Source organism: Spermophilus citellus (assembly GCF_964194105.1).
Source record: "Spermophilus citellus genome assembly, chromosome: 3".
Taxonomy (NCBI): domain Eukaryota; kingdom Metazoa; phylum Chordata; class Mammalia; order Rodentia; family Sciuridae; genus Spermophilus; species Spermophilus citellus.
The window spans coordinates 215,333,488-215,621,845 of record NC_138184.1 but is presented as its reverse complement, the minus strand read 5'-3'; the positions used below and the strand labels follow the sequence as shown (position 1 = coordinate 215,621,845).

Below are 288,358 nucleotides of genomic sequence, written 5' to 3'. Positions count from 1 at the left end.
TGCATTATTGTTATACATAGCAGTGGGCTTTATTTTTGACATATTTGTAATGCATTTAACATAATTTGTACCATTTCAATTCCTAGCACTTCCCCTTTTCCTCCACCTCTCCCATCCCCTAATGCCCTTCCTCTACTGGTCTTTATTCCATTTATTTATTGCTTTTTAAATTGGGAATTATAATTATACATAAAAATGGAATTTATTTGATCAATTTAATTCCACAATTCCTTCCCTTTCCCATTCCTCACCCTTCCTCTGAATTCCTTCTCTCTATTCCACTGTTCTGCCTTCTGTTTTCACGAGATCACCCCCCCCCCCGTTTAAAATTCCCATTTCTCTCTAGCTTCTACATATAAGAGAAAACATTCAACCTTTGACTTTCTGAGTCTGGTTTATTTCACTTAGCATGATGTTCTGCAGTTTAATCCCTTTGCCAGCAAATAACACAATTTCATTCTTATTTGAGGCCAAGTAAAACTCTGGTGTGTCAAATTTTTGAAATGAGTTAAGGCTTGTTTGGTGGCCTAATATATGGTTTATTCTAGAAAAAAATTCCATGTGCTAAGAAAAGGAATATGTATTCTGTCCCTCCTGGCTGGAATGTTCTGTAGATGCCCGTTAAGTCTATTTGATCTGCAGTATAATTTGACTCCGGTGTTTTCTGTTGATTCTTTTGATCTGAATGATTTATCTATTGGTGTGAGTCATGTATTGAAATTCCCACTGTTATTGTATAGGAGCCTCTCTCTCTCTTTAGGTCTAATAGTGTTTGTTTTATAAGATCAAGTGCTCCAACATTCAGTACATACTCATGTATGATCATTACGTCTTCTTGAAGAATTGATCTCATTATGTAGTGAATTTCTTTGTGTCTTCGTACCGTATTTTCTTAGAGTCTATTTTGTCAGATTTTTAGTCCATTTTCTATTACTAATAACACAATACCACTGGCTGTTAATTTATAAATAAAAGGAGCTTTATTTTGACTCACAATTCTGGACCAAGGATAAAGGCTCACATCTATTGATGGCCTTTTGCTGACAGAATCCCAAGGTGGCACAGGGCATCATATGGTCAGAGAGAGGGAGGGTGTGAGACACCTAGCCAAACTGGCTATCACAGCAGGTGCACACTATACTCCATTAATTACTTCATTAATTGCTGGAAAGATTTTTTTTCATTATTGAGGGCAGACACATAATTTTCTATTTTTACATTATTTTGGGGGGAGGGTACTAGGTGTTGAACTCAAGAGTGCTTTACTACTGAACTACATCTGTTTCGCTTTTCATTTTTATTTTTTTTAAGAGAGAGTGTGAGAGAGAGAGAGAGAGAGAATTTATATATATATATATTTTTTTTTTCTTTTTTTTTTTTTTTAGTTTTCGGCGGGCACAACATCTTTGTTTGTATGTAGTGCTGAGGATCTAACCCGGGCTGCACGCATGCCAGGCGAGCGCGCTACCACTTGAGCCACATCCCCAACCCTCCCTTTTCATTTTTAATTTTGAGACAGAGTCTTAATGTTTCCCAGGCTGACCTCAAACTGGTGATCCTGCCTCAGCCTTGCAAGTTGCTGGGATGACAGGAGTGCACCACCATGCTGGGCTTCATAATGGAAAACATTAAAATATTATATTTTGGAGTGCATATAGTTTGGTCTCACATTTTTATCCATGTTGATAATTTCTTCCTTCTATTTTGAAATCTCAAATTACATGAGATGTGATTACCCCATCTACTCTTTATTCCTGTGTATTCTGCCTTATTTTGAATATTCTTATGATTATATTATAGCTTGGATCTGGATTGTCCCTCCAAATATCATGTGTTTGGAGTTAAGAGGTCGGCTTTTAGGAAGTGATTGGATCATGAGGGCCCTGACTACATAAGTTTCCCAGGCTCAAATTTGAGATCCTCCTGCCTCAGCCTCCTGAATTGCCAGGATTACAGGCATGAACCACCATCAGGCCCATTTCATTTTAACCATTTTTTATTGTACCGTCCACTGGCATTTAGTAAATTCACCTTGAACTTAATGTGCAAACATCACCACCATCCATTTCCAGAATATTTTCATCTTCCTAAACTGAGAGTCGATACACATTAAACACTAACTCTGCTGTCCTCCCTCCCTCTAGCCTTTGCAGCTACCATTTGACTTTCTGTTTCTAAGGACTTGACTTCTCCAGGAGCCTCCTATGAGTGGACTCCTTCAGTACTTATCCTTGTATGACTCACATAACATAACTAAGAAAAGTCCAATTCTGCTGCTGCTGGTTAAGTCTAATGACTCAAGAGGCAAAGAGATGGGGAAAGACAGAGCTTTACCCAGTGACTAAAGGATGGAAAAGCAGGAGCTCTGCTCATGAGTCAGCTTCTCCCCTCCAGAGGCCAAGAGATTGTAGACATAGAACAGGGATAATAAAGGAGAGAGCTACACTAATAAAGGGAAGGGATATTCATATTCTTTCTGGGAATAGATGGAGATCTTCCAGAAACTTGGATGCTACCTCTTTTTTACTCCTTTCATGGTCTTGCATTTCTAATCGTGGCAGCTGGTAGGTGTCTTTATCCTTGAAGGCAGAAGAGAGAGACTAGGCAAGTCCAGGTCAAGTTAACCTTGACCTTCTCAATTGACCAACATGTCTACACGCAGAACTGAGTAAAATCTGACCCAAAGGTTAAAGCAACAAAGGAGACAGACGCAATATGAAGGCAGAGCTGTGAAGTGTATTTTCCTCTCATTCCATCACCCTTTGGACATCTGCAGGTCCAAGTGAAGAGCCAGTGTTTTCAGCAAGGGAGCCTTCATGTCCCTGAAAATAACTTAGGCAACCGTTACCAACCTCACTCCCATATCAGGGCCAGGAGGAGAGGAAGCATATATTGTGCACATCTGTGATTTCCAAAGTCAACAAAGCTAGAAGGTTTATATAAGTTTTCCCTCAGTAGCAATGTCTTTGAATTTTATGCAAGTAGCACTTCTAAACTGGGAGTCTAGAAATATGTTATTGGAGCTCCTTTTGGATGGGTGGCATCTGCTAGTAAATAACTAAATATACAAATTAGTTAAATAATAGCCAAAGAAGTTAGAATGGACCAAGTTCAAGTCTGCCAGTACAAGTGTCAAGCCAAGCCTCAAGGGAATTTTAAAAGTAACAATTTATTGTAAACGGTTTATGGAAGTTTTGAGATCAAGATGCCATTATCATTTGGGTTCAGGTAAAGCTTTGCGTCAGGAAAGAGTAAGGTCCTAAAGGGGCTGGAAAGTATTGACTTCAAGATGCCCTTTGCTTGCCTTTTTCTTCCTACATCCTTGGAGATGATGCAGACAGAATGTTTCGGTTTGATGTAAGCCTAACAGCGGTCCACCTTATGCTGCTCTGCCACTGCAACTGACTTCTAAAATGGACCTGTTTCTTCTCTTCCTCTCTTCCTGTTCATCCCTAATCTCTTCCCCTCCCTAATCTCAGGGGAAACAGGATCACCTTTCTTCCTCATCCTGGGCAGAGTTATCTGTCCTTGAGTACACACCCACCATAGGAACAAGTAATACAGAAGATCTCAGAAATGACTATCTCCCAAAATAACAAGTGACTTACAACCCCACCAGAGAAAGTGTGGAATGTGTGTAGCCTTTGGATCCTCTCTTTAAAAGCCCTCTGTTCCTGCTGATGGGCAGAAGCACAGCCTTTGGGACAGGAGTCCTCTGTGTTTCTCCTTTGCTAGCAAAGCAATAAAACTTCTTTTCCTTTTTCTCAAAACCATGTCCGCATTTTTGGATTGACACTGGGGACAAAGACCCAGCTTTTGGCAACATAAGTACTTTGTATGCATTTTTTAAAAAAATGTTATTGGTAAAATGTGCTTGCATAATTATTGATTATTTAAGAAAATTTTAGGCAGAAAACAAAATTTGTGTAGTCTTTGTATAAGCATGATCATCTTTGAGCCAAGGGCTTTTCATTCAACCACAACATTTATTTATAAATAATTATTAAAATATGTATCAAAGCTTTAAACAAATAAAATTCATTTATAAATATTCAAATGATTCTTTACGTAGGGATTTTAGTCTTTGGCTTATATCTGACAAGACTTTTACCAATAATTAACTCTTTATTATTATTATTATTATTATTATTATTTTGGATTTTAGATTATATAATTACCTTTCAGGCTGGGGATGTAGCTCAGTCGTAGAACACTTGCCTAGCATGTGAGACCTTGGGTTTGATACCCAGCACCATACACAAAAAGAAACAAAACCAACTAAACAAAAACTATCTATTGACTATAAAGGTTTTACCTCTTAAAAGTGTTGTTTATAACATTTAATAAAATAGGTATTTTTAAATGCTTCATCAAAAACATTTCCTTCATTCCTTCTCTCTTTTGCTATTTCTTTCTCTCATTTTTTCTTTTCTGACTTTTTTTCTTCCTCTGATTCCTTGAACTTACAATCCTTTTGCTTCAGCCTCCCGAGTAGCTGGGAAGCCAGCATTTTCCTTCACTGTAGGTGAGCGGTGGTGATCAATTCAATGACTACTGAACTTTGATGTGTGTTCAGAATCTATCAGTTATACCCACTGTTGCTTTTGCATCATTAGGGAGAATGTCAATATTATGAAAGCTGCAAACCAGATGTTGACATTACTCTGAAACATTTTTGACTTTGCCAATCCCATGAAAGGGTCCTGGGAAGCCCCCCTGAGGTTAACAGACCACAATTTGAGAATACAAGGTTATATTACCAGAATTAAGGACATCAGTTTTAAAAATTTGAATTGGGTTTGAATCCTACCTTTACTACTTATCAGCTATAAGAATTTGGGATAGTCACTTCTCTGAGTTCCATTTGCTTATCAATAAAATAGGTCTAACACCCCATGGGGCTTCTGAGAAGACTAAGTGCCATGATGCATGTAAGTACTCAACATGGAGCTGCTGCTGTTATTATTAAGTGCTAATGGCTCTCCAATATCACTTATTCTGGAATACACATTCCCTCAGGTTTTGACTCTCTCCTCAACCTGTATGGAAAGAATTAGCCTCAAGACTTGTCACCAAAGACCAGGAGTCATGTTCACTGGTAGGGTCTTCATCAGTTGCATTATTGGCTTGGCCTCAGTCCTGAGGCTCGTGAAGTTTCTTGGGGACCTAAGGGAGCAATGTTAACTATGACCTGGATGACTCCCTCTTGTTGGAGCAATGCAGATGAGTAAGTTCTAGCTGAACTGTTCAACCCAGGAAAATGCTGACAACCATCACTAAGTGGATAATTTTTTGTTGTAGTACCAGGGATGCTCTTTCACTGAGCTACACTCCCAAACCTTTTTTATTTTGAGATAGGGTCTTGCTAAGTTGCTCAGGTTGGCATTGAGCTTGAGAGCCTCCTTCATTAGCCTCCCAAGTAACTGGGATTACAAATGTGTACCACCACGCCCACCTCAAAGTAGGTACTTATGTGTACTATGCACTGTTCTAAGTGCTGTACAAATATAAACTCCTTAAATACAACCATGTAAGTAGGTATAATGATGTTGCATAATAAGTCAGATAATGCATATTCTTTACTAGCTTTAAGCTTAATAAATAAGATTTTCTTTGGATTTTGGCTTATCTTTAATAATTTTATAGGATTTTGTAAAGGAGACAGAAAACTCCTTTATTTTCATAGCATGAAAAATTGATGAACAACTTTAGAATCATATCTGTTAAATATGTTGATTCTTGACATTGAATAAAGACATTGATTCTTAAACCTCTGGTAATGCAGCATGCTTGGATCAGAATTATGTGATTAGAATGATTCACTGGTAACAGTATTTTATAAAAATGATTTAGGAATGTCCTCATTTTAATACCCAATAACATCTTATTAAGATTGTCATCAAAATTGAGTACAAGAAAAATTGAAGTGATAAAAACTTAGGGTTTTACATGGGCATTTTTATTCAAAACCATAACCTTGACTTTTATTTTATTTATTTATTTTTTGTAGTACTAGGGATCGAACTCAGGGCCTCATGCACTCGAGGTGAGTGCTTTACCACTAAGGTAAATCCCCAAGCCTATAACCTGGACTTTTGTGAATAGTGAAAAAACTTAAGAAAGAAAGCTGCTCAAGATGGTGAAATAGAGGAGGTCGCTTTTCAGGCTGCTCCATGGCATAAAACCAAGAAAACGGGAAGGCAATTTCTCAGTAAGATGGGTAAAAAGGAAAGGGGGAACTATACTGGGAATTAATACTGGATATTCAAATCAGACTGGGAACTCAGGAGGCTGGGTATAAACTTCTAAGGAAGAAATCCCCTTCCCCCACTGCTGCACCTGCCAGAGCAGGCCCTTCACAGACAAAGTGGAGAGAGAACAGACTAAAGGGAACCCACATTTTTAGGAGGCATGTCTTGGTATTAAAGCATCAGAGGCCAAAGACACTGCTGGACTAACCTGAAAATGTGCAGCACAATACTTTTGTGTGGGAAAGAAGACTTGTCTCTCTTTCTGGCTGCCAAGGGAGAACAGAGGAAGAAGTCATGTTTCAGCCACACACAAATATTGGATGTGGAGAGGGTTTGACACAGGGGATTCTGGGTGGTGGAAACCCACTCAGCTCCCCCTCCCTCTTGAGTCTAGCGGCTATGCTACCAGGACAAATGGGAGGGCCATGCCAGGCTGTGAATTGAAAGGGTGGGTCCAGGAAAGGTAGGGCCCATAGCTGATGGAGAGGGCAAAGGATTGATTCCACACCGCATAAGTGGAACCCAGGGGAGATTTCTGGGTGCAGTCTCCCAACATGAATCAACTGTTGCTGGGCCCTGGAGGTGCACTGATTTAAAATCTTAAGACCAACCACCATTCAATTAAGCCTACCTAGACCTACATCCCATCTTCAGGAGCTCTACCTTCAAGAATTCCCCTCACAGGACACTCCCTGAGGGTAGAGCAGACACCACTCTCCAGCTCACTCTAACGTGGTCAAGAAGGGAAGCCAAGAATTTCTGAACTCAAAAAGAGGAAGGATTTGACAGTCGGTGGCCAGTATTCTTCTACACGCCGTATACATCAAGAAGAAATGAAAAGAAAGACATTCGTGAATGTCATATTTTCACTGACAATTTTTGACCACTGCAATGGAAAAAAATTCCTTAACTTTTCACTGAGAACTTTTCTTTTCTTTTGTTTTGTTTTCCTGATTAATTGTCAGCTGAGTGCTTTGTGAACACTTATATATATTTGTCTTTTTTCTAATTTCTAGCATTTTTTGAAGGCAGTTATTTTTCAAGGCTCAGTCTTTTGAGGGATAGGGTATTGATTAATATATTTTGGGGGGCTGGAGATGTGGCTCAAGCGGTAGCGCGCTCGCCTGGTATGCGTGCGGCCCGGGTTCGATCCTCAGCACCACATACAAACAAAGATGTTGTGTCCACCGAGAACTAAAAAATAAATATTAAAAATTCTCCTCTCTCTCTCTCTCTCTCTCCTCTCTCACTCTCTCTTTAAAAAAAATATATATATATATATTTTGGTTTTGTTTTATATATATATATTTCTTTTTCTTCTTTTTCCTCTCACTTAGTGGTTTCCCTTGATTCTCTTTATCTCTTTTCTTTTGCTAGTAAACAAAAATTTATTGTTCTCTTTCACTCTTCCTTTAATTTTTTACTTTCATTTTCTTTCCCCCTCCTCCATCATAATCACATCCTACATCTCTTCTGTCTCTCCCTGTTTACCTTTTGAAATTGCAAACACTTTTGTAAACTTACTGTTTTTACTAGAGGCAATATATGCTCAGATCATTTTTTGTTTATAGTGACAATAATGATTGTAAATTCATGGCAAGAACTATTTAGTTTAATGCTGTATGTCATTTGTATTGGCTATTGTTATTATTTGTCTTCCCCTAAATGGTGAGGTACTGGGAACCTACAGGGACACTGTAAGTTCACAGGGTAGAAACCCTACTGCCTCAGATTCATGCTGTTAGATGGGTAGACACACAAAGAATGAGAAAAATCAAGGGAACAGGGGCTGGGATTTTGGCTCAGCAGTAGAGCACTTGCCTAGCACGTGTGAGGCCCTGGGTTCAATCCTCAGCACCACATAAAAAAATAAAATAAAATAAAGGTATTGTGTCCAACTACAACTAAAAAATAAATATTAAAAAAAGAAAAAGAAAGGGAACAAATCAATTCAAATAAAGAAATATGCCTCAATAAAAATTCACTGACACCGTAGTGGGAGAAATGTCAGAGAAAAAATTTTAAAAGTTCATAGTTAACCTTATGTGCAAGGTAAAAAATGAAATAGGAAATGAAAGATTACTTCAAAAAAAGATATAGATACTGGGCTGGGAATGTGGCTCAAGCGGTAGTGCGCTCGCCTCACATGCGTGCTGCCCGGGTTCGATCCTCAGCACCACATACAAACAAAGATGTTGTGTCCGCCAAAAACTAAAATAAATAAATAAATATTAAAAAAATTCTCTCTCTCTCTCTCTCTCTCTCTCTCTCTCTCTCTCTTAAAAAAAAAAGATATAGATTCTGAAAAAAAATCAAATAGAATTCCTTGAAATGAAGAAATAAGTAAGACCAGATTAAAAGTTCAATGAAAAGTATCACCAACAGACTAGACCACTTGTAAGATAGAGTTTCAGGCAACAAAAGCAAAGTATATGATCTTGAGAATACAGTTGACCATGGAGAAAAGATGTTAATAGATCATGATCAGACCTTCCTAGAAATATGAGATAACATAAAAAGACCAAATATAAGATTTATAGGAATAGAAGAAGGCCTGGAAATACAAACTAAAGGAATGCACAATCGTTTCAATGAAATAAAATGAGAAAATTTCCCAAATCTTAAGAATGCAATGGAGAGATTGAGAAACATGGCAGATTAGAGAAGGCCACCTTCCTGGTTGCTCTGTGGGGTGAAACTAAGATCTCAGACATGGAGCTTCTCAACAAGGTGAGAGCAGGGATCTTTTCTGGGAAGTAACTGTGGACATTCAAAACCGATCAGGAAATCAGATGGTTGGATAGAATAAAACAAAAGAAATCCCCAGGGCTGCTGCTCCCAGCAGCTGCTCCATTGGGTGAAATTTCTCCTGCATTAAAATTGTGAAGTGATATTCAATTAAACCCCCCCAAATTTGGGGAGGTCTGAGGTGAGTGTAGGTATGGAGCAATCAGAGTTCAAAGTCACTGCATGACTAACCTGAAGGGTGTCTTGCATAACAATATTGTACAGAGGAGAAATAAAGAAAAAAATCACATCTCTCATCTCCCCAGGCTACCAAGGAAATCAGAGGAAGGAACCATTTTTGCAACTCCAGCAGAGGGGAATGGCAGCTGAGTCTCCAACAGCTGTGCCTGGCCCAAAGAACAGATTTGGCAAACCTATAATAGACAGCAAAGTGTGTGTCTAAGACACCAGAAGAAGATCAAAAGTGGAACAGGGATTTTACAGGGGGAAACACACCTGGCTTCCCCTGCTTCCTCTTGCTTGTAAGATTGACTGCTTGAAAATACAGCTAGAAAGACATGCCTGGCTGAGAATTCAAAAGGGTGGGAAGGAATTCATTCAATCTGGAGTCTGAACATGAGTCCTAAGAACACACAGTTCATGTGTGTCTGAGGGGAACAAGAATTGACCCCTGCTCTGCAGGAATGAAGCCAAGGGGTTTTTCTCAGAGGACAGTCTGCCAGCATGGCCCACCATCTGTTTGGCTAGGGAGGTCTATTGATTAAAACTCTTCAAACCAATTCAAGGAAGAGCTTAGAAGCTAACAAAGCCTAAACCCTGCCCCTAACTCCTGCCTGTGAGACCTCCCATCACCCCAGCAACCCTGTGACACTTGAGAAGAATATTTGGAACTCTAGTGAAAACAATTTCCTAATGCTTCAGCAAGATCCTCTTCTTTATTTTAATTTTATTTAGTTTTTATTTTTTATTTTTTTCTATTCACTTTTCAATTGTGACCTGAATGTTCATAGACACTTATATGTACTCAGACATGTCTTTTGGTTTTGTTTTGTTTTTTGTTTCTTTCTTTGGTTTGATTTGATTTTCTTTTTTCTCTGTTTCTCATTCCTAACATTTTTCTAAGGCACTTATTTCTCATAAATCAATAGTTTAAGGACTAAGGTGTTTAATTAGAATATAGTAGTTTTGTTCTTGTACTCTTTTACTTTTATTTTTAATATTAACTTTTTAGTTTTTGTGCTTGACACTTTTTCCTTTCCATTATGTTTCCCTTCATCCTCTTTCCCTCTTTTACTCTGCTACCAACCAATCTCTACTGATGTCACTCATCCTCTGTTTTCTACTTCTATTATTTCTACCTTTACCTTACAAACATTGCATCCTACACTACTTCTTTTCTATCCCATTCATAACTTAAAATTGTAAATAAACTTACTGTATTGATTATAAGCAGTAACTGAACATATCATCTATGTTTATTGTGACAATTAACATAGTAGATGCCAAAACAGTAACTCTTTGGCTTGAGGCTATAAATTGTTTGCATTTGTTGTTTTATTATCTGTTTCCCCCTAAATTGTGAGGTACTGGGAACCTTCAGAGTCCCTGCAAGTCCATAGGGTAGAAACTCCACTGCCTCAAAACCATACTGTCAAATGGGTAGACACAAACAACATGAAAAAGCAAGGGAACAAATCACCTAAAAAAAAAAAAAACTAATATACTTCAATAATAGAATCCAAAGACAACATGGTGGAAGAAGTGACAGACAAGGAGTTTAGAATGCTCAAAGTTAAATTGTTCTGTAAGGTAAAAAAAATGATGTAATGGAGAAAATACAGGAAGCAAAAGATCACTTCAATAGAGAAATAGAGATTCTGAAAAAACAAAACAGACAAACAACAACAACAACAACAACAACAACAACAAAAAAAAACAAGCAGAAATCCTCAAAATGAGGGAATAAATAAACCAAATTAAAAATTTTTTAGAATACATCATCAGCAGAATAGACCAATTGGAAAACATAGGCAATGAAGACAAAATATATAATTGAGAAAATAAAGTTGACCATAGAGAAAAGATGTTAAAAGAACATGAACAAAACTTGTAAGAAATATGGGATAATATGAAAAGACCAAATTTAAGATTTGGGGGACTAGAGGAAGGCTCAGAGTTACAAACCAAAGGAATTCACAATCTTTTCAATGAAATAATATCTGAAAACTTCTCAAACCTTAAGAAAGAAGTAGAAAACCAAATACAGGAAACTTAAAGGACCCCCAAATATATAAAAATACAACAGAACCTCACCAAGCCACCTTATTTTGAAAATGCCTAACATAGAGAATAAGGATATAAATTTAAAGGCTGCCAGAGAAAAATGAGAGGTTACTTTAGAGGGAAACCAATACAGATCTCAGCTGATTTCTTAACCTAAACTCTTAAAGCTAGGAGGTCATGGAATAACATACCAAGCTCTGTAAGAAAATGAATGTCAACCAAGAATACTGTACCCTGCAAAATTAAGTTTCAGATTTAAAGATAAAAATTAAAACCTTCCACAATAAACAAAAGTTAAAAGAATTCATCAGTAGAAAGCCTGAACTATGGAACATTCTCAGCAAATATTTCATGAAGAATAAATGAAGTTTCTCAAGACAGTGGAATAGAGGAGGTCACTTTCCTGACTGCTTTGTGGAGTAAAACTAAGAAAACAGATTGGCAACTTCTTAGCAAGGTGAGTGAACCAAAAAAAAGAGAGGAGAATTTAAAACTGGACATTCAAAGCAGATTGGGGACTCAGGAGTTTGAATATAATAAAAATAAGGAAGAAATCCCCACAGCACAGCCACTTCTGCAGCTGGAAGCATCAGCATCAGTCAGAACAATCCCTCCATGAGCAAAGTGGAGGGATAAGGAAATTAAAGGGACTCACATTCCTAGGAGACTTGAGCCATGTCTGGGTACAGAGCATTTAGAGATCAGGGACATTGCTTGACTAAACTGAAAGACACCCTACACAATATCCTTGTGTGGGAAAGAAGCTGCCATCTCTCCAGGCAGTATGTGGAGGACCAGAAAAAGAACAATTTTGCAGCCACAGCACAGTGGCCAGCAGGTGAGGGAGCCCATTCCTGACACACCTAAGTGTGGCTCAAAATATATACCCAGTAAACACACATTGCACACCATGGAGTGTGCTTAAGTGACCAGGAGAAAATCAAACATGGAGAGAGATTTATGCAGGGGACAACTGGTCATGGAAACCAACCTGTCTCTACGTCTCCCCCTACAATCTGGCTGCTTTCAGGACAAGCTGGGAGAGACACCTCTGGCCAGAAATTTAGAAGGGCAGAAGTGGAAGAAATTGTTTGGAGATTGAACCCAGGAAGACCAAAAAAAGTGGTATCCACACGTGATGTAGGGAACTAAGATTTGGCTCATCACATGAGTGAAACCCAGGGGATATATCTGTGATACAGTCTTCCAGCATGGACTGGTAATTACTGGGACCTGGAGGTGCACTGATTTAAAATCTCCACACCAATTGGCATTCAGAGAATAGCCTGGAGCTCACCTGAGCCTAAATCCTGACTCCAGGAATTCCACCAATGGATTACCACTTACACTTCAGCAATTCAGAGGATGGAGCATTATGTTTCAGATGACCCACCTAAAACTGCTGAGAAGAGAAGCTGAAAATCTTTTCTTTTTTTTTTCTTTTTTTTATTGGTTGTTCACAACATTACAAAGCTCTTGACATATCATATTTCATACATTAGATTGAAGTGGGTTATGAACTCCCAATTTTACCCCAAATGCAGATTGCAGAATCACGTCGGTTACACATCCACAATGTTACATAATGCCCTATTACTAATTGTTGTATTCTGCTACCTTTCCTATCCCCTACTATCCTCCCTCCCCTCCCCTCACATCTTCTCTCTCTACCCCATCTATTGTAATTCATTTCTCTCCTTGTTTATTTTCCCATTCCCCTCACAACCTCTTATATGTAATTTTGTATAGCAATGAGGGTCTCCCTTCATTTCCATGCAATTTCCCTTTTCTCTCTCTTTCCCTCCCATCTCATGTCTCTGTTTAAAGTTAATCGTTTCTTCCTGCTCTTCCTCCCTACTCTGTTCATAGTTGCTCTCATTATATCAAAGAAGACATTTGGTATTTGTTTTTTAGGGACTGGCTAGCTTTACTAAGCATAATCTGCTCTTGTGCCATCCATTTCCCTGCAAATTCCATGATTTTGTCATTTTTTATTGCTGCATAGTACCCCATTGTGTATAGATGCCACATTTTTTAATCCATTCATCTATTGAAGGGCATCTGGGTTGGTTCCACAGTCTAGCTATTGGGAATTATGCTGCTATGAACATCGATGTGGCAGTATCCCTGTAGCATGCTCTTTTAAGGTCTTCAGGGAATAGTCCGAGAAGGGCAATAGCAGGGTCAAATGGTGGTTCCATTCCCAGCTTTCCCAGGAATCTCCAAACTGCTTTCCAAATTGGCCGCACCAATTTGCAGTCCCACCAGCAATGTACAAGTGTACCCTTTTCTCCACATCCTCGCCAGCACTTGTTGTTGTTTGACTTCATAGTGGCTGCCAATCTTACTGGAGTGAGATGGTATCTTAGGGTGGTTTTGATTTGCATTTCTCTGACTGCTAGAGATGGTGAGCATTTTTTCATGTACTTGTTGATTGATTGTATGTCCTCCTCTGAGAAGTGTCTATTCAGGTCCTTGGCCCATTTGTTGGTTGGGTTATTTGTTATCTTATTGTCTAATTTTTTGAGTTCTTTGTATACTCTGGATATTAGGGCTCTATCTGAAGTGTGAGGAGTAAAAATTTGTTCCCAGGATGTAGACTCCCTATTTACCTCTCTTATTGTTTCTCTTGCTGAGAAAAAACTTTTTAGTTTAAGTAAGTCCCATTTGTTGATTCTTGCTACTAACTCTTGTGCTATGGGTGTCCTATTAAGGAATTTGGAGCCCGACCCCACAATATGTAGATCGGAGCCAACTTTTTCTTCTATCAGATGCAGAGTCTCTGAATTGATATCAAGCTCCTTGATCCATTTTGAGTTAACTTTTGTGCATGGCGAGAGAAAGGGATTCAGTTTCATTTTGTTGCATATGGATTTCCAGTTTTCCCAACACCATTTGTTGAAGATGCTATCCTTCCTCCATTGCATGCTTTTAGCCGCTTTATCAAATATAAGATAGTTGTAACTTTGTGGATTAGTCTCTGTGTCCTCTATTCTATACCATTGGTCCACCCGCCTGTTTTGGTACCAGTACCATGCTGTTTTTGTCACTATTGCTCTGTAATATAGTTTGAAATCTGGTATCGCTATACCGCCTGATTCACACTTCCTGCTTAGAATTGCTTTTGCTATTCTGGGTCTTTTATTTTTCCATATGAATTTCATGATTGCTTTATTTATTTCTACAAGAAATGCCATTGGGATTTTGATTGGCATTGCATTAAACCTATAGAGAACTTTTGGTAATATTGCCATTTTGATAATGTTAGTTCTATCCATGAACAGGGTATATTTTTCCATCTTCTAAGATCTTCTTCTACTTCTCTCTTTAGGGTTCTGTAGTTTTCATTGTATAAATCTTTCACCTCTTTTGTTAGGTTGATTCCCAAGTATTTTAATTTTTTTTTGAGGATATTGTGAATGGAGTGTTTTTCCTCATTTCCGTTTCAGAAGTTTTGTCGCTGATATACAGAAATGCCTGTGATTTATGCGTGTTGATTTTATATCCTGCCACTTTGCTGAATTCATTTATTAGTTCTAGTAGTTTCTTTGTAGATCCTTTTGGGTCTTCTAGGTATAGAATCTTGTCGTCCGCAAATAGTGATAATTTAAGTTCTTCTTTTCCTATTTTTATGCCTTTAATTTCTTTTGTCTGTCTAATTGCTCTGGCTAGTATTTCAAGGACTAAATTAAATAGAAGTGGTGAGAGAGGGCATCCCTGTCTTGTTCCAGATTTTAGAGGGAATGCCTTCAACTTTTGTCCATTCAGAATGATGCTAGCCTGAGGCTTAGCATAGATAGCTTTCACAATGTCAAGGTAAGTTCCTGTTATCCCTAGTTTTTCTAATGTTTTGAACATAAAGGGATGCTGTACTTTGTCGAATGCTTTCTCTGCGTCTATCGAGATGATCATATGGTTCTTATCTTTAAGTCTATTGATGTGGTGAATAACATTTATTGATTTCTGTATATTGAACCATCCTTGCATCCCAGGGATGAATCCTACTTGATCATGGTGCACAATTTTTTTGATGTGTTCTTGTATTCGATTATATTTTATTGAGGATTTTTGCATCTAGGTTCATTAGAGATATTGGTCTGTAGTTTTCTTTCTTTGAGGTGTCTTTGTCTGGTTTCGGAATCAGGGTGATGTTGGCCTCATAGAATGAATTTGGAAGAGCTCCCTCTTTTTCTATATCCTGAAATAACTTGAAAAGTATTGGTATTAATTCTTCTTTAAAGGTTTTGTAAAACTCCGCTGTATACCCATCCAGTCCTGGGCTTTTCTTGGTTGGTTGTCTTTTGATGGCTTCTTCAATTTCATCCATTGATATTGGTCTGTTCAAATTGTGTGTATCCTCCTGACTCAGTCTGGGCAAATCATATGACTTAAGAAATTTATCGATGTCTTCACTATCTTCTATTTTATTGGAATATAGGTTTTCAAAATAATTTCTAATTGTCATCTGTATTTCTGTAGCATCTGTTGTGATATTGCCTTTTTCATCCCGTATGTTAGTAATTTGAGTTCTCTCTCTTCTTCTCTTCGTTAGCATGGCTAAAGGTCTGTCGATCTTATTTATTTTTTTGAAGAACCAACTTTTAGTTTTGTTAATTTTTTCAATAGTTTCTTTTGTTTCAATTTCATTGATTTCTGCTCTGATTTTAATTATTTCTTGCCTTCTGCTACATTTGCTGTTGTTTGGTCTTCCTTTTCTAGGGCTTTGAGATGAAGTGTGAGCTCATTTATTTGTTGGTTTTTTCTTTTTTTGAGGAATGACCACCAGGCGATGAATTTCCCTCTTAAAACTGCTTTCATTGTGTCCCATAGATTCCGATATGTTGTGTCTGTATTTTCATTTATCTCTAAGAATTTTTTGATTTCTTCCTTTATGTCTTCTGTAACCTATTGATCATTCAATAATGTATTGTTCATTTTCCATGTGATGTAGGATTTTTCCTTCCTTCTTTTATCATTGATTTCCAGTTTCATTCCATTATGATCAGATAAAATGCATGGTATTATCTCCACCCCTTTATATTTACTGAGGGTTGCCCTATGGCATAATATATGGTCTATTTTTGAGAAGGATCCATGTGCTGCTGAGAAAAAAGTATATCCATTTGATGATGGTTGATATATTCTATATATGTCAGTTAAGTCTAGGTTATTGATTGTGATATTGAGTTCTATAGTTTCTTTATTCAACTTTTGTTTGGAGGATCTGTCCAATGGTGAGAGAGGTGTGTTGAAGTCACCCATAATTATTGTGTTGTGGTCTATTTGATTCTTGAACTTGAAGAGAATTTGTTTTATGAATGTCGCAGCACCATTATTTGGTGCATAAATATTGATAATTGTTATGTCTTGTTGGTGAATGGTTCCTTTTAACAGTATATAATGTCCTTCCTTATCCCTTTTGATTAACTTAGTCTTGAAGTTGATTTTATTCGATATGAGGATGGCCACCCCTGCTTGCTTACGAGGACCGTGTGTGTGGCATATTTTTTTCCCATCCTTTCACCTTCAGCCTGTGTATATCTTTTCCAATCAGATGTGTCTCCTGGAGGCAGCATATTGTTGGATTTGTTTTTTTAATCCATGATACCAGCCTATGTCGCTTTATTGGAGAGTTTAAGCTATTAACATTCAGAGTTACTATTGATATATGGTTTGTACTTCCAGCCATGTTTGATTATTTATCCTTTTTTAAAAAAAATTAGTTTGTTTCTCCATGATTATCTTTCCCCACGGCCTCTGTCTTTACCGATGCACTTCCCATTGACGGTTTTGTTTATTGTTTTTCTTCCTTTTTTTTAGGGTGTTTTACATCATTTCCATAGGCTGTTTTGGTTATTGTTTTTCATTTCTTCCTCGTGTAGTGTTTTGCTCAAAATGCTTTGCAATGCTGGTTTTCTGGCTGCAAATTCTTTTAACTTTTGTTTATCATGAAAGATTTTTATTTCGTTGTCATACCTGAAGCTTAATTTTGCTGGATACAGAATTCTTGGTTGGCATCCATTGTCTTTCAATGTTTGAAATACATTGTTCCATGACCTTCTTGCTTTCAGCGTTTGTGATGAAAAATCCGTTGTTAACCTTATTGGTTTACCCCTGAATGTAATCTGTCTCCTTTCTCTTGTAGCTTTTAATATTTTCTCTTTGTTCTGTATATTGGATATCTTCATAACAATGTGTCTTGGCGTTGGTCTACTGTGATTTTGTGTGCTCAGTGTCCTGTATGCATCTTCAATTTGTATATCTGTTTCCTTTTTTATTTCTGGAAAGTTTTCTGTATTTATTTCATTCAGCAGGTTACTCATTCCCTTGGTTTGAATCTCTGTACCTTCTTCTATCCCGATGACTCTTAAATTTGGTTTTTTTATGTTATCCCATAACTCTTGGATGTTTTTCTCGTGATTTTTTACCAGCCTTTCTGAGTTGGCGAGACTCTTTTCAAGATGATATATTTTGTCTTCATTATCTGACGTTCTGGCTTCTACTTGCTCCACTCTGTTAGTGATACTCTCAGTTGAGTTTTTAATTTGGTTTATCATTTCCTTAATTTCTAGAATTATTGTTTGATTATTTTTTATAATCTCTATCTCCTGATAAAGATGCTTAACTTCTTCTTTAATCTATTTATGTAATTCATTCTCAATGTGTTCTTTCGCTGCTTGAATTTGCTGTCTCGTATCCTCTTTAAGGTTCCATTCCATGTGTCTAAGGTGTTCCTTGAGTTCTTTATATGACCATTTTTCTGATGACTCTAGGTCCTCCTGAATATTTAGGCTGTCCTGCATTGTTTGTACTCCTTTTCTTCCTTGCTTTTTCAAGTTGCTCTTGTTACTTCTTGTTCTGTTTGACTACTGAGTTACTGTTTACTCCTATAAATTTATTTGATGCTTGGGAGGAAAGGTATTAGAAAGGAAGGGAAGAAGTCACTAAGGAGAATGAGAGTAAGCAGGTAGAATTCAAGGAAGAGGGAATAAGAAAATTGAAAAGAAATGAAAAGACAAAAGAAGAAAAAAATAGGAAATAAAAAAAGAAAAAAAATAAAATAATAATAATAATAAAAAAATTAAAATTAAAATTAGAAGAAAAAAAATTTTTTAAATTGTAAAAAAAATTTAAAAAACAACAAGAAAGAAAAATGAAAATGAAAGAAAAAACCCAAATCAAAGAAAAGAGAGAAAAAAAACCTAATAAATGCAGTCTTAGAGTTTGATTAACTTCTCTTCCAGTAGTTGGCGCTGTGCCCACCAGGCCAAGTTTCTCCTGTCAATATGTGGGAACCAATCACTGTGCAGCAGCTCCTCCTCCCAGACTGGGCGAGTCTCCAATCCTGAGTGCCTAGGGCCTCCTCTTGTGTCTAGTCACTTCCCCACTTTTCCTCTAGCCAGACCCTCTCACGGGTGCCGCTCACCACAATACTGGCTACACGCCAGGTCTGCTGCTCCCGGGAGCCCTGTTTTCATGAACGACTGGGCACACTCTCCCAGTTTGCCATTCCCTCAAACCCTAAGTTTGTAGAGCTTGGGGCTGAGAATCCTCAGCGAATCTTACTTGCCCTCCGGTAGCCACGCCCCCGGTAGCTGGTACAAGAGACCTCAGTTGTCAGCACTGGTGGGAGCGGTAGCCGGGAGTTCCGCGCCGCAGGTCCCGCGCCACGTCTGATTCCCTCGGTCTGGCTATCGCGCTCATGGGAGAGCTGGGAAGGGCCCTTACGGGAGAGCTGGGAGGGGCCCTTATGGGAGAGCTGGGAGGGGCCCTTAAGGTTTCCCCGATGTGAGGAGAGGGAAGGCTAGGGAATTACACACCTGTAGCCGCAGGTTTCAATGAAGTTATCTCCTCTGCCACAGTCTGGTGACGTCAGTTTTCTGCCATGGTGGTATCTCTTGCAAATGGCGACAGTTCGTTTCCCTTTGCCGGGTGACCAATGCAACGGGTGGGTCCTTACTGTCTCTCCCAAGCCCCGTTTCAAACCTGTGGCCACTACCTATGAAGGCTCGGTTGGCATTTGCCTCCGTAGGAACAGAAGGGCCGACCAGTTGTTTCAGCCAGATGTATTAGTGCTGAGTCACAGCTGTTTGTGTGCGGGAAGTAGGCCAACGGGAGCTTGAATTCAGCCAATCCAGGCTCAGTGTGTGTTCTGAGAGGCCCAGACAGTTTGCCCCAGATCCACGTCAGTTCAGCATTGCCTAGTGATCCTGAGCAAACAGAATTTAGATTGTTTACGACTCCCTATGCCCGCACAGCTGAAGAGGTCAGCGACTTGATCTCTCCGCACCCGCCGCCATGTTGGAATCGCTGAAAATCTTTTGAACTCCAAAGGAAAGAATTCTTTAGTTTTTCATTGATTTTTTTCTCTTTTTCCATTTTTTTCTCTCTCTTTTCTCTATTTAATTGTGATCTTAATGGTATGTGGACATTTATACATACTCATTTTTTTTCTCATTTCTAACATTTTTGAAGCCAGTTATTTTATTTTTAACTGCAGATTTGTATGTAACTTCAGTTTATTATATTTTAGATATGATCCAATATGGTTGCACAATGGACACTATAACTCATCTACTTCATATTTCCACATTCTATCACAGCCACAAGAACCTAACATTTTCTTTAGTATGGCTGGGAACTCAAGTATCTTTGCATAGTACACTTTATTTTTTCTCCTTGATGTGACTTCATTGAAGCCAGTTATTTTTTATAGATCAGTTTTTTTTTTGAGGAGGCAGATATTTGATTAGTATACTTTAGTTCTATTTTGTATTTTTAAATTTTTAAAAATTTTATTATATATATATATTTTTCTCTTACCTGTTTCCCTTGATTCTCTTTCTCTCTTTTCTATTGTTCTTTCACCCTTCCTTTAATTTTTTACTTCTATCTTTTCTCCTACTCCCTCATAATCATTACATACTATACGACCTCAGTTCCTTCCCTGTTCACCATTTAAAATTCTAAACCCTTTTGCAAACTTGTGTTTTTATTGTAGGCAATAACTGATCACATCATGTCTGTTTATTGTGACAATTAACATTGTATATGTCATAGTAGAAACTATTTGGTTTAATACTGTATATTGTTTCATTCGTTGTTATTATTTGTTTCCCCCTAAAGGGAGAGGTGAGGTACTGGAAATCTTCAGGGACACTATAATTCCACAAGGTAGAAACACTTCTACCTCAGATTCATACTGCTAGATGGGTAGCAGTCATATGTGGGTAGCGGTCATATGTCATATAAATAACATGAAAAAGCAAGGGAACAAATTGCCCCAAACCAATGAAGATACTTCAGTAATGGAATATAATGACACTTTAGTGGAAGAAATGTCAGAGACAGAATTTAGAATGTACATAGTCAAACTGTGAAGTAAAGGATGATGTAAGGAGTAAAATCAGAAAAGAAAAAAATAAGGAAGAAACGGATTACTTCAATAATGAGATGGATATTCTGGAAAAAAATTCAAGCAGAAATCCTCAGAATGAAGAAATAAAGAAACCAAATTAAGAGTTCAATGGAAACATCACCAACAGACTAGATCACTTAGAATACAAAGTTTTAGGCAATGAAGACAAAATATATAACCTTAAAAACAAAGTTGACCAGGAAGAAAAGATGTTACAAAACCATGAGTAGAACTTCCAAGAAATATGGAATAACATGAAAAGACCAAGTTTAATATTTATCAAGATAGATGAAGGCTCGGAGATACAAACCAAAGGAATGCCCAATCTTTTCAATGAAATAATATCTGAAAATTTTCCAAACCTAAAGAATGAAATGGAAAATAAAATAAAGGAGGCTTACAACACCCCAAATATTCAAAATTAGAACAGACTCACACCAAGGCACATTTTTATGAAAATACCTCGCAAACAGAGTGAGAAAAGAATTTTAAAGGCTGCCAGAGGAAAACAGTAGATAACGTTTAGAGGGAAAGCAATCTGGATCTCAGCTGGTTTCTCAACCCAAACCCTCAGAACTAGAAGGTCTTGGAATAATATATAGTAAGCACTGGAAAAAAAGAAAAAAGAAAAAAAGAAAGCCAGTTGAATACTATACCCAGAAAAATTAAGCTTCAAAATTGATGATGAAATAAAATCTTCCATGTTAAATAACAGTTAAAAGAATTCACAAGTAGAAAGCCTGCACTACAAGACATTCTGAATAAAATATTTCATGAAAACTAAAAGTGAACAAAACAGCAAAGGGAGAAACTACACTAGAAGAATAATCAATCAAAGGAGAAACTAATTCAAAGTAAAAACCAGAAATAAATCAAAATGACAGGGAATAAAAATCATTTCTCAATAATGGTATTGAATGTAAATGGTCTAAGCCCATCAATCAAAAGACATAGTCTGGCAGATTGGATAAAAAAAAAAAAAGACCTAACAATAGGCTGTCTTCAAGAGACTAACCTCATAGGCAAAAATATCCACAGACTGAAGGTAAAAGGATGGGCAAAAAACATAGCATTCATATGAACCTTGTAAATAAGCAGGGGGTTCTATCCTCATATCAGATAAAGAGGACTTCAAGCCACAGTTAATCAGGAGGAACAAAGAGGGACATTTCATACTGCTTAAGGGAACTATACATGAACAAGACATAACAATTCTAAATATTTATGCCCCAAACAATGGAATATCTATGTACATCAAACAAACCCTTCTCAGTTTCAAGAATCAAATAGACCAAAGCACAATAATACTGGGTGACTTTAACATGACTCAGTCACCACTGGATAGATCCTCCCAACAAAAACTGAATAAAGAAGCTATAGGAGTGAACAATACATTGATAACTTAGACTTTACAGACACATATAGAACATTTCATCCATCAGTCACTGAACTCATTATCTTTTCAGCAACACACAGATCCTTCTCTGATGCAGACCATGTTATTTATTATATATTAGCATGCAGTCCTAGTCACCTTAATATATTGTCAGTATCTGAAGGGTTATTTTAATAGCTCCCTTACTATTGATATTGGTTTTTGTGTTTTTGCTTTTTTCTTGATTACAGCATTAATCTCCAGGGTATTCAAAGTTATTTTTTTAACTTCCTGAAGTTCATCATCTTACAGGAGTACGTTTCTGGGGCACCAATGATGACTAAAGTCAGAGGTAGTATATCAGGAGCCCTTCAGCCTTGACATCAAGACTATTGGGTATGGCTACATCCACTAGAACAGAATCCTTTCCACAGCACTGGAGTCAAAAGTTCCATAGGCAACAAACAGCTTCTACTCTTTTCCATATGCACAGTGCAGATGGAGCCCACGATCACATATCTAGGTGCTTGTGGAGTCTAGAAATTTTCTCGTTATTATTTCTGTTGCTGTATTTTATCTAGTGCTTCCCGGCTCCTAGAGTAGCTGCAGTCTCCAGGCCATTGCCAGGCTTTTAACCCACCAGAGCCTGAACCCCTTTGGTCAAAGTGCTCATATTCTTTGATGAAAAAAGTTGTGTCCACTGTTGTGTTTTTATTTCTACCTGGCTGCATTTTTATTTTAACGCTATTCATTTCATCCCTTAGGAGTCACTGGTGTTGATGCTGAAATGTCACATGATCTCTTCCAGGAGGAGGATGGCAGTATAGTAGTTTCCCTTTGACATGATCCTTTAGGATATAGTGTGCAGACCAAGGTGGGCCTGGCTGTCCACATCCTATCATGAATCCTTGCTGTCAACCGTTCTTCTGATGTTGGAGATCGAGTGGCATCTTCATCTTCTCTAGGCTTTAAGATATTTATGCCATAGGTAGCTTCTAAAACATGTAGTAGAATATTCTGGCATACTAGTGGTATAGGTGGGACACCATCTCTCATCTGGTCAATTGGGAGAATTCCATTGCAAATCATCTCTGCCTTCATAGACACAAAGGATGGCAATACCAGGCCTAGTCAGTCACATAACATTGGGCCAGGCTCCATGTAGAGAGTGTGGAAATGCTTGGTGTGACCAGGTGTGACAGACACTGATGCTTTTCTGTTGCCCATGATGGTGTTGATGGTTGAACTTTTTACCAGTGTTAGGGTAGCCTACCAGTCCAGCTGCCCGTCTTTCACCTGCTTCCCAGTGTGCAGTTGCGTAAAGAGCACCAGTGATTCCTGCTTTGACACCAGGTGGGTAACGTTGTGAATTTGCCTCCTCCATTGGGTTTTCCTGTCCTGAGCCTCAGAATCCACAGTGTGGCTTTTCTTCCAGCCCTGACCACAGGCCTCCTCATTAGGGCAGCTATCTTCTTCTGAGCATGTCTGCCAGTCCTCCTCCTCCTGACAGTCCTCCTCACTATCATCCTCATCACAAGAGGAGTCATCAAGTGAGAGAGAATCCCTGTTGGGGAGATGGTTGGTCTCATTGTGTGGAATTTTATTTTCCTCAAAACTGGAGTTTTCAGAAATCAGATGCTCCCTTCTCCAGTATCTCTGTTCACTTGTTCCTTAGAGTCACCATTCAGTTGAGCAGTTTGAGCCAAAGTGGAGCAGAAAATAACCTCGTTTGCATCTTCTTTTTCAAAGTATGCAGCCCAGGCACTCAGCTGCTCAGCAAGTCGGCCTTGTTTATCAGGACAGTGTTCTCCTTCTCAGCATCTGTCTCCTCCACATAACATTCCAAATCTTCACATCTGAACAGGGGTGGGTTTCAAGCATCTACCATCTGGACCACAATATCACTTCTCTCAATGGCCCTCCAGAGTTGGCGCCAAAAGTCCAAATTTCATTTCAATGGAGTCAATATTAACTTTTGTTCCTCTTCTAGCTGGACAAGCTGATGTCTCTATTTTAGAGAGTTATCCTTCTCTGCCTATTTAAGTTCTCCTGGGCTAATATTTTTTGTCCCAGTTTGAACTCCTTGTTATACACAAGAACTGTCTGTTTTCTTCATGGAGTTTAATTCACTGGCTTTCTTCAAAAGACAGCACTCCAGCTCTAGCCTCAGGGAGAACAAACTTAATATATTAAGTTTCTCCACAGGTCCATGTGACAGTGGCTCCGTTTCACTGAGTCTGATGGCAGATAAGGGCCTGACCCAGAGACCCACTACCCAGCGCTCCCCTCCAACCCATAGCAGCCCAGCCGTGGCATGAATCCAAATATTTATATTTATAAAGTGGGAAAATTTACCAGCTCTTGTGCAAGCTAGCTGTGCACTGGTGATGAAGCAGCAGTTGTCAGCACAGAACACAGGTGTCAGGGTCTACTAAAAAAATTTACTGGGCTGTGGCTGTGGCTTAGTGGTAAAGCACTTGCCCAGCATGTGTGAGGCATTGGGTTTTATCCTCAGCACCACAAAAATAAATAAAATAAAGGCATTGTGTCCATCTACAACTAAAACAATGTAAAAAATATTTGCCATTAAAAAAACATAGACATCTATTTATGTATCCTTAAGACCCCTAAGGTGAATTGTTACTGAAATCTGAGTCATTTTATTATATCCTTCTGAATACAGCAGTGTAATCTCTATCTTTATGTCTCTCTTCTCAGTGTCTGTGTCCCTTCTGGTAACAATCTTTTATCTTTATTCTCTTGTACAGGACCAAATCAAAACAAAAGAAACCTGAATGAGGATAGACTCCGTCATTGAGGAGCTCTGCTTTGTTGCTGGGAGGTGGCTTCATAACCGGCAGCTGTTTCCTGGTTAGGTGACAAAAATCCTTAGACCTGTCAGCAACTGGGGGAAGATGAGAAACTGCCTCATTACCATGCCAGATAAGGAAGTGTGATGGTTTCTATCTGTAAGGTCCCCCAAAGCTCAAGTGCTAAAGGAGCTTTGGAGGAAGTGACTGGATCGTGAGAGTTCTGACTTCATCAGTGGATTAACGCATTAATAGCAGAATGGACCACTGGGAGGTGGTGGAAACTGTAGGCAGGTAGGGCATGTTTGGAGGACTAGGTCACCAGGAGCATAGCCTTTGGGGCTATATTTTGTCCCTGTCCCATTTCTCTCTGTTTCCCAAATGCCTCTGCTATTGCCATAGTCTTCTGCCATAAATCTTATTGGATTTTCTTTTTTTTTTTCAGAATCTCTATCTCTTCCTTGAAGTGATCTATTGCTACCTGTACTTGCTCCCTTATCTCTTTGTTGATGTGATCAATGGTTGCCTGTATTTGCTCTCTTACCTCTTTGTTGGAGGGATTCATTTTTGCCTGTGTGTGCTCTCTGATGTCATTATTTAATTTGGAGATCATTTTAATTATGTACGTTCTGAACTCCTCTGGCATTTCATCAACTCACTGTCCATGGGTTCTATTACTGTAGTGTCTTGGTTTGTTTGGGGAACTTTCTTCCCTTGTTTTTTCATGTTGTTTATGTGTCTCCCTTTCTTGCAGTGCGGATCTGAGGTATTACAGTTTTTACCCTATAATCTGTAGTGTCCCTGCAGATTACCTGTACCTCACTATGGTGCTGGGATTCTATCCCCCAGCTGGTGTCCCAAGATGGATGCTACTGCACAACTAAAAATGGTGGCGGCAATAGCAGAAGTACCTCAAGATAGCAGTGGGGGTGCCCAAGATGGCTGCAACCGCTTTCAGAGATGGGGCTGAAAGGGTGGGCCTTAAAATGGCTTTGGGCTGCCTGTTTGGAGAAGCAGCTGCCTCTAGGCTCTGTCTGTTGTCCCAAGGTGGAGGCTACTACGTGGGGAGGGCTATGTCGATGGCTTCTGTCTGTTTCCCAAGATGGAGGCAGGCTGGGGAGCAACATGTTGGTAAATGGGAGGCCCAGTGTGGTCCTCCACTCTGTGCAGGAGCAGTTCTGGACCTGGGCTCTCACACAGGACAGTGGGGGCAGTCGTGGACCTGACCTGGGCCTGGACTCTGCTTTTCTGCCATAATCTTCTATATCACCTTAGGTGCAAAGCAATGGTGCCAGTTGACCTCCAACTAAAACCTCTGATTCCATGAGACAAAATCAACCTTTCCTCTTCTGAGTTGTTCTTGTTAGGTATTTTGGCCACAGGGATGAAAAGCTGACTGACAAAAGAAACAAGGGAGAAACGTCCCTGAAGAATCTTCTCCAAAGTCTCATGCATGCATGTTCCAGAAGGATTCAAGATATTCCACCAAGACAGGTCAGCTGCAGTTCAAGCTTTCCCATGTTCCCTCGTGAATGTGTGCAAGGTCACCTTAAGCCAGCACAGAGCAATTCTTTCCCATTATATATTGAAGCTCTGTCTTCAAGGAATTCTCCCAGTGGACAGTGTGTGAGGCATTTGATAGGGGCCTAATTCCAGGTGTAATGTAGTCTTTAGATCAAAGGTCCTGGGAATGGAGATGGAAACTGATGGTATTAGTACCTAGTGAAGCTTTGACTAATGACAACCATGCAGAAGGACAGATATTTTTAATGTCAAGTACCTTTGAAGAATGCTCCTGGAGTCTGGGTTGTGGTCAGTGTATTCAAAGCCTTGCCAGTTTTTGGCTCTTCCTACTAGACTCCTAGTTGCCCAATTCTTGTACTTAGATGTCCTCTCAGAGGCCACTTGCCCAGAAGGCAGGTGGAGTTGGCAAGAGAGAGATCTGGTCTCATGGTACGTGTGGCAGTAGTTCATGTCATCGGTTTCTTTGTCTTTACCAGAGAGATGTTGGGAGGATAATATTTACACAAGACATACTCAGTGCCTGGTTCTCATGTGGCCCCAAGGACACATTACACACTGACATAGCTCCCTACTTCTCCCTCCACATCATCTCCCTCCTCACTTCCGTAGCTGAATCCCAGAAGTCAGTGTCAAAATCGGCTTCACTCTTGTTTTTTCTTCCTTCTGCCATTGTGTGGTTTTGGAATGTACCCAGCTCCAGGCTGTGTTCCCCTGCAGGCCAGGCACTGTGCTAGTCCACTTCTCCAGGCTTAGTGTCCCCATGGATTAGAAAGGAATGAACCGCAGCCTGAAGAACACACTGGCTACTGACCCGCAGAGCTGTATGTACAGGAAGCCGTGTGAGCTGGCAGAATACATGACTTGTCTAATGATTTTAAACAGTTTTTTTTTTTGTTGTTGTTGTTTTGTTTTGGCACTGGGAATTGAAGCCAGGGGCACTTTACTACTGAGCTACATATTTGGTTCTTTTTTATTTTTATTTTTATTTTATTTTTTTTAAATTTTGAGACAGGCTTTCACTAAATCACTGAGGCTGGTCTCAAGCTTGCAATCCTCCTGCCTCAGCCTCCTGAGTTGCAGGGATTACAGGCTTGAAACATCATGACCAGCTACATGCAGATTTTTTAACACATTATCGGATGATTCTCTAAAAGCTTTTACTTTTTAAATTTTTAATTGACCGTAAGGCTGCAGTATGTCTAAAATTGCACTAATCTTTGCAGAAACTGTTTACTGTAAGTATTTTGGATTGTAGTTTTCTCAACTTTTATTTATTTGCCAGTCTCATCCCTTCTTTCTATCCTGGAATATTTACCCTTTCTTTATTCTACAGGTGGCATGAATTTGGTGTTTTTAGTTATCTGTTTGCACGGTGATTTCAAGAAATTTGAGGAAAGAAGGAAAGCAGAAGACTAGCTTAATCTGCCCCTCTGATTGCCTCCATCTTTTGTATCAGTAGTTATTTAACCAGAGAAATTTTCTCTCAATACTGAGGAAATAATTTTTAATTTACAATTTCTGTTTTTTCTTACCTTATTTTCATTGTGACTCATTTTTCCCTGTTATCTAAACTCAAATACTAAAAGCATAAAATCCATTATGAGTTTAACAATACAAGAAAAAATAAAATGCATGAAAAAACAGACAAATTGTAAGAGATGGACTGTTTACTTGAAGTGCTATAGAAACTAGTCTAAATGGATTAGCTGACAGTTATATGCAATGAACTGAAATTATGGCATTAGGAATCTGCACACTGTAACATTTATCAAGAAAGGATTTTGTATCATCAAGGCTTCTCCATCTCTGCATTATTCACATTGGGCTGGACAAACCTTTGCTGTAATTGCCTGAGCATTATAAGATGTTTAGCGGTTTCCCCACCTCTACCTACCAAGTGCTGATGTCACCTCTGTGTTCCCCACCCAAGTTGGGACAACCAAAAATATCTGTGGACATTTTCAAATGTCCCCTGGGGGAGGTGGGACAAAATTAGCCCTAGGTAAGAACCACTGTGATAAAGGAATGAAGCCACTCATTCAGTACAGCTTTTCCAATATTAAATGCTAAAGATTTATAACACAGGAATGTATGTCCATTATGCCCAACCCAATATTTTAAAGTAGAATATATCTTGTCACAATCTCATGAATTATTAAAAATATTGATCAATGATATTATCTGAGCTCAGCATGATTAAAAGTAGAATATCAAAGCTAGAAGATAAAGTTCTAACATTAGAAAGTAAAATACAAGAACTCTTGTAAACAACTATTCATCAAAGAAGAAAGCAAAGTCAAATTGCAGAATGTCTTGAAAATAAAATTGAAAGCATTACATTTATGAAATTATATGTAAAACAGTTCTCAGAAGAAAATCCATTGCATTCAATGTTTATATTTCTAAACAAGAAAAAGAAAAACTGGAGGGTGGTGGTGGGTGTAGCTCGATGGCAGACTACTTGCCTTGCATATATGAGGCCCTGGGTTTGATCCCCAGCACTAACATAGGGAAAAGAAAACAAATCAAAAAATGAAAAAAATTAATGAAACATCTATTTAACTGAAAAAGTTAGATGCCTATTCATAAGCTAGAAAAATATGTAAGATATGAGCTATTAATGAATGCAAAAACTGGAATGAAACTACAGCTCTGTGATATCATGCCTGACTAACATGTATAAGGCATGGATCTGATCCCCAGGTTAAAAAAAAAAAGTCCAGAAAACCAGAACTAATAAATGCATTTCTTTTCCTTTGGAAAGTTTGTTCTAAGTGAAATCCAGAAAGAGAGAATGAAAAGACAGAACCAGTTGAGTAACTATTAACTAATTAATAGGAAAAGGAATAAAAGCGTAATGCATAAAATAAGAATGGAAAGAAGAAAATACCATAGGTATGGGAAAATGAAAGGAGTCATGAGAATATAAGCATGTAAGTGTTGAGAACTCAAAGATATTTGTTTTGTTCACTGATGCAACCCAAGTGCTTAGGATAGAACTTAGCACATAAGAGGCATACAAAAATATTTGATGGATAAACAAATAAATATAAACACTTTGCTAACCACATGATATCAGTACACTGTGAGAAAAAAGATAAACTTGTAAAATTGAACTTAGGTGGAATAGAAAATATATGGGCTTCCTGTTGACAAGAGATAAATCTTTCAGGTAACACATAAGTTTAATCATACTTAATTTACATATTAACAAATTTGTAATTACGATAATTATCTAATACATAATTATAATTATACACGAAAGAAAACTTCACTCTAATAGTGAGATGAACATACTTCTGATTATAAAATTAATTAAAGATTATGCATGTTGGGTGCTGTGGCATGACTGTAATCCCAGCAGCTTGGGAAGCTGAGGCAGGAGAATCATGAGTTCAAAGCCAGCCTCAGCAACTTAGTGAGGCCCTAAGCAACTCAGCGAGACCCTGTCTCTAAATAAAATATTCTTTTAAAGGCATGGGGATGTGGCTCAGTGTTAAGCAGCCCTAGGTTCAATCCCTGATACCAAAGGAAAAAAAAAAGTACGCATAATGAAATTTAGAGGATGGTCTTGTGTATAACTATCAATACAAAAAGGCTTAATAGTACATTATCAAATAGCAGCACAATAAAGAAAAAAAATACTTCGATCAAATCCACCTAGAGACTATCAGATCTAACACACTACTCTCTCTTTGGTCTTTGTGTAAGTCACCAGAAAAGTTCCCAGCCACTTTGTGTTCTATGCGGAAACATTGGCTATTATAATTACTTATTGAATTTTTCTAGGCTACAACGATAAAAGTTGTTGGTGATCTTGAAAACCAAGCAGGAATCTTTTCCCCCTGGCTTTAGGAAGAAAATGGTCAGATCTTTCCTGTTAGCATATACGTCAGGGCCAATGGGATGGAATCCTAACTTCAGAAAAACAGGATTGAAAACCCTGCATTCAGAGAGTAACTCCAGCAAGATGTTGGAGTAGGAGATACCTGCATTCATCCTCCTCCAGCCCTTCCCGAAAAATTAAACAATTATCCAAAACCAAAAATAGTCTTGGGAGGGCTCAAGGATCCAATTAAGAACTTGGAGCAAAACAGTGGAACAAAAAAACAGAGTAATTGCACAGAAGGGATTGCTGGGGAGGGTGGCATACTTGAGATCTCTCAAGATGAATATCAACAAAGAAGGAGGTGCTGTTGAAATCAGCCACGTGGTCCATAGGAAATGCACTGCAGAGACGCTGGCTAGCAGATTGTGCCACTGAGGTGACAAGAATCCATCATTGTTTCAAACCCTGTGGCAAGGGAAATGCTGCTTATCCCTCTTTCCCCCAAGAGAAGGCACTGCTGTACGACTTTGGGACTGAGCCACCCCTCCAAGCCTGCTCAGGCTCAGCTCCTGGACCCACAGCTATTCCATGTATACAGTGCTGCAGACTCTGGTTCCGTGACTGTGCTGCATGCTCTCGTGCCTCAGACACCAAAACCAGAGTCCTGCAAAGGGTGTCTCCACTCTGGGACCCAGAGTTGAGATCGCTCAGCATGTACATGTATTGAGGCCTCAGTTTCATGGTCACTTGGTGAGTACCCATGCCTTGAATATTAGAACCACCTTCACAACAAGCTAGGCTGCACCCTGAAGCCCAGCTTATTCCAGACCTGGGCTCCTTGGCTGCTCTGCAAGCACAGTCCATGGAGCAGTGGTATTCCAGCACACACCTGTGCTCCAAACCCAGGCTTAGCAGCCACTGAGTTCATGTGCCTTGCACACCATTACCAATGCAGCAGTAGAAGTGCCTGCTGGTCCTCCACGCACCAGTGCCACTGCTACCCCAAGTCCCACAGCCAGGGTCATTCCACTCACACTGATGTTCCAGATCCCTGCATTATGGCTATTCCAAGGGCCCTGTGCATCAGACACTGTGACACCTGCCAGTGGAAGTGCATCCAGGAGCTAGACCTAGCACTTACAGGGATCCCATTGGCCATGACTTCTTCCACGGAAGAATCAGAGATCAGGAGACTCTCGGCGGCTGTCACCACCAAAGACACAGACAGCTCTCAGCACTGCGGAAGACACCAGCAGACAGGGCCACTGAGGACCCCGTTAATCTAATCCTCACCAATTCTTGACCTCAGCAAAAAGAGATGCATGAAGACTATGCCACTTTTCACTCATGAAACTGCAGTAGCTGAAACCTTTGTACCCTACCCAGCCACAAGTGAAAGACTTTTCTCACAAAATCCAAACTGTAATATCGGGAAGAGGTGATTGCTCCATCAAATGAGGCAACTAGAAATATGAAAAACAAAAGAAATACATCATCACCAAAACAACACAATGATTAACTGACCCCAAAGAAATGGAAATATACAAATTGCTCAACAATTAGTTCAAAATAATTGTTTTAAGGAAGTTCAACAAGCTCCAAGAGAACACAAATAGACAGCTTAGTAAATCAGGAAAACAGCTGTGAGTTCAACAGAACTAACACAAAGGATATCCGAACAAATTGTGCAAATGAAGAATACAATGGATAAAATGAAAATGGATCAGAGGGTTAAAAGCAGACTTCATCAAGCAGAAAAAGGGCTCCATGAATTCAAAGACAGAAAAAAAAAATACAGTCAAGAGAACAAAAAGAAAGAATGAAAACGAATAGATAAAACCTGCAGGGTTTATCCCGGGACATCATCAAGACAGTTAACTTTCACATGATAGGATTTATGGAAGCAGAAGGGAGAGTTAAAGAGACAGAAAAAAACTTAAAGTATTTGAAAACTTAACAAATCTGGGGAAAGATGTCACTGTTAAGGTACAAGAAACTTATCAACCTGCAATTACAATTATGTTCAGACCAAAGACTCACCCTGACATTTTACAACCTCTATCAAATACCAAAGATTTTTTTTTCCCCTGTGGTGCTAGGGATCAAACCAAGGGCCTTATCCATGGTAGGCAAGTGCTCTACCACTGACTTGTTCCCAGTCCCTAAAACAAAGAATATTGAAAGGAGCAAGAAGATAAGGATTCCTTGCACACAAGTGAATCCCATAAGTCTATCAGTGTATTTCTCAGAACAACCTTGCATGTGGGTGGGGAGGCAGTGACAGAGAGGGAGACAGAGGCAGGGGGAATATTATCTTGCAGGGTTGTTTTTTGTTTTTGTTTTTGTTTTCTTCTTTTTTGTTTTGGTGGTACAGGGGATGGAACCCACAGCTTTGCACATACTAAGTAAACACAACTACTGAGCTTTATCCCCAGCCCTGGAATGATATTTTCAGTGTGCTGAAAAGAAAAAAAAATCCTTTCAACTAAAAATATATTGGGAGGGCTGGGGTTGTGGCTCAGTGGTAGTGCACTTGCCTAGCATGTGTGAGGCACTGGGTTCGATTCTTAGCACCACATACAAATAAATAAAATAAAAGTCCATCAACAACTAATTAATAAAAAAGAATAATCTTTTCAAAAAACAATATTTATTGGTACTTTGCCAAGTTGTACTTCACAAATGATGGAGAGATGAAAGCCTTTTCAGACCAACAAAAGTTGATTAAAGTTATCACTCCTAGACCTGCCTGGTGAGAAATACGGAAAAGTGTTCTTCAGGCTAAAATAAAAGGATGCCACTTAGTAACACAAAAAAATATGAAAAACAAATCTCAATGGGAAAATAAGTATTTAGTCAAACTCAAAACACTCTAATATTATGATGATGATGTGTCAACTATATCTGTACTAGAAGGAATAAAAGAGAAAAATAACTACATTTACAGAAATTTGTTAATGGATACACAGTTTGAAAAGATATCATGTACATCTACCATACCCTATAACTATTTACAACTTTTATTCAATTAAAAACATTTAAATTCTTTTTATTATTTAATTGTATTAAATATACACCAAATTGAATACATATATTTATTTGTTCACATATTTCACATCCAAATATTGCCTTTCAACTATGTTTAGGTACTAAATGCCTATATTAAAAAGAAGAACAATCCCAAGTAACCTAACATTACACTTCTGGGAACTGGAAAAAGAACAAATTAATACCAAAGACGGTATAAGGAAGGAAATAAAGATCAGAACAGAAATAAATAAAATAGAGACTAGAAAAATAATAGAAAACATCAATGAAAGTAAGAGATTTTTATTTTGGTTTTTTGTTTGTATTGGGGATTGAACCCCTAGATCACTTTACCACTGAGTTACATTCTGAATGGTTTTTACTTTTTATTTTGAGACAGGGTCTTACTAAGTTGCTAAGGTTGACCTTGAACTTGTTATTTTCCTGCCTCAGCCTCCCAAGGTAATGGGTTTGGGTTTATAGGCATGCACTAACATGTCCAGCCCAAGTTACTTTTTTGAAAAGATGAATGAAATTGACAAATATTTAGCTGCACTAATAAATAAACATACTTTGATATCTCACATTTGTAAAATAGATAAGTGCCCACCATGACCTTGATGGTGTTGTATCCCCACCACCACTCATTGAAAGCATAAAGCTTTGTATTTTCTCTTAAGATGTGTTTAGAAAGTTCATCTGACATTTGAAAGTGGAATGGTAGCATTACAGAATCAACCTCAGATCTGCAATGGGCATCGTCTAGCAGCATTCCTCAAGGGTTATCTTGTTTCCCAGGGGAAACTGTACTTTTGTTCGATTTTCTGTTAACAATTCTTAATACACCATTATACAATAATTTATCATATCTCTGATTATATATAAGGTATGTTGACACCAAATTCACAACTTCATACATGTATTCTGTATAATGATAGGGGTCTCCTTTCACCATCCATGCTATTCCCCTTCTCCCTCCCTTTCCCTCTCACCCCTATTCCCTATCTAGTGGTAATCTTCCTCCCTTGCTCTCCCTTCCAACCCCATTTTGAGTCACCCCCCTTATACCAGAGAAGACATTTGGCATTTGTTTTTTGGGGATTGGCTAACTTCACTTAGCATAACCTGCTCTAATGCCATCCATTTCCCTGCAAATGCCATGATCTTATTCTTTTTTATTGATGAGTAATATTCCATTGTGTCTAAATGCTACATTTTTTTTATCCATTCATCCACTGAAGGACATCTAGGTTGGCTCCACCATTTAGCTATTGTGAATTGTGTTGCTATAAACATTGATGTGGCTTTGTCCCTATAATATGCTGTTTTTAGGTCCTTTGGGTATAGACTGAGAAGAAGAATAGCTGGGTCAAATGGTGGTTCCATTCCCAGTTTTCCAAGGAATCTCCATACTGCTTTCCAAATTGGCTGCACCAATTTCCACCAGCAATGTAGGAGTGTACATTTTCCCCACATCCTTGCCAGCACTTGTTGTTGTTTGTCTTCATCATGGCTGACATTCTTACTGGAGTGAGATGGTATCTTAGGGTGGTTTTGATTTGCATTTCTCTGACTGCTAGAGATGGTGAGCATTTTTTTCGTATATTTGTTGATTGATTGTATGTCCTCCTCTGAGAAGTGTCTGTTCAGGTCCTTGGCCCATTTATTGATTGGATTGTTTGTTTTTTTGGTGCTTATCTTTTTCAGCTCTTTATATACCCTAGAGATTAGAGCTCTATCTGATGTTTGAGGGGTAAAAATTTGTTCCCAGGGTGTAGGCTCCCTATTCACTTCACATATTATTTCTTTTGCTGAGAAAAAAACTTTTTAGTTTTAATCCATCCCATTTGTTGATTCTTGGTTTAAATTCTTGTGCTATAGGCATCTTATTAAGGAAGTTGGAGCCTAGCCCCAAGTGATGGAGTTTAGGGCCTATTTTTTCTTCTATTAGATGCAGAGTCTCTGGTTTAATCTCTAGACCCTTGATCCATTTTGAGTTAACTTTTGTGCATGGTAAGAGATAGGGATTCAATTTCATTTTGTTGCATATGGATTTCCAGTTTTCCCAGCACCATTTGTTGAAGATGCTATCCTTTCTCCAGTGCATGTTCTTGGCAACTTTGTCTAATATAAAATAATTGTAGTTTTGTGGGTTAGTCTCTGTGTCCTCTATTCTGTACCATTGGTCTACTAGCCTGTTTTGGGGCCAGTACCATGCTATTTTTGTTACTATTGCTCTGTAGTATAGTTTAAGGTCTGGTAAAGCGATACCACCTGTTTCACTCTTCCTGCTTAGAATTGCTTTAGCTATTCTGGGTCTCTTATTTTTCCAGAAGAATTTCATGATTGGTTTTTCTATTTCTATGAGGAATGCCATTGGAATTTCGATTGGAATTGCACTGAACCTGTATAGTGCTTTTGGTAGTATAGTTATTTTAATAATATTAATTCTGCCTATCCATGAGGAAGGTAGATCTTTCCATCTTCTAAGGTCTTCTTTTATTTATCTCCTTAGGGTTCTATAGTTTTCATTGTACAGATCTTTCACCTCTTTTGTTAGGTTGATTCCCAAGTATTTTATTTTATTTTTGAGGATATTGTGAATGGGGTAGTTTTCCTCATTTCCTTTTTAGAGGATTTGTCACTGATATACAGAAATGCCTTTGATTTATGGGTGTTGATTTTATATCCTGCCACTTTGCTGAATTTATTTACTAGTTCTAAAGTTTCTTGGTAGAGTTTTTTTGGGTCTTCTAGGTATAGAATCATATCATCAGTAAATAGTGCTAATTTAAGATCTTCTTTTCCTATAGTTATTCCTTTAATTTCTTTCATCTGTCTAATTGCTCTGGCCAGTGTTTCAAGAACTATGTTGAATAGAAGTGGTGAGAGAGGGCATCCCTGTCTTGTTCCAGATTTTAGAGGGAATGCCTTCAGTTTTTCTCCGTTTAGAATGATGCTGGCCTGAGGCTTAGTGTAGATAGCTTTTACAATGTTGAGGTAAGTTCCTGTTATCCCTAGTTTTTCTAGTGTTTTGAACATAAAGGGATGCTGTATTTTGTCAAATGCTTTTACTGCGTCTATCGAGATGCTCATATGGTTCTTATTTTTAAGTCTATTGATGTGACGAATTACATTTATTGATTTCCATATGTTGAACCAACCTTGCATCCCAGGGATGAATCCCACTTGATCATGGTGCACGATCTTTTTGATATGTTTTTGTATCCAATTTGCCAGAATTTTATTGAAGATTTTTGCATCTATATTCATTAAAGATATTGGTCGGAAGTTTTCTTTCTTTGAGGTGTCTTTGTCTGGTTTTGGAATCAGGGTGATATTGGCCTCATAGAATGAATTTGGAAGTACTCCCTTTTTCTATTTCCTGAAATAGATTGTAGAGTATTGGAATTAGTTCTTCTTTAAAGGTCTTGTAAAACTCGGCTGTATATCCATCTGGTCCTGGGCTTTTCTTGGTTAGTAATCTTTTGATGGCTTCTTCTATTCCCTCGCTTGATATTAGTCTGTTTAAGTTGTGTATATCCTCCTGATTCAATCTGGGCAGATCATATGACTTAAGGAATTTATTGATGCCTTCACTATCTTCTATTTTATTAGAGTATAAGGTTTAAAAATAATTTCTAACTATCTTCTGTATTTCTGTAGTGTCTGTTGTGATATTGTGTTTTTCATCCCATATGCTAGTAATTTGGGTTCTCTCTTCTTCTCTTCATTAGCATGGCTAAGGGTCTGTCAATCTTATTTATTTTTTCAAATAACCAACTTTTAGTTTTGTCAATTTTTTCAATTGTTTCTTTTGTTTTGATTTCGTTGACTTCAGATCTGAATTTAATTATTTCTTGCCTTCTAATGCATTTGATGCTGATTTGTTCTTCTTTTTCTAGGGCTTTGAGATGTAGTGTGAGGTCATTTATCTGTTGGCTTTTTCTTCTTTTAAGGAATGAACTCCATGCAATGAATTTTCCTCTTATTATTGCTTTCATAGTGACCCAGAGATTTTGATACGTTGTGTCTGAGTTTTCATTTACCTCTAAGAATTTTTTAATTTCCTCCTTGATGTCTTCTGTAGCCCATTGTTCATTAAGTAACATATTGTTCATTCTCCATGTGATGTAGGAATTTTTCTTCCTTATTTTATCATTGATTTCCAATTTCATTCCATTAAGATCAGATAAAATGCATGGTATTATCTCTACTCCTTTGTATTTGCTAAGAGTTGCCCTGTGACATAATATATGGTCTATTTTTGAGAAGGATCCATGTGCTGCTGAGAAAAAAAGTGTATCCACTTTATGTTGGTTGATATATTCTATATATGTCAATTAAGTCTAAGTTATTAATTGTGTTATTGAGTTCTATAGTTTCTTTATTCAACTTTTGTTTGGAAGATCTGTCCAGTGGTGTGAGAGGTGTGTTAAAATCACCCATGATTATTGTGTTGTGGTCTATTTGACTCTTGAACTTGAGAAGGGTTTGTTTGATGAACGTAGCTGCACCATTGTTTGGGGCATATATATTAATGATTGTTAAGTCTTGTTGATGTATGGTTCCCTTGAGCAGTATGTAGTGTCCTTCTTTATACCTTTTGATTAACTTTGGCTTGAAGTCTCTTTTATTTGATATGAGTATGGACACCTTTGCTTGCTTCTGAGGTCCATGTGAGTGGTATGATTTTTCCCAACCTTTCACCTTCAGTCTGTGTATGTCTTTTCCTATCAGATGAGTCTCCTGTAGGCAGCATATTGTCTACAGGAGTTGGATCTTTTTTTTAATCCAGTCTACTTGCCTATATCTTTTGATTGGTGAGTTTAAGCCATTAACATTTAAGGTTACTATTGAGATATGGTTTGTATTTGCTCTTATATTTTTTTATTTTTGTTATTTAACTTGATTTGTTTTTTCTCTTTGATTAGTTTTTCTTTACTGTGCTACCTCCCACTGTTGGTTTTCTTTCTTTTTTTTAAAGAGAGAGAAAGAGAGAGAGAGAGAGAGAGAGAGAGAGAGAGAGAGAGAGTGAGTTTTTTAATATTTATTTTTTTAGTTTTCGGTGGACACAACATCTTTGTTTGTATGTGGTGCTGAGGATCAAACCTGGGCCGCACGCATGCCAGGCGAGCATGCTACCACTTGAGCCACATCCCCAGCCCTCCCACTGTTGGTTTTCATTGTTATTTTCCATTTCCTCTTCCTGTAATGTTTTGCCAAGGATATTTTGAAGAGCTGGTTTTCTAGCTGCAAATTCTTTTAACTTTTGTTTATCATGGAATGTTTTTATTTCATCTTAAAACCTGAAGCTTAATTTTGCTGGATACAAGATTCTTGGCTGGAACCCATTATCTTTCAGCATTTGAAATATGTTGTTCCAGGATCCTCTAGCTTTTAGAGTCTGTGTTGAAAGATTAGCCGTTAACCTAATTGGTTTACCCCTAAATGTAGTCTGCTTTCTTTCTCTTGTGGGTTTTAAAATTCTTTCCTTGTTCTTTATGTTGAGCATCTTCATTATAATGTGTCTTGGTGTGGATCTCTTGTGATTTTGCACATTCAGCATCCTGTAGGCTTCTAGGATTTGGATTTCTGTTTCATTCTTCATGTCTGGGAAGTTTTCTATTATTATTTCATTGAACAGATTGCTCATTCCTTTGGTTTGGACCTCTATACCTTCCTGTATCCCAATAACTCTTAAATGTGGTCTCTTTATGCTATCCCATATTTCTTGGATGTTCTGCTCATGGTTTCTTATCAGTGTCACTGTGCTGTATACATTCTTTTCGAGATGATATACTTTGTCTTCGTTGTCTGATGTTCCATCTTCTAAGAGTTCTACTCTGCTGGTGATACTCTCATTTGAGTTTTTAATTTGGTTTTTTATTTCCTTTATTTCCAGGACTTCTGTTTGGTTTTTTTGTATAATCTCTACCTCCCTGTAGAGTTGATCTTTTGCTTCTTGGATTTGTTTATGTAATTCGTTGTCAAAGTGATCCTTCATTGTCTGCATTTGCTATCTAAAGTCTTCCTTGAGACTCCAGATCATCTGAACCATGTATATCCTGCAGTCTTTATCTGACATTCCTTCTGCTGATATGTTACCTCTTCTAATGTTGAATTGTCCTGCATCATTTGTGGTCCTTTCTTTCCTTGTCTTTTCATACTGCTCACGTTTCTTTACAGCTCTGTATGACTGTTGTGTTAATGTTTTTTCCCTATATATTTATATTGCTCTTGTATAGTTCCAAAATCTCTCCGATCAGCTGCAGAACTGCGCTGGTAGCCACGCCCACCAATAGATGGCGAGTAAGGTTTTCCAAGATGGATTCTGTCTGTTTTCTGCATAGGATGTTTGTTGAGGTGGGGGGTGCTGGGGTTACCTTGTGCTGTGTTCAGAGCTCGGTCTGGTGACCCACAAGCAAAGCCTCTACGTTCTGCACTGCCTTCCGTCTGCACTGACTACGCTGAGGGTTCACAGTAAAAATATTTCATTATTTTCCTATCTTACATTTTTTCTTAGTACCTTTATTATGAACCTCAGCCCCCAATGGCCGCTGCTGCCACCCACAGTTCACCTCTCAGGCTGCTGTTACCACCTTCAATTTCAATGATTGATTAGAAGGACTCAGAGAATTCAGGAAAGCTCTTAACTGATGGTTATGATTTGTTGTTGTGAAAGACACAGATTAAAATTAACCAAGGTAAAAGGAGCCTAGGGATGAGTCCAGAAGGGAGACCAGGCACAAACTTCCAATAGAGTTGTAAAGATAGTTTTTAGTTCTCCCAGAAATGATGAATGACAACTTCTGAGTAGTACTGCCAAACAGGGAAACTCATCTGAGCTTTGAGGTCCAGCGTTTTTAGTAGGCATGGAGTATTTGTATGGCTGACCTTAGTCATTCAGTCTCCAGTTCCTGTAAAAGTCAGACTAATACCATTGTGGCTGAAGGTCCCCCCACCACCACCATAAGTCATATCAGTAGCATAAAATGTCATATGTGGCCCAAGGTTCCAATAACAAAATTACATTCTTCTCAGGAATGATATTCCAAGGGCTTAGGGGTCATCTTCCAAGAGTGATCAAGGGCTAGGCCTTTCTTTGGATTGCGCAGGGTTTGAACATTCTGGATCTGATGATTTAATCATTAACTAGGGTATTTTAAAATTTGGTAAGGGTAGTTGGTAGTGATGAAAATCATTCTTGGCAATAATAGTGCCATAAGAATTATGAGAGGGGTGTAAATTATTACATTGGGTAGGAAAATAAACTCAATGGTACATAGTTTTAGTTCCCTTTATAATACTACCCAGTTTGGGAACTAAACAAACCATCTAATTCCAGCAAACTGTCTTTCAGCTGCTGTGAATGTTTCACTGTCCTCCATTCTCTTGGTAGTCTTCACACCATCTCACTAATTCTTTCTTTAGTGAGGTGACTAAGTTGTGATATGCATTCACTTTGTATTTATATGATAATGCTATTTTTAATTTTTTGAAAATTATACTTTGACAATTGCAATCATTTATGTACTCTGATTGATAGTCAACCTCACTGACTTTTTGGTGCTGAGGGAGATCTCCTTTGTGGGAATCTGAAGTGAGGGAAACAGGAAGCTAAAACTTGGTACTCCATTGCTCGGAAAGTCCCTTTTGTAGGCATTTTTATTTTGTCTGCTAAGAACCCTCTCCTTCAGTAGCCTATTAGCTGGGCATGACCCACTTAGCCTGTTCCTCATGAATGTGGGCAGAGAATTGGGTGGAAGAAGTTAAAGTTAGAACTTGGGGATTTGGTATCTAGAGGCAGAAATATTAAGGTTACAATTTAGATACAAGGAAGGCTCACATTCAATTACCAGGGCCCCACAAGATATCTAGATTTAGTTACTGGTGTGTGATGTCAGAAATTGGTCTAAACAGTGGAAACCTGAAGTTTTAAGACAGTTTCACAGAGGGACAAAGTCTTAGGTATATAAGTGTGCTCAACTTTTTTCAGTCTTCATGACTGTAGCCACAAAACATGCACACCTTTATTAGGGGGATGATGGCCAGTGTCTCATTAAGGAGTCCTTCTTCCTGCCCAGGATAATACAAGCCACCCTAAGACTTACAATCTCAAATAATTAGTAAATAACAAAGCACAAATACTCAGAAATATATTTACAGAAAGCAAAGCCCCATCTCTTTGGGGTGGCAGAAGTTGAGGAGAAGATCATTCTGGTTATTGCTATCTGGCCTCTGCAAAGTATTGACTGATTAAGGCCATGCTCACTGTGGATGTCTGGGGGAGAATGGAAATGCTTACTAAAGGTTGATGTATTAGTTTGTAAGGCAGCTATCACAGAGTAGCACCAGCCAGTGTCTTAGACAACAGAAATCTATTGTTTCACAGTTCTGAAGCTAGAACTCAAGATCAAGGGACCAGCAGGTTGTTTCCTACTGAGGGAGAATCTGTCCTGTGCCTCTTGCCAACTTCTGGTGGCTTCTGGCAATGTTTGTTGTTCCTTGACTTGAAGAAACGCCACCACAACCTCTGCCTTCATGCTCACAGAGCGTTTCCCTGTGTGTAGTCTGGGTCCAAGTTTTCCCTCTTTGATGAGGACATCTGTCGTGTGGTGTAGGGCTCATGCTTCTGTAACCTGACCCTATTTTCAAATAGGATCACAGTCTGAGGTACTGGAGGCTGGAACTCCAACATCTAAATTTGTGGGGATACAATTCATCACGTCACAAACAGCTTGAGAGGGGTGAGAGTGGGGGAGAGCCGACAGGCAGAAGTTCAGGTCAGGGTGGTCTTCTTTACTGAATTTTCCTTTTTCTATCTCCTACTCATTTCCCTCCATCTCAGCTATGACTAAGAGAAGACTTTCCCACCTCCAATTTTTTTGAAATATTTTTTTCCATGAAAAATGCTGGGACTCTTTCCCAATGCTTATCTTTTAAAAATGACACAACCGGTGTTGTCTCTATTTCCACCCCCCACACCAGCCCCCTTGAAGGACTTTGAAGGGTTCTGACAACAGGGATCAGGACTTGATCTTTCTCTTCTTTCATCATAGTACCCCCACCTCTCCTCTCTTCCCAGTACTAAATGCACAGTAGGAACACAACCAAAAGCTTTGTAATGTACTTGTTCCCTTCTCCTTCCTGAGAAATAGAACAGAGATTCATTTGGTGGAACAAATCATCACACTTTATTTCTTGTGAACAAAACATTTTCTAGAGAAAGCACTATAAATGTTAACATTGGAATCATTGGAAACAATGTGAATAGATCAATTTTTTTAAGGGATAATTTCTCAGAAATATGTCTCTTCAGATCATTGAACTTTATTTATAATAAACTGATCTTGGAACAACAAGTTTTGAAAAGCTCTCTAAAAACCCCTGAAAGTGACCTAATATGAATGAATAAAATGTATTTCTGTAGTTGAATTGAAAATAGGTGTATCTTTATAGCTGAGTTCTAATAATCTTATTCACTTGTTAAAAATTTACACACAGTACAATTATTAGTGTTCTTTTGAACTTGCTACTGTTTCAAAATTCATATTATCCCAATAATACTCTTCAGTCTTAAGAATAATAATTTTATAAGGTCTCATCTACCAATGTTTTTGAAAGCCTCCTTTAAAAATTCCTTCTTTTAAAATATCTTTCTTTTGACTATTTTCTGGTACAGGCTTTATTGGTGTATGTTGGTTGTTTCAAGCCACTTCACACAATGGAACGTGCATGATGAACTAGGGCAAGAGTAATGGTAAGATACAGCTGGATTACCGGGGTGCTGGGGTCCCGTAAAGATGCATCAGTGAACCAGTAACTATCCATCCTTCAAACTAGCTAAAAGCTAAACAGGCACACACTGCATAGAAAATGAACAGTAACATGAAAGACTTTGCTTACAACTGTTTAATAAGCTCAATTTTAAGACTATTCTACATTTCTTCCTTATCTACTCAAGATGCAAGAAATCACTTGTTTGTTAATAATATATGAGGGAAGGACTGGGAACGTATCTCAGGGACAGAGCACTTGTCTAGCACAGAGGCCCTGAGTTCAATCCCCAGCACCACAAAAACAAACAAAATAACAATAAAAATAATGCTTGTGTGGTCTTCTCTAAGCTGTACCTGTATTGCAATCAGTGCCAAACCATCAGGCCACTGCCTTCACCCTGACCCATGCCAGCTCCCCACCCTCTTTGCCGTCCTGTTAAAGGTCTAAGAACCCAAGACAACTTTTGATAATGCCCATATCCATGTGTTATTTGTCTTTATATGTTGCCTTTCAAATATTTTCTAAAGTCTAAAGTTTTTCTGTCTGGAACCTAGAAGACACTGATCTAAAAAATATGCTACTAGATAATTACTGAGTTATTTCAGATTTAAACATTTTTTCTTCATAGCTAAGTAAAGGTCACAAAAGATAAGTGTGGAACGTTTCCATCATTACGTCATCAGAGGACAGTGAAACCCCTTTTATTTCCATATCCAGGAAACACCAGCCAAGGCGCCGACACCCAAGAGAGAGGGAAATCCGGGGAGTCCTCTCTGAAGTCAGTACTCGTCATGAAAGGGGTACTCAGGGTGATCACACCACCTGCCAAAACAGTTTTACCAGAGGAAAACGGTTCACTCAGCTGTGAGAATCCCATGACCTCCCCCACCTCCTGCACTGGCCTGTTTCTCTTCCCCCAGTTCCCCTCTGGCCAGCACCTTTACTGGGGGCTCTGGACAGCACCTTGGATGTGAGAGTAGGAGGCAGGGGAGAGGGACAGGGTGTGGAAGGACTGGCTGCCACCACATTGGCCTTCCGCTATGAACCAAAGCACAGTGCTGAGTTGGCATGTGAAGTATGATTAATACCTGCCCATGTGCTAGGGTTTAGATGTGCTGTCCCCCAAAAGCTCATGTGTGAGACAATGCAAGAAAATTCAGAGGATAACTGATTGGGTTGTGAGAGTCTTTACCCTGTCAGTGAATTAATCCCCTGACAGGGATTAACTGAGTGGTATCTGAAGTGGTAGGGTGTGGCTGGAGGAGGTGGGAACTGGGACGTGGCTTTGGGGGATATATTTGCATCTGGATAGTAAAGTCTCTCTGCTTCTTGATCACCAGGTGAGCTGCTTCCCTCTGCCATACTCTTCCTCCATGATGGAGCTGGCTGTATATGGACTGAGACCTCTGAAACTATGAGCCCTTGAATAAACTTTTCCTCCTCTACAATTGTTCTGGTTGTGTCTAAGTCACAGCAGCAAGAAAGCTTATTAAAACACCACTTTTGCATGTGAAGTATTATTTTGTGCTGATGGTGATGCTCTTATCTCTTAAATAACAACAGTGAAAGAGTCTATAGAAATGTGGAGTATGTGTGTGTCCTTGTCATTGAACAGCCAAGATCCAGTTCTCTGCAAGTACCAGGAACACTAGAAGGTATTTTCTAAAAAGGCTCTCAAATGTCAATGATCAACTGAATGAAAACCAGAAAAGATGCATGGCCCAGCACTCTTAAATAATACCTTTTTTGATTAATGGAGGCTAGTCTTTGTTTTAGCTTATTCATTTCTCCAGTTGGATGAGTTATTTTGCCCTCAATGTTGTTAGAACTAATATTCAATGTATCAAATGTTAAATAATGTCACCACCTGCCTGTTAAAAAAAATCAGTAGATTGGTGGGTTGATTACATGTTACCATTTCTTCTTAATGATATTTATTCAGTAGAAATAATTTCTCTTCTAGAGTCACTGAGTATCCTATAATTGGTAGTTTTATGTTTGTTTCTTTTTTGGTTGAGGCTGGTGGAACTTTGGATGTCCACCAATTCCCCTCCTTGAAAACTCACATTAGGAAATTATTCTGTGACAATAATTCATAAACTCAATATTAACCCAGTCAGAGCACTTTCTGTCTCATTAAAAGCAGTGAGATCATTAAGTGTCCAAACTATGAGGATCAACTAATGAGCGTTTTTGAAAAGTCTACTGTAAGAGAAGATTGCAAAAGATGACGGCAATTAAAATGACTTGAAGAACTGGAAAGATTAATGGAGAGTGATTAAGAAGAAAAGTGTGTGGGGGGAATACAAATATACACATTTGCATATGTATGTGTATAAATTATATTATTTTTATTTTAAAAGACCTGCAATGTTTAGAAAATAAAGGGCCACTTTAGTTAATTGGTTGAACTTGGCAATACCTTGAAGGAATATAACTTCTAAGTCTTATTAGCAAGAAAGTATTTGTATGAAACTATGTTCATGGTCCCAACCTTGTGCTCTTTCTCCTACATCATTATACTTCTCTGCCAGAAAGAAAAAATTTTAAATAAATTTTCTCTAATTTGGACGTTGCTTTGATTTTTAGGAAGAAATAAATGTTACTTCCATGTTTGTGCTGCTATTGTTTTGACATATGTACATTATGAATTAATTTCCCTAGAGATGCTGTGTCTGCCATGCCTTCACCTGTCACAGGATGTCATAAGATGTTCTAGGAAGTTCCTCCAGGGGAGTATTTCACCCAGGTGTGTTTAGTATTCAGAACATGCTGCCCATTCTTTACCCCGGTGCTCTCTGTGAACCAACGTCAGGGTTCCTAGGAGCCTGGTTCCTTGACACTTGCCAATCCCATACTAAAGGGCAGTGCCAGACCAGCCATCCCCCAGAACTTACATGAGCAATTCCACGAAGCGGATATTTGTATTCAAGGCTTCAATGCTCTTCATTTCTTCTTCAGTGAGAGAAAAGTCAAAGATCTGAAATAATGAAAACAAAAGAACTTTTTTTTTTCAAAAGAATATTCTTGAAGGTAGTCATGGGTCAAGATTAGATCAGGGAGCAGAGCCAGCAGTGGGGTCCCTTCAGAGGTGGACCGGCATCTTGGGGTTGTCCGAGTTGGGTCAGTGTTGGGGGCCACCCATCATGTGGAGCTGGACTCTCTGCTCTTGGTCTTTAAGACAGTCATGCTGAGGACATCTTACAGAAACTGCAAGTGCTCTGAAACAACACATGTTCAGGCAATCTGAAATTCCAAATGCGAAGAACCCTTTTTATTTCCATATATGATGCTGAATTTTTGGTTATGGACTACTGCCTTCTTACACTTTTCATTTAAAAGAAATATTTTTTCTTGTCTCTAAAATTGCCCGTTTTTAAACTTTTGACGTGCTTTGTTTTATCTGTGAAACACTTTCTCTCATCATTGTTAATGTCTTTTTTACTTTTTCATTCTTATTGTTTTTTCTTAGTTTTATACATTTCTTTCTGCACTCTGGTTTTGTAATTGTCCTTCATTAGCATGTTTATATTTTATTTTCACTTATTTTTAACAGTTAATCTGTTTATAATTTTCTTTATTGCTTATTTTTCTACCCTTTAACTTCTATTTTAACATACTTAATGATTTATAAATTTTAAAATTACAGAAATACTTATGCTTTTTTGGTCTATACACAACTAAATTAATAGATATGGAGTAAAAAGGGAAAATTCCTCTCGTCACTCAACACCCTGTCTTATTTCTTCTCCTGTATATACCTCACAGATATTAAGCACATTAGGAAGAAAATGGTAGTTAACATAGAATATCTTTATATCCTAAACTTTTCTGTGTTTATGCAGTGTCTTAGTGATACTAGTGGTCTTTTTTAATCAAAATGCATAGGCTGATGTTATTAATTTAATCACTTTTCATAGTACACACCTAACATGATTTATTTAAATCATTCCACCATGGATTATTTCCAAGTGTTTTTCTTTCAAGGAATGTTTTTATTTGATTATTCATCACTGAAGCATTGGAGTTTATGAGATAGAAAAAGGAATAAAAACTTCATAATATAAAACATCATGAATAAGCTAATCACTTAAAAAATGAATCCTATTCAAACTTCCTTTGTGTCTCGCTGGTAGGTCAGCTTTCCATTCCTGTGAAAAGCCAGGAATTCTAACGACAAGGTGAATAAAGTCTTGTAAAAACACAGGATTTCATGAGCTCAATGGGAGTGACTTCAGAGATTTATTCTAATTATAGCCACAATTTTTAAAAGTAAGAATCTGGCACAGTTTCAAATCTACTTTGGGAGATATACCAAAAGAATAAGACTGGGAGAAAAAAAATCCCAAGGATTAAGAATCCTTTTCAGATAAAGCCCTCTCTTTATGATCTTTCTGCAAAAGCCTTTGAGAAATATGGGACATCATCCTGTGTTTTCACATAATTTCAAAGCATATTTTGAAACATCAACACTCGATTCACTTTGTTTCTTCTAGGAGTCAGTGCACATATGCAATTGGAAGCTAAATTTTGTTGAGAATAAAATAAGCATACTTGCTTTCATAAACTTTGGTTTCAATTTTGAGATAAACTTCCAAATTTTTCCTCTCTGCATTACTTCTAGGCACTGATTTCCCTTGTTTAATGTGGACTGATTTTTCAATGGTACTTTCTTCTTTTCCTGCCTTCTTAAGTGAATGGAGATTTCACATTAGAAAACCAAACTCCTGATAGTCTCCTCAGCACCTGCATCTCTTATAGTTTTCCATAACAGGAAATGTTCCAAGAAGGAGAGGTGGCAACTGTATTAAATCTGGTGGAAAGGTCTGGTAGGACAAGGACTGGGAGCTAATTATGAGGACTAGCCATGAGAAGGTCCCTGCACCTTCATCAGCTCTGTTCCCCTCCGATGGTTTGGGTAAAGTCTTGGTTTGAATGGGTCTAAGAGATGCAAAGCGAAGCAAATTCGGGGCAACTAGAACAGACTTCTCTCTCAGGGGGTTTGCTGTAAGTGGAAAGAGAGAAGTCAAACTTCTAGAGAAAGAAAGTGAGTCTACATTAAATTTTTTTAAAAAAATTCATTCTTTTTAGATATACATGACAGTAGTCTATTTTGACATATTTATACAAGCATAGGATTTTGTTTTTTTAAGATTGGAGGTTACAGCTTGTTTCTTTGTTGGTGGGAGTTATATAATAGAGAGGAATAATTGATGACCCAGGGGAAGGGGATATTTGAAATTGAGGTTATGGGGGAGTTATTGGGTGTTAGTAATTACAATTTTCAAGAACATTCTCTGAAAGCAAAGCAACAAACAGAGCCATCTTTCCACACTTCAAAAAAATAATTTCCTTACCTGAAAGTTCTCTTTGATCCTTTCAGGCTTAAAACTTTTAGGAATGACCACAACCCCTCGTTGGATGTTGAAACGCAAAGCAACTTGAGCTGCTGTCTTGCGATACTTTTTCCCCAGTGAGTGTAGAAGTGCATCATTTAACAAAGGTGGAGAAGATACATTCACCCTTAAAAAAGAAGTAACACATGCCTATTAGGTTGGGAAGATGAGAACTAAGAGTTCATCAGTCACACCCTCTCCTGCCTCCCCATTCACCTGGTCACTTATGGGGACACTTGAGGTCACCTGTAACAATGCCTCTGAGCATGAAGAACTCATTGAAGGAAGAATGGCAGTTAACACAAGGAGGCCAAGAGAGGCAAGTGTATGGAGTTGATGTTTTGAGGATGAATTAACATTTTCTCAATAAGTCTTCGCAGGATTAGTAGTAGACATAGAAGGAAAAGCAAGAAAACAGGAGCAGAAGAAACAGAGGCACAGTTCTTGGAATCCGAGTAGAAAAAAACTCCTACACATCCAAGAGAAATGCTGCCACTGAATCCAGAAGTCCAAAAATTCAAAAATTTAGGAACATGGCCCTAGAAACTCTTTGTCAAATAATAATTAAACTAAGATTCATTGAGCATTTCCTACTTGTTAAGCACCGAGAGATAATTTCGTAGATTGAATGTGATCAACACTTATCTCAGCAAGGAAGGTAGTATCAGCTCTAATTTGTTTGTGTGGAAAACACTTGAAAAGGTTGTTCCTTTCTCAAGATCACTCAGCCAGTCTCCTAGGGAAGAAGCTCCCATCACCTTCACCCCCACCCCACCCCACCCCATGTAACAATTCCTGAAGAGACATGCAGCCTTACTCACCAGAGTGGATTCCTAGAGGTCCCCAAAGGGCTGTAGGCAACAACAACAATGTCATGTTGTTGACAGAATTTCAAGAGTTTTGGCTGAGTGAAGTAGGGGTGGCACTCGACCTAAGTGATGGCATAGAAGATCAGGGCGCAGAATTAAGGCCTTGTAATTTAATGCACTTCTACATAGTTTTAAGAAACCGTTCTTCAGTGAAATCCCTTTTAACAATACAATCACCTCCATCCTGTATATTGCATTTTGTATCCTGGTCTTTTCCCTAAATCTTATGTTCATTTCTCTTTTCTCCAAAAATCATTCCAGAATATAGTTTGTTAAGGTTTCATATAGTATGATTAATCATTCCCCTAGTTTTTCATATTATGTTGTTGCCAGTTTTTTTTTTTTTTCATAACTAACATTTTTTTTTTTTTTTAGGGCTCTAGATACGTGTGGTCAAATCACTTTCTATTAAGGCTGAACCAATTGGCACTTGCCAGTACTTTATCACTTTCTTTACGGGAGTGTTATAATAAAACAGAACACAATAGCTTTACTAATTTGACACAGTCCAAAAATCATTAAACGTAAGTTTCTCTAATTACCAGTGAGTTGAACATTTGTCATGTTTATCCATTTTCTAATGGGTCTTCTGTGGATTTCTGTTCATTTCTGTTATTGTTTCTGTTGAGCCTTAATGTTTCTCCTTGAAGATTATTTACGCTAGCCTTTGAATTCATAAGGATATGAACCCTATATATTTAAAAACATAATTACTTTTGCTTGCTCTCTGTTTCTAGTGTTTTGAGAGTTTAGCATTTTTATACTCTTTAATGTATCAGTTTTCTTTATGATTTTTTCCATGGCTTCTCTTTGTATCAATAGCTCCAGAAAACTAAAATTCTTTTGTTGTATTTGTAAATGTTTTCCACTTTGAAAAAAACTGTTATGGTTTGCAAAACTCACTTGTGACACAATGCAAGATGGGCTACAAGATCCTTAACCCAATCAGTGAACTAGTCACCTGATGGGATTAATTGGGTGGTGTCTGAAGGCAGGTGGGGTGTGGCTAGAGGAGGTGAGTCACTGGGGACATGGTCATGGGGAATTTATTTGTATCTGGAGAGTGGAGTCTCTCTCTGTTTCCTGATCACCATGTGAGCTGCTTCCCTCCGTCACACTCTTCTGCCTCACCTCCAGCCCCAGGGAAAGGAGCTGGCTGTGTGTGGACTGAGACCTCTGAAACCGTGAGCCCCCAATAAACTCTTCCTTCTCTACAGTTGTCCTATAGTCACAGCAGCAAAAAAGCTGACTAAAACAACTCTGATCCAAAGGATATTAATTTTGGAGTGCAGTAGGAGGTAAAGTGCTTGTTTATGTCTACATATCTAGACATGTTTTTCTCATACCATCAACTGAAGACTTCATCCCTCTACCGTTAGTTTGTGCTACTTTATTTTACATTAAGTACTTATTTACTTATTCATTTTGGCTGAGGGGAGGGAGGATGTACTGAGGATTGAACTCAGGGGCACTCCACCACTGATCCACCTCCCCAGCCCTATTTTGTATTTTATTTAGAGACAGAGTCTCACTGAGTTGTTTAGCACCTCACTTTTTCTGAGGCTGGTTTTGAACTCATGATCCTCCTGCCTCAGTCTCCCGAGCTGCGGGGATTACAGGCAGGCACCACTGTGCCTGGCTATGTTAAGTTTTTTTTTTGTTGTTTGTTTGTTTGTTTAGAGAGAGAGAGGGGGGGGGAGGATTTTTTTAATATTTATTGTTTAGTTTTCAGCGGACACAGCATCTTTATTTTATTTGTATGTGGTCCTGAGGCTAGAACTCACGGCCACGCGCATGCCAGGTGAGCGCACTACCGCTTGAGCCACATCCCCAGCCCCTACATTAAGTTTTGATTATACTTTGGCCTATTTCTAAACATTCATCATCTCCATATCTGACTCTTGCCCCACTGAACTCTGTTTTAAATACTCATGTTGTATCAATATCTGGCAAGTCTGATTTATTTCCACCTCATTCCTTTTCTGCTTCAAAAACCTTTTTGCTTACTTTTGCCTAGATTTGAATTTACAAATCTTTTTTTCCTAAAGACAGAAGTTGAGAGAAATTAAGATTTGCCCAGGATCCTCTGATGAGATTCCTGTGGAGCAACAAGACTTCGTGACGCACAGTCCAAGCTTCTTGTTACTTAAATACTATATCGGGGTCCCCCCTTCACCCTAGGGGAAGCTGGTAGGCTGTACCTGGTTGCTGACTGGCTTGTATTTGAGTCCTGGTTTGTTCAGGATGAGTTCCAGCTGCCTGCGGTTAAAATTGGAGACGCCAAGGGATTTCACCAAGCCTGCATCTTTGCAAGCTTCCAAGGCCTGTAGGGTAAACGTCAGCAGGTTATGAAATAAACCCCACAAGAAGCAAGGATGAATACTTGTAAGGCCAACTGTAAATTATTTAGATGGGAAAGCTGGGTAGGTTGACACCTGTTCTGTGAAGGAAGAAACAAAAGCTGGTGGAGAAAGGCAGGGCTCTGATTGAATGAGTTTGGAAAATATTCTCTACTGTACCTTCCCTTGTTTTTTCACGATGCATACCAGCATGCCAATGATGATCTATTTCTTGACATCTGTGGAGACTTTCTCTATGGCATAGTACATGATAAATTTTCATAAATGTTCTAGTGTGTGTGGCAAATGTAAGTTTTCCTATGTTTGGATGCAAACTCTTTCTCATAGATATATGTCTGTGTACACACAAACCCACATTATACCTAAAATTGGCTTCTGGGTACTTTAAAGGAATGTGTCAGAAGCTTCCCATGTACTAGTAGACTTGTCAGTGTCTTCCAGCATTCTATCAATTCTTTTACTTTATATGTTTTGAAAATATTTTATTTAGTATATATATGTTTAAAATTGTATATCTTCTCAGTAAACTATATTAACTTTTTTCTAAGTATTTAACCATATTTCTTTTTCACCTTTAATTTTTAACTTTAAGGTGGCTTTCTGCTTATGTGCCTCATTTTAATTTTAATCTGTCAATACTTGTCTTTTTTTCCAGTTTGTCTTTTAGTAGGACTTTGTATCTTCTTATTCCAGTTTATCTCACTTCTTCTGTTTAATTCTTACTTTAAAAAAGTATATATGTTCATATAATGTTTTCCTTAACAAGGACAAGATGTTAGCATGTTTATACTTTTTCTTTTTTTTGTATTGGGGATTGAACCCAGAAAGCTTAACCACTGAGCCATATCCCCAGCCCTTTTTGTATTTTATTTAGAGAGAGCGTCTCTCTAAGTTGCTTAGATCCTTGCTCAGTAGCTGAGGCTGGTTTTGTATTCACTATCTGTCCTCCTGCCTCAGTCTCCCAAACCAATGGGATTCCAGGCGTGCACCACCACACCTGGCCACATTTCTTGGTCTACCCCCAACATCTGTGATGTTAATACTGAAACTTTAATTGTAGTTTATTATGACTATATTCTCCTAATACTATTTGATCTTAACTATGTTATAGATATTAAGTAGTTTTAAGTTTGATTTGATCACTTTCAGTTTATACATTTCTTGAAGTATCTTTTAGATCATTGCCCCTAATGGTTTTTCTTTTTTTTTTCCCTAATAGCCTTTTGATGGGTTTTGTATGTAGCAAAATTTCTAAGCACATGTAAGATCTGAATCTATTTTTATCACACATAATTTTTCCTTATAGTTTGTATATAAAATACAAAGACAGCAATCTTTATTCTTCAACACTTTGAAAATACTATATCTTTTTTTTTTTTCATCCAGTGGTGCTGGTAATAAAACAAAACTCACATCAAATTAATTTTATGTGACTAATTCTTTCTTTCTGGAAGTTTCTAATTTTAAAAAAATTGATCAATTATAATTGATATACAATAAACTGCACATATTTGAAGCCTGCATTTTGATGAATCATATGGATGCACCAGTAAGATTATCACTACCATCAAGATTTTGAACACCTCTAGTAGAATGCTGATAAATAATTGTTTAACAACTGGCTGTGGGTGGGGAGAAGCCCCATTTTATGGTGTTCATCAATTTGTTGTCTAATTATTCACACTAGTGGCAGTCAATCTAACAGGACATCACCAGTGTTGGAGTTAGGAAGATTTGCACAGTTCTCGCAAGCTGGTATAAGCCAGTTTCAGTACACCACTGAAAAGATGATCCCTCTCCCACTGAACTGCCCTGGCCTTTCTGCTGAAACTCATTTGACCCGTTTAGGTCTATTTTAGCACTCCCTACTCTGTTCCGTTGATCTGTATATGCATCTTTATGCCAACAATACGTCACCGTCATGATTCCTATAGTTGTATCACAATTCTCAAAATCAGTTAGTAGAAGTCCTCCAAATTTATCCCTCCTTTTCTTCCTTTCCTTCTTTTCTTTCTTTCTTTTTTGTAAGTTCTTTGGCCATTATGGATTATTTGCCCTTCCCTATAAATTTTAGCATTAGCTTTTCAATTTCTATTTTGACTCAGATGCATCAAATCTTCATATAAATTTAGGAATAATTAACATCTTAACCATATTGAGCATCAAGGGATTGTATGCTTCTCCATTCATTTAGATCTTTGATTTCTCTTAGAACATATTGTAGTTTTTACTGTATAGGTTTTTCAATTATTTTGTTAAATTTATCTCTAAATATTTAATATTTTAAAAAGTTAATTTCTAATTGTGTGTTGCTGGGACATGGATGCATAGATTTTGTTTCCTTTTTGTCTTATGGGTTTTTTTCATGTTAGGCTTCCAAATATTTGGTGGCTTTTTCAAACAGTTTTTATTGATTTTGAACTTAATTCCAATTAGATAAGACAGTGCATTGCATAATTAGAACATTTTAAAAATTGAGATTTATTTTATTTCTTAAAAACTGGCCTATCTTGTTAAATGTTCCATGTGTACTTGAAAAATAGTGTTCCGTAAATATTACAAGGTCAAAATGTTGATAATGTTTAAATTTCAAATATTGTAAAGATTTTCCATATACTTATTATTTCAATTAATGGAAGAGAGGCTTTGAAATCTCTAACTATGAACATGAATTATTCTCTTTCTCTGGTCAGTTCTCTTAGTTTATGCTTTATATATTTTGAAGTTCTATTATTAGGTGCATAGTGTTTAGGACTGCCCCTTTATCTCTGCTAATACTCTTTGCTCTGAAGTCTTGATATTAAAATTGCCACTCCAGTTTTCTTTTGATTAGTGTTAGCCTAGAATATCGTTTTCTATCCTTTTATTTTTTTAAAAAATTTTTAACTTTTTTTTTTTCCCTTGCAGAATTGGGGATTGAACCGAGGGACACTCTACCTCTCAGCTACACCCTCAATTCTTTTTAAGTTAATTTTTTTTTAAGACAGAATATCACTTAATTGCTGAGGCTGGCTACAAACTTGCAATTGTCCTGCCCCAGTCTCTCAAGTAGGTGGGATTATAGACATGCACCAACACAACAAGTTTTGTGTGTTTTTTTTACTTAAAATGAGTTTTTTTTTTTTGTAGAAAATGTATAGTGACATTGGTTATTATCCATTCTGACAACATGTCTTGAACTGGGATGCTTAGATTATTTATCTATTCTGTGATTACTGATATCACTTAACATCTCTCATCTTGCTATTTGTTTTCTGTTTCCCATCTTTTCATTTTCCATCTTTTTTTCCTGCCTTCTCCTGGGCTGATTGTTTTTCATTATTTGGTTTTGCTTCCTTCATTGGCTCATTTGCAATAGTCTGGAAATTTTAACATTTTCTCCTCACGTCTGGTATTCTGAAATTTCACCCCCAATTCATCTAGGTGTGTGTTTTCTTGTCTTTTCTTGTTAGTACTCCAGGATTTGCTCAATATCTTTTTTTTTTAATTCAACTATTACTTTTTTTCCTTTTTAAATTAGATCTCTATTATGTGTATACTGGAAATTCTAATTTCACTTTTTGCATCTCTTAGCTTTTCTCTTTAAAATGTTTTTCTTCTTTCCTTCTTCATGTTGGGAAATCTCATCACTCTGATTTTTAAATTTAATATATTTTTTTCTTAGCTGGGCTCTGTGGTGCACACTTATAATCCCAGTTATGCAGGAGGCAGAGGAGAATCTCAAGTTCAAGGCCAGCTTCAGTAACTGTCTCAAAATAAACAAATAAATAAAAAGAGTCTGGGGATGTAGCTCAGTGTTAAGAACATCTCTGGGTTCAACATCCAACATTAAAAAAAAAGTGTTTTTCTTATCCATATCCATTCTACTATTTATCCCAATTTCTTCCATTGATTTTTTTAATTTTTCTGGTTATTATTTTTGCTCATTTAAAATGTTTAATTGTTCTTTTTTCCCCACATTGCTAATATCTTTTCTTATATCCTTTCATATATTAATTGGCTAATTTAAAAATTACTGGTTCTCTGCTTTGTTTATATTGGGATCTGCAACTGAGATATATTATTTCCTAGTGAAACAGTGCCTTGTCATTTTGGACTGGGGACTCATCTTCTCCTAGGGATATGGGCCACTCTCTCAGGCCGTCCCGCAGACTGGAACACCAGCCTCCAAACCTGGTCAGCAACAGGGAGGTCCAGAGAAAATGTGTGTATCGTCTCCTGAATGGACAGCGTAGGTACCAGAAAACCTACTCAGCACCTCCTGCACCCTCAAAACTGTAGTTCAGATCTTCAACTGTTACTTCCCAGAGAGAGTGTATAGAAAGATATACTCAATGTGAATTACATATTCATGTAATTTCCTAGCCTTTGGAGTTTGGAATGGTGTGTGTGTGTATATGTGTGCGTGTATATGTGTGTGTGTGTGTGTGTGTGTGTGTGTGTGTAAAACAGCTGCCAGAGATCAGTTAACAACGTGTTTTTCTCAGCTTATGATCAGTGCAGAGTTCAATGCCAATCTGATTTTTGGCCATTGAACGTGAGTTTCTGACTATGGCAGAGGAGAAGAAAGTGCAGAGAGAAGGCCCGTACTCTCTCCTGCGTGTACTAGCCTCTCACTGCCTGTTGGGTCGCCTTCTCGTCTGGGTCACAGCGTCCACCCACCCCGCCTCGGGAACAAGCCACCTCAAAGTGCCCCTCCCGTCTCCATGAATTCAAACTCTTATCCTCCTAGAATTCCCCACTTTTGTGATCTTGGGGAAGGAGCCAACAACTTGTTCAAAAATAGAACCAGAATTATTTTTTAGCTTTGATGTATCATCTTCTCTCTTTTAGACATCATAGAATTAATTTTTTCAATTCGGTTTTTAAAATTTGTATATCTCATTTACGTTTTTTCAATTGCCGTTCCGTGAGAACCTATCTCCTTTCCTTTTTTTTTTTTTCCTACTTCCACACCTTCCTCTTCCCTTTCCTTGGCCTTCTTCTCCTCAGCAAAACAAAACGAAGAATCATCAGCACCAGGAATGGAGATTTCATGTGTCCGTACTTAGGGTTGGAAATACTGGCTCTGACTGTTAATTTCCACCGGGAGTAAAGGCTACGGTTTGCCATAAACCCGACAGGAACAATTTGATCACAGCCCTGAAAATGTAGTTTTTTTAAAAATAAGAGGCCATGTGAACATACCTCCCAAGTGGCACACAGATCTGATTTATGATACAACCACTTGCCATTCTCATCTCTAGGATACACTTCATTTCCAGGCTGCAACGAAACAAAACAACACAACAGAACATTATCCATTTTATTTATATCTGGGAAATAAAGTTATGGAATTTGATTTTTCATTATACCAATATATCCTGGCCCTGAGAAAGCAATTCAAGCTGACTTATTTATATGTTTATATAACTACATGATAAATATCGTGTATAATTATATAAAATGATAAATTATTATTCTATACTTTAATTGTATAATAATTATGTGATTAATCATATTAAAACATATCATTATATTATAGCATCACCATATTGTACTGGGAATTCAAGATGACAGATGAGAGGCACCCAGCACCCGCCTGCTTCTCCATGAGTTAGAATTAAGTCAGCAGGTGGGTAGCTGCTTACTGAGGTGGGTGACTGTGGGAGAGTGCTGGAATTCAACAAAAGAGAAGAAAGAGACATGGAGAAACCCAAAGATTTTGGATACCAGGTGCTGGGAGAAAGAGACCCCAGCACTGATCACACAGCAGCATGTCAGGGGGAGCAGGAATACCCACTCTGGTGGGGATGGGGAAAAGGAAGAGTCCCAGATTGCTCCATGAGCCCAGAATTCAGCCCCTAGCAGATGTACAGTCAAGACCGACAAGAGACCTGGGAACTGCGCAGTGAGTGGGATCTGGGTAAGTTCAGTGCACTTCCCAGTAGTATATTCCCATAGAGCTGAGAAGAATCTGAGCTTATTGCTCTGGGAATCAGAGGCTCCTGCAATTTGCTACATCTGTGATCCTGGAACCTGTGGGAATTTTTACTCAGTGCCTGTATGAGCAGCTCCCTCATGCACCACTTTGCCTGGGGGAAAGACTGACACAAACACACTGAGAATTCTGTTATGGGAAACGGGATGGCAACGTGGAAGGGAGCAGGTTAAAATCTGCAGTTTTGAAAACCTGTCAACTAAGTCCAAGGGAGTGGAAGCCACGTGTGATTTTGCGTGGGAGCTAAGCCTGAGAGCATCAGGATGATGGGTGGTAGATCACATGGAACCTGCTGCCCCTCAGTCCTTCCAGCACAGATCTCTGTGGGTTCCTTACCCTGTCCCACCTGCAGGGGGTGCAGGGACAAGCCACAGCACCAGCATTCAGCCAGTGCTTGGAGTGCAGAGCCCAAATAGCTAAAGAGAAACTCTTCCAGTGGAGAACTCCACGTTCCATGTTAACTCATTCCATTGTGCAAAGTAGCTGAGAGGAATTCCAACTAGCTCCAGCCACAGGTCATTCCTCATTAGACAATGGTGCACACCATGATTAGAAAGAACTAGAGTGTGTGTGTGTGTTTTCTCTTTAATTTTTTAATTTGCTTTCTCTTTTCCCCTTCCCCTTTGATTTTTAACTTTTCCCCTGCTTTATATTCTTAAATGTAAATTTAAAATCAAAAATTTTATTTTTTCTGTGTATTTCCTCTCTCTCTCTCTCTCTCTCTCTCTCTCTCTCTCTCTCTCTCTCCCCCTTCCTTCTCTCTCTCCCTCCCTCTCTCTCCCTCCCTCTCCCTCCATCCCTCTCTTTCCCTTCCTCCCTCCGTCCCTCTCCCAGGGATTGAGCCCAGGGGTGCTTATCCTTGGAGCCACATCCCCAGTCCTTTTTCATATTTTATCTAGATATGGGATCTCACTGAGTTTCTTAGACCCTTGCTAAATTGCTGAGGCTGGCTTTGAACTGGAAATATTCCTGCCTCAGCCTCTGGAGCTGCTGGGATTACAAGCATGTGCCACGGTGCCTGACCTATTGTTATTTTTATTGCCACTGCTGTTACTGTTTTGGTGCTTTTATTTTTAAATATTTATTTGTTATTGTGCACACTTTGGGTTCTGCCACAGAGCTACCCTCTGGCCCAGGCGAGAGTAATTGTGCCTAGCTCTAGTATTGACCTAGCCCCAGTTGAACCTTGGGAGATAACTTCAATTTAAGAACAGGGAGGACAAAATGCCCAGACAAAGACCATCCCCAAGTGGGCACAGCTAGGGAGCTCTGGACAGTCACCTCCACAGTAACAGGAGAGAGGAATAAGACTACTTTTGTGGACATGGTACCTATGAGGGCCTTCAGCATTTGTTACCAACACACCCTGTCAGATTGCACAAGACTAGATGTGAGTGCCACAGAGGGGAGCTGGGATCCTGGTCCCTGGCTTCCCACATGAAACACACCAGGAACTGTGCCAGGGTATAAACAGAGGGTAAAATTCCAGGCCCTTCACCATGATTGCACAGTCAGTATCAGAATCTCTTCCAAGTAACAGCCAATGTCATCGGTGTCTGTGGAAATCCCCCTCCATGATAGGGGCTTCTGCTCCGACTGTGGGAATAATCCCAGAGGGTCACCTCTACACCACATCTGCCTGAATTACCAGAGGGACCCCAGTCTCATAAGACCTACAGAGCAAGTGGGCTGCTCGGGCCCTGATACAATGTGTATTCTGTCAAAATCCACTCATCTCAGCCCAAAAGACAGAGGGAGATTACACTACAAAGTCCAATTGGACTTAAACCCAACACTGCAGAACAAACCACTATCCTAAAATATCACCAAGAGAAGGCTACCTACTAAGAAGGCCCTCAAATAAAAGTGGAGGAGCTATTCATTCCAAGAGATGCCAACATGGAAACACAAGAAATGTGAAAAAACAGGCAATATGACACCTCATAAATCTCATAATTTTGTAGATCTATCAAAGTGGGTGAAATGATGGATAAAGATTTCAAAAGAGTAATTTCTAAAAGGCTCAATGAATTTCAAGAGACTACAGGTAAACAATTGAAGAGAATGCGGAATGTGAATGAGAAATTCAGTAAAGAAAGGTTTTGAAAAAGAACTAAACAGAAATCTTATAAATGCAAAACCTGGTAAGTCAGATAAAACTTTGTTGAAAGCCTCAGCAACATGCTAGATCAAGTGGAAGGAAGAGTATCAGAACTCAAAGACAGATCTGGTGAAGTATTATATTCAAACAGAAATAAAGAATAATAAAGAATGTACAGAACCTACAAGATCTTTGGAACATCATTCACAGATCAGATATCTGCATCATCATCATCATGCCTGAGGGGAAGAAGCTATAGGCTGAAGGCAAAAACCAAGCAGAACAAAACCCTGTTCAGTGAAATAATAGAAAATTTCCCCGATCTTGGGACAGGCACCGACATCCAGGCATAGAAGGCATTTAGAACCCCAAACAGACGCAATCACCAAAAAACTCTCCATAACCTATTACGGTTAAATTGCCAAAGTACAGGACAAAGAAAGAATGTTAATATCCTCAAAAGAGGAGCAGCAACCCACATTTTTTCAAATTATTTTAGTATTTTAGCATTTTACCCAAGAGTACATTTCACGGCATCAGGAAAACGCCATCCTGATCACATATACTCACCACACATTATCCATGAGGGGAAAAATGGTGATGATAACATAAATTGCTGAATCACCCATATAACTTCCTGAACTCAACATTTATCACAAACTAGCTCTCTTGTCATTCCATTATAGATCTTTTTTACTGGCATTTCCCTTAACTCTTTCATTTTAATTTGTTCTAATATGACAATAGAATGCATTTTGAAATATCATACAGAAATGGAATATAACTTCTCATTCTCCTGGTTGTACATGATATAGGATTACACAAGTCATGTAGTCATATGTGCGCATAAGGTCATAATTTCCCAATTCATGCCATTGTCCTTCCTACTCCTGTACCCACTTCCTTCCCTTCACTCCCTCTGTCTAATCCAAATTACCTCTATTCTTTCCTAGCCCCTGGCCCTGCCATCATTATTGTGAATTAGCATCTGCATGTCAGAGAAAACATTCAACCTTGAGTTCTTTGGGATTGGCTTATTTCACTTAGCATGATAGGCTCCACATCCATCCATTTAGTAGCAAATGCCATAATTTCATTCTTCTTTAAGGTTGAGTAATATTCCATTGTGTATATATGTCACATTTTCTTCATCCCATCTTGTTGAGGGGCACCTAGGTTGGTTCAATAGTTTAGCTATTGTGAATTGAGCTGCTATAATCATTAATGTGACTGTGTCACTGTAGTATGCTGATTTTTTAAGTCCTTTAGGCATAAACCTAGGAGTGGGATAACTGGGTCAAATAGTGGTTCCACTCCAAGTTTTCTGAGGAATCTCCACACTGCTTTCCATAATGGTTGTACCAATTTATAGTCCCACAGCAATGTATGAGTGTACCTCTCCCGCCCCACATCCTTGCCAATATTTATTATTGCTTGTATTTTTGATAATTGCCATTCTGACTAGAGTGAGATGAATTCTTTTTATTTATTTTTTTATTTTTTTAGTTCTGGGCGGACACAACATCTTTGTTGGTATGTGGTGCTGAGGATTGAACCCGGGCCGCACGCATGCCAGACGAGCGCGCTACCGCCTGAGCCACATTCCCAGCCCCTAGTGAGATGAATTCTTAAGAGTAGTTTTGATTTGCATTTCCCTAACTGCTAGTGATGTTGAACATTTTTTCATATATTTGTTGATTGATTCTATTTCTTCTGTGAAGTGTCTGTTCAGTTCTTTAGCCCATTTATTGACTAGGTTATTTGTCAAAATCACATTTAGAGACAAACCTATTAAAATATCAGTAGATTTCTTAGAAGAAATTCTCAAGGCCAGGAGGGGATGGAATGATGCATTTCAAGTCCTCTAAGAAAATAACTGCTGACCAAGAGTGCTGTATCCAACAAGATTATCTTTCAGCACTAAAGGTTAATTAAGGACCTTCCAAGATAACCATAATCTAAGATAATTCGTGATCACTAGATTGGCATTACAAAGAAACTTAAGGAAATCCTATATCCAGAAGAAGAAGAAAAATAGACACAATCATGAAAGTACACAAAAGAAGAAATCTCACCAGAAGACACACAAATGAAAAATAGGAAAGAATCAAACATAATCAACGCAGTAAACCATCACATTTCTAAGATAAATAAGGAAGAAATAAACAAAGATTACTCAAAACAACCAGATGAAAAACAACAGAAAGACAGGAGGTAGTACATACCTTTTAATAACCCAGAATGTAAAGGGTCTTAATTCTCCAACTGAAAGGCACAGACTGGCTGAATGGATTAAAATACAATACCTACAACTAAGTTACCTATAACAAAATCACCCCATCTGCACATGCAAATGAAAGGGAAAGGACAGGGAAAGGTAAGATCCAGTGGAATCCAAAATGAAGGAGGAATGGCTCTACTTACATGTGACAAAAGAGACGTGAAAAAAAAAACAAAAGAGGCAAAGAAAGTCACTATATTGTTGGATCAGACAATTCATCAAGAAGATATAACAAACCACTTGACCCAGCTAAGCCACATCAATCTTTATAGCAGCTCAATTCACAACAGCCAGACTATGGAACCAATCTAGGTGTCCCTCAATAGATGAATTGTGGGAGCTGACCTGGATGAACATGTCTTTAAGTCCTGATTCCCCGGGGCACTGAACAATTATTGCCTTCCATCTGGCAGGGCAGTGCCAGGTGCAGTAACTTGGGTGTTACCCCAGGCGTGGCTCCAGGAGGAGGTGTCACCAGCTGGGGTTGAGTTACACTCACCTATTCCTTTGAAATCCTACCCCTGTGCCCTTTTGGGGGATAGACTATTCCATGGAACAGCCTCCCCCAATAAAACCCGGTGCGAGGCATGTTCTCTCTCTCTCTGTTTCTTGCCTGCTTTGCCTCCTTTGTGGGAACGGGGTCAGAGGATACATCACAGAGCCCAAAGGAAAAAGTTGTTTCTCTGTCTCTGTGGGATTTTTTTCATGCCAGCCCAGTTCACCTGGAGTGACCCTGACAGGTTTAGCTGTGTGTTGCTACAATGAATGGATAAAGAAAATGTGGTACATATATTCAATAGACTTACTCAGCTTTAAAGAAGAATGAAATTATGGCATTTGCCAGTAAATGGATAGAGTTGGAGAACAACATGCTAAGTGAAATAAGCCAACCCCAAAAAACCAAAGGCCAAATGTTTTCTCTAATATGTGGATGCTAATTCACAATAAGGTAGGTGGGGGGCACTAAAGAAGAATAGTGTCACCTTAGATTAGGTAGAGGGAAGTGAAGGGAGAGGAGGGGAAGGGATGTGGGGATAGGAAGGATAGTAGAATGAACAGACATTATTACTTTATGTATGTAGGTGACTGCATGACCAATGTGATTCTACAATATGTACACTCAAAAATGAGAAATTATATCCCATCTATGTATGACATATGAAATGCATAAATGCATTATACTGTCATGTATAACTAATTAAATAAATTTTTTAAGTGATAGGAAATGAAAACAAACACCACCCATCTGTTTATGAGGTTTTAAATAAAAATGATAAGTTGTGTACAAATTAAAAAAAGATATAACAATTATAAATGTATATGCACCAAATATTAGAGCACCTAATGAATGAAACAAATACTATTGGACATAAAGGGAGAAGTAGGCCTGAGTACAATAATAGTGGATGACTTAAATACCCCTCTCTCTCCATTAAAACATCCAGACAAAAAACTCAACAAAGAAACATCATAGTTAAATCACACATAGATCAAATGTTCTAAACAGGCATCTGCAGAATGTTCCACCCAATAACAGCCCAATATATATTTTTTCATCAGAAGATGTAGTTTTTACTGAAATAGATCCTGTGTTAGATCACAAAGCAAGTCTTAACAAATTTTTTTTAAATGGAAATAATTTCTTGCCTTTTTTCTGATCACAGTGAAAAGAAACTAGAAATCAACGCAAGTTAAACCACAGGAAATCTACAAATACAAGGAGACTGAAAAACACACTATTGAACAAACAGTGACTCACTGGAGAAATATGAGAAGAAATTAAAAATCAAATGAAAATTGAAACAGAACATACCAGAATTTATGGAATACAACAAAAGCAACACTCAGAGGGAGGTTTATAGTCATCAGTGCTTACATTATAAAATAAAAGCTCTCAAGCACATAATCTAATGATCCATCTCAAAGTCTTAGAAAAATAAAAACAAACCAAACCCCAAATCAGTAGAAGAAAAATCAGAGTAGAAATAGGTAAAATATAAAATAAAGAACAATACAAAGGACCAATGAAATAAAGAGTTGGTTCTTTGAAAAGATAAACCAAATTGACAAATCTTTATCTAAAGTAACTAAAAGAAAGAGAAGAACTAAATAAATAAATTAGAGATAAAAAGAAGACATTACAATAGACATCACTGAAATTCCAGAGATTATTAGGGAATATTTTGAACATCTATATGCCAATAAATTGAAAAATTGAGGAGAAATGGACAAATATCTGGATATCTGACCTAAAATTGAACCAAGAAGATACAGAAAAACCTAAATAGATTTATAATCTCATAGCTTGTTATTAAAGCATACAAAGCAGGGCATGGTGGCATATGCCTGTAATCCCAATGGCTCAGGAGGCTGAGGCAGGAGGATCTCGAGTTCAAAGGCAGCCTCAGCAAAAGTGAGGCACTAAGCAACTCAGTGAAACCCTGTCTCTAAATAAAATACAAAGTAGGGCTGGAGATGTGGCTCAGTGGTTGAGCTTCCATGAGTTCAATTCCTAGTACCAAAAAAAAAAAAAAAGTAATAAAAAGACTCTCAACAAAGATAGTCTAGGATTGGGTGACTTCACTGTAATTTTTATCAGACTCTTAAAGAAGAATTAACAGCAGTGCTCCTAAAGTAGAGTCAAGGGTAAAAATCATGTGATCATCTTGATAAATGTAGAAAAGTCTTTGATAAAGTTCAACATTCCTTTATGATAAAAGGGATGTTGAATAAATTAGTATTTGAGCTTTTTATTTCAACATAATAAAAACTATAATGACAAACTTATAGCCAACATCATACTGAATGGAGAAAAACTGAAAACATTTCCTCTAAGATGAGCAAGAATGTCCACTCTCACCGTCCTCGTTCAATGTAACACTATGTTTTAGTTAGAGCAATGAGACGAGAGAAAGAAACAAAGGTATACAATAGAAAAGGACAAAGTCAGATTATTCCAGTTTGCTGACAATATAATTCTATACATACAAAATCCTAAAGACTCCACCAAAAGACTTTTAGTGGATTGATAAACAGATTCAGTAAAGTAGCAGGACACAAAATCAGCATACAGAAATCAGTCGATCTTTCATAAGCCAATAATGAACTTGCTGAGAAATCAGTAGTTAACCCCATTTACAATCAACAAAATAAAATAGAATAAAAACCTAGGAATAAACCTAAGGATGTAGGAATAGCTCTACAATGAAAACTGTAAAACACAGAAGAAAGAAATTGAAGAAGCAACTAGAAGGGAGAAAGACTTCCCATATTCATGGATCAGGAGAATTAATATTGTAAAATGTCCATACTACTCAAAACAATCTATAAATTCAATGAAATCTCCGTCACAAGACCAACTATATTCTTCACAGAACTATAAAAAACTATCCTACAATTCATATGCAAGCACAAAAGACCCCAGATAGCCAAAACAATTCTGAATAAAAAGAGCAATGCTTAGAGGCATCAAAATACTTGATCTCAAAAAACACTGCAGAGATATGGTAACAAAAACAGCATGATATTGCCCCAAAAAAGAAAAAAAAATAGACATGTAAACCAATGGAGTAGACTAGAGAACTCAGAAAGAAATTCAGGTATCTTCAGTCAACTGATTTTTGATAAATGTCCAAAGACAGACATTAGAGAAAGGACAAACTCTTTAACAAATGCTGTCTGGTAAACCAGATAGCCACTGGTCGAAGTCAGAAGCTGGATCCTTGTCTCTTATCCTGAACAAAAGTCAACTCAAAGTGGATCAAAGAGGGCTGGGGATAATAGCTCAGGTGGCAGAGTGCTTGCCTTGCATGCACAAGGCCCTGGGTTCAATCCCCAACACCAACACCAAAAAAAAAAAAAAAAAAAAAAAAGGATCAAAGACCTAATATAAGACCCAAGACTGCAGTTACCAGAAGACAACATAGGAGGAACACTTCAAGATATTGGCACAGTGCTTGATTTCCTGAATAGGTCTCAAATAGCTCAAGAAACAAAAGCAAAAATTGACAAATGGGATTATATCAAATTAAAAACTTTTGTACAGTAAAGGAAACAATTAACAGAAAGAATAGAGAGCCTACTGAGTGGGAGAAAACCTTTATAGGCTATTCATCTAACAGGATCATTATCCAGAACATGTTAAAAAAAAACTGCTAAAACTTAACTACAAAACAAACAAGCCACAACAAAGGACAAATGACCTGAATAGGCACTTCTCGAGGACAAAGTATAAATGGCCAATAATTATATGGAAAATGCTTGATATCTTCCCCTCTCATTGCATTTAGGGAAATGCAAATCAAACTCCATTGAGAATCCAGGGATTCCATCTCACCTTATAAAAAGACAGAAAAAAATATATCCAACAAATGCTGATGAGGATGTGGAGAAAAAGTAACCTTTATACACATTTAGTGGAGATGTGCATTAATAAGTCACTTTGGAAAACAGTATTGAAGTTCCTCAAAAAATAAAAATAAAAGTACCCTATGATCTAGCTATCACAGTCCTGGGTATACATCTGAAGGAATTGAAGTCAGCCTACAAAAGAAACCGCTGCATGCCCATGTTTATTGTGGCAGCATATATAATAACAAAATATGGGAGCAGCCTATGTGCCTGTTAGTAGTTGAAAGAATAAAGAAAATATGGTAGACATACACAATGGAGATTTTTTTCAGCCATAAAGAATAATAAAATCCTGTCATTTGCTGGAATGGATGAAACTGGAGGACATGTGAAGTAAAATAATCCAGACCCAGAAAGAAAAATATGTCATTTTTTTAATATGTGGAAACTAAAAACAAAATGAAATGAAAAGATGATCTGAAAGTAGAAGGGGGACTGACTGTTAGGGACTAGAAAGGGGATCCGTGTAAGCAGGGAGAAAGGACCTCATGGAGGACAGACATGATCAATCTGTGTGCATGAATAGGAATGTTTAAGTGTAACCCTGTCATGTATAGAATTAATGTGTTAATTTGCAATATATATGAATCACATTATATTATACATGCTATATTTTACCTTTTGTGGCACTGCCCAAGAATTCTTTCATAGTCTCATAATCTCACCTGGCATTCATTTTAAATTGAATTATTATTTTTTCTTTATTTAATGACAAGTTATCATTCTTAAGCCATGGAATTCTCTCTTAGAAAATTACTTTTATTTAAAAAAAAAGTGGTGGCTGAGTGAGGGTTAGGCCTATTTGTGGTTTGACAGTCTATCCTTATTAAGGTTCAAGGCAGCAAATTTATTACTGTCTTAAGAAACCAAAGATCATCACTAAGAGTAAGAAGAAATTCTTCAGGTAAGAAAAGTGTAGCTAATGGCTGAAGGTTCCCTAAGTGTCAGAAAACTGACAGCAGGTGACTGCTTTGTCCTGTGGTGCTTTCCTTTCTCTCTTTGGGCCCACCAAGAGTTTAGTGTCTTCTTTTCTACCCTGTGTTTGATCTGAAGGTCAAACTCCTCCTCTGGTTTTTGGTTGGTCCTCTTCTAACTAAGCCTGACGATGGAACACAGTCCTTCAGATTTCTTCTTTTGTGAACCCAAATCTTTGAAAGGGGATTCATGACTATTTAGTAAGGAGGACCATGATATTTCCAACTGACATGACTTATAAGGTGGTGTTGAAAATTTCTAGATATTTTACAAAACAATCCCAAACTCACTTCCTAGATGGACACAAAAATCTAAGGATAAGACGCCGATTTAAGGAAAGGTCATCCTGGCCTTATGCTCAGGCCTTTGCTTTTTGGAAGGGCCACCTCACTCTGGTGACACTGATTAGGTTTCAACTTTACTGTGATTACAGTCCAGTACTGGTGAAGCTCATCATTTTATACTACCACTTTCTGTTCTATAGATATGTCCCACTGATATAGTACCAGATCCAATATTACCCTTGTAATATTGAAGTTAATGAGATCTCCTTTTCTTCCCTATCAGCAAATTTCTTTTCTGGCCAGTAACATAAGCCTTCATACTTTCCCTGGACCACATGTTTCATCACCATTATTTTTATATTCTATCCCCTGATATCCCTCTTCCTATTGAGCTATCCTCTTCCAATCCCTCACCTATTGAGCTCAGTCCCACAGCTCCCTGTTGAGCTTGTTCTAGGATCTGGGGATATCATGGTTGAGAAGGCGACCAAGTTCCAAGTCTAATGGGAATGACATTCTAGTGTAGATAGAATAACAAACAAGATGAGCAAGAAAATAAGATTTAGGTACCGATAAATGCTAAAAAGGCTACCTGCATAATAGAAAATGACTTGAACAGGATGAGTTTTGATAGAATTTTTAGGGAAGGCCTCCTTAGTCAGATGACAATTAAACTGGATCTTGAAAGGTTAGAGATAAAGACAACTATAGGAAGACTCAGAAGAAAAGTTTAGGCAGAGGAACCACCCAACTGACACATTGATTTTAGAATCCTAACTTTCAGAACTGTTTAAAAAAATAAATTTCAGTTTAAGCTATCTAGTTTGTAGTACTTAAAAAAAATCATGGAAAACTAATGCAATGAATAAATGTGAGAACACACAAAACGTATTAGGATACTGCATAAGGATTTGTCAGCTTTCAGCTACTCTGGTCTGAACGAATGTTTATAAGCCTCCTAAATTCACATGTTGAAACCTGATCACCATTAGAGGATGGAGCCTTTGAAAAGGGATAAGGTCAGGACCACTCGGACCTTGTGAATGGGACTGATACCCTTATAAAGGAGGCTTCAGACAGCTGCCCTGACCCTTCCACCCTGTGAGGACAGGTAGACAGTGCTGTCCATGAGGAATGGGCCTTCACCAGACACTGAATCTTCTGGCACCTTGATCTTGGACTTCCTAGGTTCCAGAACTGCGAGCAATAAGTTTCTCTTGTTCGTAAATTCCTCAGTCTAATGGATTTTGTGGTAGCAGCCCACATGGACTAAGATGGTACCCCTCAGATGCCTTTACCATTTTTTGCTTATGCTCTTCTTTCACTACCCACAGCCAGCACCTGCTTGAATCTGTCTGTTAGAAGACAGACCTCAGACCGATGGAACCTGTTTGCTTCCTCATATGGGGTGTGCCCAGGAATTGACACCCACCGGGGGCAGCTCTTGACCTAGAGCTGCAGAGGTAAAAGTATTGCTGTTCCTCAATCAAGTGATTCTAAGATGTGGCTAACTCTGGCTAGAGGTTCCCAGGACCTTGAGTCAAAGTTGCTTTCTGGAGGACTTTTTCTGTCACACCTCTGCTTGACTCCTTTTACCCCAGTCACGTTTCCTCACTTCCCTATCAGTGTTCCCCAGCTGCAGGTCATAATAACTCACTCTCATGTACACCTCATTTCAGGGTCTGGCTCTGGACTGGAGCCAGAGCAGTAGAGATGAAAATAAGAGAAGAGATTAACATATGAACTAGGAGTGGGGCCAATACCTTTAATGTTGGCTTGGAAATGAGGTGAAGTGGTGGCAGTGAGGGACAGAGAGAAATCAAGGATAATTCCTAAGCTCCTTAGCTGAATGGTGGTAATCATTTCCTGAGGTTGGGGCCAAGATTCAAGAGTGTTTATTTTTTTCTCTCTCTCTCTCCAGTACTGGGGATTGAACCCAGGGGTGCTCTAGTACCAACTCCTCAACTACACCCCCAGCCTTTTTAAAATTTTTTGAAACAGGATCTCATTAAGTTGCTTAGAGCCTTGCTAGGTTGCCCAGGATGGCCTCAAACTTACAATCTTCCTGCCTCAGCCTCCCAAGTTGCTAGGATTATAGGCATGAACTACCATACCCAGAAATATTTTTGATGTTTTGACCAATCTGTTATTCGTTTCCTGTAGCACTGTGGATTGAATTTAGGGATGCCTGCTAGGCAAGAGCTCCACCACTGAATTACATCCTTAGTCTCTGTTTGACTTTGAAATGACCATTAGAGGACATTCAAGGGAGTATTTGGAGAGACAGTTGAACAGAGAAGCTAGAGTTCAGAAAGAGATCATGGTTACAGATTAAATTTGGGACTCATCAGCCTATAAAATGGTCTTAAGGCTGTGTGAATGGGTGGAATCAATTTACAGAGATAGTAGGCCTAGGTCCTATCCATTTCCACCCTGAGCATATAGAACCTCATCTGACCTTGGAAGCTAAACGCTGTTGGTCCTGGGAAGAGAGTGAGGCCAGTAAGACAAGACTATGGCAGAAAGAGCATTGGGCATAATAACATTTGAAGGTTGGCAGAGGGTAGCTGTCAAAGAATCATGAGAATGTATTATCATACAAGCTGAAAGAGGAAAATATTTAAAGAGGGAGATGAACACACAACTGTGTTGAAAGAGATCAAATAACATGAGGACAAAGTGTCTGTTGGGTTTGGCAGGATGGACGCCTTTGCTGACTTTGATAGAAATCTCTTGTTGGGAGTTGTTACCATTTGAATATGTCTACCAGAATTTATGTGTTGAAAGCTTAATACCCATTGCAACAGTGCTGGGAGATGGGGACCAATGACAAGTGGTTAGGAGAATAGCCAGGTGCCATTATAAAAAGGACTTATAAGAGTGAGTTTGTTCTCTTGCAGTCTTTCCTCTTCCACCTCTGCCATGCATTGACAGCAAGAAGGCTCTTTTCAGATGCCTTGATAATAGATCTCCCAGCTTCCAGAACTAGGAGACAGTAAATATCTGTTCTCTATAAATGATGCAGCGTCAGGTGTTCTGTTAGTACAAAACAGACTGAGAAGGGAATGCAGTAATTGGACAATACCCATTTTATTCTTAAATATTTTTCTCATTTTTTTCCTCTACCATCTTACTTTCACAAAACTCAACTTTCCCTTAGTAATAACTTTCCACATTGTTCTCTTAGCAAAGAGAATTTCTCCTGTTTCTTCCTGTGTCATTGAAAGGAAGAACTAGTCTCCTTTCTCCTTGATGTATGTTATTATTCACATTTATTATTTTTCATCTCTGATTTCTAAGCTCTCAGATTTTCTGAACATCTATGACCCAAATTTCTACTCCACTCTTCCTCCATATTTTTTGCCTTTTGCATTTTATCATTTTACTCATCTTCTGGAATGACCGTATTCCTCCTTCACGAGTTCTGTTACATGATTTTTTTTCTTCCCCAGATGCTACTATCAAGCCACCCTAACCCATGTTAGGTATTTCCACGTGTCCCCTTGAACTTCCACCATGTCTGCTTTATCCTGAGAAGTTGGTTTTTCTCTTTCCTATACTGTCAGGGAGTATTGGAAGATTAATTCAGCCCTCCAAAAATTCATGCTACTTACTCTTATTTCTGTTCATTCATCTTTTAAAAATGTCTTCTAATTTTTTTTCTATTTTATTGCTCTGAAATTATGTCTGCTTATCAACTTGTCACTTTCAAAAAACACTGAGATTTTTGACAAAAAAGATTTTTTTCACTTAAAAAATTATGAGATTCAAAAGCTTATGATGTTTTAGCTTTAAATATTTATTTCCCAATTACAGGCCCAGTTGGGAGGTATCGTTATATTGTGTCAATTCTTACTGTTAGTTTGATCTTCAGTGTCCCTGAGCTTTGATCCTTTCAAGAGTACAAATAGAAGTTTTCTATTTGCTTTCTCCAAAAAAGACTTAAAAAAGTTATTTCGTCCATAGAGAGGTAATTTTTTTTTTTTTTTTTGGTACCACAGGTTGAACCCAAGGACATTCAACCACTGAGCCACATTCCCAGCCCTTTTTTAATTTTTTTTTATTTTTTTATTTTTATTTTTTTTTAAAGATAGAGTGAGAGAGAGGGAGAGAGAGAGAGAGAGAGAGAATTTTAATATTTATTTTTTAGTTTTTGGCGGACACAACATCTTTGTTTGTATGTGGTGCTGAGGATCAAACCCGGGCCGCACGCATGCCAGGCGAGCGCGCTACCGCTTGAGCCACATCCCCAGCCCTTTTTTTAAATTTTTTTGACAAGTTTCCCTAAGTTGCTTGGGGCCTTGCTGAGTTGCCAAGGCTGGCTTTGAACTCTCTGGCCTCCTGACTCAGCCTCCCGGATGGCTGGGATTACAGATAAGCGCCACTGCACCCAGCTAAACTTTATCTTATCACTTTTAAATACAGGTACTCCCCCAAATTTTAAGACTCAGATTTAGAAAAAAATCTACCATTTGAACAAGAGTCAACAATAACTGAGTGAGATGAGAGTTGAGATCATGATACCAAGAAATCAATGCTGTCCTTGGGTGTTAGGCTCAAGAGGAGAAGTCAGATGGGACAGTGGAGTGTAAAGATGAGCATGGCATTGACCACACGTCACGTGACCCAGGGTCTGACCCCTAAATCTGATGAACTTGGAACATGAGTAACTGACTTCAAGATTTTGAGGCTCAGCTTTCTCTTTTTTGAAATGAGATTATTAATGTGTATAATTGCTAAGCATCCTTTCCACCCAAATATTTCATAATAGTATCTTTTATTTTATTATCTCTTCAATGCCAGGCATTGTGTCAGTACCTCCGCACATGGCCTTTTAGTGACTCCTCGAAGTAGACACAAATTAGCTATTATTGTTTCCATGCAATTGACAATGGAATTGAAGTTCAGAAAGAGTGACTCTTCTAGGGAATAATAAAGCCAAAAGTCAAGAGTGACAATTGACAATGGAATTGAAGTTCAGAAAGTTAAGAGTGATTCCTCTAGGGAATAATAAAGCCAAAAAGTTTGGGTGACTCCGAAGCCCATATTCTTTCCACTACACCATATTTAGGTGATGTGGGAAGGAGATTAGGTATGACTCAACCAAGCCATCTGGCTCCTATGGGACTGAGACGGGATTCAGAAGAGGCAGCCTGGCTCTGGAGCCCATGATCCTTATCATTTGTCACAAATGACCTCTAATTAATGAGTACAGTGGACATCTGTGACCTTTGTGTTCTACCATCCCTCTTCCCTCCTCTCTCATTCTATGGTTTTGGGCTCAACTTCCTCATTTAAAATGGTGACTTTATGGGCTGAGGATGTGGCTCAAGCGGTAGCGCGCTCGCCTGGTGTGCGTGCGGCCCGGGTTCGATCCTCAGCACCACATACCAACAAAGCTGTTGTGTCCCCCGAGAACTAAGAAATAAATATTAAAAATTCTCTCTCTCTCTCTCTCCTCTCTCTCACTCTCTCTTAAAAAAAAATGGTGACTTTATGATGTTTTACAAAAGTGGGTTTTTCCTGCTTCTGGATGCAGCCCAAGATGGCAAAGGGTGGTATCTGAATCTCAGAGTTAGAGAAGTCAGTGTCAGCCAAGGTAGTCAGAAAGGAAATTGAGTGGGAAATAAAATTGGTGCAAGAATGGTCACTGGACGACCTTAGCTGACCCAGCCCCCGCCCCTTTTTTGCTTGTAGTTCTCTAGAAATAGCTGTTGGATGGACTGGGAATGCAGTATCCTGAGAAAAAGAGGAACTGTCCAGAAGAGCCTGGTCCCTATTCCTCTCCCCCATAGAACAGGGTTTCCTGCAGTGCTCTTGCCCATCAGGCATGTTCCCCTGGGCTATAAAACCCACCTCTTGGAATCTCTCAGCTGTAGAGTTACAGGCATTTGTAAATGAGTCTCCATCTGCTCTGGGCAGCTTTCCTTAGCCTTGGGGAACCATGAATTCCAGGCTTCTGTTGTCCCTTGATGCCTATCTGTGACTAATAAAGCTGCTTCACTTGTGTGAATGTTCTGTCTCTCCAGACTTGTGCAGGTGATGAAATCAGCCCAAGATGCAGTGGGCTGGTGTTAGGGTAACTGGTATATGGTGAACTGGCTTTCAGTAGGGCCTTGGGAGAAGAATAGTTCTCAAGGTCTCTCTGACAGCAAGATCTCAGGCCACAGCTGTCCTGTCAAAAAGACACGCACCATCTAATGAGATGCAAATTGAAGGAAAAAAAAAACTTATTATCTGTGCTTTCCTCTTCTGTATTGTTTTGAGCCAGAGACCAAGATGGAGGCCATTAATTTGAGGACTAAGCAGATGAGCAAAGCAAGGAAGCTCTATAGTAAGAGGGGGAAACCCACAGGCCAAGGATTAGATATGAGAAATGTGACCCTATAAGATTTCTAGGTTTAAGACTATTCATTCATGAAGCTGACAGTGAATTTACTGAAAGCCTATCAAAGTTTTAAGATATTTTAAGAAATCTATTGTCCATTAAATCCTTAGCTGACAAACAAAAAGGCAATTATCAGGACAATTGTGAAGCCTCCAAATCCATATTTCCATGAAGTGGGATGCAAAAGTGGAATTTTCCCAAAATCAATGCACTCTGGGTGTGTGACCACTGAAGAGAGACAACAGAATGGTACTCCTACAGAATAGAATGGGTACAAGTTGAATTGGTTGCCTAAAGGAACGCTGGCCACTGCAGAGTTCCTTCTTCCTGCAGCAGGACCATTCTTCCTGCAGCAGGACCTTATTTACCTTATGAACAAGTGGCCAATTTCATTTCTTAATCTCTTTCTTTCAATTAAATTTTAAACTGTTACTGCTCTGCTATGTGTTAAATTATCGATGTTTTTTATAGATTGAGAAAGTTCAAGGATGGCATTTGACCTAGAAGAATTGATAACATGTAGACACTCTGTCCTTGGAGTTGTCTCTAAAAACACGACTGTCTTTAGGTTGTCTCTCATTGGAGGGGGGAGGGGCAATATGTTTTCAGTTGCACAAATTGTGTTGCATTATGTTGTGTGGGGACATTTTTATGACTGTGTGAATAGGAAGAAGGGTGTATCTGGATTCTGGGCAACAAAAATGTGAATCACAGTCAAGGGACTGCTTGTTTGTTTAATGGAAAGAATTTATAGTTGTAAAAACATGGTATAATAGAAACCACATTGAGTTAAGAATCAATAAACTTGGGGTTCAGACCCAAGTCTGCGAAATTAACCTTTCTGGGCATTTGACAGGGAAGGTTAGTACTCTGATCTATGGAAACAAAACATCATAACATTCTGTGTTGCTAGATAATGAACAAGGCCCATGCACACAGCTGTGGGCTCATGGTCACTGGGTGCAGGCCTAACCTTTAGGCACCTGAACTCACCTTAAAGGCCATGGGTACTTCAATGATGTAAAGATCCACATAATCCAGTTTCAGGGACTTGAGTGTCCTCTCCAGGGCTGGGCGGACCATCTCTGGAACATGATTTGTAGCCCACAGCTGAAAGAATCAAGGGGAGAGAATTAATGTCCACGCTGTTTTCACATTAATACAACTTTCTATTTTTTTTTGCAAAGCATTCATGCACATTCCATTCACTCATTTCACAAAAACAGGGCTATGCTGCAGTGTTAACTAAGTGTCGGATGAGCGGGTAACACTCTTGACACCAGAGCATCACTCTATCTGAACATGGTATACGACACTTAAAGACATACCTGGCTGCAAAGAACCCAATTATATGACAAAGCCTTTTGGTCACCCTGTGCTAATTTCCTAACTGATCCATGTTGCTTTCACTCTTCTTCACTGTGTAACCAGAGAACATGTATCTAGCTAGATGTTTTGAATTAGGCTGGCACATTTTTTTTAATGCCATTTTGATAAAAATGTGTCCTTCAAATGAGTAAAGAAAATAATTATGCGCATGGCTTCAGGGGATCCTTTGCTTTGTGATAGGTGGTACAGAAACCTGGCAAAATTTATTGCACCACTTTAGATTCTTCCTTGCTCTTTTGTTCTGGTTTGTTCTTATAGACCCAGGGAATTCTCCCAATTTCTACAAGAATTTACTCCATTTCTAAAACATTACATAATGAAGGTTTGGTTTGTCACAGCATGTATACCCTTAGGTATGTAAATCTGAGTGACAAGGAGTACTCAGACTCACAGGAAAAATTAATACATCATCTCACAGTATCAGTCTTACGCAAAGATTTTTTTTAAGGTAAAAAAGGTTTTGACTTTTTGTACTCTTTTGTCACAAGAAAGACAAGCAAAATTGGTAAAATCTAAATTTTTGCTGCTGCATTGGACAATGATTTTTTTTCCTGCCCTAAAACCACAGAGAAGAAAACACAATGTGGAGAGAGTAGTGGGAAAAAGTGTTTTAGTTATGACTGTGGGTCCCTTCACTGTTATCGCTGCCAACCTATCTGAGGGAAAATCCCTCATATAGGGATTTTATATTTTAAAAATTTCATATTTTAATTTGCTTTTAATCAACACACTTATAGTATTAGATTCATGCCAGATATCATGCCAGATACTGTTTAAGTGCTTTATAAATGTTAAGTCATAACAACTTTATGAAGTGATTGACATCATTTTCTCCATTTTACAGAGATGGTAACCAATGCCAAGTAGCTCACAGCTAGCAGGGAATATGGGATGAGCAGTTGTATACATTGTTTTGCACTCTGACAGCCAATCTGGCTCCAAGGTCTGTGCACTTAACCACTGTCCCACTGCCTCTCAGGCACGGGTAGAGCTGCAGTGAAAGCTGATCCTATGGGGCATAGCCTGTGCTGTGATGTGAACTCAGGTACACACACCCTTTCTGATTTACTTACTATCATATGTTCTTATGTGTACTTTATGATATTTAGCACATTATTGATCTTGTACATGTACAAATAACGAGTTACATGAACAACTGTACTTTGAGGGCAATTTAAAGGATTTTGAAAGATAATTTGACCCCTTCCTTCTTATATGTTACTTTCAGCACCCATCATAGTAAGAAATGGCTATAAAGTAGGTTAAGCTAAAGGATTATGTGGTACATCTGCCCCAGGTGTTTACAGCTAGCTTTTGTATTTGTGACCTTAAGAACTTGTGTGTGTGTGTGTGTGTGTGTGTGTGTGTTGCTGAGGTTTGAACCCAGGGCCTTGTGCATGCTAGGCAAATACTCTACCACTGAGCTACATCTCCAGCCCCTGAACTTATTTTTTGATTGATATTTGTTTGCTTTTATTAAACAAAATCTATTGGTTTCAAAAATGGATTCAATTTCTTAGTCTATTAAACTTATTCAAGTATTTCCTTTTAACCCTCTTACTCGCCACAAAATGTAACTCTATTACTACTACTTCTCCAAAACAAATTCTGTTTTGCATGATTTTTCTGTCATATTTACCTTAAAAAATACAAACTATTTTAATTAAACACAGTGTACAGTTATCCTTCAGTTGCTGTGAGGAATATTGGTTCCAGGACCACCCTTCTCCCACCAACAATACCAAAATCTGAGGATCTAGCATAGAACCTATGTACATCCTCCTGTATATTTTAGATAATCAATAAATTACTTATAAGATTGAATGCAGTGAAAATCCTATGTAAGTAGTCATTATACTGTATTTTTTAAGGGAATAAGGACAAGAAAACAGTCTGTATTTGTTCAGTACAGATGCACTTTTTTCCTGAATATTTTATAATCACAGTTGGTCAAATCCACAAATTCAGAATACATGGATATGGAGGGCCAACTGTACTTATAAGAGTTTATTTACACACACACACAGACACACACAGATGAAAAATAAAATGAACATCTGACATTACCCCACTTTTGTGAAGTCAAGAAATAGAACCTTACCTGTCTAAGAAGCCCACTATGGACCATATCCTTATGCAGAGGATATTCCATCTTAAAATTTGTGTTTATCTTTTCCTTGCATGGTTTTATAGGTTTTACTCTCTTTATAGGTTTTGCAAGGTCCCTGGACTCTTCAGGCAGAGCTTGAATACACTAAATAATAGTGTATAATTTTGCCTTTTTATCTCTGTATAAATGGAATTCTACTGAGAACTTGCTTTTCCCCCCATCAGGTTGTCAAAATTCACATCCACCCTTTTGGTGCTTCTAGCTGGACTTCAGTCATCATTATTATGTACTGGGCTTGAATATATCCAATTCATTTGCCTCTTCTATTCTTGGTGGGCCTTTGGGTTCTTTCTAGCTTGGGGCTATCATAATAAGGGCTGTGGGCACCCTTACAAATGGTATTAGTCATATAAGACAAAAGCTCTCTGGAATATGTACTGGAGAGGAATTGTTAAGTTATAAGGTGTGCACATTTTCAGCCTCATATGCATGAACCTTGGAAACATTATACTAACTGAAAGAAACTAGACACCAAAGACCACAGATTGTGTGATTCTGTTTCTGAGAAGTGTCCACGATATGAAGCCTGTAGAGATGGAGAGTACTTCAGTGATTGCTAGTGACTAGGCAAGAAGAATAAATGGGAAATGACTGCTAATGGGTGGAGGGTTTCTTCTTGGAGTGATGAAAATGTTCTGTACAACCAAAGACCTGATTTAAAGGAGTGACTTTATGGTCAGTGAATTGTATCTCAATCTAGAAAATAGCAATAGATGCACAAATAGTCACATGCAAAAGAAAAAGCAGGCTTTGCTCAAAGTTGCCTGAAATCAATGCCTATGTATGAACAAGGAGCCTCTCCCTAACCTGCAGGGGGAATCAGTCCTCTAAATTCTTGGGACGATTGAGATCTGGCAGTTGAGGAGGAGGGACAGGTCTTGAGAAGTCCAACTTTCTTTAGCCAAGAGAAAAGGCGCCATGAATGCAAATGGAGATGGAGGGTGAATGCAAGATCTCACCTTTCCACAGTAGAAAATATCCTCCCTCTTCACCTTCCCTTCTGCTATCTTCTCACTGATGGCGTCTCCCACTTCATTCTCATTTTGGTAGAGATGGGCCCCATCAAAGTGCCGATACCCTATGTCGATGGCAATCTTCACTGATGCGGCACAGTCCCCCTTTTTGGTCTGAAATGACAAGCAGTTTGGGAAACCACCATTAATCAGGAAATTTTGCATTGCCTTGTTTTACAACTAACAGGACAATTCCCAATTCCACGCTGTTGTAGACAGCATGAATGGTAGACAGTGTATGGAGACAGAGCCTCCCCTCCTCCAGAACGCAGTGTACTTTAAATATATGCAGCTTACTATGTGTCAACGATACCTCAATAGATTTAGGAAAGAAGGATCACTGGGGTCATGTTTGATTTCTTCAAAATGCATATATTTTGTAAAATTTGGTAGCCAAATCTTTGTTCATTTTATTAATCTGAATTAATCAGAAGAATAAGACTATCCTGTCACTCAGTCTGAAGCCACAGTACAGGGGGACATCTGAATGACATGTCTTGTCCAGTTTGTGTCCAGTCACAGATGTGCCCATGGCACCTCCAATACACTTACTGTGCTTGTTAAATGGGAGTCTCAGGGAGTCACATCTAACCCAGCTCATGATGGGCCAGTTCTTAGCGCCTGGTTTCTAACACTAAGAAAGCCAAGGCTTCTGTGGCAGGGAGTGTGAGTGTGCAGTTGTCATAGCAACTGGAGAGAATTCCAATCCCCACTATGCTAAAAGGGAAACAAATAAACACTAACTGGATTTTTTTTCCTTTGTTTTTTTGTTCTTCGAAATAATAGTCCATATCAGCTTTAGGAAAATCAGAATGAGTTGTCTTTAAAATGAATAATTCCTTTACAGCATTCTCTGAAAAATATTTGACAATCAGACAACTGGACCCTTTTGTTATGTACAGGGTATGTCTGATCTAAATCTCAGGCTCTACTTATTGTGTTTTTTTGGTACTGGGATTGTACTCAGAGGCACTTTACCACTGAGCCACATCCCCACCCCAACCCTTTTTTAAATTTTTTACGTTTGAAACAGGGTCTCACTAGTTGCTTAGGGCCTCACTAAATTGCTGAGGCTGGCTTTGAATTTGCGATCCTGTGCCTCAGGCATGCCCCACTGTGCCCAGCAACTTTTGTATTCTCAAAAATAGTCCCCTGAGTGATAGTTGTGGGGTGTGTGTGTGTGTGTGTGTGTGTGTGTGTGTGTTGCTTGTAGTAAAGAAAAAAATAGAGCCCTTCTTGCACTCATGTCTCTATCAGAATGGGATAGAAGAACAAAATTGAGAAATGGATTTAGCTCCCTGGGACCACTTATGTAAGCTTCCTGCCAGGTCCCTGGACTCTTCAGGCAGAGCTTGGGAAGCCACCCTCACCCTTCTCCAAGCTTAAATGTAGATCCAAACCAAAAAGAAAGAAAGAAAGAAATCTTAGTGTAAAAGCAAGGTTGTGCCTTCCCCTGGTGAGGCGAGGTTCCCTGGGTTGAGAGGAGGAGAGGGCACAGATGGGCAGAAGGAAGAAAGTGAAGAATGTTGGAAGGATAACCCCTGAGATGGGGTTCTGAGGTCCTCAGACCCGCTCCCACCATCTCCCTCAACTCTGGGGCAAAATGGACTCCTGTTTTAGGTTCCTCCTGGGTACTCAAGGGCTTGCACTTGACTTCTCCTTGTGCAAAGATATAGGTTCACTCTTCAGATTCGAACCATGGACTACAGAAATCTCAACCAGGGCCACCTAGGAAGGGTGCAAGTGCTACTGAACACTGGTTCCAGTTCAATCCCCTGAACCCCTTACAAGAAGTTGGACCTATTCAGAGAAAGAAGTCTTTGTAAGGCAGGAGAACCTGGGCTGGTTGGCTTCACCAGCTCCACATAAGTCCTTTCCCACGGCTTCCCTCTCCACATGTTCTAGTGGGGGATGAATCAGGCAGATTGGGGGCCACACTGTCTTTTGTATTTCAGCCTCCATTTCTGCTCCCATCTCCACGTGCCTCTGAAGACATCCCTAACACTTCCACTGGCACCCTGCTACAGTCCAAATGCCCTATCAAAACAGAATGGGATCCCAGGACAAACACTGATAGACTTGATCATATATATTGACGGTGGACAAATTTCAGTTCAAGAGATACCTTGGCCTGGCATTAAAAGGTTTTGAAAAGCATCTCAGGCACGCCAAGTGGAGAAGGCTACATTTGGACATCAAACGCCACCTCGAGAACTGAGACTGATTCTGAAATTAATATAAATCAGCACTTTTATTACAGGATGATTGAAATGGGTACAGGTGGTTCTATCTTTGCCTCATCATCCCTGGGGCAGAAAAATAAGGAGTTGGTTATGTGTGTGGCTCAGAACAGAAAGCCATGAGTCTGCTCTGAGATGCTCCCTTCTCTACATCCTCATCTCCCCCACCCCTGCCCCAAGTCTCCTGGTGCCTGGTGCTCATTTCTAAGAGCACTCTTCTTATGTCTACTCTCTGATTGCTGTATGTCTTTTCGTCTGAAGTCACACTGCTCTGTGGGAACTGGCACATGACCGCTTTTGAATATTTTTTCATCCTAGCATTTAATATTGCTAGGCAGCTAGAAGGTTCTTGTTTTTGTTTTGTTTTTTGGTGCCAGGGATTGAACTCAGGGTGGTTAACCACTGAGCCATGCTCCCAGCCCTTCTTATTTTTGGAGACAGGATCTCACAAAGTTTCTTAGGGTCTTGGTAAGTTACTGAGGCTGGCTTTGAACTCACAATCCTCCTGTCTCAGCCTCCTGAGTCCCTGGGATTAGAGGTGTGCACTACCATGCTCAAGTTCTTAATCATTCTTATTGGTAGACACAACATATTGAGTCCCACTGAATGTCAGAATATACACACACATTCACACACACACACACACACACACATATTTCTAGACACTTTCATTTACAGAAATATATATAGAAGATCATAGTTACAAATATGCTGTTTTATTGATATGATATATTCATAAAAGGCAATATACTATGGGATTCATAGCATAGGGTCTGAAATTATATGGATTCAAATTAGAGCTCTGTGCCTTAGCATTATCAACTTGGAGTCATTTATTTAATCTCTGTGGCTCAATTTTCTTATCTGTCAATAGGGTTAACTGGTACAGACTTTGTACTTTTGGGAGGATTAAATTAGAAAACATATGTAGTATAAAACCCTTAAAAGGCCGCCAGGCACAGTAGCACATGCCTGTAATCCCAGTGGCTCCGGGGGCTGAAGCAGGAGGATCACAAGTTCAAAGCCAGCCTCAGCAACTATGGGAAGCCCTAAGCAACTTAGTGGGACCTCTTTTCACAATAAAATATTAAAAAAAAGCCGGTTGGGCATGCCGTTCAGTGTTTAAATGCCCCATGGGTTCAAACCCCAGTACAAAAACAAAACAAAACAATAAACCTTAAAAGGGTTCCTGTCAAATGGTTAAGTTCAGAAAAATTTTAGCTAATATTTTGCAATCCACTTACATACCCACGCCCTCTGATCCACACTCACACACACATATACATACACCTCTCCCAAGTTGGTTCTTCAGTGGACAAGCGTTGGCTGAACCCACATGACATTCTAGGCACTCTCCTAGAATATAGGGTACTATATTATACTAGAAAATACAGAGCTGAACAGAACGTGGCCCTTTTCTTCATGGATTCACCGTCTAGAGAGGAAGACGGCAGAGAAACAGTGGTTCCCACAGAGCACAGCGAGTGCTGCCACCGTGTGGAGCAAGGGGCTGCAGGTGCATTACACAAAGGAGCAAGTCCCAGGAGTGCAGGTAGAAGGCAGCAGCTCACAGGAATGGAGCCTGGAGCGCTGCTGGGAACCCAGACTGTGGGGAGAGAGGGACAGTCTGCTGGCAGGGCAGGGACTGTGGGATTCTCCCCAACAAACATTGGTAGGGAGCCACTGAAATGATTAAGCCAACCTGTGGCACGCCTAGATTGAGGTTTTAGAAAGATTCTGGTGGTCTCCATCGGGGTGGTTAATTAGAAAGGAAAGAAACTTGAAGACTAGCCCAAAATAAATAAAAGCCAATCCAAGGCAGCGACAGTGTGCGCTGGGAAACCAGGAGAGAAAAGCAACAAGAACTCAGCAGTCACTTGGAACAATGTGGAGAAAGGGAGGAATGCTAACGAGGACAGAAGGAAGGTATGTGTTCTGATTTGGAGCTCCTCCTGTGTCTGGGAGTTACTGCTACTTGCTGGGAGAAGTATTCTTTGGGAAAGGGGAGACCTATGTAGTGGTACCTCATTAGTTAGATGGAGTACAAATGCATTTGTACATCAGAATTACCCCAGGATCTTGTTAAGTGAAGATTCTTTTTATTTTATTTTATTTTTTAGTTTTCGGTGGACACAACATCTTTGTTTGTATGTGGTGCTGAGGATCGAACCCGGGCCGCACGCATGCCAGGCGAGCGCGCTACCGCTTGAGCCACATCCCCAGCCCCAAGATTCTTAATCTCTACTCCTAGAGATCCAGATTCAAGACATTGGGGATGAGGCCCAGGAATCTGTATGTTCAGAGTGTCTCAGGGGATTCTGATAGAGCCAATCCATAGCTGTATGAAGAAGATATAGCAAACAGAATATTAAGTATGGATTGGTAATCTCTGTATATATGTTGGTTGGAGCCAAGATTTTGGACAAGGTAAGAGACAAAGGCAAAGAAAGAAGAGGCAAAGATCAAGGACCTAAAACTACTACATGAATGATTTTCCTTTGCATTACCAAAAAAAAAAAAAAAAACCCAAACTAAACAAAACAACAACAACAACAACAAAAAAAAAAGGGCTTGGGCAGTTACAGTGGATGTGGAGTTGTGATACAAGAGCGAACTACTCACCGAGAGTTTGGTTTTACTCCTCTGACTTCCATTCTGTTTGCTGCCACCCGGAATATCTTTCAAAAACAGATCCTGGGATGCTAGTCCTCTGCCCCTAAACTCTAGACGATTTCTTAGCTCTATACAATGACATGAACTCTTCTGCACATATTCCAGTCTCAACTTTTTCAAAAATTTTTCAAATTTTTCATATTCACCTTCCGTCTCCTCCATTCTTAACTCCATGTTGCAGCTCTATGGCTTTGCCTGGACACATCATATGTCCTATGTCTCCAGACTTCCCATATTTCCTCAGCTCTGACTCTCTGTCTAGCTAATTCACACTCAGCTTGTAGAGTTCAATCATACACGATCATTCAGATTTCAATGGCATTTCTCCACATATGCTAAGGTTTAGATCTCAAATGTTTCCCCAAAGACCATGTGCTAAAGGCTTTGTCACCAGCCTGGAGAGCTGTTGGGAGAAGGTTGAACCATTAAGAGGAGAGATTAGTAAGAGCAAGTTAGTTCACTGAGGGTGTGCTCTTAATGGGGCTATTGGGAGCCCAAGCTCTTTCTCTGTCTCTGCTTCCTGCTGCCAAGAGGTAAGCAGCTCTGCTCTGGCACGTATACCCAGCTGTTATGTTCTCCTGTTGCACAGGCCCAAAGTGACAGGGCCAAGCAACCATACACTGAAATCTCTGAAACCATGAAGCAAAATAAATCTTCCCTCTGTGTAAGGTGATTATCTCAGGCATTTTGTCACAGGACAGAAAGATGGTTAACAGGACAGAAGGCAGTAAATGTTAATTGTAATGAAGAATTGTTCTTCTCAGCAGAAATTTACCATGTTTTAAAGGAAACCCATTTCAATCCTCATGGTCAAATTTAATTCTTTTCTGTTTTCAGAGATACACTGTTTACAGTTCCATTGTAACAGAGATCTGACCTTTACGATTGTTTAGTTGTTGGAGAAATGGCATCCTCCATTAGACTGTTTAATGCCTAGATAGCAGAGATGTGTTTTCTGCATATTTGAAGCTTCTATAGACTATTGCTCAGTGCATGGCAGGTACTTACTAAAGATTTGTTAGGCTGAACTAAAAATTCTTAAATATAACCTTTTAAAAAAACTCCATAAATCATAACTCACAAATTTGATATGTCTTAGTTCACTCTAGTTATTAGCATTCAGATGGATATCAGTAAAGAAAGAAAAAAAAATACCATTTTCTAATCTAAATTAGTTAACCATGAGCAGATACAGTGTAACCCTTGGTTTGATTCCCATTTAGGCAAAGGGCAGCAGTCCTTGGAAGTTGCTTTATTTATAAAGACAATCAATGATATCAACTCAAAATCAATTACAAATTATTCATTAGTTAAATGTTTAAAAAAAAAAAACAGAGAGAAAGAGAAACTTACCAATGCTGGTTCTGAGAAAGTCCCAAGTCCAATGATGGGAATGCTGTTTCCATCGCTTAGAGGTATGCGGTGATTTGCAGCACTGAGGTACATCTTGGAAAGAGAGTCTCAGGATTCAGTTTTCTAAGAGTGATTCTGTATAGGACAGGGAGAGTTTATTTTACAAGGTGATCTAGGGTCTAAAGAAAGGAGAGCTGTGGGGAGGAGCTGGGGGAGGGAGGAGAGATGAACAAATCTATTTCTCAACCTGGGTTTATCTTTTTTTCCCCAGGTCTTCCTAGAACTCCTAAGCATGGCTATCCTTTGAACTTCATCAATGCATGCAGATAATCAAACTTACTGAGACTCTGAGAGCTTATGTTTACTTTTTTCTTTTTCTTTTCTTTTTTCTTTCTTGTTTTTCTTTTTCTTTTCTTTTTTTCTTTCTTGTTTTTCTTTTTCTTTTCTTTTTTTTCTTTCTTTCTTTCTTTCTTTTTTGTTTTTTACAAAAAGAAATTGAAAAAAACAGAAGGAAATCAATCTGGCCTCTATTCATTAAAATGTTTTGTTGGCAAATAACAGAGATCAATCTTAAATTTTCTTAAACTATAAGGGAGTTTATTCGTTCATATTTCTGAAAATGTGAATGAATATTTTCAGAATATTTCAGGAGAGAAAGAAAGAGTGGAATAGAGAGGGAGAGAAGCTCTCTCTGGTCTCTTCTTATAAAGAATTAAGTCCATTATGAAGACCTAACTCTCATGACCTCATCTAAAGTTAATTACCTCCACAAATCACCATCTTCAAATAAAGTAGCCCTTCCTTATTTGTAGGAGATATATTACACGATCCCCAGTAGATGCCTTGAAACTGCAGATATATAGTACCAGGCTCTATATAAATTATGTTTTCTTCCTACACACACACACACACACACACACACACACACACACACATATATATATATATATATATATCTGATAAACTTTTACCTTTTCACTTAAAGGAAGTACTTTACAGATTCTCTTTGATCTATCTGAATATCCAGCATCATTACTCTTGTGCTTTGGGGCCATAATTGAAATTTCTTCTAGTAGATAAGCTAATTCATCACTTTTACATATAGCCTCCAATAAAGTCTCAGGACATGGACATAATGCAGCCAAATTTTTCCACAGAGTAAAATAAGTGGTCTTTAGCCCAATTTCTAATCGAGTCCTTATTTACATCTAAATTCTCATGAGCATAACCTTTAATGTCCATGTTTCTAACAACATTCTGGTCTTCTGTGTTCTCACCAAAATCACCCATTAATTTCTGTTTACAGCATTCTAGACTTTACTAGCCTGCTTGCCCAAACTTTTCCAAACTCTTCTTGCTATTGAACAACATTTTCAGGTGTAATCACAACACCTGACTTCTGGTATCAATTTCCTATGTAAATCCGATTTCCCCAAGTTAATTCCATCTGGCTCACAATCTTAGAGGTTTTATCCATGGTCACCTGGCCCTGTTGCTTTTGGTCTATGGTGACACAATACATTGTGGTGGGAGTGCTACCAGACCCCATTCCATCTGCTTGCCATTCAAAAGCCTCTATTTGGGAGAAGAGAGTTGGGAGAAAGTTAATAAAGTTTATTCAAGGGCTAGCCCTGAGAAGGTAGAGGGAAATATCACCCCCAAAACAAAGACCATCTTTGGAAATTCAGGAATACAAAGGCTTTTATAGGGAGAGAAAAGAGGAGCAAGGAACAATGGGTAGGAACACTATGTGCTGCATTATGAATCCAGGCTTGAAAACCATTTCAGCCCCCAATCCCCACCCCACCCTCCCCAGTTTACTGGAACACCCTTGTGATGAAAATCAACCTTTTTATCCTAGTCCAGTCTCTGTAATAAACACATTATTTTCCTGGAAATTAAGCCTTATCTATACTTCTGCTTTTAGTTTAAAAATAGGGATAGCAAGTTGTGTTTTGTGTTAGATGATTCATATTCTGATGTTATCTGATAGTCATCACATGTCCTTGGTTCTATAAGTTTAGAAAAAAGTGATTAGTAAGTTTTATGATTCATGTCTTTTTAGTTTCTGTTACAAGTTTAGGATAGAAATATGAAAGGAAAGCAAAAATTGGCTTTTGTTGAAGAACAGTTTTAATGCATTAGGCAGATTTAGTTGAGATTTCAAACACAGTGAAGCTAATGGGAGACTAATAATGTATTGCTCAGGTACATAACCTCCAAATTAGTGATCTTTAAAGTAAACTAACAGCAAGTGAAGTAAGAGAACTTATTTAGGCTTTTCTTTGGTTACTGGAATATACTAAGAAAGAGGTCTTTTTACCATGTGGCATCTAAGAAGCAGAGAGAGAGATAGGAAGGGGTCAGGATAAAATCCTTTCAAGGGTACAGCCCCAAAGACCCACCTTCTTTCCACTAGGCTCTGACTCTTAAAGTTTCGCCATCTCCCAATAGCACCAGGCTGAGGAGCAAGCCATTAACACAGAGGACATTGGAGGACATTATAGGGAGGGAAAAGAGGAGCAAGGGGCAATGGGTAGGAAGACTGTTGAGAGCCACAGCCAGGTCAGGATGGCGCCTGGCATTTTGCCGGAAGGAGTGGTTGAGAAGTAATGCCAGCGAGCCATTAAGATGATGATAATTGAGTTGGGTTGTGTATAATTATTAAGATGATGACTGATTGCTGTAACTGAATGATGCTGAATTGAGGCAAGCTGTGTATTCAGTTGTGTATGTAAACCTCTGCTGTCTGGCAATAAGGCGGCTCCTGCTACCTCGGGTACCCGCTACTTTTGAGTTCTCGCGGAGTTCTCGTTGGTTCTCGCGGAGTTCCTGTTGGTTCTCGAGGAGTTTCCATGGAGATCTAGACAGTTCCCATTGGGTTCGGGCAATAAAGAAGTTCCTGTTTGAACCTACAAGTGGCTCGTGAGCCTGGCTATTTGTGCCCAGCCAGACTGCTGCAGAAGACTATTTGCTGCATTACGAATCCAGATTTTAAAACCATTTCTGTCCCCCATCCTCACCCTACCCCCTAGTTTACTGGAACATCCTTGTGATGAAAATTAACCTTTTTATCCTAGTCCAGTCTCTGTAATATACACGTTATTTTCCTGGAAATTAAATCTTATTTATACTTCTCCAAACTATAGAAGGGTGGGTAGCATATACAGTGTTGGTACAGTGGTCAAAGGGATGATTCACATCTTGGGCAGGATGGAGTGGCATGGCACAAGTTTTCATCATACTACTTAGAATAGTGTGCAATTTAAAGCTAGTGAAATATTATTTCTGTAATTTTCCATTTAATATTTTAAGATCACAGTTGACAGTGGGAAGCTGAAGCCTTGAAAAGTGAAAGTTCACGCTATGGTTTCTGTGTGGTGTCCCCCAAAAGCTCACATGTGAGACAATGGAAGAAGATTCAGAGAAAAAATGATTGGATTATGAGAGCCCTAACCCAATCCGTGGATTAATCACCTGATGGGATTAACTGAATGGTAATTAAAGGTAGGTGTGGTGTGGCTGGAGGAGGTGAGGCTTTTGGGATTTGGCTGTGGGGTATATATTTGTATCTGGCAAGTGGAATCTCTCTGTCTGCTTTCTGATTGTCATATGAGCTGCTTCCCTTCATCACACTCTTCCACCATGAGATTCTGTCACCTTGAGCCCCAAGAAATGGACCCAGCTGCCCATGGACTGAGACCTCTGAAACTGTGAATCCCAAATAAACTTTTCTTCCTCTGCAGTTGTTCTGGTCTGGTCCTTTAGTCACAGCAGCAAAACAGCTGACTAAAACAGAAATTGGTACTGAGAAGTGGGGTCGTTGCTGTGACTAAACTGACCATGTGGTTCAGAAGCTTTTGGAGGTTTTTGGAATCAGTTGGAGAAATTTTGAGATGTGTAGCAGTGCAAGCTGGAAATGCTTTAGATTGTTGTAAGTGGAGCTTAATGGCCGATTATGGTGTGAGCTCCGAAGACCAGGATGCCAATAGGACCGTGGACAGTGAGGACAGGGCTCAAGAGGGTTCAGAGAAGGAGAATTCTATTGGAATTTAAAGTAGAGGCCATTCATGTTATATTCTGGTTGAGAAGTTGTCTGCATTTTACCCAAGTTCTGATACTTTCTGTGAGGCTGATATTAAGTGATGGACTTCTTAATCTGGTGGAAGAAATGCCTAGGCATCATGGCATTCAGGAAATCGCATGATATTTCTGGCAGCTTTTATTTTGTTTATTTTGATATTCAGAAGCAGAAAGCAGAGCAGAAAGATTTGAAAAACTTGGACTTGAAAGGTAGGAGTAAAACTGGGGCTAAGGAAGTTGTAGTTGTTAAAGACATTACTGGCACAAAAGAAATCCTGAAGACTTTGTTTAGAGACAATAAGAAAGATGGCTTGAGGGCAACTCAGGAGCTGGCAATATCATACCCATCTCAGGCTCCAGGGAATGAAAGTGAAAATTCTCATGAGAAGAGACCAGTGAAAAATCTTTCTAGAACAAGGGGGCCTTGGAAGTTTTCTCAATGTGCTCAGCCACCCAGGCACTCAGAGGCTGCTACAGCCAGGGTCCTTGGAAGCTTGGCTACCGCTCAAGATGGCAGCAGAACTTGGTGTCAACCACACGGTGCTGTAGGAATGCAGGATGCTGGAGTTAGGAGGCCATGGAGGCTTCCACCAAGATATCAAAGGAAGGCTTGGGAAGCATGTAAAGTGCAACAGGGTCAGAGTCCCTGCAGGCAGCCCCGGAGAGGGCCATGTGTGGAGATTTGAGGAGGAAGCCAAAGCTGCAGTGGAGACCCTAAAATTAAGAAATGCCATTACAATGAAATGTCTGCCAAGGAAGGCTGCAGGCATCAAGCTGAGACAAGCCAACAGAAAGGCCACTTGGACTGCAGCTAACATGGCCATAGGGATGGAGGTACACAAGCCCTTTGGATAGAACATGACCATGCCGTGTGCCCCAGATGCTGAACGTCAAGCTACAGGACTTGTTTGCCCAGCTGAATTTCAGTTTTGCTTTGTTTCTATACCTTCTTTCTATGCCCCCTTTTTTCCTAAATGGAAATGTTTACTGTCTACCATTATATATTCGATACTTGTAAATTGCTTTTAATTTTATAGGAGCTCACAATGCAAGATTGCCTTGAGCCTAAGAGAAGACTTTGGACTTGAACTCTTGAGTATACCCTAAGTCAGGTATTTGACATGGCATTTTACACCACTTAATCAATCATTTGTCAGTGCTACCAATCAAGGACCAAAACTAGGAACACACATGTTAGCAATGAAGTTTATTTTACCAACTTCCCACAGCAAGGGATTCTGGCACTCTGCAGGAGACCATGGGGTATCTCAGGAAGAGGGATATGGAAAGAGCTGGTTAAAGAAATTGCATTGATGTTAAGTGATTTGGGGAAAAGTCAAAAGACACAGGTATATTTTGTGTGTCTATGTGTGCCCTCTAAATGGAGGGCAATGCAGTAATTGGTATGTTAATTTTATGCCAGGAGGCTGAAGAAACAGAATATAGTTAGATTGTCATGAGAGAAAAAACAGCAGTCATTCCTCTTAGCTAAATATTTGATCATTTTTATGGTTGCATGGGATCTCTGTCAGATGTAATTATGGAGCAGACCTGGTTCTTTTCCCATTCCACCATCATCATGAAGAATCCTCTTCTAACACTGATATTCTATGAAATTATTTGTGTTCAGCAGGAGAACACTATGGCCTTGTCAAAGAAATTAGGTCAACTACCAGGTAATAAGTATCAGGGCTGCTATTTTTCTTTGAGTTTATCTGGGTGGGGTGATAAGCTTTGATGTCCAGGTCTTTTTATCTTCAACATTCTGCTCACCAGCATATTCTAACTTGGACAAATGTCAGTCCCTTCTGGTCTTTCTATTATAGAATGAGTTATTGGATCATCCTATATGAAAGTAGCTACATAGTAAAACTTAAGAATCTAGACAAGACAGGCAATTACCTTATTTCAAGAAAAATTATTAGATAGGAGAAACATTATTCATTTAGTGGCCTACATCACCAACCCCAGGTCTCAAAAGTGTGCTTTAAAAATGCAAGTGCAAGGGGCTGGGGCTAGGGTTGGGACTCTATGGTAGAGCCCTTGCCCAGCATTCGTGGGGCACTGGGTTTGATCCTCAGCACCTCATAAAAATAAATAAATAAAATAAAGGTATTGTGTCCATCTACAACTAAAAGTATTTTTTTTAAATGCAAGTGGATCTTATTGTATCATAAACTCCCTTTGGTTAGCTAAGAAGAAACTCAGGTCCATATGATCATCCATAAAAGTCCCCAGGAATGAATTTAAACTGCTTTGATGGGCTTCAGGTGGCAGTGTCCATATAAGAAGTAGTTCTCCAGTGGGGCATGGAGAATACAAATATTGCTTATCTTAGAAGGAGTGAACCAATCATTGGGCCCTAAGGGAAGACATGTATTCTGAATGAAGTGAACCAGTTCCTATAGATATAATGACTCTGCAGACAGACAATAGAGTAGTTCCCATTGCTGATGAACCAGGTTTAGTTGGCAGGAATTTTTTTGTTTGTTTCTATTTGTGGTGATGGGGATAAAACCAGTACCCCTCACACAATAAGAAGTTTGTGTGTTAATGACTAGTTGGCAGGGTTTATGAAATCATAAGTACTTTTAAATTTTTCCCATTAGATTTGTAGCTACCCAGATAAGGTATTTTCTTTGCTTAAAAGTAATTCATCAGCCAGTTACTTAAGAGAAATAGTAGTAAAGACTTCTTTTATATCATATGATTTTTTTATATTTTTATATTTTTTACTAGTGCATTATAGTTGTACATAGTACTTTCTGATGTGGAGACAAAATCTGTTTTTTCCCCCCTAAGGTTGATAGTTGGAATTCATAATGTAAGAGAAATATCAAGGCCAAAGAAAATCTATCTTGAAAAGTTGTTATTATTATTTATTTTATTATTTTGGTGGTACTAGGGATTGAACCCAGGGGTGTTCTACCACTGAGCTACACCGCCAACCTCTTTTTTAAAATTTTGGTTTGCTTTAGTTTATTGAACATCTTTCTAACATAAACTATGAGAAAGCAACTCTGATTCAGTGGAAGAGATGCCAAGAGTCAAGATTAATATTCATTATTAGAATATAAAACTGAGGGAAGGATTTGTGCCCAGCCCTTTTTAATTTTTATTTTTTTATTTTGAGACAGGGTCTTGCTAAGTTGCCTTAAACTTTCAATCTTCCTGCCTCAGCCTCCCAAGTAGATGATACTACAGGATTCCACCACCATACCTGTCAAAAAAGTTATCTTGTGACATAAAACAACTGACTTGTTTTATAAAAAGAAAAAATCCAAATCGGAATTTTTCTTCTTTTATTTCACTATTGATATAACAATTAGTAATAAAGACTTTACTAATTCTCCTTTGAGTGTAAGTATTTAGACTTATAAAAATACATAAATCTACAAAAATGATAAGTATAAAAGTTTTGACATTACTCTTAACATATAATTTTATAAGCATATGAAATAAATGTTTATCATACTGAATTTACCACCTCAATAATCTGCAACAATTTCCTTGATAAGTGCATAAATCATATATTCTGCCTCTGTGTTTTTCCCTATCTATTGTACCTAGGATACTCAACCATTTACATTGGCTACTATATTTCACAAAATAACCAATTCTGTTTTCTTCAAATACAAAAGAAAACTAAGGAACAGAAAACTCTCTTTTTTTTTCAGTAAACATACATTTTACATTATTATCTCAAGTAAAAATTGGCAAAAATAAACACATAATATCATTCCAAAGCCACTTTATGTATACTCTTATTCTGTAGTCATTCTAAGAAATAACAGCAAATTAGAACTATGTTTACTGATGAAAGTTCTGTGTCTTTTTGTTACTAATATGTTGTTCAGGCATTCTATAAAAATTTACTCAATATTTATCTAAGGTCTCAAAGCTATGAAGGATCTGGAAATCCCAGTTTTAGGTAACACATTAAGCATTTATGCTTTGTAGCAGTATGACAATTACACAATATTAAGCCCTTTTAAAAGACATCTGCTATGGCAATTTCAATTCACTGAATACAATTTTATGTTTGATCATCTTATCTTTACTTGACAAACATAAGAAATTTAGAAAGTTTAAATCTTAATAAATTAAACTTCAGTCTTGTAAAAACTAAAATATTTTGCTAATAAAATTTTTAAATGGTAAAATCTGGGGGAAGATAGTACATTATCTCTAAATCAATATTTTCAGTTCACTCAATTTGTCTTAAGATTTTTCTATTTGTCAAGAGTACCACAGGGACCATTAAAAAATATTTTATGAGCCTCTGTTTTAATAACCAAATTTGAAAGACTCAAGTTCTGCCAAAATTTCTTTGTATTCAACTTTTTAAACCTAAAGATATCTAGAAGATGTCTTTTAAAAGGCTTAATATTGTGAAATTGTCATACTGCTACAAAGCATAAATACTTAACGTGTTACATAAAACTGTGATTTCCAGACCTTTAATTAGCTTTGAGACCTTAGAAAAAATTTGAGTTCATCAGTAAATTTTAATACAATGCCTGAACAATATATTAACAACACAAAGACATAGAACTTTTATCAATAAACATAGTTTAATTTGCTGTTATTTCTTATAATGACTACAGAATGAGAGTATATGTAAAGTGGCTTTGGAATGATATTATGATTTATTTTAGTTTAACTCACAATTATACCCACCTCCTATTTTTTCCTTTTGAACTCCAAGCTTTTAGCAAGATGGAATTTAAAAAGACAACACATATTGTAAGTTTACTATCCCCCTTTAGTGAGGATGGGGTTATTAATTTTCCCATAATCCCTGTATTTAAAATATTGACAGATGTCTTTGTTTAAATTTTTAAATTTCTCTTTAAAAATTAAGTTGCCAATCCTTTTCAGGATTATGTCAATTCTATTTTTTAAACCAAGTTTATTATCTTCTGGGTCTTACCAAAATCTGTTTGGGTGTGTTTCGCCTTGAGATGACCTCTTTACCTTAGGAAACACCAGGTTAGGACCTCACCAGATGCCAAGCAAATACAGTGTCATACTATTAGACTCCTGGCCCCGAAGAACTGTCAGCTAAATAAACCTCTACTCTTTATAAATTCAAATGTATACTGGACATGTATAATATTAGAAAGTTGTCATCTAAGACAATTGCCAGTACCATTCTTAGTTTTTCAACATAGCTTTTTCTTTCCACCCTGGGGGTTGAAAAGTCTTTTAAAATGGTCTAAGGATCTGAATATGATCAGGGTCTGAATTGTACATAACAATTGAAATCTGGAAAGGGAAAGGAATCATACAAACAAGAAGGAAAGCAGGATTCAGATGGAGTCATGAGAATCTGTTTTAAATTCTAAAAGTTTTCAGTGGTCTTAAAGGGTCCTTGAGAGAGGTAATTTTAGAGTGTGAATTGTGTCTGGAAGCCTCCTTACAGTAAAAAAGAAAGCACACCATTGGACAGTTAGAAGTTCGCTTTGCTTCTAGCAGGCTTTCAGCAAGGTGGAATTTAAAAAGATGTTCCAAGGAGCATCTCAAATGAACAATCTTATTCATATCAAAGTTTTCTAGAAGTGGCCACTATAATCCCAAATTGTCCCTATGAAAATGGGCCACTTGGAAAGATAAGTACATGAGTATCTGCTAAACACCATAAATAGACATAATTGTTACTTGTTGCTTAAGAACAAATAAATAAGTGACTAAATAAAAATAGCTCATTTTACTCCTGCCCTTAAAAAAAAAAAAAAGGAAAGAAGAAAGGAAGGAGAGATGTGTGGGGGGCAGACGGTGCTCGGCTCTGTTTGCTCTGTTACTCCATGATTCGCAGTAAAGCAGTTTTCAGGCTGTGCCTAAACCTTTGTAAAACAATAGTTTGCCCTAAGTGACTCCATTTTGAGTTGCAGTGCTGAGGTGGAGTGACTCCCCATCTTGTTTGTGTAAATAAATAACAACCATCTGCCTGGCACCACCATAAGGCACAGACTGATAAATAAATTAATCGTGCTAATAAGAATGACCACCTGTGAACTCATCCAATTAATCAGAAGCACATGAATGCATGGGTGTATCACTCATATTGCTAAAACCAGGCCCACAAGCTTATCAAACACACCAGACCACCATATCATACAACACCCTCACTGCAGTCTCATAAAAGGAGAGGCACCCTGACCCATCACCTAGTCACTGGAAGGAACCTTGCCCAAGTAAATGGCCTCAGCAAAAATCTGACTTTAGCAAAGTGAGGACCCCAGGAGTCCCACTTTAATATCTAAAGCTGATACCCATGGAACTGCCCTTTGTTGACATCCTTTTGTCCCTCATCCAGAAACTTGTCCCACAATAAGTTTCTGTGCTTTGAAGTTCTGTGCCCTGAATAAGTTCCTCAGGTTGCTCCTAATCTTATCTGACCACCTACTGAATAAGATAAGTTCCTCAGGTTGCTCTTAATCTTATCTGACCACCTTCAGCACTCTGCATTCATATCTGCTCTCTGCCTTTGCTTTCCTTCAGCCTTCTGAACCCCTTCTGAACCTCTGGTCACTTTAACCCTTTCATAGCCTTTCTGTTATGAACCCAGCATGCCTAGAAAGTAATACAGATATTACAGCCTTAAGCAGCTCTAACTGTGTAAAATGTGATCTGTGACTTGAGTGTTATACATATTAGAAATTAAGATTGGTATAAAAGAACATGTGTTTGCACAGCTTATGACTACCAGGTGACCCACAAGTATTCAGTGAACTGCCCCTGATGAAAGTGGGGTATCCTTGTGAATTTATTGTTATTCTATAAATTATGATATTGTAGAAAGACTCAAAATTTTTGTTTGGTCTATGTTAATGACATAGCACCCTCATGACAATTGGTGTAGCTGGCAGGATTCCATTTGTTAAAGAAAGAACCCAATAAGTAAACAAATCATTGGCAAAATAATTGGAAGAACACAATTTTTTTCAGATAAATTATGTCATTTGGCAATATAGATAAAATTTTCCACCCATACCAAAGACTTGTGAACAGAGACTAAAAGCTCACTTTGCAATTCAAGGACTGTGTCACATCATGTTACAAGCCATTTGGGGTGAAACCTAGCTCAGTCACTATAAGGAGGGCACTTCCCTGATCCCTGCAGATCCAGGGATTAATTTTGGAGAGGTGGAAAGGCAGACTGTCTAAATTGCAGGGTCTCATCTCATGAGAAACTGGTCAGCAACAACAACAACAACAACAACAACAACAACAAAAAATACAAAGCAGCAGAAAGAAAAGCAAACCTCATATTACACATCTGTGATTATTTATCTGTAAGGTGGACTATAGAGTTATACTCTACTAAGAGATTATTTGAGTGGGCAAGAAAATTAGCTAAGAAACATGTTACCTCTGGGATGAGAGAGAAAGGATACAGTAAAAAGGAAATGCCCTAAAATGGAGCTTGCCTCCAGGGATCTATGGTACCCAACAGAGAAGGATGTTAAAAGAAAGTTTTCAATAGCAGCCTCAAAAGATATAAAATTAGATTTAAAGAATCCTAAAAATGTAGACCTATTAATATAGAGAACACCAATAGAAGAGGTACCTGCAGTATTGGGGGGCGGGTTGTTTGTTTTGTTTAGCCTTATCAAAATGGACATAAGGGTGAACAATGGGAATTTGAAGTATTCAGGTGTTACATATATGCAGATAATAGAACAACAGATACCATAACAGATGACCTCCTGGGACCACATGACCGGTCCTCGGGATCCGGGATCCTTGGGGAAGGATTGATGCAACACGATCCATTATAAGTAGAAAAACAGTAATAGATTATAACCAGGAACAAGAAAGCCTCAAAACATAGTAAAAGATAGGGAATACACCAGGACAGGATTGCAAAAATGTAGGACAGTCTTTATGCAGATGCTGACTGGCTTATACACCAGTGGAATGCAAGAGCAGATGAGGGAGACCGAGAAGGGCTCAGGCATCCAGGGCAAGATGTTGAGTGAGGAGGTCAGAGGAAGAGAGAGAACAAAGGAGCATGGAGAAGGTCTTGTGATGAGGTCGATGACAGTGCTTGTGGACACAAGCGGGGCACCTGATCGATCAGCCAGACACTTCCATACTTGCGCTCCTAAGCGGGGCAGGGGGGATCCAATAGAGAAACTAAAACAGAGGCAAGGACAGAGAAGGCACTCATCAATAATAGTTCGAAGAGCATGAACAGGGAGGAGATAAGGAAAGGAGGAAATTCCAGTGATCATGAAAAGAACAGGCCAAAAGTCTCCCACCAGATTAGCAGCTCTGGGGCCCCTTCTCTTCAGAGAAGTCTATCTCTATATCCCTGTTGCTTTTGAATAAACCTGCTTCTTGCTTGCTATTTTTGTGTTCTGTTCAATTCTTTGCTGATCAGACACAATGAACCCAGCATGCCTAGACAGTAATGCATATATTACAGCCTTAAGCAGCTCTAAAATGAGCTTATTACTCCTTATCAGAAAATACATATCTAAATGATGAGGTACTATGGCTCACAAGTAACTGCCCAAAGTCCAGTCATTATGGGACTGGATAGCAATAAGGTGAAGAACAATAAACCCTCACTGTGACCCCACAAAATTTGGGGGTAATTTTAAATGAACACATCTAGATCAAGCACTTAAAAAAACAGAAAATTAACAATCTTAGCAGTGATAAAAAATAAAAAACAGACAAAGACATATGCAACACCATTTGAAGTATCAGCAACAAATGTGATGAAGAAGGTATTCTTAATAGATACACCAGAACATCTGAAATTCTCATTGATGTGCATTAGCAGGCTTCCAGAACAGGCATGACCAGTTACATTCAAATTGTCATTAGGGCTATCTGGTCACACAGGATAACATTTGTGTCCAAATTACTTTCAAATCAGACCATCACAAGCCCCCCCCCCCCAATTTTTTTTTTCACATTCAACACCAGAAGATTCAATAAACCAAATACTTATAAGACAAACAACACATCACAACAGACAAACAGAACTATAACAGACCTAGAAACAACTCAACACCATCACCATTCCAGGAATATAACCCACAACTTAGAAACAACTTTCAGAGAAGGAATTTATTTCTTCCAAGAAACCAATAAAGAAACATATAAAAAATGAATAAGAGGCACACAGTGATTCATTAAAAAAAATAAGAAAAGCTTCAGGATAAAAATATCTTCATAGGACTTGGGGATAATAAAAATTTAGGAAAGTATAGAAAGACACTTTCTTAATAGACACAGGATCACAGATAACCTCATTAAAGAAACTAATTAACAAATGTAATAGTCTCACAAAAAAAGAAAGATTGGGTGGCAAAATAACCTGAGCCAGCCCATCCAGAACAAAAATTTTATGCTCTAATAGTAAACCAATAGAAGTTAACATGCATTTCTCACTTAAAGAAAAAAACATCTGGGGCATGGATGTATATATAATATATAAAAATTGGTGGCCAAGAAAACACATAAAAATTATGAAATGCAGACTAGCAAATGTGTAGATAACACCCATCACACCTACCCCCACCCTGGTGACAGCATGTATAAAACAATACCCATTAAAGAGTAGACATCAAGAAATTACAGAAAAAAGTAAAATACAATAGTATGTGGTATATGTAAGAACTTTAATAGTCCAATATGGCCAGTTCTGAAACCTAAGGGGTCATACAGATTAATAGTAATTATAGATACCTAAACAAGGTATCTCTCAAACAACTCAGGTGCTTTACCACATGTAGAAGAAGCCATCCATAAAATGACACAATATAATGGAAAATTCTATATGACAATTGACATGTCAGATATGTTCTTTGTAATACCTATAGATAAAGAAAGCCAAGAATAGACCACTTTTTTAAAAAAAATTGGTTTAGTTGTAGATGGACACAATATATTTATTTTTATGTGGTGCTAAGGATGGAACCCAGTGCCCCACACATATTAGACAAGTGCTCTACCACTGTGCCACAACCCCAGCCCAAGAATAGACCACTTTTATATGGGAAGGCAAACAATATCTATTTGTGAGACTCCCACAGGCTATTTGAATGGCTCATTCCATACTATCCTCCAAAGTTCATCAAGCTAATTATGACTCATTGATTTTATTCTGTATAGATAATATAAAAATGATAAATCATAGTAAGAAAAAACTAGAAGCAGAAAAGAAACAATCAATGAACTTAGAAACAGGGAGTAGACAATAAATGAAGAAAAGACAATAAGACCTGATACCACATGTGAGTTTTTAGGAGTTATATGGTCATTATATGGAGGACAAATATCATCAACAGTGACAGACAAAAACTATGGAAATAGGGACATCTACATTTACACAAGAAGCACAGAGGCTGACAGGACTATTTGGTTACTGGAGAGAGCATAAACCTTGTCTAAACATTATATTAAATCCTACATATGAAATCACAAGAAACTCACAGTATTTCACATGAGCCTCTGACTGGTGGGAGACCTATTACAATCAGGGGTATGATAGCATGATAACTTTGCTCCAAAGTTTAGTCCCAAAGAGTTGTCAGGTATCCAAAATGATCCAAATTGATTATTACGTGGAAACAGCCAGCCTAGGCTCCTCACCGAGAAGATACATAAGATGGAGATCAATTCACCAGAATTCATTCCAAGGGCAGGACAAATCCATGCTAATATAGGATGGAGTGTCCCACCTGGTCAAATATGTTAGAGTCTGTAAACAAGTGAAGATGGCGCCTGGCATTTTGCCAGAGGGAGTGGTTTGTGAAATAACGCCAGCGAGCCATTAAGTGTGGAGATTCCTTATTGGTTGACTGCTGTATCGAGTTTATGTTAATTAAGATAAGCTGTGTGGAATGTATATATACCCCTCCTGTCCTACAATAAACGGCTCCCACTCCTGCTGTATCAATGTACACAAGTTGCTCGTCACCCCCCCCACCCCCCCACCCCCGTCCCCGCCCGGTTATTTTGCCACAGCCAGCGAGGCTGTGGCAAAATAACCTCCATAATGCCTGAATTACAGATGGCCCAGCCTCCTTGGCCCAAGAGAAAATGAAACAGAAAGCAGCACCCTCAGAATCCAGGACAATGTGATCCTCGTGGAGCAAGGTATTTCAATGTCTATACAACATGCAGAACTCATAGTGGTGGTACTCACCATCAGACAATCCAGGATTTATATATTCACAGACTCATGGGCAGTTACAAATGGGATAGCCCTGTGGTCACACAAATGGACACAAAACAATTTTAAAATAAATACAAAGACCTATGGTCATGTCAATATTGAAAATAATTACATGAAGCCTCACCAAAGCTTAGCATCAGGATGACAACACATAAATCAGTACATCAGAAGGGCAATTTGGACACAACTAAATACAATAACCAAGTAGATACACTAGCATGAAGTTCAAGGGCAGAGGATAAAATATAAAAATTGAAATTAGTGAAGGGTGGAGATAATAACTACCAATATTCACTCCCACCTATAACTCTGAGAAAAGGAGAGGAAGACACATGGGAAATACCCAACGTGACAAACATTAAAATAAAAGGAGAAGGAGAAAATGGGCAATTAAGAAAGATTCACATGCAATAAGAGATATTAACTGTAGGTGCACTCAAAGTACAGGTGGGCATTCAGACTGGTAGGAAGCAGAAGGTAAGCTGGCATGAGATATGAAGGTCAATACAGGGATATGAAGAATGCAAAATTTAAACTCGGAATACGATTATAACAGGCATTTATGTCTGAGCAGTAATATCCAAGCTCAGACAAAACAAAACAGCTATCAGCCTCTTACACTTATCATCATCATTGTTCAACTTTGAATTATCTGTGCCACCATAGCTACCACATCCTATTACTTATTTTGTCTACAAAGGAGGTATTGTGCCCAGGCACTGTCTGAACCTCAGCACCTACCACGAGCACACACTCTAACTCCACATGCATAGGCACCCACTTGCAGCATCCATAAACATCACTGCAGCAAACGTACCAACTGGACCTTTGTGTCACAGAAACTATTGGTGAGATGTGATGTCTTATTAGACCAATTGTGGAGGTCCACCACAACCAGCATCACCTCCATGCATCCTGATAGATCTAATTCTACTCTCACCTTAATAAATCTTCAAACAAAAACAACTCTGGTGAGTGAGACGACTAATATCCCACAACTGAAGGGCACTGTTGGTAGCACCAGCGTTAGATATCACACCCGCATTTGGTAACTGGAATATACCCAGACTTCTGGAGTTGATGGCAGCCTATAGCAATATCCAAGGTTTAGCAGAAACCTCTGAAGTTTATGACTTGCCAGAGTTATCCTAGCTCCTCATATACTTGATTGGATATATTTCTAAACTGACACAGGTCAGTCTTTGTGAAGGACAGAATGGAAACTTACATTTTAGTGAATTGCCTATGATCTCTTGATTTGGGGGTCCAATATGTGCAGACTTGGAGGATGAATTTAACTGTTCAGATGATCTTCACCTAATGCTGATGGTCTCATGTTTGCCTTGCTATTTCATGTTATGTAAATAGCACTAAGTATTGTCTTGTTATTGGAGACTAAAAAACATACTTAATAACCTTACTAATATTATAGAAGAAAGAAATACACTTAAGATACTTAAACCACACAGGGAGCCCACAATCAAGGATGAGACCATCCCCCTACATCTCAGGGCTTGCAAAGCATATACCTATATACATCCTTGCTGATGACATGGCTTACACAATAAGACTAGTGAAAGAACTATATCATGGAAGATCTTGAAAGAGAGAAACCTTTGTCACCACCAGATCTTTTTGTTCTTATATCATAGATATAAAATAGTGCTTTAAGTCATTCTTCCAAGCCATTCAGACAGCAAAGGGATGGAAGGAATTTGCCTATGCATGACATCATGATTTATCAGAATGCATAGAGGACACGTGTGGATGGGATGAGCCTGAATTTTGTCCATACAGCAATATAACTTTAACAATATTACACAGTCATAGTCCTCTCATTGGACAAATATAAGGAGAATAAGTAGTATAAAAATCTCACATAAATTTATATAAAATGGCACTAGGACACAAGACATACAAAACACACATACACACATGCACGCCAATCCCACACAGAGTCCTATGTAAATCCAATAAGCACTACATGCATGAATCTCACTACACATTCCTATAAAGGACTAATAAATTTGTTCTATGAATTCTGGAACCACCAGGGACTCATGCAGGACAGAACTGACCATGATGCTTATGAGGATGATGGGGATAAGAATAATAGCGTAACCACAACACTAGCACTGACAACACAACATACGCAACAAACAACATGAAAAACTGACTTCTAATTACCAATATCTATCCTAAATTTCAGCCACCAGAAGAACACACACATAGACTTCCAACATCAGCAAGGATCCATGGAACCAGGTGTGCTTACCACTTCGCAAGCAGGAGTCCCAAGTTTCCCGTTCTTCTGCACTGGAGTTGACCCTATGATGAATCAATCAGACCAATGCTGCTTGGCAAGGGCAGACAAAGATCCCATGATACCAGGAAAATGTTGTTAAAAACCTAGCACATGCAGTCACTGCAGAGTTAGCCTGGAAACACAGAATCCTCCTACCGTAGTCACACAACCAAACCTATACATACAATCAGGAATAGGGACGTGGCACCTTACAGGGTCACACCAGGCTTGACACAGCTGGCTCTAGGCCTAACTTAGTTCACATGCCAGGATGCACTGCTAGCCAAACTACAGCAGAAATACACGAGAGTTTGACAGTATAAATATTCCAACACTAAATACATAGAATTACAAGCAACCCTGCTATGCTTTAAGCTAAGGTTGACCTTACCCACTGTGGAACACATTTTTCACACAGCGACAAAGACACCTAAGAATTCATGACCTATATGCAGCACAAAGAGCACACATCAAAGACTTCTTTTATAAAAATAAAAACTTACAATTTCCTGGCAGAAAAAAAATCCTTTCCATACAATGCAGACGTTACTTTTCTGTAATCAAACACATTACAACATAACACACACACACACACACACACACACACACTGCACATGTGTGTGTGTGTGTGTGTGTGTGTGTGTATGTGTGTATTTATATATATGGTATTGGGGATTGAAACTAGGGGCACTTAACCACTGAGTCACATCCCCAGCCCTTTTTATATTTTATTTAGAGACAGGGTCTCACTAAGTTGCTCAGAGTTTCACTAAGTTGCTGAGGCTGGCTTTGAACTTGTGATCCTCCTGCCTCAGCCACCCAAGATGCTGGGATAACAGGTGTGTGCCACCATGCCTGGCATAACACACAATATTAAGAGAAACCAAGAATTTGATCTCCCATCACACAGTTCCATGAACTACACATTTTGAAGTTGCAAAATGGGAATAAAATGTGGATAAATATGTGATTATAGATTTGGATACATTTAAATGGTACTAACCTTCCAGGACAAACAAAAGTCAGTATCATCTTGGAAGAATCCCATCATGGATTCCATTACTACCCCTGGACTCAGGTGAACATTCAAGGCAGCTCCCGAAGCCTAACAAAGACAGTCTCAGAGGTAAGTCATATGCCCCACGCTTTACTCCGCAGCGGCAATGGACTCATTATGACAAACAAATAAAATATGGAGCATACAATTTCTTTAAATTCACCAGACTATAAATGACATTGAGGTATCATTTCAATTATGATGGTGCTTTCCAGCTCACCACTAGCCATGAGGCCATACTCTCCATCACTGAAGACATACCCAATGAAGAGCACATGAACAAAATTTAAGGCAGAGCACAGTACAAACATAGATGCCTGTGAAAACGAGACAAATTAATACATAAACACTTTATTATTCCCACATGGCCCAGACTACATACAAGAAGATATAAAATTCATATTTCCAAAGGTTCATAGGATGGAATTAAACAAAGGAATTACCTGCCATGATGGCAGACATATGGCACAAAAATCAACTTTGATAAAACAACTCAGGCTGACCCTGGACTCACACATGACTTATCAAATTAAATCAAAACTAACTAATGGGTTAATTAATTAATGGATTCACGAGTATATCAAACTCAATAGAAAAACCAGGCCCACGAGCTTATCAAACACAATAGACCATCAAGAGATGCAAACCCCTCACTTGCAATACATAAAAGGGGGGGGTACCCCAAGAGTAGACACACGGCGGCACCCTGACCCCATCAGCTGGTCACTCATCAGGAACCTTGTCTAGGAAAACCGCCTCAGTGATAAGCCTCGGAACCTCTGTCTGCAGGCTCTAGTGGAGTGAGGTTTCTCCTGCCTGTGGTGACTGCACAAGACCTACTCCAAAGGGACACAGGAAGCTGCCGTCCATCCAAACTTGACCTAGAATCACTAGTGCACTTCAACAGCTTTGTGCCCCAAACAAGTTCTTCAGCTTGTTCCTAATCTTATCTGACCACATACAGTGACTCTTTGCATCCATATCTGCTCTCTGCCTTTGCCTTGGTTCAGACACAGACATGTCTGGTCTATGACTATGACACAGCATGCTCAGGACAATGAAAGAAAGAAAAATAAGAAAGGTGCAGAGGTGGCCTCCACAGCAATGCAGGTGTCTGGCTGGAGGAAGCAGTTTCAGAGTAAGGAGACTTCTGAGACTGATTAGAATGATTCAATTTCACTTATGAAATCGCACATTTCCCAAACCTGACCAAAGATTTCATCATAAATGAGCCCTCCCACTTCTAGGAAGATAAAAATTAAAAGAAAAAAAAATGAAGTAGAATTCTTAAAGTCTCGGAGGATTTTGAAATGGTGACCTAAGGAAAAATTTATAGCAAAAGGGAGAGGTCCTGGAAGACCTTTGCAGCTCCTCTGTCCTTGGGAACACCAGGTGGATGGGCTCTTTGGGCCTGTGCATATTCTCTCTTTCAGAGGCTTTTCCTGTTAAAGAAAAATGAGACAGTGGATAATCACCATAAAACAGAAGCACGTTTTAGAAGACTAAGTGTCTTTTCACCAAAGAAAGATAAAAAAATATGACCAAACAGCCAAGAAGAGTCCAGAGAGAAGTTGTGTCTAGGAACACAAATAAAATAAATCCAACACTGAAGAGCTCCCACCAAATAATCAGAGTTCAGATCCAGCTCAAAATACTCAGTGCTGTGTTAGGCAAAGGTGGCCACCATCAAGGAAGACCAGAATTGTAGGTGAGGACATTCTTGCTGGGTTAAAGCTCTCAGTTTACAGCAGAATGGATCTGGTTGCACCTGGAGAGGCCCATCCGGTCAGACCACCATAAATATACCTTGTAGCAAAGGGGTGCTTAGCATGCTAGCTGCTTCAAGACCACACACTAGGGGAAATACACATCATCCTGGAAAAGGAGTGGAAAGGTGCTGGTTAGAGAGTGTGGACTTGGGTGGTCTTTCATGAGAGGGTTCAAGAGCTGGTAGTTTGCTCAAGATGGAGTACTATCAGAAAGTGGAGACAGTTCAGGGATTTAGTATGGTGGTTTTTATCTACAAAGCAGAAGGATTGGAAAGGGGCTCAGATTGTCCCTGGAGACAAAGCAGTTACTCACCGGGAATGTTTTGGTTGTGCATCTGGTTGCATAACTTCTTAGTTTTTATATCTGTTCAAACATGATTGCAGAAATGTCTTGTTTTTGTCTCCATTCACAGTCAAGGTCAGTCCACATCTGATGTTAATATTCTGTGAAATTGTTTATGTTCAGCGGGGGTCATAGCAGCTGATGACTGTCAGGCTACTTTTTTGTTTCACATTTTAATATCCTATAAAGGAATACAGGTCTATGAAAGAGGGGGGCGAGTTTCTTAGAGAAGAGTTGCCTCCTAAATTTCTCTGATTAGCTGTTTGCAAGTACAAATGTGACTGGACTTAGACCCCCTCCTCCTTGGCAAGGTGGCCAAGTTTGGGGGCGGGCGGGGGGGGGCGAGATCCTGTTGTAGTCTGAGCCTCTCCCAAGACTTCACATTTTGACACTGAATTCCCATTGTGCAGTATTACAAGGGTAGAAATTTAATCTCACCATGGTGTTTAATGGTATTTAGAGGTGAAACATTTGGGAGGTAATTAGGATTCCATAAGGTCATTTTAGTGAAGCCCCATGGGCCATGTAAGAAGGTGGGGGTGCTGTGGCACATGCTGTATCTCAGTTACTCAGGGGGCTGAGGCAGAAGGACAGTAAGTTTGAGAACAGCCTGGGCAATTTGGAAGATCATCTCAAAATATAAAAAAAATTTTTAAAGGACTGGGGATATAGCTCAGTGGGAGAGTTCTCCTGGGTTCAATCCCCAGGACTGCAGAAAATAGAGAGAGAACCAGAGACTGACATGCACATGCACACTCCCTGTCCCTTTGTGTCTCCAGACCAAATCGGGACTCTGCCAGTGAAGCCAGAATTAGACAGGAAGATAGGCAAGGGTGAATCCAGAGAAGAGATGAATTGAAATGTTAATTCCCTCAGAGCCCTTCCTCCACCCTTATCAAGATTACCTGCCCCAGCTCCAACCTGTCACTAAGGTAACCTATCTCAGGGTTTGTCACTGTCTCCAGGGAGTTGTTGATTATGCCCCCTTCCTGCCCAGATCACTCCAACCCATGGCCCCTCCAGCTCATCTGCTTCTCCTGGGTCATGGTCACAGGAGGGAGAGATAAGGGCTAGAAGCAGGAGAACAAAGGAACCCAGGACAGCAAAACACCCCCGTCCAGGGATACCAGGAGACCAGCTAGGGCCCCCCTTCGCCTCCCAGGAGAAGTCGTGTTACCCCCTTTATAAACCCTGATTTATCTGCTTGCCCCGAGTGCTTCTCTAATGTCATACTTCAACAGGTCAGAGAGCAGGGAGCACCGATAACCGGTGGATCACCAGCGTGAAAGCCATCACCAGATGCCCTTGACCTTTCACCTTCAGAACTAGAACCAAAATAAGCCTCTTTCTTTTCTTTTTGAAGAAAGAAGGAGGTGTGGGTGGGGGGAGAAATAGGTAGGCCTATTTCCTTTATTCCAGGTCAGTTGAACTGAACACGTGGAAAACAGCTCCTGAGTCCAAAGATCAGTCTGCATACATTCACAATAAATCAAGGAAATGATGGCTTTTAAAAAAATTATTATTTCATTACATTTCTTATTTTGGAATTACATGTTTTGAAGGACTGAAAATTATGGGAGGTAAGTGATTTTTACACCTTTCCTTGCTGACACTTGAAGTGGAATTTTAGTGAAAATTAGTGGAGGGTGGCTTTTTGGATCCTACTAGGGCCCAAGTGGGTGGAATTTTGGCATGAAGACGGGGCATTTGGGAAAAGGTCCACCTGGAGGTGTCCAGTGTTATCAACCCCCTGGCTTCTGTGCTATCAGGAGAATCTCAGGTGAGACAGGAACAAGAGTCTTTACTGCTGTGTTCAAGCAGGAGGGAGGCAGCAGGGAGCAGGCGGAAATCCCAGGCCAACTCAAGCAAAGGACAGAGAGGCAAAGCTATTAGAGCGTCTGCCGCTGGCTGGGACCCACCGCTCTCTTCCTGTCATCCCCTGTAGAGGTGACAACCTAGTGGCACCTCCTCTCTTTTCCCTCCTGTCTCTTTAGGTTTCATTGCCATCTCAAGTCTCCACCTTGGGGTGTGAGTTTTGCTATGCTAACAAAGTAAAGGTAACAATGACATCTTGTGCCTTCCCACCTACAATTTCCTCCTTCTTCTCTGGGACCGTTCTTAATATTTTACAACAGGGCAGACTATCGTCTTGCCTCGTGATTTTATTTTAATGATCTTGTTTTCCTTGGCTCTAGTTGTTCCTTGCCATCTCTGCTGACCACAGTCATAGAAGGCTGCGTTGATTTTCTAACCTCTCATCTCTGAGTGTATTATTTTAATTTCACAGCTGTTAGTCAGCTTTTTTGTTGCTGTGACCCAAATACCTGAAAAGAACACTGAGAGGAGCATATATTTATTTTGGCTAATATTTTGGCCCATGGATGGCTGGTTACATTTTTTGGACCTGGAGTGACACAGAACATCGTGGCAGAAGGCATGTCACAGGAAAGCAGCTCAGCTCAGGGGGTAAAGACAGAAGAGAGGGAGAGAGAAAGGGAGGAAAGGGCCGGGGACAAGATATAGTCCCCAAAGTCATGCCCCCAGCCCCAGTTAACTACTTCTTCCAACCATGCCCCATCTGCCCACAGTTCTCACACCTCCCAGGAGTCCATTCAGTGTTAATGCACTGATGAGGTCAGAACCCTCGTGGGCTCATTCATCCACTGAAGGGCATCTAGGTTGACTCCACAGTCTAGCTATTGTGAATTGTGCTGCTATAAACATTGATGTGGCTGTGTCCCTGTAGTATGCTGTTTTTAAGTCCCATGTCTTTTAATTCCATAAGACTGTCTTATTAGGACTTGAGGGATAATTGTAATTATTTAGTGAAAATCAGTGGAGGGTAGGTTTTTAGATTCTACTGGGGCCCAAGTGGGTAGAATTTGGGAATGAAGACAGGGGCTTATAGTGATGGAAAAGTAAGCAGAAAATACAAAGAAAATATTCAAAGTTTGTCAGAAGACCACTAAAAATGAGTTGTCTTACACATGTACAGATTAAATTCCCATGTTGTTAAAAAAAAACAAAAATTGTCTTTTAATAATAATTTCCAGCAATCTTTAATAGTAGTATCTTTGCCAAAAGTTTGAGGATGGAAATTCTCCAGATTAAAAAAATATAAATACTGGGCTGGGGTTGTGATTCAGCGGTGGAGCACTCACCTGGTGTGTGCAGGGCCCTGGGTTTAATCCTCAGCACCATATAAAAATGAAAGATGGAGGTGTTGTGTCCAACTACAACTAAAATATAAAATATATATATATACACACACACACTAGAATTATTAGCAATAAGTACTGGAAATATTCTAGGATTGCTGTATAAATAATTTGTGATAATTTAGAAAAAAGTTTAATGGTGAGTAGGATCCAAAGTAGGTTCACTAAAACAAGTCATGCATTTTGGGGAGGTTAAATTATTATATATTTGAGTAATGTTATAAATAAAGTAAATAATGTGTATAATAATAATAATAAAGTAGAATAACATTTCTTTTGTAAAATAAAAAAAAAATTTAACTCTTGGGAAAAGGTAGAATATTTCATATCTTGAAAAACGTATATTGTTCATGATTTTTGTAAACTCTTTTGATTTGTAAAAATATCCATGTAATTCTCTCTTTGCCTATGAATTCTCTTTTGTGTGTATGATTTTTTTTCCTGTTGGCCATTATAAACAATTGCAGATTGTTATAAAGGAATATGTTAGGAAATTAACAACAAGTCTTCATGCATACACAAAAATATCTGGAGCTAGACAAGTTGATTGTACACATCTCATGGAAGAATATTCAGAAAGAATGACCAAGGAAACACTTCGAGAAGAGAAAGGAAGGGCACCAACAGGAAGTGCTTCCTGGCATATGGCAACAACAGAGAGACTGTGTTTCTACTTGTGTTTCTTTTAAAAACTGTTTGATTATTTGTAGATTTCCCTGTGAACCGTCCACTCATGAAAATATATCCATACCCAGACTTGTATACTGAGGTTTATGACAGGTTTGCTCATGAGTTCCAAACTGGAAGCAATACAAAAGTCTATCAGCAGGTGACTGGTTAAACAAATTGTGCTACCTTCAAACAAGGGAATAGTACTCAGCAATGAAAAGGAATAACGTGAGCTATACATGCAACAGCACTGGGAAATCTCAATATTATTATGCCAAGTAAAAAATACAGGCACACCAAAAAATATATCAATTATAGTTACACACATATAAAATTCTAGGAAAGAATCTCATCTATAAGGATAGAGAGCTGATCAGTGATTGGAATCTTCAATGGATATATGGAATCCACTGAGAAGAGACACAAGGTAATCTTTTGAGAAGATGTAAATATCTTTTGTATCTACTTGTGACAGTAGTTATATGGTTTTCTGTGTGTGTGTGTGTGTGTGTGTGTGTTTGTCAAAAAATTATCTAATTGTACTCTTGAAATTGGTACATTTTATTGTATATAAATCATTCCTCAAGGTTGATTCATTATGTATTTCTAATTGCTCTCTAGAGGTTTATTGTGAATTCTGTTCACCACTTTCTTGATTTTTATGCCTTTGTTATCATGTATTTTAATCTTATATACTTTAAGATTCCAAATGCTGTATATAGTATAGCTACTTTTACAGCTAATGAGCATATAGACTTCCCAAATGGTTGATTTGGAGGATCTCCCTCCTTCCCTTCCTTCTTTCTTTCTTTCCTTCTTTTCTTTCTCTGGCTCCCTTTTCTTTCTTTCTTCTTCCCGTGGTCCCTGTCCTCTCTGCATCCTGTTCAGTAAAATATAGGTTGTTTGTCATTGCTTTTGATTCACATGTATTTCTGTCAAATAATATGGGTTAAGTATGAACCCAATCCAGAACTTTAGAACCAAGGCCAGGTAGATGAATAAATGCAGCCTCAAAGACTCTTTTCATACACTCTGTTGAATATTACAATATTGTAGAAGAGGCAAATGCATTTTTGCATGTGATGCTTTATAATATGGTTATTTGCTTATATAGTTCTCCCCATTGAACATGATCTGTAAATTTTTACATTCTCAGTGTTTTAGTCAGCTTTTTTTTTTCTGCTATGACTAAAGGATCTGACCAGAACAACTGTAGAGGAGGAGAATTTTATTTAGGACTCACAGTTTCAGAGGTCTTAGTCCATAGAAGGCTGGTTCCATTCATCAGGGCTCCGGGTGAGGCTGAACATCATGGCAGGAGAGAGTGGTGGTGGGAAGCAGCTCCCATCACGGTGATCATTGATCAGAAAGCAGAGAGACTTCACTACTCAGATACGAATATATGCACCAAAGTCACACCCCAATTCCCACTTCCTCCAGCCACACCCCACCACTTCAGTTACCACTGGCTTAATCCCTAACAGAGGACTAAATCACTGATTGGGTTAAGACTCTTACAATTCAATCATTTCTCCTCTGAACCTTCTTGTGCTGTCTCACACATGAGCCTTGGGGGCACCTCACATCTAAACCATAACACTTGTATAACCAGTGTAGTTTCTATGAAATAGCAGAGTCTGAAAAAAAAATGATTTATTGAAATTCACCCTCTAGGAGTTGTCTACTGTCTGGATAATAAAGCAAGCAAACAAACAAATGAAAACTCTAGATTTGGAAGAAACTTTACAAAAGGCCTGAAATGTTAACACAGTCACACAGTATTACCATCCTGATGGTTATTCTTCAACTTACTGGCTTCCTATATTTCTAGAATTGGTTGCTCACTTACAGTCAATATTTGACTCTAAAAGAGCCACCCTCCTGGCCAGGAATCAATTTTGGAGTGTTTACTGTTGAGAGCCACAGCCGAAGAGGCCCCAGCAAACTTCCAGCTGCCAGCTGATGATTGGCTCACAGCGGCCCCAGCAAACTTCTAGCTGCCAACTGATTGGCTCCTCTGCGGTGATGCTCATTGGGCTGTTTCCCTGCCCTTTCAGACCACGGAGCTGCTCATTGGGGGACTCTTTTTGGCTCCGCCCACACGACCCAGCCAATCGGCCTCAAGAGCAGGAGGAATGGGGGAGGTTGAGAGGCTTGTGGGAAGCCGGTGGTGGCAGTTGGGCTCTGAAGGTTTTCCTGAAGAGCTGTGTGGTGTGGCATGTGTGTGTTCTAAAAATAAAGTTCGTTTCTTTTGACAAGTGGCTCCTGAATTGTGCCCAGCCAGACTGCGGCAATTAACAAGACTGCCGTGGAAAAATATACCACCTCTAGTGGCCATGGCTGTGCTTAGTGGGACAGTGTAGAACCCACCAACGAGGGGTGAACGCCTAACTGCCTTTGTCCTTCCATTCTTTGAATGTCCTTTCTGTAAGTTCCATTTGCTGAATCAGCTCTTGATGTTTTTAAGATTATTAAAAATTACCCCATCCAGGGACTGGGGTTGTGGCTCAGTGGTAGAGCGCTCACCTAGCACATGTAGGGCGCTGGACTCGATCCTCAGCACCACATAAAAATAAAGGTATTGTGTCCAACTACAAGTAAAACAAGGTATTAAAAAAAAATTACCCCACCCAACATTTTTTTATTTTTTCCAGCTTAGAGGTCTCTCTCGCGAATCTATTATTACCAGGAATGATGTTGCCCATGTCCTCCAAAAGATGAAGAATGGACAGAAAGTGCGGAGAAGGACACAGAGGACAGAATACATCCACAGCACCTTGTAGGCCCCCTTCAGGGAAGTGGCAAAGAAACACGTTAATGTGAAAAGGAGACCAGGAGGGACCTGGCTCAGGTGAGGGACATGCTGGAGAAGGATGACTCTGCCCTTGGACCTTCCTGGAGTAAGTGAAGCTTTATTTCTCTCACTCAATAAACCCCTGTGGGAAGATCAATTGTAATTGCCGTTATTTTGTTATTTTGGTGTCCTCAAAACCAAATTTTGTTTATTTGTTTTTTGGACCTGGGGACTGAACCCAGGGGTGTTGTACCATTGAGCTATACCCCTAACCCCTTTTATTTTTATTTTTTTGAGACAGGGGCTCACTAAGCTGGCAAGTCTGGCCCCCAGCTTGAAATCTCCCTGCCTCAGCCTCCTGAGGCATTGGATTTACAGTGGTGAACCACCATATCCAGCTACAAAACCAATTTTTGAAATATAATGCTTGTTTTATTTCATAGTAGGCCCCAAAATGGAAACGACTCAAATGAAATACTACCCAGTAATAAAAAAGAACAAATCACTGTTACATTCAACAACATGGATAAGTTCACAGAAATAATGTTCAATGACAGGAACTAAACACAAAAGAACGACACTCTATGATTCCATTTGATTGAATTTAAGAACAGGAAAGACTAATCTATGGAGATAGAATTCAACTAATGACCACTTTGGGCAGAGGTTTATTTATTGAGTGGAGGCATAGGGGAATCCTCTGTAAATGTTCCGTATTTTTGCCTGGGTGGTGGTTATGATCATATTAATTGGTAAAAATATGTTGATCCGTGCACTTAAGATCTGGGCACTTGACAGCATGTATGTTAAACTACCACAACAAAAAAAGATAAGAAAACAATTAGGTCAAGCCCAGCAGCAGGTCCATCCACACTGGCCTCTGCAGGGCCCAGGCACACAGTAGGCCAGGCCCACCCCTTTCTTGGTGGGGCAGACACTCGCCAGAGCCTAGCCTCTGGTGCAGGACCATCCCTTCTGACCAGTGCACTACCCCAAGTGCAAGATCCAGACCAGATGGCCTCCCGGGATCCAGGATTTCAGTAGGCCAGGTCCACTCCTCCCCTGGCAGGGCAGATACTACCAGAGCCTAGCCTTTGGCATAGGACTGCCCCTTCCGACCAGCAGACTACCACAGGAGGTCAAGCCCACCAGCCCAGATCCACCCACTCTACCTTACACAGGTCCCAGACCCAGGATGAAGTAGCGTCTATTGAGGGACACCAGCAGGGTCTGGAAGCCCAACATCAAGGTGAGGTACAGACAATCTGCACAGGTACTACAAGAATATAGGGGAGAAACTGTAATATCTCAGATCCACACTGCAAGAAAGGAAGACACATAGACAATGTGAAAAAAACAAGGGAGGAAAGTGCCCCAAACAAACCAGGACATTATAATAACAACCCATGGAGAGCAAAGTTGGTGAAATGTCAGAGAAGGAGTTCAGAAGGTTCATAATTAAATGATCTGTGAATTAAAGAATGACCTAAATGAGCAAATACATGCAAAAATTGATCACTCCAACAATGAGATAAGAGAGCAAATACAGTAGCAAAAGATACTTCAAGAGAGAGAGAGACCCTGAAAAAAAGCAGTCAGAAATCCTTGAAATGAAGGATACAATAAAGCAAATAAAAAACTCAATAGAAAGCATAACCAACAGACTAGATCACTTGGAAATAAAGAACGTCAGATAATGAAGACAAAGTATACAATCTGGAAAATAAAGTTGATCACACAGTGAAGAAAAATAGAAACCATGAACAGAATATCCAAGAATTATGGGACAGCATCAAAAGACCAAATCTAAGAGTTATTGGGATAGAGGAAGGCACAGAGTTTCAAACCAAAGGAATGCATAATCTCTTCAATGTGATAATATCAGAAAATTTCCTAAGCATAAAGAATGAATTAGAATACCAAATACAAGAGGCTTACAGGACACAAAATTTCAAAATTTCAACAGATCTACACCAAGGCACATTATAATGACAATGCTTAGCATACAGAATAAGGAGAGAATCTTAAAAGCCATAAGAGAGAGGAATCAGATCACATAAAGGGGGAGACCAATTCATATCTCCCCAGATTTTTCAACCCAGAACCTCACAGCCAGGAGATCGTAGAATATACCAAGCTCTGAAAGAAAATGGAAGCCAACCAAGAATCTTATATCCAGCAAAACTAAGCTTTAGATTTGATGATAAAATAAAAACCTTCCATGATAAACAAAAGTTAAAAGATTTTACAACTAGAAAGCCTGCACTACAGAACATCCTCAGAAAAATATTCCAAGAAGAGGAAATAAAAAAACAATGATGAAAATCAGCAGAGGGAAGGATTATACTAAAGGAAAATCAAATCAGAGGAGAAACCAAATGTTAAATACCAAAAATAAACAAAAGTGGCTGGGAATACAAATCATGTCTCAATAATAACCCTGGAATGTTAATGGCCTAAACTCACCAATCAAAAGACATAGACTAGCAGATTAGATTTAAAAAAAAAAAAAGACCCAAGAATGAGCTGCCTCCAAGAGACTCATCTCATAAAGAAAAGACATTCACAGACTGAAGTTGAGGGGTTGGGAAAAATCATACCACTCACATGGTCTGTGGAAGCAAGCAGGGGTTTCCATCCTCATATTAAATAAAGTAGACTTCAAACTAAAGTCAATCCAAAAGGACAAAGAAGGATAGACACTACATACTGCTCAAGGGAACCATACACCAACAAGACTTAACAATTATAAATATATATATGCCCCAAACAATGGAGCAGCTATGTTCATCAAACAAACTCTTCTCAAGTTCAAGAGTCAAATAGACCACAACATAATACTTTTGAGTGACTTTAACACACCTCTTTCATCACTGGATAGATCTCCAAACAAAAGCTGAACAAAGAAACTATAGAACTCAATAATACAATCAATAACTTAGACTTAACTGACATATATAGAATATTTCATTCTTCAACAAGAGAATACACTTTCTTCTCAGCAGCACATGGATCCTTCTCTAAAATAGACCATATACTATGCCAAAAAGCAACTCTTAGCAAATATAAAAAAGTAGAGATACTACCCTGCATTCTATCAGATCATAAAGGAATGAAATTAGAAATCAATAATAAAATAATAAATAAAATCCACTACAACACCTGGAGACTAAATAATATGCTACTGAATGAACATTGGGTCACAGAAGACATCAAGGAGGAATTAAAAAGTTATTAGGGGTGAATGAGAACACACGTACAACATATCAAAATCTCTGGGACACTATGAAAGCAGTTCTAAGAGGAAAGTTCATTGCATGGAGATCATTCCTTAAAAGAAGAAAAAGTCAACAAATAAATAACTGAACACTACATCTCAAAGCCCTAAAAAAAGAAGAACAAATCAACATCAAAAGTAGCAGAAGACAGGAAATAATTAACACCCGAGTTGAAATCAATGAAATTGAAACAAAAGAAATAATTTAAAAAATTGACAAAACAAAAGGTTGGTTCTTTGAAAAAATAAATAAAATTGACAGACCCTTAGCCATGCTAACGAAAAGAAGAGAGAAAACTCAAATCACTAGCATATGTGATGAAAAAGAAAATATCACAACCGACACTACAGAAATACAGAAGATAATCAGAAATTATTTTGAAAACTTGTGCTCCAATAAAATAGAAAATATCAAAGACTTTGACAAATTTCTAGAGTCACATAATTTGCCCAAATTGAATCAGGATAATATACAGAATTTAACAGATCAACTTCAAGTGGCGAAATAGCAGTTGCCATCAAAAGCCTACCAACAAGAAAAGCCCAGAACTGGACAGATACACAGCCAAGTTCTACAAGACCTTTAAATAAGAACTAATACCAACACTCTCCAATTTATTTCAGGAAATAGAAAAAGAGGCAGCACTTCCAAACTCATTCTATGAGGCCAATATCACTCTGATTCCAAAACCAGGCAAAGACACATTAAAAAAAGCAAACTTCAGACCAATATCTCTAATGAACATAGATACAAAAATTCTCAATAAAATTCTGGCAAACCGAATACAAAACATATCAAAAAGAGCATGCACCATGATCAAGTGTGATTCATCCCAGGCATGCAAGGTTGGTTCAACATATGGAAATCAATAAATGTAATTCCTCACATCAATAGACTTAATGGTAAGAATCATTTGATGATATCAATAGACTCAGAAAAAGCATTTGATAAAATACAGCACCCCTTTATGTTCAAAACACTAGAAAAACTAGGGATAACAGGAACATATCTCAACATCATAAAGGCTATCTATGCTAAGCCCCAGGCCAACATCATTCTAAATGGAGAAAAATTGAAGGCATTCCCTCTAAAAACTGGAACAAGACAGGGATGCCCTCTTTCACAACTTCTACTTAACATAGTTCTTGAAATACTGGTCAGAGCAATCAGACAGATGAAAGATATTAAAGGGATACACATAGAAAATGAAGAACTCAAATTGGCACTATTTGCTGATGATATGATTCTATACCTAGAAGACCCTAAAAGTTCCACTAGAAAACTCCTAGAATTAGTAAACTAATTCAGCAAAGTAGTAAGATATAAAATCAACACCCATAAATCAAAGGCATTTCTGTATATCAGTGACAAATCCTCAGAAAGGGAAATGAGGAAAACTACCCCATTCTCAATAGCCCCAAAATAAAATAAAATACTTGGGAATCAACTTAATGAAAGAGGTGAAAGATCTATATAATGAAAATTACAGAACCCTAAAGAAAAAAAAGTCAAAGAAGACCTTAGAAGATGGAAAGATATACCTTGCTCTCAGATAGGCAGAATTAATATTATCAAAATGACCATACTTCCAAAAGCACTATACAGATTTAATGTAATTCTGATCAAAATTCCAATGACATTTCTCATAGAAATAGAAAAAGCAAACATGAAATTCATCTGGAAAAATAAGAGACCCAGAATAGCTAAAGCAATCCTTAGCAGGAAAAGTGAAGCAGGTGGATCGCTATATCAGCCCTTAAACTATACTACAGAGCAATAGTAACAAAAACAGCATGGTATTGGCACTAAAACAGACTGGTAGACCAATGGTACAGAACAGAGGACACAGAGACTAACCAAAAAAATTACAATTATCTTATTTTAAACAAAGGCACCAAAAACATACATTGGAGAAAAGATAGCTTCTCCAACAAATGGTGCTGGGAAAACTGGAAATCCATATGCAACAAAATGAGATTAAACCCCTATCTCTCATCATGCAGAAAACTCAACTCAAAATGGATCAAGGACTTAGGAATACAACTAGAGACCCTGCGTCTAATAGAAGAAAAAGTAGGCCCTAATCTCCATCATGTGGGATTAGGCCCCAACTTCCTTAATAAGACTCCTGTGGCACAAGGATTAAAATCAAGAATCAATAAATAGGATGAATTAAAACTAAAAAGCTTCTTCTCAGCAAAAGTAACAATCTGTGAGGTGAACAGAAAGCCTACATCTTGGGAGCAAGTCTTTACCCCTCACATATCAAATAGAGTACTAATCACTAGGCTATATAAAGAACTCAAAAAACTAAACACCAAAAAAACAGATAACCTAGTCAAGGACCTGAAGAGACACTTCTCAGAAGATGATGTACAATCAATCAACAAACATATGAAAAAATGTTCAACATCTCTAGCAATTAGCGAGATGCAAATCAAAACCACTCTAAGATATCAACTCACTCCAGTCAGAATGGCAGCTATTATGCATACAAACAATAAGTGTTGGCAAGGATGTGGGGGAAAAGTTACACTCATACACTGCTGGTGGGACTGCAAATTGGTTCAGCCAATATGGAAAGCAGTATGGAGATTTCTTGGGAAATTGGGAGTAGAACCACCATTTGACTCAGCTGTTCCTCTCTTCAGTCTATACCCAAAGGACTTAAAAACAGCATACTACAGGAACACAGCCACATCAATGTTTACAGCAGCACAATTCACAATAGCTAAACCATGGAACCAACCTAGATGCCCTTCAATAGATGAATGGATGAAAAAATGTGGCATATATACACAATGGAATATTACTGATTAATACAAAAGAATAAAATCATGGCATTTGCAGGTAAATGGCTGGAGTTAGAGAAGATAATGCTAGGTGAAGTTAGCCAATCCCCCAAAAACCAAACACCGAATGTTTTCTTGGATATAAGGAGGCTGATTCATAGTGGGAGGAATAGATGAACTCTAGATAGGACAGAGGGGTTGGAGGGGAAGGGAGGGGCCATGGGGTAATTTATGATGGTGGAATGTGATGATCATTACTATCCAAAGTACATGTATGAAGTCAAAATTGGAGTGAATATACTATGTATACAACCAGAAATATGAAAAATTGTGCTCTATATATGTAGTAAGAATTGTAATGCATTCTGCTGTCATATATAAATAAAAAAGAAAATAATTAATTGTGTAGCCCACACATAGGCATTATCTATCTGTTTATTTATTACATTGTGAAGTGGCAGACGTTATTATATTAGTTTTTGAAGTAGAAGGAGGAAAGGTCTGGTTTTGTCACGTTTTCTCATTATAATTACCTATTTCCAAAGTGGATTTGAGACATGTGTTCCCTCTTGGCCCTGGACTATACAGATGATGGACCACAAACTTGTCCAGTGCTTGTACCATTAAGTCTGAGCCTCTGGGTATTCCACAGGGGAGTAAGTGTAGCACAATGTTACCACTGTAGCGAGCTTATTTGTTTCGTACTTCTTTCTTACTCATGAGTATTCAGGTTTTTAAGTGTAGGGTGCCCCCTATCATTGCTGTGTCTCCTCAATATTCCAAAGGAAATGTTTGAACATTCCCATTATCAAACTTCCTGAAGTACATAAAATCTAGCAATGTAAATTGGAAAGCAGTCATTATTTTTCTATTCTGCACTGGTGTAAAGTTTTTTTTTTTTTTTTATCTTTCAGAATATACACAGAGGGAGGGAAGACGGCAAAGCTAATGATAAATTAACTAGCAACAAGGTAAATTTAGGTCAGTCCCTCAGGCTATTGCACATGCCCAAGATCTGGGATTTTCCTGTCAGGGTCTTGAATTTCCCTTGAGGTTGGCTAGCTTCCTTCCTTGATTCCCCAAATGTCCAAAATCCCCTCACAGGAAGTTTCAGGTGGAATTTCAGGTGGAGCTGAGGGTCCTAGCCTTTCCTGGTGCCCTATTTCCTTCCTCACAGGAGTGCAGATGTCTTTTTGGGCATCCTGATTTCATCTCCTTTGGATGTATACACAGGAGAGGGGTTGTTGGATCGAATGGTAGCCCTATTTTAATTGCGTGAGGAGCCTCCATACCGTTTTCCACGATGGCTATATTAATGGACATTTCCACCAACGATGTGGAGGGTAACAGTGGTCCCTTCACTTCTGAATATAGCCCTCCTTGCTCTAAGTTTATTTATTTATTTATTTATTCCCTTTCTTCTCCCCTCTCCCCCTCCCTAACCAGATTAGGGAGACAGTGTTACCTTGCTTTCCCCTAGTTAATTGCCCTTGAGTGTACCCACTACAGGAAGGAGATGCCTGCTGAGGATCTGAGAAGTGAATACCTCCCAAATTAACAAGTGAATCCTAACAGGCCATCAGGGAGGGCGCCCTGGGACCCTCTACCAGAGCACGCCTGGAATCTAACCTTTGAAGAGTTCCTTTAAAACCCCACTGTCCCTCTTGATTGAGTCACAGTCCTTGGGACAGGAGTCCCCTGTTTCTACTTTGCTAGCAAAGCAATAAAGCTTTTTTTTTTTTTCCTTTTTCTCAAAACCATGTCCTCATTATTAAATTGGCATTGACATTGGGGACAGGGACCAAGCTTTGGGTTACATCAGGGTTGCTTTTTCTGAGCATCCTCTGTGGTGCTTGTAACCTTTTGTCTTTCTGATAAGAGTCATTCTTACTAGAGTGAGGGGGTACTTCACTGAGATTTTAATTTGAATTTCCCTGATTAGGGATGTGGAGCAATTGTTCACATACCTGTTGTCCATTGCTGTGTCCTCTTTTTGAAACATCTATTTACATTTATTGCCCAATTTTAAATTGGGTTATTTTCTTCTTCACTTTTTTAGATGTATAATTTAGAAACATTTTCTCCCATTCTGTAAGTGTATCTTCACTCTGATGATTGCTTCCTCTGCTGTGCAGAAGCCTTTTAATTTGATGTAATCCCATTTATCTATTTTGGTAGCTTTTGCTATCATTTTGTGTGCTCTTGGAGCCTTGTCCAAAAATCCCTTGTCCATTTCAATTCTGAAGTGTTTGCTTCCCCTATGTTTTGGCAATTATGAATACACTGTCATAAAATGTTCACATGCAGGTTTTTGTGTGGCCCTGCAGTTTTTATTTGTGATTTATATTTTATTACTTCATTTTCTTTTTGCATTTAGATAACTAGTTTTTTTCAACATTATTTGTTGAAGTGACTAGTTTTTCCTCCATTGATCAGTCTTGCTCCTTTATTTATGATCAGTTGACTATATTTAAATGGGCCTATTCTGGTGCTCGGTTTTGTTCCTTTGTTCTACAGGTCTACAGATAACCAATAGCACACTGTCTTGATAGCTTCAGCTTTATAGCAAGTTTGAAGTCAGGTACTGTCAGTACTCTGACTTATTTTCTTCTTCCATTTTGTGTTGGCTATTCTGGGTCTTTTGCTTTCCATATAAGCTTTAGTTGGTCAATTTCCACAAAATTTGCTGGAATTTTGCTTGGGGTTGTGTTGACTCTATCAATCAACTTTGGAATAACTTACAAATTGATATGAAGTCTTCTTATCCATTTATGCGGAATGTATCTCCACATATAAATGTATCTCCATTTGATTTTTTTTTATTTCTCTCATCAAAGTTTTACAGTTTTTCTCACACATACTGTATTTTCCTCATACAGTCAAAAAACATATGTTTTGTTTGATATGAACTTAAATATTTGTTTATACTAGTGGCTATTTTTTTTTTCAGTATTGGGAATTAAACCCAGAGGTACACCACCATTGAAATACATTACTACCCCTTTTTTATTTTGGACAGGGTCTTTCTAAGCTGTTGAGTCTGGCTTTAAACTTTTGATACTTTTGCATCCTTCTCCTCATTAAGTAGGATTACTCACATATGCCACCACATTCAGCATGTTCCTACATTTTAAAAATCTAATTTCATAATAGAAACTGCATGGTACTGACATAAAAACAGATACCTAGACCAATAGTATAGAATAGAAGACACAGAGACAAACCCACATATACAATTCATCTGATTTTGACAAAGATGCCAAAAACATGCATTGAATAAAAGACAACCAGTTTTTCCAGCATCATTTGTAGGAAAGGCTATATACACATAGAAGAACAAGATTATACCCTGTACAAAAGTCTACTCAAAAATGGTTCAAAGACCTAGGGAATTAGACTAGAAACTATGCAACTTTCAGCAGAAAATGTAGAGTCAATTCTCCAACATATAGGCACAGGCAAGGACTTTCTCAATAGGACTCCTACAGCTTCGGAAATAATGCCAAGAGTTAATAAATGGATGGCATCAAGTTAATAAGCTTCTACACAGCAAAGAAAACAATTAAGGATGTGAAGAAAGAACCTAAAGAATTGGAGGAAATCTTTGCTAGCTATTCTCATGACAGAGGATTATTATTCAGAATATATAAAGAGCTTTAAAAAGTTAATACCCCAAATCAAATAATCCAATTAATAAGTGTGCAAATGAACTAAATGGATACTTCTCAAAGAAGGAATCAATGAACAACAAATCTATGAAAAAATGTTCAACATCATTACCAATGATGGAAATGCAAATCAAAACTACATTGAGATTTCATCTTGCTCCAGTCAAAATGGCAGCCATCAAGAATACAAACAATAATAAATGCTGAAAAGAATGTGGAGAAAACGAACCATTTTAACACTGTTGGGGCGATTGTAAGTAATACAACCACTCTGGAAATCAGTATGGAGATTCTTCAAAAGACTAGGCATGGAACCACCATATGACTCAGATATACCATTCCTTGGGACTTATCTTAAAGAATTAAAGGCATAATTCTGTAGCCACACACGTACACCCATATTTCTAGCTGCATGATTCATTATAGCCATGAATCATGGGATCGCCAAGGTATCAATCAATGGGTGAATAGATTTCAAAAATATATATATACAATGGAATTTTAATCATCCACAAAGAAGAATGAAATTATGTCATTTTCAGGAAAATGTAATGAAAATTGAGAACAATATGTTAAGCTAAGTAAGTCAAACTCAGAAAGCCAGGGGTTATATGTTTTTGCTCATATGAGGAAGCTAGAGAGAAAAATGAAAAAGAAAGATGTGTAGAGGAGTCATGAAAATCAAAGGGGATCAATAGAATAGAAGTCAAAAATCAGGTTGCACACTTCCAACATACAAGAGCACAGAGGAAATATGCCCATACGAAAAAGGAGGAATGGCGGCGTAAAAAGGAATGGGACCCAAGCAAGATGGAAACCCAGCAGGTAAAACATTGAATTGTAGAGCTGCATGTCCAGAATCCAGGCATCTCTCACTTACATGAGATCTTGATCCTGGTGTCAAGATGAGGGCCCCAAAGGGCTTGGGTGGCCCCTGTGGTGTTGCCTCTGTAGTGGGCTGCCTCTTTTTGATTACAGCTTCCTCAGCAGATGCTCCCTGTTCTTGGCATTTCTTAACTCCTGGTGTCTCCATTGCAGTTTGGGCTTCGTTTTCACAACTTCACACATCTCCCTCACAGGGAAAGCTCACAGAGATATGACCCTACTATACTTTGCCTGAAGTCCCAGGCATTCCTTGGAAACCTGGGTGGAAGCCTCCCTGACCCTGTACCCCTGGAATTTCACATTCCTATAAAACCAGCAGCACATGGATGATGTCACAGTCTGTCACAAAGTTTGAGCAGTAGCCAAGCCCCATGGACCCTGGCTGCAGTGGCCTTGAGTGCACGGGTGGCTGAGCATAGTGAAACAAATCCTAGAGATACAACTTCCTAGACACCCTTGTATGAGCAGGGGACCTCTGGTACTCTCTTCTCAAAGCAAAGTCTTTCAAAAGAGTTTTCATTTTTACACTTCTAGGTCATAACCTTGAGTGGGATGTCCTCAAGGCCACTTTCCTGTTGTCCCAGTGCAAAGTACTTGGCTTCTCTTTAATGACACTCACCTCTCAGCAACCACACTTTCCTTGGTCCCAATTTTATATGTATCTTTCTGGTCAAAATGAAAGTTTTTAAAAAAATCTTTATCCTCTGCCTTTTGCTCCTAATTTTTACAGTAAACCTGGCCAAAAAAAAAAAAATGCCAGCAGTATCTGCACTACCTCAATGTTGCGCCGCCTTATAATTTCCTCTGCCAAATTACTTATTCTATTATCTTAAAATGAAGCCTCACTAAAAGTCTGGGACATGAACAAAATGTAGACAAGCTATTTGCCAGAATGTAACATGTATGACTCTTAAGACAATTCCCAATAGAGTCCTCATTTCCATCTGAAACCTCATGAGCACAATTTATAACGTTCACATTTCTATAAGCATTCGGGTCTTCTGAACCCCCATCAGGGTTGCCTGTTAAGCTTCATTTACAACATTCTAAGGTTTCTCTAACCTGTATCACTAAACCTCTCCAACTCCTCTTGCAAAGCAGCTACAAAGACTTCTGGTCAGTTATAGTCACAGAATGGCCCCACTTCAAGGTATAATTTATGTCAGCTTTGCATCGCTGTGACCAAAATACCCGACACTAACCACTTAGAGGAGGAACGTTTTGTTTTGGTTCTTGGTTTCAGAGGTTTAGCTCCACTGTTTGGGGACTGAGATGAGGCAGAGCATCATGGCAGAAGGGCATGATGGAGAAAATCTGCCGAGATCATTGTCTACAGAAGGTGGGTGGGGAAGGGGCCAGAGAGAAGAGAAGCCCCTCTAGATCAGATCTTCAGGTGGGCCCCACCTTCCAATAGCTCCTTCAAGTACCAATGGATTAATCGACTGATGATGTTAGAGCCCCCATGGTCCAGCCATTTCCCCCAAAGGCCCACCTTTGAACACATGAGACTTTGGGGTACATCCAGATTCAAACCATAACAGCATTTTAATCCTACGTGTCCTAAATTTCTGGTTTGATCATCCCAGTATCTGCCGTCTGCCATATCTGAGTCTGGTTCTGATGTTTACTCTCTTCAAAATGGATTTTTTTTTTTGTCTTTAATTTGCTTTGTAATTTTTTGTTGAAAGCCAGTCATGATATGTGGACTAAAGGAACTGAGGAGGATACAACGTAGTGTGACGTTTCCTGTCTTTGTTTTTTTTTTTTTCTTTCTTTCTTCTCTCTCTCTTATTGCCTTTTGGGGCCACTACCTTTTTATTCTTAAGTAAGGTCTGAGATGTGAAATCATTCCAACGTACTCCTGTTATTATTCAAGAGGCTTATTGACGTGGTAAGGTGCAGAGGAAAGGGAAGCTTTCTCTAGTCCTATGACTAGGTTTCAGTCTTTTGATGGGCCCCTGGACTATGACCCTTGCCTATGACTTTATCAGTCCCACTCCCACTTTGGTGACATAGGAAGGCTAGAGAGTCTGGAGATAAGTGTTTCCCTTCCCCTACATGGATGGCCAGTGAGGGCTATGGTTAGGTATGTCCCTTCCCCCAGATGGCTTAGGTTCCAACAATGCCTGTCATTCAGGTCCAGGGAGATGTGTTGTTTGACACTGGGCATTGTTAGGAACAGAATAATCCAAGCGTAGTTCAAAATGGCTACTTTTGAAATGGTTTCCTCTCTCCTCTTGCAGAGAAAATCATTAGAGGCTCTCCAATTTTTACTGTGACAACTTGTTTGAGCCCCTGAAGATAAAACTAACAAAAATATGGGGGTCTCCCTGACACTGGGCAGCCTCTGGAGTTTTTAATGCTTAAATTTGTCCACACTGAGCCTCTGACAGTTCATACTGAGCTTCAGAAGATGAACTTCAAAGTGTGGCGCTTTGGCATACGGAACACTGTGACCCCAGAATGTGGGAAGGCCTCAGAAGCAGCCTCAGAACCAGGGTCTCTGACTTCCTCCTGCCCTCCTGTCTTTCCCTTGAAATGAGTCACAGAAAGCAGAATTCCTCTCCCCAGGAGAGGGGGTCGAAGAAACTAGAACCTCTCTTTCCGAAAGGGAGCCTAGAGTTGCCATTCTAACATTCCTTCACCTTTTGTGTAAGAGCTGGCATAAGCACCAGTGCATCATGAGACATTCATTCCAGAAGGAGTCCTGACCTAGGCCCCAAACAAGGAATGTCACACAGAGGCCAAGAAGAACCCAGACAGGCCTTGCTGAGTTTCCCCACTCAGGCCACGCCCCTTTTATCCACTGGTTCTACACTGCTGTCCACACTGCATTGAATCTAAGCATCATTTTCCCCTAGTTTTGGGGCCTTAAGTCTGAAGATTTTCATGCTATGTAAAACTTTGATTATTTAAGTTTTTTGGACTTTTTGGACTTTTCTCTTTTTAATCTGTCTTTTGTTAGAGGGTGTTAGCCATGACCCTTGTGAGGGGCGAGGAAAGGTATCATGCCTGTCTGCCCCTGCTTGCCAGTTACTGATTTCTGCAGATGTTTTCACTCCAACACGTTGTGATTCTCTGTTGTTCTGTCCAATTTGGGGGACAGTGGTTTTCTTAGTGGCCTCATTCTCTCTTTGATCTAAGATGAGTTTGTGTGGATGGGAATAGTGGCTTTAAATTTCCTTAGGAGTCAGAAAGTAGAAGTCTTTCTACAGGTTTTACTGCAGTGGAACATTCCATTTCTGCTTGGTAATTCCATGTTTGAATAGATGGAAGTCTCATCCATGTGCTAGGAAAAAGATGTAAAAGAATAGGAGTGCATAGAAAAGATGAAGAAACCTTGGACAGGGCAAGATTCCATAGACAGAAAGATAAATGATCTGTGGTATAGTCACCTCAGTGAAAATGAGTGTGCAGACTGCTTCCCAGAACAGTGTCCACACAGCCCCACAATGTAATCTGAATGAAAAGGGAAAGAGCAAATAGTAAGATATCCTTCTTTTGAAGTTAGAAAGCCATTAAAATTAAAATTTATATTGCTTAAGCATAGATATACCGTCAGCCCTCCAGGTCTTAGCTTCCGTACCTATGGATTCAATGAACCATGAATTAAAAATGTAGTTAGGCCTAAAGTGGTTGTGTCTGTACTAAATATGTTCTCACTGTTTCATCTTATAATTGTTTCCTAAAAAAAAAAAAATGTAGTATGACAACCATTGACCTCGCACTGCCACTGCATTAGGTGTTACACGTGGTCCAGAGATGATTTAAGGTACATTGAGGAATAAGCATAGGTTTTATCCAAATACTATTCTGTTTTTTATTACTTCTAACTCCCTGTGAAATTGATCTTTTACTTCCTGGATTTGTTTCTGTAGTTCCTTGTCAATGTGATCTTTCATTGTCTGATTTTGCTGTCTCATGTCTTCCTTGAGACTCCAGATCATCTGAAGCATGTATATCCTGAACTCTTTATCTGACATTCCATCTGTTGCAGCTATTACCTCTTCTAGAGTTGAGTTGACCTGCATTGCTTGTGGTCCTTTCTTTCCTTGTCTTTTCATGTTGCTTGCGTTTCTTTCTGCTTCGTGAAACTGTTGTGTTTTTGAAATTTTTCCCCCTGTTTATTTATGTTGCTCTTGTATATTTGGGATATCTCTCTTGTAGGGCGGGTAGTGGCTGTGATCCTCCTCTAATCAGGGTGATCTATCCACTACGCTGGTTGGTCGTAGGTCTGCCTGCCCTGCGGGTACGGGTGGCTGCTCTACTCTGCCCCCACTCCAATTGCGGTGACGTTCCTACCACATCCTCGGATCGTTGGTCCTGATCCGGACGTGGGCAGCAGCTCTTCTCCACCCCTACTCCAATTGATGTGACGTGTCTACCACGCTGGTTGGCCTCCAAGCCTGTTCCGCCGGTGGGTCTCAGATCTGCCCAACCTGCGGGCCTGGGCGGCAGTTCTGCTCAACCCCCACTCCCAGTGGGGGTACCTAACTGCCTCTCCAATGGGTCTCTGGGCTCCTTCCAGACGCTGGCGGCGGCTCTGTTCAACCCCCACTCCAACCAGTGTGACGTGACTGCCTCGATGCTACTCATCCACCACACTGGCCGGCTGCCGAGCCTGTCCTGCCAGTGGGACGCAGGACTGCCTACCTTGCAGGGTCAGACGGCAGCTCTTCACAGCCTCCACTCCAAGTGGGTTGACTTGGCTACCCTGCCGTCGGGTCGCTGGTCCTGTTCCAGGCGTGGGCGGCTACTCTCCTCGGCCCCAGCTGCAGTTGGGGTGTCGCGATACCACACCGGCGGGACCCTTAGCCTGCTCTGGGCACAGGAGGCAGCTCCACTCTGCCCCCCAGGCCCCCGGAGCACCCAGCAGGACCCGGACCAAGAAGCAGTCCCTGTAGGATCCCCAACCCTGAGCCAGAGCCGCTTCGGGAGCCAGGAGCCGGTCTCTCCGATCCCCGCCACTTTCTGCTAGGAGCAGGCTCCTCAGGGCTACCGCCGCGGGTTCCCCAATCCTAGACCAAAGCCGCCCCGGGAGCCCAAGCCTGGCCGCACCAGACTCTCCCTGCTCGGTGCCCAAGCCTGGCCGCACCAAACTCTCCCTGCTCGGTGCACGCTCCCCTGGGAGCAGAGTCTAAGACGCACTTCCCGCGGGCTCCCCAGCTCCGGGTCAAAACTGTTCCAGGAGACAGAGTCCCGCTGCCCCTCATCGCAAGTTTCACTTGTGGCTGGCCTCAGCTCGCGGTCCCCGCAGGCTCCGCGGCCCTGGGTTCAAGCAGCCACAAACCCAGCCTCTCCGATCCCTGCCACACTCTGCTTGGAGCAGGCTCCACAGAGGTACCTCAGCCTCAGGCCCAGGCAGCCCCGGGAGCCGGAGCCTGGCAGCTCCAACCTCTCCCAGCTCAGTGTACGCTCAGACATGGGCAGGGTCAAAGACACAGTCGCCGCGGGTTTCCTAGCCCCGGGCCAAGAAGGATCTCCCGCCCTGGGCCAAAGCAACCCGGGGAACTAGAATCTGGCCGCTCAAAGCCCGGCGCCCGCCTTGCCAGGGGTGAGGCCTGAAGAGTATTCTCCTCAGAGTTTCCAATCCCGAGCCTGAGCGATCTGTCTGCGCGACGCAGGCAAATACCAGCCTGGAATCACCTGTTCTGTAGTTGAATGAGCTGAGATCAGTAGAAAACAGGGATGATTGCATCAGCTCTCCATGATGGCGGCTGCAGTCCTCCTCCGTGTTCCGACCGGTGTCGGGAATCGAACTGGACCGATTGTCTCCTCTATTTCAAAACTGGAATTCAGCACTCAGTGCGGCCAGTGTGCCACTGGCAGGAGCCTGCAGAATCCGCTTCGCTGTAATCCCTCTCTGGTACCTCGCGGCTAATTAACTCGGGCGCGTCCCAGACTCCATCCACGGGGCGGTCCGCCGACCAGGTACTGCTTCCCTCCGTGCGGAGAATTCGCCCGCGACCAAGCCCCTGCAGCCGAATCCCGCGCGCTGGAATTCTGACCTCTAGATTCTGGAGCACCTCAATTTCACTGGGGATTCCCACAAAGGTAGCCTTCAGCCATTTCACCTTGTGTTTCTCCCGCACAGTGGCGCAGCGTACTGGTGTGCTGCACTCCCTTGGCCGCCATCTTCCAATACTATTCTGTTTTACGTAAAGACTTGAGCATCCATGGATGTTGGTGTCCACGGGGGTTCTTGGAACCAATTCCCTGTGGATGCTGAGGGACAGCTGTGCCATATTTCTTTGTAAAATACAAACAGAAAATTGTTTTGAATGGGAAACACGGAAAGGACAGACTAGGAAAAAATAAAAGAATAGCCCCTTCTAGTGGAGTTGGTGGTGAAGTCACAGTGGAAGGCTCTGGAATGCAAGCAAATCCTCTGTATTTTTTCATAGGTTTCACCTTAAAATACATATTTTTAAAATAAAATTAGATGATAAAATAAAAAAAAACACCTCTAAAATAGAAAGCAATGGAAACAAAGGAACCTGAGTGTATGTCAAGTTGGAAACTGTTCATATGGAAAAGTTTTCTTCTAGACTCTTCTGAAACTCTGTATTGACCAAAATTTTACTTCCAACGCCACATGTGAGGGAATTTTCACACACCAAGCAATTCTTCATTACAGTGCAGATACTAATGAAGTGCTCTAGAACTCAATTCTGAGACTTCCTTGAGCTGTGCACACACACACACACACAAACACACACACACAGATTCAAGGAGAGATCCAGCAAGACACCTCCACGTCAGCTGCCAATCACAAGGTGGGTCCTCGGTGAGGCACCACTTCTGTCTGGCTTGGCTACTAATTGGAGGTTATCGTGACCCCCCTCCTATCACTTAGGAAATTACAAAGGTTCCTGGAGCTGTGTGTCAGGAACCAGGGTCAAAGCCCAGATATTAGAACAAAACATTCTCCTAGCACCCCTGTTTCCAGGGGTTTCAGGAGCCCCACGTCAGGATCCAGGTATATATATATATACACACATTATTTTATTATTTCACAGCAACATAACCTCAGACACAAAACAATTTTCTAAGTGTCTTCTGAACACAGATATCTACATCTTTAACAAGATACAGATTAAGCATTAAAAAAAGTGAATCAAAGACTGGGGGGCTGATCCAACATGGCCGTCGGCGAGGAAGCAGCGATTCCAATGTCTCCACATTAACGGGATCAGAAAGACCCATTGGAACAGCTGCAGTCTAACTACTGAGGAACTTCTAGCAAAATTCCGTTAAGAGGGGACCTGCCGGGAATTGGTAGGTTTATTAGAAGTGTCAGTTTGTCCCAGACAAGTGGATCTTGGCCGGCCACGCGGGCACAGGGGTCCAGTCCCGCAGCCACCAGCCGCTTTTGCAAGCGGCCTGCGGCCCAGAGCGGCGCGGCCCGCCCGAACCCGCAGAGGGCACCCGCCATCCCGTGGAGGCCCTGCTCTCGCTCTGCGAATGGCCACCCCGCCTGCCAGGCTCTTAGCCACGCGGCCGCAGCTGCCCGGCTCTACAGGCGGCCCCCCGGCGGGTGCAGAGGTCCAATCCCACGGCCACCAGCCGCTTCTGCAAGCGGCCGGCGGCCTGGAGCGGCGCGGCCCGCCCGAACCAGCAGACGGCACCCGCCAGCCCGGCCCTCCCGGGAGGCCCCGCTCTCGCTCAGCGAACGGCCACCCCGCCCGCCTGGATCTTAGCCACGCCACCGCAGCTGCCCGGCTCTACAGGCAGCCCCCGGCGGCCCGACGCAGCGAGAAGTGTCCCCGTCTGGCCCAGCAGACAGCCCGTGCCCTCCCGGCTCTACTAACAGCCCCGCCCACCCGGCGAACGGCTCCCCCCCCCGAGACAGCGTGAAGGGAATCTAACCAACCCTTTATGAAATAGCGAACTGGGAACTAAAACCAGAGATTGTGTCAGACCAGAGACAAGCCAGTTCCACCCCTCCCTTCAGACACTCCGGCAAGGAGCCAGGGGCCCGCCATAGCAGAGAGGGGAAGTCACCAAAGTTCGGCCAAAGAGATTCCTTCCCAGTGGAATCTACTTTAGCAGGTGTGTGACTCCCACCCACATCAGATACAAACAACCAGGAAACTTCAAAATCTCTCCGTGGGCGTGACCGTAAGGGCCAAAGGACTCTCGACCCCCAACTCCCCCTACTGCCAGTGCCATGGGCGTGACTGTAGGGGCAGAGGGAAGCAGAGAAGACTCCCCACCCCCAACTCCCCCAACCGCGAACTGAGAGGGTGTGACGGTAGGGGCGGAGGGAAACAGAGGACACTCCAGACCCCCAACTCCTCCTACCGCCAGCAGAGTGGTTGTGACTGTAGGGGCTGAGGGAAGTAGAGGGGATCCTCGACCCCCAACTCCTATTACCACCAGCAGTGACACCAATGGTCTTAGCTGCCAGATTCCGCAGGTGTGCCCACCAAAGGGGTCCGGAAAAATTAAACAATTGACTCCCAGACCACAGCTCCACAGCACTGGGGCTTAGATGAATGACAGAGAGAGTGCTCAGTAGTTAGGGAAATAGAGCACTCGGTGGGGCTGAAAGTGTAACCAAATCCTTGGGGAACTGCCTCCAGTGAGCAGGACCTGGCTGGCTGGCAGGAGGAAGGGGAGGAGGGGCCGTAGAAGTGAAACGGCTCTGGACCAACAGGATTGAGAGACTCCCAGGAACCGCCTTACAGGGATTGCTGTTGACACATTGAGGGCAAAACTCAGCCCGGAGGGCACAACTTTGCCTACGGGAAGAGAAGAAAATGGATCTCTAAGACCTAATTTTATTTCCTATTTCATTTTATTTTTTTCTCTCCCTTTTCCCTCTCTCTCTCCCCTTCCAAGTTTTACTGCTCTTTCCATTCTCCTCTATGCTATCTATCTCCCTCTCCTTCTTTCTTTTCAAGAGCACCTACCTTCCCCTTCCCCCCAACTTTCTTTATTATTATTATTATTATTATTATTATTATTATTATTGGTCATTCAAAACATTACATAGTTCTTAATATATCATATTGCACAGTTTGATTCAAGTGGGTTATGAACTCCCATTTTTACCCCATATACAGATTGCTGTATCACATCAGTTACACTTCCATTGATTTACATATTGCCATTCTAGTGTCTGATGTATTCTGCTGTCTATCCTATTCTCTACTATCCCCCCTCCCCTTCCCTCCCCCAACTTTCATCCCAAGCATTACATCCTCCATTTCGCGTAACTGTCTAAATGCAAATAGGTGTGCGCCCTCCCCCCATGCCTGCAAGGTAGGCGGACCTGCAACCCACCAGCAGGTCAGGCCCAGCAACCTGGGAGTGGCAGAGCCGCCCCACGCACCTGCAAGGTAGGCGGACCTGCGACCCACCAGCAGACCAGGCCCAGTGGCCTGCGGAGGGGCAGAGGTACCCCCTCCCCCCGCGCCAGCAAGGTAGGTGGAACTGTGACCACCAACAGAACAGACTCGGTGGCCTGCGGAGGGGCAGAGCTGCCAACCACGCCTGTAAAGTAGGCGGACCTGCAACCTACCAGCAGAATAGGCTCAGCAACCCGCGGAGGGGCAGAGTAGCCCCACGCGCCTGCAAGGTAGGTGGACCTGCAACCCACCAGCAGATCAGGCCCAGCGGCCTGCTGAGGGGCAGAGCCGCGCCCTCCACCCGCGCCTGCAAGGTAGGTGGACCTGCGACCCACCGGCAGGTCAGGCCCAGCAACCTGTGGAGTGGCAGAGCCACCCCACGCACCTGCAAGGTAGGCAGACCTGCGACCCACCAGCAGACCAGGCCCAGCGGCCTGCTGAGGGGCAGAGCTACCCCCTCCCCCCGCGCCAGCAAGGTAGGTGGAACTGTGACCACCAACAGAACAGGCTCAGTGGCCTGCGGAGGGGCAGAGCTGCCAACAACGCCTGCAAAGTAGGCAGACCTGCGACCCACCAGCAGAGTAGGCCCAGCAACCCGCGGAGGGACAGAGCCGCCCCACGCGCCTGCAAGGTAGGCGGACATGCGACCCACCAGCAGATCAGGCCCAGCGGCCTGCTGAGGGGCAGAGCCGCGCCCTCCCCCCATGCCTGCAAGGTAGGCGGATCTGCGACCCACCAGCAGAGCAGGCCCAGCGGCCTGCTGAGGGGCAGAGCTGCCCCCTCCCCCATGCCAGCAAGGTAAGCGGAACTGTGACCATCAACAGAACAGGCATAGTGGCCCATGGAGGGGCAGAGCTGCCAACCACGCCTGCAAGGTAGGCGGACCTGTGACCCACTGGCAGAATAGGCCCAGGAACCCGCAGAGGGGCAGAGCCACCCCACTTGCCTGAAAGGTAGGCGGACCTGCGACCCACCAACAGAACAGTCCCAGTGGCCTGCAGAAGGGCAGAGCCGCCTCCCGCACCTGCAAGATAGGCGGACCTGTGACCCACCAGCAGAACAGGCCCAGCGGCATGCGGAGGGGCAGAGCTGCCCCCCCTGCGCCTGCAAGGTAGGCGGAACTGCGACCACCGACAGGACAGGCCTAGCTGCCGGCAGAGGGGCAGAGCCGCCGCCCGCGCCTGCAAGGTAGGCGCACCTGCTACCAACCAGCAGAACAGGCCCAGTGGCCTGCCGATGTGATAGGCACATTGCCTCAATTGGAGGAGGAGCAGAGCCCCTGCCCGCACCTGCGCGGGAGACTTTGCAACTATACAAGAGTAATACAAATATATAGGGGGAAAATTCAATAACACAACAGTCTCAGTAAGCAGAAAGAAACGCGAACAGTATGAAGAGACAAGGAAAGAAAGGACCACAAGCAATGCAGGTCAACTCAACGTTAGAAGAGATAATATCTGCAGCAGATGGAATGTCAGATAAAGAATTCAGGAGATACATGCTTCAGATGATCTGGAGTCTCAAGGAAGACATTAGACAGCAAAAATCAGACAATGAAAGATCTCTTCAACAATGAATTACATAAACAAATCCAGGAAGCAAAAGATCAACTATACAGGGAGATAGAGGTTATAAAAAAGAAACAAACAGAAATCCTAGAAATGCAGGAAGCAATAAACCAACTTAAAAACTCAATTGAGAATACTACCAGCAGAGTAGAACACTTAGAAGATAGAACATCTGCCGCGGTCTTGGCTGGGCACAGAATCACAAGCCACTCAAGCAGGAACAAAACTTTATTTCGAAAAAACCGCCGCCGGCAAGCCAAACCCGGTCCTCCCACGCGGGCGTCCACCGGAACCGCGCATCTCCCGGAACCGGGGTCCCCCGGACCTCCCCCGGAATTTCCTCCTACTATCCTTCCCCAACCAATGGGAACTCTCCAAGAGTCTGGTAACGTGAGTCCGGTAGCAGGCCAAGGTGAACAGCAGGAGTCCAATTTCCATATGAATGTAAATCTTAACATAATCATCTCAGTGGCTAGCTGGCGTCACTTTACAACCAAAGGTGCCATACATCGTATATTTGCTTGTGGCTCCTAGCATCTGCCCCCTTCTGTTTAATTAAGCAACAAGCAATGTGGCTAGGGACCGTGCCTGGTAGGTTGTCCAATTTAACATATGGTTCTTACCCGTCATGGGAGAACTGACATTTAGGCGTCAGCTTCCTGTCTTAGGTTGAATCCACTGTAATCAGATCAACCCGTCACTGACTACCGGTCCAGCATTTAGCCATGCTTGTGGATAGGCCTATGCACCAGTGGGGGGGGTGAGGTTCTTGCCTCACCTCTGTTGGCCCCCAAATTTAGCCTTGGTGCCAGTGGGGGGGTGAGGTTCTTTGCCTCACCTCTGTTGGCCCCCAAATTTTAGACCATCACTAGTAGAAGGGAGGAGGATACAGAAATGCCACGACACCAAGCCAATTGATGGCTCCATTGGAAAAATTGCGTCACTGGTGACACCATCAGCAAAGATATGCCAGTATTACCACAATAAACATGGGGTGAGCTGGCAAGGAAATTGCATCACTGGTGACACCATCAGCAAAGATATGCCAGCAGTACCACAATTCGGTGCACCAGATGATATTTTACAATGTATGTAACTGATATATAGTCCAGGCAAGTTCTGTAAGCAGTTCAAATTGGAGGAGTCTATCAATATGTCCATTTCCTCCCAAAGTAAATCAAGTCCTTGATTGAGCATTACTTGTTGAGTTATATTCATTGATGCATCAGTTTATACAGTTTATTGTGATAGCTATCATAGAAGCTGTAGTTTGGTTTTATCTCAGTCTTCACCGGAATTGGGATGGAGATGGAAATTCTGGCAATGATGCTAAAGAGACATTATCCTGAACAGAATTATTAAATATAATGAAAAGGAAAGGTGAAAGTAAACAAACAGATCTGCTAAACTCCTTTAAAAACAATCCTTAACAGTTGTTTACCTAATTTAAATTAGTAAACAAACAGATCTGTTAACCATCTTTAAAAACAATCATAAACAGCTGTTCACCTAATTTAAATTAAACCATATAAATCACGTGAATAAAGAAAAAATTCGGATCCATTTTTTCATGAGCGCTCCTCATATAAGAAATATGGACATACACACATACAGACATACAACACTAAACAGAAGTGTGCACACAACATACAACACATAAGACAATAGTAAATAAAGGCCTTGTAACTATACTTAGGTGAAATCACCATTGCAATGTTTAAAAACTCCACAGTCAAAAAAATAAAACACAGTCAAAAAATAAAACTGATCAGAAAAACATTAACCTAGGTTTGTATGAGCTCAAAAATAAAATAGAACTTTATGATGTGGAAAAATGTAATAATAAAATAGATATTGAAAAAAAAACCACCTTGGTTAATCACTGTCGCAGATGTAAGAATAGCCAAGCCGGAGCTCTGGATGTCAGCTGTTATGGATTTGAGTCAAATGATCTTCTTTTTCTGTAGAAATTGTTTTAGTTAATCTCTCTGGAATCCAAATCGGTTGCTGTTCATCCTGTGGGAAAACACAGACAGCGCCCCGATTCCAGACTATCACTGGATCTGGGCCTTTCCATTGTCCTGTTAGAATATCTTTCCAAAGTACCTTAGGCTTATGTACATTTTTGGGGTACAAATGTCTTTCCGCAGCACTAAGTCCCGATGAATCTAAATTTAAAAAGTTTAGAGTAAAAAGGGTTATTTTAAGTTTATCTTTGGGGGATATATACCCCTTTCCAATTCCCTCCTTTTGTTTTAATAAGTACATTTTAATAGTTTGATGAGCTCTTTCAACTATGCCTTGTCCTTGTGGATTGTATGGAATTCCTGTTATGTGAGTAATACCAAATGATGAGCAAAATTGTTTAAAAGAGGAGGAAGTATAACCAGGACCGTTGTCCGTTTTTAACTGTTTTGGAACGCCCACAGTGGCAAAATTTTGTAAGCAATGAGCTATAACATCTTTAGTTTTTTCTCCGGCATGAAGGGAGCCCATCAAAAATCCGGAAGAGGTATCAACTGTAACATGTAAATATTTTAATTTTCCAAATTCTGGCAAGTGTGTGACGTCCATCTGCCAAATATGGTTAGGTATCAGTCCTCTAGGATTGACTCCAAGATTAACTTGTGGTAAAAATGTAACACAATTTTGACATTGTTTTATTATATGTCTGGCCTGTTCTTTAGTTATTTTAAAATGCTTTTGTAAAGTATTAGCATTGACATGGAACCTTTTATGAAAATTTATAGCTTCTTCTATTGTGGAGAAAATATGTATGTCATGTGTAGATTTATCTGCTAGTTCATTGCCCATACTAAGGGCTCCAGGCAATCCTGTATGTGCCCTGATATGACCTATGAAGAATGGATCTTTTTGGTCCCAGATTAGACTTTGTATAGCGGAAAACAAAGAGAAAACAGTAGAAGAAGGTGAAATCCTACCAGCATCTTCGAGGGATACTATAGCATTAACTACATACTGACTATCAGAAAATAAATTAAATACAGAATCTTTAAACATCATAAAAGCTTGTAATACTGCATTAAGCTCTACCTTTTGAGCTGATTGTTTGGGTACTAAAAATGTAAAAGTTTGATCAGGAGTAACTACTGCTGCTGTGCCATTGTTTGACCCATCAGTGAATATATTTGGAGCATTTATGATAGGGGTTTTTCTTGTCATTTTTGGAAAAACTACAGGATGCTTAGACCAAAAAGACAACAAAGGATTAGATGGTAAGTGATTATCAAAAGAAACACTAGTTTTGCACATGATTATTGCCCAAGTATTTAACTCATTAGCTAACTCATCAATTTGATCCATAGTATATGGAGTAATAATTTTATTGGGAGAAATCCCAAATACTCCCTTAGCTGCTTTTATTCCTTTGAGTATTAATTGTCCTACAGCCTCAGGATATCTAGTAAGAATAGTATTAGGAGAATAAGATAAATGTATCCACAATAATGGACCTTCCTGCCAAAATACTCCTGTAGGAATATTTTTTGTTGGTAGTACAATAAATAATAAAGGCAAACTTATATCAATTCTATCCAAATGCATATTTTCCATATATGTTTCAATGATTTTTAATGCTTTTCTTGCTTCAGGCGTTAACATGCGGGGTGAATTTGGATCTGATGGACCTTTTAGAATATCAAATAAAGGTCCTAACTCTCCTGTTGGTATGCCTAGATAAGGCCTTATCCAATTTATGTCTCCCAATAACTTTTGAAAGTCATTAAGTGATTTGAGTTGATCTACTCGTATTTGAATTTTTGGTGGACGGATCATGGTTGAGGATAATAGAACTCCTAAATAATTAATTGGAAGATTTAATTGTACTTTATCTATTGCTATCTCTAGATTATAATTTTTCAATAAGTTTGTAAGTGTGGCATAACATTCTAGTAATGTGTTTTTATCTTTATGTGCCAATAACACATCATCCATATAGTGAAATATTTGTAGTTCAGGATTTTGGTTTCTAAGTGGCTGGATTGCTTTATTAACATAAATTTGACACATAGTTGGGCTGTTAGCCATCCCTTGAGGGAGTACTTTCCATTCATATCTCTGATCAGGACCTTCATGATTCAGTGCAGGGATAGTAAATGCAAAATGTGGACTATCCTCGGGATGAATTGGAATTGAAAAGAAACAATCTTTAGTATCTATAGCTAAAACATGCCAGGTTTTTGGTAAAGCAGACAATTGAGGAATCCCTGATTGAGCAGGTCCCATAATAACCATCTCATTATTAATGGCTCTTAAATCTTGTAATAATCTCCATTTACCAGATTTCTTTTTAATGACAAAAATGGGAGTATTATGGGGGGATACGGAAGGTTGTATATGTCCTTCCGCTAATTGTTGTCTGACCAAGTCATGGGCTACTTGTATCTTTTCTTTAGTCAGGGGCCACTGAGGAACCCACACTGGTCTTTCTGATTTCCAAGTAATTTTGATTGTCTCAGTGGCCCTTTCTGAAAACCCAATTCATGTCTATTTATTTCTTGATCTATTTGAATAGGTGCTGTCATACCTTGTTCTTGTTCTCTTAATCTTTTTTCTTTCCTAAAGCCTTGTTTAGCCCTAGTAGTGGGCGCGTTAGGATTGATGTTATTTGTTAATGTCAATCCTAATTGATCTAGGACATCTCGTCCCCATAAATTTACGGGAAGATGATCTAATACATAGGGCTGTATAGTTCCTTCACATCCTTCAGGATCCCTCCAATCTAATACCATAGCACTTCTATGGGGATTTGTTGCCACTCCTAGGCCTCGAAGCGTTTGAGTGGCTTGTTGTAATGGCCAATGTTCTGGCCATTCTTGACGAGAGATGATGCTAAGGTCTGCACCTGTGTCGAGCAACCCATTAAAGTCATGTCCTTGAATATTTAATTTTAGCATTGGGCGAGAATCTAAATTTAAAGACAGCATAGCCCAATCTACACCTGTGGAGCCTAATCCCTTGGAACCTCTTTCTACATTACAACTGGAAAATTTATCATGCAGGCTGGGTATTATTAATAATTGTGCTATTCTATCTCCTGGTGAAATTACTGATATACCTTTTGGAGAACTAGCTATAATTTTTATTTCACCCTCATAATCGGGATCAATTACCCCAGGACTTATCATAAGTCCTTTTAGTGTAGAAGAACTGCGTCCCAATAATAAGCCTACTGTTCCCTGGGGAAGAGGTCCTTTTACTCCTGTGGGAATGATTTGAACTCCCATCTCTGGAGTTAGTACTGCTCTGGCAGAGGCGCAGATGTCCAGCCCTGCGCTCCCTCTAGTTTGTCTGATGAGGAATTTAATGGATAATGCGTCCTGGGCACTACCTTGATGGTGCTGTTGGGTTCCTCCATTGCCCCATATATTTGTGGTTTTGGGCCCCGGGGCATTGGGCCCTCCAGTCCGTTTTTTGGCAATGGAGCCTGATACCTTTCTCCATGATATCGTGGGTAAACACTTGGTCCTTGTCTGTTTTTTGATAACGGAATACCCTCTATAGTGGTTTGAGAACGGCATTCATTAGCCCAATGTTTCCCTCTATGGCATCGTGGGCAAATACCCGGTATTCTATTCCTTTGATACCCAGCTTTGTTAAACCCTCCTCTTACGGGGCAACTCCTTTTAAAATGTCCTGTTTGATTACAATTATAGCATGTTTTTGGCCTGGCATCTAAAGCCTGTTGTACTGCTGCTAAGACTTGCCCTTGTTCATTAATGTCTCTACATAATTTAATATATGTGTTTAAATCTTCATGTCTCCATGGTCTAATGACCTCTCTGCAGCAACGATTTGCTTGGTCATAAGCCAGTTGTTTTATAAATGGCATTACCTGTTCTGTATTACCAAATATCCTAGAGGCTGACTGAATAAGTCTATCTACAAATTCAGCGTAAGTTTCATTAGTTCCTTGTATTACCTTAGATAATTGACCTTGTAAGTCTCCATGCCCCTGTAAAGTTTTCCATGCCCTAACTGCATCTACAGCAATTTGTGCGTATACGCCAGGGTCATATTCAATTTGCTGTCTTTGACCCTCATAAGGTCCCTTTCCCAAAAGCATATCTATATTTCTTTGAGGGTAACCAGCTTCTGCATTTCGCCTAGCTGTCTCCATGCAAAATTCCTCATTGGCAACCTTCCATAACAAATATTGTCCTCCGTTTAGCACAGATCGACACATGTTAGCCCAATCTGCTGGTGTCATGTCCAAGTTGGTAACAGATTCGACCATGCTTATTGTGAAGGGAGCTTGCGGCCCATAGGTTGTTACAGCCTCCTTTAATTGCTTTATTGTTTTGAAATCTAAAGCACGGTGAATTCGTTGCCCTCCTGCCTGCTCAAGTACAGGGCATGCTAATCTTTGGGGTTCTGTCTCAGAATTCCGTCCATCAACTACGGGAGTTGAGGGCCGCTCAGCGGTAGATGGAGCTGTTGGTTGAATTACGCCCTCTGGTGATAGAACGGAGTTAGTAGCAACCTCCTGTTGTAATTCTCCACCTGATGGCTGCTTTTCCTCTAAGCTTGCTTTTTTTAAATTTTCCTCTGTCTGACTAGCTTGAGAGACCTTTTCTTTTGCTTGACCTAGCGTTTTTTCTACCATAGTCTGGACCTCTAACAATTTACTTAGCAGTTTTTCGGTTTGGTTTTTACTGGATTCTAATCTACTATAAAGGTAACGTAACCCAATAAGATAGGATAAAACAAAGCCGAAGCAGAATGAAACAAAAACGGAGCAGAGAATGGTTGTATCGATTTTCTCTTTCTCAGGGCCGAATAACTTCAAACCTTGAGCCAACCATTTTTCCCAGTTCGCCTGAGAAAATTCTAGGGCTAGGGAGCTCGAAATAAAAACAAAATAAATCAAAACAAGAACACACTGTTTTTTGAGATGGGCAGCCATCCTGTCGCCTTCCCTCAGGGGCGAGCAATTTTACTCACCTCTAAGCTTCAGGCGTTCCCCGCACGGGCCGCCAAATGCCGCAGTCTTGGCTAGGCACAGAATCACGAGCCACTCAAGCAGGAACAAAACTTTATTTCGAAAAAACCGCCGCCGGCAAGCCAAACCCAGTCCTCCCACGCGGGCGTCCACCGGAACCGCGCGTCTCCCGGAACCGGGGTCCCCCGGACCTCCCCCGGAATTTCCTCCTACTATCCTTCCCCAACCAATGGGAACTCTCCAAGAGTCTGGTAACGTGAGTCCGGTAGCAGGCCAAGGTGAACAGCGGGAGTCCAATTTCCATATGAATGTAAATCTTAACATAATCATCTCAGTGGCTAGCTGGCGTCACTTTACAACCAAAGGTGCCATACATCGTATATTTGCTTGTGGCTCCTAGCAAACATCAGACAATGAAGACAAAGTATTTCAACTTGAAAAGAACATAGACAGTTCAGCAAGACTGTTAAGAAACCATGAGCAGAACATCCAAGAAATATGGGATAACATTAAAAGACCAAACTTAAGAGTCATTGGGATACAGGAAGGCACAGAGCTCCAAACCAAAGGAATGAGCAATCTATTCAATGAAATAATTCGAGAAAACTTCCCAGACTTGAAGAACAAGACAGAATCCCAAATCCTAGAAGCCTACAGGACGCCGAATGTGCAAAATCATAAGAGATCCACACCTAGGCACATTATAATGAAGATGCCCAACATACAGAATAAGGAGAGAATTTTAAAAGCTACAAGAGAAAGGAAGCAGATTACATTAAGGGGTAAACCAATCAGGATAACAGCTGATCTCTCAACACAGACTTTGAAAGCTAGAAGATCCTGGAATAACATATTTCAAACACTGAAAGAAAATGGGTTCCAACCAAGAATTGTGTATCCAGCAAAATTAAGCTTCAAGATGGAAGATGAAATTAAAACCTTCCACGATAAACAAAAGTTAAAAGAATTTGCAGCTAGAAAACCATCTCTCCAAAAAATCCTCAGCAAAACATTACAGGAAGAGGAAATGGAAAATAACAATGAAAACCAACAGTGGGAGGTAGGACAGTAAAGGGGGGGAAATAATCAAAGAGGAAAACAAACCATATTCAGTAACATAAACAAACAAATATGGCTGGAAGGATAACCCATATCTCAATAATAACCCTAAATGTTAATGGCTTAAACTCACCAATTAAGAGACACAGGCTAGTAGAATGGATCACAAAACATGACCCAACAATATGCTGCCTACAGGAGACGCATTTGATAGGAAAAACCTACATAGACTGAAGGTGAAAGGTTGGGAAAAATCATATCACTCATATGGACTTCGGAAACAAGCAGGAGTGTCCATACTCATATCAAATAAAATAGATTTCAAGCCAAAGTTAATCAAAAGGGATAAAGAGGGACACTACATACTGCTCAACGGAACCATACACCAACAAGACATAACAATTATAAATATATATGCCCCAAACAATGGAGCAGCTATGTTCATTAAGCAAACTCTTCTCAAGTTCAAGAGTCTAATAGACCACCATAGAATAATCATGGGAGACTTCAACACACCTCTCTCACCACTGGACAGATCTTCCAAACAAAAGTTGAATAAGGAAACTATAGAACTCAATAACACAATTAACAACCTAGACTTAATTGACATATATAGAATATACCACCCAACATCAAGCAGTTACACTTTTTTCTCAGCAGCACATGGATCCTTCTCAAAAATAGATCATATATTATGGCACAGGGCAACTCTTAGACAAAATAAAGGAGTAGAGATAATACCATGCATGTTATCTGACCATAATGGAATGAAACTGAAAATCAACGATAAAAGAAGGAAGGAAAAATCATGCCTCACTTGGAGAATGAACAATAGGTTACTGAATGATCAATGGGTTATAGAAGACATTAAGGAGGAAATTAAAAAATTCTTAGAGATAAATGAAAACACAGACACAACATATCGGAATCTATGGGACACATTGAAAGCAGTTCTAAGAGGAAAATTCATTGCATGAAGTTCATTCCTTAAAAAAAGAAAAACCAACAAATAAATGATCTCATACTTCATCTCAAAATCCTAGAAAAAGAAGAGCAAAACAACAGCAAAAGAAGTAGAAGGCAAGAAATAATTAAAATCAGAGCTGAAATTAATGAAATCGAAACAAAAGAAACAATTGCAAAAAATTGATAAAACTACAAGTTGGTTCTTTGAAAAAATAAATAAGATCGACAGACCCTTAGCCATGCTAACGAAGAGAAGAAGAGAGAGAACTCAAATTACTAGTATACAGGATGAAAAAGGCAATATCACAACAGACACTTCAGAAATACAGAAGATAATCAGAAATTATTTTGAATCCTTATACTACAATAAAATAGAAGATAGTGAAGGCATAGATAAATTTCTTAAGTCATATGATCTGCCCAGATTGAGACAGGAGGATATAGACAACCTAAACAGACCAATATCAATTGAGGAAATAGAAGAAACCATCAAAAGATTACCAACTAAGAAAAGCCCAGGACCGGATGGGTATACAGCAGAGTTTTACAAAACCTTTAAAGAGGAACTAATACCAATACTTTTCAAGCTATTTCAGGAAATAGAAAAAGAGGGAGAACTTCCAAATTCATTCTACGAGGCCAACATCACCCTGATGCCTAAACCAGACAAAGACACTTCAAAGAAAGAAAACTACAGACCTATATCTCTAACGAACCTAGATGCAAAAATCCTCAATAAAATTCTGGCGAATCGGATACAAAATCATATCAAAAAAATTGTACACCATGATCAAGTAGGATTCATCCCTGGGATGCAAGGATGGTTCAATATACAGAAATCAATAAATGTTATTCACCACATCAATAGACTTAAAAATAAGAACCATATGATCATCTCGATAGATGCGGAAAAAGCATTTGACAAAGTACAGCATCCCTTTATGTTCAAAACTCTCGAAAAAATAGGGATAACAGGAACATACTTCAACATTATAGAAGCAATCTATGCTAAGCCTCAGGCTAGCATCATTCTGAGTGGAGAAAAATTGAAGGCATTCCCTCTAAAATCTGGAACAAGACAGGGATGCCCTCTCTCACCACTTCTGTTCAACATAGTTCTCGAAACACTGGCCAGAGCAATTAGACAGACGAAAGAAATTAAAGGCATAAAAATAGGAAAAGAAGAACTTAAATTATCACTATTTGCAGATGACATGATTCTATACCTAGCAGACCCAAAAGGGTCTACAAAGAAACTATTAGAGCTAATAAATGAATTCAGCAAAGTGGCAGGATATAAAATCAACACTCATAAATCAAAGGCATTCCTGTATATCAGCGACAAATCCTCTGAAATGGAAATGAGGACAACCACTCCATTCACAATATCCTCAAAAATAATAAAATACTTGGGAATCAACCTAACAAAAGAGGTGAAAGATTTATACAATGAAAACTACAGAACCCTAAAGAGAGAAATTGAAGAAGATTTTAGAATGTGGAAAAATATACCCTGTTCATGGATAGGCAGAACTAACATCATCAAAATGGCTATATTACCAAAAGTTCTCTATAGGTTTAATGCAATGCCAATCAAAATCCCAACAGCATTTCTTGTAGAAATAGAGAAAGCAATCATGAAATTCATATGGAAAAATAAAAGACCCAGAATAGCAAAAACAATGCTAAGCAGGAAGTGTGAATCAGGTGGTATAGCCATACCAGACTTCAAACTATACTACAGAGCAATAGTAATAAAAACAGCATGGTATTGGTACCAAAACAGGCGGGTGGACCAATGGTACAGAATAGAGGACACAGAAACCAACCCACAAAACTATAACTTTTTTATATTTGATAAAGGGGCTAAAAGCATGCAATGGAGGAAGGATAGCATCTTCAACAAATGGTGCTGGGAAAACTGGAAATCCATATGCAACAAAATGAAACTGAATCCCTTTCTCTCGCCATGAACAAAAGTTAACTCAAAATGGATCAAGGAGCTTGATATCAAATCAGAGACAAGGCATCTGATAGAAGATAAAGTTGGCTACGACCTACATACTGTGGGGTCGGGCTCCAAATTCCTCAATAGGACACCCATAGCACAAGAATTAATATCTAGAATCAACAAATGGGACTTGCTCAAACTAAAAAGTTTTTTCTCAGCAAAAGAAACAATAAGAGAGGTAAATAGGGAGCCTACATCCTGGGAACAAATCTTTACTCCTCACACTTCAGATAGAGCCCTAATATCCAGAGTATACAAAGAACTCAAAAAATTAGACAATAAAGATAACAAATAACCCAATCAACAAATGGGCCAAGGACCTAAACAGACACTTCTCAGAGGAGGACATACAATCAATCAAGAAGTACATGAAAAAATGCTCACCATCTCTAGCAGTCAGAGAAATGCAAATCAAAACCACCCTAAGATATCATCTTACTCCAGTAAGATTGGCAGCCATTATGAAGTCAAACAACAACAAGTGCTGGCAAGGATGTGGGGAGAAGGGTACACTTGTACATTGTTGGTGGGACTGCAAATTGGTGCAGCCAATTTGGAAAGCAGTATGGAGATTTCTTGGAAAGCTGGGAATGGAACCACCATTTGACCCAGCTATTCCCCTTCTGGGTCTATTCCCTAAAAACCTAAAAACAGCATGCTACAGGGACACTGCTACATCGATGTTCATAGCAGCACAATTCACAATAGCAAGACTGTGGAAGCAACCTAGATGCCCTTCAATAGACGAATGGATAAAAAATGTGGCATTTATACACAATGGAGTATTACTCTGCATTAAAACATGACAAAATCATAGAATTTGGAGGGAAATGGATGGCATTAGAGCAGATTATGCTAAGTGAAGCTAGCCAATCCCTAAAAAACAAATGCCAAATGTCTTCTTTGATATAAGGAAAGTAACTAAGAACAGAGTAGGGAAGAAGAGCATGAGAAGAAGATTAACATTAAACAGGGATGAGAGGTGGGAGGGAAAGGGAGAGAGAAGGGAAATTGCTTGGAAATGGAAGGAGACCCTCAGGGTTATACAAAATTACATACAAGAGGAAGTGAGGGGAAAGGGAAAAATAATACAAGGGGGAGAAATGAATTACAGTAGAGGGGGTAGAGAGAGAAGAGGAGAGGGGAGGGGAGGGGAGGGGGGATAGTAGAGGATAGGAAAGGCAGCAGAATACAACAGACATGAGTATGTCAATATGTAAATTAGTGGAAGTGTAACTGATGTGATTCTGCAATCTGTATATGGGGTAAAAATGGGAGTTCATAACCCACTTGAATCAAAGTGTGAAATATGATATATCAAGAACTATGTAATGTTTTGAACAACCAATAAAAAAAAAGATAGGTAAAAAAAAAAAAAGACTGGGGATATAGCTCAGTGGGGAGAGCATTTGCCTACTACATAGAGCATCCAGGTTTCTGTCCCCAGTAGGAAAAAAAAAGTGAATGAGAGCTATAAATAAACTGAACTTGCCTCTCACTAATATTATTTTTAGTAGTATGTATTGTAATTATTAAGTATATTATTTGTATTATAAGATAAATAAAATGGTTTTAGTAGTAAAATTAGTAGTAATTAGTATTAGAAGTAATATTAGTATTTTAATTTGTAATCACTTTACCTTTATTATGAGATAAAGGAAATAAGTAAATATATTGAAGTTATTTGGAACCAAGACTTAAAGTGTCACAAATACACACTCATTCGATGTCATGTTATATTTGAGTTGGTTATATCAATATAAATTCAAGTTAAAAATACATACAGTTGGGGGCTAGGGTTGTGGCTCAGTGGTAGAGTGCTAGCCTAGCACATGTGAGGCCCTGGGTTCGATCCTCAGCACCACATAAAAATAAATTTTAAAAAATAAATAAAGGTACAATACCTTTGTGTCCAACTACAACTAAAAATAAATATTTAATTAAAAAATAGATACAATCATTCCTTCATACCTGTGGGGTGTTGGGTCTATGATCCCCCTTAGATACCAAAATCTTTGTATGTTCAAGTTTCTTACGTAAAATGGGGTAGCATTTGCATGTAACCTATGTCCATCCATTAATGTACTTTATTTATTTGTTTATTCATTTATTTTGGTACTGAGGATTGAACCTGGGGCACTTAACCACTGAGCCATATCCTCAGCCCTTTTTATTTTTTATTTTGAGAGTCTTACTAAGTTCCTCAGGGCCTTGCTAAGTTGCTGAGGCTGGACTTGAACTTGCAATCCTCCTGCCTCATCCTCCCAAATTGCTGGTATTACAGGCATGTGCCACCATACCTAGCCTTCCACCTACCTTAAATTCTATCTAGGTGCTCATAACATCCAATATAATGTAAATGCTACGTAAATAATTTTGTACTGCATTGTTAAGAGAAGAAAGACAAGGAAATTATGTATGTGTTCAGGTAGTATTTTATTGTTTCAAATATTTTTTAATCTGAGACTGGTTGACTCCCTGGATGCAGAACCCACTGATACATAGAGACACTGTACCTGAAATCTGCATCCAGAAAGGACCTCAAGCAATAACATCTTAGTAGTGAATCTGCCCAGAGCTCAGAGCCAAGGGTCTAAATGCCTTTCTCTGCTCTGGTGAATGAAGGCTCTTCAGAGGCATGGAATACAGACTGGGGTAGAGAAAGAAATGGAGCTTACCATTTCTGAATGTGTCAGGGGGAAGGAGTGGTCACAGACTACTTGGGTTACAGCAGAAGGCTATGAAAGTCAGTTTACTGGGGCTCTCACTGGTCAAATTTGGGGCAATTTGGTTTTCAACAAGATAATAGTAATTATAAATGTTTGAATAAATAAAAATGCATGTATCCAAAATTATTTTTTTTAAAAGGAACAGAAAGGAAAAGGGGGAGAAAAACCACTCCAGAGACCACCATTGCAGACAATTATTACATCTACACCATCCTAGAAACTGGGAGTGAGAGAAAAATGATTTAACTTCGATTCTCCATTTTGCAAGCAGAAACAGTTCAGCTCCACTCAGTGAGGGGAGACTTCTTCTCTGAACAATGCAGTTGATAAACTTAATAGTTATAGTATTTCCATTTCACAAGAACCAATAAATCAAAATACTTTCAAGTATATTGGGCAGCAAGATTTGCACTGTGCTAAAACATCATCCTGGTGAGTATAAAGCACACCTTTACATCAGAGATCTGACAGTGACCTCTTGGAAGCAATCAAGCTCCTCATCCTGTAGGGCACACCACTCGTTCTCACTGTTTAACTGGGTTCTCACCAGGCCTCCTCATCTTCTAATTTATAGGATGTTAAATAACAAAGGGAAAAAAAAAAGTACATGAATCTCAAATATGGGTGGTTCCAAAAGGCAACTGGCTTTGTTTCTTCACAAAGTAAGTGCCATGAAAAAGAGAAAACAGGAGAAATATCTGGTATTTAAAAAGACTACACATATGTAACTAGTAAATACAATGCATGAATCTTGACTGGATCCTAACTTCAAAAGATTGTTGGGAACAATCACTGAATTTGAATATTAAATAATGGATATTTTGGAATTATTGTTAATTTTTTTAGTGGTCATGCAGTTCCATTGGTTGGTGGCATTGGGAAAGGAAACTTCTATGTAAAAAAAATATTTATTAAAAATTTAGATCAGTGACCAACAATTAAGAGAACATATAATTCTAATATATATAGGGTTTTTTAATTCAAAAGAGAAACACAGTACTTCATACTATTTTACTGAGGTATCTAAAGAGTCCTATGAATTCATAATTAAAACCCTCTCATGAAATAAACTCCATACCCAGGTAGCTTCATTAATAAAGTCTTTCAAATAATTATGGGACAAAATGAATTTTACATACTTTTAAATAAACAGGTAACATTTTCCAACTTGCCTGAGCCTGTATTGATTGCTTGTTAAAGTAAAAAAGAAAACATTCTTCAAAGGATGGTCACAGGACTGAAGAGTATGCCCAGCTGAGCACTCACAATGGTCAAGGTAAAATCCAAGTCACTCTGTCTCAAGAATAACCACCCAGACAGGTAAGTGTGACTGCTAGGGACTGAATGCTTGCATCCCCAAAATGTAGGAGCTGAAACTCTGTGGTAGTATTAGGTAATTAGGTTAGATGAAGTCACTAGGGCAGGGCCATCGTGATGGTAACAATAGCTTTATAAAAAGAGAAAGAGGACCCCACACAACCCCCATGCATGCACTAAGACAAGGAAAGTGGCCATTTGCAAGCCAGGAAGTGCCCACTAGGAACTGAATTGGCTGACTCCTTGGATCTTAGATGTCATAACCTCCAGAACTGTGAGAAACAACTGTCATTTAAGTCACACCATATTAATCAACCCAGCTGAATAAGACAGTGACCGAATTCCAGAACAGTGGAGCTCAACTATGAGGTGACTTTAGTGTTGAACTATGAGATAGAAATGTTAAGCAGCTATTATAATAAAGATGCTCCATGAGGTAAAATAGACTTTAATAAACCCTATTATAAACCTTGTCAATAAGCAAAGTCTGAGTGCAGATGGCCTCACTGGTGAAATATATTATTCAAGGGAGAAAAAAACAAATCTTACACAAATGTTTTTAGAAAATAGAGAAGGGATCACTTTCCAAATGATTTTATGAGTCCAGCATATCCTAATATCAATATTTGACCAGACTATTACCAAAACTTTTTTTTTACAAACTAACATGACTCAAATATAGATGAAACAATCTATACTATAGATTAGAAAACCAAATTCATGATTGTAGAGTTTATCCCAGAATTAAAGTTGATTTAACATTTGAAAAAAATGTTAATATAATTCACTATATTAACAGAATATGGGGAGAAAGCTGAATGAATAATCACTTCAGTGAATTGATAAGCAGTTTACAGAATTCAATATTCATTTGTGGTAAACAAAAAATACTCCACAAGCAAGGAGTAAAAGGAAATTTCTCAAACTGACAAAGGACTGCAAACTATAAATTATAGTCAACATCATACATAATGCCTATTTAGCCCTTAGATTGGGAACGAGATAAGGACAGCTATTTTAATAACTCCTATTACCATTATTTTGTAGGGCCTGGTATAATATGGCCAAAAAATAAATAAAGATATCAAGATCAAAAAAGAAGACTTAAACTGTCCTTATTTGCAAATGACAATGAACTGCTGGTAGAGAAACTTCCATAAAATCTACAAAATAATTACTAAAATTAACAGATTTGTGAAGGTCCACAGAATCAAAGGTTAATATGTAAAAATCATTAAAGAATAGAAAAATTTTAAAAATTCAAAACAAAAAATATCTAGGAATAATTCCAGGAAAAGACATCCAAAATCATTATACTGAAAGCCACATGATAGTGCTATGTGACACTGAGGATCCAAAAATGGAGAGAAATAAGTTTATGGATTGGAAACTCCACATTTTTTTCAGTTTCCTCTAATTGTTTTACAGATTCAATACAATTGCAATCCAAATGCCACCACACATTTTTAAGTCAACATGCTGATCCTAAAACTTGTATGGAATGTAGGACCTAGAGAAAATAATGTAAAAAAAGATCAAATTGTAGGATTTATGCTACCTATTAACATAAATACAGTCATCAAGACTGCTCAGATTGGGAAAAACCTAGCTATCAATGGAAAAACAAAGCCCTGAAATTGATCCAGACATATATGGTCAATTGTTCTTTGACAAAGGTACCAAGACAATTCATTAAGGAAAGTGTTTTCAATTAACACTGCTAGGTTCAATAAAACGCCCTTTTAGGTAAAGAATATTTACATCACACCGACCACAAAAATTGCTTTGACATGGATTACAGACGAACATGTAAAGCCTGAAATTATTTAACTTCTAGAAGAAAACAGAATAAAACAATTTGAAATTTTGGTTAGACAAAGGATTCTTAGGATAGAAAAATAAAAGAAAAAAATATAACTTTTACTTCATCAAAATGAAAAAAATATATATTTTGCTTTTTAAAAGAAAATTTAAAGGAAATACACAAACTTGGAGAAAATATTCACTGTGCCTATGCCAAAGGAATAAATAACATTAATTCATAATAGAGGACTATCTCTTTAATATGAAGAAAACCTAAGAAAATGGTCAAATAGCTAAACACTTTATAGAAGACAATTCACCAACATTCAATAGATAAAAGGAAGATGATGAATCTCATTAGTCAGCAGGAAAATGAACACTGAATCTCCAATTACATGGAAGTCAAAATGTACAGTGTTTAAAACCAAAGACTGACCACAGGATGTGTGGGTGAAGGAGTGAGACAACCGGAACTCTCAGGCACCATCAGTGGGAAACTGCACCCTATCTTCGCAAGCAGCTCGGTAATTTTCTGAAAGGCTAAACCTACACCTGTCATATGGCCTCATCTTTCCACTCCACTTGTGAGAAATGAAAACATGCTATATCCACGTGATGACATATATGCAAATGTTCACAGTAATTTTATTTGTAATAACCCACAACTAGAAAAACCCAAATGTCAATCCACAAGTGAATGAATAAACAAATTATTGTAAGTCCATGTAATGAAATAATACCCATCAATAAAAGGTAAAATAATGGTTGATATAAGCAGCAATATGGGAAAGTCTCAAAATCATTATGATAAGTGGAAGAAGCCATGCAAGAAAATATAAATACCTATATATGCATGCACTCACATATGCACGGTATAATTCATTTATATACAAATCTAGAGAGTCAGAACTAATTGATGGTTACAGAAACATTTGTTACATTGATTTTTGTGATCTTTTCATAGGAATTAACATATACCATTGATACAGTTGAAACACATTCGGTTTATTGCATCCCAATTTTTCTTCAATAAAGGTGGGACAAATGAGGAAAAATCCAATGGAACAAGAATCCACATATGCAATTCACCACAGTAAGAGAAAAAAAAAATCAATAAGACGATGTGATAGAAAAAACATTTGGTCATTTAACCATCTGTCAATAATAAAAGGTTTCAGTAAACCAGTAATAGCTGTCTGAGCAGACCAGTTTTCCAGGAAGCAGATTTAACTGTACATGTCCTCTCTTGGGGATTTCTTCCAGGACTCCTAAGGATACCAAAGTCCTCCATGCTCAAAGCCCCTAATATAAAATGACACAATGTTTGCATATAACCTCTGTAATTCTCCTGCATTCTTTAACTTATCTCTAGATCACTTAACATACCCTGAAATATTGTAAATACTATGTAAATAGCTATTCTATTATTTGGAGAATAATGAAAAGAAAAATGTATGTCCATGTTTAATACAGACGCAATCTTTTTTTCTGAATATTTTCCATCTGCAGTTGGTTGAATGCACAGATGCAGAACTGGCAGATACAGAGGGCTCCATTCCACTGGAATCCCATCCCAGGTGATCCAGCTCCAAAATCCCATTTAATAATTTGCTTTCTTGGACCACTCTCTGTACCAACGGTCTTAACAAACAAAATCTATTGGAAAGGCTTGCAAGATTAACATCTGTAGGAGGATGAAGATAGCAGAAGTAAGGAAACAGAGAAACTGACGTACTATGCAGGCCACTCTCCACAAAGGCCTCTGTTGAACCTGTGGGAGACTCTGGGGTTGGGGTGACTGTGCAGAGTTGTCCCACACTGCAGAGAGAGGGTTGGGTCTCTAAACGCCCCACTGACTAATCACTGGGTGTGTGTGTGACTCCATAAGGGTGTGGACTGGAGTGAAGTGACTCGTCGGCTAAAAGCAAGTCGTAGGATTTGGCTGAGCGCTGTGGTGCCAAGACCTCCTAGAGCTGTGACCATGAATGTTTCTGTCCGGCATGAAGGAGCTGGGCAGGGGTCTGAATCACAAGATGTCATCAACTACAGAAGTAGGCCTCCTCCATCTGCAAAATATAAATAAATCATACACTTACTGTCATTGTTAGGAGTAAAATACAAAGCACCTTTCAGCTAAGGTAGGAAACAAGAGACAGGATGTTTATTCTTACAATTTCAATTTGATACTGTTTTGGAGACAAAGATCAAGGCAAAAAAGGTTAAAAAAAATTAAGCTGTTTTTAGTTTGGGCTCTTATAACAAGATACCATACACCACAAATATTTATTTCTTAAGGTTCTGGAGGTTGAGAAAGTCAAGATCAAGGTGACAGCAGGTCTGGTGTCTGAGGAGGGCCCTCTTTCTGGTTTGCAGATGGCTGTCTTTACTTGTGTTCTTATATGGTGGGAAAGGGAAGAAAGGTCTCTCCTTTCTCTTCTTTTTCAGGGGGTGGATGGTGGCTACTGGGGACTGAACCCAGGGTTATTAAACCCTCAGCCCTTTCAAGTTTTTTTATTTTGAAACTGTGTCTTGCTAAATTGCCCAGGATGGTCTTGAACTTGTGATCCTCTTGCCCCAGACTCCCAAGTAGATGGGATCACAGGCATGCGCCATTGCACCTGGCTCTCTTTTCTCTTATGATGAGGGCGCCAATGTCATCATTAAGACTCTGCTGCGTGACTTAATTACCTCTCAGATCTTCAAATAACATCACATTAGATTCAGGGATTCAACATATGAATTTTGGGAGGACACAAACATTCAGCTCACAGTAAAGGTAAAAGTTTCAAAGGAAGAAGCAAAACTCATATTCATAGATATCGGACGTGTACCTGGAAAGTCTAAAGGAACATACAAAGAAATAATTAGAACCAACAAGAACTTAGCAAGGCTGCAAAGTGACAAGGCCAATATAAAAAATTCATTTCTATTGAAACCAGCAGATAATTAGAAAAAGAAATTAAGAAAAAACAGTTGCAATCACATACAAATGTAATCCACTTGGGGACCAATTTTAAATGCACATAAAGAAGTTCAGGCCTCTACTTTGAAAACTATAAAATATTGCTGAGAGAAATTAAAGTAGATTTAATAAATGGAGATGTAGTTCATGTTTGTGAAGTGGGAAACTATCTTTAAGATGACAGTTTCTCCTGACTTGCTTACATATTAAAGATAATCTCAGCAGAATTTTTAAAATACATGATTTCATAATTAATATAGAAATGGCACAAGACCTAGACTAACCTAGACAATCTTGAAGAAAAAATAAAGTTAGAAGACTTACACTGCTGTATTTAAGGCCTACTGTAATGCTATGATAATGAAAATATAAAGGGATAAAAATAAATTGATCAATCAATCAATGGAACACAATAAAGAATTGAAAAATGAGGCCAGCAAGTCCAAAATCTACAGGATGGGCTGCAGGCTGGAGACCTAAAGAAGGCTGCAGAGAGAACTTCCTTTTCTTTGAGAGATGTCAGTCCTTTTCCTAAGGCCTTCAAACGATTGCCTGGAGACCCACCTGGAATTTTGGAAGGCGATTCAGTCTAATTTCCATGTTAATTTCTTCTAAAAAATACTTTCAGACAAACATCCAGACACGCTTGACCAAATATCTGAATAGCCTAGCCAAGCCAATATATAAAATTAGCCATCACCATATCAGTGCCAATTAATGGGAAAAGAAGCTCTTTCAGTACTAGAGCAATTGGATATCCATGTGAAAAAAAAAATCAATCTTAATTTCTACTTTGCGTCATACAGAAAATTTAATTTGAATTGGATCACAGACCTAAATGTGAAAGGTAAAATTATAAAGCTTATAGAAGAAATAAGAAAATGATTTCAATATCTAGGGGTAAATGAATACTTCGTAGGACAGAAAAAGCACTAAACCTAAATGAAAAATCGACAAATTGAACTTAATAGAAGTCTAAAACTCATCACAAGTTATGAGGAAGTACATGAAAAGGCAAACCGCACACTGGGAGAAAATAGTTACACTACATGGGACAACATATAGGTTTACTCGACAAGGACTCACGTAGAATATATGAAGGCCTCTAATTAGTAGTAAGAAAGATAAATGCACAAAAGACTTGGAAAGGCACATTGCAAAAAAATATATCCAAATGATCAATTAATGCATGAAAAGGTATGCAAAGCCATTAATGGAAATTATTTGTGATTTCAAATGAAAGCCAGCAGCACACACCCAGAAGATTAAATGCAATTAAAAGACTGTCAAGAGGGCTGTGGCTGTGGCTCAGCAGTAGAGCACTTGCCCAGCACGGGCGAGGCCCTGCTTTGATCCTCAGCACCACATGAAAATAAATAAATAAAATAAAGGTATTGTGTCCAGCCACAACTAAAAAATAAAGTATTAAAAAAAAAAGACTATCAAGAGCAGGAGTTTCACTTTGCTGGTGAGAGTACAAACGAGTACAACCAGTTGGGAAAACTGAGTTTCTACTAAAGCTGGACAGGCTGGTAATTTCACACCTAGGTAAAATTTCACACCTATGCAAAATATGTCCAAGAAGGGCTGGGGATGTGGCTCAAGCAGTAGCACACTCGCTGGCATGCAGGGTTCGATCCTCAGCACCACATAAAAATACAATAAAGATGTTGTGTCCACCAAAAACTAAAAAATAAATATTAAAAAATTCTCTCTCTTTAAAAAAATTTTATATATATATATATATATATATATATATATGAGAGAATTGTGTGTATTATTTCAACAAAATGGCTTGTATAAGAGTGTTTATAGCTTACATGCTCCTAGTGGCTTTAAACCAGAAACAACCCAAAATTCCACCTCTAAGTAAATGAATAAACCAATAGGGACGCATACAGGTAACAGAATATGGCTCAGCAATGGAAAAGAATGAAGTGCAGTTAAAATTCACTATTCTTGGGTTTTGTAGTTGAGAATTTGTCTATTTGTCATGTTCCTCACAACTAAAACACTCAGGGTCACCCCGGGTGAACTGGGCTGCACGAAATAACCACATAAAAGATAGAGATACCTTTTTCTTTGAGGTCCTGTGTCGGCTCCTCTGACCTTAAGGGTCCGCAGAGAGAGAGAGAGAGAGAGAGAGAGAGAGAGAGAGAGAGCATGCTGAACCCTTTTATTGAGGAGAAGCCATTCAAATGAGGCAAGGGGTCAGGTTTCAGGGGGCTAAGTCTAGCTTGATGTCTGCTGTCAGCAGATTGACTGTCATCTAGGAAGGCCACACCCAAAGGCAGAGCAAGAGAAAGGGACACACAAAGGGCGTTTCCATGGACATTCTGTTCCTAACAGGGCAAAGGGGTAATATCATAAAGGAACAGGTGAGCGTAGCTCAATCCATGGGGCAACATGCCTATGTCTGAAGACGCATCCTTAAACTTCCAGGACCTGTCCAGGTCACTATGAGATGTAGCAACAGTCAGAGCCTCTTTGGCTCAGGGAAGGAGAATGTGAATCATTCAGACTGGCTCCCCACATCTATTTGTTAAAATTTGTAAATGCAAATCAATTCTGGGGATGGTTCCATGGCCATTTGTAGACATGCACAGAGTGGTGAAAAGTTAGTCGCCTGCTGTGCCCAAGGAGGTCAACCTTGTTCTGGCTTTTCGTTCCAGCTCTCACACTCTAAACAAGTGTCATTTGCATCAACTATTTAGTGCTATTTTTTTCCCACAATTTTGTGCCTTTTGCTCTTTAAAATTTTGATCCTGAAGTGCTGTGTAGTCCCTAAGTGCCAGAAGGCTGGGATGTGCCTTGCAAAAAAAAAAAAAAAAAAAAAAAACATTAAATAAGGCATCTTTAAACAGAAACACACATAACTTTGTTTTGATTTGGTTTGTTTCTATGTATTGATTAGTTGATACCATGTACATACATATGGTATATACCATATACCGTGTATGTGCATATATATGTATACACACATATACACACACGTGCACACACACATACACACACTCATATGTTTGTATTGATCACTTGATGAAATTGTCATCACCACATACTCTCAGGAGTCTGAGCTTTAATTCTAACATTGGGTTAGTACTAGCTGATTCAGCATGTCTGGTGACTTTACAGAACACAACTACTGCAAATAATGAGAATCAACTGTACATACAACATGGATGTATGTCACAGACACTGTGAGTTAGATACAAGACCACGTCCGGTAGGATTCCATTTATATCATGGCTGGGGAACAGATGAGTCTAATCCATGGAAGTCAGAGCAGCAGGAACCTCTGGGAGAGTACTGAGTGGGAAAAAGCATGAGAGAGCTCTTTGGGTTGATGGAAATATTTTTTGCCTTGACCTGGGGGCTGAAAATTAAGATCAAAGGTGAGAATTGATTTTTAACTTAATGATATCCCAGTTTTTTCCAATCTATCAAATTGGGGTGCTAGCTGCATTGCTTGGCTATAGCCACATGGTGGCAGTGTTGTAGAAATGACCAAAATCAAGGGCAGAAATTAAGTTCCTGTCCTTCCAGGTGCAGCTGCTTGATTTCCTGGCTTCCCTCTTCTGTGTTGAAGAATCACTCTTCTTCACCAACTCCTTTCTGTTGTGTCACAGTGCAAACCGTATTCCCAGGAGAGGCTGCTACATTAGTTCTGAGACAAAACTGTGTCAAAGCCAAGTACATCTTTGATGCCTCTCTCCTGCTTCCCTGACCTTCACACATTTCAGCTCCCTCCTCCTCTCTGGGTCCCACTCCTCATATACTATCCCCATTTCTGGTGCCCTTAAGCTGTCAGATGTAACAACAAAAAACTACTCTTCCATCCCTGGGACAAGGTCACATTGAGAGAAGTTCAAAAGAGAAAAGCCTACTATCGCCATGTCATAAGTGGATGTTGTTTCTAGAAGTGAAACCTGGAAATGGAGTCAACTGTTTGTCGTTAGGAAATGAAAAATGCTTCATCCTTTTTCAGGTCACCATTGATGAGAATGCATTATGTGTGTATTGGAGATCTGGTGGGATGTTCAAGGTCTGTTGTTGAGTGAGTAAAGCAAAAACACTCAAAAGTGTGCATAATAAAACAGTGACCAAACTTCCCTATGTTTGTATGTAATTCCATGAGCATAAGGAAAACTATACCCCCAGCAGTTAACACTGATTACTTGGAATGGGACAGGGGCAAAGGAATGAGCAATGAAAAAGACCTTTGCTAAAAAAGATTCAACTTAACAGCATGTGTGACAATTTAATCTCATTGGTTTAAATTATTTATAACATGTAGAGCATATCGGTGTGTACACATATACACATATACAAATGCACCCAAATCGCTCTGCATATGTGAATCTATCTTTTAATTTATGTTTTCTTTTACAGTATGCCTAGACTTGGCCACATCAAAATTATAAAATTATTTTATTTCTAGTTGCCCCAAATAGTTTTGCTTTATTTGACACTTGCATCTTGATAAGATACAATTTTATTTTAGTTAATTTACTAAGATTTTAAAAGAAGCTTATTGCACTAGCAGGCTTCATCTCAGGGAAAAGCTGGTGTGAGTGAAAATTCAGAATGTAACTGTGGAGCTAGAGGGTGGCATTAGGAGGGTGGAGTTCAGGTCTTCCACCGACAGAGAGGGGGAGAAGGGCCCATGCCATGTGGCTGCTGCAACTCCTACCTAAGCTCTCTCTGTTGTCCTGGTGACTTCTGTCATCTCTGATCTTGTTCAGATGGGAAAAGATTTCTCTGCTTTCTAAGTTTTCATGGTTCCTGCTCCAGAAATTGAGAGACAGAGAGACCCGTTTCCTTGGTTTCAAGGAACAGTGGTTCCACCTAGGGGCCGTCAGGGGCTACTGTTTACCAAAAAGCAATCTGGGCTAAGCCAAGGCCTGCAGTTACTGGCAGCTTACCATTTCTAGCACTCACTATAGTGGTCAGCAGTTCCCTGGTCTTCTCCTGAGGACTTCAACCCACCTTTTTGCAGGACATAATTCAACCATAACACTAATAGGTCACCATAACATTACCACACAAATTCCTAGTGCAAGTACCCCCCCCCCCTCTCTCTCTTTTAATCAAACATATTTCTCTAATTTTTTGATAAAACTATCATAGCTTTAAAAATAAGGCTTTTGTTCTAGGGGTAGCGACACATATCTGTAATCCCAGCTATTTGGGAGGCTGAGGCTAGAGGATCTCAAGTTAGAGGCCAGCTTGGGTACCTTAGCAAGGCCCTGTCTCAAAACAAGTTTTTAAAACAGGTTCTGGGGATGCAGCTCAGTGTACAGATCTCTGTGTTCAATACCTCATACCCCAAGGCAAAAAAAAAAAAAGACTTTTATCTGACTTTTTTCTTTCCTTCCCTTTTTTGGGGGTGGGTTGGTGTGTGGTGGGGAATGAACACTGATCTAAATCCCCATCCCTCTGTTTAACTACCTTAGTGCTCAAAGTCCTCATTATCATTTCTTTAGGCTCCTGAGGCCTACAGCAATAGCTCAGATTTCCTCCAGAGAGACTGTAGATTCTCCCAGACATCTCTCCCTTCTGATCTATGTTCAAGAAAGAATGATAACTGTGAAGGGAAAGATATTATTTATGATTATATCATCTTAGTTGAAAGAAATTCCTCAAAGCTGAAATATGTGTTACAGTGAAGACTGTTTTCTGAGGGTTGTGGTAGTGTGCGCCTCTAGTACCAGCGACCTGGCTGAGGTGGGAGGCCTTCAGACCAGGAATCCTAATCCAGCCTAATCCATACAGAGACATGGTTTCCAAAAAAAAAAAAAAAAAAAACAAGATTTCTAGAACAGGAAGAATGAAAGAAGAAAGGTGAAGGGGAACTCAAAATTTGATCCCATTCTAAGCCAAAGGAGAGTGCCAGAACATAGTGTGGTAGTTGGGTTTTTGTTGCTGAACGAAGATACCTGACGAGAACAACTTACAGGAAGAAAAGCTTATTCTGGCTCACGGTTTCAGAAGTTCAGTTCGTGCTTGGGCAACTCCATTGCTCTGGGCTCAGGTAAGGCAGAATACCATGGTGGAAGGGCATGACAGAGGAAAGCTGTTCAGTTCATGGCAGAGAAGCAGAAGCTCATGGCTGGGAGAAGCAGAGAGGAAGCCAGGAGCCAGGAGAACAAGGTATAATCCCCAAGGGCACACCCCAAGTGACCTACTTTCTCCAGCCATGCTCCACCTGCCTATAGTTACCACCCAGTATCATAGTCCTTTCAAATGATTAATCCAACAAATGGATTAATCCACTGATGAAATTACAATTCTCATAATCCAATCATCCCCCCTCTGAACATTCCAGCATTTGTCACATGAGCTTTTTGGGGAGTTAGGTATCAGGCAGACAGGAGCATGGAAACGTAGTTAAAGGGTTATCCACTGAGCCTACATGCTCTCGTGCTCTCGGCATGTTTTCCTGGAGCAGCTCACACAAGGCCACTCAGAGCCAGCTTGGGTTTAAGAGATAACAGTATGTTACAACCCTCGACCAACGAGCTTGTTATTTCCAGGGTTGTTCTTCCTTCTCGGGGCTGAGGAGTGCAGGTCCAAAGACTCCTCCTCCAGTAAAAAGAACACAAGTTACCCTGTTCCAGGCCAGACCCAGATGAAAGAGGGCCTTGTGACCTTCACACAAACCAAAATAACTCAGAGCTACCTTTAGGTAGAAATGTGTGCAATAGGGACTTAAACATCGGATACAATCCTACTGTCAGTCAGAAGTTAAGGGACAGTGTTTGGGTGGGATTTCCCCCAGACCTCCTCCTACCCCCATAAAACTCAGCTCACAAAGAAGTGAGTTGTTGCTGTCCTGGGAGGACCCACTCTCTCCCTTGAGTGTCTTTTCTCTTTCTTCTTTCTCTTCTAATAAATTTTGCTGTACTCTTACCAAGTCTCATGTCTTGCTTGAAATCATCTCACTCAAGAGCACCAGCGCCAAGAACAGAACGTAATGGCCAGTAAGGCGATCACCTCAGGTATCATCTGACCTCTGTAACCAGGGGGTCATCTCCTACCCCAACCATAGCTCATGTTAAACAGAGAAACTCTCAAAAGATGGTAGAGGGGCTGGGGATGTGGCTCAAGCGGTAGCGCGCTCGCCTGGCATGCATGTGGCCCGGGTTCAATCCTCAGCACCACATACAAAGAAAGATGATGTGTCTGCTGAAAACTAAAAAAAAGTAAATAAATATTAAAAATTCTCTCTCTGTCTCTTTAAAAAAAAAGATGGTAGAAAGCAAGAGTGTTGATGTGCTCATCGATGCCATCAATTGATACGTCTTCAGAATTCATTAAACAATGTTCAGCGATGAGACCAGCAGGATTTCATGGTGCTTTATACTAAAAGGAAAAAAAAAACTGCTCAAGAAGGAAGAAAGTTCTCACAAATGCAAAAGTGACCATGTGATCCCAAATGATTCAAATAAGGAAGACAAAGGGTTGTCCTTGGAGAACTTTGCATGTGGAGTACTGAAATGAGCTCTTGAGTGCACACATACAAAGAAAGGAAAGAAGAAGGGGAATGGGCCTTAAAGTGTTAGGTATCAGGCAGACATGAGAAAGGGTTGATCCTAAGCATAACGGGCACTGTTTTCTTTCTTTTGGCTATGGGAGTTTTAGCAAAGAGCCAAAGGCAAATATCTGAGGGTAGAAAAATCATCAAGAAAGGATGAGCTTGCGCTAGGAACTCATGCGGTGAGGTTGATGGTGACTTGTTTGAATTATGTACCCCAAAAAGGGAGGTTGAAGTTCTAATCCTCAGCTTCTCAGAACGGACTTTATTTTTAAATAGAGTCATCACATGAAACTAGTTAAGATCAGGCCATACTTGATAGGAAAGAGTTAAGCACTCCAGAGCAGGAGCTTAGCACATCTTATGGGGATGAGACAGAAATGAGAGCCATGTAGCTATAAGCCAAGGGATGCCAAGATTGACAGCCTTCACCAGATGCCAGAAAGAGTCAAGGAAGGATTCTACCCATATTCTCTCAGAAGGAGCCCAGCCTTGCTCACACCTTGACCTGAACCTTTAGGTTCAGGGGACCCATGAGACAAGTAAATTTCTGCAGTTTTAAGCCACCTGGTTTGTGGCATTTGCAAGCAGCACCCTAGTAAAGCAATAGAACAGGCACCTGTCAATGTGATGACACCCTCTCTTGCTTGTCCTTGCCCACAGTTGTTCAGGGACAGAGACCTTTAACCGTTTCTCTCACATTCCTCACAACTTCACTCAGGAAGGGCAAGTCTTCAGTGCTCAAGGCATGAATCAGTGTCCAGGTATTGCTTTTGGGGTGTTTTTGCTGCTTTTTGTTTTGCACATTTTTTTCCTGTCCCCTCAGGTCAATTGTCCCTCTCACCAATAAAGAGCAGGCTTGCCACCGAACTCTCTCCAATGAATGGGCAAGCTCTGCTGAATCTCCTGCAGAGAGTCCAGTTGAAGAAAATGAAGAAACAACATCTCTGGGGCCATCACCAACTTCAGTTTCTTTGGCTGCTGTGACATTCGTTTGGCTAGGACTTGAGGTTAAAGGTCAGATCCAACTCCAGGAAAGCCATCTTCATGCAGTGGGGTTCCATATTCCACACTTGAACTGAACATGGTCTTTTTTCTCCCTAAAGCATGAGTCTAGAAAAAGGTGAATGAAAGAGCCCCATTTATTTTTTAAGAGTCTTTTTACAGAAAAAATGTGACTAAAATGATGTCTGGAATTTCCCAGGTACTTAATAAACTTTGTGGATAAAATGAAAACTGGGCTATTAAAAGGGAAATATCAATGGTTCGATAGCTGTTGACTAGTCAAATGCAAAGCCTGCTGATGAATGGGGCCACATCAGTTTGGAAAGTGGTTTCTATTTTCATTGGCCAAGGGCCCAATTCTGAACACAATTTATCTTTATAATTGAGATGAAGGTATAGAAAGCAAGAACAACAAATTTGTAAAAAAAAAAAAAAAAAAAAAAAAAAAAAAAGTTGGTGCATGAAAAGAAAGGAAATGATACCAGGAAACAAAATAAGAAATATATCTTGTCAGTTCATATATCCGATTTTGATTTGGGAAAGTATGACGTCTAATCATGCAGATGCCATTCATTAATAATAGAGAAGGGAACAAATGCAGTTACTCCCTTCCTCCCTCCCTTTCTCCCTCCCTCCCTTCCCTGTACTGGGGCTTGAACCCAGGGGTGCTTTACCGCTGAGCTATATCCCTAGCCCTTTTGACTTTTTATTTTGAAGCAAAGTCATGCTAAGTTGCTCAGGTGGCTTTGGACTTGCCATCCTCCTGCCTTTGCCTCACAAGCCATGGTGCCCAGCTGTCAGTATCCCTTAAAGGTTGCCAGACAGACTGGAGAAAGAGTCCACTAAATTGCTAAGTCCTACTAAAAAGAGGGGAGGGGAAAAGCAGGAAAATGGGCTGGCTAGAAGTCTTGAGCACATTTAGCAGGTGAAGGATACACAAGACAAAGGAGGCTGAAAATACTGTTAGAGATCATGATGTTATTAGAGGAAAGATGTACTTAACCATGTCACTTACAGTGACAGTGATTATGTCACCTACTGTACAAAGGAAGACCTTAGTGGCATAAGACACCATACTTGGATTATTTCAATGCCTTCAGGGGAAGAATCTGTGCATGGCTTAGCTTGGTGCTCTGGTTTCACAAGGGTACAGGCATCTCAAGACTCACTCTGGCTCTACTTCTACGTCCACTTGTGTGGTTATTAGCTAAGTTTTGTTGCTCAGCATTTGCTGGACCAAGGGTTTCAGTTCCTTGCTGACTCATGGTGGAACCCTTCCTCAGTTCTTTGCTACAGTGGCCTCTGTATAGGGAGCTTACAACATGGCGGCTGGCTTTCTCCAGAGCAAGCAAGAAAGAGAGGAAGAGAGAACAAGCATGTCAGGAGTCAGAATCTTTGAGATGTCTCCTCACTTTTGCCATTCTCTGTTAGAAGGAAGTCTGCTGCAGTCTGGCTGGGCACAATTCAGGAGCCACTTGTCAAAAGAAATGAACTTTATTTTTAGAACCACACACGCCAAACAAAACAGCTCCTCAGGAAAAACCCTCAGAGCCCAACTGCCACCACCGGCTTCCCACAAGCCTCTCTCACCACCACAAGCCTCACCACCTCCCACAATCCTCCTGCTCTTGAGGCCGATTGGCTGGGTCGCGTGGGCGGAGCCAAAAAAGTCCCCCAATGAGCAGCTCCGTGGTCTGAGGCAGGGAAACAGCCCAATGAGCATCACCACAGAGGAGGCAGAAGGGAGGAAGATACATCAGCTAGATGTTGCTGGGGCCGCTGTGAGCAAATCACCAGCTGGCAGTCTGAAAGGGCGGGGAAACAGCCCAATGAGCATCACCACAGAGGAGCCAATCAGCTAGATGTTGCTGGGGCTGCTGTGAGCCAATCATCAGCTGGCAGTCTAAAAGTTTGCTGGGGCCCCTTCGGCTGTGGCTCTCAACATCTCCCCCTCTCTGTTTAAACAACAAGCATGTGGCTTAGGGACCGTGCCTGCCTTAGGTTGTCCAATACTACATATGGTCCTTACCCGTTATCGGATGAGCTGACCTCAAGGCGTCAGCCTCCTGTCTTAGGTTGGTACCATTGCAATTGGATCTTACCCGTCACTGACTACCGGTCCAGTATACAGCCACACCTGTGGAGAGGTCTTTGTACCAGCGGGGGGTGGGGGGCGTGAGGTTCTTTGCCTCACCTCTGTTGGCCCCCAAATTTTAGCTGAACGATCATGACAAGCAGAAGGGAGGAAGATACACCAAGCCAATTGACGGTTCCTTTTGGAAAAATTGTACCACTGATGACATCATCAGCAAAAATACCCCAACACTACCACAAGTCGCTGCACCAACAGATAGTTCACAATGCATACAGGTGAGTTCACAATGCATACAAGTGATACATAGTCCAGGCAAGTTCTGCAAGCAGTTCAGTGATGGCTATTGCAGAAGCTGTAGATTGGTTTTATCTTTGTCTTCACCGGCACTGGGATGAAGATAGGAATTCTGGCAATAATGGCTAAAGAAAAAATTATGTAACATTCCAGAAGGCACTAAAATAAAACAATTTTCTCAACAATTTACATTATCTTGAACAGAATTATTAAATATAATAAAAAGGAAAAGTGAAAGTAAACAAACAGATCTGTTACCCGCCTTTTTTGTTCACATATTAAAACAATCCTCAACAGCTGTTTACCCAATTTAAATTAAACCATTTAAATCACGTGAATAAAAAAAAATATTTGGATCCATTTTTTCATGAGTGCTCATCATATATGATATATGGACATATGTACATACAAACATACAATATAAAACACAAGTGTGCACACATAATATAATACATACAACACATACCATAATAGTAAAGGCCTTATAACTTTTTACAGGTGAAATCTCCATTGCAATGTTTAAAAACTCTATAGTCAAAAAATAGAACTGATCAGCAAAACATTAACCTAGGTCTGTATGAGCTCAAAAAACAAAATAGAACTTCATGATGTGGGAAAGGGAAATAATAAAATAGATATTGAAAAAAGCATCCTCCTTCTGTCGAAGATGTAAGGGTAGCCAAACTGAAGTTCTGGATATCAGCTGTTATGGATTTGAGCCAAATCATCTTCTTTTCGGTCTGTAAAAATCGCTTTAGTTAATCTTTCTGGAATCCAAATCGGCTGCTGTTCTCCCTGTGGAAACACACAAACAGACCCCCGACTCCAGACAATTACTGGGTCAGGACCTTTCCATTGTCCTGTTAGAATATCTTTCCAAAGTACCTTGGGCTTATGTACATTTTTTGGACACATATGCCTTTCCGCAGCACTAAGTCCTGATGAATCCAAATTTAAAAAGTTTAGAGTAAAAAGGGTTATTTTAAGTTTATCTTTGGGGAATATATACCCCTTCCCAATTCCGTCTTTTTGCTTTAGTAAGTACATTTTAATAGTTTGATGAGCTCTTTCAACTATGCCTTGTCCCTGTGGATTGTATGGGATTCCTGTTATATGAGTAGTGCCAAATGATGAACAAAATTGTTTAAAAGAGGTAGAAGTATAACCAGGGGCATTATCTGTTTTTAACTGTTTTGGAATGCCCACAGTGGCAAAATTTTGTAAGCAATGAGCTATAACATCTTTAGTTTTTTCTCGGGCATGAAGGGAGCCCATCAAAAATCCAGAAGAAGTATCAACTGTAACATGCAAATATTTTAATTTTCCAAATTCTGGCAAGTGTGTGATGTCCATCTGCCAAATATGGTTAGGTATCAATCCTCTAGGATTGACTCCAAGATTAACTTGTGGTAAAAAGGTCACACAATTTTGACATTGTTTTATTATTTGTCTAGCTTGTTCCTTAGTTATTTTAAAACGCTTTTGTAAAGTATTAGCATTGACATGGAACTTTTTATGAAAATTTATAGCTTCTTCTAGTGTAGAGAAAATATGTATGTCATGTGTAGTTTTATCTGCTAAATCATTGCCCAAACTAAGGGCTCCAGGCAATCCTGTATGTGCCCTGATATGTCCTATAAAGAACGGATCTTTTCTGTCCCAGATTAGACTTTGTATAGTGGAAAGCAAAGAGAAAACAGTAGAGGAAGGGGAAATCCTACCAGCATCTTCAAGGGATACTATAGCATTAACTATATACTGACTATAGGAAAATAAATTAAATACAGAATTTTTAAACATCACAAAAGCTTGTAATACTGCATTAAGCTCTACCTTTTGAGCTGATTGTTTGGGTACTAAAAATGTAAAAGTTTGATCAGGTGTAACTATTGCTGCTGTACCGTTATTTGACCCATCAGTGAATATATTTGGAGCATTCATGATAGGTGTTTTTCTTGTCATTTTTGGAAAAATTACAGGATGCGATGACCAAAAAGACAATAAAGGATTAGATGGTAAGTGGTTATCAAATGAAACATTAGATTTGCACATGATTATTGCCCAAGTATTTAACTCATTAGCTAATTTATCATTTTGATTCATAGTATATGGAGTAATAATTTTATCGGGAGAAATTCCAAACACTCCCTTTGCTGCTTTTATTCCTTTGAGTATTAATTGTCCTACAGCCTCAGGATACCTAGTAAGAATAGTGTTAGGAGAATAAGATAATTGTATCCATAATAAGGGACCTTCTTGCCAAAATACTCCTGCAGGAATATTTTTTGTTGGTAGTACAATAAATAATAAAGGCAAACTTATATCAATTCTATCCAAATGCATATTTTCCATATATTTTTCAATGATTTTTAATGCCTTTCTTGCTTCAGGCGTTAACATTTGGGGTGAATTTGGATCTGATGGACCTTTTAGGATATCAAATAAAGGTCCCAACTCTCCTGTTGGTATACCTAGATAAGGCCTTATCCAATTTATGTCTCCTAATAACTTTTGAAAGTCGTTAAGTGATTTGAGTTGATCTACTCGTATTTGAATTTTTGGTGGACGGACCATGGTTGAGGATAATAGAACTCCTAAATAATTAATTGGAAAATTTAATTGTACTTTATCTATTGCTATCTCTAGATTATAATTTTTAAATAAGTTTGTAAGTGTGGCATAACATTCTAGCAATATGTTTTTAGCTTTGTGTGCTAATAATACATCATCCATATAGTGAAATATTTGTAATTCAGGATTTTGATTTCTAAGTGGCTGGATTACTTTGTTAACATAAATTTGACACATAGTTGGGCTGTTAGCCATCCCTTGAGGGAGTACTTTCCATTCATATCTCTGATCAGGACCTTCATGATTCAGTGCAGGGATAGTAAATGCAAAACGTGGACTATCCTCAGGATGAATTGGAATTGAAAAAAAACAATGTTTAATATCTACAACTAAAACATACCAAGTTTTTGGCAAAGCAGACAATTGAGGAATCTCCGATTGAGCAGGTCCCATAATAACCATCTCATTATTAATGGCTCTTAAATCTTGCAATAATCTCCATTTACCAGATTTCTTTTTGATGACAAAAATGGGCGTATTATGGGGAGATACAGAAGGTTGCATATGTCCTTCCACTAATTGTTGTTTGACCAGGTCATAGGCTGCTTGTATCTTTTCTTTAGTCAGGGCCACTGAGGAACCCATACTGGTCTTTCTGATTTCCATGTAATTTTTATTGTCTCAGTGGCCCTTTCTGAAAATCCAACCCATGTCTGTCGTTCCTTGATCTATTTGTATTGGTGCTGCTATACCTTGTTCTTGTTTTTCTAATCTTTTTCCTTTCCTAAAACCTTGTCTAGCCATAATAGTGGGTGAATTTTGATTGATGTTATTTGTTAATGTCAAACCTAATTGATCTAGGACATCTCGTCCCCATAAATTTACGGGAAGATGATCCAATACATATGGCTATATAGTTCCCTCACATCCTTCAGGATCCTTCCAATCTAATACCATTGCACTTCTATGGGGATTAGTCACCACTCCTAGGCCTCGAAGTGTTTGAGTGGCTTGTTGTAATGGCCAATGTTTTGGCCATTCTTGATGAGAGATGATGCTAAGGTCTGTACCTGTATCCAGTAGCCCATTAAATTCATGTCCTTGAATATTTAGTTTTAGCTTGGAGCGAGAATCTAAATTTAAAGAAAGCATAGCCCAATCTACACCTGTGGAGCCTAATCCCCTGGAATCTCTTTCTACAGTACGACTGGAAAATTTATCATATAGGCTGGGTATTATTAGTAACTGTGCTATTCTATCTCCTGGTGAAATTACTGGTATACCCCTTGGAGAACTGGCTATAATTTTTATTTCACCTTCATAATCGGGATCAATTACCCCAGGACTTATCATAAGTCCTTTTAGAGTAGAAAAACTGCTTCCCAATAATAAGCCTACTGTTCCTTGGGGAAGAGGCCCTTTTACCCCTGTGGGAATGATTTGAACTCCCATCTCTGGAGTTAGTACTGCTCTGGCAGAGGTGCAGATGTCCAATTCTGCGCTTCCTCTGGTTTGTCTAGTGAGGGATCTAATGGATAATGTGTCCTGGGCACTACCCTGATGGTGTTGCTGGGTTCCTCCAGTGCCCCGTATAATTGTGGTCATGGGCCCTGGAGCATTGGGCCCCCCTGTCTGTTTTTTGGCAATGGAGCCCGATGCCTTTCTCCATGATATCGTGGGTACAGGGCATGCTAATCTTTGAGGTCCTGTCTCAGGATCCCATCTCTCAACTACGGGGGTTGGGGGCCTCCCAGCATATAGAGGTGGAGCTGTTGGTTGGACACTTATGCCCTCTGGTGATAGAAAGGTGTTAGTAGCAGTCTACTGTTGTAACTTTTCCCCTGATGGCTTTTTCTGCTCTAAACTTTCTTCATCTGTCTAACTAGCTGGAGAGACCTTCTCTTTTACTTGAATTTTTTCCTCTGTCTGACTAGCTCCAGAGACCTTCTCTTTTACTTGAATTTTTTCCTCTGTCTGACTAGCTCGAGAGACCTTCTCTTTTACTTGAATTTTTTCCTCTGTCTGACTAGCTTGAGAGACCTTCTCTTTTACTTGAATCTTTTCCTCTGACTAACTTGAGAGACCTTCTCTTTTACTTGAATCAATATGTCTTCTCCTTCCTCTACCTTTGTCTGAACTGAAGGCTTTGGACTAAGCAAACAATATACCAACATCCACAATGGCATTGTGCCAACTGGCAGAGTTCCTGGGCTTTCCTTTTCTATTCTTTTTAAATCTTCACCATGATGTTTCCATTGTGATATATTTAACAACTCCTCCTTAAAAAGCCATGGGCTACATTTTTGTATTGTATCAACGTATGCCCTGACTGTTCTTGATTTTACTGAGATGCCTCCTTCCTCTAACAATTTACTTAACACTCTTTCAGTTTGTTTTTTACTAATTTCTGATCCCATATTTCTACTATAATACAACTCAACAAGATAACACCAAACAAAACCGAGACAGAATGAAATAAAAAGGGGACAATAAAAAATCATTATAGCCTTTCTATCCTCCTGACATGTGCATCCGTCCTTTCTCCCTATCTGTTCCTCAGATGTAAATAGTTTTTCCTCAGATGTGAGCGGTTTTTCTTCCGTCTCACTCATCTCCAGGGACAGGCAACTTAAAACAAAAGTGAAGCAAAACAAAAGAGGAATCTTAAAATGGCTACCCATCCTCTTGCCCTGCCCTCAGGGGTGAGCAGTTTACCTTATCACTTACCCTCAGTCGCTCCCCGTGCGAGCCACCAAATGCCGCAGTCTGGCTGGGCACAATTCAGGAGCCACTTGTCAAAAGAAATGAACTTTACTTTTAGAACCACACACGCCAAACAAAACAGCTCCTCAGGAAAAACCCTCAGAGCCCAACTGCCACCACCGGCTTCCCACAAGCCTCTCTCACCACCACAAGCCTCTCCACCTCCCACAATCCTCCTGCTCTTGAGGCTGATTGGCTGGGTCGTGTGGGCGGAGCCAAAAAAGTCCCCCAATGAGTAGCTCCCTGGTCTGAAAGGGCGGAAACAGCCCAATGAGCATCACCACAGAGGAGCCAATCAGCTAGATGTTGCTGGGGCTGCTGTGAGCCAATCATCAGCTGGCAGTCTGAAAGTTTTCTGGGGCCCCTTTGGCTGTGGCTCTCAACAGAAGTCTCTAGGTCTAGCTCACACTCAAGTGGGGTGCTTATGCACCGCTGCTGATTCCAGGACTTGGGATCACTGGAAGCCATCTGAGAAGCTGCCTGCCACAAGGGGCATAACCAGGATCAGACTTTGTCAAAAAAGAAATGTCTGGCAGATAAAACACCTGCATAAAGAGAATGTATGTTTCTAATTTCACTTGTTCATGTTGAACACTACGTTAAAAACGCAGGTCTTTAAAAGTTGAAAAGGTGATCTATGAAAAAGACATGGTGAAGGAAGCTAAGAGGTTGGAAAAGAAAAAAAACGAGGACCCAAGAGAAAACAATTATATAAGGAAGGTCTGTGCCCATAAACTACACCTTTTATTTAAATATTTGAATGATTTCAAAAGACTCCAAGAGATAGTACCAGAAAAATAGAGTAGATAAACTGTTGCTTAAAGACAACATAAAATTCTAAGACATTTGACTGTCTCCACCCACCAATAAATATTTGTAAAGGGGACAAAGCAATACCTTATGTCTGAATGTACTATTGCAAGAAACACCTACCAAGAAACACTATTGCAAGACTCCTTTATATTTAAGATGGGCAAATTATATTTTCAAGGACTGTTTCTTTAAAAGGAGGAATCAAAAGGAGGAAGAAAAATCACAATGCTGGGGGTAATTTCTTTAGGAAAAACCATCTCTAATCTAGACAGGTGGGGTGATCTGGCTCCTATCCATCTGTCAGGTCTTTCTTCCCCCACTGACAGCTAGGTGCACCTACTCCTCCCTAAATTAATTTCATTCAGATGCTACTCAAATGTCACTCCACCCAGAAAGACTTCCCTGACCAACATCTGAAATAACATCCACTTACCCCACCCTCTTACCCTGTTTTAATTTTTCTTTATAACAAGTATCATATTCCGAAATTATAATATGCCTTCATTTCTTTAGCTTTTTATTAATCTGACTCCACCGGGAGTAAAGCTTGAAGAACTTTAGCTCACAGCTGTGGGATCTGGAAAAACAGTCACTGACTCTTATCAATGTTGAGTGAAAGCAAAAACAGTGAAGCTCATAAAAAAGAAAAAAAATCTGATAAACAGTAACAGAGAATGGGACAAAATGTGAAGAACAATGACAGTTTGGTAGAAATGTACCAATACAATCTTTGCTTAAGGGAATATTTATATTTGTGCGTAATGATTTTTTAAAAAAATCCCTACTCAAATGTATTTGCAACATTTTGGACAGCACTTAAGTCTGCCCCATTTTTCTAATTCTGTCGCGCAGCAACTCTCATCTCTCAGTGAGATGGCTAATTTCTGGGGATCCTCAGGAAGGGGACAGGGTTCGGCCCCCCTTTTTTATAAAAATGTATTCTTGTCGCTATTTGACTGGCTGTGCCTCCCTGATTCCTCTCTGTTATTGGTCCGTCTCCCTGTCCATCACTTCCGGATCCAAGCACTCTATTGGTCCGCTATTGCAGACCGCAGGCAGCTGGCTCCGCTCAGGCAGGAGGAGTTCCCCGGTGACGTCAAGGGCGCTCCCCGCCCACATTCCAAGGCATGGGCGGAGACTTCTCATGGCTCTGCCTTTGTGGGCGGTATAAGGCGGAGAGAAAGACTTCTGATTGGGCCCAGCGATGAGCCGAACATCCTATTGGTCCCTGGCCTGGAAGGAGGTGGGGTCGCAGCTGGATCCTGGAGCTAAGCTGAGAACCCCGGGGGACTCTGAAAGTTTGTGTCTGGAGCGGTAGTGGGAAGTGGGCTTACTGCGAAGGGATTTTCTTGGGAAGTGAGCTGACTTCATTTTGAATGCACATCCCACTTTAACCCCTGCAGCCTCCGGTCCGAGCCGTGGACGGCTGGCGTCCTCTGGGGATTCTCGGATCTCAGAGAGCACTGGACGGGAGCCCGGGGCGGTTCTCTCTCAGGCAGGGAAGCAGACGTTTTCCTGTCTAAGAACACAAACGACTCGTAGACGCGCACACGCACCACACGCGAGAAAGGAATCTCGCTGCTTCCAGGCGGCTCCGCCCGGTCCCCTCCTGCCCTCAGCATCCTCGGCCCAGCGCGGACCCGACCACCATGGAGGTGCTGGAGAGCGGGGAGCAGAGCGTACTGCAGTGGGACCGCAAGCTGAGCGAGCTGTCAGAGCCCGGGGAGACCGAGGCCCTCATGTACCACACGGTGAGGACTCGCGGCGGGGGCAGGGTGGCTTTTCAAGGGGGAGGTGATGTTATCAGAGGAACAGCTGGAGACCTGCGAAGTGGGAAAACAATGTCTGGGAAAGGGCATGGCCAGAATAAAGAAGTCTGGAGAGAGGAGTAGTTTTTCTGTTCTTACAGCTAAAGGTGCACACAGGGCCCTTTAAAACTCTTCTAAGAATAATGACACTTTGTATTCCGTTAGCTATCTGTACTTTTCTCCTGCGGCCTTTTCATATCCGTAATACTATTTCCTATTGCTAACGATACTGTGGGAGGAGGGGGATGTGTTTTGAGAATAACATGCCACCGCCTAGTTTGCTATTGATTTTTGTGGGAAGGTTTTTTTTTTTTTTAAAACGGGACAAGCTAAAGTAGCATTTTCTTTCCATCTGTCTCATATTCTCCCTTCCTCCCTCCCTCCCTCTCATCCTTTGTTTGCATTTTAAAAAGTACACGTGTGCACATGTATGTGTTGGAAACCAGCCTCCTCTCCATTAGGAGGAAGGCTGCTTGCTTTATTTGGCTTTTTAGACTGTACTGCCAAGAAATCTGCTTCCTCCCTCTTTAGAGGAAAGATCAGTATGGAAAATCTGAGGCAGTTACATATTTCAGAAGGACTTTGAGGAAGGTGGGATAGTTCACCTTCCCTGTATGCCTCAGAGACTAAGCTGTCACAGAGCAAGCACGTTTCTTTTAATGTTTCAATTTCAACTTTTTTGATATTAAATTTGCAAATTGGAATTTTGTTTCTGATAGCCAGCACTGATCATATGCCTTTGTTGGAGATATCTTTATCTCTTTGTTTCTTTTGTAGACATGTAGAAGTTTGTAATGAGAGAGGGAAAGCAGACACTAATGAGAAAAGGAGAGACTTGGCTGCTTTCCCTCTACGGTTCTTTTAATGGGGTCAGTGCCACAATATTTGAAACTTTTGTAAAATGGCCTGCAGGCTCCACCTCTTTGGCCTTTGGCTCTGACTGACTTTATTTTGGGAAAAGGGTTGAGGGCCTCCCTGCTGATTCCCACCAAAGTGGTTGAGGTAGCTGAGAAGGGCTTGTTTTAAAAACCCAGAATGTAGGGCTGAGAGGGAGTGGTAGTTCATGCTGGGGCAAAAGCCAGATGTTCAGTGTGATCTGGGCTTTGCTCATTGAGCCTGTCCCAAGGAGACCATGTGGGCTGTATTTGGAATGGAGCTCAGATGTGTTTCCTGACCTCCATAAAGAACTTGGATTTTGGCCCTCAACTATCTTCTGAGTCTTGGGTGCTCCAGATGTTCATACTGACATGAGCTACATTTTAACCATGTATGGAATGGAAGCTATTCTCTTTTGTTCTCCTACATACTGTTCTATTACCAGGAAAATGTCTCATCTAGCTGCTATAATGCACAGATTTGGGGTTGTTTTTTAGCTGGTGGGACCCTGTGGCTTGCATTGTGAGATCACAGGTCAGGGTTTGAGATGGTGCCTGTGACTGTGGCGTTAACTTCAGGACCAGACAAACAGCTTGGACTGACTCTAATGTCTTTCTGCACAGTTTCGGGGGTAGACAGCTTACATTCCTTTTGATATGAATAGCTCAGGTTTTCTCTGTCATGGTGGTAAAGCAGTAATGTGGGATGATTTTTCTACTAATCCTTTTTAAAATGACTCTTTACGTTCTCTACTTAGATAAGTGTCTCCCTTCTGAACAGCTCACACATGAAATGCTGCTCATTGCTGCAAGTGATTGCAACTAGCTGTGCATACATGAGTCAGTGTTGAAAGAGGCATTGGATTTAGTAGCATAGACCATTGGATTACAGTCGTTTGAACTAAGAGATATTTGGTAGAGATTTGAAAGTATATAACGTTCCCATTTGTTTCTTGAACTCTTTTTGGGTATCCAGTTATTATTGCCATTTATCTGTAACATGGGGTGACCTGACCTCCAGCTGAATCTACATGTGGAAAAATGATGGCCTGATGTGATTACGTGTGTATTCACAGGTATATTTATTCTTTAAATTAATATTTATTGAATATCTTATATGTGCCAGACACTATTCTAAGCACCTGGGATACATCAGTGAACAAAAGCAGACAAAAATCCTGACCTTGAGTAGCTTACATTCTAGTATGTGTGTGTGTGCATGTGCGTGTGTGCATATGTGGGTGTGCACATGTGTGTGCATGCTCATATGTGCAAACTTAAGAAAGAATAAATAATAAATGATAAACAGAGAAGCAAAAAAGTATGTTAAACAATATAAGTGCTATGGAAAAAGTAAAAGTAGAACAGGATAATGGGGATAGAGAGTTCAAGAGAGAGGAATGGCAAAACATGGTATGGAAATAAGTTAGCATAATGAGCCTTTTGCACAAAGATTTGAGACAGGTAAGAGTGTTGTCTTGACAGGATGAAAAACCAGGCAAAGGCCAGAAGGTGAAAGCACATCTGGTATGAGCTGATAGCAACATCCTCTAATGTTTTAGATTTCCCCATTTTGGTGAGTTCTTTTCCTTGAAAATACAGGTTACTTCTAAGACACCAGTGCCTGTTTTGGCAATGACCCAGCGAAACTTTCCAAATTCAGTGGATTGGGCCTGGTACAGGGAGAGGAGAGCCTGCAGTGAGCAGACAGGTGTAAGCTGGGAAAGTGTTCAGAGGTGGTGATGGCCACCATCTGTGGAGTGCCACTCTCCTTAGAGGGAGGGATGCCTGCACACACCTGCTCACTCTCCAGCCCCCCAGGTCTCCACTCTTGGTTGGATGCTCTGATTTATTTTGCCATCTTGAAATTCTGACTCAGTTTTGAACAGGGGATCCACGTTTTCATTTTGCGCTGATTCCCTAAATTATGTTGCTGGTCCTGCTAAAAGACATTATGTTTAGTGCTTTATGTCATTTATCCCTCTCCATGACTCAATGAGAGAACCATCTTTATTCTCATTTTACATATAAGAAAACCAAGGTTTAATGAGTTTAAGCAACTTGGCTCAGGCCCCACAGCTAATCAGTGACACAACCAGGATTCAAAACCAGGTTTCCCTGCCTCCAAAGCCCAAGTTCTTGCCCATCATGCTGTAGGAATGAGGAATCCTGACCTAAAGATAAGTATCTGAATAAGAGATTGGGAGAGAATGACTGGGATACACAAACTGCTGAGCTTGAAAGCAGCTAATGTTTAACCAGGGCTGACGATGGCAGCCACCAAACCTTAGTATGATCCCTCTCACTGTTCTAAAGAGGGATTTGGTTACCACATACATGATTGCTAAAGCTCTGTTTTAGCAAACCTGTCACATACCTGATTTCAAAAATGTTCAAGTCGCCCAAGGCTGGGATTATAACGTTTCTCAGGTGCCTTCTGTGAGCCATCAAGAGCAATGTTTTTCTCATTTGGTTAGTTATGAAGTCTTTTGGTTCACAAGGACAAAGGCTTAGAGGAAACAGATTGAAAGTCTACAAAATAACAAAGCACACGAATGGGGTAAAAATGGACTTGCTCACCAGACCCTGAATTTCTAAAGCTGGGCTACTTCTTAAAGCTTAAAGAAGTTCTCAGGGCTGGAGTAGCTTGGTGATAGGGCATGTGCTTAGCAACCTGGAGGCCCGGGTTCAGTCTCTAGCAACACACACACACACACACACACACACACACACACACACAGAGCAGGTTCAGAAAAGAGATTTGAAAACGAGGAGCATCTTAAGATTTGATATCATTGTGAGATACCTTGCCTCTTTTTCCAAGGATGTTGGGAATTTTTAACATTCATGTTGTGTTCCTGTAAGATCTGTGCAAATTTCATTTCTGGGAATTCTCTGTGGACCTTTGCAGTTTAAAAAGCAATATAATCTGTACATTTTATCTGTGTGTATATAATTTTTATATTTATTTTTTGGTTGTAGTTGGACACAATACCTTTATTTAATTAATTTATTTATATGTGGTGCTGAGGATCGAACCCAGGGCCTCTCATGCGCTAGGTGAGTGCTCCACCGCTGAGCCACAACCCCAGCCCCATTATCTGTATATATTATATATGCACAGACTATGTCTGGAAGGATGCTCAAGAAGTGGATAACTGATTGTTTTTGGGAAGGTGATTTGGGGAACTGGAGGTCAGGAGAGGGAGGGAGGGAGGAGGCTCAGCTATACATTATGCCCTTTGATACTGTTCAATCTTGATCTCCCAGATGTGTTTAGAAAGTGAAGAAATTATAATTTACAGGCTGAAACTGGACTAGAGAGAATTTTAATCTGACTCTCCTTGGGGGAAAAGGGACTTTAGTGCTGTATTAAAATTCAATGCTACTCAAGTTTCTGGAGCCCTTGGATAGAGAGTAGGGGAAGTGGGAATGCTTGATAGAAAGAGGCCCTCTGGGTGGTAGTTGACAGGGGGATACATTGTGTTGGATAAATCTCATTAACTTGATGTTTTAGTCAGCTTTTTGCTGCTGTGACCAAAAGACCTGACAAGAATGATGAGAGGAGGAAAACTTTATTTTGAGGCTCACAGTTTCAGAGGTCTGAGTCCATAGAAGGCTGGCTCCATTCCTTGGGGCTCAAGGTGAGGCAGAACATCCTGATGGATGGGTATGGCAGAGGAAAGCAAGTCAGGACATGGACACCAAGAAGCAGAGAGAGCAAGAAAGACTTCACTTGCCAGATACAAAATATATACCCTAAAGGCGCGTCCCCAATGACCCACCTCCTCCAGCCACACCCCACCTGCCTATAGTTAACACTATACATTAATCCCTATCAGAGGATTAAATCAGTGACTGGGTTAAGGCTCTCATAACCCACTCATTTCTCTAAATTTTCTTGCATTATTGCACACATGAGCATTTAGAGGATACCTCATATGTAAACCATAACACTTGGCAACTTTCTTTTTTATATTCCTATTTAAGCATCAGGAAAATAAAGATTTTATCATTTTTTTGTAATGATTATATCACATACTTCTTGAAAAGTATGTAATAGAAAATACTGAGTCTTTGCAAAGATAACAACAGAAGTTCTGCTTGTTTTAAATGCAAAACATATTAAAGCCAGTTATTTGTGAAATTATTTGGTGGTTAGGCTACTCACGTTTTATAGTTGGCCAGTTTGTAAAGTGAAAGGTCTGAACCCAGACAGTAGTAGGTAGTGAATGTTCAACCTGCTGCTGGTGTCCATGTGGAAAGCATCCAGCTCCCTCATTGTGCACTGGTTGCTGAGAAGAAGTTGGCTGATATCACAGGCTGGGTTGTTTCCTCTTCCTGCCACTGGGCACAGAGACTGATATGGTTCCAATGGGATATTGAAGTTTTGGGTTTCTGATCCAGCTTGAGCTCATCTCCTACTATTGACTCCTGGCCAAATTCTTAAGGGGACCCAGAATCTTAAGGGGATCTGAGTACTGCTTGGCTCAGAATGCTATCACTTCTGGTCACCTGTCCTCTACCAGCTGAATAGGCATAGAATTCTAGCAGGATACAAAATTGTGAAGTGAGTATAATCTGTCTTCAAGGCCCTCTTTGAGCCTTTCTATACCTTTGCCTCTTTCCTTCTCTTCTTAGGTCATAAGGGATTATTGGAAAGTGTTCTCTTTTTAGTCCTCTCTTTTCTAATTTTATGTACAGGAACAATTTGATAGAATTAAGCTAAAATTTTAAATGTTAGTAAGGCTAAATGTATTACCCCTAAATGGACATTTACATTCAACTAGAATTACTTTGGGTCAAGAGGGTGAATCTCTAAGTGGAGAACTTAGGATAGTAGGCAGATGGTAGGGGAGGAATACTTGGGAAATGGGAGGTGAACTTCCCCATTGTTCCATACATGAACCCATAAGGCAGCCTTTGGTTCATATGTTGCTAATTTACCTACGTTTTAAAGGATTTCCATTGGCTCAGCAAAAAAATCTTTAACCCACTATTTTAGTATCTCTGAAATTGTTCTTGTGGTATTACTATTGGTTGAGGGAAGGTAGACATGGGCAAGACCCTGAAAGTTGAGTGGGAAGTATAGTTTTTGCATTTGCCCTCCTTCTCAAAAGGTCTCTGAGTTATAATGTTCTGTGGAAACAGCTCTGCTGTGCTATTGTTCTTGAAGGAGAAATGAAGCACTGCAACTTGATTAATAGTTGAATTAATCACAATGCTTGCTGCTGCAAGTATCCAAAAGCCATTTCAATTTGGCTTCTACAAGCAAATTATTATCTCTTAGTGCAAGAGGCCTGGGAACATAGCTTCCTTTTTTGATGATTCAGTAGCTCCTCTGTGTTCCCATGGACCTTGGCTCCATCCATCATGTTGGAGACATGATGGACATAGGAGCTGCAGATGTTGCATTCAGACGGTATGGAGAGGAAGAAATGTCATCCCTTCCTTATGTCCCTTTTTTAGAATGGAAGAGATTTTTCTTAGTAGTCCACCACCTGATTTTTCTTAGAGCTTTCTTGGTAAGGATTGGGCCACAAGATCATTTCTAAACCAATGTACAGAAAGAAGCATGGGATTTATATGATGGATTTAGATTAATCATTTAGAGATGAAAGAGATATCGGGAGCTGGCTTGACCCTTAGTGCAATAATCTGAGTTGACAGTTCTTTCCTTAGCCAAAAGGTGTATTTATTTAAAAAAGGTGTGCTTGTTTGCTCAGAAAGGTGGGCTGGCAACTAGAAAATGCTTTAAAATTCACAGTAATTTGCCCTGAGAGAAAATGAGCAAAACCATGATACTTGCAAAGTTCTGAGAACATTATTTAGCTGTGCCCCTAATGCCCAATGAAGGAAAACTAAGAGGCAGATTGGGCCTCTCTGGAGTGCATGCAAAGGCTGTTCATGGTGCGGGTGGGGGGTGCTATGTCCTGGCTCACTTAACTAGGACACATAGAATCAACTATATTATCTGGACTCCCAGCAGCAGGGTCATGCCAGGGCTGGAGGTATCTAGCTGAGCCTGTAATCTTGCTTGACATGTAAGACAAGAATGACTTGCTCTGTTCAAGATCCTCAGCGGGTGGAAAGCTGAATGCCGTCTTTCAAAGGAGCAACTTTTCCTGTTGCATATGGCTATTCAAATACTGATGCTGCTGCGTGTGAGTGTTTGCAGTTTGAACAGACTGCCACAGCCTGGTATGGCTCTAACCATCATGTTGGAGACATGATGGACATAGGAGCTGCAGATGTTGCATTCAGATGGTATGGACTGTCTTCTGACTCTCTTGGGACAAATGGCCCTAGTCTTTTGTCAGGCATTCGATATGGTTGAGGCCTATAACTGCAGGTCATTTGAAATATCCACATGTGATCCCATAAGTGAAGGGGTAATGTTTATGTTCCCTGCTCCTGCAAGATCAGAATTGAAAGGAAGTTATGATACTCCCCTTCTTTGAGCTTATTCCTTCTTCCTGCTCATCAGTTGCTTGCTGGCTCTACAAAATAAATTTCTATGTGACCTTGATTTTTCTCCCCTGCATTGAATTGTTTAGGACATATATAAGGAGCATAGAATGTTACAGGCCATTTTTCCTATGGAGAATCTGAAACTTGGAGCAGAAGAGATTTGCCCAGATGAAACAGAAGCTCCTTGAGGACAGGAGACATAGTTATGTCTTCTCTATGCCCCCAGGATGCTTAAGTCAAGAGCAGGGTGCGCAAAGTTACATAATAACTGCTTGTTCCTGACACAGTGGAGCAGGGCATCCTGGAGAATGGATAAGCCAAGTGGCCTGGGCCTCTTTTGTTAGTGTATTTTTTTAAAAAAACTCTGAATTCTTCTGAATGTTTCTGCAAATGTAGACATTTATTATGTTAGTAACCTGGGTAATTCAGTGTCAGCATCTATTTTTGTTTTGTTTAGAGAAGGTAATAAGGGTAGAGTGACTAACATCCCCAGTTTCCCTGGGAGTGGAGGTGAAGGCAGTGCTGTGGAAAAGGGTGGGGTTTGCATCCAGGCAGATTTGGTGTGGACAGCCATTGGTTACCTGGTGGCTTTAGGCAAATTATTTGGATCTGGATTTCTCTTCATGCCATTTCCTGGCTTGTAGTAGATGCATTTTTCCACCTTGCCATCTAAGTCAAATGTCTTTTCTTTGAGGACGAAATGTCCCAACCTTAGGAGTCTGACATCATTCAGAAGCAGATGGGGTCTGTAATTATTCTTTTTTGTGCATCTGTATTTTCTCTCTTCCCATCTCCTACCTTCTGCTGTAAACACAGGTCTCTGCCTTGCACACATGCTTGCCAGATGCCCCTTCTTACTCATTCTTCCTGTCTTGTTTATGGCTAGGTTTTCTCAAACAAGCGGTCAACAGCTGCGGCCCCCATTTCCTCACTTGCCGATCCTGTGCAGACCTTGGCTCTAGTTCTGATGGTGATCACAGGTCCTTCGACCTTCCCGTAACTGCAGAGTCCAAGAATCTCCTCTCTGTCCTTATCTGCTGGGCTTCATGGAAATATCTGGCAGTATCGACCACAGGGCCCTCTTCTAACTCATTTTTGCTTGGGTTTCATGGCACTCTGGGGGGCTTAGTGTTTCCTCCTCTCCTTCCCACCTTTCAGATATGAGCATTTAGTGTTTAGCCTTCTCTTCTCTCATTCCCTTCCCTGTCTGTCCCCTCTGTCGTCTTCAGTGCAGATGGCTCTTAGATCTTTGTGTCTGTTGTTTGCTGATGGAAAGCAGGGGATCTTTGGAATATGACCCAGGAGTCTTCTGGGTTCACTTTGGCTGCAGAACAACTCTGGCTGGTAAACCCTTGAATCTTCGTGATGTGTTACTCTGACTAAGAAGAGCTGGGTACACTTTGATCTCCCTTATCACAGCGCTCTGTTTATGTCAGGGAAGGTTTAGTGACCCAGCTCTCCTGCAGTGTAAGCCCAGGAGGAGCTCAGGAGTCATTCCGGAGTCACAGATGCTTCTAGAATCCATGTCACCCCTTAGGTGCAGGCTGTTTTGATTAGACTTTTGTTTACACTCTGGCTTAGTAAACCTTTTGGATTTTGGTGGGCATATAATTTTTTTCTACTGCTTGGAATATTAATGCAAAGGAGAGACAGAGCCTCTCAGATCATGTCCTCTGGTTTGTAAGCAGTAGTTAGACTCAGTTATAGTCCACTCATGTTAGAGTTTTACATTGTTCTCTACTGGTATCATTTGTTTATATGACTTTTGCTGATGTTTACTGAAGAATGTTGATTTTTTTTTTTTCAGTTGAGCTAGGTTATACTGAACCACCCAAATATTCATGTCTGTTTTTTGTTAGACATATCAATGTTAGCTCTTAGAAGACAGTTTTTCTTTGGGAAATAAAGCATTTTGACCTGTGAATGCATTGTAGTGCATTTTGCTTCACACCCTGTTAAATGCTGCATTTGTGGTGCATGGTCCTGAAGTCCTGTTTGTATTTCATGTATTGCACTTCTACCATTGAATGTCTCCTGTCTAAAAAAATGGGCTATTAACACAACAGCAACGTTCATTTGATAGCATATTTCACTTGGGCAACTCAATTGGCAAGGGTAGTTTTGCATTTTATAGTCTCTGCTTTCTGACTTAAAACCTTGCTTCAGTAAAACCCAGACAAAATAAAGAATGGAAAAAAAGCACAGAGGTAGGAGACACTTTTTTAACATTAAAAAGAAGTCTTCCTTAGACTTCTTGGCATATATAAGAGGAGTCTGGGGAAAAAAAAATCCACAAATAGTTTCCCAGTTGTCTGAGTGGAAAGTCCTGGTTTTTAATATTTCATATCTTGGAAATGACTGAATAGTTTTTGTGTAAAGGGAAATTCCTTTTGGCTGAGAAAGAGCTTGCAGGATTCAAACTGATAGGGCCATGGTTTTAGAAAACTTGGAGGAAATAGGATTTGTGATGAAAATTCTTTTTCACTGGCCAATTGTGTTAAACAGAAATGTAACCCAAGGTTACCAGTGGCGGTGTGTTTAAAGGTTCTGCCATTAACTCCTTGCTTCCCTTTGCTTCCTGTCTGCACATCCTGGGGAAACATCTCTCACAGCGGGTTGTTGTGCTGATTGAGGAACTTTCTGAACTGCTTTTCTAAGTCTGCACATGTTGCAGGCAAGGGGCTCTCCCAGTAGCATAGGAAGGAAGGTCGGTAAGCAAGTCTTGGAATTACAAGTCAATAACCTGATGTAGGTATTTCATTAGAGCTGTGCTCAGAGAATTTCTGTAACAGAGAGGATGGAATGATAAGTCTGAAGGGGATGAAGAGCTGAGGAACACTTCACAGAACAGGTGATGTTTGCAGTGGATGTTGAGATATAAATAGGAGTTCTCCAGGCTTTGGGAACAACAGGTAGAAATGTATACATGGTCATGGTTGATCCTGGGAATCCCAAGTAGGTTTTTTGTTTTGGTTTGAGAATAGAGTGCTCTGTGGAGAGTGTTGGACGATATGTCAAGATCATAGAAGGTTTGCATGCTTTGGTGGCCAATTGGGTATTCTTTTGTATGCAGGAGGGCAGGAGGCTTTTAACCAGAGAGAAACAGAAAGAAACCCTAGTGGTATAAAGGATGTATTGGAAGGAAGAAGGGATGGTGCCAAGATAATCTGCTGGGTGGCTTTTCCAGAGAGGAGCAAATGAATGTGGGGGACTAAGAAACTAGACTAGGAGATTTGATGGTGGGGCAGGGAGGGAGAGTGGGTGCAGGAGACATCCTGATTTATGGCTTGGCAGAGACTGGCAATATTTGGAGAGCAAATGAGTTTGGTGGGGAAGATGACGAGTCCAGTTTCAGACGTGGTGACTAATGTGTTGCAGAATACCCAGGAGCCTAGGAGGCATTTGGAAACTGGTAGACTTCTGGACTGGAGATGTTGATTTGGGTGTTATGCGTCTCATAGTGGGGTGGTGGTGAAGCCAAGAGTCCATATCAAATAATTCAGAGACCAGAGTGAGAGGAAGGAGTGGAGCATGGAATTCTGCGGGGGCGGGCACCTGACACCTTGGCAGGGGAAGCAGGTCTGCAGGTGAAAGGCAAAAGGAATTGGCAGACAAAGAGAAAGACAGGAAAATTCCATCACAGCATCCAAAGGAGAGGGAGTTGCTAGAGAGACCTCAAGATAAAGACGCTGCCTGTGCTCTTGAGTTGACTGCCAAGAACCCTGAGGACTGCTTTGCGGGTAGCCCAGATTTGTGTCTGTGTGTCAGCAGCCATAGGTCTTTGCTGGAATCAGACCCTGAGCATGGCCTGCAGTGTCTGCCTAGGAGGAAGACGCATGTCCAAGCCACAGCACAGACTGCAGAAAGTAGCAACTGAGAGTAAATGCGCTGCACAACACACAGCACTACTTTGCTTTCAGACCAAAATTAATGTCACGCTTCAAATCTGACCCTGAAGACATCACTGGCACCTCTGTGACTTCATTAGGGTCTTTTCTTCCTCCTTCTCTCCAGATTGAGTCCATCTATTTCTGAATGTCCTTCCTGTTGGCAAGGAGGTGTTTGTCCTTGTGCACGTGTGTCATCTGTTTTCCTCAGGCTTCAGGGTGTGTGAAAAGGTGGCCTGAGGTACCTGACAATTACTAAGTGGGAGACTTTTCCTTTCTGTGTTTCTTCTGAGTCTTTCACTGAGAAAGTATGGGATCCACTGAATGCTGAGGATGAGTTTAGCCCAGAGGCATCGGCAGTATTGAGGTGGTAGACAAACAGAGACGACCCCCACCCCCAAACTAACTGGTGCCGTTTTTGTATGAAATAATAACAAGAGCAGGTGATGACAAAATACTTTGCAGTTAGAATTGGACCTGTAGAAAGGACATTAAGATAAACAATAGTGGCTTCAAAGAACATGTCAAGCTACAAGCAAGCTCTCGTTCCAGGACCTCCAGGGAGCTGTGGCAAGGCACATCCCTGCTCCCCTCCTGAGCCCTCTTTGTGCTGCTTCTGGATTCTGCCCTGACTTTCAACTTTACGGTATCCAACCCTGTTCCTTCCCTGGCTGTCAGGCCTCCCGGGGACATGAGAGACAGGGATGGGAGGACAAGCTCTTCCTTTGGGCCTGAGGCCAGGCACAGGAGAGCTGGGCAGTAAGGAAAGTTCTGCTTCCACCAGTTGGAGCAGCACAGGCTTCTTCAAGGAGTTTAGGGTTCACTCCCTGGTCCAGCAGCCCGGGGACCGGGTGGAGATGGGGTGATGAGATGACTGTCACATTCTTTCCATGAGAAAATGCCTTGTGAGTTTGAAGCACCCATGCTAAACACCTTTTATAAGAAACAGGTTTGTTTTTTAGATTTGGCTTTTAGAGCACTTTTAGGTACATAGCAAAACTGAACAAAAATATACAAAGAGTTCCAAGAGACCCTGCCCCCCAGCACCTGCAGCCTGGCCTACCATCAACATCTTGCTGTGACAGACCTGTGGAATGTGGATTCCTGGGCTGGGGTTACCTGTGGCAGCTTTTGATTTTAACTTTGTTTTTTAACATTAGCTGCAGATAAGTTTTCCTTTGTACCCAGTAAGAAGACAAATTGGCCTATTGAGAGCCTCAAACATAAATATGTGTGCGCGCTGTTTTTATTTTGTGTTAACAAAAACATAGTCAAACACCCAGGTGCAGAGCTATAGATTTCAGTTTCAGTAGAATACCATTGAAAAACTGTTTTCATCCCTCTTTCTATTTACAGATGACTTGGTCATTAGACACTGTACTTTGCAAAGGAACAAGGAGCCAGTGGGGAATTTTTTTTTTTTTTTTTTTTTTAACCAAAGACCCTGAGGCTGGTCTTTGAAGGTGTGACTTTTAACTCCCTGCCCTGAGATGGCACTCAGTTCTGAGGTGTTGCTGGGGGTGGTTTTTCTGGTTCTGCTGTGGGTTTGCAAGTTTTCTTTCCAGGTCTTCTCTGTAGCCAATGGCCCACATTTGGGAGCTTCCAGAAAGTCTGGGACTCTGGGCTGAGGCCAAGACCAAACGTAGATGGAGAAAGACCTGCCCCCCCCCCCCCCCCCGCCTTGGGTTGGAGGGCATCATGTTCTGACCCTGGCACTTAGGAGCATTGATTTATTTTTTCTCCACTTTTCAATGATTTCAGAGAAGCTCAGGGAGAAAACTTCAGCTAAAATCTGAACTTTATGGGAAAAATTAGTACATAAAATATGGCCTTTGTATTGGGTCCTACTTATGGAAAGACATTTAGGGAAAAAGAACCTACATGTTCTTTTGGCTCCTACCTGAATCCCTGAAGGCTCAAGGCCTGGTATTGATTTGCACGACTGAATTCACACTTTGTTGATATTTCATCATCTGCTTCTGAAGAACTGAAATTCTCTGTAGGTTTTGGGTGGGGGAAGGGTTGGCAGCAGGTGTTGGTATTCTTTGCTCTAAGAGGGGAGACGAGAATGCCAGGCTGTGTCTCTGTCTCCTGAAACAACCATCTGTTCCCGGACATTGAGATCATCTGCATTGCTTTTTCTAATATAAATAACTTTTCAGGGGCTAATTGTGATAAATTTAGAAATCTGTGAACACGAGGAGATAGACAAGGAACTAGAAGTGTGGCCTTGAGCAGCCCCAGGGCTGCTGCCCACAGCCTCGGGGAGAAGCTAGTGGCTGCTTCATCTGAGTGACACTGCTGACCCCTGCAGCTTCCCAGCAGAGCAACTTTGGATTGCTATCCTGAGCCACACACTCTCCCTCTGGCCTGTGGCCTGACTGCTTCTGGCCTTGGGATTTCCAAAGCAGTCCAGAGAAGCAGAGCTTTCTTGGGAAGCAGGATTCTCAGCTGGTCCTCTGAGCCTTTCTTTCTGGACCAAATCAGCCTTTTATCTAACAGAAGTCCCTTGGAGATTCTAGCACATGAATGGATCTCTTTCCATCATATCTTGTTACTTTGGCAATTTCAGTAGTATTCTGGGAGGAAGGATCTGTGCCGTAAACGTCATTAAAGCAAAAATATTGTTGCTGATAATGGGGTTGAATGTGAAAGAAAGCAAAGGCTTGGTCTCAGAGACTGACAAGTTTTAACAAATTACCTGATGGTTCTTCTCTCCTGAGCTTCATTACTTCAAAACAGTTGGCAGTTTGGAGACTTTTTGATGTCTTTGGTCTTTTGTGAAATGCAGACGCCTTTCATGGAAAAGTCTGTTCTTTGGATTTGCCAACTGAAAGAAAAATATCCTGGTAGGTATTTTTCCCCCCTCATTGCTCTTTTTAGAAACTATCATCAGAGCCAAATTTGCTTTTAGAAAAACAAGACCAAAAGCAACAATAGCATCAAAAACAAGAAAAAAAAAAGTACAAAAATCACAAGCATATGTGTTCCTTGGCTGGAAAATACAGTAATTTAAACATGTAGGGACTTACTTATGTCATGAACCAAGAAGTCCCGGGGTAAGCCTACCAGGCTGCTGTAGGAGTTGGCCAACTCCAATGGGGTCCTGAATTTTCCCACTCATTCTTTAGCAGATAGACTTTTGTCCTCATGACTACAAGATGGCAGCTGCACCTCCAGCCTCCATGGTGGAGGGAAGTGGAGGGTGAAGCAGGAAGGGGTAGTACCTGTATCTGAAAAGTCATGGCTTCCTCTTGAGATCTCCAGCAGAATTCCTCTTAAATTTCACTGGCCACCCCTACCTGCAAGAGAGGCCAGGAAGGTGCATGTTTTATAGCTGGTTATTTTCCTACCCTGAACAAAATTGGTCTGTCTGATAGTGAGAAGGAGGGGCAGGGTGAGTATTGAGTAGCCAGACAGCAGGGTCTGCCACATCACAGGATGACATGTCCCCAGACTTACATGGTCGTTGATCTGGTGGGGATTTGCGAGCTGCCTGAGCACAGCCCCTTCATCTCACAGATAAGGGAACTACTTTCTTTTTTTATTGGCTTCTGCACCATGGGCCATAAACCTCCATTGCATTTCTTAGCACTCCTGAGCCAGGATGCTCATGCCCTGATCTGTAAACTGTGGCCGGAATGTGAGTGGGCTGTGAAGTCCCTTTCACTGGAGAGGAGAGTGGCAGGGAACAGGCAGTGTGTGTACGGGAATCAAAAGACCCGATTATGCTTTCTCAGGAAAAGCAGCTGGCCAACAATAATCACTGGGCTGCCTTTGAGTGCAGAGCCTGGAATCCGGCCCCCTGGAATGATCACAAAGGCCACAGTAGACTTGGCCTGCCCTGGAGGGCCAACAGTGGCACGTGAGAGACAAAGCAGAGGTAAAAGCCAGCAGTGAAGGACATCCATGGCGATCTGAGTGCCAGGAAGGTGGCTTGCAGGAGCTGGCTTGACCCGGGATTTATAGTCTGTTATTTGGGATATAAAAGTACTGACTGGGGAGTGAGCAGCTTTGCCGGGTTGGAGCAGCTTAATAATAGACCTGCAGGTTGGTGTGATTTTAGAATAGCACCAAGAGTCAGCTGTGCTGAGGGATTCCTCGTGCCATCCAGAGGGGTAGTAAGGTGGCCAGATTTGTTTGGGACACGTCGAAAGGAGCACTGGCTCAGCACCAGCATTCTCTGCAAATTTTCAATTTCAGTCCTCTTCTTCCTTCCCCTCCTGTGGTAGGAACAGTAGTCCTGGCATTTTGTTTCTGCCCTGGCTTCTCCTGTTTACCCTTCCCTCTCCTGGGTCCTGCACCCAGGTGCTGGACAATGCTCTAGGGGACATTCTCTGACTTTGCCTTAGGGTCTACATGGTAGACAACACAAAAATGAGGGCCCTAGCATCTTGGAGCTCCTGTGCTCTTCAGTGGACCAGGTGGACTGTGCTTGTCATCAAGATGTATTCATCTGCTCACGCTACTGTAACAAAACACCAGAGAATTTACTCAGAGTTTCAGACATTGCGAAATCCAGGATCAAGATGCCAGCCAATTCTCTTCCTGGTGAGGACTCTTCCTGGCTTGTAGGTGGCTGCCTTCTATGTCCTCACATGATAGAAGGTGATTTCTCTTCCTTCCTGCTGTGTCCTCCTCTTATAAAGCTACTGAAACCATCAGGAGGGTGAGACCCTCATGATCTCATTGAACCCTAATTACCTTCCTCAGGTGTCATCTCCAGATACCCTCACATTGGGGGCGAGAGTTCAGTATGTGAATTTATAGGGGACACAGTTCAGTCCATGGCACTGGGGACTCACTGGAATTTCGTGATACTCCCCAGTGACGGTGCTGGTAACCAGGGCAGTGTGCCTGCTATTGGAAGAAACCCGTGAAGGTTGAAAATGTTCCCTGTGGGGTTCTTGAACTAAGTTCCTGAACTCATGTGGGACTGGGACACTCTGGAATTGCTCTCCAGGATGTTGGATGTGCAGGATATTGAATGCTCCTGCAGAGCATTCCAGAGAAACCCATTCCAGAGAAGAGGGAACACTCTTGCTGCTAGGCCCTGATTAGACCCTCATGGCTGGCAGGTAAGCTTACCACCCAAGAACTAAAGAGCCCTTCACCAGCAATCTGTGCTGTGTTTGTATGGCTGTACCTGAAACCTAACCTCAGCCCTTCACATTTTTTGGAGAAAACATTGTTTTTTGGAGAATAAATGAAACGAGTGGCCGTCATACATCATAAGCCAGAAAAATCAATTGCTTTTACATTTCATAGTATTCTCAAGATTCCAACTCAGAGAAGATAGAGGTTGAAATCTGACCACAGGGGCTCTCACCACATGTTCATTCTTACCTTCCTGAGCTCACCTGTTGCTGTCCCGGAGAACCTGGCTGGGTGGCTCTTCTAGGCTAACTGATTGGAAGGCAAGGGTGGGGCTTCTGGGTACACCTTCTTGGTCTATGATGTTTGTCTTCCTAATTGATTTCTGTGGAGACTAGTACTTTCCAGCCCCACTCTTGCTGCTGCTTCTTTTTCCTCCTTCTCTACTTCCTGGTCCTTCCACATGGATAATCCTTCTGAATCCATTTTGGGTTTTATTTGACCTTGTGTTATATGTTTCCCTTGAGTCTCTTACATTTTCCTTTTTAAAAATCTGGAAAACGTGAATGAATTTAAAGAGCACAATGTCTTAGAGTCTGGGTTTACCTGAGGGCTGTGCTCCTCACACCCGCCCTGTGTTGGAGGAGGCTGAAGGCATTTGCCCGTGTCCTGCCCCCTCCCCCACCTGGCCTTCCTGGTGGCCTCCTCTTTCTGCCCTTGTCTTTGCATCTTTGTATCCTTTGCTTCCCTCTGTCTTCCCCTAAGGCCTTTCCCCTCTTCTCAGGGTTCTGACTTTGCAGCTGTTCCTAGTGCTTTATGCAGCCCTGAATTCAGGGTTTAGAACCTGTTCTCACATTGTCCTACCTCTTTGCAAGTGAGGTCCTCAGCAGCTTATGGCATCCTGAAGGGTGTCACCTAAATGGTGTGCATCATTGAGGGTGTGTGTGTGTGTGTGTGTGTGTGTGTGTGTGTATGTGTGTGTGTATGGTGGGGGGGGGGTTCTACAGCATTTGGAAACTGTAGAATTGACTTTCCAGATGTATGCAATAGCTGGTGACAAAGGAGGGGTCACGTTGTGAGATACCAGGGGCTGACCTTTAAATAAGAGCAGTGAAGAGAGGAGCTCATCACTTTTGAGTGGTCAATGAGGGCTTTCATTGGTGGCAGTGGAAACTTTGTTTCTTATTTTGCCTTTCCTGGTCCCCACTGCCCAGAGTCGAGATACTGAGCCTGTAGCTCTACCTGTTTTTGGAACCTACAATGAGAAATCCAAGCCCTGCCTTTTAGCAGTTTGGGGAAATGTGAAACTAACCTTGCTATTTATAAGTGTCTGTAACTCTTGGGTCAGCCCTGGGCACCAGCAGCTCTTCCCTCCTGGCCCCTAGTTGTGTTTGTCCAGGCAGAGGGGGTGCTTTCTACTGGTGTAGGACCTTCTCAGCTGGGGCCTCTGGTCACTTCCTTGGCGGCTCCACCTCTGAGCTGCTTCAGCCAAAGGAACCCTCTGGAACCTCTGGCCATCCCCACTGTATACAGCAGTGATTCTCAGTCTTGGCTACATGTCATACTTGCCTGGGAGCTTAAAAAGTCTGGATGCTTGAGTCCCAGCCTGAGATTCTGATTTGATTGGTTCGGGGATGAGGTCCAGGCTTAGGGAATTTTGAAAGCATTCTTGTACTTGTAAAGTGAAACCAAGGTGACGATCCAATCGATGGCTTGAAACATTGCTGCTCAAGGAGTGGTCTACGGACAGATAGCATCCACATCCCTGGGAATTTATCACAATGCAGGCTCTCAGGCCCTATTCCCAACATTCCGAGTCATACTCTGAGTATCATCAGGTCCCCAGATGATTCCTTTGCCTGTTAAGTTGGAGAACCATTGTCTAGAGTGTCTTGCGTTCCCTCACATGAGGACAATTGGACACCCAACCCTTTACAGTGTGCTAAGTACTGAGGTCCCCTCAAACTGGGTGGAGCCAAAGGAAGTGACTGGGCTCCCAGGAACCCACTTTGGGGTCACATCTGGATTGGGGTCACATCTGGATTGCGCTCCCTGTCCCCTGCATTCCTGACAAATTCCTTATATACCCGTCCACTCAGAAGTTTCAGCTTGTTTCAAGACATGGATATGGTCAGTGCTCTTATTTTGAGATTAGGGTGTGGTTGGGTTGTTTATAGACTGTGCTTTTTGATATGTTGACCTGGCTGTGTTTTGCTGGGTCAGCGTGGTTCAGTTTGCCCTGCCCTGACCCGGGAGGTGGAAGCAGGAATCTAAGGCCAGAAAGAAGCTTCAGGAGAGAAAATGAGTAAAGTGTGCTAGTGCTAGGAGGGATGCACACGGTGCTGACAGGTGCATACACTGGCATGTCTCCTCCCCTCCTGCAGATGCCTCTGTGAACACAGCTCCTCCCACTGAGCTCAGACTTGACTCTCATTTCTAGGTTCTCACTCCATAGGGCTTTGCAGGGAGACATGGCCAGTTGTTTGGATTTTGCACTTAAGATACAACTATTTTGAGTTTTTGTTTTCTTCGAGGAGAGTCATTAATTGCTCACATTGTGACGCTTGGGTTTGGTGACACATGTTTGAGTTCTCAGTTACCTCTGAGCTGCCTTCCAACCTTTGCCTCTCTCATCCATCCATCCATCCTATATCTCTAGGCCCTCCTGGGCAGTTGCTTTTTCCTTGGAGATTTTCTTTCCTGACTCTTCCACAAATATCCTTGAGCAGCACATGGTGCGCAGTGCTGCCAACCAGGTTGGTGGGGACCCAGCCACCTGCTTCATCTGCATCGCCAGCTGCCCAGCTGCAGTGGGTCTCAGTCCCTCCGTTCCTCACCCCTCAGTGTGAATAACAGTGGATGGGTCACACAGCTTCTTGACCCCCAGTGGCACTCCCTGGCCATTTGTTTTCTATGTACCATTTTTGGAAAACAAAGTGATTTGACTTGCTGTTATATTGCAGTAGCATTGACTGTTACCATCTTCTTGGACACTGTTTGCTTTGTTGATTGAGTTCAAGAGCCAGACAGTGAAAGAGTGAAGCTGGCCAGGAGCTCAGAGGGACAGAGAGCTTGGGACCTGTTTAAAGAAAGCAGCAGCCCAAAGACCAGGGCCATCCAGGTTTTTGGATCCAGTGTTGCCAGATGATCTGGGTTCTAAAGAAACCAGAAGAATTGTTTTTCAGGGTGTAAAATCTCTTGCTTTTAGAAGCTGCCCTCCTAATCCTCTGCCACAAACTAAAGGAAAAAAAAAAAAAAACACAACAACGTGAAGTAGATATAGGTGCTCAGAGACAAATAGTGTATTCTCAAGAAATTCACAGAAATGTAATGAATACTTAAGTTGAGATCACCTAGGCTAGACCTGAACTGTAGTTTTATCTGTGTTCATAAAAAGACAGGTTTGTGCAATTATCTGAAATACTTCTGGAATTAGAACCAGAAATGAAATCAGGATATTTTTATTTGCTTTGTATATAACTGCTTTTCAGGCTCATTTTTTTTTCCTGTTGTCAAGTCTTTTTAGAGTGGCTGCAGTACCTGACCTTGACTTCAGTTTTCCTATAAAGTGCTTTGAGGTTAGTAGAAGGTGACCAGACTCAGGACATTTTCATTTTGGGGGTTGTTGAAAGAGTCTCTGGTTCAATTTTATTTATCTTGGCTTCATTTCCTTCATTTCTAATATGAAATTATAATTTTGATTTTGGTTTCGTGAAGTTGGTGTGGAGTCTGAGGCTACTTAGGTGGAGTCACTTCAGAAAAGGTTATGGGATGCGCCCCCAGTTGTCAAGTTCAAATCATAAGGCATTGCTGGAAACAGCTTCTGAGCATAAAAAACAAAATAAGGTTCCATATTGCTTTATCTGATGATTACCTATCTTGCGCTTGATTCATGCAGCTGGGCGGGATGATTCTATCATTCTATCATTCTATCCTGTCTATCCATCTATCTCTTCTACCATTTAATATCTTCAATGTGAAATTAGTTTTCCAGTCTTCCTAAAACTGCTGCTTACTATATTTGGATAAGTGCCCACTGGCTTCTAGAAGATTCTTCCAGAATCTCTATTTTTTTCACCCTTTTTCTGAGCCCCCACAAGTGTTTCCTGTCTCTACAGTGTCACCTGTAATCCCTGTGTCATTGTGTCACATTTCATTTGTGTGCTCCGGGTCTCTGGGTCTCCAAGAGGGCAGGAACAGGGATGTGACTGCTTCCGTAATTCTGCTGCCTGAGTTTTTGGTTTTGGATCCTCGTTGCAGATTCAGCTTCTCCCTCTGGATGCATTTTGAGCCCTGCATCCCCACTCCCTGCAGCCTTCCTCTGAGGGGGGCAGGCTGTGTAGGGGTAGAATTAAACTGATAGGGAGCAAAGGAGGTGGCAAGGCAGGGACTAGGTTCAAGGCTGGTAGCTCAGGAAGTGTCTGTCTGTAGACTCCATCTTCCAGAATTAAGGGACGTCTCCCTCTGCTGCTCCAGCCCCACATCCTCGTCTCTTTGTAGGTGGCTGGCTGCATGTGTTGGTGGTACAGCCAAGATGCCCAGGCACTGCAGGCTGCTCAGCTGTCCAGCTCCAGAAGTCCCCAGCACCCACCCTCTCCTACTCCCAGGAAGGCCTCGTGGGAAGCAGAGCCCTTCTTACCTCTTTGGCTGTACATTTGAATTACTTGAGAAGGTTTTTAAAAATACTAACTCCAGATTTCAGGAGCTAGAGAGAAGAATTTTTTTCACCAATCTCCAGATTGGCTATGTATGTAAACTGAGGTCTGCAGGACATGAGAAGCCTTACAAATGAAATGGAGTGGTGAAGCTATCAGTGGGTAGGTTTATGATCAGCAAGTGTGGTGAGATGCTGTTGTGGCATTTAGGTGGCAGGCATACAGTACCTGTTTTAAAACACCTTTGCTGTGATTTACATGTTTCCTGAGAGACTATTGGGGACCTTTCCAAGGGACTGTAGTATGCAGCCAGGTTTGAGAACACTGGACTCGCGGATAAAATTCCGAGTGACCCTTGCAAGAAGTTGCTTAGGGCAGGAAATGTGGGGCTGATGGCAAGCAGGCTAAGATGAGTGAGAAGAGACCACATCTGTCCTGTGGGGCAAGGTCAGCAGGCCTCAGCACATGGCCAGTGGTGGCCATATACTTAGCAAAATAGACCCCGGAGAGAAAGTGGGTAAGAGCAAACTCTTGGCTCATAAAATATCCACATTGAACCCCACATTTGGTCAGCCGGAATTCTATAGTGCTGTCAATTCACTTAGTAGTGTAGAGAAAGTGGATGTTTTTGAAAGATGCTGAATCCTTAATTAGAGAATGTGGCTGCAGAACATCTGGTTCTGCCATGTGGGAGTAGAATCACAGAGCAGGAGAAACCACTGAGGGTCATCTGGCCCAGCCTGTCCCTCAGTATCCCTCCCAGGGGCCTGAGCTGAATTGCGCTTGATTCATGCAGCTGGGCGGGATGATTCTAAGGTCACTGTTGAGAAACCACTTTTAACTCCAGCAAATGAATACTATTTAAAACAGTTTTCCTAAGAGAAAAAAAATGCAAGCTGTCTTATACAAAGCTTGATTGCCTCCCTCTTTCCTGCTTTTAAAAATTGCGTGTCCAGGCGCTGGGAGAGGAACAGCGTCTCTAGAAGAAGCATGTGGAGGCCACTTCCTTGTGTCCAGGGTCCTGGCCCTCCCTGAAATGTGACGAATAAAGTCTCCTTCCAACTTTCTGGCTCCCCAGACTTGGTTCTGCTTTTACAGAGTACAGAAGCAAAGGCCCTTCTGTCCTGCCTGGGAGACTGAGGAACAAGTGACAAAGGCCCTTTAAAGGAGGGAGAAGGGGCCAGAGTCCTGCAGATGTGAGGTTACAGTGTGTCAGCCCGGCCCAGGAGCTGCAGCCAACTTGCTGCAGAGGCTAAGTATGGGGCTCATTTGTGGGTTCTGGAAAAGAAATAGCCTGCTGATTATGAGTAATTCTAAGCCCCCTTCCAAGAGCCTCTTGGGAGCGCATAGAGAACTCCGACAGTTTGTTCTCCTGGACTTTTTGGAGCTTAAATATGAATTAAACTCTTACTAAGTTCTCTACAAGTGATGGCCTTGTTGAGCTTGATCTATACCTTTCTTTATCAGTGTCTACACTTGTAAAATACTGAAAAATATTAATCTCTAAGCCTTTCAGCTTTTGGTGTAACTGATATTTTTTAATGCCTTACAGTTTTTTTAATATTTGTTTTTTTAATTGTAGGTGGGCACAATAACCTTCATTTTATTTTTATGTGATGCCGAGGATTGAACCCAGTGCCTCACGGGTGCTAGGCAAGCACTCTACCACTGAGCCACAACCCCAGCCCATAATGCTTTACAGTTTATAAAACACATTCGTGGACATTTCTCATTGGATTCATACAACCTTCTAAAAGGTCGGGTATCTCAAAGCTCCATGCTAACCTGTTGCTTCTTCTCTCTCTGTAACCTTCCTGGGGCAACTTCTGTGGCTTCAGTTGCCATCTGTATTATGATGTGCACCTAATGTGTATCTTTATCTTGGATCGCTAAGATCTGATTATCCAGATGCCAGCTGTCTCTCCACAGGGCTATCACTACGGCTCCTCAGCCAAGTCTGCTGAGCTGGGATTTGTGTTTCTGCCACCCAGGCTGTGTCCCACAGCTGTTTCCATCTTGTCCATCCACTCATGCAGGCTGTGAGCAAGCCGTGAGCCCAGCACACATCCTCGACACCAGCCTGTCCATATCACCTCGTATCCAGTCTGTTGCTCAGTCTTAAGGATCTTCCTCTCAAATGCCTGGACTCCATTCATTTCTTCCCAATCTCCTTGGCCCACCTCATTAGAGCCAAGTTATCCCTATCTTTTACCAGGACTGGAATAGCCTGTTAACGGTTATCTTCACAAGTATTCCATCATCTCTCTCTTTCCTGACTCCCTCAAATGTAGAAGAAATCTTTCCAAAATATAGATCTGATTATGTCGTAGTCATCCCTAGACCCTTCAATGGCATTATATTGTTATGGTAAAAAAGCAGTTCCTGATAAGGACTCCAGCTCCCTCTATGGTTTGATCTCTTTATAGCTCATCCTGGCAATCTGTACTCCAGCCACAAGAGCCCCCTTTAGGTATATTTTTTCCTGCCACATAACCTTTGCACACACCATTCCTTTTCTGGAATTCTCTTCCTCCCCTCTTCCCTTTCCCCATTTAACTGACGCTTAGCCTGCAGAACCAGCTAAACCCATAAGCAGACTCTCTGCTCTTAGGGATCTGGGTTCCTTTATTTCAGAGGGTTTATAACATGCCATGTTCCTTGTGGGGAAAGTGCATGGAGTACTGCATGCATGGCAGATGTGAAGGGTGTCTGAGGGGCAGGCCCCCCCCTCGTGCTAGGCTCGTGAGTGACAGGCTGCTTACCCTGTAGGCATGGCCCTGGGCGTGAGGCCATGTGTTACAGTCCTTGCGCTTGCTCCATGGCCTCAATTGGTTGCTGCAAGGACAGTTAGTAGAAATTGCATTGGTGGCTGCCTGTAATCTGCTTAGCTACTGCCTGAGTATATATACATGGTAAGTGTGCAATAAAATCAGACCTGCTTCTTGCTTGGTCTCTGGAGGCCTTGATTAGTGACTCCGCAGCCACACTCTCCTCCACCCTGTTCTGTGGGCCTCCTCGCTGGACAAGAGAGAGTCCATGCAGTTTCTGGCTCATTATTTTGATGATCTGACTGACATCGTTTCTCACATTGGTTTAAGTTTCAACAGAGCAAGGATTTGTTTGTTTTGCATGGTCATTGTATCCCATCTCTCAGAAATTTTGTTGAATAATTGAAAGGTAGGCAGGACAAATATTTTTATTTTATTTTTATTTTTTTTCACAAGAAGATTTTTTTAAAGCAGATGTCTAGCATTGTTTCTTTTTATGTCTAATTTTATAATATAGATATTTCTTTCTCTAATAAGTTTTTTCCATCATTTCTCATTCCCAGCTGGTCCCTGCTTTAACCCAGCACAAGTTAGTGATACCAATCAGTAGGTTGGAGCTGCTCTTCAGAATGTGCAATTCCAACTCATAAAATGTTTTCAGATTGCTATAAGTCTGATGAAAACTTCCATAGTAATCTCTTGGAGAATTTAATTATGAATATGGATGGAGGAGTCATTAATTAGAAGCTGTATATAGATAATTAAACAACGCAAGCAGGTTTTTAAGAGGAGTGTTTGAAGTTCTAGTCATGCAGGGATGGCTAAGATCCCTCTTTGCCTTCCTGTTAGGCTCTGGGGTCTCAGATCTATTATAGTATCTGGACATAATTTATTTATCTGGTGCAGATGGGTCCTGTGCTGCTACTCTCCCGACTTCTGGGCATCTCTGGTTATCTTTGGCTGACTGCTCCCTCTGAGGACCACAGATGACTCTAACTTTTTTTAGGAAGCTTTCTTCTGGCTCCCAAGGGCATGTGGACTTCCACTGTGTTCCAACAGCGTAGGTCCAGTGAATCGTCCTCCAGGAAGCTCTGGGTGCCTTGCTCCCGTCCTGAACCTGTTTCTCCAGGGTTCATCAGCTCTTCCTGAGCGTCTGGATTTCCCGTAGGATGCAAGGGTTCTGGACGAGGCAAATGAGCTGGAATAGGATCTCCAGTCCTCAGGCTGTCATTAATTGAGGGATTCAAACCCTTTTAGTTTTTCATACTAGCCTAGTTTTTAAAAATTTTCCGGTATGGCTTTTGGAGAAAGAAAAAGTTTTCTGTCATGTATAAATATATGCCATGTATGCAGAAGCTCCCTCCCCACTTTGTGATTTCCAAAACAGACAGGGGGATTCCCTTACCAGGGTGTCCATCTGGGTACTTGCTGGTATGAAAACCCCTCTCCGTGTTAATCCACAATGTATTCATCTGCAAATTTTACACAATCCTTCTTGTTTGTTCCTTTAGATGTGTATAGAATTCAAATTTGAAAAATCTATTCTTTTTCTAGGTTTGTTGTTGCCTTTTTCTTATCAAGACATAACCGTGTTATTATTGTTCCTCACAAAAATAGTATTACCTCATTACAAAACTGAAAAAAAAATGCATCTTTCAAAAACTCATTACGTGCTTCTCCCATCTGCTATTAATTTCTGTTGCATTAGTAGGTAGACATTTTTCCAGGATTCTTTCTTGGACATAGCTGTGATTTATAATCTTCATGTAGCTATTATGTCGTACTCCTTTGTATTCAGCAATGGACATTTTTCCTATTTCAGTTCTCATCCATCACTTTTTAACAGCTATTTGTTAGTGATTATGAATACATTTCGGAGTTTCTTAACTCATATTCAATAATTTAATTTTAGGTTTTCCATTTTTCCTCTTTCAAATATGTTGTTTTATTTTTTGATTAATAATCTACTTAATAATTTTATTATTATTATTGTAGTAATAATAAAGTGAAAAGAGATTATCCATTGGAACATGCTGTGGCTTTCTATGACTATCCAGAGAGGTCCGGGATGAAGGTAAGGACTTGGAAAGCATCAAGGGGTTAGGACAGTGAGGACTTGACACTGACGTATCACAGTACTGTCACACAGCGGGTCCTACCTAGCCACTTACCTGCCCTCCAAATTTTTTTTTTTTTTTTTTTTTTTTTTTTTTTTTTTTTTTTTAGTGTCACTCAAATTGTGAGTGGGCAGCTTTAAGCTCTCTGTAGATTTCATTATTTTCTCTTAAATTGGAGTCTAGCTTTCAGAATTCACACTGATCTAATCTAGGGACTGGGTTCATCTGAGGTTGGCAGCATGCCATCCTGCAGGCTTTCGAGCAAGTGTGGCCATTCTCAGCCCTCACAGGGAGGCCCACAGGCACCAGGTGACTGGGACAGGCGTGTGTCGGCTGTGCTAATGGTTCTGTGCGCACTGGAGGAGTAGCTGCGGAGAAAGCTGTTCTTAGAACAAGGCCCGTGCTGTTGGTTCCAGACATTCTTTCTTGCTGAAGGACACAGAAGTGGTGTTTAACGGCTGCTGGCCCCTTGCCCACCCTCCAGCCCTGTGGAATGTGCTCGTCTGGGCTGCTCCCCAGGCCTCCAGACACTTACTGCGGGGAGGGCAGAGGCCCTCCCCAGACCCTTGGCCTGAGTGTCTCCTGCCAAAGAAGGAATCTGTTTTGAAGACTCTGGGTTTCGCATCTAGTCCCTGCCCTTCATTGCACAACTGTCCTCTTTGAGAGGGAGGCTCGTTTTTCTTTCTTATAAGTTGCTGTTTCTTCATTGAAAGTGCTTCACCCTGCATGTCAAGTTAAGAAACAGTTTATAAGAAGCCGCTCTCCCCTGAAAAGATGTATGGATCAACTCCAGTTTCTGTGGTTTGGGGCACATATTCTCTTTCTGAAATTGCTTCTCTATTTTTCATTTAGGAGAAGATAGAAAAAGAATTTTCTAAAACAAAAGTCAGTTTCTTCTTTAGGATTATATTTGGGAAATTTAAAGAGGGGTTCTATTATATATTCTGTTCTATTTCAGTAAATAGTAACTTTTGTGAATTATTTCATGCACAATCAGCCCTTTGAGTTGAGTACCGTTTTTGGCCTCGTTTCATAGACGTGGAGACTGAGGCTTGAAGCAGGTAAGTAGTTTGTTCCTTGGGTGATGTCCTAATGCACCCAGAGTAGTGCCTTCAAGGTCAATATGAGGAACTGATTGGGCAAATGAAAATACCTTGAGCTCTGTGGAAGCACTGGCTTCTTTGGTGTTAATTTGTAATTTTTTTCTTTCAGCTCTTTATTTTGAAAAATTTCAAATCTGAGAAAAGTCATTAGAATAGTATATTGAAGACATGTGTCCTTTAAATCCACCCGTAGCTAATCTTTTATCATATTAGCTTGTCTTTCTGTCATTCTGAATGCATGTAAGGTTCTTTCTTTTTTTTCTTGATGACCCTTGGAAAGCTGACACATTATGACATTTCACATCTAAATGCTTCAGCAGGAATCTTTGAAGAACAGAGAAATATTCCCCAATAACCTCAATGAAAGTTATAATGCTTAAAAATTTTTATAGTGATACACTGCTCTTATATATCTGTGTTCAGATTTCTCCAGTTATCCCCAAAATGTCCTTTAGAGCTCCCACTTATTTTGATCACATATCCAAAGATCAAATATTGCTTTCATGCTGTGCAATCTAGATACCATGCACTGTCTTTCCAGACTAGGAACAGTTTGCTTTGGCTGAACTAAGACTGTGGATCTTGTCCCTCCCCACTGAGCAGCACCATGGTGTCCTTACTTGACACCTATTGTTTCACGTCTTTTTTCCTCTCTCTCTTCTGCTTTACCTTTTTTCTTGACCATTTTCTTATTTTCGTGTCCTCCCCTTTCTTACTCCCTTTCTCTGATCCATCATGACACATGTGAGACTTACATGTGACTTGTGTGTTCTTACATGCTGTCTGTCACTGCTTGAGGCCACAAATTGGATAGAGGAGCAGGTGGGATTCACCAGACTGTATTCACATGCAGGTTGCAACAGAAACCCAGGGTGGGGGGTGTGGGGGACTGATCTAGTTGTAGACCCTGTTGGAGGAGACTCCGACGGCTTTGTACGACACCAGGCTGAGACGGTGTAAGAAGAGCCAGCTCCCTTCCTGGGAAACGTTAGCAAAGAAGGACAGGAAGGGACATGGGATGCCCTGGAGTAGAAATGGCACTGTGGTGTCTTGGAAAGACTGTGGGCTCTCAGGTCAGGCAGGTGGTTTATCAACTGGCTGTCTGGTGTGATCTTGGGAAAGTGACTGAGCTCTCTAACTCTTGTGCTCTTCACCCGCAGATGAAAGAGTAATAACAGCCTTGCAGCCTTGGGTTGAGGATTAGGGAGAATGCATATTAAAACAAAGATGCTGGCATATAATTGGTCCTAGTGTCCCATCAAGTGTGTGGAGCATCACAGATGGGGGATCCCAGGTAGGCGACAGTTGGAAGTTCATGCAGGCAGCTGTTTTGAGGCTGTTTTGGGGGGTTGGAGCTCAGGATAGGACTCCTGTTAGGTCCAGAAATCAGGAGAGGCTGAGGCAAAACTGTTAGAAGGCATGGGGATCAGCACCTGGAACAGAATCCAAGAGCCAGAACCAACTGTCCCATCAGGTTCAAGTGAACAGCATGGGTGAATCGCCGCTGAGCCACCAGCGACGTATCTTGTTTTGAGTTCACATTAGGGAGGACCTGGGGTGAGGGAGCACCTGTGGGGGGAGAGCTGGGGCTCAAAATAAGCCTGGCATACCTTCCCATTTTAGATCTGTGGTGTGAAGACCCTGATCTTACAGACACCAGAGGTGTTCTTCTTTCCTGAAGTTAGGATAGTTGTCACTAGGTGAGTGATGGTACCTTCACTATGAACTCAGAGCCCAAGCTGTGCTGATCTCACCCCTCCCCTTCTGTCTCCGTGTGCTCAAAGTACCACGGACCAGGTAGCTCCAACAGCAGCCGGAGGCTGAAGGACAGAGGTCCCGATGCCAGCAAGGCAGGGTTCTGGCCACTCAAAGGTACCCTCACTTTGGTGGTTAGGGCTTCAGTACATGGGTTCTGGTTCTACCTGAGTCTCCACAGACATTCAGTCCATAGCCTCCTCCTTCTGTGCCCTCACCCCCTGATGCTGGGAATCCGTGTGATGCAGATGTTCCCTTGAGATGTGTCCTGCTTCCATGCGTTAGTGGAGGTAGAGACCCGATCTGGAGCCCCCTTCCTAGCAGTCGATAAGACTTTTCAAGGGACTCTCACGAGCTCCCAGTTCCCCTGTGACACATGCCTTTCCTGTCTCCCTCTAACTTTGTTTTTATTCTGTGGTGCTGAGTTTGAACTCGCAGGTGCTCCGCTACTGAACTGTACCTCCAGCCATTTTTATTTTTAGTCTTGAGACACAGGGTCTTACTAAGTTGCTCAGTTCGGCCTGGACTTGGGATCCTGCTCTGGCAGCCTACCAGTTCGCTGGGATTACAGGCATGTGCCACTGTGCTTGACTCACTGTCTCTATTTATAATTTCCTTATTATTTGTTAATTTTTATCCTAGAGGGATAAAATGGAGGCAAAATATGTTATTGTTTATGTCTGCAAATAAATTTTTTTTTAGAGAGAGAGAGAGAGAGAGAATTTTTTAATATTTATTTTTTAGTTTTCGGCGGACACAACATCTTTGTTTGTATGTGGTGCTGAGGATCAAACCCGGGCCACACACATGCCAGGCGAGCGCGCTACCGCTTGAGCCACATCCCCAGCCCCTGCAAATAAAATTTTCAGTAGCCCAAAGTGAGGCCGCCTTCTCCTTCTCTCCAAAAGATTCACTTGTTCCCTTTTCTCTCTGACCCCTGACTACTGTCAACATGTGCTTCTTAAATATCCACATTCAACATCAAGGAGGGAACCCTGCCTTTGCCCTGAGCCCTAGTGTGCCTGATGTGTTTCCAGTTTCCGTTGTTGATTGAATTTGCTTTTCTTTTACCTGCTTTCTGAAAGAACATCACGTTACCATCCACCCTTATGAGGGCATCTTTTTTTTAGGTATTTAAGCATCTGCATAATCGGAATAACATCTAATCTATTTTGCAAATTATATAGTCACATGCATTGGGATGTATGAAGATGCAAACCAGCCTTATCTTCTCACTTTCTAGAAGAATTTCATGACTATTCACATTTGTGCTTCTTTCCTCTGGTCTCTGTCTTGGGCTCACCTCTCTTGGTACCCCTCCCAAACCCTGCTTCCCTAAGTTCCCAATCCAGTCAGTGAACACCCTGCTCCCTTGTTGGTGACCAGTGGATCTTTACAGGTGCTCCATGAACCAGCACTGTCATCTGAGGGCTTGTTAGGAAGTCCTTTTCCTGGGCCCTGGGACAGACAACTGAATTAGGAACTCTAGGGGTGAGATACAACTTCTGTGAAACTTTCCCAGTGATTCTGACGTAACCCGGTTTAAGAATTTCCATACCAGATGAGGAGGCTAGACTCCATGCATTTATCTCCCTGTTGCCCATTTTGTTATAAATAAAAAAAAAATGTTTTGTTCCTCCCTTAGATATAGCATGAACCCACTTTAAGTGGAGTGAGATTTTAAGTGGAAATCACCCTGGTCAATTCACTTAACAATAGATTAGAGCTTGTGATATGCACCAAAACTTTGTGGATAGTTAGGATATTCAGGGCTTCCTTGTCCTGGCTCCTTGTTCATGAAGGGGGAAGGTGGGTCCTGTCACTTCTCTAAAATAGCTTAATCACTGCTTTCTGCAGGTAAGGTGGTACAGGGAAATACCCCAGGAGAACTAATAGCATTGGCCTAATCACCTCTGGGCTCTCTTAACATTTTAATATTAGTATTCTATATTATAGATGTAGGTTCCAAAGCCTCCAAATCAAGGAGTTTTTGCCACTGATTTGCTTTAGTTATTTGAGGGTGAAAAAAATCAAATGCCTAAATTAGCAAAATTCCATATATCTTATTTTTGGCTCCCCACCGCCTTTCTACATATCCTGTGGGTTTGAAAGACAAATACCGATTGGATTTCAGTTTATTGGAAAATTGTCAGCTGTAGGAACAGTGACCAGTTGTGGAGCCCATTCCCAGTCATGTCCCTGGATCTCACTCTAGTTTGGAGGTACACTTCAGCACCATCATACTGGCACTTGCCTCCTCTGTCTCATTTTCCAACTGGATCATCTCTGTGTAAAGCTAGATTATTGTAGTCACTGCCATAACCTGAAAAAAGGTAGAATTTGAGGAATTTGGAAGCAGTGTCCTGATAATTCAGTATCTGACTTCCTTGCATATGGCACCTGCTTCTCCCCACCTGCCTTTTGTTGGGCTGCAGAGGGTAAAAAGACAGCTTTTACCTGAATGCCCTGGTTTTTCCAGCTTAAAACTCTTGGATTTGCTGAGTTGGTGGCCTCAGGGTGTGTGATGAGTGTGCAGGACACACCTTCCCCTGTCGACTTATGACTTACATGTCTGGCGAGTGAGAGTGTTCTGGGAGCAGGGGGTTCCTGGTGGATTACGTGAGGACTTCTTTACCATGGAGATTTTAGGGATAGGAGGTCCTGTCTAGGCCTTCTGTGGATTTACTACTGCTGAAAACAGATTGCCCTGCATTTTTGCTTTGATATGACCATCACTTAGTGAATCTTACTTTTTCTTTCTTTGTTGAATGGATTGGCCAAATGTTTCCTCAACAGTGAACAAAAAGTAAGGTTTTGTAAAAAAAAACACCAAAACAAAGGGTTAATGACCATTTCTGCTTTAAGTTTATAAAAACAAATCAAGTAGTGCCTGGACACAATTACTCTGTGCCAGAAATTTAAGGAGGAGGATTTCAAGAGGATCGGGGGAGAAATTGGACAAACTCCATATTATAAACATAGTTCATGAAGGATGAAGTTAGAAGAACATTTAATTTCAGCCTATTAAAAAAAAATACATGAACAATAAAACAAAGACGGTGGCGGGTGGTGGTGGTGGTGGTAATGACACCAAGAATTAACTGGAGGGATTTCTGATAAGATCAGGATTCAAAATAGTGTATCCAGAAGGTGGGAGGATTGATGTCTCTCTTTAGTGCAACTCTGAACGTAGTACGGATTGTTAGAAACCAGTCTGTCATGGGGTGGTAGGTTGGGATCAGAAAGGGAAATGAGGTTGTGAGCTGGTGTGCGTGGGTGAGAGGAGGAAGGACATGTCTTTAAGAGGCGCAGAGGACCAAGTGCTGAGAGGCACTGCCAGAGGCCAGAATCCATATTCAGAATCGCCTTGCTGGTAGGAAACCTGGTGTGCTGGCCAGAGGGAGGAGGCGTGTGTGTGTGTGTGTGTGTGTGTGTGTGTGTGTGTGTGTATGTGTGTGTGTGTGTGTGTGTGTGTGTGAGAGAGAGAGAGAGAGAGAGAGAGAGAGAGAGAGAGAGAGAGAGAGAGAGATGGGGGCTGGTGAGGGTGGAAGAGGTAGGAATTCATCTCTTGGGTAAATATTTATGCAGGACCTGCTTTCTGCCAGGTTCTCTATGCTGAGTGCTGGGGTTAGGGCAATGAATCAAACAGACAAAGCTTCGGCCCCCATGGAGCCAACATGTCGTGAGGGAGCTAGGAAACTATCTAGAGGGACTTAGGAGGTGTTCACAGCACGGAAGACAGTGAATCGGGACCAGGTGGGAGAAGGCTGGCTTCGTGGGGTGGTGTGTTTACACAGGTGGAGGATGTCGGATGGCCTCCGGTGTTGAGGCTGGTGAAGATGCAGTCATGCTGGTGGCTGGCAGAGTGTTCCTGAGGGAGGGTGGGTATGAGGGCCTGTGGAGGCCAAGTGGCACAGCACCCTGGAGCAGGGGGAGCAGGGGTGGGGCAGGGAGCTGGGGCTGGGAGAAGACTCCAGGGTGAAAAGGCAGAGGCAGGAGAACCCAGAAATCAACTGTTCACCCCACAGCACATCGGGATTTTAAGTCAAGGAGGGACAAGAGCTGAGAAGAAGCATTCAGAGTCCTTCTGTGTGACTCTCTTTAAATATATAAAGGAAGTCAGAGCTGCATGACCATCCAGCAAGAAATGAGACAGCCCTGATCTCTAAGGGACAACGGCTGTAGAAGTCAAGTTGCTCAGCAGTGTTCTAAGCTACTTAGTGAGTTTATGTTCCTGGTTTTTTGTTTTTCTTTTGTTTTGAGAGGGTCTTGCTGAGTTGCTGACTCTGGCCTGGAATTTACAGTCCTCCTGCCTTAGTCTCCAGAGTTGCCGAGAGGACAGGTGTGAGCCTCAGGGTTCCTGTTCCTGTTTGGTGTTTAGAAACCTCAAGGCCCTCTCTCTCTCTGGGCCTGACTTTGGGAGGGGCAGGGGAGAGTGGGCAAGCAGGGGAAGGGAGGCCTGGAGTGCACGGGTTTTCGAGTTGATGGAGTCCCAGGGAAACAGGGTTCCTAGGAGGGGAACCCCGTGGTTCAGACAAGATAAAGGTAAGCCTCAGGAACACTGAACAGAGGAGGGCTGGCTCACAAGGTCGGGAGAGAGACCCTGCCAGTGTGCTGGGGGTCTAGGGGTCTTTCAGGAAGCAACAGAAGATGAGCCTGAGAATTTCCAAGGACAGAGCATAGACAGGACCAAGTGGCCAAGGTGATGGACCAGAGGCTGAGGTGTGGTCCTGGGAAAGAGAAGAAAAAGCTTCAAGGGGCCGGAGGGGGGGGTGTCACACAGTGGTTAAGCACTTGTGCAAGGCCCTAGGTTCCATTCCCAGCACCCCCCCCCCCAAAAGAAACAAATAGAAAATCTCCCAAAGATTCAAACTGGACACAGGGGAACGCCTATAGTCTTAGCTCCTGGGGGGCTGAGGCAGGAAGTCTCCCCTGAGACCAGGAATTCCAGACCAGCCTGGGCAAAATGCAAGACCTTGTCTCCAAAAGGAAGAACCAGAAACCCAAAATGAGGCTTCACTTCCCAGGGACAACAGGCTCCTGAGAGAAAGGGAGAGGACCGCCAAGGGTGGGAAGGGTAGTGATGCCATGGGAAGCCGAGCCCCAGACGTGCAGCAAGAGCTGGGGGCTGGAGCCTGGAGAGTTCTGAGTGTGTCCTGGGAGGGGGGGAAGAAGGGTCCTTCCAGGTCCCTCGGGTGCAGGAGTGATGGCTGGCTCAAGCTCAAGGGTCTGACTCAGCCTGGGCTTGGGCTTTGGCAGGTGTGGGTCCCATGGTGTTTCTTCCCTGGTTCTAATTCAAAGTACTTATGTACTTTCCCCCACATGCTGCATAATTATGTGCTGGCCTGATCTCAAGGAACTGAACTAATTTAATTTAAATGGAGAAGATGAGGGCCAAATGAAAACATTTAAAATTCTCATTTATCCAATTTATAATTTAGAGGAAAGAAATGAATTTGGTACAGAATACAAACGTTTAATTAACAATATGTTTCTTACCAAACAATAGATTTATTTTTGAAGCCCATCCTTCTTTTGGAGTAAAAGAAGTAATCTCTTATGCTAAGTGAAGCTAGCCAATCCCTAAAAAACAAATGCAGAATGTCTTCTTTGATATAAGGGGGGCTACTCAAAACAGAGCGGGGAGGAAGAGCATGAGAAGAAGATTACCATTAAATAGGGAAGAGAGGTGCGTGGGAATGGGAGAGGGAAGGGGAATTGCACGGAAGATGGTAGGAGATCCTCATGGTTATGCAAAATTACATATAAGATGGTGTGAGGGGGAAGAAAAAAGAGAGAGAAACATGTCACAGTAGATTGGGTAGAAAGAGGTAATGGGAGGGGAGGGGAGGGGAAGGGGGATAGGAAGGGCAGCACAATACAATAGTCACTAGTATGGCCCTATGTATAAACGTGGCTGAATAACTAATGTGATCCTGCAATCTGTACACGTGGAAAAATAAGATTACGTACCCCATTTGAATCAAATGTATGATATGTCAAGATCATTGTAATGTTTTGAGCAACTAATAAAAAAATTTAAAAAAAGAAGTAATCTCTTTTTAAGTTTAAAAAATTGAGGAGTACTTATGAATATTATATTTATTAATTTAAATAAAACAGATGCTTTTCCTAGCAGTGGTTGTATTATGGTGAAGCTGTTCACAAATATGCATGCTTGGGCTGAATTCAGATGCTTCCTCTCTTGATGCCTTCACAGGTGTGAACTTTAGGTCCAGAGGTAATTGATACAATGATGTCTCTTAATAGATACTTCCAGGCTAATGTATCTTCAATCCTGACTTGTAGATTCCTGGTTCTCTTTGTCTTTGTTGCTAAGTCTTGGAAAGTCTTTAGCCAGAGTCAATAAAATTCCAATGCTTGGCAGAATCTCAGTTTGCAGTTTCTTCTTTCTTTTTTATTCTCTTCCCACCCACGTGTGTGTGTGTGTGTGTGTGTGTGTGTGTGTGTGTGTGTGTGTGTGTATACACACACACATATATGTGTGTCTGTTTTTGCATTTATTTGTAGTCACCCTATTTTTAGCTTGCGTTCTCATGAAAAGTCTATGTTATGAGCTCAGCACTTATTGTTCCTTAGAGGCAGTGTTACATAATGGAAAATTCATGAACTGTGTAAGCAGACAGATGGTGGTTTAAATTCTGGCTCTGGCACATTCAAACCACATGACCTTGGCAAGATACTTAACCTCTGTGCTTCTCAGTTTACTGCCCTATAAAATGGGTCTAATCATATTTATTTAATGGGGCATGTGTGAGAATTCATGATGTAATTTGAACTATACATTTTAGTAGATGTTAAAAGCATCTAGTAAAATGCTCCCACAAGTGGAAGTTGCTGTGGATACTGTTGTTTTTGTTAGAGAATTGCAATGGGAACAGGAAGTAATGAGAACTATAAAAACTAGGGAAGGGATACGTGGGAGAAAAATCGAAGGAGAGTGAACATGATAAGTTATATGGGTGAGTATTTATCATTCACTTTTCTATTTTACTAGTAACCAGTAGTAAAAGTACTTTAAATTTTCCGACTGTTGTACCTACTTTCCTCACTGGATGGCAGAGAACTCAGTTTATCTAGGATCATTTTTTGGTCTCTATCACTTTGCTTTTCATCCTCATTTCCTTCACCACAATTTGTGGACTATTTGAGAAATTATTGATCTGGTTCCCTGTCTTCAAAGAGTTGAAGGCCGTATGACCATGTCTTTTTCTTTTTTAAGTTTTTTTTAATATTTATTTTTTAGAAGTAGTTGAACATAATACCTTTATTTTATTTATTTTTAAGTGGTGCTGAGGATCGAACCCAGGGCCTCGCATGTGCTAGACGAGTGCTCTACCGCTGAGCCACAACCCCAGCCCCTGACCATCTCTTTTCTTCTGAAAAAATTTTGGAAGGTACCATGTGACTTTTTTTGCTGTGTAACATATTATAATAGAACTAAGTGGCTTAAAATAACAGCAGTTCATTCAGCCCACAATTCTGTGGACCAACAGTTTGGACAGGCCTAGGTGGACAGCCTCTGCTGGTCTCACTTAGGCTTACACATGCATCTGTGGTCAGCTGCCAGGAAGCAGTCTGCTCCGCTTCTAGGGGACGGCTGGTGGTCAGCTGGGGTGACAGAGGAGGGAAGATGGGGAGCTCACCCCTTGGGTTCTCACCATTGAACAGAGTAGCCCTGGCTAGTTCAGGTGGCAGCTCAAGCTTCCAAGAGAGACTGGAAATGCTGGGGACTTTTGAACCTGGATGGTGTCACTTCTACCATTCTTTTGGCCAGAGCAACTCAAGCCCATCCCAGAATCAAAGAGCAGAGTAGACCTCTTAATGGGAGGAACTGCAAAACATTGGGGCCATTTTGCAATCCTTCCCATACGGGGATTCTACAGCCTACAATGACAAGTCACTTCTGGCTCTTTAGTATCCATAATTTGTTTGTCCCTCAAGTCCACGGTAGTCTTTTCCTCATTTTTTTCCCCCAAGACTTGGTGTTGTGGTTTAGATCTTAAATGACATGTGCAAAAAGGCTCAGTCACCAGCCTGTGGAGCAACTGGGAGGTGGGGGCCAGTGGAGGGAAGTTAGGTCACGGGACATCCCTGCTGGGTGTATTGGGACCTTGCACCCTTTATATCCCTCCTTTTGCTTCCTGGCCATCGTAAGGTGAGTGTTTCCTCTGCCACATGCTTCTGCCATGATGTCCTGCTTTGTCACAGGTCCCAAAGCCACAGGGCCAAGTAGCCATGGATGGATATCTCGGAAACCATAAGCTGAAATGAATCTTCCTCCTCATAAGTTATTACAGGATTTTTTTTTTCTTTCTCACAGCCAGGGAAGGCTGACTAACACACTTGGCATCCTGAAGGCCAAAAAAGATGCTTAGGTTCTCACATCCCTTCTGCTGCAGCCAGATCTCAAGTTTGTAAAGTGCTGATGCCAGAGGATTGACTCTGAGCCCACTGACCTCCCCTGGATTCCATCCCTGACCAAATTCACTCATTCTTGTCCGGGCAGCCGCCAGGCAGCGTGGGGGAATGTCAGCTTGGTGACCCCAAGGTGGAAGGTGGCTCAGGTGGCTCTGACCCCGGGGGGCAGCTTATTCATTGCCTTTGATTCAGAAGGGCTGACATAAGCATAAGGGGTCCTCCCTCCCTCACTTGGCTCTTGGGACATTTGCACCTTGCATTGCAGCAGATCCTGATCCCTCAAATACGGCTATTTTAAACTCTTTTTTATCCATCAGATGATCTCAAGCTACTGGGCATGTTGGAAGGAGCTAAGGGTTTATTTTCTGATCATTTTGAGGGAATAGAAATTCCAGACACTGGATTTAGGATCTCAGTGAGTTGTCTTTAAGTCTCAAACTCAACAGGGTTTATGTTTAACATGAATTTTATCTCAGAGTGCTAATTTGTGTAAGACCATTAAGTCTGTTACTCATATACCTCTGGTAACACAAAACTCCCTGGTTATCCTTGGGCCTGTAAACTTTACTCTGTTCCTATTGAGGCTTCACCCCAGGGAAGTGCTTGAACAAAGAAGGGAGAGCAGAGGTCAGGAATCTGCCTGTTTCCCCCAAGGACATGGAGTTTAGGTGTAGTGATGACCTAGATTTAAGAGAAAACTCTGAAGTGACTAATTCAGTTTAAGGGCTTTTCAAGCCTTCAGTGGGTCAGCTGTGCCAGACGTGATCTTCCTGCCTTCTGGGAGGGGGTTCTGTTTGGGCCCCATTTCCTTAGGACCAAACAGTCTTCTACCCTGTGTTGCAGCAGGAATTAGGAAGAACTCATCCAAAGTGTTCTTGCTCATTGATCAGTTAATCCCTTGGCGGAGGAAAGAGATCAACAGCTCTGCATTTACTGTGTCATATAACAAGACATCTTTCTTACAGGTGTGTCCTTTGAAAACAACTTTTAAAGCACCTAAACCAATGGAGGGAGTAGGAATAATTTGGGTTATGAGACTAGTCTTCATTTTCTTAAGATAAAGAAACATTGTCCATCTTCTTTTGAGCTTAAGGGTTCTTTACTACTTAAGGGACTGGTCTGGTTGTTTGGGTTACAGTCCTTTTTTATTTTCTGGGAGTAAGTCGTCAGGGCCAAATAGAGACAAGTGACAGATTTGACGGGTGACTCCAAGATGGCATCACTCAGCAGCTCTGTGGATGGTTAGGCAGGGAGAGCAATAGGCTCGTGTCACTAGTCAACTTATCATTTATGTGGTTTCTGCCATGTCTAAGTATTGTGTTAGATCTCCTGTGGTCACAGCTTTAAAAAGAAGGAAATAGGTTAAAAAAAAATGTACCAAGTAAGTAACAGCTGTAGTAAGAGAACTGAAGGTAAGAGTCTGTAGGTGGACTTTGGGTGCACTGGGACATGATTGCCTGAGTGAGTGGAGAGAATGGGTTGTGACATCGGAGTGGGGTAGGGGTGAGGGAAATGGTTCCAGGCTGTAGGGATCTTGTGTCCAAGGAGGGAAATGTGGTTAGCACTGTCTGTTCTGGGAACTCCCGTCTTTACATCTGGTTGGACCAGAGTAGAGTGGAGGGGCAGGAAGAAATGCAGACAAAACAGTTGAGGGGATTGTGATGCTCGTCAGGAGGGAAAGGGGGTAAAAGCCAAGCACCCTGCTTTTAGAACAGCCCGTGTTTGACAAAAATGAAACGCTGTTCATCTCTAAGCGCAGCTCTTCCACCCTGGCTTCATTGAATTGTGCCACTTCCCTGAAAGTGGAACATCTTTTCTTCCAGATTCATTTAGCCCCATGGGAAGGGTTCCAGTGTCTGAACAGTCGAACTCTGTGTGAGGCGTTGTGCTGTATGTCGGTGATCACAGGGCTTCATCCAACTCAAAGGATCCAGGACCTGGGTCATGAAATACGAATGGAAATTAAATGGTTATTTTGTGCTGTTTGAATATGGCGTACCTGGGCCGTGGTTTCTGTGTATGGATTGGCAGGGCCAGAAGTGTGGAAAACAGAGATGGGGAGCAGAAAGTGGGGAGGCATAAGGTGGCTGAGGGAGGGTGGATGAGAATGAGAAAGGGCCAGGTTGGGATTTAGAGGACATCTTCTGTGAAGCCAGCTCCATTACAGGAGGCCTGCACGGGGAGGGAGTCTCAGCAGGACACAGTTGACACCAGAAGTGGAGGGGATGACGATTATTTGAAAATTGTTTTATAATGAAAACAAACATTCAGTTGTGTTGAAATTGTACTCCACCAGTCAGGTCTTCCTCATTTCACACAGTCATTGCTTACTAACTTCATTTCCACGTATCAGTGGGAAACAGCTGTTTAAAAATCATTATAATGCCTCTTGGGCCTTCTCCCATTCAGACTCTTTGTCTTGCCACCAAATACCTGGCGTAGAGTGGCAGCAAAATCTGAGTCCCGAAATCTAGTGCCTTGCTTAATGTTTTAAGCATCAAATTAGGAGTTATTTCAAGTGAATTAAAAGCATCCAGTGAGAGAAGAGAAATTCTACCTGCAGTAAGGAAGATAAGGATTTGAATGTGTCCAGTGGAGGTCCCCAGGGTCCTGGAGGAAGCCATTTAATCTTTCTGACCTGCCTCTCTGAGGGGGTTCTAGTTTCATCAGTTATACTAAGTTCTTTTTTTAGAAATGTGAGGCCAAGATAGCAGGTATTCATTTCATAAGCCTGAGTGGTGGGTTTCAGGGGTGTTACTGGAAAGAATCACTCTTTATTTCACATTATTTCCCAATTAGAACAAAAATTTAATCACATATCAGAAGTAAAAGTGCCAGGTGCACCCACTCTTATTTCCAGGCTATCTGAGTGCTTTTGAACCTTGTGTCTGTTTGACCGGCAGGGCTCAAGGGGACATGAAGGAGGTGGCAGTGCTGAGGAACTAATCACACTCTCCCTGTCCTTTGGCACTCAGCAAATCAGGATGCCACTGTCTTCCATCTACCCGGCCTTGGCTGCTTGAAGTAAATATGGACACATGCTTTTTCTGTGCCTGCTTGATGGCTTCTTGCTGTGCTCTGTGAAGATAGAAAAGGGACAGGACCTTCTAGAGGGAGTCTTACACTTACACAAGGTTGGTGGGAATGAGAGGTCAGGAGAGCGCTGGTTTGTCCTGGCCATTGATTATTTACCTTTCATTATAAATTTGGAAGGTCAGGAGACTGCTGCCCTTTAGAATTTTATTGGATGCCAAATAAGAACTCAGACTCCCAGTGGAGGGACCGGGTGGAGCCACGGCACATCGGCATGTTGCCACAGGCACTGGCAGGCAGCAGCTGAGGGGCAGGGACACCCTGCAGCAGGGTGTCAGGGGTCTGGGCCCTCCTTGGATGTGGAGTGCTGAGTGACTAATGATTCCTGCACTGAGGCAACGTCTGCAGTCTTCTTTCTCCTCCTTTGTTGAGTTGTGCCCTTTGTCTGGGACTGCAGGGTATCCCCGGATCTGGGATGTCCAGTGCTTGGAACCAGGAAAGTCTGGGGCAAACTGGGGCAGTTGGTCACCCCGATTTCTAGTTTTCCTGCCTCTCTCCTTTCTCTCCTGGTCAAGCAAGACAGGGAGAATCCCAAGCTCCTTTGTTCACCATTACAGATAAACTTCACCCATGGCTTGACAGAGTAAAATAATATTTAAAAAAAGAATAGGGCTGCTCATTGGTAGTTTGAACAGAATTGTGAGCTGCCTATGGAGAAGGTGAGCATCTTGCAGTGCTGCAGACTATTCTTTTGTAGCCCTCTTAATTTATCTCTTTAAAATCTTGTTGTTGTTACTGGGAACTTAACCCAGGGATGCTCTGCCATGGAGCTACATTGCCAGCCTTTAATTTTTTTAAAAAATTTTTTATTTTGAGACGGGGGTCTTGCTAAGTTGCCCAGGCTGGCCTTGAACTTGTGATCTCCCTACTTCAGTCTCCCAAGTTGCTGAGATTATAGGAATGTGCCCCCACTTTTCCTTTGGCTGAAAGTTTTCTGGCATTAGAGTGCCGAGGCCACTGCAGTTAATTAGAGCCAGGGAGGAAATAGGCATGAGGGAGATGACCCCACGCCTGCAGCCCCTTCCTGGTTCCACTCCCACTTCTGGGTTGCTGTTTACTATGCCCATTTGGAAAGGGCAGGGGTATTTATAAGCTGTAGATTATGTCCTGTAGACACCTAAGGAGTCTTACCAGAAAAAATAATAGTCAGTTGGAAGAAAATGTAAGTAAGCCCCCTAATCCTACATTTATTTTCCCCAGTTGTCAATAACTGCTGGGGGTCATTTCACAATTTGAATTGCTAGTTTGGTTCTCCTTCATGCACAAGTAGAAGAGATATAGTCTTTATCCCGGTGACAAGTGGCAGACCTCCAGGTAGGCCATGGACCTTCAAAATAACTGGCAGAAGCCCATGCAGAGGCCTCTCAAGATTCTGATCTCTATAGGAACAGGGACAGATTTTCTCTCTCCCTGTGACTCATCAGAAAGGTTCTGTTTACTTTTCTGGGTCTGCAGCTCCCAAACCCACTGTTCTTTGTCCTGCTGGTGAGGTTGCACACCTGTGTGATATTACTGACTGGTGTGAAAACCCTTCCATGATATCTGTCCCTGTAGACAGTCCTCTTTGTTTGGCTGCCTCTTTTGGAGTCCCTCCTTGGCTTAGTTATCTAATCTAACTGCCAGCTGTTTGCATCAACTATTGCCTAGAAACTGGCTTGAAAACAGGATTAGGCAGAGCATTTTTTTCTATTTCTGCTTTCTGATTCAGGCTCTTCACTAGAAATAGCTTATGCAGACCCCTCCATCTTTAGAGACCCTTCATGGAAGTGAAGCAAGGATTGTTCCACAGAGATGAAGGGATTTCACCGTAGTTGTGTTCTGAAATGGTCATGGCTAAGCCAAACCCCTCTCCTCCCTACCCCTGTGTCACCTTCCTTTTCTGGAAGGTCCCATGTTGGGATCATTGTCCCTTTGTAAGAACATTAACATAAATGAGTGGCAAATCTCAAACACTGTTATTCATCCATCAATTCCTCGGACCTTAGCCAGACTGGAGGGTGTACAGGGCAACAAGAGGTTGTAGCTGTAGTTTGGTCACGAAGAAGGAATGTGTGATGTGGAGTGGCCACTCATCAGCTAAGCGATAAGTAGGTGGTCAGCAGAATACCACCAGCAGTGAATCCCATTCTAAATCAGCCACAGCCACGCAGAGGGAACAGACTCTGACCCCGAGCCCTACTGTCTCCCAAGAAATAAATCCGGATGGAGTCGAGAGACCTTAAGAAGCACACGTTCAAAGGTCTCATTAAATGAAGTATTCTTAAACTCTTGGAATAAGATAGATGAATAAATGATCATGGCTGGACTTGTGCTCAAAGGAAAAAGGAAAACCAGAGAGTTGGGTACTCAGCAAATATTTGTGGAGCACCTCCTACGTGCACGGTTGCCCTTCCAGGTGTGCTGGGTCAGGAGGAGGCTGTCAAACAGCAACACTGGACAGCCTCTAGATAGCTGAGTGGGGTTAGGGCAGGGTCAGGTAATAAAAGACAGAACAGGTAATAAATAGGCTAGTTTCAGATAATGGCCAAAACAATGAAGATGGTAGAATAGGTCCTTGAGGACAGTGGGAGGCTGGGCTCCACATTTCTGAGCGGGCATTTCAGTTGGGAGGCTGGAAATCTGAGGGCCTGGGAGGGAGGTCAGATCAGCAGCCGGGAGGTTAGGAAGCAGGCCGAGTTGGTGGTCGAGTTGGTTAGTGGAAATCAATGCACCAAGAGAGACGTTGGTATTCTTAGATGACAAATCAGCTCCATATTAGGAAGATCCTTTCCAAGTTTCTCAGATGGTTTTAATTGCCTTTCCTGGGGGAGGGGGGGCTAACATGGAATTAGTCATAGAAATGACAATGAAGGACTTTAGGTTTTTCTCACAGTTATTAGTGGATGGGAGCTATTTTGCTATTTGGAACTTTATTTTTAAACTATGAAAATAACATATTACCAAAGTTAGAGGAATGAGTAAAGAAAAATCTCCTGTGGTCCCATTATCCTAACAGCAATGTTGTATGTATATGTTTTTTCAGTCCTTTTCATTATATGATATTAGATAGTTAATATGTAGCCTGTTAAATGGATGACAGGCCTTTCCCCATACTTTCTCAGAGTTATAATCCATGCTTGCAAACTTAATCACTAAGTGCAGTCAATTCTTGTTATTCTCAGTGGTCATGCTCTAGAATGTCACTGCAAACACTGGATTAGCAAATAATGGATGAGGGAAAATACAGAGTTAGATTCCTGGGAGCCTGTGATTATAGCATGTTTATCCATTAGTCAATACATAACCTTCATTTATGGGTGACTCAGTTCAAACATATATTAAGCATGGTTATTTAATATATATTGTCGATTTATTGACATTGAACTGTGACTAGGAGCACCATAGCTCCTGCCTGGACAGAGTTTATCTAACACTTGGAGGTTTTCTCTGAGCGCATTGCAGTCTTCTTATGTTCTCAGACACAGTACTTCAGGATTGTGCCCAGGGCGCTGTTCTGAACAGTAAAATCACCAGTGAAAAGCACAAAAGATGTGAAAAACGTGACACTAAATAGACCATGAAAAGAACACTTGTTTACAGTATGAGCACTGGAACAAGGCAGCGAGTCTGGAATGTGCACACCACATGACTCAGATTTCTCACTGCTTTCTGCAGATTCATGGATGTCTGTGAAAGTGCCACAACTTTGATTCAAACATGGTTACAAATAGATTTTAGCGATGAGTTAACAAATATGGAATCTGTAAATACCAAGGATCATTATACTTTCCTGAAGGCTGGCTATACACAACTGAGTCATCCGGAGCTCACTCTGGAAGTGCACACAGATAACAGTCAAATTCTGCTATTTGTGGATCGGTCACTGTTCTTCCTCAGTTGCCTACAAACAAACCACATCTCGAAGAAAGCACTGCCAGGGGAGGAGCCCTGAAGCAGGGTGGGCGAGAACCTTGCCCTCTGTGTCTCCGAGGAGGATGATGCTCATTACCTTAGCATTTGTGAACTTCTTTGAGGTGGTTTAATTTTTCCTAGTAAAAGACACAAAAGTGAATTTACGATAACTATATCTGACTTCACTTGAAGTGACTCTCAGGTGCTTTGCTCTGCCCAGAAGCCCAGAGAGTGAGTCCGATTGTTGTTTTGGCCAGTGCCTGCTTGGTGTGAGACGAGATATCCCATTGGAAAAGACAGTACGTCTCATGTACTGACAGTGTCCACCCACATTTTCACCGTGGAGGATCCCTGTGTAGTGGGAAGCGGGTAGCTTTTACAATCAGGGGAACTGGTTTTGATTTCCTGGTTCTGCTTCTCGCTTAGCTATGCAACTTCGGATAAGTTGTAGAACCGTAAAATGAGTGTAATAATTCCCTAACTCATACATCTCTTGTAAGGATTTCACGAAATAGTATATTTAACCACCGTGCTCATTGTACCTCTGATGATAAGACCTATGTTGACATGGAGCTTATTGATGGATTTTTAGAGAAAATCAGCAAGCAATCTTGTTTCCCAGCAGTTAACCCCCAGCAGCACATTATTGAGTAACCAGTGTGCTTTGGCATTTGCATGAGTGAGTATCTAAGCTAATGTCACTGGTTACTATAACTCTTCCTTCTAAAACACATTGTTTGTCCCTGGTGTGAGAAACACAAATTCTCCAAAGTAAATTTTAATGAAAACTCCTTTAGATTTGTTTTCTGACCTTGAGTTGGATGCTTTGCAGCTTTGTGTCTGTATTAGCTGTTGAATGAGGTGGGGGAAGAGGTGTGCTGGGTATAGCACACCTTACCGGATCAGTAAGAACTAAGAGAAAAGCTGGTGTAACATTGGTGCCCATCTCATCAGTGGGGAAAGTGGACTACAGGGATTGACACAGAAGCATCCTGAAACCTGAAAAAGCTTTCCCAGGTCTTTGACATGCTGAAATAGAGGCACAAATGGATTCCCTCTCTCTTGATAATTGTGCATTTAAATGAGAATATATGGTCTTTTGTAAAATGTCCATTTTGAGATTTAGCTTACACCTAACAATGAAATGAACTCCGGAATTTTTTTTTTTCAAACCTCTTGTGAAGTTAGCGGGTGAAACCCAACCGTTGGAGTGCTGTTGATATGGTCACTGTAAAACTCACAGTGGCAAAGATCATGGGGTCAGCAATCTTGATGCTAAACTCCAGGTCCAAGTGGCTACTTCTCTCTGAACTTTGATAGCTGGAATCTACCTGAGAGAAAAGGATATTTGTGCTGGCTTGGCCTTTGAGATTACCCTGAGTTCATGATCTCTAGACCCTGATATGAGCTATAGACTCATTGTTTCTCAACCAGGGAGAGGGTCACTATCATGTGTATTGTGTTTGGGACTATTTTCCATTCTTGTGTGAATGTCTCATTACAGTTATCATTTTATTGTGTGTCCCATTATATTTCACACTCATAGGTGTGATTCAGCAACATACAGCCGTCCCTAAGCATGGGACAGAGCCACTTAATGGATGCCAGCTATGCCCAGTGATGCTGCTGGTTTTCATAGTCAACTCTAAAACCTGCTTGAATGGCCATTTGCTCATTATGTTGTGCAGGCCACAAAACAAAGATGACAAAATGCATCTGATTTGGAAGCTTGCAATCTAAGACAATTCATGGGTAGGGATGGCCAGGTTATTTTCATGAGGTGTTTTCAATGGGGTTCTACTATTCATATTGTCAGTGCAGTAGGAAGAGTCAAATTAGGGAATTCTTGTGTTGAGCCCAGCACACTTTGGAATCACCAAGAGAAACGTCTTATTAAAGGTTAAATTGAGTTGGTATCCTGTTTCCTTCTGTTATTTTCAATGATGTTTGTAAGTGAACATTCTCATAGTGAAAAGTCTAGTGGAGATATCAAAGTTAGATACTGAAATTCTAATGAATTAGTCTTATTCCATCTTTCAAGTTGGAGATAGAGAAGCTACAGGTAAGTTTGGGTCCTTGCCTTTATATCTCTCTAGCTGTTAGAAAGCTAAAACTTAGGCACTAGCTAAGAAAAATAATTGGATCCTGAATCTTCTTTTGACAAAATGAAGCACCAGCCTCCACAGTGGATGAGCAGGGATGTTTTATATAGTTCTTGTGGGCCTTGAGCGGCAAGACAGCATCCCAGACCTCTAGAGCTTAACATGGTTGCCTGACGCATAGTAAATTCTCAATACGGCCTAGCTGAATTGAAGCCAGAGTGGCTAGAGAACAAGGTGAGACACACAGCATGGAGGGCTAATGACCATGAGTAGAGCAAGAGAGTGGTCTTGTCAGGTCCCCGGGTTAGGTGTGGAAGAGGTAGTGTTGAGGTCGGGCAGGGAAGCACCTTGCTCTGCCACAGAGCCAGAGCCAGAGCGGAAGATTCTGGAGGAGTGGCTGTGGGGAGGAAGGGCTGGGAAGCCTTAGGACTGGTAAGGGAGCCAACTCAAACTGGCCACAGGGAGACTGGCACACTTATAAACCTCCTGCAAAGACAGGGCAGAGAGAGGAAGCGGATGTGGAGATGAATATTCTAGAAGAATCTTCCAGCCAAACCAGGATGTGAGTTGTCCTAAGTTACAGCACAAAATGCATCTTATATAAACATGTCAACTTTTACTATTTCAAAAACTTTCTCCTCCTTCCTTCCCGCAATTTTCTTAAAAAAAAAAAAAAAAATCAACTTATTCTTGGCCTAGACCATTAGGAAAAAAGATTTTCCCAAACCTAGGCCAGCAGGAGCACATCAGATCTGTAGTCTTGGAGGCCAGGGATGAAGTCACAGCTGCCATCTCACATCGTACCCAACTTCTCAGAAGATAGGCAGTGGGAGAGGAGGCAGACATCAGATTTGAGAAATCTGTCCAGGAGGGAGAAGGCCCTCTTCCTGGCTTTTAGATGGCTGCCTTCTCATATGTCATCAGAGACAGACAGGGACAGAAGTATTTCTCCTCTTGAGAGCACCAATCCCATAATGAGGTCCCTACCCTTGTGACCTCATCTAAACCTAATTACCTCCTGAAGGCCATTGTCTAAGATACCATCCAAAACACAGTGGGAGGCTAGGATTTCAAAATACATATTGTTTGGCACTGCATAACAAAGCAGCACAGACATAGTGGCTTAAAATACCATTTCCTATTGAATTTCCCATGGGCCAAAAGTCTAGGCTCTCTGTTCAGGTCACGGGTCTCACCAGCCTGCAGTCAGGTGTCAGCTGGGGCTACAATCTTGTCTGAGGCTCAAGGTCCTCTTTCTGGCTCACAGGGTCATCAGCAGAACTGGGTTCTGGACCTACTTTTAAAGGGGTCTCCTGCTTAGGTCAGTCCCACTCAGGATAATCTCCCTTTTGATTAACTCAAGGTCAACTGGACTGAGGTCTCACATCTCCATTTACGCCTTCACCATAGTGTAACCTGGCCCTCACAGGGGCACCATCTGCCATACTCATATGTTGCACAGGCCATTTAAAGGGCAGGGGACTGCCCCAGGCATGTATAGCAGGGGACAGGAATCTCAGGGTCATCCTAAAATTCAGCCTGCTATAGAGGTAAGAGAGAGTCAGTGGCCAGTGTGTATCTCTTCTTTGCCAAAGAGCAGATGGATTTGGCAGGCTGTAACAGTGAGAGGGTGTTTAGATAGCAGGATCAAAAATATTATTTTAAGTATTTATGGCTGGTGGCCACAAGTCAGATAACAACAGAAACTACCATTCAATATAGTCTAAAGAGAAAAGTTCAATTGCAGCAGCTCAAAGTGGAAATTTAGATTTATGTACGAAATGGATTACCATAGGGCAGTTGTTCCAGCTATTTCAGAGCCTGTCCTAGTCAGGAGGTTGAGGAGGGGGTGAAGGAAGAGGAGCTCGTTTCTAGGGCTGGAGTTCCTATTATATACAGTTTCCCATCTTTACCTGTAGGAGCCATACTTGTTGGAAAAGGTCCAGTTGTTATAAATCCTAATCCCCTTTAACATGCAGGAAAAAAAATTAGAGAGATTTCTGTCCAAGTAATATATAAAGTGCCAGAGAGAGAGAAAAACAAAAAAACACTGGTGACTTGGGGTATTATTGTCCTGTAGAATGGTCTGAGTATTCAGCCTGTGCCTTCCAGTGAGTATTTATTTAAATAACAGGAAAGGAGTATCGAATCTCTCTCTTCTGGGCAGAATATGTTGCCTCTAGAAAGTTGCCCTCACTGTCCTTTGTTCCATGAAGACTTTTTAAACCAGGTCTCACTTATATTTGATTAAATGAAGTCTGTTTTAAAGAACAAATGCTTTTTAAAATCCTATTATAAGCTCATGGGTTTTCATCGTAGAAAACATAAATAAGAATAAAAATACATAATTGTTATGCCGTGAAGAAGTCCTGTCCACATTTTTACCATGTATCTGTCTATACCTTTCCACACTTCAGCATTTTATAGACACTTTCTATTTTATCATTGAAACTGTAGTGAATTCAGTTTTTGCAACTTAGGTATATAATGTAAACATTTTTATTATGTTTAACAAATGACTTTCTGCAGTATCTTTTTTAATAGCTGCTTAGTTTCCACAGTTTATTCCAACAGTCTTTTATAGACCATTTCAGATTTCACATAGGTGGATGGGTAACATTTCAGGGTTATCCCTCCGGCTTTGACCGGTACTCAGCTCTTCCTGATTGTGATGCTGTGCCTTCATCCAATGCTCATTGATCCAGTGCTTGCTGCTTGCAAAAGCCAAACTTGTGCTTTATGTTTACTTTTTCCTTGGTCGGTTCCCAAGGTTACTTGTAGAGTTTTTAAATACCTCTTTTGTGAGCTAGCAGCCCCAATAAACAAACCACTTTGTTGAGACTGGGAGTATTAGCATGGCACAGTTTCCCAGTTTTACTTCGAGGTGGCCCAGCTGCACCTTAACTCTACACAGACTCTGTGTGAAGCTTTGTGAAGTGCTGTTTTTCTTTCCCTTTCCCTTCTAAATGGGCTGCTGGTGACAAAAATCTGTTTAAACAAAGGTGAGCACAGAATCAGTTTAAAGCCTAAACTCTGGAAGTTAGTTTGAGGTTTGACTTATTAGAAACCAACTCTGCAAATGTGAAGAGTCCAGTGTCAGGATCCACAAGGAGAGGGATGCTTGGATATTGGAGCAGCATCTGGCAGTGAAGAACATACAGTTTTGTGACTGAGACAGTCATCTGGATATCTTTTTGGCACCATGCTCTATCTCATAGAAATAATAACAGCAGACCACCTCCAACATTCCCTGGCAGAAAGAACTCAGATTAACATATCCATCCCTTGTGATCCCGCCTTGGTCTGCATTTTGAAAGTTCTCTTTTTTTTGGCCTTTGAAAGTGTATGGTGGCATTGTGGGTTGTCCTCATGATGCAGAAGGAAATGCTGTTAGCATTTTGTGCTTAGGGTTTAGTACTGTATAGGTCAATCCTGATTGGTGAAGAATCATCTTACCTAAAATACCCATCTGGTGTGATTGAACATCTCTAGCCACTTCAGAGTGTTTTGGTTTCTTCTGAGGAATGGAGCAGACACTATGACTAGATGGCCCAAAAGATTTCTGGGGCTTCCTAGAAATTGTCTAGTCCTGACTCCTAATTTTCCATAGAGGTTCTGCCTAGCTGAGGCGGGAAGGATCTGGGTCCACCTTTGGGGATGAGTTTAAGGGGACAGCAGTACAGGATATACTTGGCCTGCCCCAGTTGAGTCCTTTTTTTCCTGATAAAGGCTGTCGGGTTATTTGTCTCTTGGACCAGCTATGGGAAGTGTGGAAAACCTCCAGTACTATCCAGCTGTTAGCTCAGCCATGCTCAGGGGAACCCATGCTTTGCCAAAAGTGTCTTGGAAGAGGCCAGCGAGGGCGTTGTGGGGAAACACTGACTCAGGCTTAAGTTGTGCTTTCAGACCGTGTTATTCCCCTTGGATATGAGTGGCCCTAGAGGCCACTGTCCTCTGAATATAAGAGCTGCAGGGGGTTGGGAGACTAGTCAGTCTCATTCTTTTATATTATATTCTAAGAAAAGAGACCCAAAGGGAGCCATTGGCTGGGGTCACTGAGCCAGGTAGCGACAGAACTAGGTGTGGAAGCCAGCCCTTTCCATTCCCAGTGGGGCGTCCTTTCCGCAGCTCTGGCCGACTCCTTAGGTTGTGTATTAGTGCGACTTTGCCGGCTTTCTTTCCAAAACATTCTCCCATTCCCACCAAGGCATCGTGCCCTTTTAACTTTGAATCTTATGTACATTCTAAGACTGTCGGCTTCTTGGATGAGGGAAAATAATTTTTTTTTTATGACCATAAAGCAAATGTTCACCATTATTCAATCATGAAAAGAAAAATCAGAAGCATTGCTTTAAATTATCTTTTGGGAGAAAAGTACTCAAAAAAGCTGTTTGATAACAAGTTTTAACATGTGGGACTTGTGTTTTCTAGAGAGACTCTGCTGAGCATCTTCTTCTGCCACCTTCTCAGAACAGCCTACTCAGATCACTAGATTCCATTTATGGTCTTTCTTAGAGAATGTCATGGCCTCTTTTTTTCACTTTCCTTAGACATTCTCCACTCTCTCAAGGTCACACCAAGAGGAATGGTAGGATTTGTAGTTAGATGGTAGGGAATTTCCACCTAACAGCAAAAGTGCTTAAAGGATACCTTTCAGAGTACTTGGGCTATAATTCCAGAGAAAAAGTTAAGAACAAGAAAATATCCATCCATTGGGAATGATGTGGCTACTGCTGCCCAGACTCCAGATAAAGAGCTTCCGAGCTCGTCCAAGGTCTTTCTCAGCCTCGTTCCTCTGTCTGATTTGCTTGTGCTGGTCTCTGTTGGGACTCTCAGTACCCAGAGGCCGATGATCTCATTCTTCATTCTGGTTACTTTGGGTCTTCCGGGCTAGTTTTGTCAGTAGTTCCACCAAAGGAGGAACTTAGTAATACAGTTTAGCTCCAGACAGTTTCCTCATAAAGTTTGGGTGAGAGGTTTGCATAAAAATTATAATTGCTGGTTAAAACAAAAGCACTCAAAGAATCATATGGATATAATTAAAGTCAATGATTCGTGGAGGAATCATGAGAGAGACGCTTTGAGATTGCAGATAAGAGCCTGGTTTACAAAAGGGGAAAAAAAGATTTATCAGTTATAAATGAATGGACTGAACACTGAGGCCCTTGGGAAGGAAATGGGAAAACTAGAAGCTGGTGTGAGCTTGCTATGAAAACAATGGTATTTGATGAGTTTTATCATTTTTTATAGTGTCGACAGACTGAGAGGTCAGAGAAATGCTACTATCTTGTGCCAATTTTAGCATTTGTTTTAGTAAAAACAACAAAACAACTAACATTTATGAAACACTATGTGAAAGGAACTTCTCTACATGAATAAATCAAAGTCTGCTTCTTTTGGAGAGTGTTGGTAGGATACCTAACTTTGGCTTCTTCATTTTAAAATGATGGAGTTTGCCTTTCCCATCTCTCTCATTCTGGACTGGATAATGGCTTAGCTTGAGACAGGCAGTGCAGGGTAATAGAGCAAACAGGTGGCTCTAAACTACCCATTGCTTCAGGATATGCTGTCCTGAAAAGGCTATTCAGCTTTTGGGTTCTGGGAGCATTTGGAGGTTGAAGAGAGTTTCTGATCTCAGCTGGTTGAGTTTCTTTAGTAGGAACATGGAGGAATAGACAGACAGTGGCCATCACTAACTGGCAGGCCAAGATGCAGGTAACAACCTTATGGATGACCATGAAGTAGCTTTCATGTTCTTAGCCCACATGGGTTTCTCAGCCAAATTTCATTTATCATAGCAGCATTTCATATCTGGAGTAGACTATCCATGAATTCATTTTATCTTCACTACAGTTTTGAAAGGCATATTGTATTTCTGATTTTCAGATGGGGTAGAAAGCATGAATGATTTGATCAAGGTTATTGCTAATAAGTAGAGCTGATTTAGAATACAGTTGTCCAATAGCATCCACAGGAGACTGGTATCGGGATGCCCCATGATCACCCAAATCTGCAGATGCTTAAATCCCTTATATAAAATGGCTTAATATTTGCATGTAAACCACAGAATCTCCCCATATACCCTAAACCTTTTCTAGATAATTTACAATATAAATACTATGTGAATAGTTGTTCTACTCCATTGTTTAGGAATGATGACAAGGAAAAAAGTCCATATATGTTCAGTATAGAACCTCACGACCAATCGTATTGTCTGATTCATGTATCCAGTCAGTAAAACACTGCGTCACTTGGCCAAGGTCCCTGATATGTTGCAGCATACTATCATTCTGGAGAGGTGGGACACACACGCGAGGTCCCACAGCAAGCCCTGTAAGCCAGATCCTGTTTGGGTCTCCTGGTCCAGTGACCTGTGGGATTCCTGTTGCTCTTATCTGGGGTGAAGGGCACTCCTGGCTGTGAGTCACTCCTGTGCATGGTACCTTGTACTTTGGAAGTCTCCTCCCCAACCCCCACCCAGGATGAGACTATTTCAGTAATGCTTCTCACATATTTGACTCATGATTAAAGCATAGGTTTCTAGGATGCATGTGTGCCATTTTTTCCCTTCAAATGTTATGACCTCTTTAGTTTTCGGTACCTGGCATCTTTGGCACTGGGTCTTAACTAAGAGGCAGAATTTCTCTTATAAAATGTATTTATTCAGAGAAGTCCATTGGGTTGTCTGGGAAAGCCCATTCAGTCACACATTTGGGGAGCCTCATGTTTAGTTGCTATTTCTCTGTTGCCGAATCTGTGGGGTAAAGAGTTCAGCCCTCAACTCTTGGATTTCATGTACCTCTTTGGATTCTCAGTTTTTTTCAAATTAAAATATCCAGGTCAGCCCAGATGATTTCTAAATTTTGTCAAGCTTCACTAGTTAGTTAGTTATTTAGTGACTGTTGCCATAATCCAAAGTGTTTCTGGAATGGCAAACACTAGATTTCAGTTATTCAAGGGTAGGAGCAAAGAGTTGTCTTCCCTGAAGGATGTGAGGGAGTGTCCTGGCCTGGTGGGGTAAAGACCAAATGCTGATAATGTAAGGTGTGTGCTTTGGGAGAGGGAATGGGGACACTTTATGTTTAAGAGGGTGGAATGAGTCAGAAAGGTTCAGAGAAAAATCAGAAAGCTACAGAGAGCATGGGAGATCGTGTTAGAAGAGATTGACCCAAAAGTTTCCATATTTACTTATACAGTGAGAATGTACAAGGGCAAAAACTACAAATTGAAGGATAAAAGACAGAAGGGATATCTACATGGGATAAAACACCAACCAGAAAGATCTGCTTTAAGGAATTAAACTGGAAGAGAGTAAATAAGACATTTAAATTAATTTTACTCCTACTGTGGGGTGTTTGGATTTAGATTTAATTAAGTTGGAGGCTCTTAAGGGTGGGAGGGCTAAAAGCAGACGTGCTGTTGGGTGTGTAGGATAGTGGGGTGTAGGGTGAACAGGTGAACAGCCCTGCTGTGTTGCCAGCACACCCGTCTGAGAGTCTGCAGATGTAGCTAGACAGGGCCATGAAAGGAGACGGGGCATTTAGAAGGTGGCTGCTGCCCTCCATTCCAGGTCTAAGTCTCTATTGCTCCCTCACTGGGCACAGAGAGAATGGAATTGCAGATTCTGTTGAGTGGCTGAGCCAGTCATGAGGTTTGAAGGACTTTTCGTTTGTTTGTGAGTTCAATTACCTGTTGTGGCACAAGGAAGAAGCAAGAGAAGGACTCAAGGGATGGTTGGGTTTCTCAGAACAGATTAAAGAGGACTCTAGGGTTTCTGGCCAGCTCTGCCTACTCTAAAAGGATCCTAGGAAGTTTCTCCATCTGTATGAGGAGCTTGCCTTGCTCTTGGGCCTAACATAAAATCCACAAGGCATTTCTTTTCAACCATTAGGAATCTGAGCCCTGAGCTCTCTATGATGATTGGCAGAGAGGGATGTGTTGGAAGTACATGGAAAGGGGGACCAGAAACCAGGAATCCTGCCTATTCCTCTCTATCCCACAACCCTGGGATATCCTCTGGATAATTCTCAGTCTGTGAAGACCAGTGACAGGAATGGTGTTGAAGTGTTTGTCCTCTGTAAAGCACTATGTGTTGACCACAGAAGACGATATATCACTCTATTTTCTTTTTTTAAAATTTTTTAATATTTATTGTTTAGTGTTTGGCAGACACAACATCTTTGTTTGTATGTGGTGCTGAGGATCGAACCTGGGCTGCACACATGCCAGGCGAGTGCGCTACCGCTTGAGCCACATCCCCAGCCCTATCACTCTGTTTTCTTATCATTATTTTTATTTCTGAGGAGGCTGGTTGGATACCCTTGGGCCATGGAAGGAGAGGCCCTCTCCCCAGCTAGAGATTAGTTTGGGTTCAGAAAGAACTAAGAACACATTTTGGAGATATCTGCAACTATAGGTATCAATGAGCCAAGAAGCAGGCAGATGGATGTGTTTGTGCTAACTAAATGAATCTCTTGGCACCTTGGCCAGCAGGAGCCACCTATGGGGAATCTTTCCCTTAATCTCATTAACTGAGTTGTTTATATTGCAAGTAGACATTCTTTAAAAAAAAAAATAGTTTTTTTCTGTTTATTTTTTTCTTTTCACTTCCAATTCTAAGAAGAACCATTACAAGCCATTCAGGATGCGATTGCATTTGGAGAAAGTGCATCATTGCTTGTTTTAATGATGAGAAGATTTAGTATTGGTGCATGATCCTTGAAGCAAATATCATATGTAAAAATTCATATTTACATGATACATAAATTGAGGTTCATTTTAAACATTTTTTTAGAGCAATTTGAGGTTCACAGCAAAATCCAGCAGCAACTGATAGAGATTGTCACATCAGTATGATCCAAAGTCCATAGTTCCCTTTAGGTTTCACTCTTGGTGTTCTACCTTCTATGGGTTGAAGCAGATATGTATTAACACATTTTCACATTATAGAGTCACAAGAAGAGTTTCACTGCCCTAAAAATTCTCTGTGCTGCCAGAGATGGTTGTGCACGTCTGTAATCCCAGCTACTCAGGATACTGAGGCTAGAGGGTTATGAGTTCAAGGCCAGCCTCAACAATTTAGTGAGACCCTGTCTCAAAAAAAAAAAAAAAAAAGGTAAAAATGGCTGGGGGTGTAAATCAGTGGTAAAGGGCCCCTGGGTTTAATTCTCAGTACTAAAAACAAAACAAAACAAAACAAAAAAAACAACCAAACAAAAAAACCCTGTGTGCTACACCTATTTACACCTCCCCTTCCCCCCGCCCCAGGGTGACTCCTTTTACAAAACATAGAATATACCTTCCCAGTGGGTTTATAACAGGATTCTTTTAAATAGTATCCCCCCCATGCCTTTATAATTTGATTATTTTTTTTCTTTTTTTTTTTATTACACAAAGAAAGGCGTATCTGTTTACTACCAACTAAAGTGTGTGTGTTTTGGGAATGTGCCCTTTTTTTAAAAAAAAAAAACAACAGTTTTTATTACAGCTTGTGAAATTTCAATAAAATGAACTATAACTTTACCAAAACTAACAAAATCTAGGAAACAACCCCTCCCCCCAAAGAAGCTCTTTCATAATAAAAAGAGCCCCAAGGCTCAGCTTTCAGTAATTTTAGTTTAGGGAAATACACAGTGTACCTAAATCAGGCCTGCTTCAAGTTTCCTCCTAATGGGGTTTGACCCATGGGTTGGTTTTTTTTTCCTGGTGACTCTGACAAGGTTTCCTTATTCCTCCTGTTTGCCGCTGGCTGTGTGCAGGGCCCGAGGCCCCGAGTCCTGGGGGCCCACCTCTCTCCCTGGTGGCCTCCAGAGCCTGGCGGCAGCTCCTCCACCCAGTTTCCCTGGATGGAGGCCTTGGTTTCCAGGGTGAAGTTGAGGCGTGTCCTAAATCGTTCCTTGTCAGCTTGCCCCACCGCATTCCCTGCTTCTGTGGCTCCAGTCTCTGGGGCTTTCTGTGCTCCTTGGAGACTCCTCACTGTGACTTTTTATTTTTTCACATTACGTCTTCTTCCCCTGACTGGTGGGGGGGGGGGCGGCAATCTTCTCAACCACAGGCACACAGCACGGGCCTTGCCATTCCCATTTTCCAGACAGCAGGATGGGAAAAGAGGACATTGGGGAGGGCAGATGTGGCTTGCTGCTGGCTGCTGAGTTCCCACCATCCACAGCACCTCCTTCACTGTTCCAGGACAGGGGCCACACAGGCAAATGGAAACAACCCATGAAGGAGAAAGACGGCATTTTCCCTCCTTCTCCCAAGTGGGAAAGATTTGTAGCTCCATTTTAGGTTGCCTGAAACGTTTTAGAAAATTATAGGGTGGTGTAACTGAATAGTTGTTAGCAATGACCTATAAATATTCCTGTGTGATTATTACTATCTCTGCTGGCGGTGCTTAACCTCTAATCCATGGAACACACCCCCCTCCCCACCTCCAAATCTGCAGCAGATCTGAGGGGTGGGCAGCCTGGGAGCAGGGCCTGTGTGTTTGTGGCTGTGGGTTTGGGCCTGGCCAGTCCAGAGCATCGTGAGGTTCTCCAGAGGGACCATGAATCAAAGAAAGGTGATCAAGTCTCAAATCCACTTCACGGCCTCTTCAGCAGTTAACACTGCATGTGCATGTGCATGTGCATGTGTACACATCCATGTGCATGCGTGTACCACACACACACACACACACACACACACACACAAAAGGAAACAGAGTCCAGAAGAGGCCACTGACAGACAATGGAGCTAGGACTAGAATTTGCATTCTTGCTTAGTCCAGTCCTGCTTCTTCCACCAGAGAGGCCTTTTGGACTGACCATATGCTATCAACCCTGCCCTGGAACATTAGAATGTGCTTGATAAGTGCTTCCCGTGGGGACCCAGGACATGTGGTCCACATAACTCATTTTTTGCCTCAAGATGGCCCTCTCTTTGTTTGGCCTTTTTCCATTTTTCTGCCACCCCTCACCCAGCACACAGCCTTGCCCTGATGAGTGGCCATCAGGGTGTGGACTATAAGGAAGCAGCCAAGTAGCTCTGTAGGCCAGTTAGTTGAACTTAGAGTTACTAATCCTTCATTTTCTTCTTACCTTGTTCCCCTTTCCTCACGCCATGACTCTCAGTCTTGGGTCAGTTTAGTAGCAGCAGATCGTAAAACACTCCCCCTCAAAGGCTACCTTGAGAGCTCATTAGTGACCTGAAGACACAAACATAAATGTTTTCAGGCCTTGGTAATTTTTTTAAAACAATAAGCAATTATTACAGTTAGCAATTTCTACTAGTTTATCTGACTTTTAAACTTGGATATACGTTTTAAACATTTAACAGCACTAAACTTTAGTTGCTGGAGGTGCCTAGGCTTTAATTCAGATCTCTTCTCTGTTTCACTTAAGTATTGTAGAATGATCAGTGGATCCAGTTGAGACAGGTGTTGACTGCTCAGAGGGGAGGGTGGAAAGGCTTGCATCTGGGTCATAGGGATGGTGAAGTATTTAAGATAGGTAGAGACGAAAGGAAGGTCAAAGAAAAGTCATAATGTGTCCAATTATGAGATGCTTGTTCTCAGGACAGAGGATGTTCAGGGAAAGACCAATTCAAGCTGTGTCTGTCTACAATGACTTTAAAAAAGAAATAGATTTGGAGCTGGGGATGTGGCTCAAGCGGTAGCGCGCTCGCCTGGCGTGCGTGCGACCCGGGTTCGATCCTCAGCACCACATACCAACAAAGATGTTGTGTCCGCCGAGAACTAAAAAATAATAAAAAAAAATTCTCTCTCTCTCTCTCCCCTCTCTCACTCTCTCTTTAAAAAAAAAAAGAAAAAAAAAAGAAATAGATTTTTTTTTCATTTTAGGTAGTTTCCTGATGGGTAAAGAGGAAAATGAAAATAGTGTGAGAAGTCTGTATGCAAGCAGAATGTGCCTAACTCTTACTGTTTTAATTATGTTACTTTTAAAAAAGAACTTCAAAGATTGCTAGCCAGTGAAGAATGTGGTATATTATATGCATTATTCATTGAACCTTCATGACAGTAGGCTGGTAGGATTATGAACCTCATGTTACAAGGAGAAGAAACCAAACTTAGACCGTGCAAGTGTCCTACTCATCTTTGCACAGCTGGGAACCAGGATTCAAATTGAGAGCTGTCTGGCTTGTAGCTATACTGCTCCAGGGTCATTCAGTTTAGAATGAAAGTATCATCCATAAGAATAAAAGGAGACTAGACTTTACAGTTTGTTTGGGGCTAGATTGGAGGATATTAAATGCAGGGTCTTTAGGTAATGGGGAGATAATTCTTAAATTCTTAGAGGAGGTTGCCCAATGTCTTCAGAGTTGGCGAAGAACATTCATGATGTGAGGTAGAGGGTTGAATCCTGTCAGCAGATTTCTTCCAACCGAGAGCTTCTGTGATGTCACTTTGAACTCTTTGGCAGAAACTTGCATTAAGAGCAAATAAGTATCTCCGTCCTTACTGCTGATGGACCACAGAAAGTGATGCCAGGAATCTCTCCACCTCACACCCCCTGGCACGTTTCCACGCCACGAATGTGGAAGATCACTTATTCGCAGTGGCTGGACCACGTGTGCGTTTATAGCAAGCAGATTGCATGTGTATTGGGAGGACTGTGAGTTTGCCTTTGTCTGGCTTTGTGGACTGACTCCATGAAGGTAGCATGCTGTAATAGAAAGCACCTGGGATCTGGAACCCCCTGCTCTTGGTATGGAATATCACTTGCACCTTTCATCAACAGTGTAGTCCCAACCCCACAGAATTCTTGTAATCACAGAGCAAGGAAAAGACTATTCAAATCCTCTGTGAACCTATGAAGCTTGATTAAAGTACTTAGGCAGGATAGCAAAATGTTACCGAGTCATTGTCTTTGAAGGAATGACACTGAATTTTTATAGCCCTTGAGTACTTTGTGAAAGTGCTAGCAGGATCCAGAAGGGATCCTCTTGGAGGCTTGCTTTGTTCCTTTCTCTGTGTTGACAAGTGATACCTCTCTCTATTAATGCCATAGGCTGGCATCAATCATGGGCTGACTCTGGCCTGAGCCCTGCACCAGCAGTGAGATGTTGACATGTCTGCTGAGACCTGGAGCCCACAGCTGCCAAGGAGACCCAAGTGGTCTGGTTGGCACTTGCTGGGTTTATCTTTTAACTCACGAGTCTTTCCCCTGAACTGATTCAGTTGCTTACCTTTTCTGAGTTCCTTCGTGTGGGTGGCTGGTTAGGTGCATTTGGTCCTTGCTTCTGGGGAGGTTCTTTTCTCCAGAGAGGAAAGTTTGATAACAACTTTGGATGTTTCAGGACTGTCTATCATTAGGACTAAATTGTTTCATAACATGATAATTACTGTATCATCCAAAGTAGGGGAGACTCTGGGAAGGTTAGCAGAGCTAGAGAAGGTTTATTATTGGTTATCCAGGGGATGTTCATGAAAACATTCATTAGGGCTGCTCAAGACAAAGAAAAAAGAATGTCAGCAGAGTAACCCAACCTGGGCAGCTTCGCCTTCCCTCCGGGTAGAATGGGATTCCAGAAGTTTAGCAGAGTCAGCGTAATTGGCCAGGGTTGACGCCTCTTTTCAGGGGACAGAATTGTGGCTCAGACATGGGGGCCCTGTGAGTTCATCTTTTGCTTTTTCATTTTCTGTTCTGTGTTATGTGTTTCTCTTTTTGTTACTTTAATTTGGCTCTTAAAAGAAACTTTGTCAAACACTGGCAGAATATTCACCATCAGTCAAGCAGTAAATGTCTTTGGGGAGCTCCTTAGGGAACAGAGGCTGGCTTCAGGTTATTGTATAATCCAGAGTCTGGTTCTAACCTTAGCCTTGCTGTGGTTCTGCTCCTTGTGACTCACAGAGGGGTCTGGATTTGCAGCGTGACCTGGAGCTTTTAGAATGAAGGACTTGGGCTCTGCCTAGACCTGTGTCAGTATCTGTGTCTTAAGATGCCCAGGTAATTCATATGCACTATCCTGAACGGTAAAGCTCAGGGACAGTGTTTGGCAGCTGAAAAATCTATGAATTTTCCTTTGACCTTGGGCATATCTGAATTTCTGGGAACTTCCTGCTGGTGTAGGAAGAAGGGTGGTGATTGGAAGCCAAATCAGCCTTCAGTGGTCAAAAATGAAGTGACTGCAGAATCACAGGTGGTCTGGTGGTTTCAATATGCAGATGCCTTTGACATCTAATTTAAAATCTCCGAGGGTGGCTCATAGAATGTGAATATCTTTTAAAAAATTCCCTGATGTTCAAGCATATTTATTACAATGTTGCACATCATAAAAATACCTTTAAATGTTCCTCAAGAGGAATGAGTAAATGCAATGGAATATAATCTGGAAGTTTGATGAATGAAGTAGAGCTAGATGTATAAATGTGGCTAAATCTAAACACTGTTTTTGAAGGAAAAAAGTTGCAGGGAGATGTTTGAAGCATGGCACTATTCATTTAAAGCTTAAAGATAACATATAAAAACCTGTATAGGGATGATACACTCAAGGTCAGGTTAGTAGTTAGTTCTGAGAACGAGGAAATGAAGTGGGTGGGAGCTTCCACAGTCCCTTCATATATTCTGTCTCTTAAAAATGAAGGTGTGAGGGAGGGAGAAAAGAAGAAGGGTGGAAAGAGCAGAGAAGAAAAGGTTGCAGAAGCAAACATGGAAAGTAAGATTCTTTTAAAGGAATGAGTACATACTTGTTGGGGATACTCTACCTGTAATTTTTCTGAATGCTTGAGGTGTTTCATTATAGAACAGTAGCACTCAACTCCCCTAGGAACTGGGCTGCAGGCAGTTGGAATGGTTGCTGAGCACTCCTAATGACCTCCCATTTCTGAACGTGTGTGTGCCCAGAGGAGTCCCTCACCCCGTCTCGTCTTCACAGACACCCTGCCCAGGGCCTGCAGCACCCCTGCATTCTGTGCTGATGAGATGCAACCTTTGCTGCACTCGTGATGCAAGGAAGCCCACCCTTGAAACCCTGGAGGTTCCCCGCCCACCTCAAGGGCCTCCTGTCTGCGGTCCACTCTCTCCTTTAGTAAGAGGCTGTGTCCTGACCTTAGAGCACGAGCTCCAGGATCAAGTCCCACCTTCCCTTCCTGCATTCATTTTCACATCTTCTCTTGTTCCATTCCATGGTGGGACTTTGTTGTTCATGTGAACCCCAAGGATTTTCATTGCTTACCCCCAGTGTCACTGTTAGCAGTTAGTTCTCGTACTGCTGTATCTGCTTTCTTGACTTTCTTTCCATACCAGAGGTGTTCCTAAAGTTTAATCATTAAGAATGTCACATGCTGGTCTGTGACTCAGGAAATGTTAAGGAAGGCAGAAGTGTCTAAACCCGCTGGTGCCCAAGTGGACTTTTAAATTATTATTATTTTTAATATACATTATTGTGGTGATTCTAAAGAGGGGTGATTTTCTGTCCCTTAGGACGGTCATTTGGCAGTGTCTGGAGACCTTTGGGGTTTCACCCTTGGGGGATGAAGTGAAGGCCAATGAATCCTGCAGTACACAGAACCACCTCCCCCATCCTCCCCTGCAAAGAATTATCCTGTCAAATGTGTCAGTAATGCCAAGGTTGAGACATCCTGCTCTGCAGGTCCCCATACCATGAATAAACCCCCACCACTGAGGCATAGGGAACCAGAGGTTGGCCTCAGGTAATTGTATAATGAAGAGATCTGGTTCTAATCTTAGGGTGAAATTGTTTCATCTCATTTAAGGTGGGACAGTAGAAAAAGGGATCTGGGAGTCCCCTGGATTGTCAACAGACTATTCCTATGTCATGTCCATGGCATGGTAGAGGCCACAAAGATCATAGCATTGGAGGTGGAAAATGGCAGTGGTGCCCAGTGAATCGTGCCATCTTCCAGCCCATCATCTGCTGTGGTATTGTGCCATTCCTCTCCTCAAGAAGTGGAGTCTACTTTCCCATCCTGTGAGTCTGGGCTGGCTTTGTCACTTGCCTCAACCAGAACAATGTGGGGAGAGGGATACTGTGTGACTTCCAAGGCCATTCATCTTCTCCCTCATGTGAAGAAGCTCAGCCTGATTCAGTCTCCTTGGAAAAGACCCAGGGGTCTAGGGGTCCCAGCCCAGCAAAGCCTCTGCCAACGCTCCAGTCGCTGAGGGTGTTACCGGGGAACCCAGTGAAATCAGCTCACCCCCACCCCAAAACCCACCCAGCAGTGAGAAATACTAAATCATGGTTATTTTAAGCCACTAATTACCGGGGTGGTTTGCTAGACAGAAATAGACAACTGGCCGTTGCAGGTAAGTGGCTTCACATGAAGCTCTGCTCCCTGTGTTTGCCTTCGAGTGTGTGCAAATACCTTCTTTGTTTCTTGCAGCACTTCTCAGAACTTCTGGATGAGTTTTCCCAGAACGTCTTGGGTCAGCTCCTGAACGACCCTTTCCTCACAGAGAAGAGCTCCTCGTCGTCGTCCATGGAGGTGGAGCCATCCCCAACGTCACCCGCGCCCCTCATCCAGGCTGAGCACAGCTACTCCCTGAGCGAGGAGCCCCGGGCCCAGTCACCCTTCACCCATGTGGCCACCAGTGACAGCTTCAACGATGGTAAGAACCCAATCCTGGGCTCCTTAAGGGGGTGGGTGTGAGCCGTGTCACCCTTAGCACCCACTTTAGCCAAACAGCTGCTGCGGGCAGGGCCTAGTGCTTGGGCTGTGGGAAAACACCAAGAGGCACAGGGCTAATAGGACACCCATAGCACAAGAGTTAATAACAAGTATCAACAAATGGGACTTAATTAAACTTAAAAGTTTTTTCTCAGCAAGAGAAACAATAAGAGAGGTAAATAGGGAGCCTACATCCTGGGAACAAATTTTTACTCCTCACACTTCAGATAGAGCCCTAATATCCAGAGTATACAAAGAACTCAAAAAATTAGACAATAAGATAACAAATAACCCAATCAACAAATGGGCCAAGGACCTGAACAGACACTTCTCAGGAGGACATACAATCAATCAACAAGTACATGAAAAAATGCTCACCATCTCTAGCAGTCAGAGAAATGCAAATCAAAACCACCCTAAGATACCATCTCACTCCAGTAAGATTGGCAGCCACTATGAAGTCAAACAACAACAAGTGCTGGCGAGGATGTGGAGAAAAGGGTACACTTGTACATTGCTGGTGGGACTGCAAATTGGTGCGGCCAATTTGGAAAGCAGTATGGAGATTCCTGGGAAAGCTGGGAATGGAACCACCATTTGACCCTGCTATTGCCCTTCTCGGACTATTCCCTGAAGACCTTAAAAGAGCATGCTACAGGGATACTGCCACATCAATGTTCATAGCAGCACAATTCACAATAGCTAGACTGTGGAACCAACCCAGATGCCCTTCAATAGATGAATGGATAAAAAAAATGTGGCATCTATACACAATGGAGTACTATGCAGCAATAAAAAATGACAAAATCATAGAATTTGCAGGGAAATGGATGGCACTAGAGCAGATTATGCTTAGTGAAGCTAGCCAATCCCTAAAAAACAAATACCAAATGTCTTCTTTGATATAATGAGAGCAACTATGAACAGAGCAGGGAGGAAGAGTGGGAAGAAAAGAGTAACATTAAACAGAGACATGAGATGGGAGGGAAAGGGAGAGAAAAGGGAAATTGCATGGAAATGAAGGGAGACCCTCATTGCTATACAAAATTACATATAAGAGGTTGTGAGGGGAATGGGAAAATAAACAAGGAGAGAAATGAATTACAGTAGATGGGGTAGAGAGAGAAGATGGGAGGGGAGGGGAGGGGGGATAGTAGGGGATAGGAAAGGTAGCAGAATACAACAATTACTAATAGGGCATTATGTAAAATTGTGGATGTGTAACCAACGTGATTCTGCAATCTGCATTTGGGGTAAAATTGGGGGTTCATAACCCACTTCAATCTAATGTATGAAATATGATATGTCAAGAGCTTTGTAATGTTGTGAACAACCAATTAAAAAAAACAAACAAAAAAAAAATAATAATAATTCTTGGGCTGGGGATGTGGCTCAAGTTGTAGCGCGCTCGCCTGGCATGCATGCAGCCCGGGTTCGATCCTCAGCACCACATACTGAAAGGATAAAGGAATAAAAAAAAAAAAAAAAGAGGCACAGGGCATGTTCCTCTACACTGTGTCCCTGAGAACTTGCTATAACTGAATAATTGCACGTTATTGTTAATGTGTCTGCCTGCGGCTTGTCTGGGCAGCTGAGCAGCCATTTGTAAATCAGATTGGCCCTCTGGTTGATCATTCCCTCCCATCCAGTAAGTTCATTGTGTCAATAAATGGTGCTGTTTTTCTGAGAAAGAATTTTTAACACTACTTTAACACTTCTTAGAAGCTTCTTAGGCATCTCTTAACCCATTTCCAGCATGTTCCATTGACCCCCACTTGTCTGGGATCTTGGTGAGTATCCCCAGACTTTCCTATTGATATAGGAATACTAGACCAATCGATCACGCCAATCAGCATACCATAAATACAGTATTTGTTGAAAGTCTAGTTTTTCTGGATTTAGAGGTGCTAAGATATTTTGACCATTACTTTATGGGCCTTTCATTGGTATATGTTATATCTTTTAAACTCTCCAGGGCATGTGCACCTTTCTTATTATACTGTGTTTTGTTTTCCTAGAGGGATCACCGGCTATTTTAGTATTTGGAGTAAGTTTTAAAAAATTTATTCTCTGTTCTCAGCTCAGCATATGATGTCTTCCTCAGAGGAGGGTGACTTGGGGTGGCGGGGGAGTCACTAAGTTGACCGTCTTCAATTTGGCCTGAGCATTGTCCTCCCACTTTCTGTGCCGCTGTGTGCATAGCAGCACCTTTTACAGGTGGCTACCTCCAGAACTAGTTTCCTCGTGCCCCCCTAGGTTTAAAGGCAGATGCTGTATCTACCTCTTGAATGAGGCAGAAGGAGGTGGAACTCCTTCTCCAGTGCGGTTCATAGATCTGCTAAGAACCAACCCTGGTACCAATAAAACATCGTATCTTGGAACAGAGAATGTTGTGGGTGGTAAAACTTTCCATCTCAGATGCATTCTTCCTTTGAAGACAGCTATGCTGACCATCAGGCCAGGAAGTGTGGCCTTATGTTCTCAGCAAAAGGCAGATCTGTTAGTGGGTTCTCTCTTGCTGGACCCTGCTGGAGGCTTAAGTATAAGCTCAGATCTGCCCCTGACTCCCTGTAAGAGTTTAGATGCATGATTCTTTAATCTTTTTTTCTCTATGGTTTGTCAATTTTTTTTTTTAACTTCAGATCAGGAGAACAGGGGAAGGGGAGGCCTCCTCCTTTTCCTCTTTCTTCTCCCCTTCTTCTCCCTCTCTTGCTGATCCCTTGCTTTCTTATTTAAATTGCTTTCAGGAATGATTTCAGTTCCTGCCGTCTGTCATAATTAAATACTGTTGCCCCCTTATCCTCATAGCATAGTCCGTTACTATAACAATATACCATAGCAAGTTATTTAAAACTCATGCATTGTTTATTTCTAGAATTTTCCATTTAGTGTTGTCAGACCATGATTGACCGTTGGTAACTGAAATGTGGAAAAGAAAAACATGGGTAAGGGGGGACTACCATGTTCCTCATTCGTCACTGTGTGTAGGAGAGCTGTAGGAGGTCAGCCCTTCAGGGTTTCAGCTTAGATAAATTCAAACAATCTTAGTTTTGTTATTTTATAAGTGGATGTTAGCTTTTGATGAGTGGTCAGACTACATGACCATTCCAGTTTATTCCAGTCTTTAGGTCCTCTGTGGAGATGGTTCTTTTTTTTTTTTTTTTTTTTTGAGATGGTTCTTTATAACAGCTGTACCCACCTTGGCTTAAAGTTTCCCCCATGCTTTCTTCACTGCTTTGCCTACCTTATTCTACACTTTCTCTGATGCCTGTAATTCCAGTCCTACTTCCTTTGGGGAATTCATTCCATTTCTCTTATCTTGGTTATCTATTGCTGGGTAACAAATATTCTCCAAATTAATAGCTTAGAACAATAACAATCATTTATTCTGTCTTGTGATTTCTGTGGTAAGTACTCAGCATTGACTCTCCAGTGTGGTTTGGGTTTAGAATCTTTCTCGAGGCTTAAATCAGAGGCAGAATAAGGCTACCTTCAACTGATAATCTTCCCAGGGTAGAGGTCTGCTTCCAAGATGGCTCCCTCACTACACAACTGGCGAGTCAGTGGGGTGAATTGGTTGCTCTTTGTGTGGGTCTCTCCATGGGGCTGCTTGGAGGCGTCCATTGCAATGCCTTTTCTAACATCGCCAGGGAAGTTGTTCTGTTGGCCGCACAGGCAGGGCTGATTCACAGTGGTGGAAGGGGATTGTAAAAGAATGTGACCACCAGGAGGCCAGGATCCCTGGAGCCATCTTGGCAGCTGACTGCCACACCTCTCCTCACAGTGACGTCTGGAAAGTGACCTTCTTCCCTGTCTGAACTCTTTGACCCCATGTGATCCGTGCCTTACATTGTTGCCATTCATTCACCAAGAAGTTCTTAAGATCTGATGTAAGGCACTGGAGGACAAAGAAAGAAAAAAAATCGTTCTTTGCTCTCATACAACTTATCAAGTGGGGAGATTAGAAAGATACAGGACTGAGTGTACGGCTGTTAAGCACGCACCAGCAGGTTTAAGGTTGTGTGCTCTGTGTTCCAATCCTACTTCTCCACTGGCTACTGGTGGGCAGATTTCTTATTTTTCCAAGCCACTGTTTCCTTACGGGTAAAACCAGGGTGATAACAAACTCCTTCCTGCCTTCTTGTGAGGATTATGTGACATACTTCAGTGCCTAGCTCAGGACCTGACTGATAGGAAGGAGAATGTTTTCATCTGATGTTACAATTGTGATTATTTAAAACCAAGAGCTGTGTTATGGTTTGGAAATGAGGTGTTCCCCCAAATCTCCTCCGTTACTGCAGGAATGTTCAGAGGTGAAATGACTGGATAGTGAGGGCTGTGTGTAACCTATCTTTCCACCCTCGATTGAATGGACTGATTGGGTGTTAACTGAGGGCAGGTAGGTTGTGGCTGGAGAAGGTGGGTCACTGGGTGTGTACCCTGGAGTGGTTCATCTTCCCTGCACCCCACTCCCATTTCCTGACTGCCATGAGGGAAGTAGCTTCCCTCCGCCATGCCTGTCCCCCATGATGCTCTGCTTCACCTTGGGCCCACAGCAATGGAGTCGGCCATCTATGGACTGAGACCTCTGATATCATGAGCCCAAATTGACTTATTCTTCTATAAATTGTTTTTGTTGGGTATTTTGGTCATAGCAACTGCAAAAGATGCTACAACAAGCTGAAGAGGTCAAGAGGATCTTGGATATTCCGGAAGGCTTTTGTAGAGGATTTCAGAATTTACCAACCTGTGTTCTACAAAGAACTCCAATGGGTACTGAGCTGTACACCTTATTAGTGGATTATTCTGTTTTCATTGGTCATTTTTATAATCCTCTGGAGGACAGCCAGCTACACACCAGCAGGAGCTGATTCCTTAGGATCCGTGAATAGCAATGTTTCCTTAGAGAGTAACTAGGGTGTAGTCAGTACTCCAACATGTTCTGTGAAATGAAGATATAAGATATTTCATGAAGATTGTTAGATATTCATTTTTGTTCATATTTTTCCCCCTCAAATCTTGAAACAGATTATTCTCTAGGATGAAGCTGACCTCATAACATGGCTTTTGAGAGTCTTTGTGGCCGGATCAATTGCCCTTTCCTTCGCTATGTCCTTCCACTCCCTGTCCACATGACTCTAGCCTTAGCTTTTCCACTGCATGCCTTTATTGACACTCAATCCAGGGCCTTCTCCCACCCTCTGCTCCCACCCTCCTGCCTTTCAAGACTCATTACTCTCCCCAGTCAAGTGGCGCCTTTTCATCACATTTTCATAAAGCTTTCTTGCCATTTCTGCAGAGATGATTCCATTTGTTCTTGTATTTTAGCCATCCATGTAGCTGTCAATTCTCTTCCATATTTTGAGATGACTGAGGTCAAGTACAATTCTCTATCTCTGGTACCTTGCATTGTGCCAAGTAGAAGTTAAGTGTTTTATAAATGCTTTATGTTCATTTTTAAATGTTCACAGCTATTTTTAATTATCTACCTTATGCATGACAGTTACTGATACACAGAAAAATAAATCATAAAAAGGGACAGGAAGTTGGAGAAGAAAGAGTGTTAACATTTGAATTAGGACAGACAGGGAAGACTTTACATTGAAGGTGACATTTGAGTAGAGGTCAGCAGAAGCCTCTCACATAGAGGCTTTTAGAGGAATTAGCAAGCTCAAAGGTCCTGTATCAGAATGTGAAGAGAATATGTTGGTACCCATATCGTATTAGGACAGTAACCTCTCAGGAGGAGTCAGCCATCCAGCAGCCTTGCCGTTCTAGAACGTGAGGGTTGAAAGCAACCTACACAAATGTGGCAGACTAACTGTGCCTTTATTGACACTCAGTTCCACATCTGTTTGTTGAATGCCTTCTATGTATCAGGTACCGTTCTAGATACTTATGGGACATAACCGTGAAACCTAGACCCTGCCTCTGAGAAGCTCAGAGTCTGGTGAAAGTGCCCTGTTATACAAACACCTTATAGTCAGAAGGGAGCAATGTCCCCAGAGGAAATTATTCTGTGTAAGTTCCCAGGAGAGAGATCACACCCATTGAAGATTACAGGAAAAGTTGCATGAATGGGGCAAAATTTCACTTGGGCCTTGGAGCACTGCCCAGACTTAGTCCCATGGAGATGGCTGGAAGGAAGCAGATGGGGAGTGGAGGGCTGGGGCAATGATTCTTTTGCAATAAGATCCCTAGTGAAAGATTGAAAATAAGCAGACTTCCAAAAGCTCAGGGTTCCTTTCTCTTTCATTGTTTTTTTTTTCACTTTTATTCTAATGAATTTAAATACAACATAAAGGAATTATGAGTGCCACCTACACTAATGATTTAGAATGGGGATAAATAATTAGTGGATGTTTTTCAGGAAGACTTTCTTATCATGAGGCCCAAGCACACACCATTTGCACCTTCCGTTTATAGGTCCTGTGCTGCAACAGATTGTGCTGATCATTTGCCGAGCACAGGCAAGGGACGTGAGATAGATTTTGCAGAGTTTCTGGTCTACAGTTTATTTTTGTTGAAGTTTCAATGTTTTCTCTAAGCAGATGCTATTTTCTGATAATAGCAAAGGCTTTTTTTTTTTTTTTTGGTAAGTAAAAGATAACAAATATGGTTAGTAGATTGAGATATATAAAGTCAAAATTAGGCAATGTGGGTGGTTGGAGGGGGAACTGACCAGCTTAGCCTTGTCCAGGTTTTTAGCTTCAGTGATTTTTCTGGGTTTTGAGGATGGACAGATGTTTGGGAACAGAATTCATTATTCATACAATTTAAGCCAAAGGGTGTGTATTAACGGGGGTGGGGGGGTGGGAGGTAGAATAATCGTCCTCCAGTGCAAGTGCTTTATCAAAGCAGGTAATCAGCCTGATGAAGAAGTGCAGTTGCTCTTTAAGTAACACATAAATATGTAGCATTCAGGGCTAGCTGTTTGCATTTGGATCTAATATTCTTTATTTCTTGATAACAATCTAGGACAAACAAGGAGTGATTGCCTCTAGAGATAGAGAGTGAGCAAATTTTCATTATAATTGAGAAAGCCTGTGATTTAGTTCTGTGTCCAAGTTTACGTAAATACAATTCTTCTGTAATTGATTCTGATAAGATACACAGTTAGTAGAGGCTTAGTTTATTGGTTTTCCTTCCTCTTCCTCCCCATTTCTCTCTCCTCTTCTGCCTCTCACCGTAACACTACTCTTTCCCCACTCTTCCTTCTTTGCCCTCTTCCTTCTCTCTTTCCCTTCCCCTTCCCTCTCCCTGCCTAAACCCCAAGGCAGTCATATAGGGAAAATGTAGACCTTCTTATCCCATCATTCTATCATGGACTGTGTTAGTCCCCTTTTAGTGCTGTGATCAAAATACCTGACAAGAATAACTCAGAGGAGGAAAATTTTATTTTAGTTCATGGTTTGAGAGGATGTGGTCCATCATGCGCCAACTCCAAGGCTGTAACGTCATGGTAGAAGAGTGTGGCCAACAAGAGCTTCTCAGTGCATGGCAGCCAGGAAGCAGAGAGAAGATTTAAAGGAAGATATAGTCCTCAAGGGCATGCCCTCAGTGAACCACTTCCTCCAGCCATGCCCACCTGCCTATGGTTACCACCCAGTGGTCCATTGGCATTGTTAATCAAATGGATTAATCCCCTGATGAAGTTGCATCCCCACAATCCAGTCATTGCTTAAAAGCTCCCACACCTCTGGATCTTGATGCAGTGGGGACCTGGCTTCCAACACATGAGCTTTTGGGGGAACATTCCAGATCTAAACCAAAACATGGATCTCAGATGGACTGTGGATCCTTAAAACTGTCTATAAAAGCTTGGGCTATCTGCTTTGTTAATTTCTGGTGAAAGCCTTTCTAATTTTTTTTTTTTTTTTTGAGTCTCAGAAGAGTCAAAGTTCAAGTGCCTTATCAAAGCAGGTAATCACCCTTTATCAAAGCAGAAATATCCCAGTAAAATGTTGTGGATTTTTTTTTTTTTGAGTGTGTGTTTGTACCTCACAATATGGAGGATAGTGTTTCTAGTTCTAGATTTTAATGGTGTTCCTTTGTGATTAAATTGAAATACTAGGCTTATTGCTCAGCTTTCCTAGGACTGTAACGAATATCTGAGATAGTCAACTTATACAAAGAAGAGTTTTATTTTAGCTCCCAGTTTTGGAGGTTTTAGTCATGACCAGTTGGCTCCATTGCTTTGGGCTTGTGGTGAGGCAGAAGCTCATAATGGGGCAAAACTGCTCATCTGATGGCCACACAGTGAAGGAGAGAAAGAGAAAATGGCACACCCCAGTGACCTAAAGTCTCCCGTTAGCCACGCCTCTCTAAGTTCCTACTGCTTCCTGAGAGCTGGGGACCAATCCTTTAACACTTGAGCCTTTGGGGGTTGTTTAAGATGTAGACTGTAGCACTAGTAAGCATTTTCTTTTTTCTATAATTTCAATAATGTTCTTAAAGAAAAAAATATAGTGCTGGGCTAAGTCCATTCTGAGAGAATTAGGCATATCCCTGTCCTCCAAGATGATATGCAACCCCAGTTAGAAATATAAGTAAATTATCAACAGATCTTAGCATTCAAATAGAAATACAGAAATGATCTAATACCATAGCTGTATCACACACAAATCTAGGTAGGTTCATATATGATGGGTTGAAAAACTGGAACTAGGTCTACAGAGCGTGGTCTGGGAACATAAATAATAACCATCTCCCTTCTGATGAGTCTGCTTGGGTGTCTGGGGTTTGCAGGGTCCAGGAAGGACAGGGTGGGACAACTTAGTATGGATACCCTAAATTTATAGAGCCGTTTTCATAGATGGGTGTGAAAACAGTCATCTGTGAGCTAAAGGTGAGCAGATGGTGCTGGTGTGAAGTCACATGGGGTAAATGGGACAGCCAGGGGAGGGCGAGGGCTCAGGGTTGCTCACTACGTGATGGGAAGCAGGACCTAAGCAAAGGTGGCTGTTTTTTTTTCTTTTTTTGAGATAAGAAGAGGAGAATAATGGCTCATGGTTGCTAATGTGAGAGCAGGGAGAGGTACACAGATCTAATTAAAGGTGAAGGTCTATCACATTGATGGCAGAGAAAGCATGGATTTTGAAATGATTAGAAAAGCTGGCAGCATGATTAGCACAAGGTCGAGTATGTTGGAAAAACGGGTAGAGATGAGTCATAGGACACTAAGGTTCTGCTTTGCAGTGTTAGAGGGATCTGGATGTTGACGTGTTCCCAGGAAGTGGGGCCCGAGAGTAAGCCACAGAGATGAGACGAATAGCTGTATCTTCATCACATTCAGTATGAGCTGTGATAAGAGCATCAGTCTGAGTCATGTTGGAGGGGGTAGACTCAGGTGGGAAAGGAAGGTATGTTCGTCATCTAGGGGTGGGTTGAAGGAAGAAGATTGTGCTTGGGTAGGAACATAGACAACAAGATAATGGTGCTTTCTTTATTAAACAAGAAAAGAAAAGAATAAAAGTGAAATGACTCCTTTGTCTGCCTAGCCATTGAAAAGCTGCAGCAGTAAAAAAAAAAAAAAAGCAATGCTTAGAGTTCTCTAGCAGTTAAAAATACTTTGGTTATTCCTGAATGAGAGCTCTGACTTCAGTGAAGAAAAATAAAAAAATACGTGGGAGTTTCATGTATGTGTGTGTATTAAATACATCTTTTGAAATCAATTACTTGTCTTACAGGTACTTATTTTGTTTTTACTTTAGACACATATCCTACAGTAGAACCTGAGATGCTAAATGCAGAACCCTGACTAAGTACAGTGTTGATTTCTAGAGTCAAATCGATTTGAATCTGTGCTCTGCCACTTAACTACTAGTGTGATGTATGATGGATTAGTTAGCTCTTATGTCTTTCTTTCCCGAGCTTTAAAATGGGAATAATAATAATAATAATATTTAACACATAACGTTATTGTAGGGATGGAGTCAATACTTCCTGAACACTGAGAATAGTGCCTGGCAATTTGTAAGCCCTGAATAAATATGACCTGTTATTGTTATGGCCTTTGTGTGGATTATTGCATAATTAAATACATAATTTACCAAAGGCCATAATCAGAATAACAAGACCCAGGGAAAGAGCTTCTGTATCCACAGCATAGAAAGAACATGGGAAGAGTTTCTCTCAGAAACTGTGCTGACCACGGGTCATGATGGGTGCCTGCTGTATAATAACCACTCAGCCTATTTTAGCTGTTATTAGATGGTTTTAAACTGGGATTCCTCCAGAAACATTGGATTTAGTCTGTTAGTTTTCTTGTCTGTAAGATGCGAGTAGTGGTGTTACTTACTCCACGTAATTACTCTTAGGACTAAATTAATTAATTAGTATCTGCAAAGCACTTAGAATAATTTCCAGCACATAGTAAATACATAGTTACCAGTAAGTATCTGCTAGTTTTATTATTATCGATATTTCTTGACAATATTCAAGCTGAAAGTGACTTCAAGGTTAAGGTGCTTAAGAAGGGAATTTTGAGCATACGGGGCGCTTAACTTCTACAGAGTGGCCTGTTGTTTCAATATAATTCTGATATTTTCTACTGAAGTCCTGACCTGCCCTCCCTAAGCTTCTAGAACCTGTTTTTTTTCCTTTATGATATTTTTGTGTAAAAAATTGTTGAAGATTTTTCAGCTCCTTTGAAAATACTCAAAGGGCAAACAAAGCAATTGAAGGATTTAGATGGGACATGCATGTTTAATTTATGAAATTTCCTCTTTGCTTTACAGATGTTATGTAAATAATAAATGGATTATATGTACATTTCCATCATATAAATGGTATTTGCCCCCTGTGAGTTCTCATTTTTAGGATGTATGGCCATTCTGTTTCTACATGGTGTGTGTGTGTGTGTGTGTGTGTGTGTGTGTGTGTGTGTTTATAAAGGTGCTGCCAGTTCCCACTTGAGGATTTGATCTTTTGGTTGGTTCTGCAGGGATCAGAGCCCATTTGGTGCAGTTATCTTGGCAGGGGAAGTGGAAATGATTGAGGATCCCCATTTTGTTTCCATTGTGTTGCCTTCAAGTTTCTGCCTTTTGTAAGCTTCCTGCCCACTCGATGCTCTGGGAGTCTTGGCGTCCAACCCCCTTGCACGTGGCTGCGGTCTTGCCCTTGATGTGAAGGCCTGTTCCCCACTGTAGACAGTGGCTTGCTTCCTTTCTGTGCTGACAGATCAGGGCGATGCTAAGGAGATGTGCCATTTGAGTTTGACCTTTGGCAGGAGGCTGCTGGAATAAAATCAGATGATACGGGGTTGTTTTTCTTATGCTCCATGGGATGCACTACTGAATTTACCAGGGGCGTTATCCATCTGAAATGAAGCTTAAAATGTGTGTCAACACAATTCAGGAAAAATCTTTTTTTCCCATTTATATCTGAACTTCAGGATTTAGAAATTATGGAATACAGTGTGTCCACTGACTCTTGCTTTTATAGTTTAGCCATCTACTCAAATAGCCAAGGGAAATTCTAGTTCTAAGCCTCCGTGGCCCTACTGATGTTTTTGCCAATAAAATTAGACTACAAAAATAAGGTCGTAGGGGAAAGTCATTGTTCCTTCGTCTCCTTCACTCCGTCCTTTGTTAACCCCCTCCCTCAAGGTTATATTTGTCATTTTATTTTCTCTGAGTTGATACTTATTTCTGCTGGGGACAGTATAATTCTACACCCAGTGGTTCAGAATGATGAACGCTCTTCTTTAGTTTCAACCAAACTGGAATGCGGTTCTTACCAACTACTTTCTGGCTGACTTTCTTAGTCTGAAATGGTTTATTTTTATGATGTAACTGGAAGTCTAATCAGCCAATTTATAAATTTTATTGATTTGATTCACAGTTAATGATTTGGAAGAATTATTTGGGAAATCAGTGCAGCTATTTTGTAATATACTTTGAAGTAATAGATTGAATTTTTTCTTCAAACATTCAGCCATATTATATCAGCTAAGAAATCATCACAAACTTTAGTACTTTAAAAAAATATTTTGCTATTATAGCTCATATGTCTGTTTCTTGCAGGGGACTTGGCTAATGTCTGTGGGGGTCAATGAGTGACACTACTTTCTCTCTCATCTCTAAGGCCAGCAAGGGGTTGGCTGCTCTTGGCTAAGCTCATGTGGAGACAGCTCTCATCTATGTGTCTGTCGCCTTTCTCCTGGATCCGTCGGTTTTCCTGCCACATCCTTTTCATAGTGGTGGTAAAACACCAAGAAAAAAGTGCGGTTCAGAGCTAATGTGCCATTAGCTAAGTGACGGCTAAGTGACGTCACATGGCCAAGTGCAGGGTACTGAAAACTACATGATGAAAGACATGGATAGAGAGAAAGAGAGAATGAAGACCTGAAGCCCCTAATGCATTTTTTACATACATTAAGGTGGCCGTCAACCTGTATGAGTCAAGGGCCGTTCAGGGTCCCTTGAGCCTTGTGGGCTTCTCTGCAATAATTGCCATCCTGCAGCACACAGTAGAGCAGGCAGATGAGGCCATGCCCAGTTGTGATCACCCAGGGGCAGCAGTTTCCTAACACAGGCAATTTAGAAATGCATGACGCGTAACGGGTGAGAAGAAAATCACCCGAGTTCCGAATGATGAGCCAGACGTATGTTTACTATTGGGGTATTTCCTTTGTCTCTTTTCTCTTAGTTCCTTCATTAATAGTATATTATTATACCCAGATTTTTTGCCTTTTAACATTACATTATAAACCTTTCCTTGGTCATTAACAAGGTTTTTAAATGCAACATTAATATCTGAATGAATATTCCATTGAACAGATGCACCATAATTAACGTAACCTTTTCCTTATTCTTTAGCGTTCTGGTTATTCCCAGTGCTTTGTGATTATAAGCAATGACGCAACAAATGTGTTTATGCATGAATCTCTACCCACATGTTGAATTGTTTCCTTAATGGAGAGAATCCTGGCCAAACACAGCAATCTGGGCACTGCCACTAATTTGCAGTATGATCAGGACTAGAATGTCAGTTTCCTCTTCTATAAAATGACATCCTTGTGCTATATTGGTGGACTTAAACTTCTAACTCTAAAACTTTCAAGATTGCTGTATTGGAGTGAAACCATGAAGCAAACACCAATTGTCCTCAGCAAAGCTTGGGGGAGTAGAGGCGACTTCCTGGGACTCCTCACATGGAAGAGCTCTGTGCCCTTTGAGAGAAGAGGTTTCCTTTTGCAGCTCAGGTGTCATTGCTCACTCTGCAGTCTCCTCTCCCTGAGAGAGCAGCGATTATATTTATGTTTTTAAATAGGGCTATGGGACATGAGCATTAAGAACAAAAACTGGCCAGGCACCATGTTGCATGCCTGTAAACCCAGCAACTTGGGAGGCTGGGGCAGGAGAATCATGAGTTCAAAGCCAGCCTCAGCAAAAGTGAGGCGCTAAGCAAGTCAATGAGACCCTGCCTCTAAATAAAACACAAAATAGGGCTGGGGATGTGGCTCAGTGGTCGAGTGCCTCTGAGTTTAATCCCCGGTACCAAAAAAACCCATCAACTGAGCTGGCTTAGTTTATGGCCATGTGCACACTTTGAGAATGGCTTCCCTGGATTGGAATAACTGACTTCATCACCCGTCTTCATTTTGTCTTACAATTTTGCATTTACTTTTTTGCGTTTATTTTTGCCTTCTGTTGCCTGGTGAATTCAGATGGATCACAGTCCCCTGCCCTGGCCTTCTCTCTGTTTCCTGGTGATTGCGTGAGATGGTTTTCCCAGGGATGCTTCCTGACTGTTCTTTTCAGTGTGCACCCAGGGCTGCTTCTTGTCTTACTGTCTCTTCCAGCCTCTGCCAGGCACCAGCGTCGCTCGGTTTGGGTGGACTTCTAGTGCTGATTTCAGGAAGCAGAGACCTCAGTGTCTCACCGCCAAGTGAAGAAAGAGCAGTCTGTTCTCCCGGCCCCTCCAGGCCTTCCCCGACGACTCTGTCCCAAGGGTGTCCTCTTGCGGTACACAATCTTCTAGTTCCTAAGCTCTTTTGGGAGAGGGATTGGTCTTCTTTTGGCCCGTGGTCCAGCGGCTTCTCTAAGCTGAATTGGGATGCCTATCTGGCCAGCAGAATTCTGTGTAAAGTACAGTGTGGTCTCCTTCCTCTGGCTGCCATCAAAAGGCCCTTTGTCCCCTCCCACCCCCTCCTTCGCCAGGATGTCGCCCACGCCCTACGGATGACGGAAGTCCCCTATGGCACCGCGGCACTCAGCAGCACATAGCCCTCGCTCAGAGAGCAAGAGATCACATTGTGAATGGGAACCTAACTTTTTCTGGGGTTGAAGGAGGCTGCTTCTGCAGTACAGTTTTAATCGTTGTGAACTTTGGCTCTCAGCTGCTGCTTCCACCCTCCCCTCCAGCCCTGGCAGTTGTGAATGACTTTCACACACCTTTTCGTAAGAAAACTGGAGTCAGGAATCCAGTTTCAATATATGAACAACTCTGTTCCCCGAAACAGTAGCGGGTCACCAAGCATGTGGCTTTAAACGTGTCCATAGAGGGGATGGAGAGAGAGAAGGGGAGGGGAGGGGAGGGGAGGGGGGAGAGTGGAGAATGGGATAGACAGCAGAATACATCAGTCACTAGAAAGGCAATTTGTAAATCAATGGAAATGTAACTGATGTGACACAGCAATCTGTATACGGGGTAAAAATGGGAGTTCATAACCCACTTGAATCAATCTGTGAAATATGGTATATTAAGAACTATGTAATGTTTTGAACAACCAACAATAAAATAATTAAAAAAAATAAAATAAAAAGAACTTGATAAAAAAAAAATACGTGTCCATAAAGCAGACACTTATCTTTGCTTTATTTCCACCTTGTTTTAGTACAGGTGGCGTTGTTGGGGGTGTGGCCTTGGGAAAGCCCTGGCTTGTTTTTTCTTGTTCTGTGCCTGTTTGTAGACAGGGGCTTTCCTTTCCTTAACCTGTGGCTAAGGTGCTCTGTCCCCTCTGTCTTCTGCTGGGCTATTATCTGTCCCCAGGCCTGGAGATAATCACCATGGCCTCTGTCATGAGACAAGACCCAGACTTGCCACTTACGTTTTAGCAAAGGGCAGATGTTTGTTGCATCTCTAAGAACTGAACAGAGGTTCTGGGGGTTGAGTTTAGATCCAAGGCACATGCAGAACCACAGGGAGAGCAGGAGACACAGACTAGGGAGTCGGAAGGAAAAAAGGAGCCAGGAGAACAGTGACTGCCCCTGGGGAGAAGGAGAGGCCTGTCATCCTGAGACCTCAAGTGCCAACCATTGGCTTCTTTCCCCCTTATTTTCAGCTGAGCTTGTGTATTAATTTTTGAATAGATGTCACCTTCACTTCCACTGCCCGGACCTGTCCTCTTCCTCGCTCGCTCTGCCTAGTTCTTTCTTTATGTGCGGCTCTCCCAGAGTTTCTCCAGGCAGATGCACAGGTGGGCACGCACAAGGACTGTCTTACTTTGCCATTAATCTCTTCACCCAGTTCTCTGCTCTCCCACACTCTTCCCTTCCCCTTCGTTCCCGTCCCAGGAACCCCTGGCGGGAGATTTGTTCCATCAGGAAGGTTGCGGTTGTGTGCATACTTGATGCTCTAACAAGGTCTCTGTTGCTTGTCTCCTTCCCACAGATGAGGTGGAGAGTGAGAAGTGGTACCTGTCGACAGACTTGCCTTCCACCACCATCAAGACAGAGCCGATTACGGAGGAGCCACCCCCGGGTCTTGTTCCTTCTGTCACCCTGACCATCACAGCCATTTCCACCCCTTTCAAAAAGGAGGAACCCCCTCTGGAGATGAACACGGGGGTATATTCAATTTTTTTTTACATATAAATACGTTGGATCAAAAGATACAGACCTTCATTCTTCAATAAGGCCTTTATTCTAGTGGCTATATCGACTTAAGGGCATATAACTGTGTATTAATGCATATGTGCAGGAAAATACCAAGAATATGTTGATTTGGTATCAAGCATGGATCATATCACAACTTTAAAGGAATTGTTCACAAAAATTAATACTAAAGTGGATTTCATTTTTTTCCCTTTGATTGCTATAACAAAATAAAAAAAATCCAGAGTACCCATGGTAAAGTAAATAAGTAAGTAAAAGTCCCTATGACATTGACTTTGAAGCCAGTGGAAAGGGAGAGGCTTAGAGGATGTCTAACCCACACCTGACAGGGCCATGGCTGTTGGGAGGGAATGCCAGCCCCTGGGTAATATTTTACTTCCCCAGTACAGTGCTGAGCTGCCCTTACCCGCTCCATAAATCTCCTGCCTACTGATTCCTGTTGTTACCTGTGGCAAGTGTAAGAAACCAGGAATATTTTCCTGCTTGAGTCCAGGTCTACAGCAAGTAGAGTTTAATTCTACTCTGCCTTCTCTCTGGGTATTTCCAGGGTCCAATAATGGACCAGTGTCATGTTCATGTATCTTCTTACAGACGTTGGAGCCGGTCTTGACCTTCCTAAGTTCTACAGGTCAGGTTAGAAGCAATGACTCCCTTAGCATTCACTAAGTAAGATCTCCTGGGATCAGGATTTAGTGTCTCCATGTCCTGGAAAAGGTAATGATCATGAGAGCCACTGACACACAGCTGCCTCCTCCTGCTGTGGAGGAAAGCCCTGTGCAGCTGCAGGCTAGGATTCCTCCCTCAGTAGCTTCCTGAGCCTCTGCCAGGCGGGGCTCCTGAGATATACATGCATCTCCTCACTCATGAGGTTTTTGTTCGGTTGATTTAAGAATAACATTGCTCAGGACCATCCTTTTGCTCCCCGAGAATGGGCCAGATATCTCCTCTCTTCCCTGCTGGGTATTTGGTGGTCAGATGTCGTCAGACATTAGGAAGCCTGGGGAGGAAGGATCTGATGCACACAGTCCCTGCTGTGGGACAGACAGGAAGCCTGTGGCCCTTTAAAAATTTACCAGAATGTTTTGTGATAAAATGCCTTTAGGTTACCACAAAATAATAGAAATATGCACTGGTAAGTGAGCCTGGGGCTTTTCCTGTTAGAGTTCATAGAGCCCATGGGCTGTAATGCCAGGTTTGGCAGGGAGGAGGTGGGGCGAGGGGGATGGTCAAGAAGCAGCCTTCCCCTGCTGTGCTCCAGAGATGGGGGTCGGCCCCCCAGGAAGACTCAGAGAACAGATAGCTCTCTCTGGTTCTTCAAGGCTGGCATTCGTTTTGAAAAATCGTGTTTGAGGGGCTGGGGGTGTGGCTCAGCGGTTGAGCGTTCTCCAAGCACGTGCAAGGCACTGGGTTTGAGCCTCAGCACCACATAAAAATCAATAAATAAAATAAAGGTATTGTGTCCAACTATTTTTTAATATTTTAAAAAATTATTTTAAAAATTGTGTTTGAAATTCTTCTTCCAGGTTGATTCCTCATGCCAGACAATTATTCCCAAGATTAAGCTGGAGCCTCATGAAGTGGATCAGTTCCTAAACTTCTCTTCTAAAGAAGGTGTGTCCCTTGTTCCTGTGTTCCTTCAGTGCCCCTGTGGGTTCACAGGGCCTAAAGAGAAGGGGGAACAGCAAGAGTGCTGGTTTAGTTGGTTCTGGGGAATAGCTCGCTTCTTAAAGAATCTGGATTCCACGGAAATATTTTGAAAGCTAAAATTCTTTTCCCCAAAGGCACATGCCTCCTTTCCAGCCAAGTGTTAACTTCCCTTTTACTCCAAACCAGGGTGATTTTTTAATTTAACTTAAAGAGAGAGAGAGAGAGAATTTTTTAATATTTATTTTTTAGTTTTCGGCGGACACAATATCTTTGTTTGTGCTGAGGATCGAACCCGGGCCGCACGCATGCCAGGCGAGCGCGCTACCGCTTGAGCCACATCCCCAGCCCAAATTTTCAAACACCTTATAGACTACTACAATGTGGTCACAGGTGACCAGACCCGCTGTCCTGTGCACAAGGGCACAGCCGTCCACACAGGTACTTGCTTAATCAAAACAAGTGATTCCACCCTCTGGAAAGAGAACTCATCACTTAGCCACCTGGACAATGCAGGCTTTGTTTTGGTTTTTGGTCCCGGGGATTGAACCCAGGGGTGCTTAACCACTGAGCCACATCCCCACTCCATTTTTATATTTTATTTAGAGACAGGGTCTCGCTGAGTTGTTTAGGGCCTTGATAAGTTGCTGAGGCTGTCCTTGAACTTGTGATCCTCCTTCCTCAGCCTCCCCAGCCATTGGGATTGCATGCATGTGCCACCATGCTTGGCACAATGCAGTGTTCAGATAACATTTAATAGCAGTTGCAAGGAGCCCCGTTGCTTTAGGGCATTTGTGGCCTCTAGCAGTGTACCCCTTCTTGCCATCTGTGTAGAGCTAAGTAATGTCATCCTTTAGGTTGCTTCGCTTGCTTCTTTCTTTCCCTGCTCTCTTGGGTTCTCCTGCAAAGCCCATAGCTGGGATCCTGGATGCAACCTCTGTGCCTCAGGAAGCCTAGGGACAATCTATGTCTTGTTTATACAGATGCCTCCATGCAGATCCTGCTCCTCTCAGTTTCAGGCTGCTGTTCATGCTCTCACCTCCCTTTTTAATCTATCTTTTAAAAATTTTTATTAGTGCATAATAATGATAAATAATAACGGCATTGTATGTAATTGCCAGAGCACATAATGTAATTTGATCAATATGTGTTTAAAAATACAGTTCATCCTGTGGGCAACAAGCAAGAGATCAGCACGTATAATGGTTATAGAAAATGTGTTTGCACTGCAGTATATAAATATGTGAACGTTACCCCTGAGTCTTTCTCATGGACGTATAATCTGCCTCATTGCATGAGGAACTGACTCAGGATTTGTACTGTGACCACTGAATCAGCCTTGGCCCTTTCTTTACCTCCACTCTCGGAAAGAAAGGGTTAAAGTTCTTAAGTGATATTGACTGGAATCTATGTGGAGACATTCCTCTTTGGCCATGAATGATACACATTAATGCTTTTCCACTTTATATGCAGTTTGAAGGTGGTTCCTTTCGTTTTTATGGCTCCGGTTGTTACTCTGCTCTTTTAATTTGTGTTGTAATATGGTTCAGAGAATGTCATCTTGGGAACAATGGATCCCATAGTGGCTTCAGAATGCAGGTCACTGGAGGAGAAATATTTCAAGACCCAAGGAAATAGCAGCCCTTCCTCATTATCCTGGGTGGAAAGATCAGGAAATTCAATATCCTTGAATACATCACAGTTTCTGGGCAGAGTCGCTTGTTGTCCCCAGATCTTTCAGTAACCCAAGAGCGGCATTTCAAATGGGATTTAGAAATCGGATATTGGGGCACCTGTGGCCAGGCCAGCAGCTCTCCGTGGGTGGGAAAGATGAGATTGGAGTCCGCTTCACTGACTCTTCCTGTCGTCCTGTTTCTGTCTTCTGGGGGATACCCCCTGCTTGGAAAGGAGAAAACCATTAGAATAAACTGTGCCAAGTGAGAGGGATGGGGTTGCTCCAGGCTCTCTGGCTAGCCCTTGGGAATGTAATCCCACAGTGTGGAGCCTCCAATAGGTTAGTCTGTTTCCTGTTTTCCTTTCTCTCTTATTATTTGTTTGTTTGTTTATCATAAAGTGCCGTAGTAGTGTTCATTGGGAACACTTGGTGAACATTCATGGGACTCCTTCTTTCCAGCCAGGCACGTGCATGTTTGGCACAACCTGTCCCCCTAACTGCCAGCAGGTTTTAGCAGGCTGGTTGGGAACAGAGTCTGTAGGATTATTTGGGAATATTCTTTAGCTTTAAGAATACCCACAGGCACTAAAATGACCAGGGAGCTTCTAGTAAGACTTTGGAAGAGAAAAATAGACAGAAGCAGCACCTAGGTGCCCCTGCAGGATGTTGGAGAGGGAGAGAGGTTGTGAACGAGAGAGGGAAGAAAGAGAAGTGGGCTGGGCCTGTTGGGGAGGGAGCATGACCTAGACGAGTATCACCCACTGTGACCTGGCGTTCATGACTTTGGGTAGGACAGCCAGCAGTCCCAGGCAGCTCTGGTGGGGCCCATTTCCTCAGGTCAGTAGTTGTGGCTCGGAAAGCCTCTCCTGTCCCTGGGGCCTCGGGCATCAGCATTTGAAGACAGGAACAGGAGCTGAAGAGCCCAGGCCTTGCCCGGCCTCAGCAGCCCCCGCCCAGGCTGAGCAGGCCCAGGTGTGTGGAAAGCCCCAGGCTCCCTGCCCAGTCCCCAGCTGCTGCACCAAGGGCTGTGTTGTCCGGGGCCCAGGAGCGGCTTGGGGTGCAGGGCTCATGGAGGTTATCTCGCTTGGCCCAGGAACAGTGGCTGGCACAACAGAAATATCTGCTGTTCAGAAAAAGAGGGAGGACCACCTCAGTGTGCTTGCCAGCCACGCAGGAGGTGCTACCTGACACCATTAGGCTCCATGGGCCCTGGCAGAGTGTGGCACACCTCCTGAGGAAGGGCTTTGCGGGAGACGGTGCCCCTACACCCCTGTTTATTTTTTCTGAGCCTGCTCATTTTTCTAAAGTGGATTTGGTGTTTTCTGAATGAATAATGCCAGGCATCTTCTTGTGGGCCCCGCTATGCACAGCCTTCCAGAAACGAAGGTGTTTTTCTCTAAGCACCCCATGACCGCACCTAGGTTTTGCTGTTGAGAATACTTTGATTTAGAGTACGTGATGCATTATCACAGTGTACAAATCAAACACTCTAAACCGTCTGGAAAGGATACAGTGGGAAGACTTGTCAGCACCCTGTCACCCTCTACCCTAAGTTTGCCTGCTCTGGGCCATCTTGTGTGTACCACCAGTGTTTGTTTCTTTGTGCCAATGCAAGCAAATATGAGTCTGTCTTCTCTCCTTTGTACAAAAGGAAGACCACTGTATACACGGTTCTCTTCTGAACGTACCTAGGAGAGGTCTCCAGGTCAGCTCATGGAGAGTCCTCTTCCCAAGTTCCGCCGTGTGCATGTATGTGGTGGGCCCAAACCCCCAGGCCTGCTCTGCGGCTGCTCTGTGGGAGATTAAATGTGCTTTCTTTCCTCCAGCCTCTGTGGACCATCTGCACTTACCCCCAACCCCTCCCAGCAGCCACAGCAGTGACTCGGAGGGCAGCCTGAGTCCCAACCCATGCCTGCACCCCTTTGGTCTGCCTCAGACCCACAGTCCTGCCAGGGCCGTGCCCCGGGGCCCCTCTGCACTTTCCAGTTCCCCTCTTCTCACGGCTCCTCACGTAAGTATTTGGTGGGCCTTTCTGGGTAGACATGAACCCTCTCAGTTTGATTTTTGCTCTTGTAACAAAGTTTCTGTTCAATGACTAATTGTCTTAGTCTGTTCTGTGTTGCTATAACAAAATACCCAAGACTGGGTAGGTTATAAAGAAAGAGGTTTATTTTGGCTTATAACCAGCTGTAAAGCAGGATGTTAACAACCTTAAAGAACATTTTTTAAAAACAACCCATCAATCTCACCTCACTACCACACTTGTCCACCTTTCTATGGACACAGTTCCAGTTTTTAATTCATGTGTTTATGGTACAGACCTGTAAGCATGAGAAATAAGAATCTTGTTCTTTTATCCTCAAAATTATACCATAAATATTTACTTAGAAGTCCCAAATCGTCATTTGTGCCTCACAAACATAAAGACACTGTTTTCCAAATAAAAAGGAGGTAAAAGGACTTTGTTTTTCTAGAGAGTGAATTGGTATCTATGAAGTCTTTATAGTCAACTTTTAAAATTTTATAATATCATGACGCAAATTTAAACAAAGCAAAATATTTAAAATGTCTTGACAAACCACCTATCCATTCACATAATTTTCTCCCACAAGTTCTAGATCCATAGTAACATATGTCCTTGTCACCATTATGGAATCACTGAGAGAGGGATCAACCCTGTCCACCCTTCCTTTCCCTCCTCCACTCGCACCTGAGTCTTCACTCTGGATCACCTGAGTAGCCTCCTCCTAGATCACCATGGGCCTCCCCACAGTCCATCCTCCACCTTTGTGGAGGACGTCTCCCCCTGTCACACACTTGCCCGGCAGCCACGCTGTTTCCCTGTCACCACCTGTAGGCACGAGGCCCTGACATCCTGCTTCGTAGGAGGTGGCTGGCCTCTGTTGCTTCTCGAGCTCCCTAACCCCCTCCAGGAGCAGGCATCTGGGTTGGGTCCCAGAACATGCCTTTTTCTAGGAATGCCCTTCTTTCTCTCATGTAGATCATCCCCCTCGGCAGGAGGCTCAGCTCAAGTCCTGTGACTTACCCTGAGCCTTCTCTTGTCACATGATCACATAGGTACTCTCTTTCTCCGAATTCTTAATGCACCCACAGTTAATATTATAGTTCAGCATTCGATTACTTTCATCCTTCCACGGGCACCAACTCTGTCTCATAGCCTTGATCATAAGCTACCTGAGAGAGGGTGTGAGTCCTTGTGGCTCTGTGCCTGCAGCTCTATGCACGGGTGACTCTGTGACTAATGTGCACATGCCGTTCTGTTCTGGGCCAAATGAGATGAACTGCAGTTGCATCTTCATTGCTGGTGGAGTCTAGGAGTGTTGAAGCCAGACGCCCGTGGAGCGTGCCTGCAGGTGTACCTCTGGGACCTCAGGCCCCTGAGCTGTAGATGGAGGCCAGGAGCAGCCCTGGTGTGTAGAGAGCAAGTGGCAAGAGGACATTTTCAGAAGGAGAACAAAACTCTTGCACAAAGTGAATCTGTCCTCACTCTGAGGCCTGGAAGTCTCCAGGGACATGGGCAATGAATTCTGTACCTTGACTTCCTGTGTGTTGGCTCCTGGGGCCCTTCCTAGGAAACGGTGGGTGGAGGCCTCTCATCCTCGCCTTGCACGGTCCTCCTAGGGCTAAAGCCCGCACACCAGCATCTCTTCTCCACCTGTGCTTCCATTTTAAAGGACCTGCTTCCCACCCAGAGCTCACCGGTCCTTTTCCTCCTTGCCGCATCAGGAGGGTCTCGTCAGCATGTCCCACTTTCTTCCTTGACCTTTCCTGCTCCTTGATCTGCACAGAAGCTGCAGGGATCAGGTCCCCTGGTCCTGACCGAGGAGGAGAAGAGGACCCTGATGGCTGAGGGCTACCCCATTCCCACCAAACTGCCCCTAACCAAATCAGAGGAGAAGGCCCTGAAGAAGATCCGGAGGAAGATCAAGAACAAGGTGAGCCCTTCAGACCTAGGCCCTTCGGTGAACAGAGAGAGCGAGCAGAAACCCGCAGGCTCTTCCCCCTTCCCAAGGGCCAGTGCTGACCTGCACCATGGTGGGGACCCAGGGTCAGCCCTTCCCTTAGCCGAGAGTGCACCCAGCACCCACCCCGTCTTCCTTCATCCCTCTCCATCCGCTCTGGGCCGTGGACTCTCAATGCCATGTGCGTGCTCCTCGGTACCCAGCAGCACAGTCAGCAGCAGGGAAAGATATTATAACTTCCACGTAAATTTATACTTTAAAAATATCAGCCCTTTAATTTCACTTTTATGATGTATGCCACATTTTTTCTCTAGCAGACAAGTATATCATTTATAAATAAATAAGTACAATTCACTGGGGTGTTTACTTATTTTTTTTCTTGATAGAGGTTTGTGATAGAGAATCTTGCAGTGGTTTGGTCTCTGGGCTCTGCCTTCTCCCAGTACTGGGCCCCTCCAGGGCTGGGCAAGGCTGGTGAGGCCCAGGGTCGTGACCAAGGCAGAGATAGCAGGAGGGAGGTGGAGAGGAGGAGGAAGGCAGGAGCGAGAGAGGTGGGCATTATCTTCATCCAGGTGGTGCAAGCTCAGCTGAAGCAGGGGACAAAGGTGGCCAGTGGGTGAGCTGCAGATTAGACAGGGCAGGTGGCCCCCAGGGGAAGCAGGGCTTCGCACCTTAGCACCTGTCTTCCACTCATGCATAAATGGGTTAGTTATAGAGCTGGAAATTCATCTTTTCTCTCCCTCCTATTTCTCAGATTTCTGCCCAGGAAAGTAGGAGAAAGAAGAAAGAATACATGGACAGCCTGGAGAAGAAGTAAGCTGCTGTCCGCTCGTAGTGTTTATTGGGCAATGGTCACAGAGAGTGGGGAGCCTGCTGGTTCTGGAAGGCAGGCTGCCTTTGCATAGGCCTGGGCCCCTGGGCTGTTGCCTGCATCTTGCCTGCCACCTAGTGGTTATGGGAGGGGCGTTTATAATGACCAAGAGGGAAAAGCATGCTCAGTCTTCGTGGGCATCCAAGGATCCCTGAGTCCTTCCTCAGAAGATTCCTGACAAACAAGAAGCATTGTTCACCTTCCTGCACATTCCCAGATCTCCCCAGAGGAGACACTGTAACTCATGCTGTGGGTGACTGGCTTTTTGTCACTTGAAGCCACACTTTCTTCTGAAAAGCCTAGAATATCAGGAGGGCTTTAAAAAAGGATGGATTAGCTGGGCGTGGCGGTGCACACCTGTAATCCCAGTCGCTCAGGAGGCTGAGGCAGGAGAATCACAATTTGAAAGCCAGCCTCAGCAATTTAACGGGGCCCTAAGCAACTCAGCGAGACCCTGTCTCTAAATAAAATATAAAATGTGTTGGTGATGTGGCTCAGTGGTTGAGTGCCCTTGGGTTTAATCCTCAGTACAAAAAAAAAAAAAAAAGAGAGAGAGAAAGTATGAATTAAATTCAGTTTTTATTAGCCCTAGAAAATGTTCTCTAGCTGACAAGCTAATGCCAATTTTAATATGGGAAAGGGATCCCAGACCTAGAGATGAGTCTTTCTATACATCTGGAGGCAAGAATGGGTGGGGATGTTGACTGGTTCTAGAAGGTTCCATTGAAAGTTATCACCTGTCTATCATCTGGTTTAGGAATTGGCCATTTAGCATTAAGGGGTCCCATTCCATTCCATTGATTCCTAAAGGCATCCAGGGTCAAGATATTTCATGGAATTTCTTCACTGCCCCTTTTGGGCAGGCAGGCCCCAGCACCCAGATTCCTAGTCCTGGGTTCTCCCCTTCCTTTGCCCCCACCCAAGCCCCATGGTTTCATCCCAGTCCTTCTGGCCAGAAGAAGAGCCAGTGGCCCCACATCTCTGTAGGACAGAGGAGAAGTGTGAAGATGTGGGGAGGATGGTGAGGAGGCAGGGTCGTGTCCACCTCCCGGTCCTGAGGCCCTCCTTCCTCAGTCCCTCCATTTCTCGTTGCCTCCTCCCTCCTCCCAACCCCAGCTGCCTCAGCTCTTTCCCTCGCCTCACTGGAGTAGCAGAGCCCCCTCTTCTTTTTCTGATCCCACCCACCTTCACCCAAGCTTCTGTCTGAGTTTGCTCTGCACAGAATAACTGAGTTTCTTCTTTCTCTCCTCTGTAGAGTGGAGTCTTGTTCAACTGAGAACTTGGAACTTCGGAAGAAGGTGGAAGTTCTGGAGAACACCAACAGGTAAGTGTCCTCCAAGTGGGAACTGATGGGCTGCTGGGCAGAAGGCGGGGAAGACCTCGCAGAATCCAGGACCACAACGTGGAGGAGGGTCCAGTGAATGTGTGTGCGACCAGGACGCGCAGGATAGCCACTACATATGCACACACTCACATGTGCACACGCATAGACATGCACACATAAAACATGCATACACATGTGTACTCTCACGCACACAAACACACATGTTCTTTTCTTTTTCCTAAAAATTATAGAATCCATGGGGAGGCTGATCCTGACAAGCTATTATAAGGAAGTTAGAGTCTCAGAGAAAATAAAGTCCATAGGTCTAATTCTCCAGAAAAGTGACACCAAACTTGAGAGGTAGACAGGGAGGCACTGGCCACCTGATTTTGGTAACACATGTGTTTATTAGTTTTAAAAAATACAGAAAATTATGTTTTTTAAAATCAGTCCATGAATTACGTCTCAAACCCATTTTGAAAAGCTAACTATGGGACTGAGTCAATTAATTCTTTTTGGCATTTGTGCCAGGCACACTTGTAAGCACTTCCCAAATATTAACTCACTTAGCTCTTTGAGGAGATGGTGCTATTATTTTCTTCCTTAGGCAGAGGAGGTAACTGATACTCAAAAAAGTTAGGCAACTTTCTCAAGGTCATACAGCACTGGTGCTAGACCTGCATTTGCAGCTAGAGTGTGTCTCTGAAGCCTCAATATAGGAAGACCACATTAAGATTGAACTCTGGGTCATATGTAGGGTGTTTAGGGATAGGGGTAAGAAACTGGCTATGGGGGCGTTTCATCCAGAGTGTGTGTTCATATGCATGCACAGTACATTCTTACCATGTCAAACAGAGAAAAATGGGTTTGGGGGAGGTAAGCCCATTTTAGGGCTCAGCATTAATGTCTAAAAACAATTTTGCAAAGGTTAAGGGATCAGGTTAAATCTTGTATATTTTGGACAATAACATTACATTTCCTGAATCTCCATGGTTTGTTGTTCAAACAGCAGGAAGTTAAAACTCCTGTAAGTGGGAGTATTGGATGTTGGGAGCCCACTGACTTTCCCTCTGCCTTTCTGGGAATGTGTGCCCATAGAGCAGGTCAAGAAGAGTTCACCTTCAGTGCTCTGCAGCAGACAGCCCCCTGGGGGGAAGCACCGCCAGCTCAGGGTGGCACTGTGCTGATCTGATGGTTTCAGATGCCATGGTTTTGCCAGTCTCTCTAGGCTTCATCTCTCCCTTGTCTATCTGCACTCCCCAGGGGGCATTTCCTGCTGTGGAAGCAGCATGTCCACAAGTGGGACAGATTCTGACCACTTGAGTGAAGGGGAAGAGGAATTTATCAAAGATGAATTTGGAAACTCATCTTCTCTAGTGACTCTGGTGCCATGCCTTCCTTTGGCCACATGGGGGCAGCAGAGGCACAGCAGGGCTGGGGCTGAGGCCACCTGGGTGTCTGTGAGGGAGAAGAACCTAAAGGCCACCTGGCCTGGGGAAGGGTCTCTCTTCCCCTCTGCAGCTGATGGTGCTGTTTCTTGAGTATTTATTTATTCCTTAATCATCTCAAACATCATTTTTGCTTGTTGGTTTAAATCAGAATCCAGATTCCATATGTTCAAACTGGTTGATATGCCTGTTACATACCAATTTACCTTTCATCTATAGGCTCTACCTCCCTTTGCTTGTTTTGTAGTAAGGAACTGAGTCTGTCATCCTGTCATCTCCACTGTCTCAGTGTCCTGTGTCGCCATTTAACATGGTCCTGTGTTCACTATAGACCATACTTGGTTTTGTTTTTCAGTTTTGGTGCAAATTCTTCATAGTTTCTTCTCATTCTTCCATAAGGGGGTATATCATCCCTCCTGCTTTTCTGCTTATGAACAATTTCTAGTAATTGTCTCTATTAGGGGTTTGTAAATAGTTCTACTAAATTCAGTCATTTCTTCCGGTATTAGCAGAATGCTTGCTAAAGTAAAACTTTTCATCACTAATGATCATGAGAGCGCAGACACCTCTACGAGGTGCTAACTTCACTTCCTTTGGGTTCATACCCAGCAGGGGCATTGCTGGGTCATATCCCTTTTTGGGGGAACTTCAGTCACATTTTCCATAATGGTTATATTAGTTTCTATTCTAATCAACAGTGCACGAGGGTTCCCTTTCCTCTTTATCCTCCTCAACATGTGTTATGTCTTATCTTTTTGACAATAATCATCCTAACAGGTGTAAGGTGACATCTTGTGGCACTGATTTGCATTTTTGGATACATAGTGATGTCAAGTAGCTTTTCAAACCTTGGGAGACTGAGGCAGGAGGATCACAAGTTCAAGGCAGTCTCAGCAACTCAGTGAGAACTAGTCTGAAAAAAATAAGAATTTTTTTAAAGGGGCTGGGATAGCCAGATGTGGTGGTGCATGCCTATAATCCCAGCAGCTCCAGAAGCTAAGACAGGAGGATCAAGAGTTCAAAGCCAGCCTCAGCATTGGTGAGGCACTAAGCAACTCAGTGAGACCCTGTCTCTAAATAAAATACAAAATAGGGCTGGGGATGTGGCTCAGTGGCCATGTGCCCTTGAGTTCAATCCTTGGTACCCCCACCCCCTAAAAAATGGCTGGGGATGTGGCTCAGTGGTTGAGTGCCCCTGAGTTCAACCCCTGGTACCCCCAACCCCCAAAAAGGGCTGGGTATGTGGCTCAGTTGTTAAACACCCCTGGGTTCATTCCCCAGTACCCCCTTCCCCCAAAATGTCTTTGAGGTCCTTTGCCCTCCTTTAACTTGGTTTGCCCTTTTGTTATTGAGTTGTATGAGTTCCTTATTATTTTGGACATTAGCCCTAACGTTTCACAGGATTTGTGAATGTTTTCTACCCTACCATAGGCTGCCATTTCTTCTTTTCAATTGTTCTTTTGCTATGTGCACACTTTTTAATTTAAGAGTCCCTCTTGTTTTTCATATTTTTTAAACTTAAAAGAAGATATACATGTATTATATGCTCATTGCAAAAGAACTTTTGAAAATATATTTTAAAAAAATCCTGGTCCCTTTACTTAAATTGTTACATTCAGGGATATTTTATATGTATTTTTACTGGGCATACTCCTGTACTGGAAACTGTTTTCATTTACAAAATGCACTGGACATATGTTTCTATCACTATATTTCTACAGAATCCTTATTTGAACCTCCTTTTTTTTTAAGAGAGAGGTGAGAGAGAGAGACAGAGAGAATTTTTAATATTTAAATTTTTTTTTAGTTTTCGGCTGACACAACATCTTTGTTGGTATGTGGTGCTGAGGATCGAACCCGGGCCGCACGCATGCCGGGCGAGCGTGCTACCACTTGAGCCACATCCCCAGCCCTGAACCTCCATTTAAAGAATCTCTGTCATGACGTGGGTATCTGAATGTGACCAGGGCTAGTGTAGGATATTCATTAGAGAAGGAAAATTTCTGTGTGGTTTTGTTTATTTTTAGCTTTCCTGAGGTACAATTCTTCATTTTTAAAGGGTGTGGTGTCATGGGTTGACATGTGTGTCCACTGAGAAATGACCGCAATCCAGTGAATTAACACACTCAGCGCCTCAGTTACCACATTTTTTTATTCTTTTTTCCCCTCTTTTTGTTCTCTTTCTTCCTTTTTCTTTCTTTCTTCTTTCTCCTTTTCTTTTGTGCAGATGCCGAAGGCCTACCCTGTTAGCATATGCAGGGTCACACTGCAGTCACCTGCTGAATGTCAGGTCCCCAGAACTTGCCCATTCTATAAATGGAAGTCTCTACACGGTGACCAGCATCCCCTCTCACTGACCTCCTGGCCCCCCGGGGTAGCCACTGTGCCACTCTCCTCTTTCTGGATTTGACTTTTTAAAAAATGTTCTACACATAAGTGACACCGTGCAGTATTTATCTTTCTCTGTCTGGGAATACTTTGTCACCATGTCCCTTGACGGTTGTGAGCCTCTGTTACGGTTCCCACCAGTGGCTCTGTGTGTTCTCCTCACTTTGCTTCCTCTTCAAATTTTCTCCTGGTGAACAGCCTTTGTGTGGCGGTTGTGGCTGACAATTAATTCCTCCCCGTAATCCTTTCACAGATAATTTTACGAGGGAGCTGCTAGGGCCATGATATCTGAGATCAGTGGGTTTTAGTGTATTTCAACTTGAGAGGGAAATAAACAGAAGCAGAGCTGCTGTTGAAACAGGGCCCATGACCTACAGTGCCGCCTGCTCCTTTTCCCCACCCAGGACCTCCGCTTGCTCAGAGGACTTCAAATTAGCCAAAATGACTATAGTGCAAGCACCAGCAATCCCCTGCCCCAAGTCAGATGCAGGGAGCTGCCATTTGGGGCACATGGTAAGAAAAGATTTAGTCACATTATACCTTGTGGGTGACCCGGTGCTTGACCTAAGCCCAGGGCTGGGCTGACTGAACGCACAGCTGTGTTTATGCTCCTGGTGATGCTTCTTTCATTATTATCCTCTGGAGGCAGCAGGACAGAGGTAGAAATAACTGCAATACATGGACAGGATCCTGGGCCACCAGAAGTGAGTGGGAGACCTTGGTGCCATTGCGCCATCTCTCACAGTGTGGTATGACATGGCAGGAGAATGCGCATGTGTCTCATCATTAACCAAATGGAAGGAAAAGGATTCTTTATTACATTTTCCTGGTTTTAGGCTACAGGGACTTTTCCATCTCTCCAGATGAACCTTAGTGCTTGGATTGTAAATCACTTGTGAATCTTTTTGTTTAAACTGAACTAAGCAGTAACCTCCTAGCTTGGGGTTGGTTTCCAGGGGGAAAGACCCTTTTAGCTGAGCTCAGGACACTGAAAGGGGGCAGGGTCAGCAAGGAGAGAAGGACACTCTCTTCACCCTTCTCCAAGAACCTCTTGGGGCAGAGCTGACATGCTGTGGAAGCACCTTGGCACTTTCTTTGCTGAGACGATTCACTAATTGCATGCCATCAAGAAATGTGTGAGATGGAAGTGAGATGGTTTCCCCAGGGCTCTTCTTCATCAGGAAATACATTTTCACTTACCAGGCGGTGCCCATGTGTGTCTGCTAGAGAGTCCTCTCTGCTTCCCTAAGCTTGTCCTTGTTCTCTCTGATCTGCTAGCTCTCTGGATGGCCCCACCTTCTCCCCTTCTTGACACACACTGTCACTTCTGCTTATATCCTCTTCTTCCACATAAGTGATGCACATTTCCTACCCAGCACATCGGTTTTAGGTGTGCGTGTGGCTCGGTTTGCTCCATCTGGACTCATTTTATTCTTATCCTTCGACAGGGCTGTGAGCTACCGTCCCTCTCCTCCAGCTGTAATTTATGGGAGCATAGGGGCTTAGAAATACACTTTAGATGTCATCTTTTTTAACCGCTGATCACTTTATTTTATAGGAGGAGAGGCTGAGGTCCTGTGGGGTTAACACCATCCAAACATTTAGGAGTGGAGTAGGGTATAGGACTCAACCACTTAACTTTTAACCAGGTTCTTGCCTTGTTTTCTCCTGCTGCTGGGCCTCTCTTTCTTCACCCAGGATGGGACCAGTTTTAGATCTGGACAAGAGAGCCCCTGCGTGGGGGTCCAGTGTTTTAGAGAGCCCTGCTCTGGCTGTCTTGCACCCGTTCCTTCTTCATGGGATGAGCAGTCAGCAGGACAAAGGGATATGTCTACCAGAACTCTGCCCTGCCCCTTCTAGACCTGCCCTGGTAGCTGGGGTCCTAGAATTCTCTGACCAAAGGGCCTCTGCCCATTTCCAGGGTCTGTGTGGTTTTGTACTCTGAGTCTGCTCTTTGAAGAACAAACCAGGTGACCAGTGGGTACCCCTGAGGCCAGTGGAGGGGTCATAAACAGTTCTTTGTGGAAGCTGTGCATGGAATTTGAACTTAGGCAGGTGCACCCATGAAATCCTTCCCAGCGTACCAGGTCTGGGATTCAGTTTGACCTTATAGAAGTCACGAGATTCCTGAGTCCAAGACAGAGGGCCGTGTCACCCAGCGCAGGAGGCAGTGTGAGTACCAGCGAATCTGCCTCAGTTCTCTTTGCCCTTGAGTCCAGGGGAGATCCAGGTGGGTGCTGTGCTCTCAATGGGTTTGTGGCCTGAGCTTGGAGAATCTCCTGCTTTTATAGCAAGTGCTAAATAAGCCTGCCTTTGTGCCCAGAGGAAACATTACTTCTTTTCTCCAGGTTACCATCTTGATAATCATTCTTGAGAACTGGCCCATATAAGACAGGACCTCTGGTCTGGCCGTCCCCAGCAGAACAGCTCCTGTGCTCCTCCAATGTCTCTTCTGGGCATCATACGTCCTGGGTCTTCAGGACCATCTGACCCCTGTGGTAGACCAGGGATGGGAAGAGAAGCACAGCAGGGCTGCTGCCTGGCATGGCTCTGTGCATCCTAGTAACCTCCTGGGCCTCCCCTGGGGAGTCCAAGAATTCTAAATTCAGACGTAGCCTGGGAGGGCGCTGCGAGCAGCAGATGCTGAGAACGCCTCATGGACAGTTGGCCTGGCGTGGAGCTGGGTGAGGAGGAGCCTCAGGATGTGTGGCCTGCGGCTTCTGCTCTTCTCTTTCCCTAGACTCCACAGAAGGCGGAACATGCCGGTCTTGGCAGCCATCTCTACTGTCATCAGAATTAAGAATTTCTTAATTTTGTTCTTTGACCTTCCTTGTAGCTAGAGTTCTTCTCCCCAACACCCCATTTCTTAATTCTTTAAGATCACTATGAGATTCCTGGATACGGTCTCTCCAGCCAAGTCTGGGCTCCCACTGCACTCTGGCCCTCTTGGGCGGTTCGGGCTGCACAGCTGTGTTCCTTTGCACTGGTCACGCTATTGCCCTCTTCTGTATGTGAGATTTTTGCACTTCCTTTAGACTAATGGTAGCTCCCTGCCACTCACAGAGAAGCCACAAAGTCAGATGAACGGCCCGAGTTATTTTTCTGTGGACTTTTATCTTGGTCGAATTCACTTTTCATTTCTTCACTGTCTCCAAGTTCTTGTTGTGCGGAGAGTATTCTTTTTCTTCTCAAGTGGAAATATTTCAAACTTCCGAGCTGTTGGGGACTAAACCAAGTTCCCCAGAGGGATTAGAGGGACATTTTAGTGTAATTTAGTGTAAAGTTAGAAATTCTACCAACCAGGAGATATTCTAGAATCCATTTTTTTTATGTTCCTGGCCCAGTAGGTAATACAGTAATTTGGAACTGGTGTCTGGATTTTCTTTCTGATGGGGGGGAAATAAAACAACAAAGCTAAACTACTGTAGCTTCTAAATATGGCCGGTGTCATTTATGCATGTTCTATGATTTCATGGAAATGTAGGGTTCCAGCATCAAACTAATGTCACAATTGTCTTCTGATGTTCACTTGAATGTTGGAAGTTGATGGCTACATAAATTGAAGCATGTTTAAGTTCTAACCAATTATTAAGGCTTAGCTTTTGTCATTATCAAAAATGCACAAACATACATGTATGCATTTGGCATAATGAATCTCACTACTATATATAATTATAATGCACCAATAAAAATGTAAAAACAAAAAAAAAAAGAAAAGAAAAAAGAAAGAAATGCTTTCTGATCCCTGGGGGGGGGGGGGGGAACTTCCCATAATGTAGAAATCACTCGGATAGAAAAAAGAGACGTTTTGTATTCTTTTTTTTTTCTTTTTAATTTTGGCCAGAACCTCATGAACACTCCTCAAATTTAAGCCAGAGGTGGTTATACAAATAGGCATTAATTCAAAGTTCAGGAGTTTTAGCTTATATAGTTGTCTTTCGTTATGTCACACTTAGTGTTCGGAGGTTTTGAGATAGCTCTTGATTGTCCTTAAGTATCTTCACGGAATGTGTAGACTGCTACTTGCCAACATCACATCCCTCCTCCTCCTCCCCCTTGGTATAGATGTTTCAGCTTTTGGACACTCCCTCCAGCCCTTGAACTTGCTGGACACTAGCTCTCCATGACGAGGCTGGGCCAGGAGGGGGATTATGGTTGGATTTTGCCTCAGAAGGACATCATGCTTTATCTCATCCTGAGGCCACCTGAGATTCACTGGCATATTTTGTGCATGTGCATGTACTCTAGATTAATGACAGAATTTTTTGATTATGTAATTATTTTACATTTCATATAATAACATACCAGTCACATCATATGAACACACACACGCATCATATAGCCAACTAATGATACAACTAACGTTATATAGAGATATATACATGTGACTAACCTATACATACATAATCATACAGTTAGTTAATGTGTATATTTCACCAATTAATATTTACATACTGCCTACGATATCCTCTGATTCTGTGTATCCTGTTTAGTTCCATTTCATTATAAAGATACACCAGTAATTTTGCCACTCAGTAGTGGTTCATAATTTTGAATTTGGAAATTACTGTTCTAGGTGCTCCCAGAAGGATGTAATAAATTTTCTTCATCTCTGAAGGGGGCTGATCAACCCAGAGAGTGTTTTAGATACACACGTATGTGCACACACACCATTGCCTATTGATTTCCATTCCTAAGTAAGATGTGTTCCAAGATTGATGGGAAGTGTGTCTGCAGAGAGGTGCAGGTGGAAGCTCCCAACACAGCAAGTAATTGGGAACCACCAGTTCATTTTTCTTCCTGGGTCCGGGTTCTGACTCCAGTGGGAAATTAGGTACCTGAGTGTCCAAAGTCCCACCTGCAATAACTGTATGGTTATTCTCACTGTCTTTTGCTCTCTCTTGTAAATAAAGGAAATAGAAGGAAACAAATTAAATCAAATACAAAGATAACACATGAGGCTGCTGATTCGTTTCCCGGTTATTGTAAGATGGTGTCTCGCACTCTTGGGTACTTTTAAATGTTTTGCCCAATTTCCTCTGATATGCCTCACAAAATACAGGGGATGCTTTATTTTGGGCAAGTCTGCCAGCTGCTTTCGACTGCTCTTTTGGAAGGAACTATATGAGGATAGCCACTAAGTTTATTTTTACATCTCGCCATAGGACAAAATCCACATTTCCAATCAAGTGTTGGACACTCCAGTTTAACAAGTCGTGAAAAATCTGTTGGCCCAGATAAATGTATGCTAAGAGTATTCCTTTCTCTAAATTAAGACCTTGCTCCCAGAAGCCCAAGAATTCATTAAGCCATAATTAGCCACGATCACTGATGATTTAAAATACAATAAGAAAGGGGAAGTTTATATTGAGCTTTGAAGGCACCACTGGGTCTGTCCTATGGGTGACTTTTTATAGCTTTAGTGTTAAAATAATTTTTCCATTTCATCTGACGGCTGCCTTTTCTCCACCCAGCCCTCCGGTAATCGGGGTAGCAGCTGTCATCCAAGTCCTCAGTGCAACAGGCACCTGTCCTGGTGGCACCAGAGAAAGTACCACATCAGTGCAGATCAGCAGATCAGTTATAAGGTCACACAGGCTTGCCAGTAAAAAGGACATGCTTCATCTGTCCTCTGTGAACAGAGACAGCAAGTGCTTTTCAAAGGAGTTCAGCAAACCCAGAGTGCCCCAGGAGGGGTGATTCTCCCATTGTCCTATTAGCTGATGAGGTCAAGGAAATGATCTTTGATTAGCTGCATCGTCTCAGGACTATGTAACTGGATGAGAGGCACCTACTGAAACTCTACCTATAGTTCTGAGGTGTATGCTCAGGTCTCCCTCCTTTCTGCTCTGTGTGGACCATTGAGCAACCCTAAAGCCATGCCATCTACTTGTTGGGTTTCTGATAAAGGGACAGGTCCTATCTTTTCCATTTGTCTAAATAAAGCCTTGACTTCCTGGGACTTCCTGGGACCTAAAGCAGCGTGAGGAATACCTTAGATTTTTTTTTTTTCACCTGCATTTCATCTTTGGTTATATCTAACAGTGTACCACAGAATGTTTATTTGCCTTTGTGGTTTTTTATTTGTGCTGTTATCACTGAAGTTTTGCTAGTGTGCACTTCATTGCCGTTGGCCTGGGTTTTAATGTGGCTGTCCCTTCTGTGTGGCTTGGTCCTTTTTAATCACATTTTCATGCCCAATGGTGGACAAATCTCTTCATTGGGCTGTTGTCAGTATGATGTTACTGTGATTGAATTCAAGAAAAATCTACTTCACTAAGCAGTATATCCTAGTTGATTTTATTAGGTGACTGATTAGGCACTGTGCTCTACCATATTAGAAAGTACTCAAGCAGTGGGGTCAGACTGTTCTCAACATCTTAGTCTTCTACTTACTAGTTATATGAATTTAAGACAACTACTTAGTATTTTAGCATAAGCAATTCCTAGAATCCAGTCACTGTTATTTTCTTAGGATGAAAATCAGGGTGGTTTTTGTTGTTTGGTATGCATGTATACGAATTTCCCAAAGTTTATTGGGTCCTAGGAACCTATGTAGCTGTCTGAGTTGGATGAGTTAATCCACTTTGCTCTGATTAAAATCTGCCAATTGTTGGTTCCTTTGCCGGGTTGTCATTTCTACCGTCAGACCGTATGAGGATAGCCACTAAGTTTACTTTTACCCACCTTCACCCACTGAGCAGGGGACAGCAGCACACAGCACAGAACCCATCCCTATGGCCTTCCACCAAAATTCCAGACTATAAAAATATGCATTTTAAACGGCATGTTTGCTCATCTTAAAGAGCTGGATTATAAACTGTTAGAAATCAGGGATCGTTGAACAACCATTTTCATCTGCAGTGGATTCAGCAGATAATCATCTTTGAGTTTGAAACGGATGCAGTATGAATGTCAAGTGAAGGGCCCTACAGTTGGTAAGCACAGAGTTTCCCACTTCCTCCAGCCAGACTTCAATGGTCCTTCTTCCAAACTTGTAGCATTTTGCACCTGTAATTGGGTGGGGCCACCTTGAACCTTAGCTTTCTATCTGTGGGCTTTAGGTGGATCTGCCTGCTGGATGTCTGTTTTAGGAAGGACCAGGGTGCCTCCTACGAGACTCTTCCCAACCAGAAATCAGAGGGGAGGACAGATTCAGAGCACTGTGTGAGATTTGTTTTCTTAGCTATTCACACTCTTAAGACCTGACAAGGAGCAAGGGATGGGCAGAGGGGAAGCGAGGAGTGTTTGCCAGTCAACAGGGACATTGGTAAAAAATAGAAATGATGGTTTCACTTTCAAAAACCATAAGATTCTGGAGCAGAAGTATTGGGGCTCTGTTTTCATCTGGAAAGGTCTATGTCACAGAAGTCTAGAAGGAGAGAACTCACTCACCCCTACACAGCGCTCCACTAAGTCTTAGCACTTCAGTGCCAACCAGCACACAGGCACCAGGAGTGCCCAGGGCACAGCTAAGGTGCCCAGCAAAAGTGTCAGGCATCACTCAAGAAGACCAAGGAGGCAGGGGTCTCTGCTATAGTTCAGCAGGCAGCGAAGACCTTATAAATTGGTATCATAGAGGGTAGCCAGCATCCAAGAGGAAGGGGTTTGTGCTATGTGGTCTTGTCCCAGAGCTCACTAGTACATCTGCCTGCAAACTTCCAGAAACACCAGCCAGGAGAACCTAACAGGGATTTTGGGCTGGCTTTATAGGTGGTAGCTAATCCAACGTGTGCTGTGACCAGCAGAATCTCAGCTCTGTGAGAATGGATGCTCGCTCAGGAAGCGGCTGGGCAGTGGATTACTCAGCTCGTGGTTTTGAAAAGGCAGCTGTGCTGATGGCCACAAGGGAGGTATTCTGGGGAAGGCCTGCGAGAAGAGAGAAGAGGTTTGATGAGGGAAAAAAGATGCCGTGGCAAAGGATCACTTAGTTATAAACTTTTTCTCTAAGTGGAATTTGCTTAATTTTAATTTATTTTTTGCACGTTGGGAATCAAGCCCAGAGCCTTGCACACGGTAGGGAACCATTCTGCCACCTTGCTAGATACCCAACCCTTTAAGTGCAATTTAAAATAATCATGTGTCAGTATTTCTCAACATGCAGAATGCTTTTAAAGAATATATATAAACATAAATCACGTCTAAACTGATTGTACTTTTACATAACCAGAAACAAAAAAGTACAAATGCATGATTTAGTTTAAAAAAAGACCTCCACATTAAATAGATTAAATTAATTTAATGATAAATTAATAAAATTAGTTAATTAATTAATTTAATTAATGATATCACTTAATGGGATGAATGATTTTCCTTGACTTATTAAAATTACACATTACTTCTGCTTTGTAATGTGCATGTAGGATCACACAGGCTTTTTGGGTGGGAGGGATATTGGGGATTGAACTCAATGACTCTCAACCACTGAACCACATCCCCAGCCCTGTTTTGTATTTTATTTAGAGACAGGGTCTCACTGAGTTTCTTAGCACTGAAACTGGCTTTGAACTCGCAATTCTCCTGTCTCAGCCTCCCCAGCTGCTGGGATTTACAGGCGTGTGCCACTGCACGAAGCCACACAGGGCTTTTTGAGTTCAGAAAACTTCAGATACATATGTTCCTCAAATTCTTGCTTCCATTATCCATTTAAATTGCTGAAGCAAAACCATTCTTATGGCCAGCCTGCCCTGGATTTGCTTAATTTGGGAGAAGTTGTAAACCATGGAAAACCTTGCTTGTATGTCCAGCACCTGAAAGCTCTTCAGATGATAGACTGAGATGAGAAGCAAGGTGGCTATGAAAGCCCAGAATTCTGCAAACAAGTGGTTTGCTGATGTTTTCCAGTGAAACTGTGTGGCTCCAACATTACATCACTGTATGAATTTTCTGAAAATCTTCAAGACTCAAGAAAACACATCTGTGTATAAAAAGGTTTCCACTTTGCTATGTGCATGGAGTTGGGGAAAGAGATGAGGGCGAGGAGGGGCTTCAGCTCTTTCCTTACTCTCATGCAGAATTCACACAGATCATCGTCTAGTTCAGAAGGGTGTGCACTCAGCTCCCTGTCTGTGCCTTGTCGTGTTCAGGATTTGCAGAGAGTTTCGCCATCTGCTCTTTCTGGGTCCCGATGTCACACAACCTGGAGCACAGACTGCTCTCTCATCCCCAGACCTCTTTGAGGGAATGTGCAGTTGTCCACTTTTTATTTCTCTGCCCCTGTTCTGCCTTTCCCAGGAGGAAGAGGCGTGTGTATTGGAGGCTGATTTCTCAGATCCCTGGCTCTGAGCCTGAGGGTCTGGCTGAGCAGGCCGCTGTGCTCTTTGGTATTTTGGCTTAGTTTCTAGTGTGGAGCTGCTGTGAGCCTTTGAGAACCACTTCAGCTCCGAGGTGCAATGGCCCTTTGCCTCCTTGACCTTCCCTGGTTTTCATCCTTCTCTTTCCCCTTCAGTTTGCCATCCAGATGCCTGCTGCTCAGCGACACTGTGACCATTTTAAGTCATTGGCGCCACCTCAGGCCAGCCCTTCTGGTTTTCTCTGCTGGTCCTTGTCCTCTCTCTTAGCTGTTCTCCTTTCTTATGTTTTCATCAGTGTTTCTTATCTCTCAGCGAAGAGGGTTCTCCTCGTAATCAGCGCCACACTAGGCCATTGAGGCTGCTGTGAACACACTATAAGCTGAGCGGCTTATAAACACAGATATTTATTGCTCACAGCTCTGGAGGCTGGAAACCCAGGTCAGGGTGCCTGGCAGACTTGTTTTCTGGTGAGGATGGGCTTCCTGGTTCTCAAAGCTGTCTTCTAGTTGTGTCCACACGTGGTGCCAAGGGAAGAATGCCAGTCTGTCCATCCCTCATAGAGGCAGTAATCCTACTCGAGGGCTCCACCCTCATGCCCTACTCAGAGGCCCCACTCTTCACGCCGTCATATTTGCCAGATAATTTTTTTTTTGCAGTGGGCAGTGGGGGGTGGGTGACAAACATTGAAACCATAGTGACCATCCAACAGCAGTATTCGCTTTCCTTTGTTCTCAGCGTCTGGCAAGCAAGTCACATCTTAGCAGGGATCATTTGAGGGCTTTCTCTTGTTCAGAACAGAACAAGTGGTTAAGGTGTTGAGGTTGGTTCTGAGCTCCAGCAAGTTCTGGGGCAGTGGTACTAGCAGGTACTGGCATCCATATCTTCTCCCAGAAGAATCTGTCCCTCAGAACTCTGGTTAAATTTAGACCCAGGGCTGCAGCGATTTCCCTGGAACCTGGTTGGAGGGGCCACCAAAATTCATCTCTCACCTCTCACGTCCCTTCCTGGCTCTTGTTTGTTGCCTTTGGCAGAACTCTTCTTCAGCAGCTCCAGAAGCTTCAGACTCTGGTGATGGGCAAGGTTTCTCGGACCTGCAAGTTAGCTGGCACGCAGACTGGCACCTGCCTCATGGTGAGTTTCCCAAAGGGACAGTGCAGGAGCGACCCCTGTCCCCGTGCCCTGTCCCCGGTGTCTCCCACCTTGTCAAGGCCAAGTGCTGTGCAGCTGGAGAGACCTTGAAGCCTGCTCCAAGCATGTTCCTCTGCATGTCATTACAGCAATGTGACCTGAGGATGTAGTTTGGCAGACTGCCCCTTGATGGAGAGGACAGTCCGTCTTCCCACTGTCCCAGGCATTGCAGATCTACAGGTTTGCTCTGTGGAGTCTGAAATCGACAGCTCCTGCGTTCTCTCTTCCCCTTCCAGGTCGTCGTGTTGTGCTTTGCTGTTGCGTTTGGCAGCTTCTTTCAGGGCTATGGGCCCTATCCTTCTGCCACCAAGATGGCGCTGCCCAGCCAGCATTCCATGCCAGAGCCGTACACAGCCTCCGTTGGTAAGAGAGCACTCAGCCACTTGGGAAGTATCTTGTTTTGCTTCTGTGGAACTAGATTTCTCAGCTTTCTGAAAGGAACCTTATGTAAACTCCAATTTTTAGAAAGAAGTACTAAAAGTGGAGCTTCTCCATTTGCACACAGGGGGCTCTGGGGCTCAGGGTGCTGGTTCCCCTTGTGCCCCTCACCCACTGGGCGCAGGCAGCCATGGAAATTCTCTAGAGCTTGGGAAAGTTCAGCTTGCAAAATGCTGCTCCAGACTGTGTTCCTTGATGTGTTCTAGCATCGTCTTCTTGAGTTCTGATGAGGGAGTAGGATGTGGACTTTGAGAGGGGGCAAAGTAAGCTTTCTCTGACATTTTAAGAGAAGTCCTATGATTCTGCCTCCGCTGAGTGGAATTACATGTCACCATAGTCAGAGTTTGTGAAGCAAAGTTGAAGAATCAGTCTGGTTTTCCAAGTATTATGCCCAAGATTTACAGATTGTAGAGCTCAGGTGTTAGATAAGAGGATATAAACCCATGAACTCTTCTAAATATGCAGAGATAAAGGGGTAATGAGTAAGAAACACATATATGAATGCATACCTGTGCTAGTAAAAACAATCGTGCTGTTAGAAGGTACTGAATTTGGTATAGGGACAATTTGGGGGGAAAAGGCACACTCATACATTGCTGGTGGGACTGCAAATTGGTTCAGCCAATATGGAAAGCAGTATGGAGATTCCTTGAAAAACTGGGAATGGAACCACCATTTGACCCAGCTATCCCACTCCTTGGTTTATACCCAAGGACTTAAAAACAGCGTACTACAGGAAGTACCTGGGCGTGCCCATGGTATATATTTATAGCAGCTCAGTTCATAATAGCTAAACTATGGAACCAACTAGATAGCCTTCAGTAGATGAATGGATAAAGAAAATGTGGTATGTATACACAATGGAATATTACTCAGCAATAAAAGAGAATAAAATCATGGCATTTGCAGGTAAATGGATGGGGTTGGAGAATATCATGCTAAGTGAAGTAAGCCAATCCCAAAGAACCAAATGCTGAATGTTTTCTCTGATATAAGGATGTGATTCATTATGGAGATGGTGGGGCAGCATGGGGGCACTAGATGAACTTTAGATAGGGCAAAGGGGTGGGAGGGAATGGGAGGGAGCATGAGGGTAGGAAAGACAGTGAAATGAGACAGACCACATTACCCTAAGTACATATGAAAACAAGAATTGTATGACTCTACTTTTTGTACAACCAGAGACATGAAAAATTGTGCTCTATTTGTGTAATGTGAATTGAATTGCATTCTGCTGTCATATATAACAAATTAAAATAAATAAAATTAAAAAAATATTTGTGGTAATTACCAGATAGGTGCATCTCTGCCAGGTATAGGACAGAAGCACGAGCCTTTCCAAATGAGTTCAGTGACCTATTGGGAAGTTTGTTTTCCCCAAAGGAATATTTCTTTAAATTTTGGGAGCCAATGGGAGCATAGCTTCTATGTCGAGGAAAATTGCTGCAGAGCCATCTAGCTATGTGGCTGTCCCATAAAACAAAGGATATTGTCTGCAGCCTCTGGTTTATGGCTTTGGCTTCGTATCCTCTCCCCATATTCTTGATGGAAATGTCTTTCTATCTTCCCTCCCTACAAGACCTGCTCAATGGGGACGCTGCTTGTTTTAGCTGAGTCTGGACATCTCCAAGTATTTGACTCCTACTTGCGTGAATGTTTTCCCTTGATAGTCATGGGTGGGTAAGGAGGGGAGTTTTATTTTCAAAGCACTGGGGGTGGTAGTGGCTTTGTGTTTATTTTCTATTGTTCTTCCAGCACTGTATAATTGGTATAATTTTTCAGTGCACAAACTCTGAAGCCCTGAAGCCTTTATAGAAAGCCGAATCCAGTTGGCATCCTAAGTCTTGGACAAGAACAGCACATCAATTTTCATCTGCCACTGGCCCTGGGCATTGGGAGGGAGAAAATATGTAGGACTCCAGTTTTTTTTTTTTTTTAACACCTAATTGTTTTTCTCTGTCCTTAGTGAGATCCAGGAACCTGCTGATCTATGAGGAACAATCTCCCCTGGAGGAGTCCTCCAGTCCAGCCTCGCCTGGGGAGCTTGGGGGCTGGGAAAGATCCTCCCTGCTCAGGGCCTCAGGGCTGGAGTCCCTGCCAGATGTGGATCTTCCCCATTTCATTATCTCGAATGAGAGCGGCCTGGAGAAGTCTGTGCTGTTGGAGCTGCAGCAGCACCTGTGAGTCCTAGGACGGCTCTAGCCCCATGGTGTGCTGAGGATGGGATCGGGGGAGCCACCTGTTAGGGGGCTAAGGACTCTCCTAGAGACCTGGAGTGGTTCCTTGGCTCTCCTGGACCTGTGTCCACGACCACTGGCAGTAGGGAGTGTCTGCCTCTCAGCAGTGGTTTCCCAGAGTGGGGAAAAGGCCTAGTGGAACTCCCTGATGTCCCCAGCATCAGTTGGGAGGTAGCGGTGGCACCAGAGTGAGGGAAGGTCTGAATCCCCCTCAAAGCCGCATAACAGCAGGGTTGGCTATGCAATCCCTCAGACTGTTCTCTAGCTTCCTTCCAACCAGAGGGAAAATAAATGTTTTGTTGTATATCAATATACATTTATAGTTTCTGTGTCAATTCAGATGTATTAACTATAACTGTGGATTCAGTATGATTTACCTGCAATGCTTGGGGCTAGACATGCTTTGAATTGAGAATTATTTTTTATTTTGGAATATATTTGCATATGCTTAATGAGATATCTTGCTGCTGGAACCCAAGTCTAAAGGTGAAATTCATCTGTTTCACATATATCATAGACACATAACCCAAGGGTAATTTTATACAATATTTGCAGTGCTGCCTGCACTATAGTGTTGACTACAACCTTTCACATGAGGTCAGGTGAGGGATTTTCCACTTGTGGCATCCTGTTGGCCCTGAAAGTTTTAGATCATGGAGCATTTCAGAATTTGGATTTTTGGTTTAGGGATGTTCAACTTATATAAACTTATAATTACATATTTACATTGGGAATAATAAGTGCTTAGAGGCCCTGTGTGTGTATATTTTTCCATATTGCAAATACCTTGTATTGGGCTCTGATTCTCCCTGAGTTGTTCCTCTTAGATAGTTATGGGGAAAACACACTTTTGAAAACATAAAGGCTGATAGGACCACAGGTATTGTTCCTGGGGGAAGTACCTGGGTGTGCCCATCAGCATACCTGGGTAGTATAGTTGGTGATTCAGCTGAGCTCTGCTCCTGGGCTTCCCAGCACTCAGGCTGTTACGGTATCAGTGGGAAAGATTGCATTTCACATTCTTCAGCCTTCTTCCCTCCACCCATTGAGGGAAGGTTCACAATTACATATATTTTATATGTATCATTATACATGTACATTTAACATTTACTAGTGCCGAATGTGTCAAGCACGTTACAAGTGTGCTGTCTTATAAATCCCTTTAACTACCCGAAGAGGTAAGATATTATCTTTATTTCCATTGTAGAGAAAATCTGGAGCCACCCTGAAGCTCTGTTGGATAGAGCTACTGGATTATTTGGCTCATAACTCCAAAAGAGAGGACATCAAGCCTTTTCTCCTCTTTACTAAGCCTTTGAAAGTCCCATTCAAATTCCCCTTGTTTTGTGGTATCTCCTGGATAGCGAAGGCTTCTTAGCTCCTATCCGAAAGCCTAGAGACTTCTAGGCTGTTACACAATTTGATAGTGTCTTTATTTTCTGTTTTAGTATTGTTTCAAATTAATGCACTTTAAAAAATCCTTATCTGGATTATTAGATCTTCAAGACCAGGGATTAGCCATTATCCTTTTATTTCTCCTTCCCAAAATTTAGCACCGGGCTCAATATCCTTAGTAAATACAGTCATCTAAAGCAATTTATAATAACCAGTGTACAGCCACCATGCTTATCCTCTGGGCTGGGATGCCTGGTCTTGAGTGGGGATAAAGGTAGGAATGTGGACAAGTGGGTAGCAGGGGACATTGAGAGGAGAGAATTAACTAGGGAGTGAAAAAGACAAGCCTGGTTGTGCCCCCCCTCCACCGGGGTTGCAGCCATCCAGGGATCATGTGACACTGAGAAGCATGGGATTTGTAGCTAAAGGTAGTGGCTAATATTTTTTTTTTTTTGATGCCTTTACAGGGTCAGCACTAAACTGGAGGGGAACGAAACACTAAAAGTTGTAGAACTCGACAGAAGAGTGAACACCACCTTCTAATGAGGCCGCCTCCACCCCACCTACCCTGCTTCCCCTAACTCTGCTTCTCCATCCCCACTCCACCTTCACCAGGTTCCCTCTGGGTCGCTGGGTCTTGATGGAGACATGGATAGGCGTTAATGGTTGGGATGGGAGACCAGCCTGGGTTTTCCGACTTCTTGCCCTGCTGCTCCCGAGCCCGAGGGAGCTGGCATCTCTCCTCCATTTCTCTTACTGCCATAGGAAATTGTTTCAGGGGTGGGGTGGGGTGGGGTGGGACAAGCAGGCTTGTTTCCACCTTTAGTGCCAAAAAGATACTGCCTGATTCGCCCCTGTAAGGTGTGACCCCTGCCCCACCCAAAAAGAGATGACTGTTTCAGTTGAGACCCCAGACTCTAGCCACAAAACAGCATGAGGCCTGTTGGGATTTGGAAAGCACTGACTTTTGTCCTCCCTTGCTCACACCTGGGCCTCCAGTGTGACAGCCCCATCAGCCCTGGGAGCTCCCGGGCATCCTGACAGTACCCTCTCTCCACTCTGCCCTTGGAGCCCTACTGGACTGCCCCCCACTCTGGTGCAGGCAGACTAGGGCCCCCCATCATATTCTCAGGCCGCAAGTGCAATGCCTGAGGCATCAGGCTTTTCTCCTCCAGGCAAACCTGCCCACCCCGTTGCTTGTAGAACCTCCCCACAGCCTCTCTCCCTCCCCCATAGTTCTGCCTTCCCAGCTTCTCCTCCCCATTTGTAAATAGTATTTATTAGCTTGCCAAGGCTTCCCACTGGCAACCATGCTGAAGAGATTCAGGGCCTCCCTTGAAGCTAGCAATATCTTCTGTTGGCCTTCGGACCTAAGAGGGCACTGGGATCCCCATTTTCGATATGATGTTTTATTTGCTTCCTTTTTTTTTAATTGGAGGTCTGTAAAATAATGACTATGGAGAAATAATGTGTGTCCCCTGTTGGATGAACTCAGAAGGAATGTGGCCCCGTGGCCAAATGCTATCTCCAGTTCCCACACCTGAGAAGGGAAGCCCTGTCCCCACGGCAGGTGTTTCCGAGGACCCTGCTCCTGCCCTCTATACCTGCCTCCCCCTCCCTCAGTCCCACTTTGCCCTCCCTTAACCATCTCAGCTGAGGGTGGGGGCGGATGGCATCTGGTGTGCACATTCTTATCTTTTATGGTCAGGTTTGGCTACTTCGCAGCTCACCCAAAGAGATATAACCTAAGCCCCAACCCACATTTATTATTATTTTTTAATGATTAAAAGTAACTTTTGTAGTTTAAAAATTTTTTTTCTCTTTCATACATATAAGAAATGGAAATTGCCTTTCTATTGTACAAGGTAGAAGACTCCCTTTAAATGTTTTGATGTTCTTTTTTCCCCCTCTAGCTTGTAAAAGATTTTGTGCAGGAAATGTGCTTGCATTGTCTACTTTAGTTTTTAGTAGCCCCTGAGGGCCTTTATCGCTGGCTGCCCTCCCTCTCCCTCTCCCTCTCTCGGTCTCTCTCACTCTCATTATCTACATGGCCAATGGAGCCTGTACCTAAGAGGGATCATGTCCACCTGGGCCTCCCATTACATATCAGATGTAGGATGTGGTGTCATGGGCATCTGCCATCATATTCCCTAAACAGCTCTCTGCTTTCTCTGCCTGGGTCCACTTGGGGTCACCAAGGAGAGTGACCCCTCTGTCTCCCTGCTGTGAGCGGAGGTTTGTGATGGGAGTTAGCTGGGCTTACCTCATAGTGTGTCAGAGCATGGTGGCCCTGCTGTCTGTAGGGTGCTGGCTGTCCCTCTAGGGTGCTGGCTGCTGGTTCAGACATCTGGGCTGTGAGGAGGAGGGGCAGCTAGCCACTTCTGCTTCTGCTTTCCTTGGCTCCACCCTCTCAGGATTCTGATGCTTCTGGGCCTGGCTGGTGTCTGGAAACCACAGGCCTCAACACACACCATCCCTTTCTTTAAATGCCAGGTACTTATCACATGTAGGGGCACCTTTGGGGCCCTAACAGCAAAATCACAGAATTAACTCTAATAGGTGCTGAGAAAGGTACTCAAATGTAAGGGCAGAAGAGAGATATGGGCCAGCTCATCTATGTGATGCATCTGAACCCGAGCGGGTTTATAGGTAGCCAGGGTAGAAAACCCCACTCTTCTGAATAGATGCAAGAAGAGGAAGGAAACTTGTAGCCCTTAGTGCTTTGAGGATTTTATTTTCTCCCTATCTATCCTTGCTGGACATTGCTCTCTCCAAACAACAGGGCTTTTGCTGTGGGAAACAGAAATGGAGACATACCCTCCCATTTGAGGAATGTCCAGAACAGGGGACATCAACCAGAGAGCTCAAATGACCTCTTAAAGAGGCTTCCAAGAGCCAGCCTTTCTGCTTGTTTGAAAAAGTCTCTGTCCATCACGGTTGGCTTGGGCGAACTAAACGGTGGTCCCTTCAGGAGGACAGAATGGGGTTGAAAGGACACAGAAGAGCGGGATCACACCAAATTGGTTCCAAATACTTAATGGATTTTTGCACAAGTCCTGTTCAAGGGTTGAGCTCAGAATATTAGTGGATTTGTTTTCCATAGCAAGCAAGTAGGCCCATAAATCAGTCAATAATTTGTGGTTAGCTCCAAGGATTTCAAATAGTGGCAGACATTGGCACCTGAACTTCAGTTTTGACAAATCTGAGACTGTTAGAGCAACCAGAAACCATAACAATAAATCTCATTACATTTTCCATCATGTAAACAGGTTTTCCCTCTTCTCTTTCACTGATTACACGAGTGAAAGAAATATCCTGCAAAGACTCAAGAGAACAAGTGATTTTTTACTAGATGAGAAGTGAGTGACCCAGGCCCCCCACCCCACCCCGTGTGGTTCTTTCTACAGCTCTCAACTTTGCACTTAGAAATGGACACTGTAAATGAGAAGGCTCAGCGCCAGCTTTAAGAAAGAATTTCTGGGAAGTGTCAGGACACTGGAGTCTCACTCACAGAGCGTTCTAGAAAAGACAGCTGAACTAAGTTGCTCCATGTCAGCAAGAGGTGGGGGTGGGATTTGATATCAATGCAGGCAAGATTAGATAACCTTTGGGTAACATAAACAATTTTGATTTGCAGATCTAGTTTATAGACTGGGAAAGCAGCTGCCAGTTCACCTTATTTACAAATAACTATAAATTCAGATTTTTTTTTCCTTATTAATCTCTAGGTTCAGGTTGGATACCAAAAGGTGGTCTGAGCCTGATGTGGAGCAGGGGTATTGAATTGATGCTTCTCTACTCAGGCACTGAGTCAGTGTCCAGTAGTTTTGTCACACGTGCTTTATTAAAATTCTTTTTCAGCATTTCATGTCCCCTCCTTTCCCTGTTCAGACACCAAGCAAAAGCAGAAGAGCAGAATCAGAGGCCCCTCTGGGCCAGCTCCTCTGAACACAGGTGTGCATGTGAGCACCACCCAGAAATGGAGACATACCCTCCCATTTGAGGAATGTCTATCCCTGCAACCTGGCCAAAATGGGGACCTGGAGGAGGGAGAGAAGGCTTGGCCACCCCCTTTGTCCACCATAGGTCACTATTTTGCTTCTGTTGAACCTAATCTTTGAGAAACCTGGATGAGAGACCTTGGCATTCCTGCTTGCAGGATTGGAAGGACCTAGGAAGCCATTTGCCACAGGGGAGTCCCAGAGTGAGGGACCTCCCAATTGAAGGTTTTCAGCTGAGACAATTTGCACATGTAATAGGCTGAGCCTGCCTGAGAAGACAGGAGAGAGGAGGGGGCTGTGAGACGGGGACCCAGAAGGATCCAGAGACGGATTCCAGATCAATCATTCATCCATCCATTTATTCAGCTACCCCTCAGACTTCAGTTTGCTAAGAGTGCTGCCTGAGGCCACAGGGAATGTTGGGGCATAAGAGAGACCGAAGAAGCTTTATTTAATCAGTAGCTATTCAAAAGATCCAAGTGCTAGGTGTCCCTCTGTCTCTCTTTCCCTCTGTGCGACACACACACACACACACACACACACACACACACACACACACGCCTCCCTTATCTTTGATACTTACTTGTGCCTTAAATGTGCCTTATGTATGAACCCAGGATGACAGGAACCCCTTGTCCCGGGAGATGTTATATGTAGACTTATGAGATTGAAGTGAATGTAGGGAAAATAACTTTTTCCAAAACCTCAAAAATGGTTTCCTAAAAGTAAGCCACTGTTTTTAGGTTCACCCATCAGGAGAAAGAAATAGGGTTATATCCATTAGGAAAATCCATTTTATAGAGGTGCAATCACATCAAAATAAATGGACAGCCAAGATTAAAGGTATTATAAATCCTCACTGCAAAGCATTTTCTGAGTGCAGAGGAACCTGGTCCATCTGAGGATTAATGCTCCATGCTTCTGTGGTCAGAGGGTCAGAACTCACCAGAGAGAGAGAGAGAAAGCCTAGGTGTTTCATTATTTGGGGCAACAAAATTCAGGAATGTTTTGTTTGTTGTGGTGTGGTTTCCATAGAGGAGGGAAATAATATTTGGTGGTTGTTGGCTGAGGTGTTGGATGTTGTGCTAAATAAGTTTGCATCTTTTATAGATACAGAAAACAAAGGCAACTAGTTAATCACCGTGAGGTGGGAGAGAACCGAGTGAGATGGAGTAGGTTGAGCACATTCCTTTTGGAGGGCACTGTTGACGACATCAGGCTGTGGCAGGGAAGAGTTTCTGCCAGTGTGGTGGCCCTGCTGCGCCTGCTCAGCTCTCCCTCTCCTGCAGAGCGTGCTCCAGATGTCTGTCTCCTCTCTTTCACATCCCATCCTCTGTGAGTTCCAGCTAGCAGCCTTTGCATTTGGGAAAAGGGAACCCAGGGGTTTCAGCTCTATTTCTCTGCTCTTATCCCTCGCTCACCAGCTGCGTGGAAAAATGAACTTTTTGCACTCGTGGTCTACGCTGCTTAGAAAATCTCTCTTTTAGATAAAGTGCTTTATGAGTCTATGGAAAACACCAGCACTCTCTGCAAACTGTGAGTGACCCTTTTTGAACAATGGTGAGCAGCCCCTGGGCTGTCACCATCAGTGAGCTTTAATGTCTGTTCTCACAGCAGGCTTTCCTCTCTCTTGTAGCAGGTTATATAGATCAGCAGTGTTTAAGTCTAAACACATTGTAAGTCTATTACCGGTCCTGTTGCATTATTTTTATGGTCTTTTATTCCCTATCCTACTAAGTAAATACCAAAAAATTTTTTAAAAAAAGCTTTGTATTTAGTTTGAAAAAAATAAATTGAAATTGTAATACATTTGTATTTCCATTTCTTGCAAATAAATATTTTTCTTAAATAGTAAAATGTTGTCCAGTCTTTAAAATCCTGGTAATGTGGTTTTAAAAGCATTTTGCCCTTTTCCAAAACACGGACTTATGCACGTACATCTAACCAATCTCTCCTGATTATCTGGTCAACGTGAAAGCAGCAGCTTATGTGGTGCTAAATCCAAGCCAAGAAATGTAATTGTTTTTTTCAGTCAGTGACAGGAAGAGAAATCGTTTTCTCCAGAGATTTCACTAGCCTGACTGCTATTTGCGTTGCCTCCTCCAGCTATCCCCTAACTAGACTCAAAGGTCTCTGGCTTTGATTTTGCTTTCCTGGTCTCTGGATGCCTGAGAATGAGACTTGGAACTTTGAGCCAGAAAGGAATGCTCCTTCTTCACGTGAACAGTTGAGGAGGAGGCCTAACACACGTTCATGCTCCAAAAACTTGGATGAAATAGTTGATAAAGGTCAGTGCACTGGAGCAGAATAATCGTCATTCCATTGCACTCTCTGGATCCCAATGTAATTTTCTCTACTCAGAGAAAGTAGGGGCTTCGTTTAATCTCAGAGTGAGTGCTCCAGGAAGTTAAAGTCCAAGGGTACGGACCATGTCCACCTGGGGGGGGGGGAAGAAGACTCCCCCTACCTCTTTGCAGCATTCTTAGCCTTCTTTGGTCTTCTTTGCCCATGGCCTTTCCCTCTGAGCAACTTGACCTTCTCTTCTATTCCTACATGTGTGGTATATCCCTGCAGAAGAGCCTGTAATGGAAGCCCCTTGCTGGACATGATCTTCCCAGTTGGGGGTGGAGGGAGTAAACATGGATTTAAGAACACTGGGTGTTTTTATTTACTATATTGCTAATGCTTTAACATCTAGCGCCTTCCTGGGCCTGGAGGGCCTGCCCTTTGCTCCCTGTTCCTGGCCTGTGAGCAGGCCTTTCATCCACAAACCAACCACACAGGGGCCACACCCCAACCACCTCCGTTATGGGCTCTTACACACTTCTGATGCTCTGGGCCACTATACCCTGTTCTAATCACCCCAGAGCCAGGTACCAACACAAGTGGACACAGTCCCTATATCCCAGACCTTGATGAAATTACTCAAATTAGCCAATTCTAAACCTGCTTACCTTGTCTTGCTTGTTCTTGGATAAACCACAATAAAGGCTTTTGCCCACATTTTGCCCTCTCTCTCTCTGCTTGCTAGCTGACTCTGGAATTCCTCCATGTGGCCCCGTGTAAGGTAAGCTGACCCTCATCTTGGAAATCATGAGTAACAAGTTCTCTTTGCAATGGAAGTTGTCTCCCAATCTGCTGGCCTCACCAAACCTGAACTATAATAAAACCTACATTCTAAAACACATTCCTTGGGCATTAATATGTCACATTAGAGGCAGATCCCAGACTCTCGGGCATCTGGTGCTTCACACATGGGCCTGTTGTGACTTAAATTGTGTAACACACATTTATTGTACAATTCATGCTGGTTGTCACTTCTGTTCCAGAAAAGAGAAGTGAGACCTATGGGGAATTGTGCATTTGTTGCTGGGAAAAGAAATCAGGTGTCTAAATTCCTAATCCTGTGCTTAGGTTCCAGCACAGATCATGCCCAACTTTTCTGCAATTGAGGCAACAGAAGCAGGGAAACACTGACATGCAGGGTGTGGGATCAGAGTGGGACCCAGGAGATGGACACCTGTGGCCTCTGGAACTAGTTGTACGATTAACTTGCTGGCCTTGGGGAAAAGAGATGCTTACTGAGTATCTGTTCTGCACCAGGGGGTTTTTGTATATTATCTGTGTTCTTAATTTCTCCAAAAATTTTATGGAGGATATATAATTGCCCCCTTTCACAGCTGTAGAAACTGGTTCAGAAAAAGTAAAAAATCCACCAAGGTCATATAGGAAACTAGGAACAGACCAAAGGTGTGAGTCTAGTCTTCTTTATTTTGTAGTCTGAACTATATCCTATGCTGGATATAGGATATAGCTGGAGCTTAAAGATTTTTACCCATAGAAATAAAGGAGTTAACCCACATCAGAGGTTGCAAACCATCAGCTCATACACAGTTGTTTATGGTTTAATCCTGGGCTGTTTCAAACATTTTAAAATCATTGGTTAATCTTTTAAGATTCAAATATTTAAGAAAAATAAGATACCAGATTTCTGTCTTAAACTCTTGAGTGACAGCAACTTCAGGAGCTGAGTAGAACTTGAGATGCAGGCCATCTCTGGGTGGCTACGTTCACCCACACCTAGGCTGGTTCACTCATTCTGATACTTCCCTGGGCCCTCTGTCACCTGGATTCACAGCTTCTGGACTTTATGGTGGCTGACTCTTTGGAGGTTACAATAAAGGAAAAAATAGGTGGTGAACTAGGAGGTGCAGAGGGTGGTTATTTTCACCAAGGGACAGGAAATAGGAATCCCGGGCAGGGGGAAGACAGGCTGTGAGTTGTAGAGGCATCTGCACATCAGTTGACCCTCTTTTCATGATAATCCAGTTCATGATAGCCGGAGGTCTGTTTTTGCTCTTGGAGATAAATCTTCATTAATCTAAAAAAATTTTAGTAAAAATATCTGAGTGAGGGAGCTGGAGTTGTGACTCAGTGGCAGGGTGCTTACCTGGCATGTGTGAGACCCTGGGTTCAATCCTCAGCACTGCATATAAATAAATAAAAGATCCATTGACAACTAAAAAGTATTTTTAAAAAATCTGAATGAGCTCATTTGCACAAGACCTGGTGCTCTACCTGGAGCTCTTTCTCATGTCCCCTTATGCACCTGTTAATCATCAAAAGGAGGGTGGGACAATCATCATTGTCCCTGATGCTCAGCTCAGGATATAGGGCCCATAGAGACATGTCCGCCTCCACATTTGGTTATGTGGTAAGTAAGTGCAGGGAAGAACCACAAACCAGCTGCCCTGATGTCCCTCCTAGCACCATTTTCATTAGCCATGCTTCACCTGGGCAGGGGACACTCTAGCTGTCCTTGTCCCATGAGCCTTCAGTGGAATTACATATATCCAAGATGCCATTGCCATGCACTTTTTCTTGATGTCTTGGTTGTAGCGCAGGATTGGGGACACTCCCAAAGTCATCTCTCTTGAAAGGGAAAAAGAAGGAAGTGATTTCCAGCAATACTTGGTTTCACCATTGGAGAGGATGATTGCCCTTGGTCCCTCAGCACTGGATGGTCACGGGCAGGTGGCATGAGTTGATGTCGTCTCCCAACGGGCACCAGCTGTGGCTCCATCTCTTGGCAATTTTAAAGCAGAGTTCTGGCCCCGCGAGGAGAGCATGTGTTCTCCTCCTCCC

At 41.6% G+C, this 288,358-nt stretch overlaps 2 protein-coding genes and 1 pseudogene across 4 annotated transcripts; 1 reads left to right on the top strand and 2 right to left on the bottom strand.

The window, feature by feature from the left end:
* Window positions 1-22,652: 22,652 nt before the first annotated feature.
* On the bottom strand, window positions 22,653-24,372 carry LOC308643492 (large subunit GTPase 1 homolog; annotated as a pseudogene). Its single transcript has 2 exons — window positions 23,740-24,372; window positions 22,653-23,602 (listed from the first exon to the last, which is right to left on the bottom strand). The product of its transcript is annotated as a large subunit GTPase 1 homolog (transcript).
* A 19,455-nt stretch (window positions 24,373-43,827) lies between these two features.
* AKR1D1 (aldo-keto reductase family 1 member D1) lies at window positions 43,828-85,023 on the bottom strand (the record flags this gene model as incomplete). 2 transcript variants are annotated; one of them, XM_081284556.1, is made up of 9 exons in its annotated part: window positions 43,828-43,870; window positions 45,946-46,028; window positions 48,406-48,571; window positions 49,266-49,375; window positions 51,515-51,637; window positions 56,861-56,938; window positions 75,086-75,202; window positions 78,611-78,778; window positions 84,931-85,023. In XM_081284556.1, the coding sequence occupies 9 exons, from the start codon at window positions 85,021-85,023 to the stop codon at window positions 43,828-43,830; spliced, it is 981 nt and encodes a 326-aa protein (XP_081140682.1). The 2 variants fall into 2 exon arrangements, with proteins under 2 accessions (XP_081140682.1, XP_081140683.1); XM_081284557.1 differs by lacking the exon at window positions 51,515-51,637.
* Window positions 85,024-172,079: 87,056 nt separating this feature from the next.
* CREB3L2 (cAMP responsive element binding protein 3 like 2) lies at window positions 172,080-285,044 on the top strand. The gene is made up of 12 exons (XM_081286321.1): window positions 172,080-172,549; window positions 235,202-235,427; window positions 251,105-251,280; window positions 252,852-252,939; window positions 256,474-256,658; window positions 258,457-258,603; window positions 259,385-259,443; window positions 260,757-260,825; window positions 274,986-275,085; window positions 275,379-275,505; window positions 277,547-277,760; window positions 279,680-285,044. Exons 1-12 carry the CDS (start codon window positions 172,448-172,450, stop codon window positions 279,753-279,755), a joined length of 1,569 nt encoding a protein of 522 aa, XP_081142447.1. The 5' UTR covers window positions 172,080-172,447; the 3' UTR covers window positions 279,756-285,044.
* The last annotated feature ends 3,314 nt before the right edge of the window (window positions 285,045-288,358 follow it).

Coding starts and splice junctions, on each gene's coding strand:
- CREB3L2 (XM_081286321.1), top strand. CDS start 172,448: ATGGAGGTGCTGGAGAGCGGGGAGCAGAGCGTACTGCAGTGGGACCGC. Junction 259,444..260,756: donor ATGGACAGCCTGGAGAAGAA/GTAAGCTGCTGT, acceptor TCTCCTCTGTAG/AGTGGAGTCTTGTTCAACTG. Junction 275,086..275,378: donor AGACTGGCACCTGCCTCATG/GTGAGTTTCCCA, acceptor TTCCCCTTCCAG/GTCGTCGTGTTGTGCTTTGC.